Genomic DNA, 226,283 nt, shown 5'->3' with positions numbered 1-226,283 from the left:
CAGAACCGCTTACCCCCGCGCATTTTATAATGGCTTCTCCATTAACTTCCTTGCCTGTCGTGGATGTTCCCGACACAACGAAGTCTCTAACTTGCCGCAAGAAATTACTTCAAGTTAGACAAAAATGGTTGAATGCTGTAGACAATATTAAAATTGGTACAGTGCTTCTCATACATCAAGATGATGTTCCTCCTTTACGTTGGCCAGTGGGTGTAATAACCAAAGTTTTTCCCGGCAAGGATGGGACAACTCGCGCAGCCATGGTGAAGACATGCAGTGGCTCTTTCAAGAGACCTGTTGTCAAACTATGTCCTTTACCTTCTCAATAATATTACCGCGTAATTAAAACTTAATGTTAGCTTTAGTTCACTTAGTATACTTAATTTCAATTTCTTTAATTTCCTTTTGAGAATATTACATATCCTCAAAGCCGGGGAGAATGCTCGCGCAAGTTTTACATTTTAATTTCATTAACTATATTGTGTCTAATACAATTTCTGAACGCATCTTTTCTAACATTTTATACTTCCGCAACCGCACAGTATGAGTTGGCTATCCTTCCCTTTCCCTCCTATCCCGCTACAATACACCAGAAAGAGAAGGAAGATGCGCCGCGCACCAACTCTCGGCGCGACTAGCGCCGCAACGCTCCCGTCGTTGTGTTCTGAAAACTTTTCGAATCACCGCAACACCGCTCCGCATTTTATGTGAAAATAAATTAAATAACCGCACCGCTTCATCTCAAACCGCATAAAATCAGTGTTAGTGTAGCCGGCACACAAGAACTAATCGTGAGTGACAGTGTATTTAACCTACGCGTAGAGGAAACAGCATCGCAGGCCTGCGACAACGTGCTCGTCCACCATCCAGCGCAAGTAAGTCCTTTTTCCTTTCACCAAAACCCTTTAGCTTCACTCATACTGTGTCTCGGCTCGCCTAATCACCGACCAAGCTATTTTCCCGCACCCGCTACGGTCCTTCGATACAGCCCACCACGCGGGTGGTGTAACAACACTGCACCACCAGATCTGGTAGTTGTAAAAATGCCCGTGGTACTACTGGTAGTACTATTGGTAGTACCACGGGCAACAAACGCTCAAAATTACCAAATCTGACAAATTACCAAGACTCAAAATTACCTACCAATTCTGACAAATTATCAAGACTGTCTTTGGACTTTAAATCGTCTGTCTGGTGATTAACGCTTATTTATAATAGATAAAGTGGGAAAACGACTGATGATGAATCTATGCCAGCGAAATAAAATGTTGAACCATTTGCGGAGAAAATTAGCTTATTTACCATTTAAAGCTCAGGAAAGTTAATAAGAAATTATCATCCTTCAGGAAAACCGCAAAAACTTGTATAAACTGGTGTTTGTCTTAATAAATATGTGTCACCAAACATCTTGGGTTAATACGCGCTTTTAGTAATACTATTACAATATTTCCTTAAAGTCGTGTCCATATTGTCTTGATGTTATGCTAAAAACAATGGTAGTTCACTACTTTTTTTCCAGCATAGGTATGTATTATGACTTAAACCTTGCAGTATTGAGTATGGGTCACATTTTTGAGGCTTTCAGGCTTGACTACATGTAATGATGTTCAAATGACAGCCGGGGCCCACTAATTTAACGTGGCTTCCGAAACAAGGAAGAAAATGAAGATGGCCAACCGCACCAAGCGTTGCTTAACCTAATGATCGTGTAGTGTAGTAACGATAGTGTTTAAATACTTTGAAAAACAAAAAAAAATCGTAGTAAATAGTTTCTCTAAGAAAACTGACGTTCTTGGGCCTCAGTGCTTTTAATAGTTAAAGATTTGTCAAAAGGTTCAAAAGTTATAATTTTGAAACGATATAATAGACGATTTTCACAGAAAGTTGCACAAACGTCCATTAAAGTTAAAGCTTCATTAAATCTATTCCTAACACTTTCTTTGTCAACAAGATAAAAAGTGTCAGCAATAGATTTAAAGCTTTAACTTGAATGGAGCTTTGTGTAACTGATGGTTAGTCCCGCAATTGACGTTGTAAACGCACCTTATTTTGGAAACTACACAAGTGAGCAAAAGCTTAGTTTTTTACCATATTTTCCTGTATCTACTGCTTATAAAACCCACCACACATTCTTAATAATATTTAATTCATCATTGTGACTCAAGCAATACGGAGACGTAACAATGAAGCTGGCTTTGGCAATAGTTTTCTTTGTGGCAATATGGCAATTAGGTGAAGTGACTAGTGCCCCGTCCAGTGCCTCAAGTGCCCCGGCGTCGACTGGATTGACTGCAGCTGGGTCAACGACTACTGTCAAACCTTGGACACAGAAGATTAAAGATGGTTTGGTAAGTATTTTTTTAGTAATTTATGTTAATTTAGTCATTACCGCGTTCGACCTAGGAAAGGAAGACCAAAACTCTATTTTTTAGAATGAGAGTATAGGTGAGAAGTCTTTGCGCGTCCCAGGAAACCATTCGCTTCGTCTGGATAATAAGTAGCCTGTGGGTTCTCTGTGTGTCGAAACGTGCACTCATACCCTGAATCAAATTTCTTCCCCGCCAGTTGAGCAGTTTTAGTGTCAGTTCGTAACAAATAGACAGAGAAGATTTTTTAATTGTTTATGCAAATGCAAAAGATTAAAAGCTTCTTTATTAAATATTGGGAAGCAATTTAATATCCTCAGATGACATAGGTTTTATTGTATTCGAATACACGAAGTTCCCCTGAGACGCGGCAGAACCCAGAAAACATAGCTGGCGGTTTTATATAGATTTTTCTCTTCTTCGGGTAAAAAATCGTTTGATTAGGATCAACATTAGGTAATTACAGAATCCTGCGCATGATTACCCAGCATGTGATAATAATGAAATCATTATATCTAATCAGATCACATTATAATTGTACCTACGATCACGTTAAGCTCCAAGTTTTCCTGTTTCCTATTATTATTGAGTCTACTAGAAATCTGGTCGTGGGGAAAATATACAGTAATAAGGAAAATATAAGATACATTTCATTAATGTTCTCACAAATAATACCAATCTTCCCGAGCGCTATAGATTTTCCCATACTCATCGTTTGGTATGTGTGGTGAGCGCACCGCGGGATGTATAAGCTTCGGGAATAAGCGTGATATTTCGCACAAACGAACTTATACACATGTAGTAAGTTTCTATGAAATAGAATGTTTGGAAATTCCCTGTGACGCGGGTGAAACTGCGGCATAGGAGAGGCCATCATCAGATTTATAAGAAAGTTAAATGAGACTGGGAGTATTTCGACATAATTCTTTCGTTCAAAAGTTCTTTTGGAAGTCCATTTAAAAAACTATCTATTTCAACTATCTATTTAAGTGGTTTTACAATTACGTCTTATTGAATTTGATATGTTTTCAGGGTAAGTTCCTGCAAGGAGCAGCGGTCGCAAGCGCGGTGTCTCAGGGCTTCAAGAACGCCCGCGGCAGCAAGCACAAACCATCAGCCAACGCGGCTTTAGCTCCTAAACCTCATTGATTCTTCATCACCATCCTAGTGGCGTCAGAATCGACCGTGACGAAGGAATCGTATACAGATTTCAGACTTTCCAGATTTGGACGATTCGCCGCGCGCTAGCCTGCGAATTTTCATACAATTTAATATAAAGAATTGTAACATTAGATTCTTTCGCCGCGGTTGATTCTGACATCTGTGCGTTTTCCATAGGGCTGCAGAATTACCCAGTACTGGGAAATGTTTTCATCATCATTCTTAACAATCTCAGCTAAAACAGAGCCTTTTCTACATTTTTTTGATGTAGAATCATTCATCATCACAATCTTCTAAGGATTTTACTGTTATACACTTACTTTGTTTTTATTGTAAAAATAAAATAAACTACTGAATATGGTATTTCTTTATTTTATCTTGTTATATTGATTTCGTTTTTAATGGATAACTAGTTCCCTGTTCCCTGTCCCTAACACTCTCAGGACTTATATGGATACTTGGACGGCAATCAATGAGTCCTTGGATACAGTCAGATCATCAGTGATGGCGACCAGACCAGAAGAATCATCTGTAAGCGCAATAACATCGCACTCCGGTGAAATCTTATCATTTGCTTTACCCTTTCATAGTTCAAAAACCCTTTTTGGTGTATCAGTGGCGTAGTGAAATGTTTTCATTTAGTAAACGCATAAATTACCCACACCACAAAGAAACACCAAATTCCCAGAAAAACTATGAACTCTTCATTTCCTTGCCAGAGCATCTTTGAACGCCGCGATACCCTCATCTGTGGCTCTCTTCACCCTCAGTCCTTCATCAGCGAGCTGCTTGGAGTAGTGTTCAACAGTATCCCTGTTATCCGCGGCTAGTTGCGAGATCACGTGTTTGAATTCGTCCACTGTAATGCGTGTCACGTCGGCTACTGCGCTGAAAAGTGCTTTGGCTCTGTCTTGTTCTTCTTTGGTCGATTCTATTAGTTTTGCTGTGGAAAATGGAAGACGATTAAAGTGCTGACCCACAACAGGGAGATATGCATGAAAGATTGCAACAGAGATGACAATGTTAAGAAGAATCGTTTCAGCCAAAAGAATGGTCGGTATTGGGAGTGCCCGTATGAATCGCCACTTTGTGCTGTGAGTAGCATGTGCTTGCCCGTTGCCACTTCAGCTTAGCAATTTTTAGAGCTAGACTTTTATTCTTCTGCAGATCTCCTCATTTCTGATCACACACACTTAACCTATACTATAAAATGCCATAACTATGTAATTGTGTGACTCCTGTTAGCAATCCTAATAAATAAATAAATCACTTAGAAAAACTCCTAGCAAAGTTTTCTCTATTATTTTCCAAGTGACTTTGAGCTTTAAGAGAATCTGTCGTGTTATTAGTTGTCGGCGCAGCAAGTTATCTTCTTTCATGCTTTTCTGTCTACTGTCATCGCACACGTAACAGTCTCTCTAGCCATGTCGACATTCACACAATCCATACATTGTTTCATTGATACCCTTCCACTACTTATGTCCAACCATATTCATGCTCAAAATAACTTTCACCTTCAAACACACTAATAACAATAAAACGGAAGGAATATGAATATAGCAGATACAATACTTACAATCTCGCATCCATTTCACTAAATTCTCAATATTGGTTTTTCCTTCTCTTTCAAGATCTCTGAATACTTCAGCCATCTCTGCGAAATAAGCAATGTTTAATCGTGGTTTTATCATATTATACATATATAATGGTGATTTGTATATCAGAAAATTAAAAGGGCATTTGCAGACGGAAAACCAACAATTTAACAGTGATGGTTTCTCAACAAACGTCTATTAAACACCTGGTAGAAAAATTGTGGCCTCTTTGAAAATTATCTTTGGGAATCTTCACTGTCGTGTCAAAGCATGTTTGAAAGCGCCGATACCCTGAGTAGCCGCTCTCATGAGACAGGGTCCTTCATCAGCCAGCTGCCTGGAGAAGTCTTCAACAGTCTCCGCGTTACCTGCGGCCAGCTGCGAGATGACATGCTTGAACTCGTCCATTGTGATGCGGGTAGCGTCGGCCACTGCGCTGAACATTGCCCTGGCCCGGTCCTGTTCTTCTTTCGTAGACTCTATCAGTTTTGCTGGGGAGAAAAAACTGCTTAAGTATATGAGGGAATTGAGATCGTCAAAATCAAAAATCGTTTATTCAAACTTGGCTGTAAAACAGCACCTTTTGAACGTCAGAAATCGCCCACCCTTCACCACTTCCTATGTGTTTTTTTGCTGGGAAGAAGTGGTGGAACAAACTCCACAGCAAATTGGACAGTTCACCTAAAGTGCTGACCTACAAGGACGGATGAATGAAAGACGACTGCATGCAGCAGAGATGAGAATTAAGAGTGTGGAGTTTGTGGTCTGCGCTGCATTTTTCTTGCTCCACACTCTTCTATCTGCCGTCATCTCACAAGTAACATTATCTCCGGCCACACAATCTCATTTCTTTGGTCGTCACCTTTCCTTACTTATTATATCTATCCAGACTAGACTGGTTAGACTGGAAGCCGACACCAACATAGTTAGGAAAAGGCTCGGGAGATGATGACGTTCAACACACTTCTACAAAAAGCAAAAATATGATTGGAGAAGAATGGATAGGTACTTACAATCTTGCATCCATTTCACTAAGTTATCGATATTGGTTTTTCCTTCTTTTTCTAGATTTCGGAATACTTCTGCCATCCCTGCGCAATGAGACATGTTTATTTACGTGGTTTTCGCATTTTTACTATAAATGGTGATTTATTTTTCAGCTATTTCACAAAACAGGCATTTTGCTGATGTAAGCCTAATGTCAAAGTGTGTCAACCTCGTCAACCTTAGCCACGCGTCGGTCTTCTTTCAGAATAATCTATGATAACTACTGAAAAGAGGTTTATTATCTCATTGCAGGGGTGCTACTATGGATATAGTAAGTAGTGGGATCCTAATTCTGATGGATCCAAAGAGAAGCAAGAAGTCCAAAGAGCTTCGATCAACAATTTGATGAGATTTGATTTGTTGAAAAGTGTTTGCTTGTACACGTTATCTCAACTACAGACCCAATTGAAAAATTCTTTCAGATATATAGCCCCTTGCCCATTTATCGGGAAAGGCATTATATGCTACTTATCTAGGCGAAGTAAAAAAAAAAAGAAAAAAAACACCACGAGTCCAACGGATAATTTTTATTAGCACAATCTATTTGCCTTTGAGAGCCTCGGTGAAGGCAGCGAGTCCCGCCATCGCAGCGTTCACGAACCGTGGACCCTCGGCCGCCAGCTGCTTGCTCAGTTGTTCCACTGTTTTCTTCTGCTCAGCTGCTAGTTTCTCGATCACCTTCAGAAGTAATACATGTTGTTTAGAGCTCTGCTTCACTAGGACGCCATGGCGACGTCGCCAGCGGCTCATGTCTGGCTACTTCTGGCATCATAATGTCGCTAAGCCGAGTGGCCATGGCGTCTCGACAGTCAATTGTTTACGTCGCCGCTGAAGAATTTGCGTTCTAATGAGGCAGGGCTCTTAAGACCCTTTGATATGACCATGAGCTCTGCCTTATTAAGACGACGTCGCCGGCTACGTATCCAAGCAGTTAATATTGAAAGGTATGGTACCTAACTCACTTGGCGACTGTTTGGCAACGTCGCCAAATAGGGTATTTTAGTCTAGATGAGAAAAAAATTAAAAGTGAATTACAATGATTGTTTAGAGGAAAAGCAATCGGGAAATGTTAGTTTCACTTCGTAAGGTACATAAATATATTTTTTATTGCAGTTTAAAGTTTTTAGGTTTTTTTATCTGTCTTTGAACACTACGAAATGTCGCCGCCATGCTAATGACGTCATCACGGTAGTACATTTGTGTACATTTGTGCACATTTGTACATTTGTGTAGTGTCAGTTAAAATTTTCAATACATAGGGTCATTTCGCCTGTTCGCGTCCATAGCCCAGTTCGCGTCCATTTTGCCGATCTCCTTTTAAAAATCCTCGAAAACAAGTCAATTAACACACTACCGCTAGGTAATGACTTTTCGTTTGATTAGTGTATAAGAGGCACGCACAGATAGACAAACGTTCTGTGCGTCCAACCAATCCTTTTAGAAAAAATAATTAGTCTAGGCTCTTCAACAAGAAAGCGAAAACACGCAGAATTTTAGATAAAAGTTAGTGATTAGTGTGAGTGTGTTTTATGTGAATTTTAGGATAGATAGCTATTTCTACAGTTTAATGATGAATAAAAGTATAATGTTTATTATGAATTTGGTAATGTTTTTTATATTTAACTAGTAAAATTAGGTGGACGCGAATTACTACATCGAATTTTACGAAACTTCCACTTTGCGTCCACAATGGACGCGAACTAAAACTATCCTCTATAATAATAAACCAAATTGCGTCCACTGTTTTCGTTAAATACTTGCTTATAAAAAATAATTGAAACATACTGTTTAATATTAATATATTAAACAGTACATTTTTTTATTAAGATATATACGTGGTTATAATTAAATTATCAACTGATATAAGTAATTTCACTGAGATAAGTTCTTCCGATACAGGAAAAAAGAAGGAAAAGACAACATACACAGAAGAAGATTTAAATAAAGCGTTAAATGTTATTCGAGAGAAGAATAAATCGATAAAAAATATGCAAAGAATATGCTACCTTGTCTGATAATTTATTGACTCAACAATTCTTTTAGTTGTATGTTTACACAAAATTATTAAATTGTTTTGTTAATTTAATATGAAAGGAAATCGATCTACGGATCGAAAACGCCTGGAAGAGCTACTGGTCCATGAAGGGAGAACTCCCTTTATGTCTGAAGCGGAAACTAGTCGACATGTGTATTCTGCCCATCCTAACCTACGGCGCTCAGACTTGGTCTTTGACCGAATCTCAAAAGTCCAGGCTAAAAGTATGCCAAAGGAGCATGGAGCGTAGCCTGCTCAGCATACGGCTTAGTGACCGGATACGCAACACCATTATCCGGTCCAAGATCCGGGCATAGTAGATGTGGGCAATAAGTCTGCAAAGTTGAAGTCGAATGCACCCGGACAAGTGGGCCAACATACTGGATCCCTGAGGATGGAAGGTGACCGAGAGGGAGACTAAGAAAACGCTGGAGAGAAGACTTGGACAGCTTCCTCTCGGACTGGCCACAAATAGCGATGGACAGAGAAAAATGGAAGGCTATGGGGGAGGCCTTTGCCCAGCAGTGGGACAGCATAGGCTGTGATTTAGAGTAAAATTAACAGAATTGATTACTGTTTATTCTTCAAGTTTCAAAATTAATTGCCTAATTTTAAGTTACTTAAACCAATGTTGAGAAGAATTATTTTTATTTTGTAAAGTGAATTTTAAATGATGATAATGTTGATTTTTAATAATTAAGTGTATTGTTAAATAAAGAAATTGTTCAAATACAATCTTTCTTTATTAATTCTTAACAATTTCACCCCTATATTCCTTTTCAAAGCCGCTGGACGCGAACTGGACCATGGGTGGACGCGAATTGGATTTTGTGGACGCAAACTGGGTAAAACGCCTAATTCTGAGGTTTATCGATTTAAATAGAAAACGTAAGATATTTCTTATACAACTGAAAGTTAATCTTAAAATAGAGTATATAAGGAATACATTACACAAATTTGACATGGAAATGAGTGCTGGAGCATTTTTATTATCGCCGTCAAACTTGCCAACTGCACTAAATGGTCGCCAACAGGCGAAATGACCCTATCAAAATATGTATTACTGACGGCTGTAGTAGCGTAATGACGTCATGACCAAAAAACAATCATGGCGTCCGTTGTGTGCCGCGTTTTCGCGAAATACGCGCGAAATTTGAAATTATGATAAAACAATTAATTTATATTCGTACATAACGTGAGAAAAAAAAATATTTTTAATTTTTTAGAGATATATTAAGACTAAAGAATTTATTTAATATATATTTCAAAAATGCATGTAATACCCTATTGGAAGCGTGGCCACGAGCTACAGTTCCCTACGTGGCTTCTGGATACTCTGGCAGCTTGGCAACGTTGCCAATAATGTACCTACACGGTAAAGCACCTCGCTCATTCAGTCGCCAGTCAGTACGACGTAGATAACAAAGAAGTTCGATTTCTTGTACATCCATTCTTGACGACATGTCTTAGACACCAATGACTGTGTTTCGGATGGCACATTAAACTGTAGGTCCCGGCTGTCATTGTACATCCTTGGCAGTCGTTACGGGTAGTCAGAAGTCAGTAAGTCTGACACCAGTCTAACCAAGGGGTATTGGGTTGCCCGGGTAACTGGGTTGAGGGGGTCAGATAGGGCAGTCGCTCCTTGTAAAGCACTGGTACTCAGCTACATCCGGATAGACTGGAAGCCGAACCCAACATAGTTGGGAAAAGGGCTCGTAGGATGATGATATATTTTTTTATTATCAATCATAACGGACAGTTTTCCTTGTAGGTACGTGTTTACCTCTTTGAACTTGTTCAGTTCGACGCGATGTACATCGTGAGCATCCATGAAGAGCTTGCGAGCCTTCATCTCCTGCTCCTTGGTTGCATCTATCAGTTTTGCTGGAAATAATTACAGAGAGAGTTATATCATAATCAGCCTTGTTATCGTCCCACTGCTGGGCTGCGGCCTCCACTCACACAGAGAAGGACTGAGCGTTAATCACATCTTCATAGTCCAGATTTCCTCCTTTACCTTTACACAGTTATTAAGTGCAGGTAACTTAGAAAATGATTGACTGTAGAGCTTTTATCCGTGTCCCGTGCAAACTACTTGGCGCACCTGGATAAACAACGGTACCCCACCTCTAAGATAACCCTAACTGACCCTGTGTAGAAGTTAGCCATCCATCGCGCTATGAGAGTGAAGGAATAGTGCGTGCACCTGTGTCCAAGCAAATGTGCGTGCACTATAATATGTCCTGCGCAGCTGGCTGATCTCATTACATGAGAACAGCCGCCGTAGCCAGAAGGACATCAGTAGTTAGATTAAATCGGATCTGTAGTTCCTAAGATATGCTATTATATGTAGTTCAGTAGTTACATACAGTCTTTCATCCATTGTACCAAGTGATCCACATCCGTCTTGCCGTGTTTCTCAAGGTCCCTAAATACATCGTCCATATTCATGTTTATTTTTTTATTTTTGTTAGATTTTTGTAAAAAAAGTGTCCTGGGATGACGGTTTCAAAAACAAAATTAGTTGTCATTTTGTGTCGAGCGTTTTTCAATGTGACAGATTTTGAAATCTTCTTGAAAAAGGATTGTATAGGTTTATTTGATGGATGGTATTGGTATCAAACAGTATCAAATGACCCCTCCCGCTATGGGTGCCTTAAGGCCTTTATGTACCTACCAGCGCCGCGGTAACTCGTGCGAACAAAGGCTCCGAAACTACTGAACCGATTTGAACAATTCTTTCACTGTTAGATAGCTACACTCTTCCCGAGTAACATAGGCTATATTTTATCCCGATACGGGCAGTAGTTCCCACGGGACACGGGTGAAACCGTAAGAAAATGCTAGTAAGTAAATAAGTAATATACCTACTCCATGTATGACGTTCTAGACACCCCGAGCGCACAAGCCACTAGTTTTATGTTAATCGTCTAACCAGCCCCTTACCTAAGTATAACCTTTTTACAAACAAACTTTGAATTTTCAACGAATTTTCACGGCCGAAGAGTTTTGTGAACTTTTTAAACTATCTCAACCATATAGATTTTTTATATATTTACAAACATTATTATGGCAGATAGTTAATCATTATTTTGTATTTTTTTACCCCAATTTTAAATGAAAATTTGTAAAAAAAATTAAAAAAAATCATGGAAGCTATATTTAATGATTTACAGAAGCAGGGGAAAAATAATGTGGATAATCTGGTCAAATGGTTTAAAGATGGTAAGTGCGAACATTTAGAACATACCTACTTTTGATTATGCTAGTTTTGTCACTCTTTTCAAGGTTTGTACAGGAACCAGTGAGCTGTAGTTTTTGTCAAAGCCTTAAAACGTCCACTGCTGGACTGCTGTCTCCCCCAAGCCAGTGGGATTTCCTCATACTCACCACTATATGGGTTGGTGAGCGCAATGTGGGGTATGTTTAGCTTCGGAGATCTCAGCCCACCTCCAAGCAAGGGGATCAGCCAGCTGCGCAGGACATATTACACTGCACGAGCACATTTGCTTGGACACAGGTGCACTCACTATTCCTTACACCACCGGAGAGAGATCACAAGCACGACCGACATGAACCTGCTCTCCGACACACGGATGTATCAATCTCCAACTTCCAGACTCCGGGCTGCTTTGTGAAAGTTTCTTAAAAATTACACAATTTCGGCCCTCTAGTGTTAGTCCTAAACTATACCTCTGTAATTACTATCCGGTAAGATATCGGCTCGCTTGCCTGCATAACGTCTCACTCTCGTGCCACACACTCTCACTGTTTCCCGCCAACTGACCATAAATGCACCCTTCGCTTCTATGCATTCAACGAGACGGCAGATATCGGTGACATACTCCAGGCCCGACCAGGCAACCGAATCCGAAACCCCGTGCACAACAGTAGTGTTAAAATTCTTGATAATTCTTGAAATGATCTTCGATAATTTTTTGACCCTAATCCTGAACTTTCCTTCTTCTTCTTTCGTGTCGATGACATGTCATACATTGAGACTACCTACACTATGTCAGCCCAATATGCCGCCGCAGCGAGAGCACGGCCGGATGCGCTCATTTGATGTCCCACCTAATCGCATGTCCACTGTGCCCTGAAACTTGCTCACAGGAGGACTTAATAAACTTTCCTAATTTAAACTCTTCCAGCAAAAATAATAGACCAAAGCAAAGAACAAGAGGAGAAACTACGCAGCTTCTTCGCCGACGTGCCGGACAAGAAGAACGTGGCCGTGGACAAGTTTAAAGAAGTTCTCGGTAAAGTCACAGAAGAATTCAAGAAGAACGCAGAAGTAGTGGCCAAGCAGTTGGCGGAGAGCGGGCCCAATGTGCTGCAGTCGGTTAAACAGGCGGCCACGAGCGCGATAAAAGATCTCATACCGAAATTCTAGAGGAAATAAAGTGGTTTGTGAGGTGTAAAGGTTTGTTTTATTAGTTATGATGATGAATTTTACTATCTTTTGTACTCGAAGCTAGTATTTAATGATAGCAGGATGTGTCTATTGTGGGCAAGCAAAATAATATCTAGTGGTTTCGTCAAGACAAAACCAGCAATCCAGCATAGTACCTAAGTCATTAATTATGATGTAGTAAAGCTAGCTTTTAGTAGGTAGGCACCTCAGTCTGACTAGCTTATAATAATCAAGCCTTGTGTAATTACTATTACCATTCCGGTACTCGCCGGTGGGGGACTGGACGCCATAGATTCCCAGACCCCCTCCACTCAGGCGAGGTCGGAGAGCCGCTGGGCCTTTTTAGTGGGTATACCGGGAACGTCTTTACCGGGGAGTCCCACATACCCCTCCTCTCCCGTCCACCGACGGGAAAGGGATGCGTAAAAGTCACTAATTTTTCTGTTAATCGTCTAATCGGCCCCTTATGTAAGTATTACCTTTTTGCATCACGGACTTCGAAACCCATAGTCAAAGAGTTTTACAAAACTTTTTAAACTATCACATCACAATCCTATCGTTTTTTTATTTATTTACAAACATTATTATGGCAGATAGTTTTGTATTTTGTATTTTTTTACCCCAATGTTAAATGAAAATTTGTAAAAAAAATCGAGAAAATTAAAATAAGAAGATCATGGAAGCTGTATTTAGTGATTTACAGAAACAGGGGAAAAATAACGTCGACAATTTGGTGAAATGGTTAAAAGATGGTAAGTACGAAAACAAATTTTTATTACGCTGGTTCTTCTGTCCCTCTTTCCAACGTTTGTATAGGCCATTATACCAGTGAGCCCTAGTTTTCTTCACAGCCATATAAAGTCCACTACTGGACTTCTTCCTCCCCCAAAAAGGGGGCATTTGCCCAATACTCACCGCTGGGTGTCGGTGAGTGAATGCGTGGGGTATGTTTAGTTTCGGAGATCAGCCAGCTGCGCATACATATTATAGTGCACGCACATTTGCTTGGACACAGGTGCACCATTCCTTCACTCTCCGGACGGTACTCCGACACGACCGGAGAGAGATCACAAGCAGGATCGACGGCAGATATCGGTAATATAGGACTGTGGCGTTAAGATATTCGATAATATTAGACCCTAAACCTGAATTTTCCTACCTACTCACAACTTCCAAATCTCTTCCAGCAAAAATAATAGACCAAAGCAAAGAACAAGAGGAGAAACTCCGCAGTTTCTTCGCCGACGTGCCGGACAAGAAGAATGTGGCCGTGGACAAGTTTAAAGAAGTTCTCGGTAAAGTCACAGAAGAATTCAAGAAGAACGCAGAAGTAGTGGCCAAGCAGTTGGCGGAGAACGGGCCCAAGTTGCTGCAGGCGGTTAGACAGGCGGCAGAGGGGGCTACTAGCGTGGTAAAAGATCTCATACCTAAAGGGAAGTGAGGAAATAAAGTGGTTCGTGAGGTGGAAAGGTTTGTTTTATTCGCCTATGGTTAGGTATGATGAGGCAAGTACCAATGCAACTTTTCTAAATTTGTATGTACTTTCTAAGTATATCTTAGACACCGATGACTGTCTTTCGGATGGCACGTTAAACTGTAGGTCCCGGCTGTCATTGAACATCCTTGGCAGTCGCTACGGGTAGTCAGAAGCCAGTAAGTCTGACACCAGTCTAACCAAGGGGTATCGGGTTGCCCGGGTAACTGGGTTGAGGAGGTCAGATAGTGCAGTCGCTCCTTGTGGCACACTGGTACTCCGCTGCATCCGGTTAGACTGGAACCCGACCCCAACATAGTTGCGAAAAGGCTCGGAGGATGATGACGAATTTTATCTACAAGTGAATCTCTTGTTAAGACCCACTTCACCGACAGTCATTAACAGGCTATAATTGGATCTTCTAGGTAATGGAATCCAAGATAGTTCAACTTCTTCCAAGGAACGTAGCGTCTTGAAAATTGTCAGCTGTATGTAGTTGTGATGACAATACAATAATATGGTACTGTCGAACTGATCTGATGATGGAGCCGGAAGATTTCTAGTATTTTTGTGTACATTTATAAAAGCGTGTTTTAACACATAGGAAGTGGTGGAGGGTGGGCGTTTTGGGGGCTGTCTTTTGTAAATTTATGACGTTCAAAAAGTGCTGTTTAAAAGCCAAATTCAGTTGAGGTAAAATAAAACAAATATGATTAAAATTCATAATAATTATATTTACATACTTGACTAGAAGTACAATTCTAATATACAAACATTTTCATTAATTATTAATTAGAAAACAAATTGGTTTTAATAATACTGATGTTTTATATTCTAGAACAAAACAGTACTTATAAAATAACTGTAATTTTCGTATGTTTTATTTATTTTACGAGATTTTTGGTAGTTTGAAAACTCTGTGCTAAAATTACAATTATTTTATTCGTACCGATTGTAAACGTATTTTTTTTAACATAAGGTATGATGAAAACACTTAGAACTCTGCTTATATCATTAGTTCCACCAAGTGGGAACTATTCCGCGCACCTGGATAAAAATTAGCCTTTCTTGATAAATGGGCTTTTTAATGTAGTATGTAGGTAATATTATTGTATTTTCTAAATGTTTTTATCATCCAAGATTTGACTAAAAATAAACAAAAAATAACTAACTCATAGGAACATAAGTGCAAATGTTACATTATTAACAAAGTTGTTAGAAAAACGCTACTTTCTATATATTGCTTAGGTAATAGTTCTTTTTTTTCCTTTTGGACATTTCCAATCAAAGTTTTCAGTCGATCTGTTACCGGCTAAATACCTGATCTTTGTAATGTGCGTACTACCATTCATCTTCATACTGATTTATGAGCCCAAACTAGGGCTTTCAAATACCGGATTTTTTCAATTCCGGTATCAATACCGGTATTAGAAATTTCAATACCGTGATCACGTGATCACGGTATTGTCGGTCATGCAAATATTGCAATACTCCAGATAGCTCCTTGATGCGTCTTCGAAGTGCTTTTGCAGGACTTAAATCATTAGCTTGACCATCTAACTTCGTCAACATAAATTTTAGCGCAATATCCGCTTTTAGTAAATTGGCATCCCGTTTACAAATTTCTAATACAGTTACTTTGACTACAGAAAGGCTGTTGTAAATATTTTTTTATATTGTCAAATCGAATTCGTCTAATTCGAAATCGAAGTTTAATTTTAGATCGATTAAAACTTTTAAAACACAATTCTTTAGTTTCAACAAGCGTCAATCATAGCCCCGACACTAAGACTAAAAATGAGATTCACTTCATCATGACGAACAAGAAGCACATAGTCAGAGACGTCTCCGTGATCAATAGGTTTAATACCAGTAGAGATCTTCAAGGCCGAACGTTTCCATCTGATGAAGGCCAGGCTCCGACCAACACTGGTCCAAACCATTTCAGGATCTGAAACGTTCCAGTCAAAGGAGAACCGATTTGCCGCCGTGGAAACCACAACAGACGTTAACCAGAACCACAAATATATGTTTCGGATCCTTAGGGAGGAAGGTTCGAGATTCTGTAACATGCAGCGTAAGGGCAAGAAATCAAAGCTTTCGGAAAAGACATTAGGGCTTATGAAGAAACGACGTGAAAACCCGCCTGTCACTTCGTCAGCTAAGCAGGCTCTAATCCAAGAGATCAACGAGCACGTACGACGCGACCTCCGGTGCTCCAATACTCTTTACATTGAAAGAGCAATTGAGCTGAATCGGGGGTCAAAGGTGTTCGTACAATCTCTTGGAAGAAGCCACTTGACGAAGCTGACCACAACAAGTGGAGAAGTCATTTCTTCGGTGCCGGCAGTCCTTTCGGAAGTGAAAAACTTCTATGGCCGGTTATACGCATCGCATGCATCTCGACCTGATCCCGGAAATGAGAATTCTAGAGCCACATTAACCCGCCATTTCACCGAAGACCTGCCAGAAGTCAGCAGTGGCGAAATCGAGATCGCTCTGAGGAGCTCAAAAATGGAAAAGCCCCTGGCGAGGATGGCATTACAACAGAGCTATTAAAAGCAGGAGGTAAGCCCGTACTGGGGAAGCTCCAGAAGCTTTTTAACGCCGTCCTGTTTGAAGGGAGAACTCCAGAGGCGTGGAGTAGGAGTGTTGTCGTCCTGTTCTTCAAAAAGGGAGACAAAACCCTGCTGAAGAACTATCGACCCATTTCCCTCCTAAGCCACGTATATAAGCTGTTCTCAAGAGTGATCACGAACCGACTTGCGCGAAGAATCGACGAATTCCAACCATCGGAGCAGGCTGGGTTTCGGAGCGGATACGGCACCATAGACCACATCCACACAGTGCGGCAGATTATACAGAAGACCGAAGAGTATAATCAGCCCCTGTGTCTAGCATTTGTGGACTATAAAAAGGCCTTTGACTCTGTTGAAATGTGGTCTGTTCTGGACTCCCTGCAGCGAGCGTTGCCAAGTAGATTGGCAGAAAAAGGCTCGGAGGATGATGATGACATCTTACGAGTACGTAGTTATTCATCTTATTTAATACAACTTCCTGCTACTTACATATTACAACAAACCACAATAATTAAAATTATAAAAAGATTGTAATACCGTAATCACGGTATTGGCTCGTCAATACCGGTATTGACAAAAGACCAAAATATATCCGTGATCACGGTATTACGGGATCCCGTGATACCGGTATTGAAAGCCCTAGCCCAAACGAACTATTGGCCGACTAAAAGTTTGCAGTATGCGAGTTCTCTTAGAATTTCTTTAGATACAATATTTCACAATTTATCTCATGATACAAGAAGTTAAGATGATGTAAACAATTAATGTAATTTTTCAATCAACAAAAAACATTATTTGACAACATTTTTGCCAAATATTTCGCTAGTCTCCTTGACACACTTTCTTAAGTAACATCTTTTGAAATCTCAAAAATTACGTTCAAATCTTACAACATAAATCTTATAAATCATTCTTTTATGATATACATTTTAACTTTCACAAATCAGCCCGTAGTCTGGAAGTTGGTGATTGATACACCCGTGCATCGGAGAGCACGTTAATATCGGTCGTGTTTGTGATCTCTCTCCGGTGGTGTCGGACTGTCGTCCCATCGCGCTATGAGAGTGAAGGAATAGTGAGTGCACCGCAGTCCAAGCAAATGTGCCTGCACTATAATATGTCCTGCGCAGCTGGCTGATCTTCTTATACGGGAACAGCCGCCATGGCCGATAATCGGCTAGAAGGGCATCATCAATATGTCCTGTACAGCTGGCTGATGTTCAGCCGTCGTGGCCGATGATCGGCCGTAATGTTCTGTGAGCAGTTATTGAAGTCAGTAGCGTATAGTTTTAATATATAAAGCCTCTAAACGTTATTATGTAAGGTTTAAGTCAGTGATGGGAGATCTTTTCAAGTAATTCTTGTAACGCTAATGCTTTGGCTAATCTTCTTCTGAAATCCTGAAACAAATGAAAAAGAAAGTGTTAAAATTATTTTTACTAAAATAAAGAGGAAAATCTCGTTTGTATCCTAAAGGCTCCGAAACTACTGAACCGATTGTAAAATTTTTTGTTGAGAAGCTCCACTATCCCCGGGTGAAAAGGTGTATTTTATCCGGACACGGGAAGTTTCCCGGGATGAGGGTGAATTGGCGGATTATGCGTGTAGAATAGGCATAGTATAGAGGTTGGTTCCTCTCACACGCAAAAATTACTGAATAGATTTTGACAAAACCTGACAGTAATATAGCTGATTTATCAGAATAACATTATAGGCCATTTTTTTTATACGGGAAGCGGGTGAAATCGCGGGTGAAAACAGCTAGTGTAGTATTAAATAAAATACAAACCTGATGTAAGGCATGTCCGTTATGTGGTACTCGAGAAGCGAACATGTCTTTGGACATGAGACACAGCGCCTTCCCGTTCATGGGGAAGCGCTCGGGAAGTCCTCCCCGCCGGGACACCCACGTTCCCACCTCCGCACGGCCCCAGGAGCGAGGGTCTGGGGGAGAAAGAGAAGTAAAGGTTAGAAAAGTTATAAATACATTGCTTAGTTGTAGGTACACTTTGATATATGAACAAATCTGCAGACGCCAACTCGTCATCTCCCGAGTCTTTTCCCAAACTATGTTGTGGTAAGCTTCCAGTCTAAGCGGCTGCAGCTGAGTACAAGGAGCGACTGCCTATCTGACCTCCTCAACCCAGGTACCGACCAATACTCCTTGGTTAGACTGGTGTCAGACTTACTGGCTTCTGACTACCCTGCCAAGGATGTTCAATGACAGCCGGGACCTACAGTTTAACGTGCCATCCGAAACACAGTCATTGGTGTCCAAGATATACTTAGAAAGTACATACAAACTTAGAATAAGTTGCATTGGTACTTGCCTGACCTGGAATCGGACCCACGCCCTCATGCTAGTTTGGTTCTTTACCCACTAGGCCACTTTTCTCAAACATCTTTACTAGTTTTCAAAATAAATAGTATTCTTACCGAGAGGCAAGTCATCTTCCTGCAGCACTCGAAGGTCGAGGGCATCCCACTTGGCGTGAGGGGGGGGCACTCTGTCGCAGCGAGCTTGGGTAGGCATGTTGTATGGTAATCTGGAATTGAGACAAAGATATGGATAAGTATGGGTTTTAAAATCATCATCATCATCATGTTAAATAGCTTATTTACGAAGATAAGCTATGGGGTTATATAGTTTTCGGAGTGATCGTGTGCTCGGAGTGGTTCTCATAGGAAAACGGTAGGCAAAAGCGTTGGTAGAAGTTAGTATAAATTATGCCAATATGACTTGAATTGTTTGGCACTATTTTCAGGGCATAAACTCTGAAATCTTATAGGATCCTGAAAACTTATTTAACTAATCTTTCAGACTTCATACTAAGAGTAAAATCCAACGATTTTCAGACCACGGTAATCCCCCATAAAAACGCGATTACAGTAATTTCAATACCACCGACAATGCCCACATCCTTCATAATGATATAACACAAAAATGTCGCCATTTACAAACTATTAGCGTACCGCATCCGTTTCCGGTGGCATATCCGCCATCTTGAATGCGTGGTCTATACATTTTGTTTAGTCTATACATTTTGTTTAGTCTATAGATTTTGTTCCGTTTTGTTCGACTTTTGTGTGTGTTTCCCGATTTTTGTGACTGTATCCGGGGGATTGGCTTTTGTGCAGTCGGCTAATTGTGATGTTATGAATTTGTGTTTATAGTGGTTTGTTTGATGTAGAATTTAAATAAAATATTGCAGTTTTATTTGATGCTGAAACTTGTGTTTTATATAGAAATGTCTGAAGCTTCGATCTCTTCTTTGATAGTCGTTCGGGAGAACCATTCCCCGCAACTGAGTAAAAGGAGTAGACTGGAAGCCGACGCTTACGTAGTTGGGAAATGGCTACTCAGGATGACTTACAATAGGTATGTAGTACTTATAGAAGTATACATTAAGAGCTTATAGTCCTAAGTTATTATTTTGTGCCTATTCGTGACTCATCAACGTCAGCCTTTTAGTGTCTGATGAATTAAAATCCCTTTAGGATATGTTACACAGAATCGTTTCAGTAGCTATGAGAAGTCGTTAAAACATGACTGTGCCATTATGTTAGCAAAACAGAACAATGACTGTTTTGTCAACAACAACAAACAATTAGTAATTAGTGCTACGTAACCACAATAACATTAATTATTGGTTTGTAAGCCGATGGCGTTTCTCTGACTCATGAGAACGTCATTTGTGACATATACAAGTAGACATTAAGCCGTGTTGATTGTCAAGGCGAAAAATTGTGAATCAGTCCCCATAACGGATGAAATTTAACAAAATCAATAACTCAATTTGTTATGAGGTTAACTTTTTTTTATATATTAAAAGCATATTATTATCTAAATCATAGGTTTTGCTGAGTTTGAAGCTTTGCGAACTCCAACAAGAATGCGTCTATTCTCAAAAAGTATCTCAAATAAACATGCGTATCCCGCACAGTTTGATAACAAATAACAAACTAAAATAACGGATTCCATCTAAACATCTGTTCAATAACTAAACTATTACATAATTAACTAAGGGTTCAATAAATAATTGTTTTTTTTACAAAAAAAGACGGTGTATTGAGCGGAAGCGCCCGCGCCGTCTTCCCGCCAAACGGACGGACGCTCCATAATCGAAATCGACGCTTCCGCTCGTTTCAAAAAAGGAACGCATTGTCGGTTTTTTTTTTTATTATCCGCTGGCAAAGATATTACGTTTAGTGCCTGGTTGCATCCTTATTTTGAATGGGCCCTTTATTTTACTAATGGGCCACGAATTATGTAATTTTTTGTGTTGATTTCTGTGAAATAGATGGACAGTTTGGATTCACTTATTTGTGGTCACGTATTTGGAGTTGTGACAGGTTTTATTAAGTTATGTGATTAGATTAATTGATTTAAGTATAGAATCATGAACACGATCATCTGGGTTCTTGTTTGTTCACATTTTATTAATTACAAAAAAATTTAATTTGCTCTGATCAATCCTTCACGCGATATTTTCAGCCCCTTCATAAACAACTTTCCGCACCCGGATATAGCACACATTTCTTACGCAGACTCCGTTGCAACATTCCTAACGTCCCGGCATTGTAATCAGCTGCAGTTGACAGCTGTCAAACGTATCGGATGTCAGTTTGTAGCACGTGGTAATGTGGTATATGTCTTGTGTTTGTGGGTGGTACTTCCGGGAAGGTTATGATAATTCGTTTTTAGGTTTTTAGGCATGAAAACTAGAATTGCTGGTCTGGTAAATACTTGTAGTAATTATCTCGATTTATACTGATGGCAGCTACTTCTTCAAGCCCTGTTCTCAAGTTAGTCGTGGATATTTATGCCTCTCTGCCACTCGTCATACATATATCCATTCCTTCTTATTCATGACATCTATGTCAATTTTAGTATGCCAATTTTTTTATTAGTATTTATTTATTTGCACACACGACCTCAAATGTACCATTACAGGACGTAGATAACTAATGCGGCAAATAGGTTCTTATTACCTTTACAATTAGATAGTATGAAAATTATGTTATCAGCAAATTGGGTTACAGAGAACCCACAAAACCAACCCATTTCTTCGCAAAACTTTCTTATTCACAGCTCGTACACTCGCGTGCGCAAACGCAGCACATTCTAACACACGTCATTACAATTCGCTTCTGGGAAAGAGTACACACTGCAAACTTTTAGTCGGCCAATAGTTTGTTTGGGCTCGTAAATCAGTATGAAGATGAATGGTAGTACGCACATTACAAATATCAGGTATTTAGCCGGTATCAGACCGACTGAAAACTTTGATTGGAATCAAGATTTTCTTTTCTCAAAGTTTTTCGTTTGTGGTTTCGGTTTTTGAAATGCGTATTTTGTATTATATAGCTGTAACTTAATTATAATTAAATTGTAATGAGTATACAGCTGTGTTGCTTGAAAGTTTTTTCTTCCCAGCTGAGAAGTAATGAAATGTAGGCGTTTTGTTTTACTGTCCATTTCATCCATTTGTAATTTTTGACGTGAAAAAGTGCTAAAAACTAGCCTAATTTCAATAAACGTTTTTGACATTGTCATTTTTTTTAAATGGTGAACTGTCGGCCGACTGTTTAGTTGCCTGTATGAGAGGTACTGTAACTGTAATGTTGGCTTAATTACCTATTTCCCTCATAAAGTTAATGAGCCAGTAATGTATATTGACAACTTGATATTAAAAGCTAATTTAAAAATCGTTGTTTTTATGTATGTATCGTGATTTTCTCGGGAAATGCTAAACAGTAGTTTTGATGTTCATGGGACATAGTTTCAGGAAGGATTTGCATAAAAGGGCGTTTGATTTCGGGTCTAAATACCCATAAAATATTCTTTACTATTTCCGTCCGGTTTCACCCACTTCCCGAGGGAACTACTTCCCGTATCCTGGATGAATATAAAAAATATCCTCATATCTTTATCTCTTCACCAATTTTTGCCGTTAATCAGTTTATTCGTTTTTGAGTTACATCATCATCATATCAGGCATAGGACGTCCACTGCTGAACATAGGCCTCCCCCTTAGATCTCCACAGATACCTGTTGGAGGCGACCTGCATCCAGCGTTTTCCGGCGACCTTTAAAAGGTCGTCTGTCCACCTTGTTGGTGGACGTCCTACGCTGCACGAATTTATTACAAGCAGTAAACAAAATGCATGGTATCTTCATGATATACGATTTGAAAGAAGGTACCTATCTATCTATCTGGTATCTATAGCGTATCGAACATAAGTATCGGATTACATAAAAGACGGATACACGTATCATCCTCATTATGCGTTATCAACAAAAACAGGAAACGCTAGTCCGTCCCATCCGTAACAAAGTATATAAAACACTATTATCATACTTTCTAATCTGCCATCTGTCTAGCCTTTTCCTAACTATGTTGGGGTCGGCTTCCAGTCTAACCGCATGCAGCTGAGTACCAGTGTGCCACAAGGAGAGACTACCTACCTATCTGAACTCCTCAACCCAGTTACCCGGGCAACCCAATAACCTTAGTAAGACTGGTTGTCAGACTTAGCTTCTGACTACCCGTAACGACTGCCAAAGATGTTCAATGACAGCTGAGACCTTTTTTGTGATGGGAAATCATCAAATGACTCCTCACGCTGTGGGTTAGCAACGTGAGGGAGTGTCAGACTCTTACTGACTAAAGCCCATCATGTTCCTTCGTAGACCTTTTATGTCCCAGGGCCGCGGTAAATCTTTCGAAGAATCCCGCAGCCCCATGACTACTGAGACCTACAGTTTATGCATCACATCCGCAAGACTTATAAAACACTATAATTCTTTACTTTCTAATCGGCCATCTTGCCAAAATGGCGGAGTAATTTGAAGTAATGGCGCCATTGTTCCCGCCGTTATTACGCTTTCCCGCGCTTTCCGACTTCCTGTGTGAATATGTGTCAGAGACAATGGCGGGAATTGTGTTTTTTTTAGTATTTAATGAGGTGAAGGCTTGTGTGTGTATGTTGCTTGTATTTTTTTGTAATGAGTCTGTCTAATTAGAATGTTCCTTGTTTAAAAGTCATTGTCTAATGTCTTCAAAAGGAACGTTCTAGAGCTTAAAGACTATACTTACTTTGAATATGTTTGTACTGTTAGGCTGTAAATGTATGAAAGAAAGTCGTGTAACACTGTTTACATAACTCAAGAACGGATGAAACGATTTGGCTGAAAATTGGTGAAGAGATAAGGACATGAGGATATTTTTATCTCCATACAAGAACGGGAAGTAGTTCCCTAGGGAAGTGGGTAAAACCGGGGACGAAAACTAGTGTTTTATAATCTAATCCTTTATCGTTACACCTAGTTATCCTTGGGTTGACTACTTATATCTACAGCAATATTATAATGCTGAAAGGTTTGTTTGCCTGATCGCTCTAATCCCAGAAACTACTGATCCCATTTGAAAAGACAGCTTGCTTAAGTAATATTAATTTCAATCAAGAATCGGACTCCGATTTGGTGCAATAAATCATTTCAACAACAATTTGACCTCAATAAGCAATAATTAAGCAATTTTAATTTAAAATTGCGAATCTTCTTACATTACAATTTAAATTGAATAGTTTTTCAATTTAAAGTCAGTCATCTGTCACTTTATATTGACACATAGATTGCGATTGCAAATGAATTTAGAAGTTACATAAAGGTATATTTTGAAAGCTTGCTGACGACTGCAGCTGCTAATCGCTCGTGCCGCAGCTGCAATAGTGGTTTGTAACCATGGAGTTTACCTGTTTTCCATAGGAAGCTACTCTTGAAATGGGCAACTAGAATCTAATTTATCTAAATTTTTGTCTTTAATATGTGCTTGCAAAGGCCTATATGAAATGATTTGACTTTGTATGTGTTTGCATGGAATTGGTTTTAACCGACTTCCCAAAAAGAAGAAAGTTCTCAAATCGTATGAATGTTTTATGTATCGTAACAGCATGTAGAGTCGCCCTTAGGTATTGATCGATTTTGTGCAGTCGCTGCAAGTGCGTTCAGCAGTTGCAGTCGGCAGCTTGGGTCCAAAGCGTACCTTTATAAATCATATTGACAAAATGTCACGCTCTACTTGATCATAAATAGATCTTATTTGTAAGATTTTGAATTAGAAATCAGTTAAATTAAATATGAAAGTAGTTCTTGTTAATTAAGATTATGTAAGTCTTGTATATATTTGTTAATATTTATTTTAGAAAGACAGTTATAATATTCGTATTTTTTTTTGCTTTACTTATTTATTTTTACTACCTAACACCGGTTTTATATGCACATTTAACTGAAACTGAAATTCAGTCCACGGACTAGTAAAATAAATCATCCCGGTAAATTAATTTGAAATCGGAAAGTTATATAGGTAATTTTACATGCGCCTTTAGAAGATATTTCGTTGCAAGAATTTATATTTTTTTGTTATTCATTTCCTTCCTGTAATTTTTTTTCATTCATAATTCAAGAACAAATAAAAAGCGTGTAAAAATGAGTAAAAATATTTAAATATTCTAATAAAACGAAATTATTTATTCAACTTACCACAGATATTACAGGAAAACAGCGGGAACAATCCTTTTTCACAACAAATTTTTTATTCACAAATTCACACTTGTTCTAATACAGTTCGCCACCGATATTCCAACACAAAATAATAACGATAAATAAACGTAAAGTTTACGATTTTTGCGTGTGTAAATCACCAGCGTACTCAACGGCCGCCGAGCGGTGAATGAGACTCAACCGTTCGTTCTTTCAACCTATATGAATGAATGCAGATGTCTGGCACAAACAAAAAATTATACCACCGTAAACGCACAAGCATTATCACACGATTTTAAACTTTGATGCATTGAAATAAAGTTTAATTTTGAATGTAGAGTACTAGCATGTAAGGCGTTTGGTTTTCGAAGCAATATTTGCAAGCATGCGCCTTACCGCCTATACACAATACTCTTTCTCCCTTTAACTAGCAGTTGTAAATATTAGAGCGAAAGAGAGAAAAGGTTTTGCTTTTAAAAATCGATAATGAATTCCTCGCATCCTGCCTGTCAGCATGTGCCTCTGAAACTAATCGTTTCCGTATCATTTACGCGTTTTAAAACAGCTTAAGCGACTAACACTTCAAATTGAAAATAAACCATATGTATAGAGAATAAGGTTGATTTTTGCTCGTAGATTTTTTGCAATATACAGAAATAGGGAGTTTGGTAACATAATTAGGGACTTGCGTTTCCGACGCTATTTTGGTTTCCCGCGCAAATATGTTTCGTGGTACACCGGATGGCGGGCTCAATTTGACGACCTTTTTTCACGATATTCATGCTAATTATGTGTTTTTTTGAAAAAGCCTTCATTACAGATGATTATAATGTCACGGGATTTTTTTGGAGGACTCGTGTTGTATTTTTTTTAATCCTATATATAATAGATTTGTTACAGACACTTTCTTGTTAGTTGGTCTATGTTCCTAATTTCTCTGAGTTATTTATTAGCTCTCTGGATTAGATGCAGACCAAAAATATTTTTCTAATAATTATATTTTCATAACAAATGTCAGCGCATCGCACTTCATACGCACACGCTACATAAATTACATTAGTTATTATTATATTGGAGCCCCGTAAAATATGTATTTCCAGTTTGCAGTACGTTTTGTTATAAATCAATTTCAAATCTTACTCTCAGGGTTCATAAGATACTGCTTGGTGACTGACAGACAGCTAAGTCTTACCCTTTGGATAGGGTTGCCACCTTTTTTTTTGGCAGATAAAGTGCATTGGCAATAATACGTAAGAAAAAAAGAGTACCTACACAGTATAAAAATAAAGTACAATTTAGTTTTATTTATTATTTTGTTTAAAAACATATTTTTTATTGCTTTTTGCGGTTTTTATCAAATTAGTATCTCTACTGAACAATTGTGATAATGACAATAACACTGACTCAGAAATTATTAAAAAAAGAGTATTTTCGTGTACTTTATTGTTTTCATAAAGTATAAAGTACAATTACTTGAAATAAAGTACAATACTTTATAATAAAGTACGGGTGGCAACCCTACCTTTGGATAAAACGGGCCATATTTCTAACTACAAAATCATAAAAAAGCTATTGATGATGCAAGATTAAATCTTTTATCTTTGAAACCCACATCTTAATTAATTCCGATACCTTTCCTTACCTTCGTACCTACAACTTAACTCGTGTCTCAACTCTCAATTCTCAATATGGAGTATGGCGTTTCTAGCACCTGTCGATAAACTAAAAAATGTGCACCTTGCACTCGCGCGGGTTATTTTGAGTAAGAAGTATTGAATGACAAACACAACATGTTTGGGTAATCGAACGGTGGTTTTATTTAGTTTTTATGGGTTTAAAAGGTAAAGCAATCTTACTAATATTGTAGATGTGAAAGTTTGTGAGTTTGGTTTGGAATGAGCGAAAATATGGAATCATAAAGATTGCAATCTAACCTTCGACTTTGTACACAGAAACATGTTCAAAAAATAAATAACTGCTGAAAATAATTATTCTTAAATACTTGCTTAAAATAGATTAAGTAATTGTTATTTTAAGCATACTTGCTTACTTTCATTTTTAGTTGTAGCCACATTTTCCTACTCAAATAGAGTAGGTACTTATGGACTAATTGTGTACCAAATAAATAAAAAAATATAATTGTTTCGGTAGTATGAGAAATGAACGCTAAGAAAGTGTGAGAAACAGAGTTGTGTACTATCGCATTTATGACATTAGCAGGCAAGGGAATTCCTTAAGTTACAGGAAACCCCTAGAACACACGTCCAGCCACTAAAGACACAATCCGTCACGAACCCATTTCTCTAAACTCTAAACGAAACATAAATAATGCCAACAAAAACGCGGAAGGAAGCTCATCCCTGAGGAAGCTATAAAAACTCCTTTACAGCGCTTATTATATAACAAAAGTCTTAACAAATATAGGCCCTGCATTGTTTACAGTGGACATCCGTCGTTGGTTTCCGGACGAACGGACGGACGGTCATATTATTATATTAAATGGTTTTTATGTCACAATGGCGGCTGTGAGTCTGTTGGTTTTTAGTTTTGACGGGATTTTTTTAACAGAGCTATTAGGTACGCCAATATTATAAAGTCGGGTGTATGTTTCTGTATTTACTGTAGGTCCGCGGCTGTCATTTGAACATCTTTGGCAGTCGTTACGGGTAGTCAGAAGCCAGTAAGTCTGACAACAGTCTTATCGAGGTATATTGGGTTACCCGGGTAGCTGGGTTGAGGAGGTCAGATAGGGCAGTCGCTCCTTGTGGCACACTGGTACTCAGCTGCATCCGGTTAGACTGGAAGCCGACCCCAACATAGTTGGGCAAAGGCGAGGCAGATGATGAGGTAGTTTACGTTTTATCCGGGTGCTAGAATTTGTCAGCTAAGAAAGTAGTATCAGGAAGTAAATCAGCCAATGACTGTTTAATCAGTCATTACACAATGTCTAGACAAATATTATTTATCAGACAAAGATAACTTTGATATCTAATAGATCGCAATGATAACCTCCTTCATTTGACGTCGGTTAGACTTAAAATTGTAACAACAAAGTCTGATAAGTGTCAGATACCTAGGTCATGCATTTGATTCCTAGTCAGTTCTAATTTAAGCAACGAAGAAACTAGGGTCAAGTTTACTGACGACATAAACGTCAGTTTTGTTACAATATTAGATTATAGAGGTAAAATGGCATTTTCCATGTAAAAGCTATGCTTCAGTGGTGTTAGAATTAGTACATAATAAAGTTATATTCTAATTACGAGTGTTTTTATTCCGTCTGAGCAAATCCCACATTGACCAAACGCCAATATGTCTGGCACAGCTACGTGACACCTTCTATAATTCCCTTAAATAAAATACAACAAAGAACGCCGCACACTATTCAACCAAGCCAAACGTGATCCTTACTAATTTACTTATAGTTTACTATTCCCAAAAAAAAAACTTTAAAATAGCACCTCTACCTGTTTCGACCTCTAAAATCCTAAATAAACACCGAATTTAACCGAATTCATACGTGTCTTAACAATGGCTACCAATAGTGGCAACTATTTGACGAAATAATACGGTTATTGTCCAAACCGGACGTCCGGAGAGGACCGGACGCGAAGGAAACAATTTTACCGGTTTTTTTTTGTTGTCGATTCAGTTTTACGTTTTTCGGACCTCACGTGTGGGTTGTGGTTAGAGTATTGAAATAACTGGAGACGCCGTGGCCACTTTGTATAAAAAACAGTCTACCAATTTAGGCGGTAAGATAATACAACAAATAGTGATAGCTCAATATTATGAAGCTGAAAAGTTTGTTTCTTGGTTTGAATGCGCTAATTTCAGGATTCACTGATGACGATTTCAAAAATACGTTCAGTTTTAGATAGCCTATTTATCAGAGAATTAAGCTATACGCTACTTTTTATCGGGTGCTCGAAGAAGTCTCAATATGACGCAGGTGAGAATGCTAACGCAAACTAGTAGAGATATAAGAAGAGTACAAGGAAGCTTCTCCTTATAAATCGCAAAAGAAATATACATGACCTCTTCGTGCAGCGATATCTCACGCAACTTGTGACACCTCAAAAGCTATGTAAGGAGGCACGGCAATGTCGTATCCAGTTGATGACATGCTCTAAGCTCACGTGTGACTTGTGAATGATTTGTAGTCTGTGGCCGCGGGCGATTTAGGTTTTAATTTTAATTATTTTTTCCGGTTTGAGGTAGGTTCACGTCTAAATGGTGAGATGGACGGAAGCAGATTTACATATCTTTTGGTTATTGGTCAACAAAAGATATCTGATAAGTCTGTATAATAGTTATAATAGGCTAGAAAACTTAACACCTGTTGTGCCGTTGCATTCATTACTGAAACCATACGTCACGAAGAACAAATTACTACTAATTGTACTCTCATGTTTCATCATCATCCTCCTGCCCTTATCCCGATTTTATTTGTGGTCGGCGCAGCATGTTTTCGCCTTCCATAGGTACTCTCCTATCTGCCGTCAACTTAGTACCTAATATTATTTCTAGCCTTGTCGACTTTCATACCATCCATCCATCGTTACTTTGATCTTCCTCTTCCACTATATCCATCCATATTCATGCTCATCACCTTCCTCACAACATTATTTATTTATTTATTCATCTCAAAGTTACTATGCCTTTACAGACTTAATCTAATTCGACATAGTACTTACTTACAATTAATATTTCCTTAACTAAAACATGAGCCTCATTCTTCCGCATTACATATTTATTGTCAAAATTAATGATCCTTTATTACAAAGTTTATTAAATCCTTCAACCAAGAAAACACTGAAAATTAATACCATTCCTCATCTAGAGTCTGGCCAACGAAAGCTGACTACGAATTAATTTCTAAACTTTTAATATGGCAATGTTTTAGAACTGTCAAAATTGTCCCATTGACGTTTCTTAAAAAGTCAGTTTGTTATTTTATTTCATCTTCTTTTCATTGGTTTTGTATAAAATAATGCCGAAAACAATCAAAAGTTCGACGAGAAAGCTTCTATTTACTATGATTGACAAATATAAAGACGTACAAAGTGATTTGAATCAGAAATTTGCAGAGAAAATACGACGACTGGATTCAGTCTTTTCACTTTTAGGTTAGTTTTTTGAATTTCCTTTGAAACATCTTGATACTTTTGACTTATTTGCAAAAAACGCAATAGTTTTCACGATGTATCTACTTTTCAGATAATATTAACGAGGACAACGACTACGAGGAAACAAAACTTACAATTGCGGAAACAGTAAAGAAATTGAAAACTCTCGAAAATAATGAAATGTTTGCGAGCGAAACACAGTACTTAGAAAAAAATCCATCAAATAAACGTTTTGTAATAACTTTTTTTTTAATTCATCCCTGTGGACTTCAATGCATGCAGAAGTTAAAAAATGGCTATGCTATGGCATTTTTAATAATGTTATTATAGTCGTAATGTTCTGATATGAAACACTGATATAAATATCGCTTATTAGTTTAGAATAATAATAAGTATCAACTCCGTTTAAGCAGCGTATAGCCGGGGTTGCCAGCTCTTGATTTTTTAAAATTGCCGCCTTTTTTCTTGGACAGCTTTCGTTGGCCAGACTCTAACTAGCCTAATACCTACCGACAAAGCTACCTACATTATATTTAAACAGATGACCATTAAAACAACTTCCGTTTCTCAAAAACTTGATAACCATGATCATGACCGACACACGTCCAATAAAAAAAAGTTAAGAATGTCATAACGGAAATGGCGGGAAAGTATACAATGACAGATGACGTAAAAAAATCTTTTATTATAACGACAATAAGCCTTAAATAGGATTCTATTTTAGTAACAAATGTTGCGTAAAGCCGGATTTGGGGACAAACAGCTTATTTTAGGATAAAAATGAAAGATTGCAGGCATCCGTTGAGGATAGCTGTCAGTTTGACAGCTTGTCGGTTATGCAAAAAAATTGGGGATTGTCAACTTTTTTTGTAATGTCGGAAGACAGTTTAATATTTTAGTTTTCATACGATTGATTAATAGACTTTTAGTTTTCAGAGCAGCATTACGTGACCAAACTAAGTTAAATGACTATTTATTATACAATGTAGACGTATCTATTTTTTCTAATTAGGTACAGTCAACTTCAGGTCAGTGGTAACAGTTTTATAGGAAAATCGTACTTATACACTACGTACTATTTATTGAAATTTATTTCTACAATGTGATGATGATGATGATGACTCCAGACCGATTTCGGTCACGGCGACTGCCTCAACTCCGTACAGATAATTGTCGCTGGTGTGCTCGCATATGACTACAGTAGCCAATCTTCTTTGAGAAGGTCCGCGCACATTGCGGACATGTGAGCACACCATTATCATAATTGTAACTGATTGCCGCGGGTGGTCGGGCTTTCAGTTCGTCGCGTCTAGAGTCAAGCTCTGACCGACGACGCTCCTCAAAGTCAGAAACTTTGTTTCTAACTAGAGCTCTCCAATCAGGCCGTTGGGCTGCTAGCCCTTCCCATTGCGAAGGCTCAATGTCACATTTTTTCATGTGACGTTTTTGCACATCTTTATATCGGAGGAACTGTCCGCCTTGCTTTCGTTTGCCCTCCTTTAGTTCGCAATAAAAGATGCGCTTAGCCACTCGCTCCTCCGCCATACGTGACACGTGACCGCACCATCTAAGCTGTCGCCGCATAAGGTAAGCCTCAATGCCACCGACATTGGCTCGTCGCAGCACTTCGGTGTTTCGCACACGATCAGACCATCGGATCTTAAGTATTTTACGTAGACATTTGAGGTGGAACTGGTCTAGTGTGCGGATATGCCGGCGGTACACAGTCCACGTTTCAGCAGAGTATAAGATGTTAGGCAATACTATTGCCATATAAACCGATATTTTTGTAGCCAGTTTAAGATCATGGGAACGGAAGACCTTGGCATCCAACTTGCCGAATGCTGCGGCAGCAGCACCGATTCTGCTGTTGATCTCTACATCAAGGTCGCACTTCGATGTTAATGTGCTCCCCAAATAACGGAATTTATCAACCTGCTTTAACGAGTCCTCACCGAGTCTTATAGTCAGTGTCTCGTGACCGTTATTGTCCAAGGACATAACCTCCGTCTTCTTGACACTGATCTTCAGGCCAAATTTTTGACAAACCTCGTGAAAATTGGACATCAATTGTTGCAGGCTTTCTGGGGATTCCGCCACGAAACACAGATCGTCAGCATACATGATCTCGGTGATCAGGGCATACGATACTTTAGTGCGTGCCTTAAACCTGGCTAGATTGAAAAGATTGCCGTCGGTGCGGAAACGGATGCGAACTCCATCGGATGACAATTGTAAGGCATCGCGTACTACGACTGCAAAGTACAACGCGAACAGTGTAGGCGCAAGCACGCACCCTTGCTTCACCCCACAGGTAACGGGAAAGAAGTCTGACTGATCGTCATCGACAGCGACACAGCACTCCATGCCATCATGCAGGAGTCTCAGAAGCCTTACAAATTTATCCGTGCATCCTAACTTATTCAGTACTATCCAGAGGGCTTCTCGAGGCACACTGTCAAAAGCCTTCTCAAGGTCGACGAAGCACAGGTATAGCTGTCGCCCTGTTCACGGCTCTTTTCTTGTAGTTGACGCAATGAAAAATCGCCTCACAAGTACCACGGTCAGGTCGGAAGCCAAACTGGGTTTCCGGCAAAATCTTTTCAGATAGGGTCATTAGGCGGTTCAGTAATACTCTAGCAAAGACTTTCCCAGGGACTGATAAAAGAGAAATACCGCGGTAGGAGTTGCAATCAGAACGGTCGCCTTTGTTTTTGTATAAAGCACAGATGCGAGAGACTTTGAAATCTGCTGGAATACGTTCCGTTTCCCACAAATGGACAAAAAGTTCATAAATGGCGGAATGCAACTCGTCACCACCATATTTGATCAATTCTCCCGGTAAAGAGTCCATGCCTACCGCGCGTTTGTTTGGCTGTTGTTTAATAGCAAGAACAATTTCGTTACGTGACAGTGGCTGATCCAGCAGATTTGCTACAGGTAATTGAGGTATCGAACTGATGTATTCTAGATCTGCTGATCGATCACAATTAAGCAAAGAACAAAAGTGTTCCGCCCACCGCTTTAAAATGGCGTCTCTGGATTCTAGAAGGTCATTACCGTCCTTGGACTTTAAAGGAACCTTCAGCGAATTTTTGGTACCAATCAGTTTTCGAACCTCACCGTAGAACTCTCCGAGCTGATTAGTGTCTGCGAGCCACTGCATATACCGAGCTTTTTCCTGCCACCACCGATTTTTTATTTCCCTAGTTAGTTTCCGCAGCTCCAGGTCACTCTTATTTATCTCTGCAGCACTTTTGCCTTGCTTTTTTCCGCTACTTTCCCTAAGAAGGGCACGGTGTTTGCCGATTGCAGCCATGAGAGCTTCATCATTCTCATCGAACCAGTCCTCGTTCTTACGGACTTTAAGACCCAAAGTACTTTTAGCGATGTCCAGAATATGAGAAGATAAAGCTCCCCACTCAGCATCGGCATCCCTCGCACCGTTTCTTAGTGATGGAAGCGTACTAGCCAAGGTTTCTACGTACTGTTGTCTAGTCCCGAGATTCTGAAGCAAATCTACGTTTAAATGCGCAGGCTTCGCTCTGCCTGATCTGCGGGGACGACGTAGGCAAAGATTCAATTTAGTGACAACAAGCCGGTGATCAGTCCAACAGTGTGCTCCTCGCATTACGCGGGTTATTTGGACTTGGGAAATATCCCTTTGTCTTACAATTGCGTAATCAATCAAATGCCAGTGTTTTGATCGTGGGTGCATCCACGTTGTCTTGTGCTTGGCGCGAAGTCGGAACATAGTGTTCGTAATAGCCAAATCGAATTGAGCACAAAGACTAAGCAACAGTCGGCCATTACTGTTCATGTTGCCTGTACCGTGTCTGCCTAAAACTTTAGGCCAGGCTTCGTAGTCCCGCCCGACCCTGGCATTAAAATCACCCAGTAGTAGGATCTGTTCACTGGGGCGTACGCGCTCGAGACAATGTGTCAGTTCCTCGTAAAATTTATCCTTGATGTCATCAGACTTATCCAGCGTTGGAGCATAGACACTGATGACATTAAGATAATTGTTATGGTCAAGATGAAGGCGCAGTGTGGTCACGCGGTCAGAAATGTGAACAGGATATTCCTGAAGATGCCTCAAAAGATGGTTTTTGATAGCAAAACCAACACCAGACCGCCGCGGTTCAGAGGCAGCAGTACCTTTCCACAGAAAAGTATACCCGCCGCCGTGTTCCACCAGCTCCCCTTCGTCAGCAAGATGTGTTTCGCTGAGAGCAGCCACATCGACATTATAGCGATGAAGTTCTCGTGCTACTATGGCGGTTTTTCGCTCGGGACAGGCGTTGGCATCACTATCAAGAAGTGTCCGAACGTTCCACGCGCCGAAAGTCAAATTGGTAGATGGTGTTTTATTTTTATTTACTTTAGAACTTCGACCACGCAATAAATAGATGCAGAGGCAGCCGTGGTTACTACCCTCTCTTAGGTCAGGGTGAGCATTTTTTGGGACACCTTTTCTAGTCCCCTCCCTGGCTGAGCAGGGAAAGCAGTGCCTCCCTAAATAGGGCTGCTTTGTCGCCCTGGGTGCTGCCGAATCCATTCTGTCACCCCATGTGCAGAACGAAAGCGACCACGGCGTACATACATACACCCCCAGAGCCGCCCGTGTGCAGGCATCAGACAAAGCCTGATTCGCATCAAACCAGGCCTCTCTACCTCAACCCATCGCCACGGGACTTAGCTGTAATCGGAGTCCATTTTCGGAAGCAGTCAGGTGCGCAGGAAATATTAAGGTGCATAAGTGTTCGCGCAAACACAGATGCACACACTCGTCCTCTCCCTCCTATCCCTAGTGGAACGGAAAACCGCTACGACTAGAGGAGAGTTTGGATGATATGTCTGGCCGACGGTAACTATACGCTCCCTACCGTCGCCCTAGGCCTTCCACAAATGCCGTGCTGCTACGCCGAGTCCGCCAAGCCCGTCACATATCTGCTGTGGGTTGCCTTCCTCGCCGAAGCAGACTTTTTGTACAACGCGGGAGAGAACCGCTATAATACATTCGATTGTACATGTCGAATGCAAGGCAGTTTAACGTCATGCCCAGGACAGCTTTCTACAATGTACACACTATACATATATACAAACTTATTACTATTGAGTTAAGGTGCATGACAGTTACCACTGATGTGCGGTCTACCGTACCTACCTACTTGATGAAGTAATGTTTTAATTATTCATAATTAATCTTACAACTCACCTGAATGTGAATAAGTAATATATAAGTCATTGAATAAAAATATAAAATCGTAAAATATCGTTGCATAAAAATAAAATATGTAGTTACTATTTGAAGTCAATTAAAATGTTACAAACCCCTGCACATCCTTTTTTTGTCGCAGAAGGCACAGGCGTGTGGCATGCAGCCTAACACGTGGCGGCCATTACTAAATCAACCTTTTTATACTAACTCGAGCAGAAACTAACTTTAAAATGCATTTTATATCTTAACGCTCTTGAAATAAAAGCTATAATTGGTAAAAATACCCACACACTGCAGACTAAACAGTCGCCCGACAGTTGGCAAAAAATATTTTTTAAAGAAAATCTTGTTTCCAATCAAAGTTTTCAGTCGGTCTGATACCTACCGGCTAAATATCTGATATTTGTAATGTACGTACTACCATTCATCTTCATACTGACTTATGAGCCCAAACAAACTATCGGCCGACTAAAAGTTTGTAGTGTGTAGACAGTTAATGATCTTTTTTATAACCATGGAGGATTAGCTAAAAGATTTATGGAAGTCCAATTATTTCGTACTTCCTTTTTCGTGTCGTCATAAACGCTGTTTCCGTTTTTATTTGATTATAATCTCGCAGCGGATAGCATTTTCCTGTGTTCGTATAGAATCTATAAAGGAAATGATAAGAGGTTTTTATGTATTTAGTTATCGCATTTCATCGAGCTATTATTTGTTTTAGTGGTATTACGTATGTCCTGTTGTTTTGGTTGTAATCGGTTTAAATTGTAGGTACTTTGGGTTAAGTATTTATTTCCGAACTGATGTAGGTTAAGGGAACCTTGGTGCGGTCAGGATTTGGATGGGCGAGCACTCATAGACTAATCTCCATGTTTCGAAGACCAAAGTGCCTGAATTTTGAAAGTAACCGCGGCCATAGTGCTCCAGAAGAAACATAGGTTATTATAGGTAGATTTTAGTTAGTAAAAGTCTGATTTATTTGATCTGAGCTCTTAGGTACTTGGTTCGTACACCCACGCAATTTTTTGTAGGACTGTAGGTACATAAAACTACCGAAAAGATTATGATGAAAACATACTTTCATGTCAGAAACATACCTTGACACTTGTTATCCTGAAGCGGGAAGCAGCTTCCCTCAGGACACTAACGGAAATGAGTGACAAATATATTCGCTAAAATCAATGACGAAACATCCGTCTCAATTCAAATTCGGGAAGTCACAACCTACACCAAAAAAAGTCCGCCATTCGCACTTGACAATGCAAATGTCAACCAATTGTCAAACGGATTTTGGCGGCAAATGACGTAATAACTTTCTTCATCCCACATACGGAAATGGGGCAAACGCGGTATAATGGGATATCCTTTTTATTGTTGCAAGGAGGAAGTGCCGCCATGATACCGTACCTACACAGTTTTGCATACATTTCCTGTCAATTGTGGCTGCTTATAATTTGGTTAGTAATTTCCTTGGTGGGGTTCTTTTCTTGGAGAAAGGATATTAATGTTAATTCTTTTTATTAGGTACTTGTGTTCACGGATGAGTAAAAAAGTATCCTAAAGTTTTATTGATTGTTTTGAGGGGAAGTTTATAAGAAAAGCTACGAAAAAAGGTACGAAGGTATTATTTATTGAGATTATTTACTACTATTAACTATTACTGACTATTATTTACTTCTTCCCTTAGAGATAGTGTAGCTTTCCAACAGTAAAAAATCGTGTCAATAGTTTCGGAGCCTTTACAAAGTTTTAATTAGTGTAAATTAATAGTTAATTATGTATTAGGATTTCAGTTCAGTATTTTTATGTAATGGTAGAGTTAATTATGGATAAAAAGAAAAAACCCAAAAACATTATGGAATCGGAATTTATTAAAATAATATTTACACGTCGATTTAACGTAATATCTAGTTTTTATTACTTATGGCAATATGACACTTATGTCTAATAAATATTACGTCTATAGTCGTATTACAGATTATTTTAAGAAAAAAAAAATAGGCCAGACAGACCTTTGGTTTTTACAAAATGGAGACATTTTGCAAAAAAAAATAATATTTCTAAAATATCTGTCACACGACTTGATAGACCGTAATTATATGTTTTTTGAAAATATGCCAAGTATTTTTTAAATGAAATCTTTTATCATTTTTTTTCTTAGTGTTGCAGTTGACAAAAAAATTTATTTTTCAGGAATATTAAACGAAAATTTATTCAGAATCAAACATGATTACTGTTAACTAAGAAATTAGTTTAAACTTACTGTCTAACCTTCAGAAATTAAAAATAAAAGTTTTCATAAAAAAAATCACTTAATATATTTTCAACTATACCTATACTTAAAGCTATGCTATTTACAACCTTAATATCTATACAAATTGTTGGATTGGACTGAAATATATTTCCTAAAAACATTTGCTTTCATTTAAGGCAATTTCATTTATGACGTCAAAAAAATATATAATTTGACATGTAAAAACATCGTAAAATTAAGGTGCATTTTGAATCCTAGCTTCTGACCGCAACTGCCGACCGCACGTGCCGAGTGCATGAAAACAGGCGAATATGTGGTCAGCAGTTGCAGTTTGCAGCTAGTATTCAAAACGTACCTTTATGTTTGTATTATAAACTCAGTTTAAATTAAAATCATATTTCAATCCAAAGCATCAACTTTAAAAATTTCTCAAAGTGGAATTCATAATTCTAGGAGAAAAGTATTTTTTTATTCTTACATAACTATAATTATTTGGAATAATAAATAAGTTCGCGTAATATACAAATATGTGCAAATATTCTCGTTTTTTTTTGGATTATAAACACGTGTTTATTAAAATTAATTTACAGTTTTATTTGCGCCATTTTATCGGTATTTAAAAAAACCATAATTAATTACGAATAAACCGTAAACTAATTCTATTATGTACATTGTAGTTTTAAATATGTATTATGCATTGTTCTTGTGTTGTTAATATTAATTTCTCTTTTAGTAAATGCGTCTATTTTGATTTTATTTTATTTACTATGCGATGAAAACCTGACATCTTCATTTATGCGCAAAAATTATATGATTTGACATTTAAAATAAGACATGAACAAGTCTTGCCAAATAAATTGACCGCTCTGAATATAGCTTATATTGCAATGACTATTGCTTTTGGGGAAAACACTTTTGTAAAATGTAGCATGCAAAAGTTATGTACGATAAAAATAAAATAATAATTTTACTCGCATAGTAAATAAAAGTACATAGATAGTCAATTCTTTAGTATGTAACTTACAGAATAAAATATAATTTGTCAAATCACGAGTCAGAGATTTTAGAAAGCTTTTCTTTATTAAAGACGGATTTTTAATTTATCAATATTAGCAAGATGAATTTAAAATACGGAATTATTTTTCAAAATGGCCCTTTTGACATAAGAATGACAGTTCTACCGTGTGAGACAAGTTTCACCGATAACACAAACGTCAGTTTTTCTTAAAACAATTGTTTACTTTGATTTTGAACGTAAAAATTCATAGTGGACAGTTGTTTTAAGAAAACTGACGTTTATATTGTCGGTGTAATTTGGCTTTTAAAGTATATTGGGCCAAAATATTACAATTTATAAAGATTTTTAGACGGAATGTTAAATCCCAAGTAATAGGAAGAATTTATATATTATTTAAAAATACCAATATTCTGGTACAGTCAGCGATTACTGAAAAAACTATTTTTAATTTTTTTCTGTAAAATACCGTTTAAACTGATAGATATATTTTTTATGTTTTACGTAGAATACGTATATTTTCTCGCTAACTGTACACAATTTGATTCATACCTAATATTGCACAATTATCACTTATTATATCTTTCGCCTTCGCTCGCGTCCAAGACCAAACATTTACAAGAAAAAAATATGTCATATAATAGGTACAGTTCACACCAAGTATCTTTGCAATTCTGAATTTAGGCATTTGTCATTTCACGCGTCCGCAGTAGCATTTTTCAACCGTAGCCAACTTCACACAGGCAAAGCAACTCTACATATAATATCTGTATGGATATGTAAATGCGCAAAGAGTCAAATGACTAACTTCAGAATTACTAACTCATTGGACGCTTACTGTATAAAAACATTAAACTTTAAGAGTTTTGTCGCATAAATATACCTAGGATCTTCAAAAAAAATTGAATAAAGTGAACAATTTTGAAATATATCGTGGCCGAGCGAGCTTTTTCACACAATTTTGTTTTCAAAATCTTTCGACATACCAATCTGCTTTTAATTCACACAACAGGAATGAAACGGGAAAACTTTAAATGCATTCGAAAACGGCAAAAATCCGTTGAAAGTTAAATTTGACAGCTGTCAAAATTGTACTTCATGAACGTCACTTTGACAGTTCAAATAAAACGTCAGATTGACAGATGAGTTAAACATTGTGTTAGTAATACCGGCTGGTATTTTTTTGGAAATATAAAGTTAGACAGTTAAACTTGTGATTAGTTGTTCGCATAGTTTACCGTATTCTCTCTGGTCACCGGATATCCGTCGCATTTTCAAGCCTTTTTTCTCCATCGCCTTGTTTTCACATAAGACCAGCTCGATTTGTATGCCCCCAGAATATTCTAGATTCAAATACCCAGTTAGGGTTCCGTCGCCATCTTTCTGGTCTGTTTCCACAAATATATTTTGCGGTGGAACCCTCGTGTTAATCGCTTCTTTCAGTAACTCTACTATCCTTTGCGAATCTAACTTGGAACATACTGTAGATAAAGTAACTTCATAATACTCTTGGACACAGGAAACCTTTTGGGGACTTAGTAGTATTGGTATTTTCTCCTCAGGCCTACAGATTTCAGTCAGTCGGAGGTCCATTGTGGACCTCTGCAGTTTCTCAATTTCTTCGCTAGGGGGCGTCCCTTCTTCATCACATTTCTCCAAACACTGTCGGCTGTTATCCCGAGACATATACACATCTTCATAGTATTCTTTTACTTCTCCTAACGTACCTTGAGCGGAGAAAGAAGACCTTGGAGTTTCTCCCTTTTCAGAAAAACTCCCTCTGCCGAAATCACTTCTTTCGGAAAACGAGGACCTCCCAAAATCACCTCTCTCTGAGAAACTCCCTCTATCCGAGAATGAGAACGATTCTCGATGCTCTGAGAAGCTCCCTCGATTCTCGCTGAAGCCGGAACTTATCGATACAATATTCGAGTATATCGATTGTATGTTTTGCTCGCAATTCGGTGACGCATTCGCCGAGTCATTGCTTAGCGAATCATCGCTAAAACCGAGCGACTTATCACTCCCTCTTCTTCCTGGATATTTTAGTTCTTCAGTCAAGAATTTCGCCGTTTCATCCACACTTTCTTTAGGGGATTGCATTTCCGCGTCTTTATCAGCAATTACTTCTTCTTTCGGCTCTGGCTGTTCTGTCTCCTGGCTGACTTTCCTCCCAATCCCCTTAGTTATAGACGGCCGATCATCCAAGTCAGATGGTTCAGAGATCACGAACTGTGGTAAAGCGTACTTCGTATTCTCTAAGCTGTCCATACTATCTTCAGACGACGAAGCCACAAGAGTAATTTCTGACCCCAAGCAATCTGTCAAACTTATCTGAGGATGTGTTGGAGCAAAACTAGGTACAAACCTCATGCTTTCATGAAAATTCTTGTCCAAATGTGACCCATTCCCTATTTCTTCTTGAATCATATCTAAGGGAGACCCAGGGTTCGAAATAGGGGAGTTATTCAAAGACCTATGGGTCACCATGTGGATTTGAGAGTGGACTAAAGGGTGTAATTGTTGGTACTGTCCTGTATCCATATCTATGTTGCTTCTGAGGTCCAAGGGTGTCGCTGATGCTTGAGGGGTCCCTCTAGTTATGGACCCCGTGTGCAGGTAGCTGAGACCTTCGGTGATCTGGTGGAGTGGGGACCCTGGGCTGGCAGGAGAGGTGTGGCCGGATAGTAAAGCGAAGTTGTTGTAAGAATGAATGGATTTTAGTATTTCTTGCGATATGTTCACGTGGGGGGAATATAGCGCGTGTAGGTTGATGCCGATTTTTAGCGCTACGTCCTGTGAACAAAAATATGGTGATTAATTATTTGAAGAAAGTAAAAATTAATTGGTAGTTAATTGTTTTGGTACCGAAGATATTAAGCAAAGGAACTTTTTAAAGGCTATTCTAGAATTGATAGTTAGGTTATATTCTAATTATTTTTGAGAAGTTAGTAACATAGGACTAAGTAACAGCCACATGGGTCAACTTATCATGAAGTTAAATAACGCTTAGCGCAGTTTGTACGTGGAGGGTCGGTTTCTCCTTGTTTCCTTGGTTCACGACTGTCATTTGAACATCTTTGGCAGTAGTTACCGGTAGTCAAAAGCCAGAAAGTCTGACAACCAGTCTTACCATTTTGCACGTCTAACTAAATCAAATAAGCAGTCGCTAGGCAAATGATTATTTGTTGCTGGGGAGATTGTTGCACCACTTTTTCTTCCCATCAAAAACACTTTGAAAGTTGTGAAGGGTCTTTTGTAAATATCGTTCAAAATACGTTCAAATTACGTTCAAAAAGTGCTGTTTTTCAGCACAGTTTAAGTTAACTTGCCTGTGTTAGCAGTAAGCTGGTATGCGTATCAACAGCGGCGGGGTCTGTCATGATGTTCCTGACTGCCAGCAGCACGGCGCGAGCGGCTTCCGGCGACACCGTGTTCAGGTCCAAGGGAGACGCTGTCACGGCGGGGTGGATTGGGGACCCTGCGTGTCAATAGGGGGTCATTATTACTCGACTGATAAGAAGAGAGTGTATGTAATTTTATGGTTTGTTTTATGCATCCAGATAGCAAAGTGTATATATGTACTTCATTACTTTATTTATATCTTCGAAAAGATTTTGAAAATAAGGTATTCGATTACTCAAGTGTTCTTTGATATGTAATTACATAACGACTGTGAGACGTCACAGATTGAAGTAAAAAAACTTTAGAAGATGATGATGATGTATTTTGTTTTTGTTACTTAAATTAAGAAAAAAACTGATTTAATGTTAAATTCTAAGAGGAAAAGTGTCAACAAATCGAATGTGTTTTTGAGATTTTTATTTCAAAACAGCAAACATTATTATTCCTTTATGATTAAGTTATTCTTGGTTATGTTTACAATTTGGTATTCATTATGAAATAAAAGTAGAGGTGTATCTTACCGGGCATGGAAGTCCCGGGCGTATGTAGCCTGACATCGGCGTGCGGGGGCGAAGCACCCGGCCCGCCGCTACGACGCTCCAAGCCACGCTGTGGGAATAAAAACATTATAAAGTAACTATTAAAATTGAAAACGTATTTTGAGATTAGACAAGATATAAGTCTTGAAAAATATACAATCCTGTGCCTGTCTGTCTAGCTTTCACAATAAAACCGATTTAAAACATATTTAGTACACAGAAAGTCTTGTCTGCGGCCTGAGCAAGGACATAATGTCATCATCATCATCATCAGCCTATCGCAGTCCACTGCTGGACATAGGCCTCTCCAAGTGCACGCCACTGAGATCGATTTTCGGCTTCTCGCATCCAGCTCCTGCCAGCCGCCTTGCGCAAGTCATCACTCATGGACATAATGTAATAGCGGCCAAAGCCGATTCAGGCCACGGCGGCTGTTCTCATATAAAGAGATCAGCCAGCTACGCAGGACATATTATAGTGCACAAGCATTTACGCAGACACATTTATGTAAGTGCACTCACTATTCATTCACTTTCATAGATCTAGTTCCTTGTAACACACTGTACTCAGCTGAATCCGGTTGAACTGGAAGCCGACCCCAACATAGTTGGGAAAAAGGCTCGGAGGATGATGAAATAATTCTTTCAATTATAAGGCCTACAAACCTTATAGCTCCTGATACCCGAGCCTCCCGAGCTGGGGGTCTTCTTAGTGGGGGAGGTCTTACTAGTGGGGGGTCTACTAGTGGGACACACAGACCTGTAGCTGCTGATACTCGAGCCTGGCGGACGCGATGTCGTGCGCGGCGCGGGGCGGCGAGCACTCGGCGCGTCGCACCGGCGAGTAGCGCTCCGCGTGCTCGCGAGCTGTGGGGGAGGGGGTCTTATTAGTAGGGGGTAAGGTTGATTTTACAATGGCCCGAGTTCACTGATAACATCTACGTCAGTTTTCGTAAAGCAACTGTTTATAGGACACCGAATTTTTCGAGCAGTTGACAGCTGTCACTTTGACAGCAACTGTCGACTGCACTACAAAACTTTCACGTATGATCTGTCTCGTATTTTTAGTGCAGTTGACAATTCGGTCAGTCAGTACAAAGATGCTATTTTCACTTGAAAAACAGCTGTCAAGTACGCTAAAAAAGTTAAGTTTAAAAGTAGGTAAACAGTTATTTGAAGAAAACTAACGTTCATGTTTTCAGTGAAATTGGGGCTTAAGAAATATTATAACATTTTAGGTATACGATGTAAACCGGATTGAATATTAAGTTTGAATTTAATTTGAACGAATTTAATTTTTAAGAAAGAGTAAAACTATAAAAAACTTATTTATTACTTGATATTTTTTTGGATTTTGAAAATTTCTTTAATATTTAATTCACAATGCTATCTAATTAATAAAAATTGATTGAATATCATTATATTCAATCAATTATATTATTGAAATTGCAAAAAAGTTAGTCTAAGAAAAACAACATCTACACACACGACACACAGGTGCACACAACTACGTAAAACACACACACACACAATATTACACTCGCATGCAAAAAACTGGACACGCATGACAAAATGATAAGTAAAAAATATTACCTTTGATGAATGATTATATTTACTGAAAATAATGACCTAGCATTTAGTATTAAAAAATGGTGATAAATACCAAAAACATATTTTTTGCCTTCTGGAAACCAAAGAGTAAATAAAAATGATACCCTCCACATTTTTGTAACCATAAACAGTTTTATTAAAATATGTATAACTGGGTTGAGGAGATCAGATAGGCAGTCGCTCCTTGTGGCACACTGGTACTCAGCTGCATCCGGTTAGACTGGAAGACCGACCCCAACATAGTTGGGAAAAGGCTCGGGAAATGATGATTAATCGCGTCAAAAATCTGTGTTACAGTGTTTTTGCACGCGAGTGTTATATTTTTAAGACTATACTAATTTCTAATTTGTAAAATAATGAATTTCAAAGATTCTGAAATTGATGAAACTCAAAAAATAAAACAAAAAGTGACATTTTCTTAACCCTTCACCTGAAAAAAAAAAAACAAAAAATAAATAAAAACAAAAAATTACCCATTTCTTGCACGGTAGCCAACATTTGCAACTTAACCCTCTGCGGTCCCGAATATTTCCTCTGCTTTGTACTATATTGAGGGTTAAACCCTCCACTGCCGGCGTTCAGCGGCGTCCCAGCAGTGATCGACCCTTGCATGTTCCCAGTACTCTGGTACGATTGTCCCATAGGCTGGTACGTAGGTGTACCACTTGATATAGAGCCCTGATTCAATGGGGCATTTTGGTACGACTGGTTCATTGGGGTGGGGTAATTTGTACCACTTGGGCTTCCAGTGGCGTTCGGAAAAGAGCTTTGGTTCATTAAAGACCCTTGGTTGGGTGGGGGAGTTTGGTAAGCCTGGTTCATTGGCGTAACTTGCTGATTTTGGTACTGATTACCAGAATTAAATGTACCTTGGGAGTTGGAAAATTGACTTTGGATCGGTGTACCTTCGGTTATAGAACCTTTTTTAATTGGGGCTGTTATGAAAGATTCGGAAGTATAAGAGCTTTGGTACATCGGTGAGTTTTCAAATGTTTGGGTTAAGCAAGGATTGGAAAATGAGGATTGGGGTATGGTCGTCATTGAACCTTGGTTTAGAGGGGTGAAAGACCCTGGTCCTGAATTAATTGGGGGATTTTGGTAAGGGGTGATAGGCGTGCCATCAGTGATAGACCCCTTTTTGATAGGGGTGCTAGAAAATGGAGTTTGGTTCATAGGAACGTTTTGATACGAACCTTGGTTCATTGGGGAGGATTGGAAAGGATTTTGAGCGATTGGGGTCCCGTCAGTTATAGACCCCTTCTTGATGGGGGCATTCGGGAATGATGGCTGAGACATCGATGTACTTTGGTAAGAAGTTTGATTGGTGGATTGGAATGAACCTGTGTTCATTGGGGTCCCGCCAGATATTGACCCCTGATTCATGGCGGCGTTTTGATAAGACCCCTGACTCATAGGTGTACCACTAGTGATCGAACCAAAACTGTTAACATTCTGTGTATTCATACTGAAAGAACCACTAGAGTTGCTCCCAAAGTTATTTGTACCAAAACCGGCAAAAGTCGTATTATCATAAGTCGGTGTTCCAGACATTATCGATCCTTGATTGAGAGGTGTACCACTAGTTATCGATCCCACATTTTGTGTAACCACACTCCCATGACTTGGGGAAAACTGTCCCAAAGTTGGGGTGAATGGGGAAGCCGCTTGACTTATCGGTGTACCACACATTATAGACCCTTTAGTCCCCATAATGCTGCCTTGGGGTATAGTTTCAAGAACTGGTTTCATGGATTTCTGGTTGCCAGTATTTTGGCTATAACTTGGGGTACCAGCGGTTATGGATCCCTGAGTGGGGGACTGTGGTACAGGGTTGGGGATTGTCCCAGTTGGTGTTGGGGGACTTTGGTACCCACTCTGGTTTTGGTATTGCATAGAAGGTGGTAAGTAATTCCTCTTCATTCTTGCTTCGACCTCCATTACTAACTCAGGGCTAATAACTAAAATAATAAAAAATAAAAGAGAAATGGTAAAAAATAGCAAAACAAAAATATTATAAAAAAAAGTTATAGCGAAAATTTTAATGCAAGTCACTAGCGGCATGCCACAATTACTACTTTAGGCAAACTTTTAATTATAAAGAATATTGTTGAGACTTTTCAAAATACATACATTTATTCGGTTTTACAACAAAATTCGTAGCACACTGACTTTTTGCAAATTTTGAAACATTTTTGTGATCAATTATTACTGGACTATACCTAGACGCACAGACAATCGAAAAATCTCAACAACTTGAATCAAAAGCAATCAAAGAAAAAACAACATAACAACTAACATAAACACTAGTTTGTATGTCACATACATATTTTGCACAATTCCCGTTAAATAGCTTTAGTTGTCCGAAGTTGGCTTCACGTTACTTAAAAATGTATGAACATATTGCGTATACGCGAGACGTCAAATAGCTATCCTCTATTTGAGTAGGCACTTAACTATAGGTATATAATATATGTAAATACAATAATTCAATCAAATTAATCATTATTTTAAGCAGTAGTTTATTTGTTTAGTATGTATTTTGTGTAAAGTCATATCAAAATTGTTTACCTACAAAATGCCTTCTCAAATGGAGTTATACGCTGCCAAAGAAATGGTCTTATGGAGAAAAATCGGCAAGAAACTCCAAAACATTTACTCCAAATTACATACATACAAAATTGAAGCATATACAATAGTTTTCACACAGTAACAGAGGAAAATTATGCCAATAAAGCTAAAGTTTGTGAGATGTCACACTGTCGTCGCAAATGGACGATATGTGAATAACGGCGTAAATCAGCCAATTTCACCCAAGTAAAGCTACTACAACAAGAACTGCACAATGTACATGACATACACAGTGAGTGTGCATATGACTGCATGACTTACCGGGCGGTCGCTCTGTGACGGTGAGGAGACCAGTTCTGCGCACTCGTATGCTCGTTGTTGAAGATGGCGACGTGCTTTGCTGTGGGGGGTAGAATTTGTTTATAAATATAGGGAAAATGTCGTTGTGTGTTAAGATATCTTTGTAATGCAGTTGGCCTGTGTTTTATTTAATATTTCAAAATATAGTTATCTCATATAGCTACAAAAAAGATTGTGAAGTTTATCAATTATGATGATAAATATTCAGATATTGCGTAAAAATGTACAAATTAATGTTATACGATTATGTATTAGGTACGTACGTACGTAGTACGACTTAATTCAATAAAAAAATAAGTGTGGTATAATATGACGACGCGTAGTTTTTTATATTATTTTCTAAAAATACCGCGTCAGCACAATTTTAAGTCCAATTTTCTGTCCAATTTTGAGATAAAAAGTGCCACCTATAAACTTTCTTAGTCATTTCGTACCATTATCTAGGTAAATACAATCTGTACCACAATACTGGTACATATGGCCCCTAATATTATTTTAAACACAGTATCACACACGGGGCGTTCTGCACAGCAACACTGATCCAATTTACCCCTAGTATTATATAAACAAATCACTATACACGGGGCATTATGTACCACAATACTGGTACAAACCGCCCCTAGTACTGTACACAACGTACCATAGAGCCGGTGCTGGAAGTGACGACGTTGGCCGCGTCTTCCGGCGTCGCCATCGTGTGGCGTTTACTGCTACCGCGGTTCATCATATACCTGAGACAATTAACCAGTTAATATTCCACTATAAGTATACCTGGGACAATTTATAATGTTTTTAATATACTACTAGTATTATGAATGTGTAAGTTTGTATGTAAGGATGTTTAATAGTTTTTCAGTTAAAGCTACTGAATAGAAAGAATAGCAAATAAAGACTTATTCTATTCTACAAAAAAAGGATTGTACCTAATTTTCAACATTTCTCGAAGTAATAAGACCATATAAAATCACTTCATTTCATTCTATAGCAGTCAAGTTTTTGATTTTGAGTTCCAATCGAAGGCGAATATGGTGTTTCCGACCATTTAAAAAATATATGTAATTTTACATGAGTATATCTAACTAATACAAACATATTAATAGTCCGATTTCAAACAATCTTTCAATGTTAGATAGCTTGATCATTAAGGAAGGCTATTGGCTACTTTTTATTCTGGTGCAGAGTAATTTCCACGTGATACGGGATATTAACATAATATGGTTTGCTCACCTGCATAAATTGGTGTTATAAGCAGAATCAGTATTCTGTTCTTCCGTCTGCTCTGCGTCTTCAGCTCGCGCCGGCGTTCCACTATCAGACACCTGCAAATTGTATTACATAAATTATTTAAAGTTTTAGTTTTAAGTCGTAGCGGGTAAAGCATTGGTGCTTTTTTGGTGCACATGAAAGGTGCCTTTCAAGTATGAGTTCGGTTCCAAATCAGGCAATTAGGTATCAATGCAATCAAATATAATTTGGACATCAATCTATACTAATATTATAAAACTGAAGAGTTTGTTTGTTTGAACGCGCTAATCTCAGGAACTACTGGTCCGATTTGAAAATTTCTTTCAGTGTTAGATAGCCCATTTATCGAGGAAGGCTATAGGCTACTTTTTATCCGGCACGAGAAGTAGTTCCCACGGGATGCGGGTGAACCCGCTGGCAGAAGCTAGTGACTGATGAAAGGTGAAGGACTGATGAAAACATGAGGAAACTTGGAAAATGTCTGAAATGAACATCACCTGCATCACCCTGTTAGGCCGCAGCACTCACGAGAGACGATGATGGATATGATGATGGTGATAATGGTGATGGGGATGATGATGATGGTGGTGATGTCGATGGGGAGGATGAAGATGATGGTATTGATGATGATGATCATGATGATGATGATAATGTCGTATACATACATGGTGTGCGGGTGCGGAGTGGCAGCAGGCTCGCTCGCGGCCGCGCGGCACGTGGGCTCCGCCGTCTGATGCGCGCCGACCGAATGTTGACGCTGAGGGGATATACAATCATTAATAAACTGTTCTCTATACTAATTATATCTTGGACACCAATGGCTGATAAAAAGGTGAAGGAAAACATCTTGAGGAAACCTGGACTTATATAGTCTGAAATCAGCAACCCGCATTGAGCAAGCGTGGTGATTAACGCTCAATCCTTCCCCGTGTGAGAGGAGGCCGCAGCCTTAACAGGCTACTATGAAACGTCACATTCGTTGCACGGTTAAAAAAATTGGTCTCATGGAGAAGAGCCGACAAGAAACTCCATAGACACCTTTTTTAAAAGTGTAATATGTACTGCTACATAACTATGGTAAATTGATAAAGTTATATATTGCAAATGCAAGGTACATTAGTATACAATACAAAAAAATAATAATAAAAGGTACAAAAGAGGTCAGAAGCCAGTAAATCTGACTACCAGTCTTACTAGGTATTGGGTTGCCCGGGTAACTGGGTTGAGGAGGTCAGATAGGCAGTCGCTTCTTGCGCCACACTGGTACTCAGCTGCATCCGGTTAGACTGGAAGCCGACCCCAACAGAGTTGGGAAAAGGCTAGGCAAATGATTTACCTTGAGTCTGCATGGCATGCGGCGGTTTGAGCAGGTGCTGATCCTTGACGCTGAAGTAGCGAGGCGGCTGATGCTGCACGGCCGGTAGCTTTGCGGCCAGGTTCGTGTTCGGTAGCATTGATACGTTGGGGGAGGCTTGTTGCTGTGGAAAAAATATAAAAATATCAACAAAAGTCATGTTAAAAAGAGCTAATTTAACTTAACTGTCTGTTGAACACTTGTCTAAAAAAATGACAGATTATGATGTTGAAATAAGATCCGTTTTGCAGCCACACTTATTTTTAGACAAGTGTTCAACAAATGTTTGAGTTTTTGTAGTAAGGCTAGTGATGTAAAATGAAAAAAAACGATTTGTTTTTTTTCACTTTATTGAAAAAAAACATGAAAAAAAACTTTGCATCGTTGTTTTTTTTCTAAATTTGGTTTTTTTTCTAGCCTACTTTTTAGTTCAATTTTCAAAATTTCCCTTTCGTTGAGTTAATATAAATGAATGTTGCCAATATTTTCATGAAATTTGGTTCTGTTTTATCAGAAAAGTATCGTAGATTCAAGAATAAACCTAAGACTCTATTATGTAACCTTAAATATTAATCTTTAACGGTAAATGCCCTAACAATTTAAGAGTTATTATACTCTTGAAAAAAACAAGGCCCAGAAAAAAAACTGTTTTTTATCTGGTTTTTTTTCAAGGTTTTTTTTCACACTAGAAAAAAAACGTTTTTTTTGCAACACTAAGTAAGGCTGTTCATTTTTAATTATTTTTATCCGCAAAATAGATGTTTAAAAATTTAATGCTGGAAGGTAGCAAATACGTAGCAACTCTGGGTGGGTGTAACAAAAACTTAGTTCTTTTGCGCCGTTTCTTCATACTGGAAAACGTGATGGCCATCCTGATATCAGAATATATTCAAAGCAATTGGTAGCAACTAAGGGTAGCTGGTAGCAATTAGGTGGCAACTCTCTATATGTATTTCGAGGGGATCGGTGTGGAGTGACAACGATTCTGATTGTAACATTGAATTGATGTTAAAACTAATAATATTTATCTATTTAAGAAACATAAAATTGTATTTTGTACCTATAATTGTAACCATATTTGAGTGTGAGACAGTATGACGAGTGACAGGGGAAAATGGAAGAAGATGATATATTGCGCCGATCCAATAATAAAATTGTGAAGGAAGGAAGAAGAATTGTAACCATATTTGAAGTAAATAAATTCTATTTTATTTTATGTTATAGTGTACTCACATTAAAGTGCGCGGACACGTATAGCGGCGAAGGCCTGAGGTCCGCCGACGCCGCGCCGCACACACCCAGCTCGCCGCCCTACGACACATACATAATTATGTAGATATGTTTATATTTGTTTATGTTAGCCACTTTGGATATCATCCCGGATGTCTATTGGCAGATTTGTAGGGGGAAAGATTTGTAAGTTGCTAAAGCCAAAATTAAATCTATTGTGGGCGTGAAATGGTTCCTACGCCACGAGAAGTTATCCCGGGATGTATAGTAGTTCTCCCGGGACGTGGAGTTTTCTATAGAAAAAGATTAGTGTCCTAAATTAAATAAATACTTTAGGGTCCCTTTGTGACGTTTCTTTCCCATGCCTGTCTTTGTTTTTGTAAGTATATTATGTATCTGCAAGTAATAATATATTAAAGTTTTGTAAAGAACAGCTCCAGAAAACTTTACAGTTAAATAGAAGCAGTATAGTTCAACAACAAATAACGGGGTTGCTCCGTAAATGGGTGACCATCTTATTATGGCGAATTCCTCTGTATTTCGGAAGGAACGATAAATTGGTCGGTCCTTTTTATCATTGAATCATCTGGTGCAGTTGTTACTGGTAGTCACAAAACAGTGAGTCTGACAACGAGTCTTACCAATTGGTTACCTAAATAACTGGGTTTCTGTAGAAGGTAGCTGGACCCAGTGCATCATACCTGAGTATGCCGGCAGTCTCCCGGTCCGACGGTATGTCTCCTGGTGGCGTGAGTCTCCGCGGTGCTGGTGAGGACTGGTTGAGAAGGTGGCTCTTCCACTACCGGCGCTTCTGTTGAGCCGAACTGTAACAAAAAATTTGTATATTAGTAATGTCAGTTCCGGCTGTTCTCATATAAGGAGATCAGCTGCGCAGGACATGTTATAGTGCACGCACATTTGCTTGGACTGCGGTGCACTCACTACTCCTTCACTCTCATAGCGCGATGCGACGACAATCCGACACCATCGGAGAGAGAACACAAGCTTCTAGACTCCATGCAGCTTTGTTAAGGTTTTCTTTGGGTACAAAGGCTTCGAAATTCCTGAACCGATTAGAGAAATTTTGTCAGTCTCGTCAAGCTACTCTATCTCAGAGTAACACAGGCCATATTTTGTCCGGGTACGGGAAGTAGTTTCCACAATTGGGACCGCGGTAAAAAGCTAGTTATACATATAAACAAAGATGGATTAAGTAGCTGTCAGTATTCTATTTACATACAACGATTTTTAGCCACATACTGAATCTTTAAACAAAAAAGTCCTGCGACACTGTTCATCTCTAGTCAAGTGGCTAGCCAAATAGAGATGTAGTCCTGGACCCACCTTCTCCAAGTTATCAGGCTGGTCAGTGAGGTAGTCGACAGGCTCGCACGGCACCGTCACCAGGCAGTCTTGTGTCGTACTCTCTTCTGCGTCCATCTGTTCTTCTTGCGTGTTCTAGAAGGAAAAAGAAGAATTATATTTTGAAAATGTATTAATGTTGTAGTCGATTTATCGATTGAGAAGTTCAAAAAATCGACTTAGAACATATTAGATCTTAGCTATGGTTTCAAAATCTACAGTTCATAATATCTTGCAATATTAAATAGTTTTATTTAATATTGCAAGATAATTAAAGCTAGAAAGGTAAAACTAAAATAGAGCTTCTATATTATTATTAAAAAGCTGAAGTTGATTTGAACACAATATTTTCAGGAACCACTAGTACTGATTTGAAAAGATTATCAGAATAGAATAGCCTATTTAATGAGGATGGCTAAAGATTTTTTTTCAACACCCATGACTCAAGCTCAGTGGTCATAGTGCATTTACTGTATTCTTACCTTACAACTTGTGAGATCCAAGGGCTGACCAGTTGTTGAATCTAATGAATCTGTAAGCACATACAAAATTTTACAATCATATTATATTAGATTGAATAGTTTTATTCAGGTGCAAGATTTTTTTTCAAGACGAGAGTTAATTTATCTATGTATGTAATAAACGTGAAAATTGTTACGCAAATGGCTAAACGGATTTTGAAGAAACTCGGAAAAAATATATCTTATTTATTCACATGCAAGTTCTCTCAGGAATCAAGTAAAACTACTGATAAACGCCTACATAATTTTGAAATCAAATGACTCCTATTAAAAATAATCATATCTTTACTTTTTTTTAATTTTTAAAAAGTATTTTTTGTATTTATTTAATAAATAGAATAATAATACATACCTCTATGCTGCAGACTATTCCTGGCGCTGGTCCGCTGTTGCAGCTTGTCCATCAACAAGTGGTAGATAGCCGAGATGTGGTCGAAGCGGTCTTCTTGTAACGCCTGCAACAAACACATAGGTACAATTCTTTGTAATTATTTACTGATGACGAAAAAAGTGGGTTTATATAAGCCTTATGGCTGTCAATTGTTTCTTAAAATACAGATATATTCTAGTTTAAGAGACAGGAAAACGCATATTGCCATCAGATGTACCATATAATATAGTTTATTTTGCTAGTTTAAGATCTGGGGTTTTCGAATATTAAAAATTAAATTGTGATATACAGCTGGGGAGTTTTTTCCATCACTTCTTCTCAACAAAAATACATAGGAAGTGGTGAAAGGTGGGTGTCTTTGGAGTTGTCTTTTGTAAACTTGAACTTTAAAAAGTGTTGGTTTTCAAGCTACTTTCAGTAAGTATGCGACGGCGCCACCGTCGATGTGTCAACCGTCGATCTGTCAACGGTGGACCTTATATAAAGCAGCACGCACGACTCGGGGCAATCGTTCACCGACCGCTGCCGAGTGCACACCTTCCACGTGATCATTTATTACGTTAATATTAGAGCCCTGCCTCATTAGGACGCCAATGGCGACGTCGCCGGCTGCGTATCCAAGCAGTTAGTATTGAAATGTATGGAACCTAACTCACTTGGCGACGGTTTGGCAACGTCGCCAAATTGGAGGCGTGGCCACGAGCTACAGTTCCCTCCGTGGCTTCTGGCTACCGTGGCAGATTGGCGACGTGGCCACAGTTGCCACTATAATGTACACGGTAAAGCGCACCTCCCTCACACAGTCGCCAATATGGTCGCCAGTCAGCGTGCAATTTCTTGAGCGACGACGTAAACAATTGACTGTCGAGACGCCATGGCCACTCGACTTGGCGACATTTGGATGCCAGAAGTAGCCAGACCTGTGCCGCTGGCGACGTCGCCATGGCGTCCTAGTGAGGCAGAGCTCTTAATTGTAGTGACTAATATTGTGTTAATTGGAATAAACCAAGTGATTGTGTGATGCCGACATATGCATCTACACGGCGCAGCAAGCGACAAGAGCACGCGGGTGGGTATCTGGCTTTGGTACATGTGCGAGTCACTGGATCCGCTCGTGTTTAAAATGCATGTAACCTGCGCATGTGCCTCAACATGCGAAAGCTACTTACACCGTGTAGATACCCCCTGTACCTGCACCCTTAATGAGTTTTTGACGTGACAACGTCTTATAAATCGATGGAGCCGGCTGCACGCACGAAAAAACATGAGTCATGCGGCGTTACCTCGCTCTGAGGCGTTACCTCGCTCTGAGGCGTTCCGTTTAAGGCTTGAAGTGCAAGCGAGAGCACGCAGCGAGCGACAAAGAGGCACAATCGGCAGCTACTCACGTTGTCACGTTCAACTATCGTCAGTAAAACGACTTTACAGACAATGGTTTTTTTATCTGTCAGCTTACCTGGTCTATATGTCCCTGCGTGAGTCCGGGCAGTGTGAGCATGTGTGCCCGCACGGTGTGCGCCTGCGCCGCCGAGCTGCGCGGCTCCAGCCCCGAGTGGCATGCGCACGCGCCGCCCCATGCGTCTGTACGGGGAACATGAAATATAAGTGTATTGTATGATAAATAACCGAGAAGAGCTAAGTAAAACTACGGGGATCGGTCGACTATGGATCTGTGGAAATTGCACCACATCAACTTTAACGTTGAAATTGCATCCCACTCTAGAAATTACATCTCATGTCACTTTAACACTAAAATTGCATCCCATCTTACTCTGACACACTAGAAATGCATCCCAACCCACTTTTACAACATCAGCAATGCATTCCAACTCACTCCGATACAACGGCAGTGCAACAGTGTATCCTATCTCAGTTTGACACAACAGCAGTTCATCCCATCTCACTCTGACACAGCAACAATGCATCCCAACTTACTCTGACATGGCAACCGTGCATCCCGTCTCACTCTGACGCAGCAACAGTGCATCCCATTTCTGACGCAGCACCAATGCATCCCAACTTACTTTAACGCTGAGATTACTGCTCACTCTTTTGCGAAAATTACATCTCATGTCATTTTGACGCTGTAGTCCACTCGCATCAAATCTCACCACACTGACCTTGCATCCCATCTCTCCCTATAGCCTGAAATTGCATCCCAACTCACCCAACTCACCATATTGTCCAGGGCCGGGTCCTGGCTGGTGTGCCGCGAGCCAGCGATGTCGCGCCACGCTGCGGAGCGAGAGGCGTTTCTCGGGTTCTACTACCAACATGTGACGGATGAGGTGTTCACAATCTGTGGACATGACAAATAAATTTCTACAATGTACACACTATACATTTATACATATATACAAACTTAAACTACTTATCTTTATACAAAACTAAAAATAAAATACTATATACAAAATATATATAAACATAATATAAAAGAGCATCGATCAGGCGTCGAAGTATTCCTCCGCATCACTGTCCTCCGGAAACGTGCCCAGAAGACTGGCTGCATTGCCACGTTGAATGGCAATGCTAATTCTTTGTCCGAAGAATAAGCCAGCCCTCTGGTCACCCGAAGCGTCGACAAGACAACAAATAAAGAGATTAATAACTTCCTCCCGCTTCTCAAAGAAACTTCTTCCGTGCTAAAATGATTTTCCACATCTGAAATAATAGCGTCCACGGCCGATTTCAGACACAGCGACTGCTCTAATATAAAGAGACCGGTCAGCAGCGCAGGACATATTATAGTGCACGCACATTGCTTGGACTGCGGTGCACTCACTATTCCTTCACTCTCATAGCGTAATGCGACGACAAGCCGACACCACAGGAGAGAGATCACAAACAAGACCGATAGCAACGTGCTCTCCGATACACGGGTGTATCAATCACCAACTTGCTGGCTCCGGGCTGCTTTGTGAAAGTGTCTAAAACCCACAAAGCGTTTCGAGCAGACCCGGGAACCGAACCCGAGACCAAGTTAAGTACACAGCAGTCGCGCTTGCGAGGCAGTTAAAGGTAGGTATTACTATTCAGTTAGTAGGTATTTATTTAGTTAAGGGGTAGGTAGTACATACCTTGTGACATGAAGTAAGGTATTCGGAACTTCCCGCTGAGCACGACGCTCCTCAGTTCATGTAGCGTGCTGCCGTCGAAAGGTAGGGCGCCACATACTAGCACGTATAGCACTACGCCGAGTGACTGTGAAGACAAATATATTAATTAGAATTATTATGAGTCTATTTACAAAGTTATCCGCATCGCTGTCGCAGAAGACTGGCTACATTGCCATATATCAATGCAAATTCTTTGGACAAAGTATTGGCTAGCCTTGTGCTTAAAAGTGGAGTCCACTAATCGCTGGCTAATTTCTCAAAGAGTCTGTGGGCATTTGGGGCTCACGGTCTTGATGGTTGCAACCCCAAATGGCTCAAACATAAATTTGCCGTTGAGGTTTACATATTTGCGCCATTCGAAGTTTTCCACGACTGCAGCAACTGCACTGTGTTTCGCAGACAACTAGTACATAACAAGGCGGTATCGGGTTGCCCGGGTAACTGGGTATAGGATATTAGATAGGCAGTCACTCCATGTGGCACACTCGTTCTCAGCTGCATTCCCCAACCTAGCAGACACCAATAGATTAGTTAAAAGACTAGGCACATAATAACTTACCCAGATATCCGCCTTAGGCCCGTCATACTGCCTGCCTTCGAACAGCTCGGGGGCGGCGTATGGCGGGCTCCCACACCACGTAGCCAGCGGGGACCCTGCTGTGTACTCGTTGCTGAAGCCGAAGTCTGCCAACTGAAGGGGAGAAAGTAGTCATTTAGACAGTCATCACAATAATAAGTATAGAGACGAATGTTTGTGGATGTATATTAGTCCGTTGCTGGGGAGTTTGTTGCGCCACTTCTTCTTCCCAGCAAAAACACATAGGAAGTGGTGAAGGGTGGGCGTTTTGGGGGCTGTCTTTTGTAATTTCTTTTTCGACGTTCGAAAAGTGCTGTTTTGCAGCCAAGTGAGAATAAATAAGTTTTAATTTTGATTTATGTGTGTCAAGTAGGATCTGTCCATATGGGTTATATGGGTGTATGTATGTGGGTGTGGCTATATGGGTTATATGGGTGAGCCTGTATGGTTTATATGGAGTGTGTATGTGGGTGTGTCTTTTTGTGAGTGCCTATATGAGTGTGCCTAAATGGATTATATGGTAGTTGAGTGCATGTGTTTATTATTTCTTCACGTGCAAACGTCTGAACTGTTTCCGATGAATCGAATAACACTTTTTATCTGGATGTGGGAAGCAATTCCCTTAGGATGCAGGATCACAAATAAAACAATGAACTAACAAAAATCTATGAAACTTTATTCGAGCTGATTTCAGACTTTATGAAGCGAAGCGTAACGGAATGTATAGTGAGAGTTTGTCAGATCACTTACAATCAATTGTTATTTTTAAATTCTACGTTAATAAACATTAAGAAAATTGGGGAGCAGAATAAGGCCGGAAGACGCTGGATGCAGGTCGCTTCCAACAGGTATCTGTGGAGATCTAAGGGGGAGGCCTATGTTCAGCAGTGGACGTCTATGCCTGAGATGATGATGATGATGATGAAGAATATTGGCGGACCTACGAATAAAGTCAATAAAAAAAATAATTAAAGATATTATGATCGCCATCTTTCGGGCACCAGGGCACCAAGATCAGGACGCCAGGACATCAACATTAGGGTGCCAAGTCGCCAACTATAGGGCGCCAGTGTCACCACCTTTAGGGCGCTATCTCGCCAACTTAGAGGCGCTATTTCGCCAACATCGGGGTACTAGGGTCACCAACCTACCTTAATATTCATATCCTTATCCAGCAACAGGTTTTCTGCCTTGAGATCTCTGTGCACCACGCCGTGAGCGTGGCAGTAGCCGACAGCCGCTACCATTTGTGCGAACGCCCGCGCCGCTTCGGGCTCAGTCATGCGACCCCGTGATACTAGGTGATCTGGAAAGAAAGATATAGATAATTAATTAAAATTGCAGTTTTTAATGCTTTTGACACATACGAAATGATACATAAATTGACCTATCTGACCTCCTCAATCCAGTTACCCGGGCAAACCAATTCCCCTTGGTTAGACTGGTGTCAGACTTACTGCCTTCATAAATTGCCCTGTTCAAGAGTGAATTGCCACAGTCGGTCCAAAGGTCCTTACAAATAGAACTTAGTCTTTGAAATCTTGTTTTAGTCTTGTATTTCAAAATTCTATTATAGTGGTCTTTAAAGCTCTCAGCTCCTCTTAGCACTAGTTACTCAAAATCGTTTATTCAAACTTGGCTGCAAAACAGCACTTTTTGAACGTCATTTTACAAAAGACAGCCCCCAAAACGCCCACCCTTTACCACTTTCTATGCGTTTTTGCTAGGAAGAAGAAGTGGCGCCAGCAAATACTGACTGACAACAATTTCTTCTTTATAATTATATATTTCTTTCTATTATTAACAGAGTGGATGCATGGAAACCGGCTGTCATAGTATGGGCATGATGCAAAGAAATGAGGATCTTAATGTGAGGAAGTAAAGAGAAGAGTAAAGAGGAAGGGGTCGACCAAAGAAACAATGGAGGGATGTGTTAAAGTCGATATGGCTGGAAAGAATGTTACTTGTGTTACTTGTAGGAAGGTATGACCACAAGTAAATGATGATGAGGATAGTATGTCTTACCAAAAATCTCTCCATTTGGAGCATATTCTGTAACTAAATATATTGTGTGACTGCTCTCCATAACCTGAAAAAAGACAAAAAAATAATAAATATACTATTCAGTCTTATACTCCATCAATATGGTTATTTCTTCTGGTGTAATTTAGAATCATCATAAATAATAGGCGCCCAAAGTTGATTTAGGCCACAACTGCTGTTCTCATATAAGGAGATCAGCCAGCTGCGCAGGACATATTATAGTGCACAAGCATTTGCTTGGACACAGGTGCACTCACTATTCCTTCATTCTCATAGCGCGATGGGACGACAATCCGACACCACCGGAGAGAGATCAAATTGAAAATTAATTGTGTTTTCTTACCTGATATAACCTGACTATGTGTGGATGCCTCAATTTCTTCATAATAGCTATTTCTCTGAAAGTTTTTTTTAAATTGTCTTCATCTAACCTCGATTTGTCTATAATTTTTATTGCTACCTGAAATGTATTAGAAAATAATTCATTAACTTAGCATCAAATGATAAATAGACCATAAAACTTAAGACTTAGGGTCTAAGATAGCGAATCATTTCATAGTCAAATAATATTGCCGCTCTGAAACAATGGATAGCTCGCGCATACGCAAGATATTAAATACACTTAAAACTATATTACCAGTGCGATCTCAGTCAGTTTAAACACTAAAATATACTGAAAGAAAAACTCCATACGCGTCTTTTGTAGTAACTATGAACGCCATACTTTTCCCGACTGGTGGAAAGGGGTATATTTTTTTCTGGTTGATTTGCTTACTAGAGACTTACAGGCTTACTTATAAACGTGAATTAAATATAAGTAATACTTAAGGGCTGTTTAAGAAAATTCTGACTTATAAACGTTGCTTAAGCATGTCTTAACTAACATTTAATCACTACTTATAACTTAAATAGTGATTATTTAAAATGTTGCTTAGAAGAAGGTGATTAGAGATTTTATAAGTAAGGGGGTTAATTTTCAACATTAGCCCCATACAAGTTAGATAGATAGATATTCTATATTAGGTACACCAATTTTACAATTTTGATCTTAAACTAGTTAAAGTAGGTGACATAATGGGCGGTCTTATCGCTAAGAGCGATCTCTTCCAGACAACCTTAGGATGGATTGAGACGAGAAGGAAAAGATTATATACAAGTTACAAGTTAAAAATCTACTACGATCAATGATACTACTCTCTTACAACAAAATACTTGGTTGTCCGTTTGTAATTTGTATTAGCATTGCGATTGTTATCTAGTAGATAAGCGATAAGTTATCTTACATGATATAGCTAAATTATTGTTTACGGAAATCAGTTTAACTATCATTAGTTATCATTCAAATGTACAGGTGGGTAGGCCTCTTTCAAAGGTGAAAAGTCATCATCATCAACCCAGTTACCCGGGCAACCCAATACCCCTTTTTTTTTAACGACGTTAAAAATCATCATATGACCCCACCCGCTGTGGGTTAGCAGCGGTGAGGGAGTGTCAGACTCTTACTGACTAAAAACCGTCGTGTTCCGTCGTAGGTCTTTTATGAACCAGGGCCGCGGTAACTCTTTCGAACAATCCCGCAGCACCCCTTGGTTAGACTTGTGTCAGACTTACTGGCTTCTGACTACCCGTAGCGACTGCCAAGGATGTTCAATGACAGCCGGGACCTACAGTTTAACGTGCCAACCGAAACACAGTCATTGGTGTCCAAGATATACTTAGAAAGCACATAGATAGACTGGAAGCCGACCCCAACATAGTTGGAAAAAAGCTGGGCAAATGATGTTCATGCTCTTTCCTTGTTCTACCCATTCATGTCCTATCTTGACTATCTTTTTACAGAATTTAAATCTATAAGTGTTTTATAAAGAGCAAGTGCACATATGACTTCTACTTCCCAGCGAGTGATTACCTCCCTGAGGCTAGAAATGGTCACCCATCCACGAAGACGCCGCAGTAAGTGCAGTTTAATCGGTCGTCCTGTGCGTCAGTTCATGATAAATATGTCCTCCTACCCGATTACCGGAATAGACTGTTCTCATGTAAGGAGATTAGCCAACTGCGCAAGACATATATTAACGCACAAGCATCTGCTCAGACACAGGTGCACTCACTATTCCTTCACTCTCATAGCGCGATGGGACGACAATCCGACACCACCGGAGAGAGATAAGGACCGACATTTGCGTGCCGAAGCACGGGTGTATCAACCACCAAATTCCAGGCTCCGGGCTGCTTTGTAAAAGTTCCGAAAACTCACAAAGCGATTTCGCACCGACCCGGGTATCGAACCCGAGACCTCGTGCTCAGCAGTCGCGCTTACACTGTTACTTAGCTACGTGTACCTCTTCATAGTTACAGGTTGGTACGTATGAAGGTAGAATTGTAAAGATTTTCAGTCGTACTGAATACAACCTTGACCTGAGGTCAAGACATGACCTCCGTGCTGTATTATATTAGAATATTATTAAGTCTGTATGTGTGTTTATTTATTGATACCGTTCTAGTTTATTTGGGGAAGAGATCTGTTGTTTTTAACTGACATTATAATCCTTATCTGTCTAGCCTTTTCCAATCTAAGTTGAGGTGAGCTCCCAGTCTAAACAGCGGGGCTCAAGGCTTGTTCGAAACAAGGGAAAGTTACCGCAGTCCTGGTACATAAAAGGCCTATGACGGAACACGACGGTTTTTAGTCAGTAAGAGTTTGACACTCCCTCGCCGCTGCTAACCCTCAGCGGGAGGAGTCATTTGATGATTTTTTGCGTCGTTAAAAAAAGCTTCCAGACTAAAAGAGTACCAGTGTTCTACGTGGAATTACCCCTTGGATAGACTGGTGTCAAACTTACTGGCTTCTGACTACCCGTAACGACTGTCAAGGCTGTTCAATGACAGCCGGGACCCACAGTTTAACGTGCCATCCGAAACACAGTCATTGGTGTCTAAGATGTACTTAGAAAGTACATACAAACTTAGAAAAGTTCGATTGGTACTCATACTCGAGAGGTTGATTCTTTGCCCACTAGGCCACCACGACTAATGTTTTAAAAATCTTTGTCTACTACATTACCTAGGTGCCTAACACCGCCTAGATCTAGGCAGACCTTGAGAGCCAAGGGCTTTACATTGAGGTGACTGAAGGTATCAGCCAGGGTCAAGCCCGACATGACATGGATTTCTTAAAGATTAGCTACCGGGGTTGGCATAGTTAACTGATAGTTTTAACTTTAACCGACTTTCCAAAATGGAGGTATTCTATTCGGATGTTGTTTTTTGTATGTTGTTCGCACTTATCTCCTTTATCGATCTGATTAATAAATGTTATAATGCGTAAGTCGTTGTAGTACGTAAGTATGTTTGTAACTCTTTCAAGATAAAACTACTAAATTGGTTTTTATTAAACTTCGCTTACTTTTTCTCCATATCCTTGTGAGACGAAAGAAACAGCGGACATTATTTAAATAAAATAGAGGTTTGTTTGGCAAAATTTTAAGTTTGAAAAGAAAGACTGCAATTTCAGTCGAAAAAGCTGAACCCACTTCCATGAAACTAGCTATGGCGATACCTTGCAGTCTAGAGAAAGACATTGGAATAGTTTCAGCCGACTTCCAAGAAGACCAAAATATTCTTTTTAAATCTTACTTAAGGCGAGGAAGTGGTCAACAATAATTCCATAACCGGCACGCGCATCTAAGGCGCCAAAAGGGGTCGGAGCGTCTGAGCGGGGCGAGGATAACAATACGCGCGCTAGCTTATAACTAAAAGTCGTAAGCGACAAAATGGTTTTGTAATTTTAATATTTAGAAATGATAATTTAATAAAAATTCCTACTACCATTTTAAAGAGTATGTATATACTCAACTACTAAAAAAGTTAAGAGGCTTAAATCGGTCCCGTTTGCCCATAATATGTGAATCTCTTTTTAAAAAGAGGTATGTTTGATATATTTTTCTCTGTTATAAAAGTTACCTAATCGTGTTTCTACAACTAACAAAATAAGCCTTATATCATGAACTTTCAGGTAACCAAGTTGTATTTTGATCCGTTTTGTATTCACTGAGAAAAATTGACATCCTTGGCGCCAAAAATTCCAATTCGTCCTCTTAACCAAACATTGCAAACCAAAAAAGCGGTCCGATAGAAAATTCTCCCGCCATTTTTGACACAGAAACCATAGTGGAAATTCACTGAGAGAATTAAAAAGTGACGCGAAGTCAACGACTCTCCTTGCTAATAACCTTGAAACGACTAAAAACTTAAAAAGGTCGGACAACAGTATAATTTTTTACAAGAAAACCGATCAGAGTAACACGATGTTCTGTTTCAAGCCATTTTAGCCGACTGCTGAAGAAAGTACAAGAGTAAAAAATATACCAAATTCTTCATTATTTATCAGGCTATCTGTATACAAAATTTCGTCTAAATACGTTCAGTAGTTTTGAAGTTAAGACGTAACAAATATACTGTTACTTACATTTCATAATATTTGTTTACAACTTAGAAGTAAAGCTCCATGGTTATACAACAGTTGTTTTTTATGTAATACATATTTGAAAAGGTTTTTATGAAATACTAGAAAATAATCAGTTTTTCGTTAATTTTATTTAATTACCACCTGAGAAATCATCTCCCGAGCCTTTTCCCAACTATGTTGGGGTCGGCTTCCAGTCTAACTGGATGCAGCTGAGTACCAGTGTGCCACAAGGAGCGACTGCCTATCTGATCTCCTCAACCCAGTTACCCGGGCAACCCAATACCCCTTGGTTAAACTGGTGTCAGACTTACTGGCTTCTGACTACCCGTAACGACTGCCGTTTATTTGCCACTGAGGTTAAGGTACAAGAAAGTCCACCCATAATTGTGATTGTCATGTGTTTTTTAGGGTTCCGTACCCAAAGGGTAAAACGGGACCCTATTGTTTTCGCTCCTCTCTCGGTCCGTCTGTCACCAGGCTGTATCTAATGAACCGTGATAGTTAGAGAGTTGACATTTTCACTGATGATGTATTTTTGATGTAGTTACTAAAACTAGAATAAAATACATATTTTGGGGGGCTCCCATACAACAAACGTGATTTTTTTGCTCGATATCCATAAATATATGTATTATAGAATATTAGTTGGGATGGTACGGAACTCTACCTGCGCGAGTCCGACTCGCACTTGGCTGGTTTTTTAATTTACAGAAATTATTTAACATGAACTGAAAACTTTTTGCACCCCTTTCTGCTCAAAACTCGCTCCGAAGGGTAAAAGTTTGCCTTCTTGAAGCCATATAAATGTAAATAAATAAAATTCAACCATTTTCGTGTAACTTGTAATAAATATCAGCTGTTTTAACCGACTTCAAAAAACACAGGTTCTCAGTTAGACCTGTATGTATGTATGTTTGTGCGCGATTATCTCACGTTTGGTTAAACTAATTTTGATGCGGTTTTCAGCATGTATAGTCAAAGGTCTCTCAGATTAAGAAAAATATATATATAATCCTGGCCTAACTATTTATTATTATTAATTGGAAAGCATTATCCCTACTAATATTATAAATGCGAAAGTAACTCTGTCTCTCTGTCTGTTACGCTTTCACGTCTAAACCACTGAACTTTTGGTACAGAGATAGAACAGTTCTTGAGAAAGAACATAGGATAGTTTTTATCCTGGAATTTTGAAGAATTCTCTTGGAAACGCGAAGCCAGTAAACTAATAAATAAGTTACGACGATCGAACCAAAAGTAATTATAGTCATAATATAGTGACAAAATATTTTTACTTTACCTCGCACCGAACCTGTCACCGAATTAAAATCAAAACAAACCCATTGACTGATGTGTTGCCAATAATAATATTTTTGACAAATCAATATTTTGATATCTACCGACTTCATTCGGAGGTCAGCGGAAAATATTTTCGCGATCAATCGTTTTTAATCTTTGAATAATATTGAATTTACTAATACAAAGTTGACTAATGGTCCTTTCCAATATCCTATCTAAATTCCCCTATCTATCTTAATTTGCCTACTAGAGATAGGAATTTGACATAAGGCCCTTTTTTTAACGACGTCAAAAATTATCAAATGCCCCCTCCCGCTGTGGGTTAGCAGCGGAGAGGGAGTGTCAGACTCTTACTGACTAAACACCGTCGTGTTCCGTCGTAGGCCGCTTATGTACCAGGGCTGAGGTAACTCGCGCGAACAAAACCGCAGCCCTGTGACAGTAGGCCCTTACAAGTAATTTAATGTCAAATTCTTATGTCTTGTAAGCGAAATCGCAGATAGTTAGTATATTGGAATGGCCATTAAAGATAGATTCGTAACAGGTGATTATGGATCTTCATCTTTTTTCCGAGCCTTTTCTATACTATGTAGGGGTTGGCTTCCAGTCTAACTAGATGCAGTTGAGTACCAGGGTGCCACATAAAAGGACTGTCTAACAATCAGCCTTGTATAGGCCGTATGTCAAGGCAGTTAAGGTTTATATTAAATTGTTGTCTTCAAATGCGATCCGACGTGCTTCCAGCGGTTTGCGCTGGGCCATAGGGACCGCGGGACAGTATCTTCAAATGACAGCGTTACTACGTAAGGCACAATTTAACATGCCTTCCGAAACACATTGGAACTCCTTATATGAAATAAATGGTCACCCATCCACGTACGGACCGCGGTAAGCGTTGCTTAATTTTGATCAATTCGTGCGTTACTTACGAGTAAAAATAAACTATGTCATCACGTTCAATTGAAACTTAAGTCTACCTAGTTTATCACCTAGGATTTCCTGTGGAATTTCCTGGATTAAACCGGTTTGAACTGGTATATAATAATTGAACTATCATTGTAGCTATCAGTTCTGTGGCATTCCAGTGCCTTTGATTTTAATATTACGACTAATTTCCTTATGGGGAATAAGCAGAGGCGTACAGTTATTGTGGGGTATTCCACCTTTTTGCAAGTCATTATCTACAGAACTAGAACAAAGTCTAGTGGGTAAAGAACTGACCTCTCAAGTATCATCATCCACCGAGCCTTTTCCCAACTATGTTGGAGTCGGCTTGCAGTTTAACGGGATGCAGCTGAGTACCAGTGCTTTACAAGAAGCGACTGCCCTATCTGATCTCCCCAACCCAGTTACCCGGGCAACCCGATATCCCTTGGTTCGTAGTCTACACTAGAACGTCCTGGTCTAAATTTTTTATCGGTTCAGTAGTTTTGGCATGCAAGACTGACAGACTTACTTTCGCAGATATAATACATACTAGCTTCCGCCCGCGGCTTCGTCCGCGTAGAGTTCGGTTATATCGCGTTTCCAAGAGAATTCTTTTAAAGTCCGGGATAAAAACTATCATATGTTCTTTCTGAAGGTCAACTCTATCTCTGTACCAAATTTTAATAAAATCAGTTCAGTGGTTTAGACGGGAAAGCGTAACAGACTTACAGACAGACAGACAGAGTTACTTTCGCATTTACAATATTAGTAAGTATTTCACATAAGTTCAAGTGACACTCCTAAATATTGACTAAACGCATATATTTTTACGTAATTTCCAAATTCGTGGCAATTGTCGTGCTCTCGATAATTGCTGAGTTTATAATGTTTATATTATTGTCATGTGGTTCTCGGGTTCAAAATACATTTTCTGATTGTATACCAAATTTCAGCTCTCTAACTATCACGGTTCATGAGATACAGCCAGAAAACAATAAGGTCTCGTTTTACCCTTTGGGTACGGAACCCTAAAAACTATTGGGCCATTTATTCTGCTAATTAACTACCATTTTGAAAGTTTACACCCAAAATCTGAAATCGGACGCTCAATTTCACGCTCTTTTACATAACTTTTAATCATTGATCCGCTGCAATAAACAACAAAAGTTAATGCAATTTTACGTGTCTAATTATTATGAGAAACTGCATTTATTTTTGGGAAAGACCAAAGAAAAAATAGATTTAAATAGGCTGAAGTTCATATTAAGATCAAAAGAGCGTTTATTCAAAACTAGCTTCTGCCAGCGGTTTCACCCGCATCCCGTGGGAACTACTTCCCGTACCGGAATAAAAGTAAACTTTAGCCTTCCTCGATAAATGGGCTATCTAACACTGAAAGAAATTTTCAAATCGGACCAGTAGTTCCTGAGATTAGCGCGTTCAAACAAACAAACAAACTCTTCAGCTTTATAATATTAGTATAGATAATAGTATTATTTAGTATAGAGAATTGAGACAGGCCCCAAAACGCCCATTCTTCACCACTTCCTATGTGTTTTTGCTGGGAAAAAGTTGCAGTTTTAACTAAGTTGAGGTCAGATAGGCAGTTGCTGTATATGACTTTAGTACTCAGATGCATCCGGTTAGACTGGAGGATCCGTATATCTCCGTAAAACAAAAAGAACAGCTTCAATATTATCAATTATCAGATTAAGATAAACCAGGTATGAAAGTGACAAGTAAACATTGTACATATAGGTGCAAATTACTTGATAGTTTTATGTCACGTGCATTTTATCTTCATGACCGATTGCACTGCCGAAGATATTACTTAGTCATACTCTTTGTTTCACAACTGGGTTTTAGGACAACCAGTCTTACCAAGGGGTTGCCCCGGTAACTGGGTTGACGAGGACAGATAAGCAGTCGCTCCTCGTGGCACACTAGGACTCAGATGCACCCGGTTAGACTGGAAGGCGACCCCAACATAGTTGGGAAAAGGCTCGGGGGATGATCATCTGGATTTTAGGACCATAGAAAAATTAGCTACGTCAGCTACCGTGCGAAGGGATGTGGGATTGCTCGCGCGAGGTACCGCGGCTCTGGTACATAAAGAGCTTCAGAAGGAACATGGTGGGTTTAAGTCAGTAAGAGTCTGACACTCCCTCACGCTGCACCCACAGCGGGAGGGGTCTTTTCAAATTAAAAAAATAATAAAAATAGCGTGGAAACGACTTTGCCGGTCCGGTGGATGGGTGACCATCTTGTCATGACGAGTTTCTCCGTATTTCGGAAGACACGATGCCTAGGGGTTGGCTGGGTAACTAGGTTGAGGAGGTCAGATAGGCAGTCGCTCCATGACACGTGACACACTGGTACTCAGTTGCATCCAGTTAGACTGGAAGCCTACCCCAACATAGTTGGGAGAAGGCTGAGCAAGTAAAGATGATACTAGGCCTAGGTTAGCGAGTCACTATAATGTCAATATTTGTCACTTTGTCATAATCATTTTGTCAAATAGTCAGCTGATCTTTTTGATGACATTATCAATTGACAATACTCATGGATAGAGCTCGTGGCTAAGTCAAAGCCATGCGGATTCGCCGATCATAAGGTTAAGCAACCATCCATGGATGGGTGACCCATATCCTGGGGGAACCTTTTCCGGTACCTGGATAAAATATGTATAGCTTATGTTACTTGAGGATATTCTAGCTTCTCAACAGTGAAAGAATTTATCAAATCTGCCCAGTATTTTGGAGTCTTTGGGGTAAAAACAAGCCATCAAAAATCCTCTTTTTTATACATTTATGTATATGTAAAGTTCCCTCAGGATGTGCAATGCAAAACAAAATCGGCTAGGAATTTAATGAAAGGCAGTAATAGCAATATAATGAAATAGAGGACTTTTCGTCTGGGTGCAGGAAGTTGCTCTTTAGGAAGTGGGTGAAGCCTTTGGAAGCCAGTTCCTATAAAAGTGTGAATAAAAAGGTCTTATCCATCCTGAAGGTAGTTTGTAGATCATCAGATGATGATAAAACTTAAGATGTATGAGGGTGCGTGTTCGATTCCAGGTCAGGCAAGTACCAATGCAACTTTTCTAAGTTTGTATGTACTTTCTAAGTATATCTTAGACACCATTGACTGTGTTTCGGATGGCACGCTAAACTGCAGGTCTCGGCTGTCATTGAACATCTTTGGCAGTTGTTTCGGGTAGTCAGAGGCCAGTAAGTCTGACACCAGTCTAACCAAGGGGTATTGGGTTGCCCAAGTAACTGGGCTGAGGAGGTCAGATAGGGCAGCCGCTCCTTGTAAAGCACTGGTACTCAGCTGCATCCAGTTATATATATCCGGAAGCTGACCCCAACATAGTTGGGAAAAGGGCTTGGAGGATGATGATACTGTTTTACCATCTTTACAAGAGAAGGTTCTCTGTTTGACCTGCACTTATGTAAGATTTTGATGCAGTCTTCAGAGTAGAGTTTGTCAGTCTTCATTATAAAATGGTTTAAAAAGTACTGGGTTTAGTATTATGTTCAGGGCATAAACTTTGTTCAAAATGATAGCTCATATCTAATACTAAAGTACTAAAGTACTGTTATAGGTCCAGCTTTAGGCTAGGTTTTAGCAGCTAAGTTTTAGGTGTATTAACCAAAAAATAAGCTAATAAGAAAAAAAAAGTTTTTAGAAAAATTTGACAACTTCAAGAAGGAACAAAAAACCGGCCAAGTGCGAGTCGGACTCGCGCACGAAGATTTCCGTACCATTATTTATAAAACGGACAAAAAAATCACGTTTGTTGTATGGGAGCCCCCCAAAATATTTATTCAATTCGAGTTTCTGTGAAAATTTCAGCTCTCTAAGATACAGCCTGGCGACAGACGGACGGACGGACGGACAATGTAGCGAAAACAATAGGGTCCCATTTTACCCTTTGGGTACGGAACTCTAAAAAATATACCTTAAGCCGCATCAGCCTAGAACTTGGTGTTGAAATCATAGCTGCATCCACTAGACACTGACTTCTAGGCCAATGCAACTAAAGAATTTCTTTTTGCTTTAAAGTATAGTTTATTATATTGCCAGAACTGTTAGACCACTTAGTTGACTGGGTTGAGGAGGTCAGATAAGCAGTCACTTCTTGTAAAGCACTGGTACTCAGCTGCATTCGGTTAGACTGGAAGCCAACCCCAACATAGTTGGGAAAAAGGCTCGGAGGATGATGAACTGTTAGACCACTTCTTTGGCTGATTGTACCTTCTCTTGAATGTAACAAGATTCTAATAAGAATCATCTATCATTTGCCCAGCTTTTTCCATGTTGGTATCAGCTTCTAGTCTAACCAGCGGCGTACCAGTGTTTTATAAGGAGCGACTGCCTTTCTGACCCCCTCAACCCAGTTACCCGGGCAACCTAAATACCTGTTAGTAAGTAAGACTGGTTGTAAGACTTATTGGCTTCTGACTACCCGTAACAACTGTGATGGATGTTCAAAGATTCTAATAAGAGTAAGAAACTATATTTATTAGATCTAAATTGATTCAATAATGATAATGTGTTATGTCATAATGTTACAAAACGAATCTTTAACTGAGCACATGACTTTTAAAACATATGTTTAATGAAAAAAAATATTGTAAATAACTGTAACTTTGAAACCCAGTTGACAGCGATGGGGATGAATTTTTTGACGCTTTTTAGTTGTTTGTTTTACAAGGATAGTTTTTGTTAAGTATTGTAAATATGTTAATATCTATGTAAATAAAGAAATACGACTGTAACTTTGTCTCAATAATCATCTGTCAATTAACAGCCTATCCCAATATTCAATCTAATTCAACTGTTGCTTTCCCTACTGGAGATAGAAATTTGAAATAATTTGTATGGGAATGCAAAAACTAGGCATGAAAAAATAATTTGATTGATTGTCAATTCTTTCACATTGTCATAGTTGTTTTTGACATATTTTCTGTAAAAGTGTTATCTATAACTTTTAGCATTGAACATGAGAAAATGACTTATTCAAAACAAAAGTTTTGCAATGTAATCGTAGGCGAGATTGACTTGTCTCGTGCATAGTACGCAATAAACGAAATAGTAGCACTAACAAGACTGTAATTGATGAAGAGTCCGTTGAATGAAATCTTCAATTGATCATAATTGGCGTAGAAAACAATGAAAAAGGTCGCCAAGACATTCAACGGATAGCGGCGACATTGTATCCAAAGGCAAAAATCAAAAACTTAAAACAAGGCAAGAGTAGAAAAAAACATTAATCCTACATACGAACTTTTTTCTCAAAATTTTCGAAGTATTACACGACCAATTGGAAAAGCGTCGAACATGTTAGCCAGATCAAAGTAAACAATGTACAATCAAACTGGTTTGTTTAATGTTATTTTTTTATAAAACACGTTCTCGCCCCTCGTACATCAGCTAGTTGTAGATTAAAACGAGTTATAATGTAATGTTTGGCAAACCTGACCGCAGTGCCGACGAAAGCCTTCGGACGAATGGAAAAAAACCACTTAGCACAACACGAGAACCGCTCACTACACTGCTGAGATCGCACTCACAACTCAGAATACACTCCATGAACGTGTATTACAGGAACGAACCACTAAAACCACAGTGATACGCGACATTACGACAAAAGGGTACGCACCTTACTCTTAGTAATAATGTGTGTAGCGAGTTTTACAACAGCGAAATTTCCCGTGCCAATCGTTTTCTCCAGCTCGTAATTGCCGACACACACGAGCTGGTCTATCGGGAAGTGCTTGCTTTTGTGCATCGGCTTCATATTGCTGGCCATTTCGTGAGAAACTTGGATTAATTCGCTCAACCTCACATTACCCACCGAGCGAAATTCGTCTACTGCAGGCAGGGGTGACAATCTTAATAGTGGCAAACGAGAAAACGTATCATTATAGGTCTGCAAAATGAAGTGAGACAGTAAATACATTGAGGTCCTTACATGGAAGTGTCATTTTAATTTGGTAGTATTATAATGTAAGATATTAAAGAAACTGAAATATAGATGGCGTTATTTGTAATGACGATGATGCGCGATTGCGTAGTAGTTATGCTTAGGTGTGTAAGAGGGCGCTATCACATCTTTTATTGGTTCTACTCTTACCCTATCTTTTTTTTCAGCTAAAATAAAAAAATAAATAATAAAAATTTTGAGTTGCATATTGAAGCAATTACTAAAATTTAATGTTTATTATCAATTAGCCAGAAATAAAATAAAATTCAAGAATTTATTTTCTACTGGCAACATTAAATCCATTTTCTACATGCAACATTATGCAAAAATTGTCAATCAAACAAATTTGGCTGCCGGTTTGCGCTGAAGTGCTTTTCGGTGTCTTGTTTGTTTTTCCAGATTTTTATCCCTATTAGTGCTTTATCCACCTAAGTCCGTTAAGTTGAGCCTCTGCTCCTTCGGCCGTGTCGATTTTGTGCTTGAGGTGATCGAAATCTTGTGAATTTTGTGCTTGAGATAGGACTCGTTGACCCGTTTTGTGATAATTAATATTTATCATGTCTAATAGAAAGTGTTGTGTTCCCGGATGTACAAATGGCTTAGGTAAGCATTTATCAACATCCTTAAAACAAATAGTCGTCATTTTGTCACGACTCCACTGAATTCTAACTTGTTACCCTTTTTTTCAGACACTACGGGTATTTACATAAATTCCCTAATCCAGATAAGGATAGGCAGCTATTTAATACATGGGTCTTTCATATTGGTGGTGACATTTTGCAACTTGAAAATAACCATATTTTCAAATACCGCCGCGTCTGTAATGATCATTTCGAACCAAAATATTGGTGCCGGAATAACCGACTTGCCAAAGGAGCTGTACCTACAAAAAACATGCCAGGTTAGTTTTAGTAAAATACCCAAATTAAGGTACCTGTTTACCTTAAAGAGTACCTAAGTCTCAAATTTCTAGAGTTGATGTTAGAAAGAAATAAACAGTCATGTTATTTGAGTTTAAAGTAAACTTTCCAAATCACAAAATGAAAAGCTGCAGTAAGTCTAAAACATCTGAATAGAGATTTCTTTGGAGCCACAATTTCTGTATGTACGCAGTATGTCATACAAGAGTTTCTATATTACATTTCAAAATTTACTATATTTATAATTCATATTATTTTATCGTTGTTTACAGGATTATCTTGCTCGAAATTCAGCATTGAAAAAAGAGCACTAAGACCTCTTCAGATTTCAGGACCGTCTACATCAAAAGGTATATTTTATCATATACATATAAACAAGCAATTCATTTTTATACATACATACATTTACATTACGTATGTACTAGCTTCCACTTGCGGCTTCGTCCGCATGGTGTATTGATAAAAGTGGCCTATGTCTTAATCCAGGGTATCACCTATCTACATACCAAATTTCAACCAAATCGGTCCAGCCATTTTTGAGTGAAGTTATTTCAAAGATCATTTATTCCTACAAATTAGGCTGAAATTGAGTAACTTGAATGTCACATTTACCAAAAATCCTTTGCTATTTTAATTTGTTGTAATACTTAAATAGCACTGCATTACACAATTTTGGTACCCTCTTGACTGAATGAATAGGTAATGAATCATAGATCAAATGTTCCAAACATAATATGTGGTATCCATAACGTCTAGTTTTCAAGGTACATGTCAATTATGATTTCTACTACTCTCACTTAGGCATACAAAACCATTACCATGTCTGAAATAATTTACTTTTGTATTACTTTGTTTTGTTTAATACTTGTTTCTTTTCAATAATGTCAACATATTTGTGCATAATATGCGGCACCCATGCGGACAGCATATAGTGTAATTGATAGATAGACACTAGCAATAAATGATGTAATAATAACATATACTAATCACTGAATATTATTATTTACAGAACCTGCGCATCTACATATACACTCACAAGGTTCAATTGAAGATGTACAAATGAAAGAGAATCTTGGTGAGTGATCCTACATACAAGCATTTAATCAGCAATTATTTTACACATATTCTGTCCTGGAACTCCTTCATGCCCGGATAAAATGTAGCCTCTCTCGATAAATGTGCTAATTTACCTTAAAATCATCTTAAATTGAATTATTTTTGTTGTTCCTGAGTTATAATTTTGCAAACAATTAAAGTAAACTAGCCTCTCTATAAACCTATCCCTTAAGACAAGAGTGATTGATGAAATACAGTTTGTTAAATTACATTTATATGTCATATGCATAAGTCCTAAAATGTTAACATCCTTATCACTACATAGTATAAAACAAAGTCGCTTTTTCTGTCATGTGTCATGTTGTATGTCCCTATGAACGCTCAAATCTTTAAAACTACGCAACGGATTTTGATGCGGTTTTTTGTAATAGGTAGAGTGATTCAAGAGGAAGGTTTTATGTATAATAACATACATTAAATACTGGGAAATACTGTTATCCCGTGCGAAGCCGGGGCGGGTCGCTAGTTGATATTATAAACTATATAAAAGAAAAAGTAACTTTGTCTAGTAGTGGGCTGGCTTTAATTAATTCAATATGATTCAAATAATGGTTACTCAATATGAACTGCTACATTCATGATGATGGTAATGATCATCAGCTTAATTGGTTTGTATATAATAGGCACACATTTCTTACCAAATATGTTAATGACCTTTCAGATCCTGTCACTTCAGAATCTCAGTCTGTACACAGTGATAGACAGCCTCATAGTGAAGAAGAAAATGTTGAGGTGGTGAAAGATCTTGGTAAGCAACACAATTGTAATCAAACTTAATAACTTCAAAGCTGAGTTTGCTTGTTACACTCACTATCATGGTTTATTAACTAGGTACTGATTTATAGATTTAATACATATTTCAATCATGGGATACTTTCACACACAACTAGCTTTGATGCTATCTCACTCATATGTACTCTTAAATTCTGCAATTTTTATTCATATGATTCTTATTATTTTTTCAGTGCATCGCAAAGTTAAATGTGTTAGTAAGAAGGCGGTAAAACAGGTTGCTGTTACGAAAACTGAGCGTGCTCTGTATCAGAAAATGCTGCAAGTTGGTGTGAAACTCAGCAAATGCCGTAGCAAGGTTAAAAAGCAGGCAATCAAGATCAAGGCCCTGCAAAATATTACTACAAACCCTCAATTTTTAGAAACTCTAGACAAAATGTCTAGCACATCAAAAATTTTAACTTTGCTGCAGTTCAGGGAGCACAAAAAGGAAAAAAAAGGCCGGCGTTTCACATTAGAGGAAAAAATTGTAGCTTTGACTATCCTCAAGCAAAGCCCAAAAGGATACAGATTCCTGAGGAAAATCTTTATCCTGCCATCACGCCAAATTTTAATAAAATTAATTAATATGGCAGATATAAATGCTGGTATCAATAAAAATTTGATGGCACAAATAAAAAAAGCCACACTTAAAATGAAACCAGAGCACAAATTATGTGTGGTTCTTTTTGACGAAATGTCACTAAAACCGAATGTGGCATACAATGAAAGGAAGGACAGAGTGAGTGGGTTTGTAACCAATGGGCAAGAGACACTGCCTGAGTATGCAGATCATGCGCAGGTATTTATGATAAGAGGACTTATAAAAAATTATAAGCAACCCGTTGCATACACATTTTCTCAGTCTGCCACAAAGGGACCAGAACTGGCAAAACAATTAAAGGCTGTCATCACAGAACTACAAAATGCTGGTCTTAATGTGGTAGCAACAGTGTGCGACCAAGGAACAAATAATGTTAACTGCATTAAATTCTTGTTACAAGAAACAAGAGGTATTCTGTTAAGAAAATCAGAAGAACCTGAGGGAAATATTATTTTAATAAATAAACAGGAAATCATTCCCTTGTATGACCCACCTCACTTAATGAAATGTATAAGAAATAATTTAATAACGAAAATCTACTATATAAAAAGACAACAAAATGCTAATGGCAAAGTGGGAACACATAACTGCACTGCACCAAGAAAACCCAGGCTACAAAGGCATAAGACTGGTGCCAAAATTAACAGACTCCCACTGCATTCCCAGTAAAATTCCACGGATGAAAGTTAAATTTGCTACGCAACTATTCAGCCAAACTGTAGCATCAAATATGGGCTACCTAGCAGGTAAATAAACTTTATTACATAATGTTTTCACATTGCATTATTTTATCGATACTTATATATTATAAAGCTGAAGATTTTTTTGTTTGTATGTTTTCTTAACCATGCTAATCTGAAGAACCAATCCAATCACCAAGGTCGATCAGGTCTAATTTGAAATAATCTTTCACCGTTAGATAGCTCATTTATTGAGGAAGACTAAAAGTGACTTTTAATCTGGGTGCGCGAAGTAGCTTTCACGGGATGCGGTAGAACCGCGGGCGGAAGATTGTATAGTAAAAGTTTTCACAAATTAAAACTGCTCCCAGTTCAGATTTAATAATAACAAGTTTCTTATTGATGACTAGATGCCATAGTAGCCAGTGTATCTGCCTGCCACAGGAGGTCGCGGGTTCGATTCCCGCATAAGTCAAACATTTATGTGTGTGGGTGTTTCTACATATGTACACTATGTTATGTTATTTATAAAATATTTATATTTATATAAGTTCATTTATTGGTTGTCTGCTGTACCCAAATTACAAGCAAGCAATGCTTTGTTTGGGACTAGATTGCGTTGTAAGAACGTGTGAGGAATATTTATTAATATTTTTTCTTATTTTTTGCAGAAAAGGAATAATCTCTCAAGATGCGCAAAATACAGCGGACGTCATCTTGTTTTTTGACAAACTTTTTGACTCCATTAACGGAAGCTTCGGGAAAAGGAAGCACAGTAAACCACTGCTGGGACCTGCGACGCCGAACTCAATACATCACAAAACATGGATGGAGGCAAAAATATTTTTAAAAAATATGAAATTTGTGAATGTAAAAACCTCGAATGTGGAGTATGTTCCCACCTTAAGTAACTGGGTATGGACACTAGAAGGAATAGAACTGCTTTTAAAAAATTGCTGCGAAGTACGGAGTGACATCGGTTTGGTTGCGGCATCTGAATCAGGATCCAATAGAAAATTTTTGGATCGATAAGGAGTCAAGGATGCCGCAACGTAAACCCTACTCCAGATGGATTTGAAGCAGCATTTAGCAGCCTTTTAATAAACAGCCTATCTAGTGTCCATGCCCCAGGGACAAATTGTGAGGCAGATAATTGCCACGCTTTGCATGAAGTTCTCATCACAAGCGGGGCCTGCAAAGAACAAATAAATTGTGAGCTCTCTGAGATTCCGGACATTGAATTTACAGCCCTTGAAGACAAAAGCGACCCCGTATAATTGGGGCTACAATATGTTAGCGGTTATTTTATTAAAACCGCTAAGAAGAAAGTCTTCAAGGGTTGTAGTGAATGTAAAAAATTTAATGTCCGATCAGGAACACGATTATTTAAAATATAGAGAGTATGCTAATAAAAATGGCTTTGCAGTCCCAGCGACTCTCTCTTAAATTGTGTTTCGAATCTGCAGGATATAAATTACACAATAATTAAAAATGTTTGGAAAAAAATATTTAAAAGATTTCATCAAAACATTAATATTTATACATTTGAAATTCGATTTCATAAAATGTGAAATTCATAAAGAAAAATTAATAGACTTTTTAATCAATATATCCTGCAGATTCTTTATTTACAATTACTGTAAAGATATTAATAAAATATTAATAAATAGGAGAGAGTGTGATGATGATACGGATTCCTATAAGCTAAAAGCGAAAAAATTATACATGAAATGTTTTAAAAGAAAAAAATAAATTATATTAAAGGTTATCAGTGTTTTATTTATTGAAAAACATCTTATAAATATTAAACAAAAAGAAACAAAAATCTACCTAGACCCAGTAACCACTGCTTTATGTAGCTATATGTATATATATTGACAAATAGTTTCTTAAACCTGCGTTCAGAAGGCGCCACTTGTCTTACTTAGTTTGGTAGTCGAGTTGGACCTCTATTTCATAATATAAAAAGTACTCTGTGACTGCAGGGGTGACAATCTTAATAGTGGCAAACGAGAAAACGTATCATTATAGGTCTGCAAAATGAAGTGAGACAGTAAATACATTGAGGTCCTTACATGGAAGTGTCATTTTAATTTGGTAGTATTATAATGTAAGATATTAAAGAAACTGAAATATAGATGGCGTTATTTGTAATGACGATGATGCGCGATTGCGTAGTAGTTATGCTTAGGTGTGTAAGAGGGCGCTATCACATCTTTTATTGGTTCTACTCTTACCCTATCTTTTTTTTCAGCTAAAATAAAAAAATAAATAATAAAAATTTTGAGTTGCATATTGAAGCAATTACTAAAATTTAATGTTTATTATCAATTAGCCAGAAATAAAATAAAATTCAAGAATTTATTTTCTACTGGCAACATTAAATCCATTTTCTACATGCAACATTATGCAAAAATTGTCAATCAAACAAATTTGGCTGCCGGTTTGCGCTGAAGTGCTTTTCGGTGTCTTGTTTGTTTTTCCAGATTTTTATCCCTATTAGTGCTTTATCCACCTAAGTCCGTTAAGTTGAGCCTCTGCTCCTTCGGCCGTGTCGATTTTGTGCTTGAGGTGATCGAAATCTTGTGAATTTTGTGCTTGAGATAGGACTCGTTGACCCGTTTTGTGATAATTAATATTTATCATGTCTAATAGAAAGTGTTGTGTTCCCGGATGTACAAATGGCTTAGGTAAGCATTTATCAACATCCTTAAAACAAATAGTCGTCATTTTGTCACGACTCCACTGAATTCTAACTTGTTACCCTTTTTCAGACACTACGGGTATTTACATAAATTCCCTAATCCAGATAAGGATAGGCAGCTATTTAATACATGGGTCTTTCATATTGGTGGTGACATTTTGCAACTTGAAAATAACCATATTTTCAAATACCGCCGCGTCTGTAATGATCATTTCGAACCAAAATATTGGTGCCGGAATAACCGACTTGCCAAAGGAGCTGTACCTACAAAAAACATGCCAGGTTAGTTTTAGTAAAATACCCAAATTAAGGTACCTGTTTACCTTAAAGAGTACCTAAGTCTCAAATTTCTAGAGTTGATGTTAGAAAGAAATAAACAGTCATGTTATTTGAGTTTAAAGTAAACTTTCCAAATCACAAAATGAAAAGCTGCAGTAAGTCTAAAACATCTGAATAGAGATTTCTTTGGAGCCACAATTTCTGTATGTACGCAGTATGTCATACAAGAGTTTCTATATTACATTTCAAAATTTACTATATTTATAATTCATATTATTTTATCGTTGTTTACAGGATTATCTTGCTCGAAATTCAGCATTGAAAAAGAGCACTAAGACCTCTTCAGATTTCAGGACCGTCTACATCAAAAGGTATATTTTATCATATACATATAAACAAGCAATTCATTTTATACATACATACATACATTTACATTACGTATGTACTAGCTTCCACTTGCGGCTTCGTCCGCATGGTGTATTGATAAAAGTGGCCTATGTCTTAATCCAGGGTATCACCTATCTACATACCAAATTTCAACCAAATCGGTCCAGCCATTTTGAGTGAAGTTATTTCAAAGATCATTTATTCCTACAAATTAGGCTGAAATTGAGTAACTTGAATGTCACATTTACCAAAAATCCTTTGCTATTTTAATTTGTTGTAATACTTAAATAGCACTGCATTACACAATTTTGGTACCCTCTTGACTGAATGAATAGGTAATGAATCATAGATCAAATGTTCCAAACATAATATGTGGTATCCATAACGTCTAGTTTTCAAGGTACATGTCAATTATGATTTCTACTACTCTCACTTAGGCATACAAAACCATTACCATGTCTGAAATAATTTACTTTTGTATTACTTTGTTTTGTTTAATACTTGTTTCTTTTCAATAATGTCAACATATTTGTGCATAATATGCGGCACCCATGCGGACAGCATATAGTGTAATTGATAGATAGACACTAGCAATAAATGATGTAATAATAACATATACTAATCACTGAATATTATTATTTACAGAACCTGCGCATCTACATATACACTCACAAGGTTCAATTGAAGATGTACAAATGAAAGAGAATCTTGGTGAGTGATCCTACATACAAGCATTTAATCAGCAATTATTTTACACATATTCTGTCCTGGAACTCCTTCATGCGCCCGGATAAAATGTAGCCTCTCTCGATAAATGTGCTAATTTACCTTAAAATCATCTTAAATTGAATTATTTTTGTTGTTCCTGAGTTATAATTTTGCAAACAATTAAAGTAAACTAGCCTCTCTATAAACCTATCCCTTAAGACAAGAGTGATTGATGAAATACAGTTTGTTAAATTACATTTATATGTCATATGCATAAGTCCTAAAATGTTAACATCCTTATCACTACATAGTATAAAACAAAGTCGCTTTTTCTGTCATGTGTCATGTTGTATGTCCCTATGAACGCTCAAATCTTTAAAACTACGCAACGGATTTTGATGCGGTTTTTTGTAATAGGTAGAGTGATTCAAGAGGAAGGTTTTATGTATAATAACATACATTAAATACTGGGAAATACTGTTATCCCGTGCGAAGCCGGGGCGGGTCGCTAGTTGATATTATAAACTATATAAAAGAAAAAGTAACTTTGTCTAGTAGTGGGCTGGCTTTAATTAATTCAATATGATTCAAATAATGGTTACTCAATATGAACTGCTACATTCATGATGATGGTAATGATCATCAGCTTAATTGGTTTGTATATAATAGGCACACATTTCTTACCAAATATGTTAATGACCTTTCAGATCCTGTCACTTCAGAATCTCAGTCTGTACACAGTGATAGACAGCCTCATAGTGAAGAAGAAAATGTTGAGGTGGTGAAAGATCTTGGTAAGCAACACAATTGTAATCAAACTTAATAACTTCAAAGCTGAGTTTGCTTGTTACACTCACTATCATGGTTTATTAACTAGGTACTGATTTATAGATTTAATACATATTTCAATCATGGGATACTTTCACACACAACTAGCTTTGATGCTATCTCACTCATATGTACTCTTAAATTCTGCAATTTTTATTCATATGATTCTTATTATTTTTTCAGTGCATCGCAAAGTTAAATGTGTTAGTAAGAAGGCGGTAAAACAGGTTGCTGTTACGAAAACTGAGCGTGCTCTGTATCAGAAAATGCTGCAAGTTGGTGTGAAACTCAGCAAATGCCGTAGCAAGGTTAAAAAGCAGGCAATCAAGATCAAGGCCCTGCAAAATATTACTACAAACCCTCAATTTTAGAAACTCTAGACAAAATGTCTAGCACATCAAAAATTTTAACTTTGCTGCAGTTCAGGGAGCACAAAAAGGAAAAAAAAGGCCGGCGTTTCACATTAGAGGAAAAAATTGTAGCTTTGACTATCCTCAAGCAAAGCCCAAAAGGATACAGATTCCTGAGGAAAATCTTTATCCTGCCATCACGCCAAATTTTAATAAAATTAATTAATATGGCAGATATAAATGCTGGTATCAATAAAATTTGATGGCACAAATAAAAAAGCCACACTTAAAATGAAACCAGAGCACAAATTATGTGTGGTTCTTTTGACGAAATGTCACTAAAACCGAATGTGGCATACAATGAAAGGAAGGACAGAGTGAGTGGGTTTGTAACCAATGGGCAAGAGACACTGCCTGAGTATGCAGATCATGCGCAGGTATTTATGATAAGAGGACTTATAAAAAATTATAAGCAACCCGTTGCATACACATTTTCTCAGTCTGCCACAAAGGGACCAGAACTGGCAAAACAATTAAAGGCTGTCATCACAGAACTACAAAATGCTGGTCTTAATGTGGTAGCAACAGTGTGCGACCAAGGAACAAATAATGTTAACTGCATTAAATTCTTGTTACAAGAAACAAGAGGTATTCTGTTAAGAAAATCAGAAGAACCTGAGGGAAATATTATTTTAATAAATAAACAGGAAATCATTCCCTTGTATGACCCACCTCACTTAATGAAATGTATAAGAAATAATTTAATAACGAAAAATCTACTATATAAAAAAGACAACAAAATGCTAATGGCAAAGTGGGAACACATAACTGCACTGCACCAAGAAAACCCAGGCTACAAAGGCATAAGACTGGTGCCAAAATTAACAGACTCCCACTGCATTCCCAGTAAAATTCCACGGATGAAAGTTAAATTTGCTACGCAACTATTCAGCCAAACTGTAGCATCAAATATGGGCTACCTAGCAGGTAAATAAACTTTATTACATAATGTTTTCACATTGCATTATTTTATCGATACTTATATATTATAAAGCTGAAGATTTTTTTGTTTGTATGTTTTCTTAACCATGCTAATCTGAAGAACCAATCCAATCACCAAGGTCGATCAGGTCTAATTTGAAATAATCTTTCACCGTTAGATAGCTCATTTATTGAGGAAGACTAAAAGTGACTTTTAATCTGGGTGCGCGAAGTAGCTTTCACGGGATGCGGTAGAACCGCGGGCGGAAGATTGTATAGTAAAAGTTTTCACAAATTAAAAACTGCTCCCAGTTCAGATTTAATAATAACAAGTTTCTTATTGATGACTAGATGCCATAGTAGCCAGTGTATCTGCCTGCCACAGGAGGTCGCGGGTTCGATTCCCGCATAAGTCAAACATTTATGTGTGTGGGTGTTTCTACATATGTACACTATGTTATGTTATTTATAAAATATTTATATTTATATAAGTTCATTTATTGGTTGTCTGCTGTACCCAAATTACAAGCAAGCAATGCTTTGTTTGGGACTAGATTGCGTTGTAAGAACGTGTGAGGAATATTTATTAATATTTTTTTTCTTATTTTTGCAGAAAAAGGAATAATCTCTCAAGATGCGCAAAATACAGCGGACGTCATCTTGTTTTTTGACAAACTTTTTGACTCCATTAACGGAAGCTTCGGGAAAAGGAAGCACAGTAAACCACTGCTGGGACCTGCGACGCCGAACTCAATACATCACAAAACATGGATGGAGGCAAAAATATTTTTAAAAAATATGAAATTTGTGAATGTAAAAACCTCGAATGTGGAGTATGTTCCCACCTTAAGTAACTGGGTATGGACACTAGAAGGAATAGAACTGCTTTTAAAAAAAATTGCTGCGAAGTACGGAGTGACATCGGTTTGGTTGCGGCATCTGAATCAGGATCCAATAGAAAATTTTTTTGGATCGATAAGGAGTCAAGGATGCCGCAACGTAAACCCTACTCCAGATGGATTTGAAGCAGCATTTAGCAGCCTTTAATAAACAGCCTATCTAGTGTCCATGCCCCAGGGCAAATTTGCATGAACATTGCAAATTCATTGTTCTCTGAAGACAAAAGCGACCCCCGTATAATTGGGGGGCTACAATATGTTAGCGGTTATTTTATTAAAACCGCTAAGAAGAAAGTCTTCAAGGGTTGTAGTGAATGTAAAAAAAATTTAATGTCCGATCAGGAACACGATTATTTAAAATATAGAGAGTATGCTAATAAAAAATGGCTTTGCAGTCCCAGCGACTCTCTCTTAAATTGTGTTTCGAATCTGCAGGATATAAATTACACAATAATTAAAAAATGTTTGGAAAAAAAATATTTAAAAGATTTCATCAAAACATTAATATTTATACATTTGAAATTCGATTTCATAAAATGTGAAATTCATAAAGAAAAATTAATAGACTTTTTAATCAATATATCCTGCAGATTCTTTATTTACAATTACTGTAAAGATATTAATAAAATATTAATAAATAGGAGAGAGTGTGATGATGATACGGATTCCTATAAGCTAAAAGCGAAAAAATTATACATGAAATGTTTTAAAAGAAAAAAATAAATTATATTAAAGGTTATCAGTGTTTTATTTATTGAAAAACATCTTATAAATATTAAACAAAAAGAAACAAAAATCTACCTAGACCCAGTAACCACTGCTTTATGTAGCTATATGTATATATATTGACAAATAGTTTCTTAAACCTGCGTTCAGAAGGCGCCACTTGTCTTACTTAGTTTGGTAGTCGAGTTGGACCTCTATTTCATAATATAAAAAGTACTCTGTGGTCTACTGGCTGTAGTTCGCGCCGACGGCCGCGGTGGCGCCACTGTCACTCACGTCATTCGCTTTGGGATGTTCATGTGCGCCCCTCGATGTTTCATTAACAAACACTATTTTATTTATATGAAATTCACATTTCGATGCACATTTCAATAGAAAAACATTATGATTTCAATTTGCGATCATTGCGATCACACTACGAGTGTCAAACAGGCGTTGACAGACGTTCTTATCAGTGTTTCTCTTATCAATACGTAGGGATTGAATTGAACAACACAAGCTCATGAAAATAAGAACTCGATTCACAACCTTTACGCGACTCGCGCCGTCTCTGTCTGACTGATTCATGTGTGTAATGTTGAGGGGAGACAGGTAGAGTGATCTCCGTCAGGCCGGAGCCCCAGTGACGTCATTGGGCCCGGCTGACGTCACTCGCGGCAATTTCAAACTAAGAGACGGTGTGGGGAGTACGTCACTAGAAAATATCGATTTTTCTTATCGCTAAGTGCAACTTTTAATAAGAAAGAAAATTAACAGTACTCAGTGCTAAAATGTGGACGTCTTGGAACAAAGCGTTTGTAGTAATTCATAAAAGAAAACATGTATTCAAGCGAAATTATGAATGTTCATTCAAGTGGATCTGAATTACATTGATTCCCATTCTTGTAGAGATTGAGTTTTTCTCGAAGAATGTTCACCCGACTATAGGTCGAGAGAAATCAATCTAGAGTTTTGTTTTTATACGAATTCCATTTAAGAAGTAAATGTGTTGAAAAGTCGTGTTTTTTGTTAAGAGCACGCCTTTTAGAATTCAAGGTTCAATGATATCGACGTTGTATGTATTGCGTAGCAGATATGATCTATTAGATTATGTATTCGGGAGATAACCGGGTTTCTATAATATAGGTATCATTCATTCATTGATAGCAGCAGGCTATCTTCATTGCGAATCTGTATCGATTGCTTGTACATTGAGATGCACGCCATCTCGTGAAAAATACAAAAACGAAGGATTTATGTAGTGTTCATGTGTTGTACTAGATGGCGCTGATTTAAATTTGATGCTAAAAACAAACAACCTTCCATTGATATGACATAGTTTTCATGCAATATAACAGATGGCGTTAGGAGTAATTCCCTGACTGAGAGAGCATTTTGCTGACTCCAAAATGGCTAATTTTCTTTCGTAATATTTGTATAGGAACGAATTTTCATCAGTGCGCATTGCGCAAACTTTGTCAACTTATAGTTAAGTAAGTTTTATAGATACATATATTTTTATTTTGTTATGTTTCATACAAAAAAATAAATAATAGTTATTGATAGCGAAAGATGTTTATTTTGTTATTGGGACCCGATTCTCCTAAGTTAATAATGTCAAAATCGAATAGAAATTGTATCGCAATATGATCGCAATAGCAGTTTTATTTAACCATATCGGGCATTCTGCTACTAATATAAGACCAATCGTATTCCAACGACATTCGATTGGTTCGATTCGATTACAATTGAAGCGTATGTGGCATTCCGCTATTTTTTCCTTAAAATAAACGTTTTTATCCTTTTCTGTCATTTAATAATGAATCATTTTGTCTGCAAATGATTTACGATTGCAAAATGATTGTACAGCAAACTACCGTATAGACCAAAATCACCAAAATAGCAGACCAATCAAACACCAATCAAATGTCAATCGAATACGATTGGTCTTTTATTAGTAGCAGAATGCCCGATATGGTTAAAACTGCTATTGCGATCATGTTGCGATTCGATTTCTATTCGATTTTGACATTATTAACTTAGGAGAATCGGGCCCAGAAAGTCGCTACGATCGGAGATAACAACATGGCGGAATGGTTAACGTCGTTCATCATTTTGTTTCTTTTTCCAATAAAAATAAGTTAAGCCAAAGGTCATGGCAGCAACAACACCGAGATCCTCTCTGCTCGCCATTCTTGCACTGACTGACACGACGGAGCCCGCCAGGCAGCCCGCCGGGTTGCACGGCGCGCGTTGTCCCGAAGCATCACAATCATGCAACGTTCCGTTACAAAATCCTCAACCCAGTTACCCGGGCAACCCAATAAAGGGGTATTAGTTAGACTGGTGTCAGACTTACTAGCTTCTGACTACCCGTAACGACTGCCAAGGATGTTCAATGACAGCCGGGACCTACAGTTTCACGTGCTCTCAGAAACACAGTCATTGGTGTCCAAGACATACTTTTCTAAGTTTATATGTACTTACATAAGTAATCGTTGTAGGTACTACTGCTATTCTACTGTACTAGCGTAAGTTCTTGTTTCATTGTTGGTGAACGAGATACATGAAATAAAAATAAAATTTACCCATTAGGACACCACAACTTTTTTGTTTGCAGGAATACAGGTAAGTAAATGAAAGACAGTCGTGTGGCAAACGTTTACGCTGCCGCTGCCACGGTTGTCTCTAGTGCTGCGGCTCCTGTGCCGCCGGTGGCTTCGCCCCCGGTGCCGGTGTCATCGCTCCCGGTGCCATTGCCTGACGCCCCATCCTCTTTGCCTCCATCACCTCCCCCGCCACCTCCGGTCTCGTTGCCGCCTCCTGCCGCCGAATCATTCCCTCCACCCCCCACGTGGCCTTGAAGAACAATTGCATTGGTATAATGGCATCCAAGGCCGATCTCGGCCACAGTGACTGTTCCCTTATGAGGAGATCAGTTAGCTACGCAGAATATATTATAGTACACAAGCTTTTGCTTGGACACAGGTGCACTCTCTATTCCTTCACTCTCAGCGCGATGCCACGACAATCAGACTCCACCGGAGAAAGAGAACACGAGGAGGGGCCCGATTCTCCTAAGATAATAATGTCAAAATTGAATCGAAATCGAATAGCAATAGCAGTTTTAACCATATCGGGCATTCTGCTACTAATATAAGATCAATCGTATTCCAACGACATTCGATTGATTGGTCTGCCATTTTGGTGATTTTGGTACGGTAGTTTACTCTAGAATCATATTGCAATCGTAAATCATTTGCAGACAAAATGATTTATTATTGAATGACAGAAAAGGATAAAAATGTTTATTTCCAAGAAAAAATAGCGGAATGCCACATTCGCTTCAAGCGTAATCAACTCGTGATTGGATCTCAGTCGAATCGAATCGTATGTCGCTTAAGCAATATTAGGAGAATCGGGCCCCAGGACATTACTATGTACTTTCAGTTTCAGTACAAACCTCGCTATATAAAACCATGTGACTTTTATGTCCTTATTTTATTTTTGTACATAGTACTAACCTAACTGTATTGGTGCCAGCTTCGAGTCTGAAAGCTTACACAGCTAAGTTCCAGTTTGCCACATGGAGTGACTGCCTCTCGAACCCAGTTACCAAGCACATAGGACAGTAATAGCTTATTATGAGAGTAGGAAAGGTAGTATCTCACCAATTATAGCGAATGTCGTGTTCATCGGTATCCAAGGTCTGTGAACAATAAGCCGAGGTTCAGTTAGTTAAGCTACTAAAGGCCCTTTCACACGACAGTCCAGTTTTTTGCAAGATCCCGTTTGATCGCAAAAGATATAATATGCTAGTGTTCACACGAGCAAACCGCATGCAGGATCCTGCAAAATGCTGTTCCCGTCGATTTGTGCGATTCGGTTTTGTCACTTGAAACTGGATCCACTGAACGTTCATCCAGTAAATAGCGGGAATCTTGCAAAAATGGACGCTGTGTTCACACGTGGTTCAGTTTTGCAGGATACAGTAAAATGCCGGTCCCGCAAAACTGGAATGCCGTGTGAAAGGGCTGTTAGTTTAAAAAAATCGCTGACGATCGTTTAGCCATATAAGCTATTTGACTAGCTTGAGTTAAGGGTAACAACTGATCAGCTGTCAGCAAGGTTTAATCTCCTATCAAGTCTAATGACGGAGTTTTTTTTCTAACTCAAATCCCTCTCTTCAAACTATATTGCTGTGCCCATCAGGGACCATAATTGTCACTATCATTTTATATTTTCCTCCTAACGTACATTATGGTATGCAATAAGCGTATGATATGAAATACGTTCAGCTTACATGACCAAAACGAATATATACGAGTGAGCTATCGAGGCTCGCTTGCCACTTGAGACAGCTGTCAACGATTTTTGGTATTACAAAATGAGTGGGTTCCAAAGAAGGCGTATAAGGGCGAAGACAGAACGTTCCGCGTTCGCCGCACACCCGCATGTTATCGCGCTACTTTTTTTAGATTTTCCGTAATGCCATCTCGGCTAGTCATTTCGTTCTCCACTCACATGATAGATCGCGCTGTCGGTGGCATTTGCTTCGCTGCCTGGGCCCTGGCTACCAATATGTCTCTGAAAACAAAAACCTTTATGAGGAGATCGATCACGTGCGGTTTTAATGGTCACCGTGAGCAGGCCGAAAATGGATCAATTTGTATATCATAATGAGTTCCTCCATGTTTCCGAAGACACTTTTGAGGTTATCGGCTGTCATTTATACATTGATTAAAAATACCAAGTATAAAAATAAAACTACTTTTACGGTTATAAATATTGATATTATTTCATGGCTAGTAATAAAAGCTCTGACAAAAAAAGAAGAATTGATCTTACTCAAAATAGGTACTAAATCTACCTACTGCCTAAAATACTAACTTTCCGACTACTGTTGTCCGAGTAACGATGACGAAACGACCGAATGAGATGCTGAAATTTTCGAAAAGTAAACATGATTTTTACTTTTCGAAGATTGAGAAGATCCACACTCGAGTGACAGAGGCCTGGCAGCATCTAGTTAGACTACTCAGTCTAACTTGGGAGTTGGGACTTGGGAGCCTTGGGACTCCCCAAGGCTCCCAAGTCCCAACTCTTTGGGTCCAAAGAGTCATCATCCTCCAAGCCTTTTTCCCAACTATGTTGGGGTCGGCTTCCAGTCTAACCGGATGTAGCTGAGTACCAGTGCTTTACACGGAGCAACTGCCTATCTGACCCCCTCAAGCCAGTTACCCGGGCAACCAAATACCCCTAGGTTAGACTGGTGTCAGACTTACTGTCTTCTGACTACCCGTAACGACTGCCAAGGATGTTCAATGACAGCCGGGACCTGGTTAGAGATAGATTTGCCTTTGTATTTAAATGTATGAAACCGATAGCTTCTGGCGCGTCACGCCACGACACGACACGTGTAGTTATCGGCACGAATCTTGAGCTCTGACCTACATCTGCGCAGAAGTGTTTTATTAGCAAAGAACCAATCCCGACGGCTATGACGCGATGCACTGCGGGCCAATCACCGCTTTAGCCCGCCCCCGCGCCTCACTTCATACACCAAAAGGGACCCAATAAATTACTTCTGCGCAGGTGAAGGTCAGAGCTCAAGATTTGTAGCGTCTTTCCACCTTTAACAGTAAGGAAAAGAGAGTTATCTTGCCTGAGCAGTTGGACGCTGATCTTGGCGGAAGGTAGCCTTGCTTCCACAGGGTTGGACACGGCAATTACCATCTGATCCTCGTGGAGGGGAGGGGAAGGAATTTCCTCTTCGTCGTCAGTGTACTCCACGTCGTAGTAGAAATTGTTGGTGTCTTTCTGTGAATTGTGATGGTCGTATACAGGGTGTGTCGTGCACAATCACATTAGATACTATCGCATGTATATTCTTTATGATATTCTATGGCGTATTGTAAAAAAAATAACCTAAACCATTCAGTGGTTTAACCACAGAAGTCATTTTTCGTTTTTTATAATTTAGAATCTTAATTTAATAATCTAGAATCTTCATGGCACATATTACTATATTTTTTTAAATTAGATCTATACAGATTATTACAGATATAATAAAGGAAATTAGTTTTAATAGCTTCTTTATTGTAATCTTTTTTTTAATCAAAAATCATTTATCCAAACTTGGCTGAAAAACAGCGCTTTTTGAATGTCAAAATATATCAAAAGACAGCCCCCAAAACGCCCACCCTTCACTACTTCCTATGTGTTGTTGCTGGGAAGAAGAAGTGGCGCAACAAACTCCCCAGCAACACATGTCTGTCCGTAGGTTAGAGACTTTTCAACAATGTTTTATATATAACTAGCTTCCGCCAGCGGCTTCGCCCGCGTTTTGTTTTGGTAAAAAGTTGCCTATGTGTTAATCCAGGGTATTACCTATCTACATACCAAATATCAACCAAATCGGTCCAGCCGTTTTTGCGTGAAAGAATGATGATGATGTCCTCCTAGCCGATTATCCGCTACGACGGCTGTTCTCATGTAAGGAGATTAGCTAACTACGCAGGACATATTATAGTGCACGAGCATTTGCGCAGACACAGGTGCCCTCACTATTCCTTCACTCTCATAACTCGGTGGGACGGCAATCCGACACGACCGGAGAGAGATCAGGCGCAAGACCGACATTTACGTGCTCTCCGATGCACGGCACGGGTGAATCAATCACCAACTTTCAGACTACGGGCTGTTTTGTGAAAGCCAACGAAGCAGTCTCGTACTTACCATGAGGCTAGGGAACCTATGCATGCTTTCCTTCATGGACATCATGATGCGTCTGGTGGGCTGCAGCATGCGCCGCAGCACCGTCCTGACCGGCTTCGCGTTCTCGCTGGTACGTATGAGAGTCAGCAAGCGTATGACAGACTCGTAGTCCCATTCCTGGGAGTCCACGTATCCTGGAGGCTTCTCGTGGATCGCGGCTAGTGAGCAAGTACCAGAAATATCATTAACTAGCTTCTGCCAGCGGTTTCACCCGCACCCCTGGCTAAATGCAATCAAAACACTCTCTTTCTCTAGCGAATGTAAATACATACGAGAGGGAAAGAGAGAGAAGCCTGTTGACGCGACGTTCGTAACATACCTACCTACATATAAGTTCATCATCCTCCGAGCCTTTTTCCCAACTTTGTTGGGGTCGGCTTCCAGTCTAATCGGATTCTATACCGTATACCTACATATAAGTTAATATCTTTAAAATTAGATGAGTAATCAAAAATCAAAATTAACCAAGTTCTGTGTTTACATATGGACTCGTTAATGTTAAAATTTTTAACAATGTACGTTGATAAGTAATGCAGATATTTTTGTCAGAAGATCAGTTTAGAGGTAAGTTTACATTTTTTTTTGTATAGAGAAAACTTTTCGAAAACGTGTTTTGAAAACAGGGTGCTCAGAAATATCTTCAAGATTAATATATTTTTTTTCGACGTCAAAAACTGTATAAATTATGCCAAAAAAATGTTTGAGACAAGCCAATTTCGGCATTGAGTCCCTTAATACGTGGGGAAATCACTATCAAATGCTTGTTGCAAAATAATGCTAAAGAGAACACCCAGTTTCTTCATCAAAAGTAAAAGCCAAAGTAAAAACCAAAGTAATGTCATAAAGTAAAAGTAACGGTCAAATTCGTTTTATCAAGGCTAAAGTAACAGCAAAACTAATAGATAAAATCGTGAAAAAACGAATTTGTCCGTTACTTTTACTTTATGACATTACTTTGGCTTTTACTTTTAATGAAATAACGGGCTGTTCATATTTCTCAAACTGTTTATAGGCCACGTCACTCTTCAATAGGACAAAAATCAGACAAAAATCCTCAGCCACTAGTAGACCATAAGACCATAGAGGAAGGAAACTTCCTCGTCTTACCGTGTATATTAATTGGAGCTAATTTCTCAAGTTCATTATAGAACTTGGTCTTGTAAAACTGGACAACGCGATCCAGCCAGCCGCCGGGATTCAGGCTCATCGCCACCACCACGCACGTCAGTAAAACCGGTAGCAGTTTCTGTGGAACCCAGAAAAACCCTTCATATTATCATCTGCCTAGCCTTTTCCTATTTTGGTCGGCTTCCAGTCTAACGGCATGCAGCTGAGTACCAGTGTGCCATAAGGAGCGACTGCATGGCTGACCTCCTCAGCCAGTTACCGGGGCAACCCAATACCCCAAGGTAAGACAGGGGCCCGATTCTCCAAATTTTATTTAAGAAACATACAATTCACATTCGACTGAGATCCAATCCCGACTCGATTACGATTGAAGCGTATGTGGCATTCCGCTATTTTTTCTTTGAAATAAACCTTTTTATACTTTTCTGTCATTCAATTTGATTTACGATTGCAATATGATTGTAGAGCAAACTACCGTAAGACCAAAATCACCAAAAGAGCAGACCAATCGCAAACCAATCGAATGTCGTTGGAATACGATTGGTCTTATATTAGTAGCAGAATGCCCGATATGGTTAAAGCTGCTTATTCGATTTCTATTCAATTTTGACATTATTAACTTAGGAGAATCGAGCTCCAGGTTGTCAGACTTACTAGCTTCTAACTACCGGTAACAACTGCCGAAGATGTTCAAATTACATCCTAAGGCGAGCTACAAGTCTAGGTATAAATGAAAAAGTAGGTAAGTAATAAGATAGTGAAATATTTCCTTTTAATTCAGTATTACTTACACACGAACCCATCGGTAATATTTTAACTAATATTTGCAAGTTTTGAAGTTTTGCTATCAATCCATGTTGTTCACAAACCGATGATTTAATAGTTAGCTACTTATTTTACACGAGTTCACAGCTTCATAAAATATGTAATTAAAATCCTTATTATTGATGTTTTATTGTATTTCGAAAGAGAACATTGAGTTTGATAATAGAGCCAATTATTTATTTTAAATTAACTGATTACCGCAGTTTCTTAGTAATTAAAGATGAGTTGCACAATTTAACTATAACTAAACTATAAACGGCCATCCGTAAATCGTCGCCCATTGGTCAGATCGATGATTTGACAGCTGAAACTTATCGTAAGAGAAATGGCTGAAAAAACCAACAGAGATTAAGTAATTTGCTACCTACTCAATTATTTGATACCCTCCGGATTAATATTGTATGCGCGAAACAGATTACCGGATATAAGTAGGTATTTCAACATTTTTCAACTAAAACAACCTGCATTTTTTAGGAAAGGGTAAAACGGGACCCTATTGTTTTCTCTCTTCTGTCCGTCCGTCACTAGACTGTATCTCATGAACCGTGATTGTTAGAGAGTTTAAATTTTTACAGATGATGTATTTCTGTTGCCGCTATAACAACAAATACTGAAATACTTTGAGGGGCTCCTATACAACAAACGTGATTTTAAATAATGGTACGGAGCCCGTCGCGCGCGAGTCCGACACGCACTTGGCCGGTTTTTTTGTTACCATAATAAGACAGACCCATCTAGCGGGCGGTAGTCTAACTAAAATTCGTTTAGTTATGACTCGTAGCAGCAACACATTCAAGAGAAGTTTTCTTTTGTTTTCTATATTTTTTTTGCGTTTGTTGCGTAGCATAAGACACAATAATATGAAAATCATATTTCTTCTGCAAAGTTTCTAGACTTGTTTAAAATTAAACTACTATGTATTTTTTTACTTATTGGATAACAATACGTAACGTCAAACTGACAATGATGGCCAGCTGACTTGTCAATGTCAAGGATGTGCAAACTATTGCGAAATAGCACCTTCAGCATTTTTTCATCGTCCAACCTTGTCTATCTTCACTATTGTGAACGAGTCAGATATGTCAAGGCTAAAGATCGTACATAATTTCAGTAGTGGAACGCTCTCATAGGGGACGTGTCGTGTACATATGGACATAAAATAATTATTTTTATCAAGCAAATCACTGATCTAACAACGATAATATTGAATTAACGCAAAAACTAATTAATTCGAATTAATAAAGTCGAAGGAATTCACGCGTATATTATTTTAAAATTACGTAAATCAGCATAAGAATCGCGTTTAAAGTTTACGTTTTGCTTCGTCGATGTAAACAAAAGAGCTGTTATTAAAACAATGCGTGTGGTAAAAGGGCGTGAATGAGGTTCGTGCAGGACGGATTCGCGAGGACATTTACTAGGAAACACTGGAGAATGAGCGGCGTCAGCAGAGATGCACCTTTAGGGGTGCAGTTTATACAGAAACTTAGTAATTCGTGGTGCCCGAGGCTGCAGATCAACCGTTTACGATGGTGAGTCAGAGAATAAGGCTGTTTATGTTAATACCTTGATGCGAATTTCAATTTTGAAATGTTACATCCTTTTTTGTATTTCATTGTTGCATTTTTGTTTGGACATAGTACATATTTTACCTTATTTAGTACATATTTTACCTTAATTTAATATATAGATGGCCAAAACAAGCTAGTCTTTAAGTTCATTGACTGTTCCATATACTGTATTATGCTGGCAAAAATACCATATGGATATCATCTTGAAAATATAAATAGGTATAATTTCTTTTTAATATCTTTTTCATGCTACCTATACTTTTACTGTATTTTGCAAACATGGTGTTTTTTGCAATTTTAATATTGAAATTGTTCATTGCTATGTCAATCATGATTCATGCTGATTTATTTAACTATAGGTACTTGTCATCTGCACAAGTAAAATATAGAGTGACCATTGTACTGTACAACATGAAGCGACTGCCTATCTGACCTCCTCAACCCAGTTACCCGGGCTACCCGATACAGATAAGACTAGTTGTCAGACTTTGGCTCCTGTCTTCCCGTAACAACTGCCAAAGATGTTCAAATGGTTGCCAGAACCCACCAAATTAATATGACTTCCGTAACACGGAGAAACTTGTCATGACATGGAACCAGGAAATAAAGTCGAATATTTCTTTATCAAATGACGAATTGGTGCAAGATTTTAATCAATAAAACATAATTGTAATATTAAAATGTTGTTTAGTATATTACCAACTTTATCAGTAACACATTGACGCCTCTCACACAAGCATAAATAATTGTGTATGTGTGTGTGAGTGAGTATATGAATACACTAATATAAGCTATTCAATATAGGATGACATAGTCTGCGTTTTGAAAGAAAACATATAAGTATATTGTAATAGAAAATACTGCATTTAATTATCATACTTTATTTTATTTGAATTTGTGAAGGTCGCTGGAAGACTCTGGATGCAGGTCGCCTCCAACAGGTATCTATGGAGATCTAAGGAGGAGGCCTATGTTCAGCAGTGGACGTCCTATGGCTGAGATGATGATGATGATGATGATTTTATTTGAATTGCAATAATTATTTACATATTAGGTACTGAAAGAGGACATGAATTAGAAGGGACTGGTTGTTAGTATGACGCCTTAGCACTTTTTGAACACCAAAAACAAAGACAGCCCCCAAAACGCCCACCCTTCATCACTTCCTATGTGTTTTTGCTGGGAAGAAGAAGTGGCGCAACAAACTCCACAGCAACACAGCTCTATTACAATTTAAATAATTAATATTGATACACCCGTGCATCTGAGAGCACGTTAATGTCGGTCGTGCTTGTGATCTCTCTCCGGTGGTGTCGGATTGTCGTCCCATCGCGCTATGAGAGTGAAGGAATAGTGACTGCACCTGTGTCCAAGCAAATGCTTGTGCAGTATAATATGTCCTGTGCAATTGGCTAATCTCCTCGCGTGAGAACAGCCGCCGTAGCCGATAATCGGCTAGGAGGACGTCATCAATATTTATTTATCAGGGTGTGCGAAATTGTTCTCCTGAGACTCAAGCAAAACCGATAGAAATAGCTAGTAAATCCAAACTATCCAAACTAATATTATAAATGCGAAAGTAACTCTGTCTGTCTGTCTGTCTGTCTTTTCTTCACGCCTAAACTACTGAACCGATTTGTGTGAAATTTGGTATAGACATAGTTTGAAACTTGAGAAAGGACATAGGATAGTTTTTATTACAAAAAAAAATATTCCGGACATATAGCGCCATCTATTGGTCAAATCAAAAATCTGCTGGTAGTCACTAGTCCACGCGAACGAAGTTGCGGGCAAAAGCTAGTTATCTATAAAACTCAGTTATCTAACAACGAATGCTAGACTTGAAGTTACTGATGCGTATGGGTCACGGTTATAGGTAATTAACTACTCAGTTTAACTTGTACAGTTAATTTCTAGGTCAGAACTAACCGGTTTTATTGATGCTCGTAGCATGAGTCTAGCCTTTTCTCCTTTAATGGCTGACTGACTAATACTATTGAGGGATTGATTCTCGATCTAGGCCCAGACAACATAAACGTCAGTTTTCTTAAATCAACTATGAATTTTTTTAAGGTTCCGTACCCAAAGGGTAAAACGGGACCCTATTGTTTTCGCTCCTCTGTCCGTCCGTCCGTCCGACACCAGGCTGTATCTCACGAAACGTAATAATTAGAGAGTTGAAATTCTCACAGATGATGTATTTCTGTTGCCGCTATAACAACAAATACTTACTGAAAACTAGAATAAAATAAATATTTTGGGGTCTCCCATACAACAAACGTGATTTTTTTGCTTATTTTCTAAATAATGGTACGGAACCCTTCGGGTGCGATTCCGACTCGCACTTGGCCGGTTTTTTAGTATATAATATACAACATATAATACATAGAAGTAAAGATTTATTCAACCATGTATTGACCGTGACAAATGATGAATGATGCGTAATTTTACTTTAAAGTTTAACCTTGAAAAACGTATACAGTACTATTATACAATTATCGAGATAACAGTTTTTATAATGGCATATTCATGTACTTATAATTTTTAGATAATACATACAGTTAAAGCTTTAATATAGCTGAAAACAGATAGTAAAGTCAAAGTCAAAGTCAAAATCATTTATTAAAATAGGCTAATACGATTAGCACTTTTTAACGTCAACATTTTACAAGAATGACAGCACCCCCAAAACACCCCCTTTCACCACTTCCTAGTGTTATGGCTGGAAAGAAGAAGCGGTGAAGAACAAACTTCCCAGCAACACAGCTGTCTATTACAATTTAATTATTATTAATTTATTTTACAGTTATACAATTCACCCTACATACCTTTACTAATTCAATGCTTGAGTTAGTAAAGGTATGTAGGGTGAGTGCTAGCTAGCATGTGGTGTATAAATTATTTTACTGTATTGTCCTCTAATGTAATATACAAATTAAATTGTATACAAATGTACATATCAAACAATGTTTAAGGTTCTTCTAACCTAACAGACAGACATGTGTTGCTGGGGAGTTTGTTGCGCCACTTCTTCTTCCCAGCAAAAACACATAGGAAGTGGTGAAGGGTGGGCGTTTTGGGGGATGTCTTTTGTAAATTTATTTTTTGACGTTCGAAAAGTGCTGTTTTGCAGCCAAGTTTGAATAAATGACTTTTGATTTTGATTGATACAATTCAATTTTATTAATTATTAATTTAAAGCACAGCATAGTAAAATTGTACACTCCTTTTTAATGATTTAAACTGTATATCATTCTATTATCATCATCTGCCTAGTCTTTTCCCAACTATATTGGTGTCGACTTCCAGTCTAAACGGGTGCAGCTGAGTACCAGTGTGCTACATACCATTGTAATGGATAAACTCGAAAACTACGGAACCGATTGAAAAACTTATTTCACTGTTGGAAAGCTACACTATTCCCGAGTAACATAGGCTATATTTTATCCCGGTACGGGCAGTAGTTCCTACGAGTGGAACCGCGGAATAACGGCTAGTCACATAAAAAATGAAATGACGCTGAATGGGCAAATAATGATGCTTTGCATAATTTTTTATATTATCTCTTTATGTTAATTGCATTCAAATCAAATCAAATCAAAACGTTTATTCGCGTTCGTGACGCACACACAAAACGAGTACATATAAAAGCTCACAAAAATAAAACAAAACAGAGTGCTTAGTGCGAGTTTTCGTGAATTTTTTTACGGACTCACATGAGAGCGCGTATACTAAGATTTGTATGCAGTGTTGCCAACTTAGTGGATTTTCCACTAATACTGGTGGTTTAAGTCCCCTATTTAGTGGCGAAATGTTGAAAGTACTGCGGGTCAAGTAGCGAAATGTAAGTTTTGTGGTACAACTTTAAGGAGTTACTATGGAGATTTGAAGTCTCACGGAATGTCAAAAAAGCATCTACAAAACAAAAAGGTGAACGACTACTATATAATTATATTAAGTACTCATTCATTGGTCAAATGCGTAACTAAACAATTTGTGAAACTACTACGCCGATTATAATTTGTGAAGGATTCGGATCGGGTCGGATGAATTGCTAAACAGATGTAATGCTTTGTCTGTTTTAATTTTCTATCGTTGCCGAGTTACATCTTTGGATGATTAAATTGTTTTAGGTTACAATAAAATATAAACAATATTTTTTTAGTGGTGAATTTGGTGATTTTAAGTGTGGGATAAATTTTTGTTAGTGGTTTTCTGGTGGTTTTAAAAGTTGACTCTGGTGGTAAGCTTCTACAACTGTTGGCAACACTGTTTGTATGGAACAAAAACAGGTTCCAATTTTTGACACTAGGTGGAGCTGTTTTTGTTCCATACAAATCTTAGTATACGCGCTCTCATGTGAGTCCGTAAAAAAATTCACGAAAACTCGCACTAAGCACTCAGGAATGAAAACGAAAAAAAGAAGAGAATGGAAAAAGGAAAATATGTATGTATATATATTGTCTGTGTGTGACTCAAGCTATGATTAATCATCTTTAATTGTAAATAATGTAGGTCACTTCCAAATTAAATATTGTTTAGAACAATATCATATTACAATAACTAGATTTTATACTAGTCATATCACGCCAATGCATTTGTTTTCTAATATTCATCGGCCTCTTTTAACTCCAGTCTTGTTCCTGGGGCCCAGTTGACTGGTTGTCAGACTTTCTGGCTTCCGACTACCCGTAACGACTGCCAAAGATGTTCAAATGACAGCCGGGACCTACAGTTTATCGTGCCCTCTGAAACACAGTCATTGGTGTCCAAGATATACTCAGAAAGTACATACAAACTTAGAAAAGTTGCATTGGTAATTGCCTGACCTGGAATCGAACTTAAAATCATACTTGAGAGGTTCTTTACCTACTAGGCCATCACGACTTCCAGTTTCTACCTAAGTAGGTACATAAAAATAAAATACTGCAATATGACAGTATGTATAATATGTGCGTAATGAGTTATCAAATAAAGTGTTGTTACCGTCACTATCTCGGTAATTAGTGGGACAGTTCATTGCTAATACAATTAACTTTTAATTATAAACAATATTACTATCAATTACCATGTAATTAGGCATCTTTGTGGATGTTACTCCTTAAGACGACCACATGGCGTGCAAATTCATTAACTACTTTAATGAATTTGCATGTCCTGAAAAATCGCGGGTTCGATACCCACATAAGACTGCACCCCCACGTCGGATTTTTGTAGGCCAGATAATCGGGCCTTTTTTTTGGTGGGTAATCATCAAATGACCCATCCCACTGGTAGGTGCAGCGTGAGGGAGTGTCAGACTCTTACTGACTAAAACCCACCATGTTCCTTCTTAAGCCCTTTATGTACCAGCGCCGCGGTAACTCGCGCGAACAATCCCGCAGCCGGCAGATTTATAAGAAGCTCATTCGATGATTTTCTAACTACAGAAAAAGTCTGTCATCAGGCCTTCATTTACAAAGTAGTTCAGTTACCTTTTATGTAAGCTAGTTAGTGGCACGTTTATCACCGTATACGGGCAGTCGGTAAACAAACCAAATAGTACATATTATATCTGGCACGAGCTATCAATTGAGCATGCGTGGCTTTAAATGTGGCTCGTGGCAACTGTAGATAGTAGTCGTAATCTTCTTTAATAAGCCCTTTTTAGGGTTCCGTACCCAAAGGGTAAAAAGGGACCCTATTGTTTTCGCTCCTCTGTCCGTCCGTCTGTCATCAGGCTGTATCTCGAGACCCGTGATAGTTAGAGAGCTGGAATTTTCACAGATGATGGTATTTTTGTTGCCGCTATAACAACAAATACTAAAAACAAGAATTAAATAAATATTATGGGGGGCTCCCGTACTTGTCCGTTTTATAAATCATGGTACGGAACCCTTCGTGCGCGAGACTGACTCGCACTTGGCCGGTTTTTTTTTAATCGAGCTTGTACTTCTTGAGATAACCTACCACATTCAAGCAAACACACATCTCTTCAGCTTCTAACCTCCTAATCATCGTCTTCCAGGTACCAAGCATCAGTTCTAGTGCTGACCTTCTTCACGTACATGACGTACCATCTGACCCGCAAGCCCATATCGGTGGTGAAGAGTGTGCTGCATCAGAACTGCTCGGCGCTCGTGCCTCCGCCCGGCACCGACCCTGGAGACGACCAGTGGTGTAACTGGGCACCTTTCAGTGAGTACTAGGACTATATGCGAAACAGATACTTATTCATTCAATACTTTTTACACACTATGGACAATAGCGGTTTAACGCCTTAGCTCTCTACCTTTGCTAGGTGTAGACGAATTTAGGCTGGAAACAGTGCTCGGCCGACGGTCAGTGCTGACCATACGTCCCGACCGAATCACATACCAAATCACGCACGTACCCTCAGCGTAGCGTATTTACAGTATGTACATGGCTATTACGCAAGCGTGTGAAACTACTCGCGAATAGATTGGAATTCACTTTTTATACAAAATCTTCCGATGTATACAGCAGCAGTACGCAAATACTCGCATATATTTTGTAGTGGCCAAAGTAACTTGCTTAGTTCCATAATATACAGTGCTAGTCCGCATGCAAACTAATCGTGTATACATTGAAATAGGCGTGAAAAACTTTACGATTTGAAAGCTTCAAGTAAAGATCATCAATTATTGTGACGTAGCTGTATGCGCGTTCATATAGACTTGCACAGAAATAGCTACTTCGAGGACTGTTTCTAGCCTTAAAAGAAAACATTATTATACATATTTATGGGTATGTATCTACATATTTCAAAAGCAAAAAAAACCGACTGAAACTAAACTAAGAAACGCGAAAATCGAAATTGCTGCTAAGACCAAAATATTGCCCGTCTTGTAAATGTTGATAATTCTGTACATTGGTGTTTGGTACAGAATTACCAATTAACGATGAATAAATATATTTTCGGAAGATCCGGATATGCGGGACAGGAATTAAGGGTCCCTTTGTAGCCAAAGATCAAAAATTGTTATTGTGTATGCATAACACATTTTTTTTATTTTGAACAAAAAAAACAAGTAAAGTTTCAAGTTGTTTTAAGAACGAAGACGTTTATGTTGTCGGTAAACTTTTGCCTTAATCGTACACTTATAGATATTATTTTTGTAAATGGACCTAAATACATATAATTTTACCATATCGGTAATCGAGAAGCCGAAAATCTCAGTGGCGTGCACTTGGAGAGGCCTATGTCCAGCAGTGGACTGCGATAGGCTGATGATGATGATGATGATGATACTGGTAATTAAATGTACTCTTTTCGTATTTTTCAGACACGGCTGACGCCAACACGCTGCTGGGTACCCTGGATTCTGCCTTCCTGTTTTCTTATGCAGCGGCCATGTTTGTATCAGGTAAATATAGGCTTTCACTCCTTTGTAATTGAGTTCAAATTCGCAGACATGCGATTTTCAACAGTTGCGTTGACAAAAAAGTATGTTAGTAGTTGGGTTAGCCAAAAAAAAGCAGGTCATGTTGTAGGTGAAAAATAAATAGGTAAAGTAATTAGTCTGTATGGTAGCAGTTCGGGTTAGCCAAAAACTAGGGCATGGTATTTTCTCTCACAAATAATTGGAAGGTTGGTGATAAGTGCCAATTTTAATCATTTTTTTACTAGCCTCGTTTCCTGGGCAAAAATATTGTATCTAAGTAAAAATCCATTTTATCCTAATTGTTCCGTAAATTAGTCCTTGTAAAGTCAATTAATGATAATAATTAAACAAATGAAAGCAACCATTTGGTGAGAACAGATGTAGACCGAGCTAATATTTGTCGTGATGCAGCAATCGAATAGGCGACCTTGAGAGGCTTTTTAACCGACTTTTCATACAGGAGGTTCTCAGTTCGTGTGGTAGTGGAATCTTTTATGTTTTTTTATTATTATTATCAACCGAAGTTGTTGTACTTTCCTTTACTTTGTTACCAAAACGGTCACTTACTAGAACTTACGATGTGTTCGGGTTCCTTGATAAGGCTGCGGCTCCAATGAGGCGGAGACGAGCGGGGCGGAGAGGAGACGTGTGGGCATCAACCAATCACATTACATGAAATCCACATCTCGTCTTTTTCATGTAATGTGATTGGTCGATCCCCACACGTCTCAGCTCCGCTGGTATTCGCCTTAGTGGTGCCGCAGCCTAAGTCGTATCATATCATTAATTGCATTCCATAATGTACATTTGGTGGAAAATATAAAATAATAGAGGTAGTCACAATTATGGACCCTGATTGGCCTAGCCAAATAGTTAGAAGAGAGGAAGGCGTTTAATGTAAGTAATATAGAAGTATGTAGTATATTATTTAAGTATTTATTTATATTATAATATTACGTATATTTTTGTGTAGCATAACTACGTTTTATAGTTATTTTTCTTTATATGTTGCTTTAATTTTAGGTTAATAGTCAAAACCAATTTGCCAAAGACTGGTCTATGTATGTTCCTCGTACTCCAAACACCATTTTGTTATGCCCTGCTAGTCACTTTGTTTCCCACGGTGTAAACACATAAGTTTTTGTTATTTCCAGGCATGGTGGCCGAGCGAGTGGATCTCCGCTACTTCCTCTCACTAGGAATGCTGACTTCTGCCATTTTCTGCTATCTCTTCGGTGTTGGACGGACGTACAGCATACATAATATCTCATATTATCTGCTGGTTCAGGTATGTAGCAATGCCTCTCTCCTGTAAATATAAAAGGTATGCAAAGACGGAAAATCAAAATAAAATACTTCATCAAAAGACAACATATTTAGTGATGTCATCATCTGCAGAGTACCAGTGTGCCTCCTAAACCGACTGCCTATCTGACCTCCTCAACTCAGTTACTTGGTCAACCCGGTACTCGTGGTGAGACTGGTCTCTGAGGACCCGTAACGACTGTCGAATGTTTTCAAATGAAAACCAGGATCGATCCAAAACAATAACATTTTGGAATACGGAGGAACCCATCATGTACCATCCGCGGAGCGACCGCGCCCAGCGTTGCTTAACCTTATTATCGATAGCTTCGTGCGGCTTTTATTCAGTTTTGAGCCAAGATAAAACTCAGACCACAATCGTCATAGTCCTGCGGTCCATCGTAGGTCCAAGTTATTCGGGAATACTTTTTATTTATTTTTGACTGGTGCGCAAACTTTTACCACTTATAACTTTTGATGTACTTTGACGGAGAAACAACCGGGCACCGCGATACGTAATTCTTTAAGGTATGTTTTGGAAGCCAGCTGACTACTACCAACTGCTGACCGCACGTGCAGCGACCACATAGGACTCGCTCGAAAAATTTTGGCGCGTGTTTTTTTTTAATGTAAAATTTGCATGTTCTTTTGCCTTACTGATTCTGAACCACTCATTTTTTTGCGCACTCCATTTAAATTATCCTGTATTTAACCACTAACCCTATAGGTAAGTCTATATGCTTCCCTCATTTTCCAGGCTGGTGCAGGTATAGCCCAGACAACTGGGTGGCCGGGCACAGTCGCCATTGTCGGCAAATGGTTCGGCAATAGTAAGAAAGGACTCATTTTTGGCATATGGAACTCTCACACTTCACTTGGAAATATTTTGGGTAAGTCACTACTATTTTTTTCTTTTTTTTTATATTTAGTGGTTAAAAGAAATCTTTAATCTGTGCTGATATTCTAAAGCTGAATTTGTGTGTTTCAACGGTTTAATTTCCGGAACCGATGGTTTGATTTGAAAAGTTAGTGTTTGATAGATTATTTATCGCGGAAGGTTATACCTAGCTATTCCACTTTTTATCCGAGTGAGCTGAATTGTCCCCACGGTATATAACAGAAGCTAGTAGCTTAGACATCAGAATAATATGTATAGGTATAGGCTTATTTTTGTCTAGAGTTAGCATCATCTATGTTGATTGAAAAACAGTTTAATGTTTACTTTGTCACCTAGAAGTAGGTTTCGAAACGTTTCAGTCAGGAAAAGCAGATGAGATTTGATAAAAGTGGGGAATGTTATTTTAAAAATGCACTACGCACGTACTAATATGTAATATATATACATACCATATTACATAGGTACAAACATATATCATACATAGATAAATATCTCAGCCTATTTTAAACAAAAATATTTTTATTTTATTTTTCCTAGCATAACCTTATCTCTTCTTTTCCACAGGTACAATAATGGCGGCAGAATACGTGGACTCTGATTGGTCGTTATCGTTCATCTATCCGGCTCTAGTGATGGGCTGCGTGGGGGCAGTAGTGTGGCTGTTTCTGCCCCCAGAGCCACGTCTAGTGGGGCTGGCTAGCGCTGTTAATAATAGTAGGAACTCGGTAAGTGAATCAATCATTTTAGTTGTTGGGGTTGGGGGGTGTGAATCAATCATTAGTAGGAATAATTTTGAATCAATCTATTTAGAGTTCATCAAAAGGTCATTGTTGAATCAATCATAAATAGTGTTTGATATATTGAATCAATCATTTACAATAAACAATAACTTTGGTGACACAGCAGTTAAAAAGAACAATTGAATCAATCGGGTGCCACATTTCTAATACGTTTACAAACATATATTTATATTACATATATAAACTACCCATTTATTTACAAATAAAAAGGGAAACATTAAAACTACGTATCAAATAATTCTTCACCAACTATTTTTATTACTCATTTAACTTTTGTCATAAGGATATATAGTAAATTAATTTACTAACTGTCTACTGTACAACTAATCTGTATATTCATACTCATAGAAATAACTTAATTCTAGACTTACAAACAATTATACCATTTTATTTGAATCAATCACACCATACATATGAATCAATCACACCATACATATGAATTAATCTCACCATATATCTGAATCAATCACCCCATACATATGAATCAATCACACCATATATTTGAATCAATCACACCATACATTGTGACAGCCGGCGCGGCAGTCGTCGCGATCTGATGAGGAAGACGATGTGGAAGATGATGAAGAGTCTTCAGTCATTGTGGGAGACCAGGTCAGTGATACGCATGGTATTTTGTGTTTTAATAGCAATGTGTTAGGGTTTAATTTTGTTTTGCATATTTACTGTTGAAGGTGTTCATTTTCATAGTTTAATGGTCTCTGCACACAGCGGGCGGGGCGCGACGGGACGGGACGGCGACGCGACGCTGAGCAGTTGTAATGTACTAGATATTACGGAGGCCGCCACACAGACCCGTCCCGCTCGGCGCGACGGTAACTGTCGCGCCACGCCGCCGTCGCGCCGAGCGTGAATACAAGCCACGTATACAACACACACGAATACAGGCGGGACGGGACGTGATCGCGCCCGCAGTGTGACCGATCCCGCCGCGCCAGCGCCGCGACGACGTCCCGTCCAGTCCCGTCCCGTCCCGCCGCGCCCGCTGTGTGCAGAGACCTTTAGAATAATATTCTTGGCAAATAAGAAAATAAAATTACAAATGTGCTCCAAAATTTAAAAAAACAAAGGAAACCAGGTTTTCGTAATAAAAAATCATAATTTTGCATGCCCTGTATGTGCTTTTTAACCGATTTCATAAATTGAGGTGGTAATTAAAAAAAAGTACATAATACCCTTTGGTTGTGTTCAACCCAAAATCTTTAAGTCATACATATATTATGTAATATTTGTTTACATATTGTTTAAAAAGGAATCTCTTTTGATCAGGTCCCGAAACATCTCTACAGAAAGGTCATATACACCTTATTTGGTCAAGTCTTAAATATGTTTTTAGTTTTTGAAATTCGGGAAATGTTTTTTTTGGACAGCCTCTATTCTTGCTTATAAGCTTTATTGCTTAAGGGGACTAATTTGAGCAAAATATGAGCATTCATGCGGTTTTGTTTGGGCTACATAATATATTACTTGATGTGTTTTGAAAAACTTTGTTATTATGTTACAGTCAGCAAGTTTACGACCGAATCGACATTCAGCAAATACAGCACAAGTAAGTATTCACTTTACAAAAGTAACATGTAAATAATAACATTTGGTACCCTTCAGTTTCGCTACAGTAACATTTTGTAGATAACATTTAAATAAAAAGAATTGCAAATATAAGTACTAACAGTCTTACTTATAAACGTGAATTAAATAATAAGTTATACTTAAGGGGTGTTTAAGAAAAAATCTTACTTATAAACGTGGCTTAACTAAATCATTTTCTTAGCAATGTCTTAAATGAGCATCACACCCTTGTTTAACCCGCTAATTAGCAAAATGGCTAGATTCTTACCAACTGATTCTTCATTTCCAGTTTATTGACAGCTCAACTTTTTAATTTTATATTTTACGGATGCCATTGTTGCCATTACACAACGTTTTGATGACAAATATTTTTTTAAGCTACCAACATTCCGGTAGTGTTGAGAAATTAGTATGTTTTTATGTCATTATCTGTTCATTACTTAAGACATGCTTAAGCAACGTTTATAGGTCAAAATAATTCAATCACTACTTAAGGCTTTAAGTAGTAATTAGTTAAAACAATACTTAGAAGATGATTTGTTGATTTTTATAAGTAAGGCTGTAAGTTTTTTATGAACCCCATAACAAGAAGGGCCGGTGGAGAGGATGCAAAATTTCCGATAGGAGAGAAAACTTGAACATAAAAAAAATATAAGTAAAATATAATAATAAAGTTTGTACAAATATCTGTAGGAACTGAAAGTTTGAGTAAAAATCTGTAGTCTGAGCGAAAATATGATGACAAAATATTTGTGCAGACTTATCATTGGTTCAGATTTTTAGAATAGAATATATTCTATTCTGCCTGCCTCGTTGGTCTAGTGGTCGCAAGCGCGGCTGCTGTTCTCGAGGTCTCGGGTTCGATTCCCGGGTCGGGCCGAAATCGCTTTGTGGGTTTTCTTGAACTTTCACAAAGCAGCCCGTAGTCTGGAAGTTGGTGATTGATTCACCCGTGCATCGGAGAGCACGTAAATGTCGGTCCTGCGCCTGATCTCTTTCCGGTCGTGTCGGATTGCCGTCCCGTGGGGTTATGAGAGTGAAGGAATAGGGAATGCACCTGTATCTGCGCAAATGCTTGTGCACTATAATATGTCCTGCGCAGCTGGCTGAGCTCCTTAAATGAGAACAGCCGCCGTGGCCGAAATCGGCCGTGGACGCCATTCTTCTCTATTTCTTAGTATATGGTACATTGAGGTTTTGAATTAAATATTGTTTCACAAACACTACCATTGCTGGTGTAGAAATATTTGTATGCAGGGATTTATTGCGTAGACAACATTCTACGAAAGTCTGTGTGGAATTAGTATCTTGTGGATCCACCATTAAAATATTATGTATGTCTGTTTTTAGCCAGAAGAAGTGACAGAGCGAACCTCCCTCCTCCGCTCAGGCGGGTCTGAGAGTGCAGTGTCCCTGACGCGAGCGCTGGCCATCCCCGGCGTGCTGGAGTTCTCGCTGTCCCTGTTCTTCGCTAAGCTCGTCAGCTATACCTTCCTGTACTGGCTGCCGTCGTACATCAGGTTTACTATGGGTAAGTGACAGAGTATACCTCCACTCGGGCGGGTCTGAGAGTGCAGTGTCCCTGACGCGAGCGCTGGCCATCCCCGGCGTGCTGGAGTTCTCGCTGTCCCTGTTCTTCGCTAAGCTCGTCAGCTATACCTTCCTGTACTGGCTGCCGTCGTACATCAGGTTTACTATGGGTAAGTGACAGAGTATACCTCCACTCGGGCGGGTCTGAGAGTGCAGTGTCCCTGACGCGAGCGCTGGCCATCCCCGGCGTGCTGGAGTTCTCGCTGTCCCTGTTCTTCGCTAAGCTCGTCAGCTATACCTTCCTGTACTGGCTGCCGTCGTACATCAGGTTTACTATGGGTAAGTGACAGAGTATACCTCCACTCGGGCGGGTCTGAGAGTGCGGTGGAAAAAACATCTTGAGGAAACCTGGACTATAAAGTCTGAAAACACCAACCCGCATTGAGCATGCGTGGTGATTATAGTTATCGGCACGAATCTTGAGCTCTGACCTTCACCTGCGCAGAAGTAATTTATTGGGTCCCTTTTGTGGTATGAAGTGAGGCGCGGGGGCGGGCTAAAGCGGTGATTGGCCCGCAGTGCATCGCGTCAGAGCCGTCACTCGGGATTGGTTCTTTGCTAATAAATCACTTCTGCGCAGATGTAGGTCAGAGCACTCAGAGCTCAAGATTCGTGCCGATACCTAACTATGCTAGTAAATAAAATAGTATTTAATTTAAGTTATTTTTAAGTTTCTACTATTACATAGGGTACAAATAAAAAAATAAATATTTATTTTCCTAGCGGATCTCTCAGCGCGTCAGTCAGGCGAACTCAGCACGGTGTTCGACGTGGGTGGCGTGGTAGGCGCAGTACTAGCGGGGCTGGTGGCTGACTGTACGGCTTGCCCGGCGCTAGTGTGCGTCGCTTTCTACAGTCTTTGTGCTCCTATGGTGAGTCAATTCTAAATCTTCTTCCACTTCGCTCTATCGAGGACATCTTCTTCTTCGGGTTCGCAAACTTTCATGTCTTTCTTTACGACACTCAAAATAAAAAAACATTTATTCAAACTTGGCTGCATCACAATACTTTTTGAACGGCAAAAGACAGTCCACGAAACGCCTGCCCTTCAAAATAAAAATATTTTTATATCACATAGGCCTATGCAGACACCTATGAAACGTCACATTAGTTGCACGGTTCCAAAAAGTTGGTCTCATGGAGAAGAGCCGGCAAGAAATCCACAGACACTTTTAAAAAGTAATATTTTCACAAGCATTTTATTACATAATCAATATTAAGCTGATAAAATTATACAATGCAACTGAAAGGTAAACTTCACCACTTCCTATGCATGTGTTATTGCTGGTAAGAAGAAGGGGTGGAACAAACTTCTCAGCAAAGTGTGTGTGTGTGAAGTAATGTAGATGTGATGGTAACTGGCCATTAATTGGTTATAGGCCAAATTACATACATAGATATAATTTAGAAGTTTCAGACTTTACTTTTAGTTACAGGAAGTCGGAGAAAGCTCCTTTTTCTTCAGACAATATTTTTCAATAAGTTTACCTTATTTGCACCAAAAGTATCAGTGATGTTTATTAGTCTTTCATAATAAAACGACTGAACCGATTTAGATAGAATTTGGAATGGAAATTCACAATACCCTAGGCTAGGCTATTTCCTATCCAACTGGCATACCTATTATTAGTAAAAACTGCATCTCTTCCGTCCCAGCTATTCATCTACCAGTACTTCGGCGCTACGTCTTACCTGGTGAACGTAGCTCTACTGGTGATGACGGGCATGCTGGTGAACGGTCCATACGCTCTCATCACCACGGCAGTGAGCGCGGAGTTGGGCACTCACACCAGTTTGGCTGGTAACAGTAGGGCGCTGGCCACTGTTACTGCGATCATTGATGGCACTGGGAGTGTGGGTGAGTTGTAACTTTTTTTTTATTCAGAATTCTTTTTGTTAGTAACAATTTAGCTCGTCAGTAAAATAAAATATAATTGTGTTAAAAAGCCAGCTTCTCCAATCTGTAAAATTTTCCCAATCAACATTGAACCTTATGCTTTAGAGATTAAGTTTAAAATCTTTAAAAAAATAAGACAGCTTCATGTGTACATGCATATTTTATTTTCAAGATTGCGCCAAGATTTCAAAAAATGTTTTGGTTACAATTTTAAATATTGAAAATATTCCTTTTGCCCTTCTTCGTTACTTACAGTTAATGCTTTCTATGCTCGATGTTCCTTCTGTGTGACAGCTGTCAGTTGTAACTCTAATCCCGCGTTTTTTTACACCACGTTTTTAAATAAATTACTTTTCAACTGCCATGGCTCCGTATTTTATTTACATTATTAATATTAATCCTACATTACAGGAGCAGCGATAGGTCCGATGCTAGCTGGCGTGGTCTCCAGCAGATCCTGGACCAACGTGTTCTACATGCTCATCGCCTGCAACTTCATGGCGCTATTCCTCTTGCTCAGGTAAGGAACCGCCTAGCCGTTTCCTTAAACTACAGGAGCAGCCATAGGTCCGATGCTAGCTGGCGTGGTCTCCAGCAGGTCTTGGACCAACGTGTTCTACATGCTCATCGCCTGCAACTTCATGGCGTTGTTCCTCTTGCTAAGGTAAGGAACCGCCTAGCCGTTTCCTAACTATGCTGGGGTCGGCTTCCAGTCTAACCGGATGCAGCTGAGTACCAGTGTGCCACAAGGAGCGACTGCCTATCTGACCTCCTCAACCCAGTTACCCGGGCAACCCGATACCCTTTTGGAATGACTTATTTACTTCTGAATATCAGTAACGACTGCCAAAGATGTTCAAATGACAGCCGGGACCCGCTTCCGAAACACGCAAGGACTCGTCCTGACAAGATGGTCACCCATCCACGACCCGACCGTGCTTAACCTTATTGTCGATCGATTCACGCAGCTTTGACTTAGCCATAAACTGCAAATTCTACTAATATTTTGACGTTATTTTATTTACAGGATAGCAAGATCTGAATTCCTAAAACTAAAACAAGAACGCCGCTTGGCATCACCGCCGCGAGTACGTATAGAGTAACACACACACACACACACATACACACAGATACACACACAAACACACACATATATGTAACATGACCATCCAATCTCTGACAAAACATATCTCACTTTTATTAATTCTGTCCCCGATTGTCCGATTTTTGGTAGGACAAATAATCGGACCGATTTCTCGTAGGACGAGTGCGTTGCACTATTGCTATCAGTGTGTTTTATTTCTGTCCTACAAAAAATCGGACACCGATTTATCGGACGTGGGACGTATAAGTGTTTTGTGTTGCCATTTTATTTTAATCGTATAGAAATGACGAGGACAGATATAAGTAACTGTTATTTTGTTTTTGAAAATGTAGTGTGCCAAAGTTTTTTGTTGGATGAAAATAACTTTTATTATTGTGACAAAAATGCTAATGATTTGGGTAAACTGATTTTGTTGATGAAAACATTTGTACCAAATTGTGGACTGAAAGTAAAACTTATTAAAAATATCAAGTTTTGGGCCAAAAAAATATAAGTACCCATCTAATAATCCATCAGTTTTTTTGACATTGATTAGATCAGATTTTAACTACGTATCAATGACAAAGTTTGTAGACATAATCGTCATTCAAAAGTTGACTTTATGTATGTTAATTTAACTGTGCGTTGAATCATTTAACTATAACGATAACCGTTAACTATTTGAAGTTGCCAAATCTCCGATTTGACCAATAGGCTGGTTATAGTTTGGTTATCCTTATAGTTAAACTCATTTTAACTGGGCTGTGGTACCCAACTACCTGAATTAAAACTTATCCTTTAACATAATTAATTAAATAAATAATTATTGTTCTGAATGGATGGTATATAATTTGTATAAATAATGATATAGTAAATGTGTATATCTAAATCATATTTATTAAATTTCCGTGTTGTAAAACTGTCTAATTAAAATAGTCGTAACTGATAATGCGACTTCCAAAAAGTAGGGTTTCAATTCATCATCTTTTGTTCGGGTTCAATGAAATTGTAAATAACTTTGTATATGAACTACTTATGTTATTTTAGCTTAACCGAATTTAAATAAATATTATTATACGTAGGCCTTATCATCCTCCGAGCCTTTTTTCCCAACTATGTTGGGGTCGGCTTCCAGTCTAACCGGGTGCAGCTGAGTACCAGTGTGCCACAAAGAGCGACTGCCTATCTGAACTCCTCAACCCAGTTACCCGGGCAACCCAATACCCCAATACGGCCTTAATAGTCAATTATTATTTTTCTATTTCCATTCAAATGATATTAGTTACTTACATACATTTTTTATTTTCTAGTTCATCTTTTTTATATAATAGTACATAGCACGGTGCTTCTAACAATTGTTCTTAGTTAGCTAATCTACTTAAAGTATTATTTAGAACATATACAGTTATCGGCACGAATCTTGAGCTCTGACCTTCACCTGCGCAGAAGTAATTTATTGGGTCCCTTTGGTGGTATGAAGTGAGGCGCGGTTGCGTTGTAAAGCGGTGATTGGCCCGCAGTGCATCGCGTCATAGCCGTCACTCAGGATTGGTTCTTTGCTAATAAATCACTTCTGCGCAGATGTAGGTCAGAGCTCAAGATTCGTGCCGATGATTATACCTGTATTTATTTATCTACACTGATATAATAAAGAGGAAACGTTATTTTGTTTGTTTGGAAAATTATTTCTTTGTTGGAAAGCTACACTCTTCCCTCAGAACGCGGGTGAAACCGCGGGAAAACGATAATCGAATTGAACATTGACAATTTTTCGGCATCTATAATTCTAAAAACTATGAATTAAATCCGAATTTATCATTCAAAACTATGTTTGATATTAATTGCTTTATCAAACATTATAATTTTCGTACTTTTTTATATTATTTTACTACAATTTTGCCGTACCATAGAGTGATGTAGAAAATAGACATGACTAAATTGCATTTTTGCACACAGAAAGTATGGGGCGGACGTTTTTGCGGACTGCCTTATGTTCCGCTTGACGTTCTAAAAATACTGTATTTCAGCCTATTTTGAATAGGTATATTGTACTACTACCTACTGCCAATTTCATACTATGTGTGTTTTTAGACTTTTACACAATAGCCTAGGTTAGTTTAATGTTGTGCGCACACACAGTCACACACACACCCACCCTCTCATACACACACACACACACAAAATAGATGCCACGATATTATTCCTAGTTTCAAAATTCATATTGAGTTTTCGTAATCTGATTGTTTAAGCTTTTCTAGGCAATTGTGTCAGTCTTTAGTATTAGTCATTCCTTTAAAATATCTGTATTGACCGGTTAATCTGTATTCAAATCGCTTTGACCGGTCAATGTAGAAATAATTTTAAGTCTTTAATGAAATGTATTCCTTTAATTTTAGTTGTTTTCTGAACTATTTTATTTTAGCTTAATATGTTTTTAGTTGGCGACAATATTGGCCTAATGTGAGCTTGGTTTACTATACAAGTATCACATTTATTTCTTTAAAACTACTCCACAAATGTTTGGTCCAATATTGGTTCCAACTGCACGCTGTACGTATACTAAAATCTCTATTTATGTGAAAATAAATAGTATTTTGTATGAAACTATTCAATGTCAACTTTATTTTATTATTTGATTCGTTTGATCATGGTGTTTTTTTTTTATTATTAGACAAATGTGCTTGTATTTTAACTTGCAAAATAATCCCTTATTTAATGAGAAAATTTAATTTGCTTAATGTCGGAAGGCATATCAAATAATCATGCTTACCGTTTCATTATGTCCATCTGTCAAACTATCAATGGATTTCTATAACTTATCTATCTTTTGATTTGCCATTAGATAATGAATTTTGACATAAGTATAGCGCAAAATCAAAACGGATAGATATATTATACAAATTCGCAGTACCTACAACTTACCTTTGTGAAATGCTGATTCTATTTAATTGATTTATCATCACCAAATCATTCCTGATGACGTACCATCTCCCGAGCCTTTTCCCAACTATGTTGGGGTCGGCTTCCAGTCTAACCGGATGCAGCTGAGTACTAGTGTGCCACAAGGAGCGACTGCCTATCTGACCTCCTCAACCCAGTTACTGGGCTATCCGATACCCCTTGGTTAGACCGGCGTCAAGACTTAATTTATTATTACGTTGACAAAAACATGTATCATACATAGTAAAAAAGACCTTTATAAATATTGAAGTCTGTTGAAACTACAGGTTAAGGATTCTTTTATTGATTTTATAGTGAAAATAAATTAAAATGGACAAGAAAAACGACGCGGGAAACGGCTAGTTTAAAAGAAAACTGATTGACGACTATCAAGCAATAGGATAGGATATGATATTTTATCTCAGGTTGAACTCTCTGTAAACTTTTGTAGGTCTATGGTCCATGTAACATAGACCCAAGTTCAACAACAAAATAAATGTCAGTTTTTTAAAACAACTGAGGCCCGATTCTACTAATTTTACTTAACCGTCAAATCCGTAGCGGACCCCAATTGGGGTCTGAACATCAATGTCACCGTAAGCTCGGTTTAGACCCCAATCGGGGTCTGCGAATGAGGGTTTTCTAAAATGGCAATCCACGAGGTGGCAGCACCGAGTCGTCAGGTCTAATAACTGTCAAAGTGCTTATCTTTACTATGAATAGTGAACGATTTTAGTGTTTTTTTTATTTTATAATTAAAGCACTGCATTATTGTTTTACTATTGCGGTTGAGTAAATAAAAAAAACTAAATCATATTGTGTTAACAAATTTTTCAACAAGCTTTTCCTTAGTACCAGTGACTTTTGCACCCTCTCTCTTAGCTCAATTTTTAGTTCGGAAACCTTATTCTGACCGTAGTCCATAATAAAATCAATAACACTTCCAATATAACAGAATTTCAATAAAGAATAAGTTCGGCACCTACAATTCCATACTATTTGACAGCTGTTTGGACCAGACGCATACGTGGCGCCACCCGGTGGCAGAAAAAATTTCAAAAACCCTCATTAGTCATACACTGTCCTAATTATTTACGCTCATATCTATTTTCTTTCCAATCAAACCGCATTTGTGAGTACTAAATAAATTTAAATTATTTTTACGCATTCAAACCTTTCATATTTAGCATCCCGTTAGAAATATACCTTTTTAAAATCCAATCGTAATTACCGGGAATTCTGATCGAACTCGCCATGTTTGTTTACATTAGTTGTTTTTTTTTTTAATTTGAAGATGCATAGACAAGATGGCGACGGTGATAGAAGTTTTGCATCGAATGATCCGATTCGTTAAAATAAAGAATCGATTTAATAATTTTATATTATAATATTACTAAATTGCACTTTTGTATACTTACCATAATCTGAAAATAAACTAGGAAAAGTAAAATGACTTAATTTATTTTAAAAAAAATGCTAGAAAATCAGTGGTAGAAAATGCGTTGTAGCCGGAATAAAAAAAATCTTTGGTTTTTAGGGTTTCTGAAGACGGCAAATGAAGAAGGTGTTTTATGTGCAGAATTCCTGTAGACCTGCCAAACTTAATGGCGATTCGTTACTTCCAACTTTTTAACTGAGCGGCAAAGCTATTTGACGAGAGCTGCAGTTAGGTATAGTTATCGCAAAATTTTATGACGAGTTTATTGTTTGAAACGGCAAATAGGTAGTCGGAAGTGCTACTCGCTGTTCATCGAAAGCTGGTCCAAGATGGAAAGATGGCCGCCGCCGACTTATTTTTAACCGATTTCCCAAAAAAGCGGACGTTCTCAATTCGACCTTTTTTTTGTATGTTTGTTACGCGATTACTCAGCCATTTATTTATCGATTTTGATGATTCTTTTTTTGTTTGATAGCGTATACTTCCGAGGTGGTCCCAATCCCAATATCCGGTCAGGATCTGATGATGGAAACCTTGAGAAATCGAGGGCGACGACGAGAGGCGAGGTCATGTACTTATACATGACTTTGGTAGTTACAAATTGCCGAAACAAAAATCTTAGAATTGTTGAGAAATAATATAAGAATAAATTAAAATTCCGTAATAGGTAATAAAAATTCAATTAAAATTAAAAATTATTATATAAAATACATATAAAAATTTAATGCTAAAAAATTTCATAAAACTTAAATATCTTTTTTCTTAACAACAAAAACAAATTGAACCTATAATTTAAAATTAATAAATAAAATTGAAATAAGTTGCTATTAAAAAATAGGTATATATAAAATTGGTATTCGATTATTTATAATAAATATCCGATTTAGGTATCGAATGCACACCGCTGATTGAAAAAAAAAAACTCTATTCCAAACTCTACTTGTCTGTGACTTTGATCTTGTAAATTGTTCATTTTTATTGTGTATTTTATGTGCTAATTTTTTAGTTATTGAACATAAATAAGTGCACGAAATGTGTTGCAACGGATTGAAAATGTTATAAATATGACGTTTGTGTTGTGTTTGAGAAAGTGATGCGATTATTTATTGGTAAGTTTTCACCAAATTTGAAATGCCTAACTTTTCGATAGACTTAAAAACACCGTAATTATTTAAAACTACTTTTACGGATTTTATCGCGGTTATATAATATTATTTAATCCCGACGTTTCGGATCCTTTACAGCATCCCGTGACCATGGATACCGCGATAAAATCCGTAAAAGTAGTTTTATTTAAATGTCTAATATTCGCGTAAGTGTCAGAAATCAATACCGTAATTATTACCTTTTTCTGAATTGACTGACCCCATTTGACCTTCGCACGTTGTTGTCAAATAAGTGAGCTCTAAAGTTATAGTTAAAATACTTCTGATCAGGCATTACGGATTTGGAATTCATTTGTTGAAAGTTAGTAGAATTTTTTTACTTCCATGTCGCGATTCAAAATATCCCGCCGAATCAACGGTAAAGTCATATTTATGTCAAAACCTTGTCGAGCAGATACATACACACATACGATTCACATCCGACTGAGACCTAATCACTCCTCAATTACGATTGAAGCGTATATGGCATTCCGCTATTTTCTCTGTGAAATAAACGTTTTTATCCTTGTCGGGATTCAATAATGAATCGTATTGTCTGATAATTATTTACGATTGCAATATGATTGTAGAGCAAGCTACCGTATAGACTAAATGGCAGACCAATCAAATGTCATTGGAATACGATTGGTCTTAAGGCCCCAGTACACGTTGGCCCAAGTGCGGCCAATACACGCCATCACCAATGTGTACACGGGGTATTGGTGCAGGTTGGCGGACATTTGTCAAGGTTGGCGCGCATTCGGCGAGTTGTCGGTTTTTTGGGCACACATCAAAGGAAACTTGGCCCAGCTTGGCGTGTGGTGTTTACACATTCGGCCAATGTTTAGTTCGTCACTGACCGCTGAGGATAGTACACTTTTGAGTTGCGTGTAAAAATAAATATAGTAGTATTATAGTAGTATATAAATATATATAGTAGTGTAGTATAATAAAAATATATATGGTATTGTACAAATAAACAGCCGCAGCCGTAACTACCTCGACGTCCATCGCAAGTGGTTTGCCAGGCAGCAATGAGCCATGCGCCAATGTGTAAACACCATTTGATCGTGGCCTACATTTGTGCATTGCACTGCTTGGCCCAACACAGGCCAACGTGTACTGGGGCCTTTATATTAGTAGCAGAATGCCCGCTAAGGTTAAAACTGCTATTGCGATTCAATTTCTATTCAATTTTGACATTATTAACTTAGCAGAATGGGCCCCTGTTATTTTAAGAAAACTGACCTTTATATTGTCGGTTTTGGGTCTAAATGAGCATTTATAATAAAAATAGTAACTGTATATATTGTACAAATGTGTTTTATAAAAATAAACAATTAAAAATTTATTATTAACTTGTTTTATTTCATTAATAACAACTTAAATTACTTACGATTAGTTTGCGATATGAAAGGGCTAAGTATTATTATTATATTTTGCCTAAGAAGTTTTATATTGTCAAAAGCCTGATATATGGTCCTAAGTATGAGAGCTAGATAGAACTAAATGTCTGTCATATATTTAAATCTATACTAATATTATAAACCTGAGTTTTTGTTTGGTAGTGTTTAATCTAATTTGAATTTAAAAAAAAGGAATGTTCAGTTGGTGCTACTCAGCGCACCTGGATAATGAGTAGTCAATAGCCTTCCTAAATAAATGGGCTTTATAATATAAACAAACTATTTAGCTTTATAAAATTAGTATACTTTCTATCTTTCAATAGACATTTAGTACCATCTCTTTCAATTCTAACAGCATTTTTTAGTGTGATGAATATTATCTACATATACAGCTATATAAATAATTATTTCAACAAGTTCAAGCTTCGAATGTAACCGTTGAGATCTAGGTTTGATTCCCAGTCAGGTAATTATGATAAAACTTAATTAAATCATAGGTCTAATTGCACAACTTACTAAATACATCAGCATTGACTGCCTATCTAACCTTCTCAACCCAGTAATCATTGGATAACCTGATACCTTGGTTGTCAGACTTTCTGGCTTCTGACTACTTGTAGCAATTGCCAAAGATGTTCAAATGACAGCGGGGATCCACCACTTTATCGTGCCTTCTGAAACACGGATGAACTCTAACTTCATGACGAGAAAGTCATCCATGCACAGACCACGCGACAAGCCTCGTGTAACCTTTTGCAAAATTTGACCTTCAAAAGTGCTGATTTTCAGCCTACTTTGAAAAAATGACTTTTTATCCTTATCTTTAATCATATTTAGTAGTTGTACAACCAAACCCTTAACATATTATTGTCATATCAGCCTCTAACTAAATCTAAGCTCGTCCGAGCGGCACGATGAACGAAAGAGCGTCTCCCGTGGAGCCCCAGGATACCCTCTGCAGTTGGAATATTGTGATCCAGACGGCAAAGACAGCTATCCAGGCTATTGCGCCCGCTGCACTCATTAGTACATCTGAAATTGTAACAGTTTATAGGCTGTATTTTGTTCTGGTAAGGTGATAATTTCTCACCTTTGGACTTTGGACATGGATAGGGCTGCCATCTCGAATTTCGCCAAACCCGGACAAACATATAAAAAACCCGGACATTTGGCGTAAATCGCATTTTTTCCCCGAATGAGTATGATTTTTTAAAAACAAAATAGTACCTAATTTCTAATCCATTTACTATTAACATTTACTTAAATTCAATGAGGTGCTTCCTTACATGTTACATGAAAAGTGTCTGGGTTTTCCCCGGACACTTCTTGAAACCCCGCCCGGACATCCCCCGGACAGTCTCCAAACAAGGACAAATCCGGGGAAACCCGGACGGATGGCAGCCCTAGACATGGATGAAACGATAGGAAACAAATTCGAAAAAGTCACTGTTCTACTGGGAGCTTGTAATAAATAAGTTCATATAAAATGTTTTACTTTACAATCAAAAGAATAACTCTTGTTAAAACAAAAGCAAAAGCTTTTTATAACTATCACAGCATCTTTTGAAACTACTTTTCGAGGTTCATTTGTTTGTCTCATTAATTTCAGTTACCAACAAATAATCTACATGGTTAACTTAAGACAATACTTACATTTCTTAATTTGTTTCTGTTCATCGTAGGGAGGCTTTATGAAAGCTTCTTTGAAGAACCAGATCGCGTTCACTGCCCACACAAACGGTAACAGGAGACATCCCACTAGAAATTAAATAACATGCAAATATAATAAGGTCAGAGAGGACAAACATATAGAAGACTAGCTTCTAAGAGTGGTTCCTGAGCGAACTACTTCCTGCACCCAGAGAAAAAGTAGTCTATATGTTTTTATAGCATATAAGCTATATTACTAACAAGTTTCAAAGCAAAATCCATTCAGTAGTTTGCGTGCAGGTGCAGTAGGAACAAACCTCTATACATACAAACTTTCGTGTATATAATATTTGCAATGAATACCTGCGAGGCAGTCTAATGAGAATGAGAATGTCGCAAATAAGTTGGTAGGAACACGAAATTTGCTTTACAGAGAGTACAAGCGCATTATGGATGGAAAAATTAACGTAGGTATAGTATAAAATACTTAGTTATCTTTGCCATGAAATTGATATGATATACAATGAAAAAACAATGCGAACAACTAAAAGAAATCTGTGTGATGTGATGATAATGAAAGCAGGTAGTGTATGTAAATAATTTACCTTTGAAGTACCATTTACAAAGTTGGAGTTTCTTGTCGTTAGGTAGCCGTGCTAGATCCATTTTAAAATATTTGATTATCTATTAATTTCCACTCGATTTCAAACAAAGTTTTCTTGTTTTTCTGAGTCACTGAAAGACCAGATCAATGGAAATCTGTCACAATGGCAACTTGTCATTGTCAAACGTGTTTGTAATGTTTGTTGCAGTATCTTTTTCTGGTTTTACAAAATGGTATAATGCTATTTCTCTTTTCTTTGCACAAAATGCTCAAAATCGTTTGTTTGCTGAGAATGTTGACGTTCTACGTTTAATTTTACGTGAATCCATCAACCATCAATCCATGGATACATTTTCGTTTACCCATTTATTTAGGAATAGAAAATAAAAGGCATTTTTGGAGTTGTTTTTATGCATTTCCTAATTTCCTTAATATGTAAGACACTTCAGTGTAGCTACGTTTCCTTTTTTAGCGTGAATTGGATTACTTTTACGTTCCATTGTATGTAACGTACTACATCAACATTCATTAATATATGATGGTAACTACGTCTACAAACTGTATTTGGAAACAAGATCGAGCAATTACAATTTGCTTATTTAAAGCAATCTTTTTGCATCATTTGCTTATAACACGAACCTGTAAACTACCAAAAACCTATTGACAGTTCAATTTTTCATTAGTAATTAACGTCTATCGGAACGTTAAACGTAGAGAAACAAAAATGGCGTAAATTGTTGAATGTCAATAGTTGAAAATGTGTAAAAAGTAAATAAAAATGTTTTCGTTGCCAGAATGTTTGTTATCGTGTGTTATACTGCTTCTGTATAGTTCAAAAACATGTAAGTATTAGTTCTTAAACGGCCATTACAAAGAAACAATCCGATACATTTTTGGGAAAAATTTGGCATCTTCGAAATATTTTTTTTGGTTCGATACTGGTTTTTTAGCCTTGAAATGTGTTTTGACCGTGGATGTTGCTTTACTTATCAATTAAGGGCAAGGTTTGGCGTTAATCACATGCGATATATCACGGAATGTTAAAGGAAAAATATTTACATTTTGCACACTTAGGAATTTGTGACTACCAAATTTTTTCTGAATCTTCTAACGGTATATCTAAGACGGAATTAGAACGAAATCCTTTCTCTTTTGTTCTACTATCCTTTTTGTTTTGTTTATTTATTGTTTTCCTTCCAAACTTGTTTTTATGCTACTGCATAATATCATGTCTGTCATTGAAATAAGTTTTTAATTTTGGTCAGAACACTTTTATGGTCTTGTCTAGGTTAACACTGTAATAATATTAAGTTCCCAATGTTAAAACTACTTTTAAAGTAATATACTTTGATGAAAGTGAAAATCTTCAAAATATTTCAAATCTTATATAGTTTTGCTTAAATAAAATAAGAAATTGATATTTTCTGTGTCAATTGTTTGTAAATATTATAATTTCATAGATAGTTTGTGATATAAGCTATATTTTAACCATCTATGGAAGAAAAATCTTCTGGGCTGCCGGTGAAATAGCGGCAAATAGATAGTGTTTTCATACAACCAATGCAATTGATATTATTTGTCAACATCTGTGTTTATATTTGTTTGTTTGTACTCTACTTCAAAACTACTCAACCAATTTGAAACATTCTTTCACTGTTAGGGAGCTACACTATCTATGACATACAATATTATTTATGCATAGCACTTTTGGAATGTGAAAACAACAGGCAGGCTATATCATCATTTCTTGAGCCTTTTCCCAACTATGTGGGGGGTTGGCTTCCAGTTTCACCAGATGTAGCTGAGTACCAGCCCTTTACAAGGAGCGACAGCCTATCTGACCTCCTCCAACCCAATACCCCTTGGTTAGACTGGTGTCAGACTTACTGGCTTCTGACCATAACGATTGCCATTGATGTTCAATGACAGCCGGGACCTTAGAAAAGAAACTTAGAAAAGTTGTACTGGTACTTCCCTGACCTGGAATCGAACCTGTGCGGCGCCCTCATACTCAAGAGGTTGGTTCTACCATGTGAAACAGGTAGTGTAGCATAAATCTTGAGTGTGAGGAAGGTAATAATTACTATTAACCAGGTGCACATACATATGATAAGTGGCTATGATGCATACATTTGCATATGCTTAAGATATTGTGATTAACATGCCTTACTCATTAATAATGGTATATAGTATCAAATGACTGGCTAAGCTATTTTCAACTTTAAGTGTATGGCTTTAAGGTTGAAAATGTATGATGGTTTTGGTATGGACTTGATACTTGCTGATTATAACTATGTACTACTGAACTAAGATACCTGGTTGGAACCTATTTATTTGATAGTTAGGCAATATTTATATGCCTTGTCATCCACCAGGAGGAGAATTACTTTGAAAAAAATGGATTGCATTTATGTAGCAACTCGTCCTGTCTTTGCCTTGTATAATTTATCAAATGGCATATTGTATAAAGATCTTATCCTATTAGTGAAAACCATATAAAAATCCTTTGAGTGAATATGTAGTGAATGCATAGATATGCGTGCATAGTATATAATACAGTATGCCATAGTATTCGTGGGATTCCAGGTCAGACAAGTACTAATGCAAATTTTTAAAGTTTGTTTGTACGTCCTAAGTATATCTTGGACACCTATGACTGTGTTTCGGATGGCACGTTAAACTTTAGGTCCAGCCGGTCCAGGTTGTCATTGAACATCCTTGACAGTCGTTACGGGTAGTCAGAAGCCAGTCGGTATTATACCAAACGTGTCGAACGCGCCGAACCAATCCAATTTTGGAATTCTTTGCAATTTTAAAATGCTTATCCGCATCGAATGGTCCAAAACCGAAAGAATCGGACAAATGCCAGTCGAATTGGTTATGACGTCATTAGATACATTTGCTGACAGCTATGTATGACAGTTGTAAAGGAAATATAAACCATTCTTTCGATACGTTTGGCTTCGATAAGTGTGCGAGGCATCCCTGGAATTCCATTCCTTCGACACGTTCGGCTCTGATAGATAAATGCGTTCCCCATAAAGGTACGTTTTCAAAGCTGGCTGCCGACCGCACTTCGTTCTATCTGAGGATCGTGCTTCTGCCCCCTAGATCCAGAAAATGGTTTCATGTAAATATATACAAACCAGTAGTGCAGCTGCCGACTTCATGCGGCACGTGCGGTCGACAGCTAGATTTCAAAACCTACCTTTTTTGTTTATTCTGAAACGATAGAGTAAAAATTGCGGCGTGGAGTTGAATATATGTTTTTTTCTTCACCTGTGTTTGGTACTTAAAATGTCTCAATAGGATGTGCGTCCTGCATGGTGAAAATTGAATGAATGTTTGTTGAGTAGCTTTTGTAATGATACATATTCAAGGAGTTGCTACAATTTTTGCGTACATAAACAATCATTATTGTTTCGTAAAGAAAGCGTGCCAACCTTGCATACTTACACTAGTTTCTGCCCGTGGTTTTACCCGCGTCCCAATGGGAACTACTCTACCCACCCATAAAATAAAGTAGCCTGTCTGGTTAAATAGGCTGTCTGATTTACCTAATACAGCGTTCAAGCAAAAACAAACTCTTCATATTGAAAAATTCTTTCAGTGTTTGACTGCCCATTTATTGAAAAATGCGGGATCTGCGGGAAGTAATTCCCACGGGAAGGACCGAAAACCAAAAGCTAGTTTTCTTATGAATTCTTTAGTCCTATACTAGCGGCCCACCCCGGCTTCGCATGGGTGCCTTGCTGTTAAATGTATGCTACTATCATATAAAGCGCATCAAAATCCGTTGCGTAATTTCAAAGACTTAGCATACATAGGGATATAGATACAGGGAAAGCGACTTTGTTTTATACTTTTTCTTGCGAGCCTTTTCCAAGCCAACTATGTTGGGGTCGGCTTCCACCGACTTTGTATTATACTATGTAATGATTATTTCTCTCCCCAGGTTCAGGCGACATCCCGTCCCCCTCCCTAGCACTGTTCATGCCAGGCGAGCTGGAGTTCACAGAGGTACTCGTGCGCCGAGTCCATGATAACCTGACGCTGGTCTGCGAGCTGCGAGGGGATCTCACTCCGAGGAGCTTCGTGTGGAACTATATGGGGGATAATGGCACGGTTGGGGATGTGTGAGTATCTATAACAAAATCTATACAATATAATAAAGTGATAGGACAGTCAAAACTGTACATTGAATATTTTGTAAAAAGAATACTTGGGGGGGTGATCCATAATCGATTCTGTACCCAAATATGTAGTTTTTAGATTTTTTGTCTGTATGTCTGTTTGTCTGTATGTCTGTTTGTCTGTATGTCTGTATGTTTGTCCCGGATAAACTCAAAAAGTACTGCATGGATTTAAATCAAATTTTGCATGACTATTACCTGGGGGCCGGTTCAACACATAGGCTATATATTATCACGCTATCACCTACGGGGGTTGAGCAATGAACGATTAAATAAACGAAAATTCTATATTGCCCACGCAGACGAAGTCGCGGGCAACAGCTAGTTAAAGATAAAGATAGATTAATTTGCAAAACATGTGTATAAAATTGAAGAATAAACTTTACCTTATTATAAAACGTGGTCCTAAAAAAGTACTGGGTTTAAACCATTGCCAAGAAAAAAGTTTATGCCTTAAACCTAGAACTAAATTCGGTGCTTTGTAAGACCACGTTTTATGATAAGGAGGTACAACTTTTCGCCATTCTGTCAGACTCAATGATGCTTGGTGATTTCAGACTTTGTAGTCCAGATTTCCTCTGAATGTTTTCCTTTACCTTTTAATCAGTCTTTATTTACTAGACCACCATGGCATTATTTAAATGCTACAATACTATTTCATATGTCGGAGACGGTCAATAGTACGGACACTAAACGTCACGCAAGCGCGCCCTCTGGTGTCGTTTCCGGTGACACAACAATTTGGCGCGCTTGGCAGAGTCGTGGTGGTCGGCGTGGCGTCGACGGAGCTCAGTCTTCGTTGAGCCGTCGTGTTGCACACATCCCGAAACTGCATTACCGTTGTTTGTTTATTTCTTTGTAGATAGGGTTAAAGGCTCCGAAACTACTAGACAGATTTGAAAACCTCATTTACGAAGCAATACTATTCCCATTTAATATAACCTTATTTCTCCACAGCATACTAAAAGGCGAGCCAAAAGGTATAACTGCGAACAGTACCCTCACCAAATTCGATCTTCAAGCATCAGACAGCGGGCAGTACCTATGTTCAGCCCCACCGTTCAGTGTCAGCAAGTATATACTAGTCCAGGTACGTAGCCAACATGGTTACATATTTCATAGATTTTTTTATACAAAGTCAGTATTTTTTTTTCAATCTCTACTAATATTATAAATGTGAAAGTAATGTTTGTCACGCTTTCACGTCTAAAACACTGAACTGATTTTAATAATTCTTGATACAGAGATAGAGTTCACCTTGAGAAAGAACATAGGATAGTTTTTATCCCGGATTTTTGAAGAGTTCTTTTGGGAACGCGATATAACCGAAATCGAAGGGGGCGAAGCCGCGGGCGGAAGCTAGTAGGCTTTCGAAACGTCTAACTAGTTGCAGAGTTCCAAAAAGTTGGTCTCATGGAGCAGAACCGGCAAGAAACTCCATAGACACTCTTAAAAATATATATATTTCCAATAGTTTTCTACCTCTACAATAGTTAAATATTTCATTGAATTTTATGTATACAATTTTATAATTTTGATTGATTTATAGACATAATTGTATTGCTGGGAAGTTTGAAAAAGTGCTGTATTTCAGGCTACTTTAAGGGTCAATTCCCACTGAAAGAGCAGCGGCCGGCAGCGGCCGTAAGAGCACGGAAAATGTAAGAGCGCGGCGCGGTGCGGCGCCGCGCGGCCCGCCGCGCTCGCGCTCAATCCCTTGCAATTACGGCCGCTGCCGGCCGCTGCCGGCCGCTGCTCTTTCAGTGGGAATTGACCCTAAATAACATTTTATGTTTCTCAGGGGCGAGGCCCTACCTACTGCAGACGCGGTGCCTTCTGGTGCGGGCAGCGCTGCATCGCGGCGCAGTACCTGTGCGACGGCCGGCGCGACTGCGAGCGCGCGGAGGACGAGGCCGCGCCTATGTGTCCGCCTCTTGTGTGCTCTGGTGAGTATTCTATACTAAAACTTGAGTGACATAATAGTTCATAGAGGGTGTCCACAAGAGTAGAAAGGGGTGAATATAGGGGAATACATAAGAGTACCAAAGGGGAGTACATAAGAGTGGTAAGGGGGAGAAAATAAGGAAGGACGTAGAAGGAGTACATAATAAGAGTTTGCAAGGGGAGTACATAAGAGTAGTGCACAGGGGGAGTGCATAGGAGTACATAGGGGGAATACGTAAGAGTAGGAAATAGGGGGAGTACACAAGAGCAGTAAAAAGGGAGAGTACATAAGCGTAGTACACAGGGGGAATATATAAGAGCAGTACATAGGGGGAGTACATAAGAGTAGGTAGTACATAAGGGGAGCACATAGGATAGTTTTTATTGACAGAGGACACAGGATAGTTTTTATTACAAAAAAATATATAAAAATAAAAAATGAAATTTATTCCGAACATATAGCGCCATCTATTGGTCAAACAAAAAATCTGCCGGAAGTCACTATTCCACGCGAACGAATTCGCGGGCAAAAGCTAGTTATTAATATTATTACATAAGTGTTATTTTATCTCCGCAGGTAGCGACAAGCTGAACTGTTCGTCAGGGCGGTGCATCTCGGAGTCGGCTTGCTGTAAAACGAGCAGTTCTCTCTGCCAGCACCCGTCCTGCTGCGACGAGCATCCTCGATACTCCCGGCTCGAAGGTACTCCACCAGGATATACTGATAGGAACTCTGCCCATGGGACAGAAACTCTTAGCGACTGCTCAAGATGTTCAAATAACAGCCAGGACCCACCAGTTTATCGTGCCCTCCAAATTGGTGTCCGAGATCTCGTTGGAAAGTTCAAAGTAGTACCCACTAGGCCACCTCATTCATCATCATCTCACGACTGCCAATAATGTTCAATGACAGCCGGGACCTACAGTTTAACGTGCCATCCGAAACACAGTCATTGGTGTCTAAGATATACTAAGAAAGTACATACAAATTTATAAAAGTTGCATTGGTACTTGCCGTGGACTCGAAAGCACACTCATACTTGAGAGGTTGGTTCTTTACCCACTAGGCCACCACGACTTTATGAACGAACCATCATCATCATCTCCCGAGCCTTTTCCCAACTATGTTGGTGTCGGCTTCCAGTCTAACCAGATTCAGCTGAGTACCAGTGTGCCACAAGGAGCGACTGCCTATCTGACCTTATTATGTTAATTAAATATATTATTTAACAGCGTGAATTAATATTGTTCTATCTCTGTTCCCAGGCTACGTGGACGTGGAATATCCGCCGCTATACGAGGACCGACACGCGGGAGACGACTATGGCTTCATACAGTCTACTATCTATACTGTTACTGGTGAGTAACACTTTATTATTTACTTATTTTTACATTTACTTATTTTGTGTTTACAGTTTAGGTATAGTTTTAGTTGAAGATACAAAATTTGAAAAATATAGATTTTTCTAGTTAAGTCAATTCAAAGACGTTTATTGAAGTAGACTAATTAAATTATCACTTTTTAACGTCAACATTACGAAAATAACATCACCTCCAAAACGCCCACCCTTCACTACTTCCTATGTGTTTTTGCTGGGAAGAAGAAGTGGCGCAACAAACTCCCCAGCAACACATGTCTGTTGTTTCGCTTACTAAAGATAAGAATTTGACATTAGTCATACAAGTTTTGTCAAATTCCTATCTTTAGTGAGCAGAATAACAGATTGATAGAATATTGGTAACACTTTGAATTAACTGGTTATCTGCGGAATTTCGTCTACGCACCTGGACATAATACTACCTTTTCCTTGTAGGAGTGGTTTCCCAACAGCAAAATAGTGAAATAGTGTATAAGACAGTACATAGGGCAGTTCATAGTGCAGTTCATAGGGGTAGTTCATAAGGCAGTACATAGGGGGAGTACATTGATGTCTTTCTTCTGTCATACTAATATTATAAAGAGGGAACATGTTTTTGTTCTTCAAGGGTCTTAGTTTAGCTAGACTATTACCGAGTAACACATGCTATACATATTTGTGTCTCGGTACCGGAAGAAATTTCCCCTGGAACTCTGTTGAAACCGTAGCCAACAGCTAACAGCTAATGATTTACTTTTTATTTTAATGGAATATGTTTGTTTCTATTCCAGCTTGCGCCTTAATCTTCATGATAGCAGTAGTACTGCTAGTGTCAGCTATCTGCAAGATGCACATGAAGCGAGCTGCGTTACGCTCGTATGCTCACGCCGACAGAGCTACTCGGCAGCATTACTGTGTGCAGTATGCTCAGGTAATACAATCATCTGCATAGCCGCTTCCTAATATGGTTTCTAGTTCAAGGTTATGCAGCAGAGGTACCAGTGTGCCACAAGGCTCGAACCAGTCCATATAATGTGTAATGAAAATTCTGCCCGATCCGTGAAGGTATTATTAAATACATACCTATATGAAATTGCAAAAATTAACGTATCATCCGGATACAATAAAAAGTTGCCTATTAATAACGCCGTCGTAGCCGATTTCGACAAGTTATGACTAGATCAGTCAGCTGTGCAGGACATATTATAGTGCACAAGCGTTTTTGACAGTAAAGTTACCTGTTAACTTTGGGCGGGCTTCAAAATAAAAGAGATAATAAAGTCCAATTGAGTATACACGTCAAATGCACTAACTTACTTGATACTTTGTGGTCAAAGTGCGACTTTTGTTAATCATCATATCTACATCATAAAGGCTGCATCAATAATGTATGTTGATGATGTATGTTGTTGTTTTAGACGCAGCGGTTCCCGCCGTGCTACGAGGCGTCGCGGCTGCTGGAGGCCGAGCGAGCCGACAACACCGACTCGCCGCAACACAGCGCTGATAGAACGCAGGCACAGGTATACTATCAGAATATATACTAATGTAATTATTATTATGTTATTTATTCGACTTTGTCTCGCTTTAAACGAAAATTTTACGTGTATAACTGTTTTTTTCAACCTGTTGGAAAATAAATATCACTTATTATTTTTTTATTGATGATGGCTGTGGTTTCCTCTCACACAGAAAAGGATTGAGTGGTTTAGTGATTTTAGACGTTCAGGTTACCTCGAAACGTTTTCCTTCACCTTTCAAAAGCTACTGGTATCTAAGATAAATTTAAAAAGTACATGAAACTCATACTTGAAAGGTTGATGCTTTACCCACTAGGCTACCACGACTTTGTTTAATACGAGCTTGTCTAAAAGTCCCATCACGATTGGTTACTTTTACTGAAGTGCCTACTCAAATAGAATATAATTATACAAACATAATACTACTTCCCCAGCAGTCGGCTCGTCCGGAGTCTCCAGTGCCGGAGTCGCCGGGTGAGGGCGCGGGGGCGGAGCGCCCCGGCTTCGGACTCGCTCGTCTGTCCGCTATATTCTCCTCGCGATACCGACAGGTATGCCACAAATAAAATATTACCAACTATCGTATTTACTTTTGAAAATTGAATCTGACAATTCAGAGTAAACAGTTGTTTTAAGAAATTTTTAAATTACTATTAAGACCTACTGTATCACCAAAAAGCACACTAATAAATACTTTGACTTTGACTTTGAAAAGTTATGTTTGTGTTGTCGATAAACTTAGACTAAATTTTTGTCACATATTCAGTATGTGACAAAAAATCGATTAGTTTTATGGCGAAAGCAGCTTTTCATCAGTCAGTTCGCGATAAACTTAAAACTAGAAACCATATGTTTTTCTCGAATAGTTACAGTGACTTTTTGAATTTCTGATTCTGACTTACATAGATGCTTTAAGTATATAATTTATACCCGTGCGAGTACCTAGATGCCTAGTATAAATAATCTATGATTTAAAAATAACACTCCTTACATAATATTATTTTCAGGTACCAACACAAAGCGACGTAGAACTCACAAACGTACGTTCTTCATCACTAAACAATTCACCAACCAGGAATCGAACTCTAGACAACTACCGGAGCCCTACCTACTGCGATTTGAACGCCTCAGAGTTCTACTTCACAAACCCAGAGACCGGGGACTTTGGCCGAGACCTCAACTATATGGCAACACCCGTAGATTACATGAGGAGGTCCAACACAGCCCTCGAAAGGGTCATAGACCATCTAGACAGGCAACGGTTGACCCTACAACTAGGTAGGTTCCAATTAACTATACCTAGGTTCGGACGGAGATCAGAAAATGACCGCAGACCTGACACACCGAACGTTGCAGAAATTAATATTGATGATTTAGATTTTGTGAGAATGACTTCACATGATACGTATACTCTAAATGGTAGGACTATTAGGTTGTTGGGGGCTAATTTTGAAAATTACCCCGTTCTCCCCGATGGGACGAGGCCTCCTCCATACAATGAAGCGATGAGATGCAAATTTTTTGGACCTCCACCTGAGTATTTGAGTCGGGAAGGTCTCAATTCAAGAGTTGATGAAGAAGCTAGGAATAATGTTGAAATGCCGCCCTGCTATGATGAATTAGCTACCGGTGAAAATACAGGTACTCAAAGTAATCCTTCTTGTTCTAATAGTTCGTCAAATAACGGTAATGTAACGGAAAGTAACGCTGAAAGTAACGGTAACGACAGTGTAAGAGATAGAGCTTTAGCAGTTTCTAACACCAGTGATGAAAATAACGTTGCAAGTAACAGTTTGAATAACGTTGCAAGTAACAGTTTGAGTAACGTTACAAGTAACTTAAATAACGTTACGCAAACGTATAATAATAACGTAGTTACAAGCCCACCTGTAACGGTCAACGAAACGGTTATAGATTCGAATATGAACAACGTGCAAAGTATAAGTTCTATTATAAATAACTTGCCTGCAATTGATAGTGATGTGAACGCTAACGAAACAACTATTAACTGTTAATAACCGTTACTTTTAACGTTACTTTACGGCAGCTATACTTAAAAACAGCTATCATTAAATCAAGTCACAAAAATAACGTATTTTTCACACTACATTCGACATTTAAATAATAATCAAAAGAAATAAATAAAAAATATTTTTTTATGAATTCGTCTTGCCTCTAATAAAAAATAATATTTACCAGTTAACAATAAGCCAGTTAAAATTAAAATAACGGTTAAAATAACTAGTTTAAACTTGTAAGAACCAGTTATATCTTGCCTACCAGTTAACTTAGTAGCCAGTAACGTTAAGCAGCTATCTAGGCCGCTAATTGGATGGGTGTGCAAGTGTGTAGTTTTAAAACCACCGTATAATAGTTATAGTGCCTTAGAAAATCTTGTAATAGTGGCTAGAAATTACTGTAGGATAATATATTTTACTAACTTCTGTCAATGTTTTCACCCGTTTTCTATTGGACCTACTCCGCGCATAAAGGTAAAAAAAACTTATAGCTTTTCAACCTAAATGTGCTATCTAACACTGAAATATATTTTTTTTACTATATAATAGTAGTTACTTTAGTAGGATAATTTCAATTATTGTCACGGAATAGTAATTGTAACTGAAATGTAAAAAATATTTGACGTTTTTTTAGTGACAAGAATCAAATACTTACCATATGTAAGTCTAACCAAGGGGTATTGGGTTGCCCGGGTAACTGGGTTGAGGAGATCAGATAGGCAGTCGCAGCCCCGGATCTACAATTTTTTTTAGGCGGGGCAAAATCTGAAAAATGCCGCCCCGCCTACCTACTTATGTTTATTTTCACCTTTATGATCCATATAATTTTAGCTATCAATATATGTAGGCAGGCAGGGCCGTCTCTAGCTCATGTAGCGCCTGGGTGCAATCATCTCCCAAGCACCACCTATGTATTGAAGTACTTAGAGTAGTTAATTGTGTCCAATTCATTGTAGGCTCAAACTGTTGGCGGTTTAAGTTATGAAAGTCGAGACAGAACGAAGTAATTGTAAAAAGTAGCGCGAGCGAAGCGAGCGCGCAAATTTTTTTATTTTGGGACACAAAAGGTTAATTAGTTTTAAAAAGCGCTGTAACAAGCAACAAGCAAACTTTTTGTTTTTGAGGACTCCATAAAAATTTTTTTTTTTTACTACATTTGACTTATAAAAGGTAAGGCAGCGTGGACTTGACTTATGAAGTCATTAAGGCAACGCATGTATAATATTGCGCGAGCGAAGCGAGCGCGAAAATTTTTTGAGCCTGCGACACAAAAATACCTGATCAAGGACATTGCAAAGCAACAAGAAGCCGCGAGCGTAGCGAGCGCGAGTTTTTTTTAAATTATTTGTTTGAAGACTCATAAATTAAACTGGGAATCATATACAAATAAAAATAAAACGTGATTAGAGACCGAATCAATGACCGACGACCGAGTCAATAAAAATAATAAACAATCAGAAAAACAGCCGCGTTGTCATTTAGCTGCGAGGGTAGCGAGCAAGAATTTTTTCACTTAGTTGGAGGATGTTAAAAGTAAAAAGTAATCAAAATGATCAATCAAACAAAGCGAAGGCGACTTTGTTAGGAACTTTGCTTGTCAGTATCGTGATACAATGTGGAACTTCCTTATCAAACGGGTGTAATTTCATCGAAATTTCCTGGTGGTGGCGCGTCCCGCGGCGCCCCAGAGACCGAACAAGGCGCCCGGGTCATGTGCACACCCTGCACCATAGGTTAGGATGGCGCTGTATGGTTACCCATTACAGTAATCTGTAATGTAGGATTTAAAATAAAAATAAATATATGCGATAAGCGTTCTTATAATTTTTAATAATTTTTAGTTTGCTAAAACTTCGCCTCGTGAATAATAAATGCTCGTGCAGTGGTGCAGGGTATCGGTCAAGTTGATATGGCCATGAAATTGCTGTACTTGTGCTATTATTTATTCCGTGGTCAAAGTTACATAAATGATGAGTTATCCATTGGTCTGTGAAGTGTGATTTTGCCGCCCCCTGAATTTGCCGCCCGGGGCACAGGCCCCGGCTTGCCCCCCCCTAGATCCGGGGCTGGGCAGTCGCTCCTTGTGGCACACTGGTACTCAGCTGCATGCAGTTAGACTGGAAGCCGACACCAACATAGTTGGGAAAAAGGCTCGGAGGATGATGATGACCTTATGTACGTAATCAATTGTAATAAACGTAATTTATAATTAGCAATTTTATTTAATGCTTTAAGACAACCAGTAAATTATTTATATTAATATACTCGTTTAGATAATATTTCGAGGTTTTTTCACAATATATATTCCTACAGTAATCTCAAGCCACTTACATTAAATATACGAAACACGTAGTTTACACAAAAATATTTCAAGATAATAACAATTAACGTTAAATATAGCTTTCTATATGTTCTAGCTTATTCTACACTCGTTGTAAGCGTAAAAATATCTCTTTAAGTATAAAAAAACTGTCTTGAAAGTTGGTTTGTAATAATTCGCGTTTCAGAACGATTATTGCTATTAGAATGTTTTGTTTGTTAAATAAATATGGATTTCTAGTATACACGATAAATGTAGATAGTAAAATAATTTTTATTTTACTGTGACAGAGATAGTAAAATAATTTTTATTTTACTGTGACAGTCAAATTTTTTTTTGCTGGTCATTCACTACATTATTATAAAGTCCTCTTGCAAAGTGTTTCTTTGTGAAAATCTCAAAAATTACAACACAGATTTCCATGCGTTCTTTACTAAAAGATAGAGTGATTTTCGATGCAGCTTTTGGTATATAATTTATACTCATATAAAGACGGGATGAAACGCTGTAGTATACCTTCAATAAATTATAACAAATTATGCAGTTCACGCTTGACTAAATAAAACTATTTCTTTATTTTTAACCATATAGCTATTGACAGCAACGTTTAACGCCTTTAACGATAATAACAGTTACTCTTAGTAACGGTTATTTTAAAATAACAGTTATTTTCAATAACGTTATATGTAACTTATGAGATATACAATAATGAACAATTTTGTATCTAAGTTATTTGTGTTGCCATAATTATTGTAATATAATACCTTTTTTATTGTATAGCAACATTAGTGATACTCATTTTTAATTGTAAATAATTTAGTTTTTTAGTTTCGGCCGTTTTTTTTTGTCGTACGACATTTTTGCTTGCGTTTTTTAACCGTCCTCCATTATATTTTATTTTGACTGCTTTGGGGTCAAAAAAGACTACGTATAGGTACTCCGTTTTAGTAGGCTCTTAGGATTTTTTACACAAATACGTAATAAATGAAATAAATGAGCTACTGCTTAAAATAATGACTCAATTGATTTACTTTAAGTAACTATTATTATTGTATTTAGCCATTTTTTACTGAGTTTTTAAATAGTCTTATTAGAATTGTTTATTTATAGGTAAGTGCTTATTCAAATGGAGTATGAAACAGTACCTAAATTAAAAAATGTCTTTACAAAGTATTATTTGGATCTAGTAATATTATTTTACGCAAAAAAAATGTCGTACGATAAAAAAATAGCGGTCTTACAAAATTGTCTGCCTTATAGCAAGTAGGTATACGGAGAACTAAATGACTAGCGGAGATGTCATAACGCAAAATCTCCTAAGAAAGTAGCGCGACAACATGCGGGTGCGAGGGGGACGAGGAACGTTACTAGCTCCGCCCTCATACGCCTTCTTTGGACCCCGCCCATTTTTCAACACGCTTATACAGGGTGTGTCGTTCACAATCACATTAAATCCTATCGCATATACTTTATGATATTCTATGGCGAATTGTGAAAAAATAACCTAATCCATTCTGTGGTTTAGCCACGGGAGTTATTATTCGTTTTTATAATTTACAAAATCATGTGTAAAGCAGAGATAAAGTTAGGATTATCGAATGTTTTGATCAGTTGACAGCTGTCAGTTTTCAAGGGAGAATTTCCGTTGTTTGTAATGACTGACTTTTATATGGTGTTCTAATTTTCGCACATTTTTATTCCGTTTACTTTGAAAAATTCTTTTTTTTATTTTACGGTATATTAACGCATTTTATTTAATTTTATTGTGAAGTGTGAATGACACACCCAATATTAGCTTCACTAGTAACTATGTATGTAAGAAAATCTTGGAATCTTAATTTGACTCACTTCCCGGTCTTCGATTAGGATGAAATTTTGCACACGCTCTGAGTTCTGATGACAATACATGACTAGCGTGTTTTTTTTAGATTTTTTTACTATTTTTCTTAATCAACTATTTTTGACAGATGTTTCAAGAGACCTGAACGCCTCGTTAGTTCACTCGTAACTGGTCGTTTTGGTCATGCTCATTGTAAGATTTTGACCTAGTAGTTGTCGCCTGACCTACCTGCCTTATGTTGTCTCCGCTATATTTCTTCCTCCGTAATTAGAAAACAGAGGGCATTTCATATTTTGTTGAATAATTGTTGTGTAGTTAATATATCTTTATCTTCACTGTTATTTGTAGCTGGCCGACTTTTTAGTCGCAAGTGTGCGCTTGTAATCGCCTTTAGAGTGGGCGCACACTTTCGTTTGTCGCTTTGTCGACGCTTTCACATATCTTGTTGTTTAGCACAAAATTCGTTGTTTTTAACGCTTCGGTTATTTGATGTTGTAGGTAGCGGAAATAATATCTGGTATTTTTTTACTAATATTAATGATAAATGCTAAGTTTGTCTGTCTATCACGCTTGTAACATAAAACGGCTGATCTGATTGTGTTACAATTTGTAAAAAAAACTTGCGTTAATATGATAACTTTTTATCTAGGTTTGTAATTCGCAGTTCCGTCTAGATATATAATTTCATGCAAATCGGATCAGCCGTTTTATCCTTCTATCGAAGCAAACTTGCTATTTATAATATTAGTAGAAAAAGTTGAAGCTACCTACCATTAAATATTCTATGTATCTGAATATAAGCGTAATACTTAAATGTTATAAATTGTAAACAATACTATGTTCGTTAGAGTTGTAATCAGATTGAGTATCCGGCCTTAAAAACAGGCCGAAAGCCGAATATTTTAGCCGAACTTTTACTTTTTAATAAATTTTAACAGATATCAAGTGATTTTTGTTCATTGGTTTTTATATAAAAAATCAAATATTTAATTTTACTTGAAGAAACTGTTTTCAGTTTGTTCATTTTTTATCATTGGCAGCTAAAATTGTCCCTGTGATATTTATACACAAAATTGGCTAGTTTTACCGGTTACTGATAGCCTACCAGGAACATATTTGGCAGCCCTTATCTAACAGATAGCATTAACTATTAGATAACTAAGTGACACTGTCCGTAACCAGTTTAAAGCTTTAAAATATTTATATTATTTATATAAAATACTAGCTGTTGCCCGCGGCTTCGCTCCCGTCAACTGAATTCTCTACTTTACCCTATTTTTTTTTTCATAAGAACCTTCTCCTGACAATAACAAACACAACAAAAAAAGAATTAGCCAAATTGGTCCAGGCGTTGTTGAGTAATGCGCTTACCAACACATTTTGCGATTCATTTTTATATTATAGATTCTCATTTTTACCCAACTATTCGTCCTTTGATTACAACTCTAATGCCCGTTTTCACCAACAACCTCTTACCGTTTCCCTATCTAAAAGCTACTTTTAACAAGGACCCCTCCCAATTTGACACCTACCTAAATTCATTTTCACCACACTTGTACATGGATCCCTTAAGTAAGTGACAGATTACTAGTTCTACAAACGATAATGCAAAGTCGATATTTTATCGATAAAATGATTTTTCTCTACTTCTTAAGAAATAAACGTCTATCGAGTATATATTGCTAAAGCCTGTGAGTTTTTTTTCTTGTGATGTTATTTTAATTTAACTTAAACTACATTACGCTATGTTTTATGCAATAAAACAGTAAAGAGGTTTTCTATAGGTGAATTTTATACCTATGTCATTCGCGCGTTTGTCAAATTGACTGATGTGTACATAGAGTGAGGTTAATTTTGGGTTTATTATTGTTGAATAGATAAGTTTATTTTGGCAGAGAACAGAAAACGAGGATAAACCTTTCTTGCAGAAGAAAAAGACAAGCTAGTGAAATTGCTGACGTCTCATAGAGACACAATATTAAACAAAAAACGGATGGGACCACGAACGAAGCCAAAAACAAAGCTTGGATCCAGTTACAAATAGTTTTAATGCGATAGGAACCGTTTACAGGTAAATGTGAATAATATCTGTGTATAATAATATAAGATATTGCCGTTCAACTGTGTTCCTTGTTTTACTGTCGACTTCATTGTATTTTTGTTCTCCATGAGTTGATGGATTTAAGTATGGGGTTAAAATTATACATTTATTATATTTATTTAGTTTCAGGTGGTGCGAGAAATTGGAAAGACGTGTAAAAACATGCTGCGCCCAGCCCACCTCAAATTGAATTGGTGCAGGAGGATTATGATAATGTTTGGTACATCATATGAGGACTAATATTAAAATATTTGTTTACTATCTTTGTTTTAATTTATATATTTTATTATGTTCAATATTAGCCTACTTCTTACCTCCAGAGGGTATCCCCTATCACCTAGGAGATAGGCTCCTCCATATTCACCATTTTCGAATCATTGGCTCGAATTCGAATCATTACTGCAGTTTTGGTATTTAAGGCCTATTCAAACCTGAGCGATATTCGCTGCCGCTGTGGGTAGAGGTAGATACCGCACGGGTTTCGCTCAGGTATTTAGTATCAAGTATAGTTACGGGCACGGATATTGAGCTCTCGACGGAAGAGTGGGGATCGCTTTGCGCAGTGTACACAAGGCAATAAACCAATAAATGGCTTCTGCGCAGGTTAAGGTCAGGGGTCAATATCCGTGCCAATAACTATACCTACCGCGGCTAGAGCGACCTGAGCGATATTCACTGCCGCTGTGGGTAGAAGTACATACCGCGCGGCAGCAGCGGCATACGTCCCGAACATCAACAGTAATATTATCGCATACCCACTGGGTTTTCTCAGTCGCAGTTGGTAGCGAATACCGCTTAGGTCTGAACAGTCATATTACCGCATACCCACAGGGTTTTCTCTGCCGTAGACGGTAGCGAATACCGCTTAGGTCTGAATAGGCCTATAGATGTCCCGGAAAATGTTTGTTTGTTTAGTTGTAATGGATAAACTCAAAAACTACTGGACCGATTTTAAATATTCTTTCACCATTAGAAAGCTATATTATCTGCGAGTAACATAGGCTATATTTTATCCCGGTGCGGGCAGTAGCTCCCACGGGACGCGGGTGAAACCGCGGGAAAACGGCTAGTCTTATAAAAAAGTCATGATCATCGTACTTATTTCTCAGTCATCTGCTCTTTCACGTAAGATAGGTACGTGGTCTTCTAATGATTATTATTTTACATATCCACAACCTCCACATCTTCTAAACTTTCTAAAAGTTTACGTTTCATTTTTTTTTTTTTGCTTTAGACATGGTATTTTTGGTGTTACATAACATATAAAGGTACATTTCACTATCCACGGTTCAAAATATGTTTGTATTCTGTAATGATAATGATAGGGGTTGTTTAAGCAGGCATCAATCGGGCCCCCAAGTTGAAGTCAAATTTTAAGGTTATAATTTGACACCTAGGCTTTGGTGAAAATGAAATTCTTATTAAGTGTTCCGTAAATGCTCCCTAAATTTAGGTATTCGTTGGTGAAAACGGGCATAAGTTAATAAGCTTGCCTATATCTGTGTATCATAACTTTCAAGTTAGTACTTAAGTAATAATAAGTGTATGTATATTGTATAGGAGTTTGTTAAGTATCGACTTTCGGCGATAAAGAATATTCTATGATCGGCTTTGGGTCCAAAATTTATATTTGTTGGGAATTAGATTGAGAAAATATGATATTATCTCGCTGAAAGTTAATAAATGATATATAATCATCTCTTTCTAGCCATTTCCCAACAATGTTAGTCAGGATCTTCAAGAAATAATATTCATACAAGATCATTCAAGAGCTTTTTGCACAAAACTTACTATAAATGTGATTTTCAGTTCTTAAATTGATTACTTCAAGTACGTTGGCTTACTTATATAACTGTTAAATATTTTACTAATATAGGTCATTGTTTTAACAAGAAAATTGTCCGCTTCTTATATTATATAGTTATTTGACATATAATTGATGTAATGCAAATAAATAATAATTATAATTATCTTATTTTGGGCCGAATACCGCGACATCTATAGAATTTATTCGTAAATCGTCGAAGTCGATACTTGAGAACTCCGTATGTATGGAAGATGAATGTTCTACCTCCGTAGTATTAGTACGTATTCACTCCGACCAAATAGCGCTTTACTACATATATATAAATACACGACTGTCCGTTTGTGTGTCATACATACAATATTTTATTTCCCATATAGGTACCTACATACCTATGTATTTAGTGTTTAAACTACCTATGTATTTAAAGTGTTCTTTTTTCTTGGTGTACAATAAAGCATAATCTATCTAAACTTTGGGCTTCTACAAAAGGTACAAGAAATTCGTTAGAACACATTGATATTCAAAAAAATCCAAGATGGACACTCAACGTCTCAAAAATTGAATGTTGCGCTCATTCAAAATTGTGCGCTCATTTCAAATAGTCTCGCGTCGATCGCGTACGCAAGCAGTCGTTAAAAATGCCGAAGTGTTCCCTCAAAAATTGTAAAAATAACACAATAATCAGATATTGGCTGATCGAAGCTGGAACTTCAAGATCAGAGCAGAATTTCAATTCAGATTTTTTTATATGTATTGTATGACACACAAACGGTTTATTCGCCAGTCATCACATAAATATGTTATCAATTTGTTTAAATTTTCATACATTTTATTGGCCATACTACCATTGATCTATGAAAGTTTCGCCGAGAATATAAAATTCAGTTTTCTTAAAACAACTGTTCACTATGAATTGTCACGTTTAATTTTCAAAATCAACAGATGTTTTGAGAAAAAACTTGGGCTTAATAAGATGTATGTAAGTTTAAATAATAATAAAACAAAAACATTGAAACTATCGGCTTAAATCTTAATTATGGAAGTTAAATATTTTGACTAATTAGTGAATTTGTAAATATATGACACGTATGTTAGCTAGCTGGTTGTAATAAGTTGTATTTTTATATAAAAAAAAAACATGATTTATTATATTTCCTACTTTAAATGAATTTTAGAAAAGTAATATAATCTTAATCATTTTTCAAAATATTTACAAAATCAAGAAATCTAGGTATATTTGTCTTTATTTCTTTAGTTATCAGTATTTTGCTTTTTACATTGAAATCATGAAAAAAGTTTTGTATAAAAATATAACTTGTTAAAACCTAAATATAAATGTTATTCTTATAGTTAATGTTAGTAATTTAGATCTGCAACTATTTTTGCATTAAATCACTGTTCGATGTTGACGAATTTCAATTATACTAATAAAGAAAATATGTGTAAGTAAGTGTCGGATTGTCGTCCCATCGCGCTATGAGAGTGAAGGAATAGTGAGTGCACCGCAGTCCAAGCAAGTGTGCGTGCACTATAATATGTCCTGCGCAGCTGGCTGATCTCCTTATATGAGATTGTGTAATGTAAATTCGTCAATATGAGAATAATTCTTGTATTTTTGCAATCACCACACGTCTTAGTTCTAGTTATTATTATAAAAACACGAGAAACAATAATTAATTACATATCAATACATATTTTATTACAAAAATCATTATTTGTGAGAATTGCAGTAATTTTATGTGCTGTTCACACTGAAATAACGTATAAAATAATCTTCATATAAAATAACGCTTTTGAAATTATAAAATTAATATTCTTTTGACTAGTAATGTATATGAAATTAATAAATTAAAAACAATTTCCTGGCGCTAATAAATAAGTATGCTTTTGTTAACAGCACATAAAATTATTGACAACTATAACAAAATAATGTATAAATTAGAGAGATATTACAAATTAAACCATTTTTACAGCCAATGAAAATTACATCTAATTGCCTACAAAATAATGTGATACCATGGTGTATTTAAGCCCAAGTTTTTATAATTCAACAGTGTAAAATACTCTAGTCTGCATATTTTGTGGTATTTCTCCAATTTGGTACAGCAACAGAGCAACAGTGGTACGTTGGTACAAATTGTCGCGTCCTACCTTCGATGCCTTACCCTAACGTAAGCTAAAAAACTATTATGTTTACATATTATGCTGTCGTTTTATTTATTTTTATCCCTGGTCACACTATCTTTAGAATTTTAGTATTCCGACACAACCGAAAAGATTTTTTTCAATACGGTCTTTCCGATGCACGGGTGAATCAATCACCAACTTCCAGACTACGGGCTGCTTTGTGAAAGTTTTTTAGAAAACCCACAAAGCGATTTCGGCCCGACCCGGGAATCGAACCCGACCACTAAACCAACGAGGCAGTCACTACCTAATATAATATAGAGGGAACATTTTTCTGTGTTTGTTTGTACCTTAAAGGCTCCGAAACTACTGAACCGATATGAAAAATGATTTGACTATTGGAAAGCTACACTCTTCCCGAGTAAAAGCGATGCCTCCTACGCATAAGGTCGTAAGGCTAAAAAAACGTTTTTACAGGAGAGCGTTTTTTGTATACGGTGATGATAAAATTTATTCTGAAAGATTTTCAACAGAGATTTTTGCATTATGCTGTCAATTAACAATTTTATTAAATAATTTATTCCCAGGTGCTGGATATTATAAAGAATTGTAGTTAATTTACGACCCTATACTTGATTGAAAAAGGTCGTATCTTGTTACGACTGTATGCGTTCATAAACTTGATTTAAACAACACGAATAACGACGTAAATTAAATTATTGAGTAGTATAAAGTCGTAACTGGCCACAGTACAAGTATGATTACAGCGCATAAAGTCGCATAACACAAACGTTTCGACGTTTTGCGTGGGAGGCGTCGAAATAGGCTATATTTTAACGCGGTACGGGCAGTAGCTCCCATGCTTAGGTGAAACCGCGTGGAACAGCCAGTGTAAAAATAAAACCAAGTAAATATTACAATAAATTTTTAATATTAGATATAAGTAAATAAGGTATTCGGAAGTAAGATTTCAACATTCCATATAATTAACTCTACTTCACCCCCTGCAGCCCGGTGCCTGAAACAAAAAATCTAATATTACTTTTGATCATACAAATTTACCATAAAACCGATAATTATTCTTTACCGACTTAAAAAGGATTCTTCCAGTTGCGAATTGTGATGTTGGAATATACGCATCATGTACGTATTTCCTCCTTTACAAATATCCAAGTTTATACCTACTTCAATCATTCGTCCAACATTCAATCATTCAATGTTCACTTCAATCGTATATTCTATCATTCGAAATATAACAGTCGTCATGGATACACGTCTTTTCTTTGTCTCACCTGCACCCATATCCAACATGTGATCTCTCTCCGGTGGTGTCGGCTTATCGTCCCATCGCGCTATGAGAGTGAAGGAATAGTGAGTGCACCGCAGTCCAAGCAAATGTGCGTGCACTATAATAATGGCCTGCCGGGGTGTGACATACCCGGCACTAGGCGGTGAGCAGGTCGGTGGCGGCGCGGGGCGGGGTGTGACATACCCGGCACTAGGCGGTGAGCAGGTCTGGCGCGGCGCCGGCGAGCAGGTCGGTGGCGGCGCGGGGCGGGGTGTGACATACCCGGCACTAGGCGGTGAGCAGGTCTGGCGCGGCGCCGGCGAGCAGGTCGGTGGCGGCGCGGGCGGGTGTGACATACCGGCACTAGGCGGTGAGCAGGTCTGGCGCGGCGCCGGCGAGCAGGTCGGTGGCGGCGCGGGCGGTGTGACATACCGGCACCAGGCGGTGAGCAGGTCTGGCGCGGCGCCGGCGAGCAGGTCGGTGGCGGCGCGGGCGGGTGTGACATACCGGCACCAGGCGGTGAGCAGGTCTGGCGCGGCGCCGGCGAGCAGGTCGGTGGCGGCGCGGGCGGGTGTGACATACCGGCACCAGGCGGTGAGCAGGTCTGGCGCGGCGCCGGCGAGCAGGTCGGTGGCGGCGCGGGCGGTGTGACATACCCGGCACTAGGCGGTGAGCAGGTCTGGCGCGGCGCCGGCGAGCAGGTCGGTGGCGGCGCGGGGCGGGGTGTGACATACCCGGCACTAGGCGGTGAGCAGGTCTGGCGCGGCGCCGGCGAGCAGGTCGGTGGCGGCGCGGACGGCGGAGCACCAGGCGTCGAGGCGGCGCGCGAGGGCGGCGGCTCCGGGCCGGCCCAGCGCTCGCGGCCGCACCCAGCCGATGTGCGCTGTGCTGTTCACCTGCGATAACATAAAAAGTTCTTTATTCAAACTTAGCTGAAACTTCTAAAAAACAGCACTTTTAGAAGGTCTAATTTACAAAAGACAGCCCCCAAAACGCCCACCCTTCACCACTGCTTATGTAGTTTTGCTGGGAAGAAGTGGTGCAACAAACTTCCCATACGCCGTTATATACTATTCAATAGTATATTCAATAGTATGGGAAGTTTTTAGTAGTAACTATTGTATATTGGGGGAGTAAATATGGAATACATATTAAAAGTACCTACCTACTCACACAAGAGTACAAATTAGAGTATATACAAGGAATATGTATATTAGTAAAGGAAAATGTAAAGGGTAAAGGAGTATATTAAAGAGAAGTAAACAGGGGAAATTCATAAAGGTATAATTAAGATGTGTTTATATTAATTGATTAACACAGTTTTGCTGGCATCGGGTCAATTATAAATTGAGCAGAAATTTATTTGTTCCATTATAAGAAAATTTTTCAACAGAGCAATGTTTTGGTTTTCCTGTTTTATTTATTTATTTATTGGATACTCAACAACTTATTATTAATGTGACATTTTTTGTGAAATATATAACTACAATTTCCAATGTCGATATCTGCGCATAATAAATACACATTCATCATCATTTGTCTCATACCTGATCAATATGTCCTCGTATGAGGTTCTCGGCTAAGGCCTTCATGACGAGCAGCTCGACGTCGTCGTGCGGCACGCGGGCCTCGCGCGCGATCTCCGCGAACGTCAGCTTGCGAGCCGCTGATGTGCGGCTGAATGCCATCTGTGGGAGATAATAGGTTATAATATATTGTTTAAACTTTATAAAAATACCACCTGTATTACATATGGAACGCAAATAAAGAATTGAATTGAAAAAAAAAAAAAAAAAATGTTTTATTGGCATAAAAAAAATAAAATACAATTACAAAGGAAGCCCTGGCTCCTGTGCTAGGTGAGACCTGTGTTACAGGACACTTTATATGCAATAAAATCTAAGGACAGACAAGAATAAAATTGAAAAGTAGCCAATGTTCAGTGCAGATAATGTTGCTACCCAAAAGTGCTCCCATATTGCCGTTAGAAAATGTTTGTAAACATTTTCTGACATAAAAACATTTACTGTACATGGTTAAGTAAACAGAATAATTAAAAATATGTTTTTTCATTTTTATACATATGACGGCGCCACCGTCGATGAGTCAGCGGTGAAGCCTATATAAGGCAGTGCACGCACGACTCGGGGCGGTCCGGTTAAGCAGTACACGGCCTCCTAGGCTGAACTGCGAGATGCCATACCAAAAAAAAGACTCGGGGCATTCGTTCACCGACCGTTGCGGAGTGCACACCTCCCGCGTGATATTTTATTTATTTAAAATTAATTGCAGTGACTAATATTGTGTTAATTGGAATAAACCAAGTGATTGTGTGAAGACCTCTTTGTTTTATTTAACGATGTCGGATCCTGACGCCGACACATATAAATTACATTTTAAAATAATAAATACAAATAAAAATATAAAACATTTAAAAATAGTCAATATTTCTACGTTAAAAAACGCGATGTGGAACAGAATTATTAGTAGTTTCATCTTTAGGGAGTACAATGAAACCAAAAAATTGTTCCTCTTTATTTGTATTAGTATAGGAGAGGAAACATTTTTCGTTTGTTTAACCCCGAAGCAGTAACTATTATAGTAATCTGTTCCTCAAGGCTCCGGAACTACTGAACCAATTTGAAAAATACTTTCACTTTGGGAAACAGTTTTTTGGGAAACCGCAAGAATCAACTAGTATAAATAAACATAGATTTTTGCGACAAATTATCCAAATATGTCTGCAGGAAAATTATTGTAATATTCATATATCTTTTAGAACAGATTTAAGTGTTACGAATATACAAAAACTATGACCAAAATTATGAAAAAAATTTGAACTAACCTCCATCAAACACAATATAGCAATCTTCTGCCTCAAATGCGGCTTCGGATTGGCCAGGTCTGGATGCGGGGCCGAAGCCCTAACCCTCTCGAACTGCGCCACGTCCCCGCAAGCCGCCGCTCGGACCAGCTCCAGCGCCCAGGCATCGCTCGTGCCCGCTACAGACTGCAGGATCGGGTGTGCCAGCTGCCGGAGAGTGGTATAATAGTAATACGTCCATCCAAGGCCGATTATCGGTGGCTGCGAGTTGTTCGAAGGAGTTACCGCGGCCCTGGTACATAAAAGGCCTACGACGGAACACGACGGTTTTTAGTCAGTAAGAGTCTGACACTCCCTCACCGCTGCTAACCCACAGCGGGAGGGGAGTTATGCCCGATTCGTCATTTTAGTGATTTGGCATCCATAAAAAACGTGTCCCAGTTGGTCATTCAATAAAATATTTTATTTTACTTAGTCCCAATTGGTCATCCGCACTTTATTTTGTAAAAAGTACTGTCAACAAGATAAGCTTTACAATATTGTAATATGTTTTTTTTTTTATTTTGGTTATGTTTTTTCCGAACATGGCAAGACGCTATTAATAAAATCGCGATTTCAACGACGTCACACACCGCACGGCCAAAACCAAAATACCAGGATCGCATAAATCAGATGAGTAATATACCAATCAACGAGTGTCCATGGAACTGCCCACCGTGTACTAGGACCGCATAACTTACAAGAGTATAGCAGTCAAGAGTGTCAGGATTTTAAGTTTTTTTCCTTATTGTAGATAAACATACCAATTTACACCATCATTCATAATTTTTATGTATACAATCTCTTTGCTAGTTATGGGCCCCTGGTACTTTTATTACCGGCACAAAAAGTATCGAGTCACATTATCGGGTTTATAAAATGCCCATGTTGTCTGCACCTGTATTTTAATGTAAATTTTATTATATTTATATGAGAGCTATACCTTTACCTACATCGAAGTTTTTCATTTAAAATTTCTTCTAGCACTTTTATTTCTGACGGTACGTGAAATTTTATGCGGGTGACGAATCGGAACTCAAAATTTAAATATTAAATTATTTATTTTGACGACCTCGATGGCGCAATGGTCACCATGCCGGACTGCCGAACCTGAGGTCCCGGGTTCGATTCCCGGCTCGGACCGACATTTGTGTGATGAGCATGCTTGTTGGCCGTGGTCTGGGTGTTACAATATGTATTTATAAATATGTATATGTAGTTTATCAGTTGTGTTAGCACCCATAACACAAGTTAATTAATAACTTACCATGGGGCTAACCAACTGTGTGTGAAAAAGGTGTCCCGACATTATTTTGCTCGAATGACCAATTGGGATTTGATGTATGGAAAAAATAGTTGGTGACCAATCGGTACTAATGACAAATTGGGAATAACTCGGGAGGGGTCATTTGATGATTTTTGACGTCAATGCGGGTTGCTGATTTCAGACTATATAGTCCAGGTTTCTTCAAGATGTTTTCCTTCACCTTTTATCGTACACCTCTCTCTTAACTGCCTCGTTAGTCTAGCTGTCGCAAGCGCCGCTGCTGAGCATAAAGACTCGGGGTCGATTCCCGGATCAGGCCGAAATCGTTTAGGTTTTAGAAACTTTCACAAAGCAGCTCGGAGCCTGGAAGTTGGTGATTAATACACCCGTGCATCGGAGAACACGTTAATGTCGGTCTTGCGCCTAATCTCTCTCTAGTGGTGTCAGATTGTCGTCTCATCGAGCTACGAGATGGTGAGTGCACCTGTGTCTGCGCAAAAATGCTTGTGCACTATTATATGTCCTGCGCAGCTGGCTGTTCTCCTTACATGAGACAAACGGATTCAATTGTAAAGTCCACCTCACGAAAGAATTCCCGCAGACGCAGTGCTATTGTCGATGCGATAGCTCAGTAAATACGTACACAAATTTTCCGCGGGACCTGTTTCGTGAAATGGACTTTATTTGGTACCCACCAGTTCCCCCAGCTCATACACATTAGGCGCGAGCACAGCCGCTAGAGCGAGTCGCAGCGCGGTGTCGCGGCGCTCGGCGGGGCTGAGCGCGGAGCCGCCGCCCGCGCACCCCACGTAGCGGAGTGCTGCGCGGTAGTAGCGGGCCAGGGGGCCGCGGACTCTGCGGGGAGTAGAGGTATTATATATTAATTTAAATATATTTATTTGTCAGAATAGATGGTACTTCTGGTTCCAACATATTCTGCCATATTATGGCGTACATAATATTTATAATAAAATTATACTGTTATAGTTAAACTAATAAATTAAACAGAGTAAAGATATTGTGTGCACCAGGGTTTTTCGAAATAGTGAAAACGATCTATCGCTATCACCTTTAGCAATAATTATTGTAAAAACCACGAGGGTAGCAATTAATAGTAACTCTGTATCTATTTTTATTTCCATCAGTTTTTTTTTCAAATATACATATGTATAATACGAAAATGCGATAAAAGTCATTCGTGAGTGCTCTAGGGAAATTACTTTTCAATATTTATTTTCAAAACCTGAAGAAAACTTATTCAACAAATATACTGGATACTTCCTCACACAAAAGGCTGAATAGATTTTAATGAAACTTGGCAGTAATATAGCATAGCATAGTATATAAGCTTTTTATCCAAATGCAAATAGTCTCTCACAAAGCAGGTAAAAAGAAGGAAAAACAAAAGTATTCTAGTAAGTAATGACATCATAAAGCATTTACTAAAATATTAAAGTATAACATACCTGTAGTACTCAGAAGCGAGTTTATAAAACCGTCCGTGCACGGGTGTGACTCCGTCGGCGTCCTCCAGGCTGCCCTCCAACTCTTCGATGATCTTCTCCGTGGCATCCAGGTCATTCAGGTCTTCTAGGTAGATCTGACCTTGGAGTACCTGTGATAAATGTAAGAGTATGTTACGACTACAATATTATGAATATCAAGAGTTTGTTGTATGCTAATCTCAGAGAAGATTGTTTCAGTATTGGGTAGGCTATTTATAGAGGAAAGAGGAAACACATAGGCTACTATTTATCCAGGTGTGCAGATTAGTTCCTACAGGGTTCGGGTAAAACTGCCGGTGAAGCTATTACAAAATACAAAAGTTAAATACTTTATAGTGTGTTAAAATTATTTTATAATAGTTTACACAATTAATAGTAGACATATTTTTTGAGTATATCTATTTCCTAGCAAAGTGGTTCAATTACCAAAAAGTCAGTAAAATGCGAATAGACTCAAATATGTTATAGCAGTTCTAAAATAACACCCTTCCTTTCATTTTATATTAATTCTGCTGGTTTTGTGTAAAATAAACTAATAACTACAACATTACCTTACAAAGTGCGAGTGCCTCATCGTTAGCCTTGACTTTGGTCTCGATCTTCTCGAGGAAGGCGATGGCTTCCTTCTTGTTGGTGTACTGCTTGATCACGTGAGCTATGATCTCCACCAGGGAGAGCGGGTTTATTCTGGAACACAATATTAGATTGAGAATACAAGATTTTTCTATAGGCTTGGTTAGTTAAAAGTGAAGATTAAAAGTTAGTTAGTTTTTATGTAAACCAGTTGGTAAGACTGAAAGTCTATTTACTAGCTATTTACTCTGTTATGATTACAGTCAGATGTTGGCATACAGTTAAAATACCATTTCGAGTTGATAATTCTTACCGGCTCGGATCATTAACTAAATGCACCCATACTTGTACTGAAAATCTTTGATACATACACGATAACATAATTTCAAAGTCTGCAAACTCACTTGTTTTCAAAGAAGCTGACAAAGTTGGTATATAGAGTGATGAGGTGGTCGGCCTCCTGCATGCTGGGCTTCTCCACCAACTCCTGGATCTTCAACGTCAGTTGGTGCCATAGTCTGTAAGAATAGAAACATAATCATATTATTTATCATACATGAACATCATTGACAGAAAGGTAGTATTAGTTGCTTGACAACACAGGTTATCAAATCTGTGCATAACGCAATATTAAGTTAGAATTTTGGGAAATTCTAGCCTAAAATGTGAGGAAAAGTTTCCTGTGTTATGCTGAGTACGAATTAGCCAAGTTTATGTAAAGTTATCAATTATAAAAGAAGGCTGATGTGAGAATCGGCACAAAATACCGCGGTTCTTGTCAATAACCATGATTTTAGTGGTTATGGTTTTATATACTTTTTAACTGTGTGCTCTTACACCTCCGGAGATAGTTAAAGGGCTTCCAAGAGGCGTAAAAACAAAAGTTTTGTACAAAACAACTTCCTTTCTTTGAATTTAGGGGACGATGACTCGGTGACTTTTCAACTTTGTTATTACACGAAATATCAATAAGGAACCGTAATACTCACTTTTTGTTGTACAGCTCTTCTAGTTTAAGCCAATCTGCAGACAATTCTGGATGAGTTGTCTGTTTTCTGGCAATAAAATCGTTTACTTCAACGTTATAAAATTTCACACCAGTCGCCATGTTGTCAGAATTACTTGTAATGATATGAAGTTAGATGCGAATTGCGGGCCGCTAAGTTGCTGTATTTTTTTATGAAGCAAAGGTATTTGTCATTCAGCCTTACCGAAGTTAGGTTTATGTGCTGCCATCTAGTAGGGAGTAGACGTAACTTTGTTTTATCCTCTCGCCAATAGATGTCGCACTTGCATTTAATTTGCAGAATTCAGTCTAGACTGGACAGGGCGTTGTACTTTTTAAAACTGTATTTTTACACACGGCTTTTGTGACCTCACAAGTTTTTAATGCCTGCAGCTATTGTAGAAACTTGCGATTAATACTTTTCCACTTTGTGAAATCTGTGACATATTCAACTTATTAATTTCATTTTAATTGATTTATGTTACTCAATGATGGAATAATGCCTCAAGCAGGTCCGACTTCAGTTCAAAATGACTGTTAAATACTGAACAAGAACGGGGCGTTTCAATCACTTTAAAATTGTAGTAAGTAGGTATATTCTCAAATCTCTAATCCTCGAAAAGTTTTAAGGCAGAATTTCGATTCAGTGCTTAAAAATCTACCTCTATAAAAGTAAAGCATCTTTTTGTGTTTGTTTGTAGCAAACTCAATGCTAGCTATTTACTTGAATTTCTTATTGGAATATAAGATTTAAAGGATTTTTTATACTGTAGCAAGAAGACCGTAAGAGTAATTCGGGGTGCCTAAGGGAAGAAATTAAACAAGGTGTTGTGATTAAAATATCAATTATTTATATTATTGAAGACGCACAAGCACTGAAAACTTTGTACATGGGGGATCTTTTAATTTCATACGTAGACACGCAAATAAAAGAAATGCAATTTAAAAAAATCCTGTAGGGACCCACCCGACAAATTGTTAAATTATCACTATCACACACAGAATATAGGAGTCGAGGTACTTAAAGTTAAATTATGTTATTTTAAACATATGTTTATATAGTCTTGGAAAAAAAATATTGTTATGAAATAAAATAATTTATTATACCTAATTGCGAAAGAAAGACTTAACTAAGACCTATAAGCTTAAGGAACGTTTGAGTGAAATATTTGTGTCATAATTTTAATAGGTAGGTACTAGGTACCCACTAAAAGTTGAATACATAGGTACATACTTACCTACATATTTTAACTTATTATTTTCTTGCACATCACATCAATTCTATATATCTATCTATTCTTATTTATCATAATAACAAGTTATTTACACAACAGTTTTTATAAAATCTACTTAAAATTAAAATTTCATGTGACAGTGACGTTGTCATTTCTTCCAAGTTCCCGCCATTTTCGAAGTATAGCCCATAGACCAGGAAAGTTAGTAGGCCGTACAGTCTCTCCCATAAGTTGTAATTCAGTACTATACAACCTACTACCTCAACCAGTCTATGGCGCGTTTTTCTTGTTGCCAAACTTGCGTGGAGTGGTGTACCTAGAGTGACGTTGGGGGGAAAAAATCTTAAAACTAAAAAAATATTATAAGCAGTAGAATCTTTCGTTCTGTCTTAAAAAAATATAACACGTTGATGCAATAGAAGAAGAATAGACTATTACTTACAATAAATTGATTTATACTCTTCCGTAACATTTACTTATATGTCTTACTATAAGATTAATTAACATAGAATAATAAACTTAATAACTACGTAGAAGTGAAACCTTCTTCTTGTAAATACTTTAATTACAAATATAGGTAGTTACAATGTCTAGTAAAGTAAGAACACCAATTGAAAAACAAACATGCATGCAGGAATATACATTGCTAAATTAACTATTAAAATAAAATCTGAGATGAAGAGGCTTAAAATAAATAATTCAGTATATTTTAATTACTCATGCATCTAGACATACAAACATTCGTATTTACGCCCTTATAAAATGCGACTATTTATTTAAAAGAAGGATACATACATTAACATACGTAGAAGTAAAAAAATACTTGATCTATTGTAATGCATACTAAAACATTAAATAAATCTTAATTTAAAGTTTTACAAACATAATTATACTTAAAGTCTACGATTGGACATAGGTACATACACATACACACAACAGTATATAGCACTAAAATGAAAATATTAAAGTAAAATAAAATATAGCTAATATCGACTAGACAGGCATAACATTTTAAAAACTAAGGAAACTTGCATTCTTAATTATATAAGTTTAAAGTACATAAAAAAATACCAGAAAAGATGACAAGTGCATCTAACATACGGCTACGTGGGTACGTAAAGGAAATAACTCTAATAACAAGGAATTAACTACTTAAATAATAGAAATGTGCTAATTTGCAGCTATCTAAAAATTATTTGATCGAGATGAAGCGAATATCTTTTGACGGTGGAAACTACTGAACTGATTTATATGTTTGGTACACATTAGACAGAGTTTAAAGCCTGAGAAAAGCCATGTTAATACTTTTTACTTGGGTGCAGGAAGTACTTCTCACGGGATTTTTTCATTTAGGTACTTATCACAAATAAAATATTTCCCACTTATGTAGGTATTTCGCAGAAATATTCGTTTCATCCCTGTTATTCATTATCGAAAAAGTGTACAAGAATAAAAAAAATGTAAAGTGCAAGGAATTTTAAAAACATACCAACTATTTTCTATGTTATTCAAAATGAAAATAGAAATGACATTATCCAAAATGACTTTTTGTAAACTCAAAAATATATTGACCGCATTAAAAGCATTAAAAAGTGAATTATTACGATTGCAATGTAATGTCTTTCTATTTTAATTTCAAATAGAAAATAAAACTACAAAATAAAAAGAGAAAAAAAATGAAGAAAATCAAAATGGCGGAGAGCGACGAAATCCCGCCAAAACTGCGCCCACGTATCACCAAACTTGTGTGGGGGACGCACACACTCACGACTTTTTGTGTCGCACTACAGAACTGCGACTAATAGTCGTCAAAAACATCGATAACTTCAAGATGTTTTTCGGAACTTGTATACAAAATATTGCATGTTATTTAAAAACCCGAAAAAATACATAATTTTTCACAATAAAATGAAAAAAAAAACACAGAAATAATGGTCAATTTTCACCATTCCATCATTGAAAAGTTGAACAGAGTCGTAAATACGACTAACTCGAAACGGACGATAAAAAGTCGCGTCAGCATGCGACAAAAAAGTCGCGCAGTTGCGTCTCCCCAACGCAAAGACGCACAAGTTCGGATCTACGGGTTCCAGTTGAGGGGGCCATAGAGCTAAAAGTACAAAAAAAAAACACAAAAAGATAGAGCACACATAACTATGGTTAGGGGAGTAAAAAGTTTTTATGTAGGTGCAGATATCAAGTAGCTAACTTTGCCGCGCTATGAAGTTAACTAATAGCGACCGTGCAATTAATAAATTACTGACTTCGGAGTGGCAGTTATGTGACAATAGTGTTTTATTTTATTTTGTAAGGAAGTAATCTACGGATCTATTGAAACGATTTTGAAAATTCTTTTAATAAATCCACATTTTTTCAAAATTGTCAAGGGCTATATTTTATATTCTAATAGTTCCCTTGGGATGAGGGTGAAACCAAGATTTGCTAGGCTCTTATAGAAGTACACTTGGTGCATTTCGTCTAAGTAAAATATATGTAGTAGGTTAAGTTGTATGTGCAAGAAAAGTCATGAATGAGCACCCCGGGAAATTAAGTGAAATAATAAATAAAAACTAGTCATGTGCACTCCATATAAGTAACAGAAAAGTACAAAAAAATATAACAACGATTTCACACCAGCGTTTTTAATCGTACCTACGGTAAACAATTGCCAACTACCAGTTCAAACACAGACGGGTTTCGGTCGCTCAGAAAGTGTCGCGCGTAAAAAAACAGGACGATAATACGGCTGGTGTGAAAGCGTTGTAAAATAGGAAAATAAAGTGCTCGAATTAAATGATACTAAATTCAGGATAGCGCAAAAGTTGAGACTGGTCACTAGACTTTATTTAATAATATAACTTTTGCGTTACCCTATACGTACAAAAGTAAAAATAAAAAGGAGATTTTTAATCGAACACTCAGTAAGCTTAGTTCTACTTGTGTGTGTAAATGTACATGCACATCTGCACATTGTCTTTGTATGTGTTAGTGACTCGACCACTACTACATATACATATTAAAACTGTGCCACTATTGTGCGTGAGCGCCCGCATACATAGGTACACAATGTGCATGGTTATACATTAAAATTTACACACACAAGTATGATAAACCCGCTTTCGTGAGATGAAACATATATTCATGGAAAATGGTTGTTATCCGTAGATTCAAACCTCTTACTAGGAAAATAATCAATTGGGAATTAAATTCATAAGATAAGTTATACATGGATATTCCCATGAGAAAGTTAAAAAAATTGTTTCACAAAATGGTTACGTACTCAACTGTCGGTTTAATCAACGGTCACACCGCTCAAAACTTGTGTGATATTGAAATGATTATATAATTGAAGCTTGGTCCCAAAATCTAGTTTTTGCAAAATATGTTTGACGCTTCCATTCCTCCACTGTCACTGTTCTTATTCATGTCATCTTTCAGACGATCCATCCATCCCTCTCCCTCTCTATCCATCTACATTCATGTCACATGGAGCAACTATCTATCTAATCTCCTCAACTCAGTTACCCAGACCACCCAATATCCCTTAATAAGACTGTTTGTCAGACTTACTGGCTTCTGACTACCCTAAATGACTGCCATAGATGTTCAAATGCCAGCCGGGACCCACCAATTTAACGTGCGTTCCGAAACACGGAGGAACTCGTCATGATAAGATGGTTATCCACGGAGCGACTACGCCAAGCGTTGCTTAACCTTATGATCGTTCGACGAGCACTTTTAATAATCTAGCTATTTAGGTACTGGTAAGCGCGCAAAAAGAATAAAGTATACTTACGAAAACCTTATCAAACCTTCTTACTCAAAGTAGTCATTATAGCACCATCATAATACTTATTGTCGGTCGTGCTTGCGATCTCTCTCCGGTGGTTTCGGCTTGTCGTCGCATCGCGCGCAGAGAGTGAAGGAATAGTGCGTGCACCGCAGTCCAAGCAAATGTGCGTGCACTATAATATGTCCTGCGCAGCTGGCTGATCTCCTCATATGAGAACAGCCGCCGTAGCCGATTCGGCTAGGAGGATATTATTCAAGAGTTCCCTTTATTGTTTTTATATGATAGGGGACAAACAAGAAGATATATTGTCTGATGGTCCATACATAGACACCGACAACACCAAAATAGTCGCAATTGTGAATTAGACATTTGCATTCCATTATAACCGATGCATTCACTGCACCTCATCATCATCTCTCGAGCCTTTTCTCAACTATGTTGGGGTCGGCTTCCAGTCTAACGGGATGCATCCACCGCACCTGAAATTGATAAAGATAAAAGTTAAAATCGTCTTTTAGAAAATAAACCTTATCCATACTAATATCGTAAAGAGGAAAGGTTTGATTATTTGTTTCTACCCTGAAGGCTCCGAGACTACTGAACCGATTTGAAAAACTCTTTCACTGTTGGTAAGCTACACTCTCCCCGAGTAACATAGGCTATATTTTATCCCGGTACGAGCAGTAGTTCCTACGGGACGCGAGCGAAACCATGGAAGAACGGCCATTATACCTAATAACATAAAACCTCAAAATTAATCAGTTTGACAGAAACAATAAAATGTATTGTTTCACTCAACTGATAATAATGACTAGTTGACATAGAACAGTATACAGTACATAGAATATACATACGTTTCTTTGTTATGTATATTCCGAAACGTAGTAATAGTAGTAGTAGTTCTGTTTACTATAATTTAACCTACTTTCTGTAAGAGAAGGTCTGTGTTCACCTATCCACCTTCAAAAAATACAATAACTATTTTCAAATCTCAATCTTTATTTATTACAATACAAATAAAAAAATAACAAAGGCGCAAATTGAATACAAAAAAATGTAGTAAAAAAATAACTTCGGAACAAAAAACAGCTTCCTACTTTTACCGTTAATTCCCAAATCATCCCTATACAAATAAAACGGAACTAATCTATAAAAAAACACAAATAACATTACTTTTAGTACGCACTGCCAACTTTTAGTCGGCCGATAGTTTTTTTGGGCTCATAAATCAGTATGAAGATGAATATTCAGGTATTTTTTATTATATCAGGTATCAGACCGACTGAAAACTAGTGAAAACTTTGATTCGAATAAAGATTTTGCAATACATAAGGCCACTATCGGCCGACTATTTAGTCTGCAGTAGTGTTTTTAGACTGTTTAGTATGCAGTCGAAAAAGTCGGCGGATAGTTGACCTGATACGTAGATATCAATTTTATTTTTAAGAAATCTTGATTCCAATCAAAGTTCTCAGTCGGTCTGATACCGGCTAAATACCTGATCTTTGTAACATCCGTACTACCATTCATCTTCATACTGATTTACGAGCCCAAACAAATTATCGGCCGACTAAAAGTTTGCAGTGTGTGCACTCTAATTCAATGTTTTTTCGGTAAAAATTCGCCTGTTTTTTTGTACGTAGTTTTCATTTTGCACGGCCATCTGTCTTATTTCTCACGGTGGGAAGTTTTTTATTATTTTTTTGAGAATTTTAACGCAAAGGGACCACCTGTTGTATGGTGCTGCATTTTTGCACTTTTATAATGTACTTACAAGTTACGGTGGGTACTTATGTATTTTAAGTTACGGTGTTTTTTCTTTAGTTAAGTTGTTTTGTTAGGGATAATAATTTTATAGAGTTTTGTGTTGTTATGGGTATTTTTAGGTTGCTGTGCTTATTTTTAATGTATTTTGGTTAACAGAAAAAAATAATTTCCTTTGTTGTTACAAAAAATAAAAGTGACTACAATAATATACCTAAATCCTTCTCCTGGCTCTGACAAATACTATGATAAAACTGCATTAAAATTAGTTCAGTTTAACGCGAGATGATCATTCACAGATCAAACAGACAACCATCTTTTTTGAAGTCGGTTATAAGAACAAATCTTTAATCAAATGTATCTATAACCTGTCATACTTATACGACATATACGTACACACAGATCAAACTACAAACCCCCTTTTTTGAAGTCGGATAACAAAAAATAAAACACCCATTATCAACTTTTCAAAAAAATCCAGGCTTTATTTTGAGCCAGTCAAAATACAGCCCAAAATAGCCGACAGGTGGGGGGTGTCTAGGCCTCGTCTAGACGTCGGGGGGTGAGGTGCGGGGGACGGAGGGGGCGTCTAGACGGCTCATCGACTTGCTAGTTGCTATGCTGTTACCTTCTATGGAGTATGCGAGCCTGGTACTTTTGGGTTAAGTTTTGCTGCTAATTGGGATTTTTGGTTAATTCTTTTGTGATAGGATGTAGGAAAAGCAATGAGTATAGTAGTGATGTAGTTCAGATTAGTAGTAAATGTTGGAGGCTTTTTACGTTTCTTTTTCTACAAATGAAATAAAGGTAGATTAAAGTTTATATACATTTTATTTTTATTATTTTATATTAATATTTTTCCTTCAAATGGGCCTTATTTTTTGTTGTGACTTAACAAGAATGGATGTCTTATATTGTTTTTAAAATAATTTTCTTGTGAACTATGAACTATGTGAACTACTTATTCTATGACCTTTCTGATAACTGACGTAAGGTGCTTAAACTTGTAATTAATGCCAGAAAAATACAATTAAATATTAGGAATTATGAATTAAAATGAGGGCCATACCGGGGCAGAATTAAGTTAATATAAAAGCTGAGTTTTCTCAAAAACTGATACTGTTACAGCCTTTTTATCGTTGCTATACTGCTGGGCACAGGCTTCCTCTCACACGGAGAAGGATTGAGCGTTAATCACCACGCTTGCTCAATGCGGGTGGCTGATTTCAGACCATACAGTCCAGGTTTCCTCAAGATGTTTTCCTTCACCTTTTTACATTGGTGTCCAAGATATACTTAGAGAGAACATACAAACTTCGAATACAATCTCATACTCGAGAGGTTGGTTCTTAACCCAGTAGGCCACCACGACTTTTAAATAAAAAATTATTAACTTGCACCATATTTTTGAAGTTGTATTTTTATAAGAGAAAATAATGCCTAAGAATATAAGCGCCAATTTCCAAGTCATAGAAAATATTAGATTCTATGTAGGTACATAGTAATAAGTCAGACATGATTATTGATTAGAACTTAGTTGTCTGAACTTGAGATTAGTTTGTAACCGCCTACAGTTTCTGCGAGCCTAGTACTTTTGTGGTACGACGGTATCTTAACGGTTTATATATATTTTAGGAGATAAGTAAGAAACTCAGTTAATAATTTAACTTGCTGTTTGTTACTCGCAATTAATATATGTCCCGGGAAAACTATTTCCTGCACTCGGGTAAAATGTAGCATGTTTCACGCGGGGATACTGTAGCTTCTAACACTGAAAGAATTTTTCAAATCGGTTCAGTAGTTTTACGTGAAACCATAACAAAAAGACAGAGCGACTTTTGCATTATCTTATAAGTAATATGAGTAAGGATTGTTTATTTACCTGTAAAAATCTAAATTTCTTCCATCTTGATGGAGATTTCGAAGTCCTAGTAGCTTAGTGCGGCAACCTGAAACGTAATAGAAGTATAAGTTAGTAAAATATGTATATCTTAAATGAGAATGCACCTGTAAGTAAATATACATTTTTTAAACGACGCTAAAAATCATCAAATGAAAATAAACATACTCCTCAGCTTTATAATTTTACGTAGTTAGTGTGGATTTTTTTATGTTTCGCATTAATTAGTAACTAACTTTATAACAGTTAAGTAATTTGACAACCGCTCATCATCATCTCCCGAGCCTCTTCCCAACTATGTTGGGGTCGGCTTCCAGTCTAACCGGATGCAGCTGAGTACCAGTGTGCTACAAGGAGCGACTGCCTATCTGACCTCCTCAACACAGTTACCCGAGCAACCTAATATAGTTATCCGCACGGATATTGAGCTCTCGGCGGCAGAGTGGGGATCGCTTTCCGCACTGTACACATAAAGCAATAAACCAATAAATCGCTTCTGCGCAGGTGAAGGTCAGGGCTCAATATTTGTGCCGATAACTATACCCCTTGGTAGACTATATAGTTGTCAGACTTACTGGCAACAGCGTGCGACATAACTTGCCATTTTTAGAGGTAACAGGAAAGACGTACATTTTATATATTATGTATATGTATGTGTTTTGTAGTTGACACAGTGACTCACAGACCGACTAGCTTCCTTATAATAAACATAGACATAACATGGAGTTAATGCGCTATCACACTAGCTAATTTTGTCGCGCGAAGAAAATTCTTTCGATAGGTTTCAAACTTAGGGTATCGGTAGAATGTCAATTGTATTAAGTAAAAAGGTATAATCAGCCAATAGTTTGATCAGGCTCATTTAAAATCAGTGCAGATAAAATATTTTTTTAGGAACGACTGCCTATCTGACCTCCTCAACCCAGTTACCACGGCAACTCAATACAACTAGGTAAGATGAGATGTGTCAGACTTACTGACTTCTACCTACCTGAAACGACTGCCAAAGATGTTCAATTAAATAAATATTTGATTGGAATCAAAATTACTTAAAAAATCTGTCAGCAAATCAGACCAACTATGGGACCGACAGTTTTGTATGTAGTGTGAAGGGACTCTTAAACTAAATAATAATAGGTAGCCAAAACGACCGGAAATAAAGTAGACATAGATAATAACATGCCAGCGAAATATTATTATTGAATTAATAATATTTATTTGTAACTTTACTAAGAATTCTGTGGTTAAACATGCTCTTATCATTTTCTGTCTAGCCTATGCCCAACACTGTACCTATATACGTCTGTTACAAGTTTATCCAGATGTTTTTATGTACCACTGTTTTACAAGAATCGACTGCCTATCTGATCTCCTCAACCCAGTTACCCGGGCAACTCAATACACCTTGGTAAGACTGGTTAACAGTCTTAATGGCTTCTGACTACACGTAACGACTGTCAAAGTTGTTCAAATGACAGCCGGGACCTACCAGTTTAACGTGCCTTTCGAAACATGGAGGAACTCGTCATGACAAGATGGTCAATTGGTCACCCATCTATATTCCAACCGTGGTAATTGTGGCTTAACTTTGTTGCATCAACTTTTACAATCGGTGTCCTAGCCAATTGTCAGTCACGGCGGCTGTTCTCATATAAGGAGATCAGCCAGCTGCTCAGGACATATTATAGTGCACGCACATTAGCTTGGACACAGGTGCACTCACTATTCCTTCACTCTCTGCGCGCGATGGGACGACAATCCGACACGCACAGACAAAAATAAGTAACTTAACTTAAACTTACAAAAAACCAGTTAAATTTAACCTTCCAGTTAAGTAAATAAGTAGAACTAGATAAGTTTATCGCTCAACTATTTACTATTCAAACATAGATATATAGATTCTGTCTCATTGGCTGTCTGTTTGTAGATAAATAGATGGTTCTCGACCAGTGACGAACTTTATGATAACGAAGTAGTTCTTATTTATTTGTGTTGAAGCTATTTCCTGTGGGTTTTATTTGTAGCTAGCTTTTGCACGCGGTTTTACCCGCGTCCTGTAGGAACTGTGTAGCGTACTGGGATAAAAAGTAGCATTTTTGTTATTTTGATGTATGTATAAGCAATTTTCTGAGAGAGAGAGTCGTGGTGGCCTAGTGGGCAAAGAACCAACCTCTCGAGTATGAGGGCGCGGGTTCGATCCCAGGTCAGGCAAGTACCAATGCAACTTTTCTAAGTTTGTATGTACTTTCTAAGTATATCTTAGACACCAATGACTGTGTTTCGGATGGCACGTTAAACTGTAGGTCCCGGCTGTCATTGAACATCCTTGGCAGTCGTTACGGGTAGTCAGAAGCCAGAAAGTCTGACACCAGTCTAACCAAGGGGTATCGGGTTGCCCGGGTAACTGGGTTGAGGAGGTTAGATAGGGCAGTCGCTCCTTGTGGCACACTGGTACTCAGCTGCATCCGGTTAGACTGGAAGCCGACACCAACATACCTAGTTGGGAAAAGGCTATACAGATGATGAATTTGACTTTGTTTTTGACATGCTTTTTTCCAGTAAAGTTACCGGCACGGATATTGAGCTCTCGGCGGAGGAGTGGGGATCGCTTTGCACACTGTACACATAAGGCAATAAACCAATAAATCACTTCTGCGCAGGTGAAGGTCAGGGCTCAATATCCGTGCCGATAACTCTAGCTAGTAGTTGGATGTGCTTTTTACTCTAACTTGCTAAAAATAGTTTCCCTCAACAGCCGTCATAAAGCTTGACGTTGCTAAGTTTTATCAGTATTATCTAGACAGTAAGGGATCAAGGTTTGTGCAGAGTGCAATGACCTCGCCAGGCAGACGGCAAGCAGACATAGTTTTTGCGGGAATCGAACCGGTTTACCAGCGAGAGATTGTGAGATTTTGAGGTTTTACTTAAGATGTAAACTTTGAGGAGTTTAGTTTGTTAGAGGAATTTATAGATAAAGTATTTAGTAAGTAAAAAAATAGCTAATTATAGAAGTAAATAATAAACTGAAAAAAATATTGTAAGTTTATTTTTCACTGAATCCTTATAAATTAAGATTTAGCAGAGTCACCAATTGCAACACTTTTTAACCAACTTCCCAAAAAGGAGGTTCAAAGTTCATAAGCCCCTCGCGCGAGAGTGGTCGATTGGCCAAGTCATAAGTACATACAAACACAATAGTGCTTTCATGAAATAGAACATCTCTCTCTATACAAGATTTATTTTACCAATACTTATGAAATAAGCTTAAAAAATGTTCGTAGTTCAGTGACTACGCTGTAGCAATTTTGCTACGATTGCTACGAGTTTTACTAAATTAATATTTCAAATTACGCTCACTAAACAAGAAAGCATAAACGATAAACTGTAGGTCCCGGCTGTCATTGAACATCTTTGGCAGTCGTTACGGGTAGTCAGAAGCCAGTAAGTCTCGCAACCAGTCTTACATAGGTATTGGGTTGCCCGGGTAACTGGGTTGAGGAGATCAGATAGGCAGTCGCTCCTTTTGACACTGGTACTCAGCTGCATCCGGTTAGACTGGAAGCCGACTCCAAAACAGTTGGGAAAAGGCTAAGTAGATAATGAGAGAAGTATAGACTGGTAGTATTCCGTCTCCACACATACTGAATTTCATCACAATGACTTCACCAAGTGTTCATAGATAAAACTTCTCAAGAATTCACACTTAACTGCTGATTTCAATAATATAACCATCCACTGTTTTGCGATAGGAGACATTTGACATTAACTTCCTACAATGTCTCAATCTCTAACCAAAAAACAGTGGATCGATCACTTATTGAAATCCACAATCAATTTAGCTACTGTAACCGAACAAACCCGATCTTCCCCGAAGTTAACCGAAGCTACCCGAAGTTACCCGACAGATGGCGTGGCATAAGCTTATAATTGTCACTACGCACTACCCTTTGTTAGAGGGTTAAAGTTTTTTACTTATTTGTACTGCGTTTGTGTTAATATGGACATGCTTGGCAAAGGCTATATATTTTTTTTTGATTTATTCAAAGTGAGATAAAATAATGATTAGAAAAAAGAATAAATTGTTTAAAGAAATAGTTAGTTTTTGAAAAAAATCTTGGTGTAACAAACATACATTTGGCAAAAAATAAAAAAATGTTAAGTAGTAGTTTTTCAGAAAAAAATCGGTTTACAAATATAAATGATGTTTAAAAAATCAATATAGATTTTTTCAGTCTGATAAAAATGTTTTGTATTTCTAGTGTCTGAGTGAAATCGTTCTGTATTTATTACCTATCTTTATGCCAAAATTCATATAAATTGATTCCGCAATTAGGTAACATATTGACTAAGTTACTTTCGCACTTACTTGACTCGCAATATTAGTAATTATTTGTACTCCAACGTCTTATTTTTTATTATATGTATCTGAGAAATTGAAGTTAACTAAGTATAATCTTATCTAGTTAATAACTGTTTGTATTCAAGGTTTAGTTAATATTGCGTCATTTTATCGACTTATCGAATACAAGGGGAAATCCCTTTAAGAAATCAAAATGCTAGGAATTCTGGGACTTAACCATTTGATGGGCAAATAAGGCAGAAGACGCTGTTTGGTTAGTTGAATGCGCTTATATTAAGAACTACTGGTCTGATTTGAAAAATGCTTTCTGCTTTAGATAACTTATTTATTGAGGAAGGCTGTGAGCTATTTTTTATCCGGGTGTACAAAGTAGTTAAGCAAGAATTTATTAGTAATTTTGCTTTAGAATTTTATATAATGAAATTAAAAAAAAACTCAAAGTGATTTTCGATACCTTGTCTTTTTTTTACTTTTGTATGTTTTTAATTTAATGTTTTTTTTGTTTACATGTCAATGGTAATAGTTTAGAAAAGATAGACCTTGTATAAGTAACTTGTAAGAACCTACAAACCTAAAAAACAACATCACAGTTTTAATTAATTAAAAACAAAAATTATCCTTTTTGACATGGAATTTCCAAACCTTACAGCACGATTGCAGCTCATCGTTCATGGCCTTTTGCCATAGTGCACGATCAGGTCTACCTAGTGCCTCCTCCACGGTCATCGGATCGCCGTCAATTGCTGCGAGAGCGTTGATGCACGCGTTTGTATAATCAACCGGCCTCCTCGTACGCAGGTTGTATCTCGGTTCTATACTCGTCTCTGTACTCGCTTCTTCAAACCAATTGGAAAATGAAACAGAGTTGCAGGGTGCCGATAATAACGTATATTAAAATATAGCACAAGCACAACGTCACAGACATTTGACATCAACGACAGTAGTTCGAACAAGCCAATACATGTCGCAGATTAATATTGTATGTGGCCAGTAAGGGCCACAAGGAGTATCCTTCAACATATCCACACTAAACTAACGTACCAGTAACTTTGCAAAAATTTTAGCCAAGCAACGCACCAAAAAAAAGTATGCTCAAATAAAAAGTATACTCAAATAAAAAAAAACCGACGTCATTGTACCGCATCCCTTTCGCGTTTTTGAAAAAAAAAAAGTTTTAAAAAACTCCTTTGTCAGTCTTCCATGTTGGCTGAGCAGCTGATTCCTTCGCCATTGGCGTCAATTTTTATTGAAAAAAAAAACGAGCCGTGAATGCGCGCGAAAAGTGTACGTATGTATTTTTTTACGCGGATTATCAGAATGTGAGGTATTGTGTTACTGTGTTTTAGAAATTGTTAGTTTTATTGATGGTTCTGTATATGAACCTAGTGGTTTGTCAGACTATTTGTTTGTTGGTTTTGAAAACACTACAGACAAAATTGTTTTTTAGGGAGTTTGTTCTAGAAGAATGTCACTTGTGAGATGACGGCAGATAGAAGAGTATGGAAGGAGAAAACATGCTGCGCCGACCACAAATAAAATTTTGATAAGGGCAGTAGGATGATGATGATGGGAAGTTTGTTCTACCATTTAATATTAACACTAACGTAGTATATGTATAAGTAGGTATATTCTGTTACTAACTCACTGACTATGTATGGACTAATTTGTGGCAAAAACGCATAGGAAGTGGTAAAGGGCGGACGTTTTAAGGTCAGTAGCTTGTCATGCCTAAAAAGATGTCCCTCATCCTCCGAGCCTTTTTCCCAAACTATGTTGGGGTCGGCTTCCAGTCTAACCGGATGTAGCTGAGTACCAGTGCTTTACAAGGAGCGACTGCCCTGCCTGACCTCCTCAACCCAGTTACCTGGGCAACCCAATACCCCTTAGTTAGACTGGTGTCAGACTTACTGGCTTCTGACTACCCGTAACGACTGCCAAGGATGTTCAATGACAGCCGGGACCTACAGTTTAACGTGCCATCCGAAACACAGTCATTGGTGTCTAAGATATACTTAGAAAGTACATACAATCTTAGAAAAGTTGCATTGGTACTTGCCTGACCTGGAATCGAACCCGCGCCCTCATACTCGAGAGGTTGGTTCTTTGCCCACTAGGCCACCACGACTGTGCCTAAAAAGATGTATCGATTTCAATAACATTTGTCATTAAGGTAGCTGAGAATTTGAATTTACTTAAATCCACAACTCTTTTACATGTTAGGTACTTATCAAATCTATCACGCAAAAACTACTATTTTAACGTATATAGGCTACTTTTTATCCATGTGCAAGAGATTTTTTTTGTTTTTTTTTTTTTCTTAGTACCTAAAATGAAAAAGCTACAGAACCGATTTTAAAAATTCTTTCACTGCTAGAAAGCTACACTCTTCCCGAGTAACATAGACTATGTATATTTTATCCCGGTACGGGCAGTAGTTCCCTCAAGACTCGATTCAAACATCATCATCATCATCTCGTGCATAGGACGTCCACTGCTGAACATAGGCCTCCCCCTTAGATCTCCACAGATACCTGTTGGAGGCGACCTGCATCCAGCGTCGACGGCGACCTTTATAAGATCGTCTGTCCACCTTGTTGGTAGACGTCCTACGCTGAGCTTACTAGTCTGCATTACGATTCAAGCATAAAGTTAAAATATTGTGATTTATCGTCATACCCATCCATCCTCCGAGCCTTTTTCCCAATCATGTTGGGGTCGGCTTCCAGTCTAACCGGATTCAGCTGAGTACCAGTGCTTTACAAGAAGCGACTGCCTATCTGACCTCCTCAACCCAGTTACCCGGGCAACGCGATACCCCTTGGCTAGACTGGTGTCAGACTTACTGGCTTCTGACTACCCGTAACGACTGCCAAGGATGTTCAATGACAGCCGGGACCTACAGTTTAACGTGCCATCCGAAACACAGTCAACGGTGTCTACGATTATCGTTATACCCACGGTACCCTAAAAACAGGGGTATTTTCAACCCCGTCACGCTGCTACTGAGTAACTATTGATTTTATAGATTTTTTACAAAAACTATTGTCAAGTATAAATGTATCAATTGTTCGAATTTTTACATTAGGGTTATCGAAAAGGGTGGTTAATAAGAGTGCACAATTTTTTTTTGTTAAAAATGTAAGTTTTTTTTGCAATTTTGTTCCGGTTACTATTATTTCAAAGGTTTTTTTTGAAATTACTACTTTTTTTAAAGTTAGTTGGGTAATATTATTACTTTTTGAAATTGATATTTTGGGGGAAATATAACATGAGTTGAAAAAGCGAAGTTAAGCCACGTTTCGGGGTTAACCTGTTGATGGGTGACCGCTAAATTTTAATTTTATGTATTTGTTTGTAAGTATGTTATCTACCTAGCTTTTCCCTAACTATGTTGTGGTCGGCTTCCAGTCTAACCGCATGCAGCTGAGTACCAGTGTGCCACAAGGAGCGACGGCCTATCTAACCTCTTCAACCCACCGACAACTTAATAACGTGAGTTCTTTTCCAACAATAAACTATAAATCATAACTGTTACTATAATTGTTATAGCAGCTATTAAGTTATCATCAATGTGTCAGCCGTTTGTGAGGTAGTCACGTACATACATACTTACATACATGAAGTTATTTCTTTGTCACGTTTTATTTATGTCATTGTATTGTGAAACTTGTTCTTGGTAGTTTTTTTTCCAGTAATTAGTTTTCGCTAGAAGTTTCACCTGTGTCCTATGCGAGCTATTTCACGCACATGGATAAAATGAAACTTATAGAATTCCTTAATAAGTGGTGATTTCAGTAATACTGAAAGATTTTTTTAAATATGATCATCAGTCCCTGATATTGACAAGTGCAAAAGAGCAAACTTTTCAGCTTATATCCTTTCCCAGGCTCTAGACTATCTGTGTTCCAAATTCTATTTGACGTTAAAAAACGCAGTAGATGGACTTACTGAGTTACTTTCCCATTTCTAGTATTAAATAGGAAGAATAAAAAATAAATTAAAATTATCATCCGCATCGCTGTCAGCGGGGATCGTGCCCAAAAGGCTGGCTGCATTGCCACGCTGGATGGCAATGCGTATTCTTTTTTTGTAAATATGTAGATTTAACATATTGAATAAGTATGTATAAATGGGAATTTAAAATAAGTATTAATAGTAAGCATTTTTATCTGGGTTAGGGAAGTAAACCTTACTTAGAATTATAACGTTTAAAAAAATCGTCTGCTACGCTCGCGATACTAATCAGTTGTCCTGACCAGAATGACAACAAGGTAACCAAAACAGACAAAATGGAATACAATGATAAATAATTAATATTATTATGTCGCTAATGTTTAGTAGTTCATACACGTTTGATACCTACTGAATCTGAAAAAAAAATCGTGGTGGCCTAGTGGGTAATGAACCAACCTCTCGGGTATGAGGGCGCGGGTTCGATTCCAGTTCAGGCATGTACCAATGCAGCTTTTCTAAGTTTGTATGTACTTTCTAAGTATATCTTGGACACCAATGACTGATAAAAAGGTGAAGGAAAACATCTTGAGGAAACCTGGACTATTTAGTCTGAAATCACCAACCTGCATTGAGCAAGCGTGGTCATTAATGCTTAATCCTTCTCCGTGTGAGGGAGGCCTGTGCCCAGCAGTGGGACGATAAAAAAGGCTGTAACAGTGAGGGCAGTAGTTCCCACGGGACGTGAGTGAAACTATGGGATAACGGCTAGTTAAAAATAACTGAATACTCTACCAGTCTACTTTCCATAGCAACAACAACACACACACACACACATACTCATGTATATACCTCTACTGCACAGTGGTTCGGTCACACACCACTGACCAAGAATCGGTCAGACTCGCTGACGGCTATGTGACCCGTGAACGACCTTGGGGTCACTAGAGTTCTAGGTATTTTTAAATAACCTAAAGGACTGAATTTTGAAACTGTCATACATACACATACATATCTATTCTAATATCCCTATGTACGCTCAAATCTTCAAAATTACGCAACCAATTTTCATGCCGTTTTTTTACTAGATAGAGTGATTAAAGAGGAAGGTTTATATGTATAAGAACATCAATTAAATAAGTAGTGGGGATATACAGTTATCCCGTGAGAAGCCGGGATGGATCGCTAGTAATCTATAAAATATTGTAAAGCTGAAGAGTTTCTTACTTTGCTTGAACGCACTACATCTGAGGACCTACTGATCCGATTTGAAAAATTATTTCAGTATTAGATAGCCCATCTATCGAGGATGGTTATAGGCTACATTTTATCCGGGTTGCGGGTGAAACCGCTGGCAGAAGCTAGTATGTGTACATAAAAATGAATTCCTAGGTCCCTTGGTCACGCCAGGCGTGAATGGCTGGCCCGATTAAGCTGAAAATTAGAGAGGAGGTAGCTTAGACTTGGGAGAATTTTTGTGAATGTCGGCTATGGAAGTGGCGGAAGTGAAAGGGCTTAAGCTAATATTATATACAAACTTACTATCCAAAAACTTCATAGGTATAATGATAAAACAAAAGAGCATCAAAAAGCTTCTTGACATCGCTATGGACCGGGAGCATACCCAAAAGGCTGGCTTGCCGCGTTGGATGGAAATGCTTTTGACCAAAGTAAAAAGCCAGTCATAGGGACACTTGAAGTGTCAGTAAGACAGAAGGACTAACTACCCCTAACGACTGTCAAAGATGTTCAAATGACAGCCGGGACCCACCAGTTTGTCGTGCCTTCCGAAACACGGAGGAACTCGTCATGACGAAGCGACCGCACAAAGCATTGCTTAACCTTATAATAAATTGATTTGTGCGACTGTTAACTTTGAGCTCGTCTATCTTTCTAACAATTCAGCTTAGCTAAGTCAAAATTCCGTGGTTTTTTTTTTCAAACAAAGTGTATATTTCCCAGGTACTCAAATTACCTACTTACATTATATTACAGTCTATCTAAAATAAATCCTACTCGCCTATAATATAAACGCAAATGTTTGTATGTATGGATGTTTGTACCTCTTCCACGCAAAAACTGCCAAAAGCATTTTGATGAAACTTGGCAGTGAAAAGCCTTATAACATAAGCTACTTTTTACCCAGATGCGAGAAGAAGTTCCTTCGGGAAAGGCTAGCATTATTTGACTAACCGATTTTTTACACAGAACCGCACGGAGTGACATAGTGCGTAGTGAAGTGTTACTAACATAGATTTAAGTTTTTTTTTAATACAATGTTTGTATAATCCTACTTATATTATAAATGTGAAAGTTTGTGAGAATGTATGGATGTATGTTTGTTATTCAATCACGCAAAAACGGCTGGACCGATTTGATTGAAATTTGGTATGTAGATAGGTGATACTCTGGATTAACACATAGGCTACTTTTTATCAACACACCACGCGGGCGAAGCCGCTGGCGGAAGCTAGTATATTATGTATGTTAGTCTTTAAGGTATATATCTATGGGCCTATGCAGCCTGAAAATAAAGAGATTTGATTTTGATTTGATTTACAAATTCGCGAGTAAATACACAAAGCAAAACTAGTATACCTATATATGTATAATAATATCTAATATAGCAACGTCCTGACCTTGGCTAACATAGGAAGTTGAGTCAGTAACATGACCTACCGCAATAATTCTAACCTTGATCTTGTAAATAACGAATTTGCTGTATTTTTGTTAGTTTAACTACTTCCCGCACCTGGATATAAAGTTGACTATGTCCTTTCTTAGGCTTTATATTATCTGTGTATGTATTAAATTTTGTTTAAATTGGTTCAGTAGTTTTTGGGGTAAAAATGCGACAGACATTATCAGCTATCTAATAGGACTGAAAGATTTTTTCAAATCGATTCAGTGCTTAGTTACTGAGATTAACGCATACAAGACCAATAAACATTAAACTTGATAAATCATCCGCCGAGCTTTTTTCCCAACTAGGTATGTTGGGGTCGGCTTCCAGTCTAACCGGATTCAGCTGAGTACCAGCGCTTTACAAGAAGCGACTGCCTATCTGACCTCCTCAACCCAATTACCCCATGGTTAGACTGGAGTCAGACTTTCTGGCTACCCGTAACGACTGCCAAAGATGTTCAATGACAATGTAAAGTACAGACAAAATAAAACCTTGTTTAGTTCAAATTCGCTTTGCAATAAGAAAATTCCTTAAAATATACCGGAGCTAAGAAATATTATGTTTAATGTGTGTTATTTCTTATCTTATTTAATTTATCAAAGTTAATTAACTATACAGTAACTTCACTTTAATGGTAAGCTAATAAAGTAGATAATTTCATCATCATTAATTATTGTTTCAATAAAATATTAATGGATAATATGAAATATAGAAATTTAAATTACATATTAGGAACCAAATCGAAACGTCAGTTTTCTTAAAACAACTGTTTACTACGCTTTTTCGCGTTCAATTTTCAAACTTAACAGTGGTTTTATGAAAATCACAGACGTTTCTGTTTTCAGTAAAATTGGGCCTTAATTGATTATCAACCTTCGTTAACTCTTCTCTATAATCTTATTTTATATACTAATTAATTTACCAAAGATATCCAGCAAAATACCAAAATCTCATAAAAAAATCAAAAACTAACCTTTGCAATCTGCTTTCGCGTGAATAAAATGTTTTTTCTCTTTCTTTCTTTCTTTCTATCAAAAAAACACGCACAAAAACTAAAAAACACAACACACAATACACACTATAAAACTCAAAATACCAAAAAATACACGATACGTTCCTATTTACGATATACTATACCTAATACATTTCACGGAATTAACGTGAATCCTGAAATCCCTGAACACAATAAAAACTAACAAAACACTCATCCTACAAAGAAAAAAACATTAAAAAAAATACACAACACGTTCCTATTTACGCTAGACTACAAGACATCGCGGGTAACGTGGAACGGAACGTGCGTCCCGGGCCGCGAGTTGCTAACGACTGGCCAGAGAGATGGTAGGGCTCGGCTAGACTAATGATAGAGCCCTTATCAGAGGAGCGGTGGCTTTCTATACGCTATCTATCTGTTTTTTAGAGATTGGGGATTTTTATATAGTTATCGGCACGGATATTGAGCTCTCAGCGGAAGAGTGGGGATCGCTTTGCGCACTGTACACATAAGGCAATAAACCAATAAATCGCTTCTGCGCAGGTGAAGGTCGGGGCTCAATATCCGTGCCGATAACTATACTAACTCCACATAGGTAAATTATAAAAAAAAATGCTCAATCCTTCTCCGTGTGAGAGGAGGCCTGTGCCCAGCAGTGGGACGATAAAAAGGCTGTAACAGTAACAGGTAAATTATGTATTTTAATGTGTAAATTATAAAGGACTCGTTGGTCTAGTAGTCGTGGTAAGACTGCTGTCGTTTCGGGTTCGATTCGAGGGCTGAAATAACTTTGTGGGTTTTGAGTTTTAAAGAAACTTTTACAAATATGTACTATCTAATATGTGTTCCAAATATAATAAAGAGGAAACTTTTTTGTTTATTTAAGCCCCCGAAACTACTACACTGGTTCGATATGAAAAAATATTTCACCGTAGAAAAGCTAATAATGGCTGATTTACATTGAGTCAGTAACTGACGTCAGTCCACTGACAAGTCAGTGTTGACCCGGCACTGCCATCGTGTAAATTGATTTGAAGTCAGTACAGTACTACTGACGAAACACTGACACTACACTGACTTCGTGTAAATAGCACGCGTCAGTTTTCGGCGCCTACACTGACGTCAGTTACTGACTCAATGTAAATCAGCCTTTAGATTCAAAAATACGACTACTAGAGGATTGTTCAGGCAAGTTACCGCGGCGCTGGTACGTATAGAGCTTAAGAAGGAACATAGTGGATTTTAGACGGTAAGAGTCTGACACTCCCTCTCGCTGCACCCATAGCGGGAGTGGTAACTTAATCATCCTCCGAGCTTTTTTCCCAACTGTGTTGGGGTCGGCTTCCAGTCTAACTGCATGCAGCTGAGTACCAGTGTGCCACAAGAAGCGACTGCCTATCTGACCTCCTCAACCCAGTTACCCGGGCAACCCAATACCCCTTGGTTAGACTGGTGTCAGACTTACTGGCTTCTGACTACCCGTAACGACTGTAACTTCATGATTTCTCATTAATAAAAAGAGACAGTTGGAAAATACAAAGTGACTTTGAGATTCTTTGAAAAGAGTACCCATAGGCTTTACCAGGCTATATTTATCCGTAGACATAACACCCCCTCCCTTCTCCCACCCTTCCCGTATCCCGTGGGTGACAGCCACGGAGTAAGGCAAGAACGGAGATGCTATAATGCAGGTAGGTCAGGCGCCTTCTTGTAGGTCTAATACGTACGTTGGGCACGACGATTGACGAGTGAACTAATGGCGTTTGGGTTCTTTGAGACATCTGTCTATTTTGGTATTACTTAAAATAATACTACTAAAGAAAGCGTATATCGTTCTCCTCACCACTCATTTTGGCGCACTACTTTCTTAGGAGATTATTCGTTTTTTTTTTTGTAGGATATCATCAAATGACCTCTCTCACTGTGGGTGCAGCGTGAGGGAATGTCAGACTCTTACTGACTAAAACCCACCATGTTCCTTCTTAAGCCCTTTATGTACCAGCGCCGCGGTAACTCGCGCGAACAATCCCGCAACCCCGGCAGGCCTTGGCCCTGGTGGGCCCCGCACTTTGAGTCATCTGTCAACGATTTTTGGTATTACAAAAAATGGTCCAAAGTAGGCATATAAGAGCGGAGCTAGTAACGTTCCTCGTCCCCCTCGCCCCGCATGTTGTCGCAATTCTTTCTTAAGAGATTTTGCGTTATGACATCTCTGCTAGTCATTTAGTTCTCCATGGGTGTCGGCTAAGGTGACACTTATGTCACCCAGTTGAAGGGATTCTAACTAGACTTGCTTATAATGGGATAGAGGTCACCTTTTTCTAATTAGGTGTTATGGGATTCTTGGAAATTAAGGTTTTGAGTATTTTTCTAATGATTAATGTCATAAGGGCACTCCGTGTTTCTAGATAAAAAGTAATCTGTATGTTATTCTGATGTGTAAGCTATAATTATTTCTGTAAAGTAACATCAGAATCGTTTCAGCCGTTTCAGCGTGAAAAGTAACAAACACACACACGTCCACATTTATCAGTTAATCTAGTTAGAGTAGCGAGCAATAACTAAGTAGATACAGGCGTAGTTAGAAGTATAATTTTTATGACGATTGACAACTAACGACCATTTCCTTCACCCTTACCTTCAAAACGACTAAACTTATTTTAACAAAATTTTGCATACAGATAGATCAAAATATAAAAAATCTATAGCCTGATTTTCACCTAAATGATAACAAAACCGATGGTCAATATTGATAGTTTTTTTAATTATTATTATTAATTTAATTAAAATCATTTGAGTAGTAATTGCTATATGTATAATAAAAATGTATTATAATAACATTAACAGCATATTTTTCCCATTACAACTAACAGCATGGATATTCCGTGAAACCCGTACAAGCTGAGGGGGTGTTCGTCTAGACGGCGAGGTCATTGACCCCGGCTGAAGTTCTGACAGGCGGGGTGGCCAGCACTCACAGTATTTGATATTTGTTAGAATTTCTAGTGAAGTTGGGTAGTTGATTTGTTAAGAAAGAGTATTGTTTAATGATATCTTTAATAGATTACAAAAAAAAACTAATGATAAAATCATTAAACTTAAAAAAAAATGTAAAGTCATTGAATGAAGTCATCATCTCCCGAGCCTTTACCCAACTATGTTGGGGTCGGCTTCCAGTATGTAATTATTTAAAATACTATTAACTAAGTTAACAAAAATAAACTTGATTTGGACAAAAAAAAAACAAGAATACAGAAGTCTATTTTGACTTGTTTTGTAGAAAAAAATACTAAAAATATTAAAAAAAAACTTATTAAAAACGTACCTTAGTTCACCGACTTCATTTTTCAGATTGTGGTGAATTGAAGATAACAGTATTTCAGCTTTGCTCCATTTAGTATTTAGCAGTACCTGTAACCAACACAGAATAAATATAAATATAAACATGAAGAAGAAGAATAGAATTAACTTGCTTGAAATATAGAATTACAATTATAGGTCTTAAAATACAATTACAAGAACATTTCAATATCATTTTCATTTTTAAGTAAATAACGATTTGTTCTTTATCTAACTTTAAACTAAAAGCCTATGTATTCAAATATAATAACTTTATTTACCACTGAGTTTTTTGATACATAGTTTTTATCTTTGTAAATATATAGATTAGCTAGGATATGTAGGTTTGTTACTAGAATCGTTTTTAATTTTAATTGTAAAAATAACAAAACGTTATATACAAAGAAAAGTAAGTTTTACCACTGAAAACACTGAAAATATGAACTGAAAAGGTTATAAGACAGACTTACAGTTACCTAGTGCCACACCCAATACCGCGTTGTGGTAGGTCAGTAACATCTGTGCTTCTAACCTATATTGGAACACAGGGTGATTCAGATTGTAGGAAAAAATAAATTAGGAAATTATGTGTTTTTTTTTTTAGTTTTGAGAATTAAATGATGTTTGGTGTTGTTAATTATTGATTTCTATGTTTGTATTTCTCCACCAGACCATTCATATTTTTTTTCATCCATTTTATATTTACTTTAATATAGTAAACACATAGATTATAATTATAATACATGTTATATCTAAAATGCGTACTATATAATTAACAAAAACCTTTAAAAAAACGTACATGAATAATAATTACGCTTTATAATAAATATGTATTAACATATTTTTAGATCCTAAAATTATAGTACTTCCATAGGTAATTAATCCACGTTCAGAGCCTACACCAAACAAATAAAACTGGATTGATTGGTACAAAAAAAGCAATAATATCACAAATCTACAGTTTACACTAAAATCCTTTTATTAAGTTAAGTTTCACTTTATTTTTAAGTTTTGTCCAATAGTGTCGGTTGATTAAACATAATACTAAAATAATTTAATTAAGGATATTATTTACATACCATACATGAAATAACAAAATTCTAACTGGATAAGGAAAAATATTAATTTGTAGCTTCATACAGGTTGATGTTTTTAATAGCAATAAGTAATAATTAATCATATTTTTGAATTTTTTTGGAAATAAGATTATAAAGAAACACTATAAACTTAACTTTATTTTCAATCAGAAATGAAAAAAAACAAATCTAATACAATATTAACTCGTAATTTTAATTAATATAGGGTTAATGTAAACTATTTTATATTTTTTTCTTTATATTCTTGTAAATAGGTCTGTATTATATTTTTTTGTGAATAAAACTTCAAATAAAAAATATTTTTCCGAAAAATTTTGTTATCTCTTAAAATTCAACTACCATATTGTCTACATTTCTCTCTAAATACAAATCCCATGCTCACAAAACTAACTCCTGCACAAAAGTTCACCGTCTAGGATGTGAACCCGCGACCTCTCGCCAGACAGCGTCGGTCGTTGGTCTGCTGTCATTTATTACTTGTCGATACTAAAGGTCAATTTGAAGTAACTTTAATTGTTTCAATATATACGAGTTACTTTAGGTTTTTGACTTGTCTAAAAGTCTGTGAATTTTAGAGTAGCGAGGGATTTTAATAACGTATCTATCGGTTGGTTGCGATTGGATATTGAATTTATACATAGATATAAGCTTCATATGAGTTATGTCAAATTACAATCTCTTTTAAAATTAAATTCGCAGTTAGAAAAAATAAAAAAAAAACCTTTTTTTCATGCTATGCTGTTTCTCGCGGTTTAACCACGTCAAAGGGAATCTTCTTCCCCGTACCCGGATAAAATATAGCTTATGTTATACGGGGATAGTATGTGTCCCAACAGTGAAATATTTTTTCTATTTTATTTAATAGTTTGTGAGATAAATCTGTCTTTATAATAATGTTTACATTATTAAATAACTCGATCCTATAGCTGTAGGTGCAGCGTGAGAGTGTCATACTCTTACTGACTAAAACCCATCATGTTCTTTCTGGAGCTTCACAGTCGCGGTCACTTTTTTGAAGCATAAAAAGCAGCCCGGATAACTATTGGTACTATTGTGTATTTCAAAACAAATGTATAATTTGTTCCAATAGGACGATAATATGAATCTAGTTGGAAATCCAACAAGCACTAGCTTATTGTGTTTCTGATTACTAACTGATTTCCAGCTATGTTGGGGTCGGCTTCCAGTCTAACCAGTACCACGTGGAGCGACTGTCTATCTGACCTACTCATCCCGTTTACCCGGGCAACCCAATACCCCTTAGTAAAACTGATTATTAGACTTTCTGGCTTCTGACTACCCGCAACGACGACCAAAGATGTTCAAATGACAGCTGGGAATCACCAATTTAACGTGCCTTCCGAAACACGGAGGAACTCGTCATTACAAGATGGTTATCCACGGAGCGACCGCGTCAAGCGTTGCTTAACCTTATTTTTGCTTACATACTTAAAAAAAAAAAACAAGTACTCCAAATGATTATTCGGCTTTTACTTAGCCAGGAACTTCTCATAACATGACAAACTAGCCGATTTCCTACAATTACACTCGCGTCCCATGGGAACTTCTGCCCGTACCGGGATAAAATATACCTTACATTACTCTTAAAGAGTGCAGCTTTCTACCAGTGAAAGAATTTCTCAAATAGCTTCATTACTTTCGGAGCTAGATGCAAACAAACAGACAGACAAACAAAAAAACGTTTCCTCTTTATTATACACATGTATAGATTAGTATAGACCTTCAATTAATAATACTAATACTACAGAATCACCGTTATGACGTCACGAAACCAAATCAAAACGCGTCGGTCCCTGTATCCTGAAACTGCACTCACACTAGCACAGCCAGACAACGCACACATGCGCAAAGCCGCGTGTTCGTACAGAGGAGGTTACGCACACAGATGGAGACTGTCTCGTGGGTTTATATAGGGTGTTTTGTTAGGTTTTGATGGTATTTTGTGGGTTGTTAATTGTGTGAGATAATTTGGATTTTATTTTGTTACAAAGGTTAGTAATTAGATACTTGAAGAATGCTACGAAAGGGGTGTGAATAAAGTAATAAAAATGGTTAACACATAAAATAATTATGGAACTAAGTCAAATGTGACAATCAGTTCAAACTCAATAACTTCTGAAATGTTATCCGTCAGTTGTAGAAAGATCCATTAAAACTAAAGCTTCCCTAAATCTATTGCTACACTTTTTACCTTGTTCTTTCTGCAACTGAAGGTAAATAATTATAGGTTATAGGTACTATTTGTTCTATTTTTTCTTCTTGTCTGTGTGTATAAAACTATGTACATAAACGGTTTATCAAAAGATAAAGAAGTGTTGAAAAGTTCTCACAGTAATACAATTAATTAAGGACCCTGATGAGTATAGCAATACGTTTGACGATAAAAAGGATGGACTGACTGAGATTTGAGGCATGAAGATAACTAGGAGTTGTTTCCTTCGGAATGGTGACAAAGCGCGCTTAAATCCAATTAAACTGTAAGTTTGAAGTTTATTATCTGAATAGCCTTTTTCTACCACTATGTATACCTTATTGGGATTGGCTTCTAGTATAAGTAGATTACTAGTTTTTACAAGAAGCTACTGTCTATCTAACCTTGTCAACGGCTTACCATACTGCTTGGTGAAACTGGGTCAGAAAAATGTTCAAATTACAGACCTAGGGGACCTACAGTTTAAAGTGCCCTCCGAAATACAGTCATTGGTTTCCAAGATATACTTGAAGTACTTTCATACAAACTTAGAAAAGTTGCATTGGTACTTGCCTGACCTGGAATCCAACTCTCGCACTTACATTTGAGAGGTTGGTTCTTTACCCACTTAGGCACCAACACTTTTTTTTTATAAACAGAAAACATTATTAAGCACATTTTATTTTTATCGCTTTGTGGTGATAATATATCATTTATGTCATAGGTCACTGTGTCAAAGCCTGCCGAGGCTGCGGGATTGTTCGCGCTCATTACCGAGGCGCTGGTACATAAAGGGCTTAAGAAGGAACATGATGCGTTTCAGTCAGTAAGAGTCTGACACTCCCTCACGCTGGACTCACAGAGGGAGAGGTCATTTATTGAGTTTCCCATACTTGAAGTAATTTTTTCAAAAAATTAAAACCGTCTTCAATAATATAACTGAAACCTTCTCCTGAGTTTGATAAATACTGAAAACCGCATCGAAATCGACTCAGTCAATCCTGAGATAATGACGCACAAAGTGCAAATGAACATTCATTCAAGTCAAGCTAAGAACCTCCTTTTTAAGTCGGTTTCAAAAATACGAAATGAGGTAATTCTTTTTTCATTTAATTTCATACTTTGTTTGGGAAGTAATTTTGAGAAGTCTTATTAAAAGTAAAATAAAAGTGATATTGCTATTTCTTGAAAGGTAATTCTTGTAAGGTTAATTGTTTGTAATTATGTTTTTAATTGAACAATAAATTACCTACACTCCGTCTATTAGGAATTCTTATAAGAATTTCAAAAGAATAACTAGAAACGCAATCACATATTATTCTCATAAGAAAAAATATGTCCACAATAAAACAGATTTCAATTGACAACTCAACATCAAACGTTCTCAAAAACAACAGCCTGTATACAGCCGTCTGCACACATACAAAGACAACTTTATTCGTACACGTCTGCCTCACTCACACAACGAAAACGCGTAGGAGTTTACAGACACAAACACTTGTCTGCACAAGTCTGGAGCGCACACAAAGAAACAATTCACTCACACAGACGCAAATACTTCTATAAACACAAGCGTCGATGAAACTCAAAGGCGACGCACACAGACAAACATGTTCGTGTAACTAAACGTCTGTACGCACACATAGAAACACAGAGGTCGATGACCGACCGTCAGTTTTTGCAATGTACTAAGATATAAGATTTTTTTTTCGTAAATCATTTAGCGGAGCTTTTGTATGCAACTTTGGATTTTAGTGCTTATAGAATAGGGTTTAAATTGTGTTAATTAGTGGTAAGATTTCGATCAAGGAGCAAGATTGATCAGCTGATTTTTGGCAGAGAAAGTCTAAGGATGGGATATAAAAGTTTTGAGTCTAAAGAGTTTATATATCCTGGTATGGACTTTAACTGATATTTAGCAACGCCAAGGGAACAATTTCTCGCATATGGATAAAAAGTAGTTTTATGGTGTTTATCATCATCATCTGCCTAGATTTTTCCCGATTACCTATGTTGGTGTTAGGTTCCAGTTGTTCTAATATATCAGCTATATCACTGCCAACTTTTATCAAGAAGATAGAGCAACAAACATCCATACACACAACTTTTGCGTTTATAATAATATTTGGATTCCTACTAGAAGTCATTGCTTACCGAGACTTGACAAATGTCGGGATTCAAATGGCTGTCATTGAACATCTTTGGCAGTCATTACGGGTAGTCAGATGCCAACCAGACTTACTTAGGGGTATTGTATTGGGTTGCCTGGGTAACTGGGTTGAGGAGGTCAGATAGGCCGTCGCTCCTTGTGGTACACTGGTAAGTGAATTCCCCAGAAATTAATAGTCTAGATAGGAGTATTTTAAACCGAGTGGCCAACAAAAAGGGTTATCTTTGTTTATGAAAAGCTTTGATCCTGTAAAATAGTGTAACATCTCCACTCAAATTATTAATGTTCTCATACAGTGAAGGAATGAGCGTTAATCACCTCGCTCGCGCAAGGTACAGGCGATTTTAAACTTACCTATAAGTCCAAGTTTCCTCAAGATGTTTTCCTTTACCATTAGTCAGTTATAGCAACTATAAATACAATGCATTGGTACTTGCTTGGATTTGAATCCACTCATTTTTTCATCAACCTGCCGAGCCTTTTTCCAACTACATATTATGTTGGGGTCGGCTTCCTGTCTAACTGGATGCAGCTGAGTACCAGTGTGCCACAAGGAGCGACTGCCTATCTGATCCTCTCATCAGCATACAATTATACTTCTTGGTAAGAGTGATGGTCAAATTTTTTGGCTTCAGGCTACCCTTAAAGATTGATAAACATTTACCACATATTTTATTTTGGTTCTTAGTATAGTGCACAATGACAAAAAAAAATATAGATTGACTGAAAGAGGGCATGAATTAAAAAAAATAGCCTAATCTTAACCTTGAGGATTTCCTCCTTATTGGGAAGTCGGATGTTATTATGGTGACAGAGTCTCTGAACTTTCTGTTCAAGTTGAATGAAAATACAAACTATGACGTCACAGATGTTTCAGATAAAATTGTATATTTATTTTTCTTTTCTATCTATACATTAAAAAATATATTTTATGTAGTATATTTTACATACATACAAAAATAAAGTCAATGCATATACCTCCTTGGTTGCTTGGTATGCTCACCGTATAAAAATCGGTCCAGCCAAACGTGAGATAATCGCTCACAAAAATACATATGACAGGTCAAACTGAGAACTTAATATTTTAAGTCGGTTATGTATTTACATATTTATAAGAAAGAGTTGTTTTAGTTAGTATATCTTAGACACCATTGGCTGTGTTTCGGATGGCACGTTAAACTGTAGGTCCCGGCTGTCATTGAACATCCTTGGCAGTCGTTACGGGTAGTCAGAAGCCAGTAAGTCTGACACCAGTCTAACCAAGGGGTATCGGGTTGCCCGGGTTACTGGGTTGAGGAGGTCAGATAGGCAGTCGCTTCTTGTAAAGCACTGGTACTCAGCTGAATCCGGTTAGACTGGAAGCCGACCCCAACATGATTGGGAAAAGGCTCGGAGGATGAGGATGAGGATAAGAAAGAGTTATTTATAGAAGCACATTTGATTTTACTGGTATGTGCACTTCTGCTGAGCCATTAAAATAGTTCAAGGGAAAGGGTAACGCGTGCTAGGTTTTATTTAAAACGGTTCAGTAGTTTTGGCCTGAAAACCGGACAGACAGACAGAGTTACTTTCGCATTTACATTATTAGTTCAGATCAAAAATTTTGATCCTTTTTTACCACCCTTTCTGCAGCACAGCAGAATAAAAAATCAATACACCTTTTTGATACTATTGGGTAATTTTTATTTCGTTTTTTTGAACCACCCCTAGGCTAAGGGTGTTTCAACCAATGGGACCTCGTACTTTCACCCCTAATAATTATTATTAGGAAAAAGAAAGTAAGGGGTAATTCGTACCCCTGTGTTATATATAGGGGTGAATTTTTAATGGTTATTTTATACCCTTTCATTAAAATTTTTGGTAAGGACAAATGATTTTTTGGAAATTCTAGGTGAAATGTTTTTTGAATGTATGGCGTTTTGATGCCTAAGTTAAGTATTTTTTTTATGTTCATGTTTGCTGTTTCTCACGGTTTCACTCGCGATTTGTATAACGTAATATGTAGTCTAGTATTTTTTGTTGTCAAATTGAAATACCCATAGTAATTAAGGAATATTTACTATACAAAAGTGTACATTAAAAAAATCCCAACCTGAGTTTGTGTTTCCCGATTAACAGGCTACTTCTATCCACGTGCTCATCTTTGACTATAAGAAATTAAACCATAGTTACCATAGATACCCATGTGCTTTATTTATTTACCCTAAAGGCTCCGAAAGTACTGAACCAATTTAAAAAATAAAATTTCACTGTTGGAAAGCTAGACTATCCTCAAGTAACATAGGCTATATTTTGTCAAGTTAAGTCAAAAAGATCCTCCGAGACGCGGTGACACCGAATGATAACCGATAAGACAACGTCGTGTGATAAGGGCATTAACTTCTCTTTTCTCTATTCTACACTCTCCCTGTACGCCTTCTTATTTAACTCCTCACTTCCAATATATATGTTCTCAACATAGCAAAAATCTCCGCTCCTCTAATAATCGTCTTCTTCACTGCCCTGCTCACCGGTCAGATATCATTCACTCTTCTTTCTTTGTTAAATCTATTCTTCTCTGGAATGAGCTACCTCTGGAGATCAGGATGGTTAACAGTCGTTATACATTCAAAAAGAAATTACGCGACCACATCCATAGGAAATTGGCAGAATCGCTACCGTAGATTGTTTTTTTTTTTATCTATCTCTTTATCTCTCCTGGCAATTATAATATGTATGTATGTATATTATGTATTATTATCTATATATATATTGTATACTTTTAAACTAACTATCCATACAAAAACCTTGCACCTACCACTGCTATTTCTCCACCACCTAAAGGTAGACTGGGAGAAAACGCCTAAGGCGTTAAGTCCGCCATTGTACGAAATGTGCATGAAGTATAAATAAATAAATAAATAAATAACCATAGTTTTATTTGTACATGTTTTTTTACAATTTTTCTTATGAATATATCCACAAAACGTTTTTATGCCTGAGTGATTGATCAATCAAACTCACAGTTAACCTTTAGAAAGTCTCTCACTATTATAATGGCGTCCAAGGCTGACAGCCACGGCGGCTGTTCTCATATAAGGAGATCAGCTGCGCTGCGCAGGACATATTATAGTGCACGAACATTTGCTCGGACACAGATGCACACACTATTCCTTCACTCTCATAGCGCGATGCGACGACAAACCGACACCACCGGAGAGAGATCACAGGCAGGACCGACATTAAGGTTCTCTCAGATACTCTCATTATTACATTTTGTATGATTTAAGTATATGTAACAAAATATATTCTCAAAAATATTCGAAGATATTTTCAAAATTAAAACGCGTTGATGTCTTTAGTTCTAAACACTTAGATTATATTAAAAATCTTAGCTTTACAACTTACTTTATAAGTGAGTTTACTTATGTACAAATAAGGAATTAATTGTCATAGAAATGTTCTTCTAAACTAAGCTTATACAAATTGGCATGGGTTATAACTATGATGATGTACGAGTGTGCCAGAAGGAGCGACTGCCTATCTGACCTCCTCAACCCAGTTACCCGGGCAACCCAATACCTCTTGATAAGAGTAGCCACACACTGCAAACTTAACAGTCGACCCGATGATTGAAAAAAATACATTGTTAAAGTTTTCAGTCGGTCTGATACCGACTAAATACCTGATCTTTGTAATGTGCGTACTACCATTCATCTTCATACTGATTTAAGAGCCCAAACAAACTATCGGCCGACTAAAAGTTTGCAGTGTGAGTTCCATCTTACGTGAAGATTTTAAGTACATTTACTATCTATTGAAGTCTTTTTTTTTGTTTTTTGCAATTTTAATTTTGTATATTTTAAAGGACAAGTAGCCGAAAATCGATCTCAGTGGCGTGCACTTGGAGAGGCCTATGTCCAGCAGTGGACTGCGATAGGCTGATGATGATTTCATCATCATGATGATGATGATGAAAGGACAAGTGAATCTACGAAAATCACTTCGTATATAATATTTATTTATAAGCATGTTTGCAAGCTACCTATGGGGTTGTTTCACCCTTAAGTTGATCCCTATAAAAAGGGGTGAAAGGATTGTTAAAGCTCACTGGCTTATCTCCATGGCAACGAGTCATTTATTAACCGGGATTATACACTCGGATAAAAAGTAGTCTATATTATGTTTTTCTGATATAAACGCTATATTACAGTTAATGTCGTGTTGGCCTAGTGGATAAAGTGCCAACTTCTCAAGTATGAGTGTGGGTTCGATTCCAGGTCAGGCAAGTACCAATGCAACTTTTCTAAGTTTGTATGTACTTTCTTAGTATAACTTGGAGACTAATGACTGTGTTTGGGATGGCCCGTTAAACTGTAGGTTTGTATGTACTTTCTAAGTTTATTTTGGACATTAATTACTGATAAAAGGTGATGGAAATCATCTCGAGGAAACCTGAACTATGTCTGTAATGACCACCAACTCGCATTGAGCAGAATGGAGAGAAGGCTGTAACTCAGCAGTGGAACGTAAAAAAGGCTGATGATGATGACAATGACAGTTAAGTTTCATCAAAAACCATCCAGTGGCCATCTGTACAAACTTTCCCATTTTTAGTAGGGTTAGATGCCCTAACTTTACTGCATCCCTGTATACTGCCGCTGTAAGAAAAAAGGGCACAACTAACATTTTTGTCAAAATTGAGTTATATACATATTTGGAATCAGAAAAAAAAGGCGCATCTACTCAATTTTTTATAGAATTTTATCTTCAATGAATTCGGAGATACAGTAGGTTCAAAAGGCACAAATGAGACTAATATTCATGTTTTATACAATGAAAAGGCACATTTATTTACCATTATATTGAAAAGGCATAAATACGTAGATGTGACTATTACTTCATGCAGATTATTACTAAAAACTACTTTGAAAAGGCACACTTACAGCATAACATAAAGAAAAGGCTCAAATACCTGATGTGCCCTGTCTACTTAATTAATGATCCATGCATGGCTGAATTAATTTACGTATAAAAGGCACAAATAACCAGTTATGCCTCTTCTTTAAATTATTTACGATTAGGGGTGAGGAAAGGAGGGCAGGATTTGATTGAAACGCGCCAGTTGTGCCCGACGTGTCTCGACAGTCCACGCTTGTGTGTGCTTTTTTTTTCTAAAAATATACATGAGCGATGAGCCACCCGAACTCACCGCCCACAGACCCACGCCTACGGTGGCCGGGAGTCGTCTTGCGACACCCGGCGCCCATGGTGTCTACCTGCTCCAGCGCGGCGGCCGGGATGAGAGTGACTCTTGCCGAGCCACTCCTCAAAGAAGGGACTTACCGCCCCCTATGGTGGCGTGCCCTGCACTGGGTTGCGACAGTCGTTCCCTCCAGGCCATCATGAGATCGTGCCGGAGCTCCGCCCGCTGCTCGACAACTGGCCGCGGAAACGGGGTTTCCCCCCGGCGCTGTGCCTCCTCGCGCCAGTCGTACAGGCGCAAGAAGACTCTCGTCTCCAGATCCCACGGCGGCTGTCCGGCTAGTAGGCCAGCTGCTTCGCGGGAGATCGTGCGGTACTCCCGGATTAGCCTAATCGCTATCACCCTTTACGGCACGTTCAGGTACTGTACGGCCCGCGGCCGTACCGAACGTGCCCATACCGGGGCCCCGTAAAGGGCCATGGACCGCATGACCCCCGCGTAGAGTTTATGGCAGGGTGCGTTTGGGCCTCCCAGATTGGGCAGGAGGCGCTTGAAGGCAGTACCTGCGATCTCCAGTTTAGGGCCCAAACGTCGGAAGTGCTCGGCGAAGTTCCACCGGCCGTCGAGGACGAGTCCTAGGTACTTCATCGCCCTCTCGACGTCAATGGGAACCCCCACCGTGACTTGGGAACCTGAAGGTGGCACGCTTGTCTGTGCTGCGCTGGTAAGATTAAGTTTTTGTTACATTTGCGTGTTTTTATTATATTAATCTTCTTTTGTGACACATTAATATAAATATAATAATGTATTAGTATTTATTGGCTACATTTTTGAGTGATTTTAGAAGTTGGTCATACATTCATAGCTGCTGATGAATTCCACCACAGAGTGGAACGATCTCTTAAAACAAAAAAACCTGTATACGACTTTGAGGATTTCTGCAAAGCTGTATCTGATACTGGCTCTCGCACAATAGTAAAGAAGATGATAATTCAAGATTTTTTTGATTTTGCAGACTGCTCCTCAACATTCAAATTGAAAAATTCCAACCCTCGAGCTTATTTGAATGATATTGCCGAGGCTAATTTTCGCAGGGGATTCCATTTATTATTTTACAATAAATATGTTTCATAGTTTATTAAACTTTCTTCACATGATTATTTTTTTTTATATGTAAAATATTAAGTCAGTTTACATTAAAAAGGCGCAATTAGACAAATGTGCCCTTTCTGTCAGATTCAATGACCAATTTGCTTGAAATATTAAAAAGAAAAGTCACATTTGGTTAACTATGCCTTTTCTCTGTAGTAAGTGGTATTTTTTAAATATTTTTTTTTTAATTGAAAGGAATAATTTGAATTTATTTCATAATTAATTATTTATAAAAACTAAAAAGTAAAAAATATAATAGTACTAACCTTCATGCATATATCATCAGTATTTTTTTTCTTTTAAACAATTAGGTTTCCACACTATGAAGCAGAATATAGTAAAAACTTTAATCCCAATTATCTCAGTTTGACCAAAATGATAAATGTGCCCTTCTCTCGTACGACGGCAGTATACATATGTACATAAAATGGGAAAGTTTGATGTATGTAGCGAAAACCGTATGATAATCAGTTGAGTAGTTTTTTTGAGTTTATTATGAACATAGGTATAGTGCGTAAGTATTTTTGACTACCCGTAACGACTGCCAAAGATGTTCAAATGACAGTCGGGACTCAATTTATAACATGCCTTCCGAAACACGGAGGAACTCGTTATGACATATACAGTCACCAATCCAAATACAAACCGCACCAAGCGTTGCTTAACCTTATGATCGATCGACCCGTCCGTTATAAGTCTTCTCATAAATGCAATGTCATTCGATACAGGAAAACCCCAATCGTTGTTATCCATCAGTTTTCGATATTACGACCACGGAGTAATGAAAGATGAGCAGAGATGCAATAAGGCAGGTAGGTCAGGCGCCTTCTTGTAGGTCAAATACGTACGGTGGGCATGACGATCAGTTACGAGTGAAATAAGGAGGCGTACGGGTTCTTTGAGACATCTGTCAACGATTTTTGGTAGTACAAAAAATGGTCGGGTCCAAAGAAGGCGTCTACATAAGGGCGAAGACAGTAACGTTCCTCGTCCGCCGCACACCCGCATTTTAGCGCGCTACTTTCTTAGGTTATTTGTTTCTTAGGAGATCGAGTCGTGGTGGCTTATTGGGTAAAGAACCAACCCTCAAGTATGTGTGGGTTCGACACCCGGCTGTTATGTAACATCCTTGGCAGTCGTTTTGGGTCAGAAATCAGAAGCTAGTAAGTCTGACACCAATTTAACCAAGGGGTATTGGGTTGCCCGGGAAACTGGGTTGAAGAGGTCAGATAGGCAGTCGCTCCTTGTAGCAAACTGGTACTCAGCTGCATGCGGTTAGACTGGAAGCCGACTCCAACATAGTTGTGAAAAGGCTCGGGAGATGATGGAATTTCTAAGTAGATTTTTCGTTATGGCACCTCTGCTAATGATTATATTCTCTATGTTTGCAACGCACAGACAGTCTATATTATTATACATAGCTATGTGTATAGTTACAGAGATGTGGGCCTCGATCGCGCGATCAAACGGATGCTGCGAGGAGGGGGGGGACACGCTTATATGTATAGAATTAGGGGTCCGTAGGTCGAGAGCAGAATCATGACATTAAGCTGTTGAATACCTAGATAAAAAGTAGCCTATAACCGTCTAGTTATCACTTAAATGTATGAGAAAGTTCATCTCAATCGGTTTATAGACATTTTAGCGTGACTATGTTTAAATTAATAGGTACTCAATCAAATTCAAGGATATTAATAAATACATATGTAGTTGTGAATCCGGATAAAAAGAACCCTTCAGATAGCCAGAATCTGTTAACTCGGACTGCTAAAATTAGTGACTCCAACCTATGCTACTCCAACCTATATCTGTCCTGACCAAAAAACTATTAACATAAAAAAATACTGTAGACGAATTAAGAACCTCCTCCTTTTTGAGTAAATGTTTAAAAACAGGAAAGCTAGTACCTATTCTAATAGGTATGTATTGTATTTAATTCAAATATAGCTCACAATAATACAAAAAAATAAAATAGAACTGTCACTTTCTTATGTATTTATCAGGTATAAATATAATTGTATTTTTTATTAATTATATTACCTAGTAGAAGTTCTTCTACTAATTACTATATGTATCCTGTACACACCATACTTTCCCCAAAAAACATAAACTACTACAGAACCCAACATCTAAACCCGGCCTCACACTAACCGCGTCGGTGTAACCCCTGTGAATCAGCGCCAACATAACGAGCGCGTGATCCGGTCCCGCGGCTACCGAGATACGCGGCCGCGGCTGTGTGAGTGTGGCTTGGGTGCAATGTACCACGAGAATGTTGGGGAATGACGTGACGTGTGTAATACAGAGATTGTACATAAGCTGTCTGTTTTCGGTATGTCAAAAATGTATTTTATGTTTAAAAAAATAGAGCGGAGCCAATTGCACTATTTAACTTATGGCTATTATCATCATCATCATCATCCTCCTGCTCTTATGTAAATTTTATTTGTGGTCGGAGCAGCATGCTTTCACCGTCCATACTCTTTATATTTCTTCCATTTTTTTTAAATTCTAACATGCACGCAACAATTCATATTTTACTGATGTCTGTATAACTATTGCCAGCTCAGCTCTATTGCTAACTCACTTGGCGACAGCTTGGAATCACCGCCCAGTTGGTGTGGCTACGAGCTACTGCGTCTTGACTTCACTGCCTTGCACTTGTATTTTTTTAGCATTACCTAGAGCTTAGCGGTTTTAACCGCGTTCCGTAGAAACTACTGCTTTTCAACAGTAAAAGGTTTTTTAGCTAATTTTATAATAATTGAGCTAATTTTTTTTATACATTTTAGTACACATAGACAATTACGCGGTCATTGGCCAATTATGATAATTAAAAGGTAAAATACAGAATTAAAAAAAAAAAACAAAAACGTAGACTTATCGGATCCGTCAAAAATATCGTGACGCAAGCACAACGGAAACAGACCTCAGTTCGAATGGCATTGACACTAGACAGACTCAGAACTAGATCTGCAGATAGCGTCGGCCGGCCAGCCATCACGACACACAGTTTACAACTAGGTATGGTAGAACTCTTAGTTAAGTTTGAAAAAAAATTTGGTCCGAAAAAAAAAGTCCTTATTTACATTCATATTTACAACACAAAAAAAACTATCCTAGTAAAACAATAAAAAAAAATACACTATATCTAAAAAGCGTCAAAAAATTCGTCCCCATCGCTGTCCACTGGGAGTGTACCCAAGAGGCTGGCAGCATTACCTCGTTGGATGGCCATGCTGATCCTTTGTCCGAAGTAATTTATAGCTTCTTTCTTCTATTTCACTTTTGGTTATTGATAAAGTCTTTGATAGGCTATCAGAAACTTATCTGACGGATAAACTGTAAGTTTTGGTTACACAGGTTCGAGTAAGCAATATCTAGTAGGAAAAGCAGCTTTGGTTTGGTAGAAAGCATTAACTATCGGATAACACCATTTGATAACAGTTGAAGTAACCAGTGAAACCTGTCCTGGGGATTTTACAAGAGGTTAGGTAAGAAAGTTATTAAAAAATCGAATAGGCAATTAATTAAGTTGCCTATAAGTAGCTTCCTATGGAGAAGAACGGGCATGAAACTCCATGGTCCTTTTAATTTAAAATAACTGGCACAATTTTAATGGGACTTTCACTGGCTTAAAGCTAATGCAACAAGGAGTATATAATGTTAATTTTTATCCGGGTGCGAGAAGTGGTTTGCTTTGTATAGGGGAGAAAAATGTAAGCAGGAATTAGAATGAAGAATTATTTACAATCCTTACTAATATTGAGAAAAAAAAATTGTTTGTACTCTAAATGCTCCGCAGCTACTGAAACGATTCGAAAATTATTTCACTGTTGGAAAGCTACACTCTTCCCGAGTACCATAGGCTATATTTAATCCCGGTACGGGCAGTAGTTCCTACGGGACGCGGGTGAAAACGTGGTAAAACTGCTGGTACTTGAACAACTTGAAAGTAAGTCGTTATATAAAATTGTACATACATATAACACTTTTACATCTGTGTGTGTTCGTGGGGTAGGTCATGGTTTTCAGTTGGCGATAACAATAATTCAATGATACATATGTATGTATATTATGTAATAACATGCTTTTCAGTATATTTACTTAGAATACATTTTGCTTAATCATCAGCCTTTTAAACACGCTTTTATTAGGTCGACCTGTATGTAATTATGTAATGGAATCTAAGGTAACTAATTCAACCATCTTTCAAGGATCGTAGCGTCATGAAAATTGTCAGCTGTATGTAGTTCTGATGACAATACAATAATATGGTACTGTCGAACTGATCTGATGATGGAGCCGGAAGATATGAACTGGAACTTCATGATCATAGCTCGTCGCATCGTATCATAGCTGTGTTTAGCCTTGTTTTCCAGTGTTTTTTTAACTATTAATTTATTTATATTTTTGACAACTATTTACAAACGTAGTGTAATTTGTATTAAAGAGGGATTTTGGACGCGAGTAAACCCGCGGGAAACAGCTAATACTTGGACATATAGATACTCAAACACTGGTATCGGTATGAAACAATGTATTATCAATGAATGCTTGTTCTAGATAAGGTTTGCATTATATCACCAATAGATGGCGTTAGCAGTACTAGTAAGATGAATTAAAAGTAATTTACTTAGGCCCAAGTTAATTTATAACATAAACGTCAGTTTTCTTAAAACAACTATGTACAGGGATAATGAATGTTTTGTGCAGTTGACAGCTGTAAGTTTTTCAAGGGAAAATAACATCTTTTTCTTTTGTTCTGACTAGGTAATAGGATTGTTAACTGCATCAAAAAACGGTCAGCTTGTTTATTAATTTTAACGTTCAATTTTTATTACATACATAGTTGTCTTAAAAATTGCCGTTTAATGATGACGGTGTAAATGGGTCCTAAGTATTAAATGAAAAAATATATACCTACTTAAGTACTATATTTCTTATTCACGCCCTAAAACAATATAAATACTCTATTTTTATTAATTTTCTTTCAGACATCCTATTTCCAGACCTGTGGTCCCACAAATGGGATATAAGGACCAAAAATAATTGACAGTTTATCACTGCAATTTTTTCTCAGAAACTGTCTGACGTAGAAAGTTGTAACTTTACAACAGTACAACAAATTGTTAGTACATACAATTTGTTGGTATTTAGCACATTTGAAATGCCTATTAAGGTGCTAATTTCGGCTGGGACTAGTTTCAATATTTATTATATAAGACCGCCTTAGGCTTGACTAAATATTTTAAAAGGGGGACATTATAATATACGTATCTAAAGTTTTTTTTTTGAAGAAAGGTATTAATTTTCTATAATGATTGAATCTACGTCAGCTTATCTAGCTAGCCTTTTCCCAACTATGCCAAAGATGTTCAAATGACAGCCGGGATCCACCAATTTAACGTGCCTTCCGAAACATGGAGGAACTCGTCATGACAAGATGGTCACTCGTTCTCGATACATTTTTCTTGAAAAATTCTTCAAAGGTATAATTTCTGAAGGATTACAGAAAATATTTTTTTGAAAATATTTGAGCTATGAATATTATTTTCGTTTTAACGTTAATAGAATTTTCAACACCATTATTTGGCATACACTCAATACTGAATACCTGTCAACTAATTACTTTTGTTTGAAAAATTAATGACTTAATTGTACGAGGTATTATGAAGAAGGAATTTTGTTTGATTGTAGTCCTTAAAACTTAGATATGATTTTATTTATTTACGATGGCATAAAATACAATAATACAAAATGGCATGGAAGGAGAAGAATCTAGATTCTATTCTAAAAAAAAAGATTATATTCTATTCTAGAAAAGACATGCTGCAACGACCCCAAATAAAATTGAGATAAGGGCAGGATGATGTTGAAGAATATTCAGAAATTATAAGAAAGTAAATCAGAATGTAGAGATGTAAGAAAGTAAATTAAGGGCAATGCTCTACATGTATTTGAACTTAATAGAGCGATTTGGAAAACTCCTTAACTGGGAAGCTATACCTTTCCCCAGGAATATAGGCTATATTTGATCTGGGTATGGGAAGAAGTTCCCACGGGAAACGAGTTAAATTGCTGGTAGGAACTGGTGTTTTACAAGGAGCGACTGCCTATCTGACCTCAACCCAGTTCTCTGGGCAACCCAATACCCCTTGGTAAGACTGGATGTCAGACTTACTGGTTTCGTCCTACCCGTAACGACAGCCAAAGATGTTCAAATGACAGCCGGGACCCACTAATTTATCGTGCCTTCCGAAACTCGTAGGAAGCTAGTTTTACATATATTTTTGTGTTTTTTATAAGAATATTTAAAACTGTAAAGAATGTTAAACAATAAATAAATGGAATGCAAGCAAAAAACTGTAGCAGGGTCATATTCAAAAAAATTGTATATTAAAACGTCCAACAGAGTTATTCTTTTTTTTTAAATAGCTACTGGCTAATTACTCTTAAAAACAGAATAAACATTTATTTCAGCATTATGAAAAACAAAAATAACGCTCCATAATCCTCAATGAATGATTAATTTTAAAAGAAAACTACAACGTAGAACATTTGTTTTCATATAAGCAATGCGTGTTCACATTCTTGGCGCGACATTAAAAAAACATTTTATCATTCAATATCATTATTTTAACTAACAAATAATTTATTTCTTAGCAGAGCATTGTGGACCCTAAAGGAATTTGCTAAAATTATCATGAAATATAGCACGCAGAATTCAGGAATAATTAATTAAAGCATGTCTTGATTTCACTTCATTTCTGTTATTCCTGTCTGTTACGTTAGTAATTTTAATATTTTTGTAGTAGTTATCAAAATTATTTTACCTAAAACATTAGCAACTGAACTGTCAAAAGAATCGACGAATCAAAAATGTTCGGTAATTTTGTTAAGCGCAACAAGCACGAAATATTGTGGTGCAGTGATTATTCGACAGTTAAAAGTTACTTATTACTGTGAGACTTTTAAAGTATCGGTAAGTACTTTTACTGTTTTGTAACTCAGCTTAGAATAAATGTATATTGATACTATCACTGTACTATACAAGTTTCGTATAAAGTAAGAATTAGCATTGAAAAAGAGATTTTTTTAGATTAGACACAAGCAATTTATTCATATCGGTTATCATATCGATTACTTTTTTCTGTGACGTAACAGATATGAACGGTTAAGGTTTGTTCACAGTGTACGCACCGAGATAAAAACGTATTTAATCAAACCTACCACTTTTCTTTTTATTTTATAATTTTGTAAAGGTATCTTTACGAAAAGTCGACATGGACAAATTAAATAAAAATCAATCCACAAATAAAATTTAAAACTTGAAAATGTATTCTATCGTTATACATTTTTACAATCGATATTTGCAGGTAACATCATGTATTATAGTGGGATAAGTTTGAGATAGTTGAGAAAAATAATTTTACCTACTTACTTACTAGGGACGGCTTTAGTTCGGGTATAAGAATTACTGTGGGGTTTGTTGTAAAATATTTAATATTCACGTATTAAGGTTTTTTTTCTTCACAGGCAATATGCTACTAACACCAGCTGAACGACAGCGAAATTATAGAGAACGATTCGAATACTACTACCTACTTATTTTCTTTTAAAATTATGTCGTTGTATACTAACCCTAATAATTCATCTCTGTTACTTTTCTGTTATAATAATATAGCTTTCCTATCTGTTTCATATCCGTTATTTACAATTATTTTGAAAACGACCCAGCAGCTAATATAAAATTAGGTTGGAACGAGAGGAAATATCTAGACGCCAACGTTTATATATAACCTAACCTAGGCAGCCACGTGGTGCGAACAAACACTAGATTCTAGATAGAAGTGTTAGCACGTTATAAGTTTATAGCGGTCAAATTCAATGCTTTTCTAAAAAGTTATTTTGAAGGATTTTGTTTTGAACAATGAGGGGTGACAATTTGTTGGGAATCTGGAATTAACTTTAATTAATACACCATGTATTGATTTTATAAATATTTCTGGTAAAATTTATCTTCTACTGACTATCTGCAAACATTTTAATTATAAGTGTTTCTAAGGCGGCCATCGGGTTGCCCGGGTAACTGGGTTGAGGAAGTCAGATAGACAGTCACTCCTTGTTGCACACTGTAACTCAGCTGAAAAGGCTATTGGCACTATTTGAAGGGTGAATAAAAGGACCAAAGGATTAAGATTCCTTAGGACCAAAAAATACTCATTGTTAGACTTTCAATCTTGATTGTAAGTTTACTTTTTAGTAGGACTCAAATAGGTTTATTATGACTTTACAATCTTGAGCATCGGTTAAGTATAATATTTGCCTGCAGAATATCATTAGTTTTTAAATCATAACTTCTCCTATATACCATATTCTATAAATGCAGAAATGAGTTTGTATGTTACGCTTTCACGTAAAATGGGACGAACGAATTAAGATAAACATGCGTAGGTGGTTCTTTGGAGACGAAGATTGGCTATTATTTATTCGGGTGCGGGATGTAGTTCCCTAGGGATGCGAAAGCAGTCATCATCATCTCCCGAACCTTTTCCCAACTACGTTGGGTTCGGCTTCCAGTCTAACCAAATGCATCTGAGTACCAGTGCTTTAATATGAGCGACTGCCTATCTGATCTCCTCAACCCAGTTACCCAGGCAATGCAATACCCCTTGCTAAGACGACCAGACTTACTGGCTGCTGACTACCCGTAACGACTGCCAAAGATGTTCAAATGACAAATTCGTCGTGGGTAAAATTAAGTATAGTATAATAGGTTTAATAGATGTAATTGGGTGTGTGAGTAAATTGATTTCAGACGTTGATGACGTCATCGAGACCTGTCAATTGGTTCTTTAGAATGACTAACTTTATTAGGTTTAAAAATAGATGTAGTGCTGTTTTTGGCTGATTTTCTTACTGATGTCTATCCATCAATATCAGACTTTTTATTGTGCCATTGCTGGGTATAGGTCTCCCCTCATACAGAGAAGAAATGTTCAAGGTGGATTTATTTAAAATTCGTCCATAAATTAAAGATTCATGATTTGAGACTTTGCAGTCTAGTTTACCTCAACAACGCTTCAGTCATTGGTGTCCAATTTATGCTTTAGAAAGTACGTTTAATCAAAAGTTACATAGGTACTAGTCTTTTTTACAAGGGAATCATCAAATGACTCGTCCCGCTGTGGGTGCAGCGTGAGTGAGTGTCAGACTCTTACTGAGCCCATTGTGTACCAACATTTTAAAGTCTCATCTATGCACCTGTACCTAATGATTTTCGAAAATCATTAAGCACTTTATTGAGCCCTAAAGGGCCGTTATAAATGGTTTCCTGCCAAGAGGGCACACAAGGACCATTAGGCCCTTTGATAGGCCCTTAGAGGTAGTGAACAAGTGACCTTAGGGCAAGATCAGGCAATATCTAAATTCTAAGGGTTTGGAAGCCTTGGAGGGTGGTTGAATTTTATATTTTCAGCTAATATGTTATGTATATGTTAATTTAAATAAATGTACAAGTTTTTTCAAAAGGAGATGAGCTAACCAGATGGAGGTGAAAATACTGTTGGTAAGTAACTTTTGGTCTTTATACACGTCTCAATATTATTGTTATGCCTATTTAAATGACAACTTAGGTCAGAGAAGACTTTATTTTGGAAGTTAATCCTTGAGGCTATGACATTTTGCCCCCTTTTAAGGGCTTGGCAAACCCAATCAATATTGGAAATATTTTTATATCTATGCTTGTATTATAAGAAAGTTTTTGGGTTTCTTACAAGTTTTGCACCTATTTGGAAACCTCATTATCCTTGGGTGACATAGGGCCTATTTATCCGGGTAGGTACAGGAAGTAGTTTCTTTGGGATGCGGTTGAAACCACGGGAAACAGGAATACGATACATATTATAAATTAATTGTTTGGTCATCATTTTAATGAAGAATCATTTGGTAATATTTTTATTTAAGGGGTGGTAAAAATGGCCCTTTCACCATTATTTGGCCAGTATTTTCCAACCATGTAAGGGTCAGCTTCCAGTCTAACTGGATGCAGCTGAGTATCAGTGTGCCACAAGCCTACGAGTATCTGATCTCATCGATCTAAAAATACCCTTAGGTAAGATTTTTTTTAAAGATTGATTTATTAGGTATGTTTAGGGCTTGTTCTAAATACCCCTTAATTATACAAGGGTATAAAAAAGGGTATACCCGAGGGTAAGTCGTGGTAGCCTAATGGGTAAAGAACGTCTCAACCTCTCAAGTATGAGTGTGTTCGATTCCAGGTCAAGCAAGTACCAATGCAACTTTTCTAAGTTTGTATGTACTCTCTAAGTATATCTTGGACAGCAATGACTGTGTTTCGGATGGCACGTTAAACAGTAGGTCCCGGCTGTCATTTGACATTTTTGGCAGTCGTTACGGGTAGTCAGAAGAGGGTATGAGGGTGAGATTATTTTTAATTATAAGCTTTTAATTAAGGGTTCATTAAAGGATTTTGTAGTTCTTAAGCTTCACATATATGCTAGGTTAAAAAGCAATTGCTATAACTTGCTATCAGTTGCTATGAGTTGCTATGCAAAGTGCATACGAGAGTATTGGTACTATTTAGGTATATACCTATATCTTTTATATCAGACGGATTTAATAGTTGGGAGAGCATGTCATACCGTCGGTTCTGACATTCTTCTTAGTTATGATGAAAGTCTGACTGGTCTGACGTCAGAACACTGAGGATACATTTAGTCTGACATTCAAATACATGTACTTAGACTAGCAGGCAGACTTGTAAATACGAAAGTAACCCAGTCTGTCTGTCTGACCAGCTTTCACAATAACTACCGAACCGATTTAAATGAAATTGAGTACATAAACAGTCTAGGGCCTGACACAGGACATAGGTTATTTTTTATCCAGGTGCTCGAAGTAACTCCTTCAGGACTCAGGTGGAACCATGGGGTAGAGCTAGTTAAACATATTATGTAGAGTCGTCTATCGCAGAAATTGAAAAAAATTGTAATTTTTTCTACTGTCTTTTGTATTTGTTTTGTTAGGTATATAATAACATGATTTTTAGGAGATCTAGGCAAAAATATAATTGCCAAGTCTAGAAATATGACTAGTCAAAACCAAAATGGTTTAAGACTAACTACATAATCTGTCAATTATTTTTTGGATTTTGAATTCCAGTTGTAAATTAGAAGGGGTTGTATTGCTAATAGGAATGAGGGATGATTTTATATATTAAGGGATGAATTGAGCCCCTGAAAGATGAAGCTCTATTTATTAACCTTCAAACACGAGGTTGTTAAATTCTTATGTATATAAAGAGCTATTGTCACTACCCACCCCCAAACTTAAGAGGGTTGAATATACAACTAAATATAGGCAAACATACTTACCAAAATCAAAAAAATCCAAAAATACCACCACGTTACAGATCCTCAAAACTTGACAGCCATCAATTTAGTCCACATTTTCTCAATTTTCCACAATAAAAAATCCAGAAAACACAAAAAAAAAACACTTAAAACTAAAACTAAAATATGAACACTAAACACACAAATTTAGGCCTAACACTTTCACTAAACAACTAGAATTCGATAAAAAACATCTCTAGGATAACGAAATTGCGAAAATTCAATTCTAGAATGTCGAAAATACGGAGTCAAAATGGAATTTTCGTACCCCGTTCGTTCACGGTAACTGTAGGGTATGTTTCGAGATTTGAACGCTCACTGTCGACGAGACAGAGATGGATGTATATCTCTGGCTCGCACTTTAAACCGGGTTCAACGTACCGTCCTACTTGGTGTGGGCGCGCGCGACGATAAACCATCTCTTTCACTCGTACTGTAACTACAGCCGTGCGAGCGAGACGGCGAACCCAGTCCACTTTTTGTTCAGAACTCGTATTGCGATCGATATAGCGCGCCGGCAGAGACTTGGTACTTTTATTTTTTTTCGAAAATTTTCTTTCGTTTTTGAATGTAGTTTTTAATTTAGGTACGAGTTTTACGTTTGTTGAAAGCTATAGGATATTAGTTTTATATGTTTTCTTAAATATAAATGGGTGAATTTTATGTTGAATATATAAGCTACAGTAAATAAATGGAGATGAATTTCAGCTATTTTAATTAATAGCTCAACAAATTAATTGAAATACATTAGTATGCTAATATTAGATATACATTGACGGTTTTGTTTAGCATATTCTACGCTTCTTAATTAGCAAAATGCAATGAGTACGTAATTAGTTCCAATCATCAAGCTATCAATAGAATTTCATGCTGTTACATACAGACTAAAAAAACACGTAAAAAATTATGAAAAATATTCAGTTATGAACCAATATAATTAGCATGTCGGGTAATTAAGTAAAAAAACGACTTTCACTAAAGTAAATGCAATTTAATGAATGCCTTATGAATGAAACAATACCGCATTATGCTGTAAGGCCGGTTGTACACGGTCGATTAATCGCAGCGATTATTTTTTTTTGTTGCACGATTTATATAGGTTAGAATCTCACGTAGTTTTTATTAGGGTTTCATTTAGAAGTTTTATTCCGCTTTTTTATTAAGTCAGTTAAGAGTTAAGTTAGCTGCAGATTGTTAAGTAAGTTTAGGAGAGTTATAAATTACTGTTGTTTTAACGTTTATAGCCGAATATATATAGTTAAAATTGTAATTATTCCAGGTTTTGCAATAATTTTAATATTACGATATGGACAAAGTCAATTAAAATACGATATTATTTAAATTCTGTACTAAGTAAAAGCTTCACAATTATAATATTTATTGAATAACTTCCTTTGTTTCCCAATAAACTCGTCATTAAAATTCCGCAATAAATAAATAATTCATAAAACACAAATACATATTTAACAAAAACATTTTTAAACCAACAACATTTTAGCACACTATTTGCCTTAACGACAACTTGTCGCACATATCATCATCATCCGCCTAATCTTTTCCTAACTATGTTGGGGTCGGCTTCCAGTCTAACCGAATGCAGCTGAGTACCACTGTTATACAAGGAGCGACTGCCTATCTGACCCCCTCAACCCAACCAACCAACCAAACTTGTCGCACATAAAAGTCGTGCAATCGCAAGTGCGCATCGAGCCTAACGAAGCCGGTTGGCAACAGCGCAGTCTATTTATAGCCAGCTATAAATAGCTCTGAAATCAGTCAATTAAGAGGCTAGACAAGAAAGAATGCAGTGTAAAAACTCCAATGATTATCCAGCTAAGTTTTTTTTATCGTCAGATGCAAGTATCGAGTACTTGTGCGGTTTTTTTCTGTTTTCTGTAGAATATAGGAATTGTGTTGTAGAAATGTTATAAGGTTTGTAGGTAATATGGGTTAGTGCTGTGTGTGGATACGTTATTTTAATTCGCTTTTATTGAGAAATGTGTGTATGTGCCAAAAATTATACATAGTATTTTTTTCTGTGTCTTGTAGTGATTTTTGGCAAAATTATATAATTTGGTCAATTTTTTATTGACACAGAATATCATTTTGTTGCAATTTAAATAATTATTTTATACATACTCCTATATGATTCAGCGTGTCTTAACACTGATAAATATGAAACTACATACATTAGAAATTGCTATTCTTTAAATTGTTGTACAATTTAAGTAGTGCTAACTAATAGAATTAGGATGGCTTACACAATTCCTTAGAAGATACTTTATTTTCACTCAGAGTCTGTAAGCACTAACTTGGGCTCATAAACTTGAAACTCTTTGAAGTCTAGTTTAAGAGGCTTTTAATATAGTCTTAGCGTAAAAGGTATTAACTTAAGTAACGCAGGGATGTATCAAGCGAACAAACAAACATAGAACAATGAGCCGTTTGTCCTACGTGAGAGCAATGCTATAAATATTTCTACTTAGTACAGAATACACTGGCGGCCTGCAGTCATAAATTCATTCATAAATTAAACGTTGCCATGGCAACAATCTCGGCCGATGGTTCTGGAAATAGCTTTCGCAATGCTCTTTTGTATGCAGGTGATTTTCAACCTTAAGTACAGTGATATAAAGTGCAATTTCCCGTGATGAGATTGTGAATAATTTTCACAAGCGGTTACATCGTTTTAGTGGTTTTCCTAGTAGATTTGATGTTAGAACTGAATGTGTTGAAAATTTCACATTCCAGCTTTAATACTAGATCTTACTGGTTTAAATGCACAAAAGAAGGCCGTTATTTTATTATATCCTTACCTCTCTAGGTACAATTAACTAAAGAAACGGAACTGTACATCAACCTACCTCAATCTGTCAAATTTCTTCAAAAGATTTTCAACCTTATCACAATAGTGGAAGGTTAATGTTCGATTGGTAAAATTTGACAGATGCCGGTAGGTTGACCTGATAGCATCTGTACCACAGTAAAATTCTACTACACTTCTTTAAGTAACATCATTGACAGAAAGTAGGCATAAAAGAAGATCGAGAAAAGTCTTTTAAAATAAAAAGCCCTAATAAAATCTCTGTCAGATATGACTTAAGTATAAATACCTAACTAAATAAAATAGCAACCACCACAAAAGTCTACCAATAACAATTGGACTGCAAAGGATTCTTTACTAAACTCCCCACAAGTTATTCTCCCGATCAAGTTAACGTCTGTTCCCTACAAACTGGTTACAGTATATGGTCAAGGTCACCGTACTTCAAGTGTAAAAATATTTTGTACCTTCAGCGTGCAGTTAAAAATAGTTTTTCTGCATAATATGCGGTGGACCTTGACGGGCTTTCAAGGCTATGTCTGTTGTCGGTCTTTGGGGGTTGGTTTATTTTTAGATTTGCAAAGTTTGTTTTAAGTGTTGTGGTGAAATGTAGATCATTTTTGTATTTTGTACAGCTTTAAAAAGTAAGTTTTGTCACAGACTTTACAATGCACAAATTATACAGTCATTATTCTTCACAATAAAGAAAAAAATATATTTGAATGTCATGTGAAAGGAATTATTTAGACTTAGTCATACACTGTCTAGCACGTTGAATAACCTTTCTTAAGTAAGATCAGGTGAGCAAATACTTAATAAATAGTCATGCATTTATTGCACATTGTTAACTTCATCTACTTTTAAATAAAATGCATAAAATATTAAGTAGAAACGACCATTTAAATGTTCAGATAACTGACCTCACTCCAAAGTTACTGACCATTACAACACACTACAGCCTTTACGACGTCAACTTAAGGTCATAATTTCCAAAAATATCATATTTCCATTGCATGTGTCAAATTGAAGTAATTTCAATGTAAAATAAATACTTTTATCTCCAATTTTGTAATAAAAAGTGTTTTTTACCGACAACTGCTTCATAAATTGGCTTTATATTGTAATATTGCTGAATACAGGAAGTTTGTAGGTGTTAAATTGCTTATGTTTGATATTATTATTACTTTTAAAGTTAGTACAAAAATCACTATATAGAAGGAATATAAAAATGCCAAGATGGTAATATAAGATTATCAATAAAAAACAATTTTCTATTTAAATGAGCAATCATTTAAATTATGAATATATATTTCACTGTAAAATATAGACAATGACGGAAAAATATTAATAATAATGAAGTTATTGGACATACAATGTCACATAATTTAAACTTTCATTTTAACGATCAATTAACATAAAATTAATTTTGTCATCCATTATAATTGTTGTCGTGTCATAAATTACAGCGAATGTATAATTAGCAACTTTAATATTAATATAACAAAGTGTACCTAATTACTTTACATAATAACAGACAAAAAAAAATGACAAATACCTAAATAAATCGCATATCTACAATTTTTCACTACACTAAAATTGCAAACAAATAGTAATTCTACTAAGAAAAAAATCGGCTTTCCTCATAATTCCCGCCATTGACTGAGCATCTAATCTTTTCACGTCTAATTATAACACTTTTCACCCAACATCGATTAACCGCGACTTCCGAACAAAAAAAAACTTCTTCAAAAAAGCCAGACGAAGTATCAAAATTCACGGGCGCAGTATACCTCGCCTTTCGGTGGGCGACCGAGGTAGGCGGGCGCGTGCGAGCGAGACGCCGCTATGTTTCTCTCAGCTCCGTCCCCAAAGCATAACGGTCCGGCGCCCGCGCTAGCGACCTCAAAACTTTTTTTTAAATCGACCGCTTTTTTCCGCCGTTTTAATTTGATTTTCGATGAAAATTATATAGTTTTGGATTCAGGAAGAGCTGGCCATCTGTTTGGGAACGAACCTTTTTTTATTTTTTAACCTGTTTTTGAAGCTGGATGCTTGCGAATACGAGGTCTGAGCGTTCTATTTTTAGAATGGATATTTTTCTGAGAATTGTTTGTAGTTTTCGCGAAATTGGTCTCAGGATACACTCTACGAGTCGGGAATAAGGTCAAATATATCAACTCTTTTTGTTCCCAGTTGTAAAAGTATTTTTATTTCACTTTGAACGGGGAATGCCGCGTCAGTGATCGCCATTTCTATTTCAAACAAATTTTTCGGAATAATAAAAACAAATAAATAATTAAAAATGTTTCGTTTTATATTAATTTGAATATATAGAATCGTATTTAGTGATTTAATTTTAATATTTTTAATTAATTCTTTATTTGATAGAAGTATAAAGTTGCCGACGTAAAGGATGATGGGCAATTTTATATGAACCCTGGCCTGATAACCAATAAAGTTCTAATGTATATTAGATTATTGCTTACACCATACAGTTACTGAAATAAAACAGTTCATGTCAAGAATCGACCGGAAATAAGTACAGTCGGGCACAAAGGAGTTATACTTTTTGCACCATTTTTTTTTTGTTAAAATACAATCCATAGTAGAAAAATTCATTGCATGGTGTATTTTCGTCAACTAATTACTTATTTAAATAAGCCTAGGGTAGACTATCAATTTAAATCGGTCTTAACTAGGCATAATTGTTTTAATAGCAAAACAAAACATAAAAACTTTTACTTCTACCACCGTATATTATTTCCATTATTGAAGATAGCATTTCCTCTTTCTGCGGCACCAGAATATTCGGCCCTGGGTTGTCGAATTATTAGAAAAGTAGCGACCCACCCCAGCTTCGCACGGGAAAACAGTATTTCGTCACTATTTAACGAATGTTATTACACATACAAACCTTCTTCTTCAATCACTCTATCTTTGAATATAATAATATATTAAAAAACCGCATCAAAATCCGTTGGGCAGTTTGGAAGAGTTAAGTTTTCAAAGTGACATAGGGATAAAAGGACTGAAAAAGCGACTTTGTCTTATACTATCTATGTAGCGATGCACAAACCACAGGGTTATATTTCAAAGCAAGATGTATTATCCTGGCCATTAGATGATGTTTGTGCAAGTACTCACGACAAGTATTTGCATTAAATGGGCTACGAACTGACTGATTTGAAAAATCTTTCAGTGGTGGAAAAGCTACGTTATCTTTATCTTTATCTTCTTATATATAAAAATGAATTGATGTTCGTTAGTCTCACTAAAACTCGAGAATGGCTGGACCGATTTGGCTTTTTTTGGTTTTAAAATGTTTGTAGAGTTCCAGGGAAGGTTTAAACGATACGAAGTTCGCGGGATCAGCTAGTTTATAATAAGAAGATAGGTATACCTATACGTGCCAAAGTGGTTTAATTCCATAGGCTGTCCTATGCTATCAAGTGTCATATATTCGTTCTCCGGTGGTTTACAAGGTTGTGCCCATAACAAAAAATGAAGCTTAGGGTCTAAGCTATCATTTGATATGCTAATGGTTTTCATTGGTTATGCCGGTTAGAACCACCAGAACGGCGGAATACGTACACCATACGTTGTAAATACTTCCTGCTAAATAATCTTTTTTTTTTTCAATAAACTTGGAAAATATGGACACATGCACCTTCTGTGACACGTCCTGACTGATATTGACAATAATATAATGCACTTAAACATCGCTCCCATACAGAATGAAGTGGTTCAAGTCCTTAGGCTGTCCTATGCTATCAAGTGTCATATCTTCGTTCTCCGGTGGTTTACAAGGTGGTGCCCATAACAAAAAATGAAGCTTAGGGTATAAGCTATCATTTGATATGCTAATGGTTTTCATTGGTTATGCCGGTTAGAACCACCAGAACGGCGAAATACGTACACCATACGTTGTAAATACTACCTGCTAAATAATCAATTTTTTTTTCAATAAACTTCCAAAATATGGGCACAGACACCTTCTGTGACTCGTTCTGACAATGATTGACAATAATAATGCACTTAAACATCCCTCCCATATGCAATGAAGTGGTTCAAGGCCATGGGCTGTCCTATGCTATCAAGTGTCATATCTTCGTTCTCCGGTGGTTTACAAGGTTGTGCCCATAACAAAAAATGAAGCTTAGGGTCTAAGCTTTCATTTGATATGCGAATGGTTTTTATTGGATATACCGGCCAATTTTACCCATCATCCTTTTCTAAGTCATTGTTATTCAAAATATAGAAGATAATTATCAATAAACTATTAAAATATATTTATTTGAAATGTCAAATGACTTTTATAATGAAATTATAAAGAAAAAACAAAAAATATTGGCATATTAACGTATTTTATAATGAAAATCAAGTCTTATAATTTCTGTACAATTTTAACTGTGCTATAAAATAAAAAATAATAATTTTGTGAAATTTTTGTTGAATAAATATTATTTTCTGTTTAATAAACTTTTAACATTAAAACATTTTTATGTACATTTTATATTAGAAATACGTATTTATTTAAAACAAAAATCTTAAGTCGTTCCGTGGTAGCACAAAGTATAGGTATTGTATTTTCTTATTTATTTATATATTTTTTTTCTATTTTACATTTCCTTTTAATATAAATACTGTTATGGTGTATATTCTATGAAAGTGTATTATTAAAAAAAAAACATGATTTTTACGTCAACTATTCCTAGTCAATTTTATTCCTATGGGGACTTAAATACTCACCTATTCTTTATAATTCTAATTGCAAGTTATTTGAAACTGAATTATATAAAAAAATATAATAAAAAACTTTTCACCTCTTAAGATCTAGTATTTAATTGCTAATTATTTTGCCAATTTATATAATTGCCAAAATCAGGTATCTATAACGTTGTAAAATAGACATATTATTAAAAAAAACTGCAAAATAAGATTAATAAAAATGACATAAAAATTAAGAAGTAATATAACCATCCTTAATTCTCTTCAGGAGTTTTTAACATTATTCCATATATACTTACTAAAAAACATCTTATTTCATATACATACAATGAACTACATATTAATAGATATTTTTGTAGAAAATTATAACAATTGCTGTTAAAAAAAATATATTATTATTTTTAAATATCCCAAATATTCCGTTCTTTTGATAATTAAACAAAATTTTAAATTCTGGTTATTTATTATCAGAATTAAAACTGGCTCCTTTAAGTTTACCTAGCTATACCTACCAATAAATCTTATATTTCGGAAATATTGTTTATGTATCAAAATATTTTAAAAAATACTTGACTATTTATTAGAGACTTCTACATGAAGGAAAACTTTCATCATACATTCTTCAAGGAGATAAACAAAATGACTTTAAAATAAATCAATATTAATATATTAGGTATATTCAATATTTCTTCTTCTTCTTTCTCCTGCCCTGTTCCCAAATTTCACTTGGGGTATTACCATATTTTTAAAACTCAGAAAATATTAAAATGAAAGAAAGCTCCCTTTTTTATTTAAAATACTTTTATCTACATATTAAAAAAAAAAAATGTCAGAGGTATAACAACCAAAATAATAGTTATTGAAATTAAATTGCAAAAAAAATATTGCACGATTTTAATTTAATACAAAGTGTAAGTTACATTTCATTATCAAAAACTGTGTAACTACAATTTTTGATTTTTTACGTCATGACAATAACATTAAAGGCATTTTTTTAAATCATTCTAGCATTGAAATGACGTAGATTTTTCAAGATCATCATTTATGAGCATTTGAAATTTTTGACCCTCTGATAGGGCTATGGCCAGAACACTTCTTCTCAAACAGAGAAGGAATGAGTGGTAATAGCCACGCTTGCTGAAGGCAGAGGCGATTTCAGAAATCCAAGTTTCTTTGAGTTTATTTAATTTTATGTTTCCCTTATTCAATGATTTCCAAGATGGAATTAAAATTAACTACATAATATAACAATAGTAATAGGCCATCAAAATGTACGCTGTGAGCTCCATATATTACCATGCAGAGAATTTAATTTGACCTCAGAATGACATCATCTCTGAACTTCGAACTTCCTATTCTTTTGTAATTTCAAGGTCAGAATATTTTCAGCTACAATTTTTAGCAATAGGTAAGCAGATAGGTATAATATTTTTTATTCTATATTCGAAGTGATCTAGAAAAGGCTTAAACATTTGAATGCCTCTATTTTAAACCTACCAAATTATTTGTGACAGTTACATTTTGTCCTTGATAGAAATTGGCGTTTGTCCTTCATAATTCAAAACCTAATATGCTTTCAGCTAACATTATTATAAAACAATGTTAAATTCTCAAAAAGAAAAGTCTCAAGGACGTGCATACCAAAACTATGACCTTGACCTTGAATCTTCTCTCGAGGCTAAACAGTTCATGTTATGCATTCCGTGATAGCCTGAGGGCTACAAGATGTTTCTTCAATAATTTGTATTTCTTACTAAGTTAAAGATGGACCTCCAAAGATTGTTTTGTGTTAAAAATATTTAAATTAGCTGTAAGTATAGAAGAATAGCGCTTTGCTCGCAACTTCATTCACGTGTATTACTTCAAGGTATTAAAACTTTTTACCAATTTTGAACCCTTTAGGGCTGGATTTCACAAAATCCAGTCATAGAGTCCTAAAAAGAACCTGTGAAAATGAAGGCCTACTAGTATTATGTCTATTACATTTTATAAAATCGGGCATCGTCATCATAGCATCCTATTAATATTTAAAAAGCGTAAGACTGTGAGTATGTATATTAGTTACTCTTTCACGAAAAACTACAAAATTGATTTTCATGAAACTTGACACTAATACCTTTGTACTTCAGCATAACATGTACCTCTAGACTTTTTTTATCCGGGCACGGGAAGTGGTTACCTCAGGAAGCGGGTGAAGTTTAAACCCTTTTTTAACGAAAAAATATATACAGTACGGTTGATATTTAGGCTTTCAATTCAATCTTAATCATCGAATTCTGAAAGCCAGTCTCTCGAAATGGCGCGCTGATACACAGTCGCATCCACTTAGACTGAATCTTCACGAATTCATAATGGGAACAAATATAATGACCACCATAAAATGCTTTGATACCCTTAGTTTTGCAACCAGAAAAATCTACTGAACACCAGAAAAATAAAGTCTAAAAATGTAATAGTACCAGCTATTTTAGTCACGACTTCACTTTAAATTGTATTCGACCACCAAATTTAGTAAATGATCACCAACTCTTGACGACCAAATTAATGTATTATTTTTGCCTAAATAAGTCACTGTGATTGCCATAAAATGTAGGCTTATTATCAAATAAAGTATTATGATGCCTTATTAAGTTATGTGTCCGGCTTGCAATGCATGCGTGAGTGTCAGTATGACGAGTGACAGGGGAAAATGGAAGAAAATGACATATTGCGCCGACCCCAAGTAAAATTGGGAACAGGGCAGGAGAAAGAAGAAGAAGAATGTGTTTCTCAATACACTCCCTCGAAAACACACTCTTATCGCACTGTTTAGAGGCATGCAGTAGACAATTTTCCACCCTAGTGCAGGAAAAGGGTCCCCATAATGTTATTACATTTATTGTATCAGGCCGAACTGATTTTTTTGGAGTCAGTTTACTTAAACAGGATAGCAAGATGTAAAAACTTTGATTATCATTTTATATTAAAACGCTGGTATAATTTTGATGATCATTCACTACTTTTGGTGATCATTTACTACTTTTGGGATAACAATGATTTATTTGGACTCATTTTGCTTAAATAGGATAGCAGAATGTAAAAACTTTGGTTATCATTTTACTTTAAAATGGTGGTTTAATTTTGGTGATCATTTACTATTTTTGGCTTGCGCATGATTTATTTTGGAGTAATTTCACTTAAATAGGATAGCGAAGTGTTAAAACTTTGGTTATCATTTTACATTAAAATGCGAGTTTCATTTTGGTGATCATTTACTATTTTTGTCTGCTATTTGTTACTATTTCTGGTGATCAGTTAAACATAAGCCATTCATAATTCCCAAAAATTACCCTTTTTTAACGTTGAATTAAAAAAAAATACAATATGTATGGAATAAAGTAAATAGGACTAGGTACTGTGGTCAGTTCTAAATAAAAGTTTTACCAATATGTGCAGTGCTTTATAACCATTTTTAATTAAAAAAACACCAATAATTATAGTACCTACCGTTAAATAGTTGCTGCTAATTAAAGAGACATCCTGGAAGTTAAAAATATCACTTGTATCCAATCTCAAAACCTGTTCTATAATCTGAGTCGTTCAGATTAAACTCAAGGTCATTTTATAATGTTTAATACTCATTTCCATGTAACCATGTCGTGGTGGCCTAGTGGGCAAAGAACCAACCTCTCGAGTATGAGGGCGCGGGTTCGATTCCAGGTCAGGCAAGTACCAATGCAACTTTTCTGAGTTTGTATGTACTTTCTAAGTATATCTTAGACACCAATGACTGTGTTTCGGATGGCACGTTAAACTGTAGGTCCCGGCTGTCATAGAACATCCTTGGCAGTCGTTACGGGTAGTCAGAAGCCAGTAAGTCTGACACCAGTCTAACCAAGGGGTATTGGGTTGCCCGGGTAACTGGGTTGAGGAGGTCAGGCAGGGCAGTCGCTCCTTGTAAAGCACTAGTACTCAGCTACATCCGGTTAGACTGGAAGCCGACCCCAACATAGTTTGGGAAAAAGGCTCGGAGGATGATGACTCATTTCCATGTAACCCTACAAACTGTAGGTCCCGGCTGTCATTTGAACATCCTTGGCAGTCGTTACGAGTAGTCTGAAGCCAGTAAGTCTGACGACTAGTCTTACCTTGGGTAGTCCGGGTATCTGGGCTGAGAAGTCCGATAGGCACTCGCTCCTTGTTTTACCGGTACAATATTTTTTTGAAAAATAATGCTCTTATCCTTACTTCCTAATATTTAATGCAAAAGTGAGTTTCTTTGTCCTTTGATGTTATAACACAGCTGAACAGATTGAGATGAAATTTAGTGATAGGTGATAGCCCGAAAAGGGAGATAGGCTATTTTTTATTTAGATACGGGACGCAGTTAGCCCTTGGGACGGTGACGAAGTCGTGAACGAAAACTAACATCTACTTAGGTATAATAATAAAAAAAATATATAAGTGCTCGTATTAATCCGTCGTAACAATTAGTAATCTGTAAAAAAGTTTATTTAATAGTAGGTAGGTAATAAAACTATCTAACTTACTTGAAATTCAGCTTTCCTTAGTATCATCTGAAATTAAGAAAAAAAAACATCAATAAAATTGATTATTTCACAAAAAATTGCAAAAATATTTTGTAATTATTGTAAACGACGGTACATATTGGATTATTTTACAGCTGAATACTAATAATTTAGGTACATGAAGCGACTGCCTATATGACTTCCTCAAAGTAGTCAGACTTTGTTATGTAACAATACGACATTTCATAAGTAATACCTAATAGGTAACTAATAATTCAATACTTTCAAAGAACTGTCAAAACGATGACTTTTCTATGCAATATGTATGAAAATACTAACTGATTGACGTCACACAGATATTTTTCATCAAGCTATTGATTTATTTTGCTTAAAAACGAAAAATACATTTCCGAACAAATCTTTATAAATGAAAATAACATTATTTAAAGATGCTTTGTTTTTGTTGGGTAAACTTACCTACTTTTATTTACGGTACCTTTGTTACAACTTTTCAAGAAAAAAAACTTTTTATCGTACTCTGGACTAATCCTATATGTAGTCTAAACTCTATTTTAGTGATGGCAATTATTGATTTAAAAAAATATTTGTCACAATATTACCTACATGAAAATAAAAACACAATTTTTATTTAAATTATGACCTTGAACAAATAACGACTTTTACCATCTCTTTTGATCAAACAGTCCCATAATTGGAGATTGCGAACATAACGAGCCCTTTATTTAATTAAAAAAGTACAAAACGCTACAAGCCCAGCAAAGGAACCAATCACAAAATTACAAAAAAAAAAACATACACACACTCGATTCTCAGACATAAAAAAACTCGAAAAACTCACCCCGTGGTAAATTACGTTTTGAAAAAAATTCACCCCATAGATGTGAGACTAAAAAAATTCACCCCACCCTTTGGTTCTGAGCGTCTGTCAAAAATGTGTGCCTATGTGGGAGTGAGACGGAGCTATGTGTAAGAGGGAGATAGCAGTCCCCTTAGTATAGGCCCTACACGCCCTGTATCTATGATGCTCGGTAGCGAATCGGACATCAGACATTTTTCATTTTTATTTTTGTTATTTTTTTTTCTGTACGACTGTTGTATGTAAATTTGAGAGTCTGTCTGTTTGGTCTGATTTTTGTTGTCTGTTTTTTGGTTTTTGTTTATTAATAATGTTTTGCTATTTTTGGAATTTTAATATCTGTTTTTTTATGTACAATATAATAGAGAGGAAACTTTTTTTTGTTTGTTTGTAGACTAAAGGCTCCGAAACTACTGAATCGATTTAAAAAATTATTTCACTGCTAAAAAGCTACACTTTTCCCGAGTAACATATGCTTTATTTTATCCCAGTACGGGCAGTACTTACCACGGGACGCGGGTGAAACCACAACAAAACTACAAATTTTTGAAGTAAATACAAAAAATGATGAAGCAATATAAAATGTTTTCTTGGAAAGAAAAAACTGTTTTAGAACTCATGACAATGAATCTTTATTTTGAAGCCATTCTTTTTGGTAGGTATGTTTTTTTTTGCTTTTGCCAAATTTGGCTAGACTATAACAATGTATTTCTATAACTTAAGTATTGGATTCGAAACAGGTGTTTGATACTGAACGTGGATGAAACTACGAAAAAACTTAATAGCATATAAACTGTACGCACCTTAAAAGTAGTTTTTTAGAATAAAAAAATAATTGAATCATCATCTGCCGAGCCTTTTCCCAACTATGTTGGTGTCGGCTTCCAGTCTAACTGAATGCACCTGAGTACCAGTGTGCCACAAGGAGCGACTGCCTATCTGATCTCCTCAACCCAGTTACCCGGACAACCTAATAGACTGGTGTCAGACTTACTGGCTTCTGACTACCCGTAATGACTGCCAAAGATGTTCAATTGACTATCGGGACCTACAGTTTATCGTCCTTTCCGAAACACGGAAAATGATTGAAACAAGTGAGATGAAATTTTGTATGGAGATAGGTACAATAATTTTTTTATCTATATGCAGAAAGTTCAGTCGAAGTGTACATCCTTTGCAGTCGTTACGGGTAGTCAGAAGCCAGTAAGACTGACGCCAGTCTAACCAAGAGGTATTGAGTTGCCCGGGTAACTGAGTTGAGGAGATCAGATAGAGTAGTCGCTCCTTGTAAAGCGCTTGTACTCAGCTGCATCCGATTAGTCTGGAAGCCGACCCCAACATACCTAGTTGGGAAAAAGGCTCGGAGGATGAGATGCAGAAAGTTCAGTCAAGACGCGAGTAAAACCACGTGATCCAACTAGTCTAAAATTATTATAATTACCCAACAACAAATAAAAGATCAAGCATCTTCATATCAATATTAAACTCTTACAAATTACCTACAAAGTAACAGCTTATCTTTACAAAAACATCCGTTCAATGTCAAGGTTTCCACCACAATGGGATCAGCAGTTCCTGAGATTGGTTCGTGTAAACAAATATACAATGCTTACGTTAGAAAAAAACTGCTGTAAGACGATACTGAAAGAATGTCACTTGTTTTTGATGATGTGTTATGTAAACATGATAGCTGATTTATGACTGAATTGAAAAGTGTTGCTTGCTTGAAAATACTACTTACGCCTGGTTTCTGTAAACGAGAGACGATTCGTTTCGCTTACGAACGATTACGTTTGACATTTGTTCTATGACGTTTATGTCCAAAAATAACCCAAATCTTTTTAAGATTTTTTCTGAACACCTTATGAACCTACTGTATTCATGTGCAAATAAATACTTTGACTTGAATTTGAACATATTATTTTCTTAAAAAGAGTGTCTGGAATTTCTTGCCGGCTCTTTTCCATGAGAATAACTTTTTGGAACCGTGCAACTAGTGTTACATTTCATAAGAGCCTGCAAAAGGCCTATTTGAAATAAAACCTTTTTGACTTTGAACCACCTGTAAGCAAATTGAATTACTTATTTCTTTTTATAGGACGTTTTACCTGTTGTATGGGAACCCTCAAAATTGTTATACGTTCATCTGAGAAAATTCTAACTGCCTAATTATCACGGTTCATGAGATGCAACTTGGTGATGGACTAAGAGCAAATTCTTAGAAATAAGGTCCCATTTTCCCTCTGAGGACGGGTTCCTTAAAGGTACAATTTTAATCCTTCTGAGTCTCTACAGCTTTCGTCTCTTTATACTTCGGTAAGAGATGCTTTTAGTGACACCCATTGTGCAACCTACTTTTTTAAACATTTACCGTCTTTGTTTTGTAATTTAAACTAGTATACATAATAAAGAATATACAAATCAATCTTCAGAAAAAGCCTACATAACAAAAGAATTGAAAGAACATAACTTTGCATAACTAGCCTTTCTGTCTCACTCCAATAAACGATTCGTAATGTTTACACTAGCGGCCATACTATAGTAGCAGGTTGCTAAACAAACAACGACCCTTTCTTTGTCAACCAGTGTAGATAACACTACAGATAATGTACGTTTATGTTTCATCATTTACTTTAGTTGTTAAGTATGTATAGTATGAGGCCCTTTCTTAGGTATTTTAATAAGCATATACTACCCCAAACTGAATTGTTTAAAAAATTGAAGATACTGTCTTCTGCCAGTAGTTTTCACCCACTTTTCTCAATAAAGTAGTTCTGGTATACTGATAAAAAGTAACCTAAATGCTATGTTAATATATTGGCCATATTATAGTCAAGTTTCATCAAAATCCATCCAGTAGCTTTTATGTGAAAGAAGAACAAACATCCATACATAGGTACAAACTCGGGTTTTTAATTTCGTTAGATTTTTTTCACATAGCTGTTTTTCCGTGGAAACTATTGCCTGTACCGGGATAAAATATAGCCTATGTTACTTGGGAAGAGTGTAGCTTTCCAACAGTGAAAGAATTTTTCAAATCGGTTCTATAGTTCCTAAGCCTTTAGGTTGTACAAAAAATGTTTCATCTTTTTTATGTAAGTTTAGATTACAAAAAGACATGACGATGTCTCTTAAAATTGAGTGTCCATAGAGTTTCTTGCCGATTCCTTCGATTAGACTAACTTTTTGGAACCGTGCACCTAGTGTGACTTTTCATAAGACCGTGCAAAGGCCTTCTTCTTTAATTTAAGAGCCCAGCTCTTGTCGGTGCAGCTCCATCCATTGACTCCTGTACAGCGCCAACCCCTGAACTTTCTTATACGTCACAACCTTCACCTTCTCTTTAATTTGCAAAAGCCTATTTGAAATAAAAACCTTTGAATTTGATGAGAGGGAATGTATTTACAATAAATTAAAGATTAAACAGTGTAAACATTTGACTTTAACTTTGACTTTGATGAGAAGGAGTATGACTCCAATAGTGTTCAACATTTGACTTTAACTTTGACTTCGATGAGGAGGCATCAGTAAAATGAACTCTAAACAGTATTCTGCAATTCTACCGATCCTCGTGTCCGCGACCTGTCGCCCGTGAGTAACACCATGCGCTTGTGTGAGTGCAGATGAACGAACTCTGTATTACACGGCGGCCATCTTGCTACGTCACGCGGCCTTGTGCGCTCGCGCTGCCACTCAGCTTAGTTTTGGAAATTATGACCTTGCAACGCTTACTATATGATTTATTAATTTACATAGTGTGGAGAATTTTTTTTTGTGGTGAAAATCGGTGTCAGATTTTTTGAGAAAAAATGTGATTGAAAATTTTTCTTGTTTCGTAAATTTTTTTGAATCAATCGGTGCGGTGAAAGTTGAGGAAAATGGTCAATAATTGGGGCATTTAAACTGTATTCTATGTAGTTCAGGTATTTATTGAAAATTGTTCCTCATTGGAAATAAGTAGGTGCCATTTTGTTACCTAAAATCAAGAAACATGACGTTGATCTCTAAGTATCTAATCTCTATCTATATTTACTTTACGTTTTTTTTTATGTTTTCACTGATCTCAGACCTCTGTATTATCTTGCTTTGGTAATTAATTCATTGAAATATGGCTCTTCCTCGATATAGAGTAAGACTTCCAGCACTTTTCTTTACTCTCCGTAATCTTTCAGGCACTTTAAAGCTATTAATGTTTTTTATTGATTTTACAGGTCTTAATAGGTCTTTCATTGAACATCTTTGGCAGTCGTTACGGGTAGTCAGAAGTCTAACAAACTCTCTCATCTCTATGATCTCTCTGTACCGAATGTCTGTCAGTTTTCAAGAGAAAATACAGTCGTTTGTACTGACTGACAGCAACTGTCAACTGACATCAAAAAACAGTCAAAATGTACACATTTCTCATGACCAAAAGGCTGGCTACTACTTCGGACAAAGGATTAATATGGCGTTCTAACGAGGTAATGCTGCCAGCCTCTTGGGTATGCTCCCAGTCGACAGCGATTGGGACAAACTTTTGAAGTTTTTTAGTTTTAGGTGTTTTCACTAGAGTAGTTTTTAATTAAAATGTAATAATGTCAGTTGTAATTGCCATTTTATCTAATTTCAAGGTTAATTTTAGAACCTTTGACATTTCTCCAACCAGCTCATTACACTTTCTAGTACGTAGCTTAATAAGAATAAACTAGCCTACTTATCATTTCTAGAAAGTCAACGCTGGGTCATTACAGATGACTAACTGCATTATAAACATTAATTATATACTTGCTGAGATTGTCTACTTAGTTGAGTTAACTGTTAAGGTTAAAGTTATTTATCTCTTTGTCCAACCAGTTAAAATTGTGATGAAGTTTTTCTTAGGGAAATATAATCTGAATCTTGATGGACAAAAGGATTTCACTATAATACTACGTTAATTCCAAAATTCAAAATGAAATTGAACTTTGAAACCTTTAGTACTAAGTATTAAAAATGCATAAGTTAGGTCTGTCTGACGCGTTTTCATGAAAAATTTACTGAACAGATTTGAGATATTGTCCAGTTTTTATATGGCTGTGGAAAATAGTTCCCTTGGTTGGGACGCAGGTGGAAACTTATAGGAAAGCTATTTCTAGTAACTATTTAGTCATCTGTGCTCCATCATCATCCGAGCCCTTTTCCCAACTATGTTGGGGTCGGCTTTCAGTCTAATTGGATGTAGCTGAGTAAGTACCAGTGTTTTACAACAAGTCACCAATTCACCAGTAAATAGGTAATTAAAATAAAGACAAAAATCTCTTCATAGTAACTGTAAAATGTATTCATTAAAAATATATAAAATTAAATTCTTGTGTATATTCATTGCATCAGTCGAACATCTCAAGGCAATGCGTTTCCTAACTGGGTGTGGTCCCGACATCTCGACGCCTATTTGGCCTACTAGCTAATATCTTACGAGTACTAGTAAATTAAAAAAAAAAATTAAATTATTATGTAAGTAAAAGTATATGCATACCAAGTTGGGCAGAATATAGCTAGAACTCTTAACCTCTGTAAAAACTGGTACCACCTATATTCATTGCAAATAAATGTTTCTTTCTGCTGACTACTCGTAAGCCAGTAAGTCTGACACCAGTCTTACCAAGGGGTAACTGGGTTGAGGAGGTCAGACAAGCAGTCGCTCCAAGTGGCACACCGGTACTCAGCTGCATGCAGTTAGACTGGAAGCCAACCCCAACATACTTCTTCTTCCCAAGAAAAACACATAGGAAGTGGTGAAGGGTGGGCGTTTTGGGGGCTATCTTATGTCTGACGTTCGAAAAGTACTGTTTTGTTTAGTTGTGCTGTTAAGACCCCAATAGTTGGGAAAAGACCCGAGAGGTGTATGTATGTATATGAAGCGATTCGTTGCATCAGTCGAACATCTCAAGGCAATGCGTTTCCTAACTGGGTGTGGTCCCGACATAGCGACGCCTCTTTGGCCTACTAATGTCTTGCAGATCTAAAACCTGCCGCAAAATACTATATATGTAGGAACTATCTCTGGAAATATTCTTTGCTATATTGAGATAATTTCTCCCATAAGGGAGGATTTTCTAAAAAATATGATACACGTAGGTACTTTTATGTACTTTTTATTTTGGTAAACGAAAAATACAGCTTTATCTCCAAACAAACTAATTAAAACAGAATATATGTTTTCATACATACCTAATTGGCTACTAGCCCGTATAGCCTATGTTACTCGGGAAGAGTAAAACAAAGAAAGATTTTTTCAAATCGGTTGCCTAATTTTGCCTTGAATACAAACAAACAAAACAATATTTCCTCTTCATTATATTAAGTATAGATAATAACTTTATTACTCAGTAATTAAGCATTACCCCTCTGCAGAAAATCGTGCAATTTATATAAAAGCTCGTACGAGTATTAAAACCGTTGCATCAGTCTCAAGGCAATGCGTTTTGTAACTGGGTGTGGTCACGCGCCATCTTGTTTTTTTTGCATTTTTACTATTTACGCAAGTGCGTAAAAGTGGGGATTTTTAACTAACTTTTAGCTGTATTTTATGTAGCATTTATAATGTTAGTTTTGCCTAACTTACGAAGTCACAACCATTTACCTATTCAAACTTGGCTGCAAAACAGCACTTTTTGAACGTCGAAAATTTACAAAAGACAGCCCCCAAAACATACACTCTTCACCACTTCCTATGTTTTTGGTGGGAAGAAGAAGTGGTGGAAAAAACTCCCCAGCACAATATTGTCTGCCTAATCTATTCCCAACTATGCTGGGATCGGCTTCCAGTGTAACTGAACGTAGCTGAGTACCAGTGTGTCACAAGGAGCGACTGCCTATCTGACCTCCTCAACCCAGTTAACCGGGCAACCCAATACCCGTTGGTAAGACTGATAGTCTCTCTGGCTTTTGACTACACGTAACGACTGCCAGAGAGGTTCAAACGACAGCAATTAATATTGTACCTAACATTCACGTTATTTTCGTCTTTCGTATAAATAGTTAAAATACTATTTTAAAATAGTTATCTACATAATTAAGCCATGGTTAAATTTTTCCTTCCTCTACATATAAAAAAATATAGGTCAATTAATTGTTAATACGTTATAATACAAAATACCTCCATTCACACAAATATGGATAAATAGTTGCTTAATTAGATATTTGTGTACCTATTGTTATTTTTATTTACCTATCATTTTATTTTTGTCTGGCAATACCTAAAAATATCGTGTCAATAAATATATTTTAATTTTTTCAGTAGGTTATCTGTACAATAATTTACAACAGGAAATATAACTTTTAAGTAGGTATCGATCAAAAACAGTACAGTTTTGTATAAATTAAAGAATTAAATAAAAAAATCCTGCAATACATTAATTCAAAGTCAAATCAGTTTATTTTAGGCCTTTACAAGTCCTTATGAACGTCAAAAATAAAAAATAAGTTTGATTCTATTGCACATTCCAAAAGTAGCTTACTATGGAGAATAACGGGTAAGAAACTCCATTTTCACTCCTTTTGAATAGTGGGTATTATCGCAGTTTTATTTCATCATATTAATAATCTTGTATGATTCAAGTTAAAATACGCAAGGAAAATAAATAAAAAAGATTCCGAAGCAAAAAAAAAAAAAGAAAAAAATCAAGTTAATAAAATGAAACGTCCGCTTGCTCGCCAGTGGCGTGCCCCAAAGGGCCGAGTCTCAACAATAGTACGGCTAGGGCGTCCGGCCCTCCCATTGGTTGAGCCCTTCGACGCATCGGCTGCATCATAGAGTCAAGAGTAAGTGAACGGCAGAAGGGACAGTTGATAGAGCGCGTGATAAGACTTTTTTGTTAGTAAGAATTCTCTAATGAAATAAAAAATGTGTTTTCAAAACTAACACTGGTACTTTTGAAAATCATTTTGTTTGTTACATATTCTTATATTTTTAGCGAACGTAAACGATGCATAGTCGATAAAACTTTAGTGTGTTCAAGCCTTATGGAACCACATTTCTGACTGATAATTTCGTATATTTAAAATTTTTGCCAATAGGCTTTTTCTCATTTCTAAATGCAAGAGTATTGCAAGAGTTGTAGTTTCGTCAGTAACGTTATAGTGTAGTAAAAGCAAGTGTATTATACACTACTTATGTACTGGTTTGTTTATGTTGTCTTGGCAACTAAAATTTTGAATTAAAGATCGAGATAGGTACATTGATTACAATATCATTTTAGAAAGAATACCACTGTTAACAGTCAATTTTTTTTTAAAGATCTACTATACTAACATCACAAAGCTGATGCGTTTTCCCATTTATCCCCATTTATCAATTAAGCATATAGCCTACTTCATGCCTCTATTCACGAAGAAGTTTTTAAAGATACAGCAGACAGAGGCCCTTCTGCTTCCAACTTGTCTATGATAGGCTAGATCTATGAGTTGTCTGATTGGCCCGAATGTTTGAATGACAATGACTCGAAGGACCGAAGGGCTTTGGGTGTTAACACTTTATATCTATTTGTTAATGTAACTATGTAAATGTTTGCCAACAGGCTGTATAAGTGAGTTATAAAAAAAATGCAAAAGAATAATCTGAAAATAATTTATGCTTACGATTTAAAAAAAAAATACTTAGTAAATAGTTGCCAAATTACTAATAAACTAAAGTTTTTTTTAAACGTCTTTATCTAAGTAACTACTAATCCGATTTCGAAATTTTTTTCACTGTTAGATAGCCCATTTCTTGCTCTATCCTGTAACATACTTTTTACCTTAATGCGCGAAGAGGTTTCTAAATGCCGCGGCTTAGAATAACCTACTAAAATATATTGTATCAACTGTCCCTTCTGCTTACAACTGGTCTATGATAGGCGAGATCTATGAGCTTGTCTGATTGGCTCGAATGTTCGAATGACAATGACTCGAAGGACCGAAGGGCTTTGGGTGTTAACACTTTATATATTTTTGTTAATGTAACTATTTAAATGTTTGCCAACAGACTTAAATGCAAAAGATTTATATCAAAATACTATATGTTCACGAATATTTTTGTTATTTTTTCAAAACACTTAGTAATTATAAATATAGTTGCCAACTTACTTAGCTGAAGTTTTTTTTCAAACACGCAAATCTTAAAAACTACTAGCCCGATTGAAAACATTCTTTCACTGTCAGATAGCTCATTTCATGCTCTATCCTGTAACATACTTTTTACCTTAATACACGAAGAGGTTTTTAAATGCCGCGGGTTAGAATAACCTACTAAAATATATTGTGCCCACTAGCCCTTCTGCTTCCAACTGGTCTATGCTAGGCGAGATCTATGAGCTGTCTGATTGGCTCGAATGTTCGAATGACAATGACTCGAAGGACCGAAGGGCTTTGGGTGTTCACACTTTATATCTTTTTGTTAATGTAACTATTTAAATTATTGCCAACAGGCTTAACAAGTGATGTATTAAGTAGAGAATCTGAAAATACTTATTTTGATGTTATTTTGTCAAAATACTTAAGTAAATAGTTGCCAAATTACTAATAAGCAGATTTTTTTTTTAAACGCGCTAATCTTAAAAACTACTGGATCGATTTGAAAAATTCTTTCACTGTTAGAAAGCACATTTTTTGCTCTATCTTATAACATACTTTTTACCTTAATACACTTAGAGGTTTCTAAATGCCGCGTGTGAAAAAACTAGTTAAAAATATTGTATCAACTGGCCCTTCTGCTTCCACCTGGTCTATGATAGGCGAGATCTATGAGCTGTCTGATTGGCTCGAATGTTCGAATGACAATGACTCGAAGGACCGAAGGGCTTTGGGTGTTAACACTTTATATATTTTTGTTAATGTTACTATTTAAATTCTTGCCAACAGGCTTAAATGCAAAAGAATTATATCAAAATACTTTATGTTTACGAATATATATATATTTTCAAAATACTTAAGTAAATAGTTGCCAAATTACTACGCTGATGTTTTTTTTAAACACGCAAATCTCAAAAACTAACCGACCGATTTGAAAAATTCTTTCACTGTTAGATAGCTCATTCTTTGCTCTATCATACAACATACTTTTTACCTTAATACACTTAGAGGTTTCTAAATGCCACTAGTTAGAATAACCTACTAAAATAAATTGTATCAACTGGCCCTTCTACTTGCAACTGGTCTATGATAGGCGAGATCTATGAGCTGTCTGATTGGCTCGAATGTTCGAATGACAATGACTCGAAGGACCGAAGGGCTTTGGGTGTTAACACTTTATATATTTTTGGTAATGTTACTATTTAAATTCCTGTCAACATGCTTAATAAGTAGTTTATATAAAAAAATCAAAAGATTAATCTGAAAATATGATGAAAGATTAATCTTTATGCTTACGATTTTTTTTAAAAATACTTAGTAAATAGTTGCCAAATTACTACGCTGAAGTTTTTTTTAAACGCACTTATCTTAAAAACTACTGGATCGATTTGAAAAATTCTTTCACTGTTAGAAACCCCATTTTTTGCTCTATCCTATAACATACATTTCACCTTAATACACGAAGAGGTTTCTGAATGCCACTAGTTAGAATAACCTACTAAAATATATTCTATCAACTGGCCCTTCTGCTTACAACTGGTCTATGATAGACGAGAGCTATGAGCTGTGTGATTGGCTCGAATGTTCGAATGACAATGACTCGAAGGACCGAAGGGCTTTGGGTGTTAACACTTTATATCTTTTTGTTAATGTAACTATTTTTTTTTTGTCAACGGGCTAAACAAGTGATTTATAAAAAATTCAAAAGAATAATCTGAAAATCCTATATGCTTACGAATATTTTAATGATCTTTTTTTAAAATACTTACGTAAATAGTTACCAAATTACTTAGCTAGAGTTTTCTTTAAACGCCCTTATCTTAAAAACTACTAGTGCAATTTGAAAAATTCTTTCACTGATAGATAGCCCATTTCTTGCTCTATCCTATAACATACTTTTTATTTTAATACACGAAGAGGTTTCTAAATGCCACTAGTTAGAATAACCTACTAAAATATATTGTATCAACCGGCCCTTCTGCTTCCAACTGGTCTATGATAGGCGAGATCTATGAGCTGTTTGATTGGCTCGAATGTTCGAATGACAATGACTCGAAGGACCGAAGGGCTTTGGGTGTTCACACTTTATATCTTTTTGTTAATGTAACTATTTTGGTTAAGTGGGGATATGAGACGGCGGTTTTTTTTTTGTATGTTAGAGAAATGTAGGAGTGGTGATTTTTTTTTTGATTTTTTTTTGTAGTAGTGGTAAAGAATTTAGAAGAGTTAGTTTGATTTGAGTTTTATCTGTATGTGTGTAGATTGAGGCATAGTTTTTTTTAATCTGTATTTAATAATTGAATAGTTTTTGTATAAAATGTCTTAATTTTGTTTCAAGTAGGAACTTGTCTGAAAATGAAAATTGTATTGTATTAAAAAATATTTCTTCTTCGTATTTAAAAAATATTATTGCATAAAAAATTGTGTGTGAAATTAAAAAAATAGAAAATGTTTTTTTTTTTTATGAGAAGGTTCTATAAAAGTTAAGCTATTTTTATACTGTAACAATAAAAGAAAAAATAACTGACCTACTACAAACCACACCCCCAAACCCAAAAAAAAAACAAAAAAGCATAGAGCCACCTAGAGTCCCAAAAAAGTTATAAAAACTCAGGTAAGATCGGGCCCCAGGGCCACGCTATTGGCCTAAGACCATATGTTCTATTACTATGTAGATGCCGACCAATGGGAGAGAGGCTTGTCCCTAACTGACCTATCACAATCTTTTCTAGTTGAGCAGAGTAGGGATATTACTATTTTTATTTTATTTTTCAGGTTTATTTGTTTATGTTCAAAATATCAAAATCTATTGTGAGTTATAAATAAAGTAATATGAAAAAAATATTTTTATTTATTTCTTAACCGACTTAAAAAAGAGATTTTGGTATTATTTTTTTTTACATGAAAGTTTGTGTGAAGTAATTTTTGAGTTATTTTTCCGGGACAAAAGTATTTGATAAGCTACATGTTGAAATGTATTTTTTGTATATTTTTTCGTATGTGCACTTATAGTGAAATAATTTCAGAGCTGTTAGGGTTAAAAATACAAAAAATCTAATTTTTTGTTCTTAAGGAAAGCTAGAAAATTTGACAACAAGTCTTACTATGGGATAACGGGTTGCCCGGGTAACTGGTTTGAGGAGATCACATAGGCACTCGCTCCTTGTGGCACACTGGTACTCAGCTGCATCCAGTTAGACTGGAAGCCGACCCCAACATAGTTGGGAAAAATCTAGACAGATGATGAATTTTGGAGCTTTTAGGGTAAAAAAGTCAAAGATGTTTTAATTCCCAATAGTTACATGTCAAGTTTCGAACCTGTATACTACATAAATGATGAGCATTATAACCACAAACCACCGTTAGTTGGCTCGATATCAAGGGCTGCAATAACAAAACTAAATATAGCTCTGATTACCGTATCGCGAGCAATGAACCGACCTGTCTGTCATTGATTGCATTATCCCATATCTTTGCCTGTTGTTTCTCTCATCAAACTTTACACAAGTATAATACTGGAGTTCCAGCCATCATCATCTCTCGAGCCTTTTCCCAACTATGTTGGGGTCGGCTTCCAGTCTAACCGGATGCAGCTGAGTACCAGTATTTTACATAGAGCCACGCGCATCTGGCCAACAAGATATTCATTGGTAAGACTGGTGTTCAGACTTGCTGGCTTCTGACTACTTTTTCGAAGTCAAAGTCTCTTCAATCTGTGCTCATAGGTTAAAAACGATTGCCAAAGATGTTCTTGAAATAACAGCTGGAAGAAACCTTTGGGCTGTCCTATACTCAAAGAGTTTTTGCAAATCAGTGTATAGGTCCTAAGATTAGCTTGTTGAAACAAACAAACTCTCCAGTTTTACAATACTAAGTAAAGATTATTTGATCGTTTTAAGGGTACTAACAGTGGTTGCTAGTCTATAAGATATTAAAATCTTCAAGTATTACAGACTTGAGTAGCCTGGAGTGTGATCGGCCTAAGATTTACTATCCATAAAGACTGATCGTCATTTGTCTAGCAACTATTATTATTGTCCTTATGTCACCTTTTTTTGACATTATTTTATACATGTTGCATGCGATCGTCAAATGACTGGCTTAATACTACGCGGTTGTTGCAGTTAGGAGCGAGGGTTGGGAACATAACCAGTATAAAATTGAAGCAAGTTTTCAGATCAAGTCAATTTTGTAGTCTTGTAAAATCGTACTCTTAAGTACTAGATTTGACTTTTAAGAATAAGATTTCTTTGAGACACAAGATTGCAGTACAAAACCCATAAGAATACATATTTATTTGGCGACTTTTACTTTAAGAAGAGAAGCTAAATCACAGCTGTGACTGCATATCTAACTCAACATAGTTACTCGGGGAACCCATTACTCCAAGTAAGACTGGTGTCAGACTTACAGGCTTCTGACTACCCGTACCGACTGCCGAGATGCCGCAGATGTTCAAATGACAGCCGGGACCTACAATTTAACGTGCCATCCGAAACACAGTCATTGGTGTCCAAGATATATTTAGAAAGTACATACAAACTTAGAAAAGTTGTAATGGTATTTGCCTGATCTCGTATGGAATCCACACTCTTACTTGAGAGTTTGGTTCTTTACCCACTAGGCCAGCACGACTCACACGAATAATTAATTAGTCATTTTAAGAGTAATTATTTACTTCGGAAAGTTTTACTTTTAATGATAGGAAAATCACATTAATAAGAGCTATTTGTAAATCGATTTATTTTGCAGAAACTGTTACTCGTGATTTTATTCGCATCCCGAGGGCACTACTTCCCTTATCATCTTCTGCCTAGCCTTTTCCCAACTATGTTGGGGTCGGCTTCCAGTCTAACCGGATGCAGCTGAGTACCAGTGCTTTACAAGAAGCGACTGCCTATCTCGACCTCCTCAAGCCAGTTATCCGGGCAACCCAATACCCCCTGGTTAGACTGGTTGTCAGACCTACTGGCTTCTGACTACGCGTAACGACTGCCAAGGATGTTCAATGACAGCCGGGGACCTACAGTTTAACGCACTACTTACTTCACCCGGATAAAAAGTAGCCTGAATATTATTCTGATATATGTATAAGAAGCTATATATTACTGTCTTTGTCTATGTCTGTACTTTCTGACTATATCTTGGACATCAATGACTGATTAAATGCGAAGGAAAACATCTCGAGGAAACCTGGACTATATAGTCTGAAATCACCGACCCGCATTGAGCAAGCGTGGTGATTAATGCTCAATCCTTCTCCGTGTGAGATGAGGCCGCAGCCCAGCAGTGGGACGATACAAAGGCTGATGATGATGATGATTACTGCCAAGCTTCATCAACACCAGCTCAGTAGTTTTCAGTTCAAACGTTAACGTTTATAATATTAGTGTGATTTTCCATTTAAGTTATTTCTTTGAAGGAAAAATGAGTGTAGACTTGATTCACGGGATTTGGGAATTAACCAGATCCCGGTAAAATGGTCATGTATTTAGAGGAAAATACATAAGTACTTATTAGTCAGTAATACATACTAGGTAACATTGTGTGTATTTATAATGTGTGAACATACTTATTACTTTTTAAAAAGAGTGACCATCGAGTTTCTTGCCGGCTCTTCTCCATGAGACCAACTTTTTGGAACCGTGCAAATAGTGTGACGTTTCATAAGAGCCTGTAAAGGCCTATTTAAAAACTATGTTGCGATTTATATACTAGCTGTTTTCCGTAATTTCACCCATGTCCAGCTTTGAGCAACTGGGCAAAAAGTAGCCTATGTCCTTTCTCGGACTTTAGACTGCCTGTGTGCCTAATTTCATTTGAATCGGTTTACTAGTTTTGGCGTGAAAGCCAGATAGGCGGAGTTACTTTCGTATTTAGAAATGGTATGTAAGGATTTTATAATTTTCTTATTTGAATGATGATTTCAATACTTAATCATCATCTTCTGCCTTGCTTATCCAACTATGTTGCAGTCAGCTTCCAGTCTAAAGAACTGGATGCAGCTGAGTACCAGTGCTTTACAAGGAGCGACTGCCAGACCTCCTCAATCGACTTACCCAAAACTACTAATAAGATATTGACTTTATTAAAGAATATTGTTCAATTAAACAAGTCTTACCTATTATGAAGTATCGAAATAACTCGTTTTTGACAAACATTAAGTATGTTCCCAAAGACTTTCCCAGATCAAAATTGTACTAAGATATCAAAACTATTGAAATAATTTTGTATTCAATCTCTTCAAGTTCCTGAAATCCCGACGCTATATGGGCGTCTTTGTCCCGATCGAAACCTAAGGGTGGGGACGCCCATTTTCCAAAATGGCTACCCGGCCTAAGAACATGACGTAATATACTCAACTAAGACAATATTCCCGCTCAAACTAACAATATTACCAACAATTTCTACCAATTAGCACAATTATTACCAATTTATTGATTAATTTTTCTTTTCTATAAGATAATTTCTAAGACGCGGAAGTTTTGTGACATATAGTCTGCGCATCTGACGATACGTATTGATCGGGAAAGTAATTTTGATATAGAACTTAATAATTAATACAAAATATGTACAATTTCCTAACCAAACCACACAAAGGAAAACAGAATTTCTAAGGAAAATTCTTTTTTTTAACTTGCAACACGGAAATATGTAATACGAAGGAGTTTTTAATGTTATAACAAAGTTCAAGGAGATTTCATTACAGAATGTTCAACTTGAAAAGAAATTTCAAATATAGAATAGAAAGCTACTCACCTCGCGGATCCAATATGGCGTCAAACAAAGAAAGTGATACGAAAAAAAACTGTAATCCTTGACAAAAACATAACAGAATACATTTTAAGTACTTTAAATACCACTAAAAGTCAAAAATTGTGTTAAAAAATTAGATTTTAAAGGTTATTTGGGCGACACGACGTTGCACTGTGGTGCAATGATAACTACTGAGGGCTTGCATCGGCAGGGCGCACGCACACAAGCAAAGGCCGCACCCACACACGCGAGCCCCGACGCGTCGTGAAAGCAAGCATACTGCATCTTGCAATTTTACCATAGCAACAACGATATGCGAACGAATTTTTATGATCACGACTTTACAGTTTTTTGAGGGGACTGCAGAAAGCACATGGGCTTTCAAAACGTGGTTAGAACTATATTTTGGAAATAGTTGGCGAAAAATTTGAGCTGCGTTTTGCATAAGGGCTTAAAAGCAAAAAATATTTTGCAATTTTTTAAAAGCAAATGGATTTCATTTTTTTTAAATAATGAGCAGACAAAGCTACCTATATTCAATGTAGATTTCACCAAAATCGGCTGAGCCTTCGCCGATTTTGTCGAAAGAAAATAAATAAGTAGATAGGTCTAAGATATTTCAAAAAATTATGCTCTCCGAAGATCTAAGGACTTAATACTTTAAATTAAGCAATTTGTTTCTTTTGGTATACCTATAGCTTTAACCCTTTCTATCTATCTAATAAGAAAGAA

The 226,283-nt window shown here is 37.2% G+C and overlaps 13 protein-coding genes and 3 long non-coding RNA genes across 21 annotated transcripts; 8 read left to right on the top strand and 8 right to left on the bottom strand.

Moving 5' to 3' along the window:
- Window positions 1-3,961: 3,961 nt before the first annotated feature.
- Window positions 3,962-6,316, bottom strand: LOC110377835 (uncharacterized). 2 transcript variants are annotated; one of them, XM_049851431.2, is made up of 4 exons: window positions 6,136-6,316; window positions 5,413-5,613; window positions 5,104-5,181; window positions 3,962-4,470 (listed from the first exon to the last, which is right to left on the bottom strand). In XM_049851431.2, exons 1-4 carry the CDS (start codon window positions 6,227-6,229, stop codon window positions 4,232-4,234), a joined length of 612 nt encoding a protein of 203 aa, XP_049707388.2. In that variant the 5' UTR covers window positions 6,230-6,316; the 3' UTR covers window positions 3,962-4,231. The 2 variants fall into 2 exon arrangements, with proteins under 2 accessions (XP_049707388.2, XP_049707389.2); XM_049851432.2 differs by having other exon boundaries at window positions 5,491-5,613.
- A 365-nt stretch (window positions 6,317-6,681) lies between these two features.
- Window positions 6,682-10,736, bottom strand: LOC135119068 (uncharacterized). The gene is made up of 3 exons (XM_064042557.1): window positions 10,577-10,736; window positions 9,991-10,091; window positions 6,682-6,847 (listed from the first exon to the last, which is right to left on the bottom strand). The coding sequence occupies exons 1-3, from the start codon at window positions 10,656-10,658 to the stop codon at window positions 6,710-6,712; spliced, it is 321 nt and encodes a 106-aa protein (XP_063898627.1). The 5' UTR covers window positions 10,659-10,736; the 3' UTR covers window positions 6,682-6,709.
- Window positions 10,737-11,277: 541 nt separating this feature from the next.
- Window positions 11,278-12,621, top strand: LOC135116538 (uncharacterized). The gene is made up of 2 exons (XM_021336880.3): window positions 11,278-11,432; window positions 12,359-12,621. The coding sequence occupies exons 1-2, from the start codon at window positions 11,357-11,359 to the stop codon at window positions 12,598-12,600; spliced, it is 318 nt and encodes a 105-aa protein (XP_021192555.3). The 5' UTR covers window positions 11,278-11,356; the 3' UTR covers window positions 12,601-12,621.
- Window positions 12,622-13,191: 570 nt separating this feature from the next.
- LOC110377845 (uncharacterized) lies at window positions 13,192-14,090 on the top strand. Its single transcript, XM_021336882.3, has 2 exons — window positions 13,192-13,373; window positions 13,809-14,090. Exons 1-2 carry the CDS (start codon window positions 13,298-13,300, stop codon window positions 14,060-14,062), a joined length of 330 nt encoding a protein of 109 aa, XP_021192557.3. The 5' UTR covers window positions 13,192-13,297; the 3' UTR covers window positions 14,063-14,090.
- A 3,827-nt stretch (window positions 14,091-17,917) lies between these two features.
- LOC110377837 (ets DNA-binding protein pokkuri) lies at window positions 17,918-25,415 on the bottom strand. The gene is made up of 4 exons (XM_021336873.3): window positions 25,220-25,415; window positions 19,111-19,220; window positions 18,464-18,618; window positions 17,918-18,074 (listed from the first exon to the last, which is right to left on the bottom strand). Exons 2-4 carry the CDS (start codon window positions 19,205-19,207, stop codon window positions 18,006-18,008), a joined length of 321 nt encoding a protein of 106 aa, XP_021192548.1. The 5' UTR covers window positions 19,208-19,220; window positions 25,220-25,415; the 3' UTR covers window positions 17,918-18,005.
- A 13,314-nt stretch (window positions 25,416-38,729) lies between these two features.
- Sik3 (Salt-inducible kinase 3) lies at window positions 38,730-84,362 on the bottom strand. 4 transcript variants are annotated; one of them, XM_064042770.1, is made up of 24 exons: window positions 84,027-84,362; window positions 71,519-71,733; window positions 59,503-59,619; window positions 59,142-59,205; window positions 58,268-58,422; window positions 57,099-57,230; window positions 56,501-56,624; window positions 55,600-55,722; window positions 54,880-55,004; window positions 53,385-53,487; window positions 52,994-53,043; window positions 52,494-52,607; window positions 51,851-51,973; window positions 51,153-51,230; window positions 49,902-50,043; window positions 49,231-49,322; window positions 48,548-48,639; window positions 47,961-48,051; window positions 47,282-47,360; window positions 44,866-46,350; window positions 43,542-43,648; window positions 42,765-42,852; window positions 42,171-42,319; window positions 38,730-41,634 (listed from the first exon to the last, which is right to left on the bottom strand). In XM_064042770.1, the coding sequence occupies exons 2-24, from the start codon at window positions 71,666-71,668 to the stop codon at window positions 40,036-40,038; spliced, it is 5,382 nt and encodes a 1,793-aa protein (XP_063898840.1). In that variant the 5' UTR covers window positions 71,669-71,733; window positions 84,027-84,362; the 3' UTR covers window positions 38,730-40,035. The 4 variants fall into 4 exon arrangements, with proteins under 4 accessions (XP_063898840.1, XP_063898839.1, XP_063898841.1 ...); XM_064042769.1 differs by lacking the exon at window positions 84,027-84,362 and having other exon boundaries at window positions 71,519-71,818; XM_064042771.1 differs by lacking the exons at window positions 71,519-71,733; window positions 84,027-84,362 and adding an exon at window positions 71,334-71,494.
- LOC135119103 (uncharacterized) lies at window positions 72,303-76,011 on the top strand. The gene is made up of 6 exons (XM_064042774.1): window positions 72,303-72,445; window positions 72,532-72,743; window positions 73,035-73,112; window positions 73,772-73,837; window positions 74,540-74,626; window positions 74,844-76,011. Exons 1-6 carry the CDS (start codon window positions 72,429-72,431, stop codon window positions 75,920-75,922), a joined length of 1,539 nt encoding a protein of 512 aa, XP_063898844.1. The 5' UTR covers window positions 72,303-72,428; the 3' UTR covers window positions 75,923-76,011.
- LOC135119079 (uncharacterized) lies at window positions 81,468-82,818 on the top strand. The gene is made up of 2 exons (XR_010277968.1): window positions 81,468-82,176; window positions 82,784-82,818. It is a non-coding gene; the product is annotated as an uncharacterized LOC135119079 (long non-coding RNA).
- A 1,980-nt stretch (window positions 84,363-86,342) lies between the features above and the next one.
- LOC110377838 (keratin, type II cytoskeletal 1b) lies at window positions 86,343-92,630 on the bottom strand. The gene is made up of 7 exons (XM_021336874.3): window positions 92,471-92,630; window positions 91,659-91,797; window positions 90,513-90,709; window positions 89,440-89,594; window positions 88,299-88,361; window positions 87,446-87,483; window positions 86,343-86,633 (listed from the first exon to the last, which is right to left on the bottom strand). Exons 1-7 carry the CDS (start codon window positions 92,480-92,482, stop codon window positions 86,437-86,439), a joined length of 801 nt encoding a protein of 266 aa, XP_021192549.3. The 5' UTR covers window positions 92,483-92,630; the 3' UTR covers window positions 86,343-86,436.
- A 965-nt stretch (window positions 92,631-93,595) lies between these two features.
- LOC110377832 (glucose-6-phosphate exchanger SLC37A2) lies at window positions 93,596-111,100 on the top strand. The gene is made up of 13 exons (XM_064042566.1): window positions 93,596-94,036; window positions 100,083-100,252; window positions 101,362-101,442; window positions 102,615-102,748; window positions 103,523-103,655; window positions 104,228-104,388; window positions 104,995-105,075; window positions 105,986-106,030; window positions 107,401-107,581; window positions 108,364-108,512; window positions 109,297-109,498; window positions 109,949-110,057; window positions 110,565-111,100. Exons 1-13 carry the CDS (start codon window positions 93,885-93,887, stop codon window positions 110,638-110,640), a joined length of 1,674 nt encoding a protein of 557 aa, XP_063898636.1. The 5' UTR covers window positions 93,596-93,884; the 3' UTR covers window positions 110,641-111,100.
- Window positions 111,101-116,675: 5,575 nt separating this feature from the next.
- LOC110377846 (gamma-secretase subunit pen-2) lies at window positions 116,676-119,975 on the bottom strand. The gene is made up of 3 exons (XM_064042565.1): window positions 119,806-119,975; window positions 119,204-119,308; window positions 116,676-118,582 (listed from the first exon to the last, which is right to left on the bottom strand). The coding sequence occupies exons 1-3, from the start codon at window positions 119,864-119,866 to the stop codon at window positions 118,443-118,445; spliced, it is 306 nt and encodes a 101-aa protein (XP_063898635.1). The 5' UTR covers window positions 119,867-119,975; the 3' UTR covers window positions 116,676-118,442.
- Window positions 119,976-120,492: 517 nt separating this feature from the next.
- On the top strand, window positions 120,493-130,936 carry LOC110377842 (uncharacterized). 2 transcript variants are annotated; one of them, XM_064042641.1, is made up of 10 exons: window positions 120,493-120,646; window positions 123,760-123,940; window positions 124,955-125,087; window positions 125,799-125,943; window positions 126,519-126,644; window positions 127,208-127,300; window positions 128,091-128,230; window positions 128,718-128,822; window positions 129,257-129,370; window positions 129,827-130,936. In XM_064042641.1, exons 1-10 carry the CDS (start codon window positions 120,583-120,585, stop codon window positions 130,832-130,834), a joined length of 2,109 nt encoding a protein of 702 aa, XP_063898711.1. In that variant the 5' UTR covers window positions 120,493-120,582; the 3' UTR covers window positions 130,835-130,936. The 2 variants fall into 2 exon arrangements, with proteins under 2 accessions (XP_063898711.1, XP_063898710.1); XM_064042640.1 differs by having other exon boundaries at window positions 129,254-129,370.
- Window positions 130,937-132,697: 1,761 nt separating this feature from the next.
- LOC126056863 (uncharacterized) lies at window positions 132,698-137,357 on the top strand. The gene is made up of 2 exons (XR_010277969.1): window positions 132,698-137,068; window positions 137,222-137,357. It is a non-coding gene; the product is annotated as an uncharacterized LOC126056863 (long non-coding RNA).
- Window positions 137,358-141,944: 4,587 nt separating this feature from the next.
- Window positions 141,945-149,677, bottom strand: LOC110377839 (26S proteasome non-ATPase regulatory subunit 13). Its single transcript, XM_064042689.1, has 9 exons — window positions 149,518-149,677; window positions 148,933-149,046; window positions 148,507-148,642; window positions 147,917-148,065; window positions 147,146-147,305; window positions 145,166-145,351; window positions 143,868-144,008; window positions 143,055-143,216; window positions 141,945-142,050 (listed from the first exon to the last, which is right to left on the bottom strand). Exons 1-8 carry the CDS (start codon window positions 149,634-149,636, stop codon window positions 143,061-143,063), a joined length of 1,161 nt encoding a protein of 386 aa, XP_063898759.1. The 5' UTR covers window positions 149,637-149,677; the 3' UTR covers window positions 141,945-142,050; window positions 143,055-143,060.
- Window positions 142,447-142,971, top strand: LOC135119064 (uncharacterized). Its single transcript, XM_064042537.1, has one exon. The coding sequence runs from the start codon at window positions 142,447-142,449 to the stop codon at window positions 142,969-142,971; it is 525 nt and encodes a 174-aa protein (XP_063898607.1).
- Window positions 149,678-173,540: 23,863 nt separating the features above from the next.
- On the bottom strand, window positions 173,541-225,739 carry LOC135119055 (uncharacterized). Its single transcript, XR_010277952.1, has 3 exons — window positions 225,555-225,739; window positions 208,871-208,897; window positions 173,541-173,628 (listed from the first exon to the last, which is right to left on the bottom strand). It is a non-coding gene; the product is annotated as an uncharacterized LOC135119055 (long non-coding RNA).
- Between the last annotated feature and the right edge of the window lie 544 nt (window positions 225,740-226,283).

The sequence above is a fragment of the Helicoverpa armigera genome, chromosome 29 (genome assembly GCF_030705265.1).
Source record: "Helicoverpa armigera isolate CAAS_96S chromosome 29, ASM3070526v1, whole genome shotgun sequence".
Classification (NCBI taxonomy): domain Eukaryota; kingdom Metazoa; phylum Arthropoda; class Insecta; order Lepidoptera; family Noctuidae; genus Helicoverpa; species Helicoverpa armigera.
The sequence above is the reverse complement of the archived record's forward strand: the minus strand, read 5'-3'. Positions and strand labels throughout refer to the sequence as shown.

What these genes read in the sequence shown, in the direction of transcription:
- LOC110377837 (XM_021336873.3), bottom strand. Translation starts at nt 19,207, where the DNA reads ATGCCTACCCAAGCTCGCTGCGACAGAGTGCCCCCCCCTCACGCCAAG. An exon ending in GGAAGATGACTTGCCTCTCG is followed by an intron (nt 18,619 to 19,110) that starts GTAAGAATACTA and finishes TTTCTCCCCCAG; the next exon opens with ACCCTCGCTCCTGGGGCCGT. An exon ending in ACGGACATGCCTTACATCAG is followed by an intron (nt 18,075 to 18,463) that starts GTTTGTATTTTA and finishes CATTTGTTTCAG; the next exon opens with GATTTCAGAAGAAGATTAGC.
- LOC135119068 (XM_064042557.1), bottom strand. Translation starts at nt 10,658, where the DNA reads ATGAATATGGACGATGTATTTAGGGACCTTGAGAAACACGGCAAGACG. An exon ending in GGTACAATGGATGAAAGACT is followed by an intron (nt 10,092 to 10,576) that starts GTATGTAACTAC and finishes AATTATTTCCAG; the next exon opens with CAAAACTGATAGATGCAACC. An exon ending in AACTGAACAAGTTCAAAGAG is followed by an intron (nt 6,848 to 9,990) that starts GTAAACACGTAC and finishes TTACTTCTGAAG; the next exon opens with GTGATCGAGAAACTAGCAGC.
- LOC110377838 (XM_021336874.3), bottom strand. An exon ending in CCGACAGCGCGATCTATCAT is followed by an intron (nt 87,484 to 88,298) that starts GTGAGTGGAGAA and finishes TATTGTTCACAG; the next exon opens with ACCTTGGATACCGATGAACA. An exon ending in CACGACATTCGCTATAATTG is followed by an intron (nt 86,634 to 87,445) that starts GTGAGATACTAC and finishes TTGTTCTTCAAG; the next exon opens with GCCACGTGGGGGGTGGAGGG.
- LOC135119103 (XM_064042774.1), top strand. An exon ending in AGGACCGTCTACATCAAAAG is followed by an intron (nt 73,113 to 73,771) that starts GTATATTTTATC and finishes TATTATTTACAG; the next exon opens with AACCTGCGCATCTACATATA. An exon ending in ACAAATGAAAGAGAATCTTG is followed by an intron (nt 73,838 to 74,539) that starts GTGAGTGATCCT and finishes ATGACCTTTCAG; the next exon opens with ATCCTGTCACTTCAGAATCT.
- LOC110377832 (XM_064042566.1), top strand. Translation starts at nt 93,885, where the DNA reads ATGAGGTTCGTGCAGGACGGATTCGCGAGGACATTTACTAGGAAACAC. An exon ending in CAGATCAACCGTTTACGATG is followed by an intron (nt 94,037 to 100,082) that starts GTGAGTCAGAGA and finishes ATCGTCTTCCAG; the next exon opens with GTACCAAGCATCAGTTCTAG. An exon ending in TTCACTTGGAAATATTTTGG is followed by an intron (nt 103,656 to 104,227) that starts GTAAGTCACTAC and finishes TCTTTTCCACAG; the next exon opens with GTACAATAATGGCGGCAGAA.
- LOC110377842 (XM_064042640.1), top strand. Translation starts at nt 120,583, where the DNA reads ATGTTTTCGTTGCCAGAATGTTTGTTATCGTGTGTTATACTGCTTCTG. An exon ending in AATGGCACGGTTGGGGATGT is followed by an intron (nt 123,941 to 124,954) that starts GTGAGTATCTAT and finishes ATTTCTCCACAG; the next exon opens with CATACTAAAAGGCGAGCCAA. An exon ending in TCTCCTCGCGATACCGACAG is followed by an intron (nt 129,371 to 129,826) that starts GTATGCCACAAA and finishes TATTATTTTCAG; the next exon opens with GTACCAACACAAAGCGACGT.
- LOC110377845 (XM_021336882.3), top strand. Translation starts at nt 13,298, where the DNA reads ATGGAAGCTGTATTTAGTGATTTACAGAAACAGGGGAAAAATAACGTC. An exon ending in GGTGAAATGGTTAAAAGATG is followed by an intron (nt 13,374 to 13,808) that starts GTAAGTACGAAA and finishes AATCTCTTCCAG; the next exon opens with CAAAAATAATAGACCAAAGC.
- LOC110377846 (XM_064042565.1), bottom strand. Translation starts at nt 119,866, where the DNA reads ATGGATCTAGCACGGCTACCTAACGACAAGAAACTCCAACTTTGTAAA. An exon ending in TTGTAAATGGTACTTCAAAG is followed by an intron (nt 119,309 to 119,805) that starts GTAAATTATTTA and finishes TTTAATTTCTAG; the next exon opens with TGGGATGTCTCCTGTTACCG. An exon ending in ACAGAAACAAATTAAGAAAT is followed by an intron (nt 118,583 to 119,203) that starts GTAAGTATTGTC and finishes TTACAATTTCAG; the next exon opens with ATGTACTAATGAGTGCAGCG.
- LOC110377839 (XM_064042689.1), bottom strand. Translation starts at nt 149,636, where the DNA reads ATGGCGACTGGTGTGAAATTTTATAACGTTGAAGTAAACGATTTTATT. An exon ending in CTCGCTTCTGAGTACTACAG is followed by an intron (nt 147,306 to 147,916) that starts GTATGTTATACT and finishes TACTCCCCGCAG; the next exon opens with AGTCCGCGGCCCCCTGGCCC. An exon ending in CTATATTGTGTTTGATGGAG is followed by an intron (nt 144,009 to 145,165) that starts GTTAGTTCAAAT and finishes TATCTCCCACAG; the next exon opens with ATGGCATTCAGCCGCACATC.
- LOC135116538 (XM_021336880.3), top strand. Translation starts at nt 11,357, where the DNA reads ATGGAAGCTATATTTAATGATTTACAGAAGCAGGGGAAAAATAATGTG. An exon ending in GGTCAAATGGTTTAAAGATG is followed by an intron (nt 11,433 to 12,358) that starts GTAAGTGCGAAC and finishes AAACTCTTCCAG; the next exon opens with CAAAAATAATAGACCAAAGC.
- LOC135119064 (XM_064042537.1), top strand. Translation starts at nt 142,447, where the DNA reads ATGGCCTGCCGGGGTGTGACATACCCGGCACTAGGCGGTGAGCAGGTC.
- LOC110377835 (XM_049851431.2), bottom strand. Translation starts at nt 6,229, where the DNA reads ATGTCTCATTGCGCAGGGATGGCAGAAGTATTCCGAAATCTAGAAAAA. An exon ending in AGTGAAATGGATGCAAGATT is followed by an intron (nt 5,614 to 6,135) that starts GTAAGTACCTAT and finishes TTTTCTCCCCAG; the next exon opens with CAAAACTGATAGAGTCTACG. An exon ending in AGTGAAATGGATGCGAGATT is followed by an intron (nt 4,471 to 5,103) that starts GTAAGTATTGTA and finishes CATTTTCCACAG; the next exon opens with CAAAACTAATAGAATCGACC.
- Sik3 (XM_064042769.1), bottom strand. Translation starts at nt 71,818, where the DNA reads ATGTATTTACTGTCTCACTTCATTTTGCAGACCTATAATGATACGTTT. An exon ending in ACATAGTCAGGTTATATCAG is followed by an intron (nt 59,206 to 59,502) that starts GTAAGAAAACAC and finishes GTCTTTTTTCAG; the next exon opens with GTTATGGAGAGCAGTCACAC. An exon ending in GAATAGTCTGCAGCATAGAG is followed by an intron (nt 53,044 to 53,384) that starts GTATGTATTATT and finishes ATGTGCTTACAG; the next exon opens with ATTCATTAGATTCAACAACT.